The sequence below is a fragment of the Triticum urartu genome, chromosome 3, assembly GCF_003073215.2.
Source record: "Triticum urartu cultivar G1812 chromosome 3, Tu2.1, whole genome shotgun sequence".
Lineage (NCBI taxonomy): Eukaryota > Viridiplantae > Streptophyta > Magnoliopsida > Poales > Poaceae > Triticum > Triticum urartu.
The window spans coordinates 259,457,230-259,745,587 of record NC_053024.1 but is presented as its reverse complement, the minus strand read 5'-3'; the positions used below and the strand labels follow the sequence as shown (position 1 = coordinate 259,745,587).

The window sequence follows — 288,358 nt, the reverse complement described above, 5'->3', positions numbered from 1 at the left end:
GTAGTGCATGCACTGAAGACTTGGAGACATTTTCTGATTGGAAACCATTGCGAAGTGTGTACGGATCATAGTTTGAAGTATATTTTCACACAGAAGGAGTTGAATCTCAGACAAAGGAGATGGTTGGAGCTCATCAAGGATTATGATATGAAATTGCATTATCACCCTGGAAAGGCTAACGTAGTAGCTGACGCATTAAGCCGTAAGAGCCACGTCAACACCTTAATGACGGGAGATTTACCAAGGGAGTTAGCCAAAAATCTTCGAGAGTTATGTTTAGAAATAGTCCCGAGAGGCTATGTAGCAGCATTGGAGATTCAGTCTACATTGATGGATAAAATCAGAGAAGCCCAAAGGACTGACAAGGAGATTGCTTCTATTAAGGAGAAAATTAGCAAAGGAAAATCTAAGGGATTTTGTGAGGATGAGCATGATACCCTATGGTTTGAAGACCGTGTTTATGTGCCAAATGATCCGGAGATTAGGAAGCTAATTCTGCAAGAGGCCCATGATTCACCATATTCGATTCACCCAGGAAATACCAAGATGTATTTGGATTTGAAGGATATTTTCTGGTGGACCGGAATAAAGAAGGATATTGCGGAGTACGTAGCAGTTTGTGATGTATGTCAGAGAGTGAAGGCAGAGCATCAGAAGCAGCAGGATTGCTACAACCATTGCCGATACCCGAATGGAAGTGGGATAAGCTATGCATGGATTTTATTATAGGAGTGCCCAGAACAAGTTCAGGCTATGACTCGATATGGGTTGTAGTCGATCGTTTGACAAAGGTAGCTCATTTCATTCTAGTGAATACTACCTATAGCAGTGCAAAGTTGGCAAAGATATACATGACCAGGATCGTATGTCTGCATGGAGTTCCAAGGAGCATTGTATCGGATAGAGGAACCCAGTTTACTTCAAAGTTCTGGACTCAGTTGCATGAGACTTTGGGAACCAGACTAGAGTTTAGCACAGCTTTCCACCCGCAGATAGATGGACAGACTGAGAGAGTCAACCAGATCTTGGAGGATATGCTAAGAGCTTGTGCGCTAGATTACGAATCTAGTTGGGACGAGAATTTGCCATATGCAGAATTCTCTTACAACAGCAGCTATCAATCCAGTTTGAAGATGGCCCCTTTCGAAGCCTTGTACGGAAGGAGGTGCAGTACCCCATTGTCCTGGGAGGAAGTTGGAGATCGCCAGTTGTTTGGACCGGATCTGATAAAGGAATTTGAACAGAAAGTGAAATTATTTCGCGACAGGCTGAAGGTAGCTCAATCCAGGCAGAAGAGTTATGCAGATTCTAAACGCAAGGAGACAGTTTACAAAGTCGGAGACCGAGTCTATCTTCGAGTATCACCACTTCGAGGAGTTAAGCGCTTTGGAGTTAAGGGAAAGTTACCGCCACGTTTTGTAGGCCCATACAAGGTGTTGGAACGTATGGGAGAAGTTGCCTATAAGTTGGAATTGCCCAAAGGATTGTCAGGAGTTCACAACGTGTTCCATGTATCCTAGTTGAAGAAGTGCTACGCAGAGATGGCCGACATACCGCTGAGAGCTACGGTACCATTGGAAGCAATTCAGTTGGACAGTGATTTGACCTATGAGGAGAAACCAGTTAAGATTCTAGAGTATGCCAGTCGAGTCACCCGCAGCAAGGTTATCCAGTTTTGCAAGGTTCAGTGGAGCCACCACACGGAGGATGAAGCCACCTGGGAACGAGAGGAGGATTTGCTGAAGGACCACCCTCACCTATTTTCTAGCCAACCCGAATCTCGAGGGCGAGATTCATCTTAAGGGGGGTAGGTTTGTAACATCCCAAATTTTCAATTTGGAATGTTATACACTAGATCATCGTTGCATATCATATTTATTGCATTTTGGTTGATCCTAGAAATTTTTCGCAACTCAAGGACCCTCGGAGAGAGTTGGGGATTTCGTTATTTTCATATTTGAGATTTGTCTCAAATTTTGAAAATAGGATCATTTGATTTTATTTATTTTATCTACAATAATTTCTATTGCAAAAATATGAGAGAGGGAATAAAATGACTTTCCCAAAATAAAGAAATATTGAGGATTTAATAAAAAAATCAAATAAGATTTTATTTGGTTTTATTTGCTTTTTTATTAGAATTTAGGAAAAATGCACATTTTCCAAAATTGCATTTAGGCCCCAAATAAATGTTCATCCTGTGCGGCTTGATTTTAGAAGCCGGGGAAAATTTATTTCAGGATTTTTGGAGTCCGTTGAGTATTTCTTTAGTTAGTTTTTCTGCGCGGAATTATTTTAAAAAACGTCCGAACCGACCTAAGGGCCGTGCTAGGCCCGGACTCCCCGGACCCAGCCTTTATAAACTGCCCGCCCACCCGGGCCGAAACCCTAGCCACCAGCGCCTGAAACCCTAGCCCCGCCCGACCCCACCGCCCGCCGCCGCCGCCCCGCTGGACCCCGCCGCCGCCGCCACCGCCAGACCCCGCCGCCGCCGTCCCGCCACCCGAGGTTTACCTCGATCCCGCCGCCGGTTTTCCCGGAAAACCATTCGGTTTTCGTCGGTTTTTTTAGATCTAGTTTTTTATTAGAACGGTTTTTTTACGGTTTAGGCTAATTAGCGAGCATTCGCTCATTCATTCGTTTTAACGAACGTGTTCGTCGTTTAGATCCAGTTAATGAACGTTCGTTCGTTAAACTGTTCGTCATTTTTCTTTTTCTAGGATTAAATCCGCGATTTTCTGATCGCGATTTCTGATCCGATTTTCGGTTTAGTATAACTTCCCGCTCGTTTATCGGAATCAGGCGACTCAAGCGCCCGGAGTTTCGTCTCGAAACCCTCTTTCCGTTTAACCAACTTAAACAAGTTTTTTGCTTCTGTAAAAATTGCCTCAGATCTAGAATAGTAAACGAAGCCTGTTTCTTTTGCCGTTTGTCTTTTGTTGCTTCGTTCGATTTGATTCTTTTTGTCAACCGGAGTTCTTAAGTTGAACTTTCTGGTTAGATCTCTTATTTGAGTTTTACCTGTGCATTAGTTGAGTACTTATTGTATGCTTGTTTGTTTGCGATAGAGTACCCGGAGTGCGCCGCTTGCTACTTCGAATCGTTAGGTTTCCCGGATCATCAGCAAGGCAAGTAACACTTTGATCATACCTTCTACTACCCAGTTTTATTGCATTAGATCAATACTTACACATTGCATGATTAGGATCTAATTAAATTGTGGGTTTGGGAAGTAGTTGAGGTAGTACCTATTACCTGTTTATTATCAAACCTTTGGGACTTACTTCTATGTTTGCTTATTATTGCTATGCTATGCTAGTAGACGTGGATTGGGTGAGTGATATCCATGACATATGTGAGATTTTTAAATCAATGGTTTATCTAAGGTGGCAACTTAAATACACATCTGGGTGGATTGAGGTACCTGGGTATTCCAGGATTGCCTGTTTTCTTTTGGACCGCCACCTAGGCTCAAAGGGATCATGAGATTATTCATGCTGGAAACTTCCGTGTGCAGCCACAAGCTATTATGGGGTCTAGCATAGTTGACTATGTTGTGCGAACTCTTACAGTGGTAGACTAGCAGATGTAGGGGATGTAGGTGGTACGGTCTACCCATCGTAAGGTGCTAGTGCTTCTGAAAGACTATGTCTCGGTCATCCATTTCTCAAACACCATGTAGTGCGAGAAATCCAACGGAGGAGATCGAGTCTTGTGGGGAAAAGTGCGCAAACCTCTGCAGAGTATATAAACTAATCATGGTTAGCCGTGTCCCCGGTTATGGAAATCTTGAGTATCTAGTACCTGGATTATCATGTGAATCTCATCATGTTAGTATAAAATTTAATTTGATGGGTTTGTTTAATGATGTTACTTATTTGGGATTGAGAATGCTGTCAACCATTCTCAATGTTCAACAACCACCATAATAGTTAAATAAATTTATTCCTTTGCAGTAGGGAAAAATTGGCTTTACGCAAAACTGTAACCATAGAGCTTACCACCAGCCAAATATGCATATAGTATAGCTGTTTCATTCCATTATTCTCTATGTGTTACATTGCCAGCATATTCCATGTGCTGACCCATTTTCAGGCTGCAACGTTAATGTTGCAGACTTTTCAGACGACGATTAAGGAGTTTTAGGTCGTGGTTCTATACTCAGTGATGCCGTTGGAGTTGATGGACTCACTTATCTTCCAAGCCTTCCGCTGTTATCATTATTAGATAGCCTTAAGCCACATTTATTGTAATAAGATCTCTATTGAGACACTCGATGTACTAAGTGTGTGATTGCTACTCTGTTATAAATCCTTCAAGTACTGTGTGGTGTCAGCATTACTGATCCAGGATGACAACGGAGCACAGAGATTGGACCATTTGAGGTCTGGTCGCTACATAGATGATTAGACCTCGTTTCTCCTAGTTTAGTATGCATGTAATTGCTTACTTTGGTGTGTGGAAATGTTATGTGTGTAGTCACTTGTGTAATTGTATGGTTAATTTGGTTTTGCAATGTTGTCTTTTTAAGTATATGTGTTGATCCTCTGTAGACAGAGCAAATCACATCGCACACGTACTAAACAATGGAACCCATCGGGGTTGATTTCATCAAACACTTATATTTCTATACCAGCAATTGTTTGCTCACAACACACACGGCTTGTTAATAGGAATCGTCTGTGTTCTTATTGGTCTTCCCACACATTTTTGATTACAGGCCGGTTTGCTGTGTATCACACACATCTTGTTAAGTTGAACCATTTTGTTCTCTTGCCTCAACACAAACAGTTCATCCGAGTGAACTGTATGCCATATATCGCACACACCTTGATCTGGCTGACCATTTCTTTTGTGTTGCCCAATCACAAACAGTTCATCTGAGTGAACCATATGCTGTATATCACACACAACTTCATCTAGCTTCTCGTTTCTATTGTTCTACCTCATCACAAACAGTTCATTGAATTGAACCGTATGCCCCTAATCGCACACACAACTAAATTCTGAACCATATTTGATGCATTCGTCATCGCAAATGTTTTTCATATTTTGACAGTTTTTTACATCACCGTTCGTGATTATTACATCACACACAGTTTCGTCGAAGGGTCTCTGATCATAGTGTCGCGTTAGCAGCATCCTGTAGTAATGAGATACCGATGAACCAGCATCAAGTGAGGAAGCTGATAAAGATTGTTAGTAAAATGGGTCAAAAGAGGCCATTAAATTATTTGTTTACACTTTATCCAGGTCAACATCAAATTGCAGGATGGTAAGTAAGAACTCTACAACCGTCTTTTTACTGCCCATAATGAGTTCTGTTAGATGACAAAGTCTGAATCGTTTTCCTTTGCGGTGGTTCCCAAAGCAGTTTACTAAAGATTGCGTCTCAAAATACATGATTTGTGGGCATGCAAAGGTTAAAGTATTTCTACCATAATAGGTTGATTATCTAGATGTTTTCATGAAGATTGTGAAGGATGGGCGTTCGACCATCACAAGGGGTTGGACTAGAGTCACGTGTGCCTTCTGCATGGAGGAGGGCATAATATGGGCATTCCGCTTCACCTTGTTCAGCAACCAGAAGGTATTTCGACTCTTTCTTTACCGTCTTTAATAGTACAAGTATACAACTCTGGTTCATCATTCTTTATTTGGTTCTTATGTAATTCTTGAACATATGCACCTATGAATCAAATAATGCATTGGTTGTTTGAACCAGATGGATATGAATAAAGCTAAAGCATATATTCAAATTCAAATCTGGTACAATTTGAAATGTCAGCAATTGAATTATGGTGAAGTTATGCTCTGCAGGTTGTTACGGCACACACGGTTGGTAAAACACAAACATTTGTGATATACACCATAATCCGACACGGTTCATACAAAGGAAACGTGTGCAAGCATGCACACAGTAGCCAGTTGCAAAGCGTGTGCGATGTCAGACAATATCATAAATGGTGCAGGTAAACTAAACGTTTGTGATAGTTGTCTTATCGTACACGATTCACAACCATGAATGTTTCTGATGTGGTATGCATCATAAACGTTGCACCACATAATAGCGTGTGCGGTAGTTGTCATGTACGACGATGTAACGACGGTCCGACGTTTCGTAATCCTTTCCGACACTCATATGATGATTAGCTAATCTTCTTAATTAGTTATCGCATACAGTTTGGGAAAATGAATGTGTGTGATTGCCTGCTTATCATACATGTTTCATAATTGTGAACCATTTGTGACGGGTCGCGCATCGTAAACGTAACACCATAGAATACTGACCGCAAAGGCAATGCGGGCACAAATGAGTTGCAAGGATGCAGCGTCTAGGTGGCTCCCTATACCCGGTGGTTTCTGGATTGTATGGGAAGGACCCCCCTATCGCAGTCACTCACTTGGCAACGGTTTCAAATGCCGTCGTGGAAAGGGGTTAAAAACCGTTTGTATAGCACCTCAATGTGCCAGTCTCTCTCTCTCTCTCTCTCTATATATATATATATATACATACATAAACACTATTCTGACCACGGGATCAGAATAATATTCTGATCACAAAATGAACTTACCGAGTAACGCACCTGACCTTCCCTAAGTACTAGGTTGAACTTCAGCTAAAAGGTGTCCAAATGAGTCTTGCGATATACCGTTGGAAATCTATGGACATCAGTATCATGACCCAAATTAAATTTTTGGCAAAATGTAAGCAGTTTAAGAGCAGTTTTGAAAACCGTTTTTTTTTCGTACAAAAAACGTGAATCGTATTTTCGATCGCATTTTAAACCATTTATCAGAATGAGGCAAATAATATGGCGTTGGAAAGCTGCTGCAGAACCGCTCCTTCCACATGCTGATAGTTTTCTCTAATTCCCTATGGTTAAAGAGAATCCGGAAAATCGTAGAATTTCGCAAACGGAACTCCCGAGTTTGTATTTTCGATGCCATTTCTAAATGGCTAATCCAATTGAGGCAAATAATATGGCGTTGGAAATCTTATGTAAATGCGCTACTTTTTCATGTTAAAAGTTTTTCCTAATTTTGAATGGTTTAAAAGTAATTTAGAAAACGGTACAAGTTCCACCGAGTTTGTATTTTCGAGCTAATTTTTTAACCATACATCCAAATGTAGCAAATGATATGGCGTTGGAAAGCTTTAAGAAATGTGAAACTTTTTTGTATATATTGTTTCTCCTAATTCATTACGGTTTTATGTCAGTTTTGAAAATGGCTAAAAACGTATTTTTGCCGTAATTTCTACAAACTTTATCGGAATGGGGAAAATAATATACCGCTGAGAAGCTACGGAAAATTCGGAACTTTTTCATGTTGATGGTTTTCTCTGAATCCTAGCCGTTTTCAAGTAATTTTGAAATCGGCGAGATCATCCATTCTGCCTTTATCACGAAACAGATTCTTCAAATATGCACCACGTGAAGAAGTTGAACTTCTCAGCGTGTGTGCTTGAACTTCACTCTGTTTTTCACGTGTTTTTTTCTTGTAGATCTCCATCCACTGCAAGTAGCTCTCCATCCATTCACCGGAATTGAGCAGGTGATATACCGATGGAAAGCTGCTGTAAACACGCAAGTTTCCCGTGTTGATCATCTTTTCATACGCGCGACGATTTTATAAGTTTTTCATCTAAAATTCATTCAGCGTAGTAGTTGAACTTCCTCCTATTTTCACGTTGAACTTCTGTGGCGTATTTTTGTTTGTAATTTTCTCATCCATTCATTAGTGTTACACAAATAATATTCCTTTTGTACAAACGTCTCTCACAATAATTTTTTTAACTTTCTCCGACCGAGGACTTGAACTTACACAAATGATATTCCTGTTGTTTTGAGGTAAATTAGAAAATGGTGAGATCATGATTTATGCGTTCGTCGCAAACGAAAATGCACTGTGCGAAGTAGTTGAACTTCTGGGCATGTTTGTTTGAACTTCACTCTGTTTTTGACGTGTTGCACCGCGTGAAGTAGTTGAACTTTTGGGGCATGTCTGTTTGAACTTCACTCTGTTTCACTTTATTGGATTTTTCTTATATGAAATACACACCATGTAGCATGTGAACTTCCGGTTGTTATCACTTTGAACTTCTCTCTAGTTTGAGAGAATTATTTTAAAGCACAAAAAACTACATTTTTATGTATTTTGGACATCTAAATACATGGTGAACCTCTCTCACAAGAATTTTTTGAACTTTTTCTCACCGAGCACTTGAACTTCTAGCAACCATTTTTTCCGTTTATGAGTTGTTTTTAAAAGTGCAAAAAATGGCGTTATGTTTTTTATTTTTTGAACAGGTAAATCCTAGGTTTAATAAACCCCGTACTTCTTTGTTATTTCAATTTGAACTTCTTGAGTACATAATTGTATTCGATTTTTATAAGGAAAAAATCGAACATGGAAATACAAGGTGAACGTCTCTCACAAGAATTTTTGAACTTCACCAGACAAAGCACTTGAACTTCTTTCAACTAACATTTTAAGTTTTTATTTTTCTATACTTTTATTCTCACCTGAAATGCATTTCTTGCAGTACTTGAACTTCTCGTTGTTTCACTATGAACTTCTATCATATTTTTGTATATGCGTCAAATTACATGTAATTCAAGGCCGAACGTCATTTTTTGCCATTTTAAAACATGTAATTGGAGGTCGGACGTCCCACAATATAAATTTTGAACCATGCACGGAGGTGCACGTGAACTTCTTGCAACAAATGTGAGTTTTTATATATAATTTGATCTTCTCTGTTATTTTAATTTAAACTTCTTAGTCATATTCTTAGAAAGAAATATTTTTTTAAATAAGCATCAAGCTTTTTTTGTAAATTCAACTTCATAGTTTTATTTTTCATAGAAACGGTAATAATTTGAGTTTCCCATATACATTGAATTACTAATCTTTTTTAGTTTGAATTTCATCATTTTTATTCTTTAGTAACAAGAAAAATCTATGTTTTTTTATAAGTATCAAACTTCTCTATTTTTGTAATTTGGACTTCTTGATTTATTTATTTTAGTGACGGTAAAATCCTATTTTTTTAATAAATATTGAACAGTTATGTTATTTAAATTTGAACTTCTAGAGTTTTTTCAAAAATGGTGATAATCCCATTTTTTACGACTTTTTGAACTGCTCTATGTTTAAAATTCGACCTTCTTATTTTTTTATTAGAAACGGTGAAATATCCGTTTCAAACCGCTCTCTTATTTTTGTACTATTGTGTTATTTTTTCTGGACTTCTTATGTTCTTCCCATCAACAGACCTGAATTTTCCATTTTTTTATACATTGAACTACTGCTTTACTTTATTTTGAATTTCTTGTTTCCATTCTTAAATAATGAGGAAAATCATAGTTTCTATAATCATTGAACTTCTCCATCTTTTTAATTTGAACTTCTTGGTTTTATTCCTTAGTAGTAGAAAAAAATATAGTCTTGTAATAAACATCGAACCACTTTAACAAACGAAACATTTTGGAGGATTTTTGTAAAGAGTAAAATCTGAGTTTTTATAAACATCATACCACTTGAGTTCTTGGTTTCAGAGAATAAGTAAAGTTTGAACTACTCATTTTATTGAATTTGAACTTTTGAGTTTTCTTTTTTGTTGTGAATGGGGAAAGTAAAAACTAAACATTTTTTCACACACATCTAACCGCTTTTATATTTGATAATTTTTTTACGTGAGACCATCTGAATTTATTCATGTACAAACTTTATTTTGGACATATATGAACATTCTGTGGGCATTTTTAACGCACTTGTGGACATGCACTTTTCAAGAAATATTCATTTTTGGACTCTCACGCATGATGAAACAGAACTCCAACGATGTGGGTGTTTTTATTTAATTTTAGTGCTTTGAACTATCTTTTTCTTTTAGCTAAAATAAGAAACAACAATTTAACATGGCTCACAATTGTTTTTTTACTTTGTATATCTTGCATGTATTTCTAGAACAAAAATAATAGTTTCTTTAACTTTTAATAATATACCTTGGCCTTTTTCTTGATAGGAAATATACTTATGTACATTTTGTTTTGAACAAACAATTCATGAACTACCTCAAACTTGACCTTCTCGAACACAATTTCTTGGCCTTAGGAGAATAAATAAATAAAATATAAAAATACATGGATGTACAAGCACAAAAATAGATCAATTTCTTTGTATTCTCTTTTATATGACATCTCATTCACATATGAGAAAGTAGTGCCTCTGGCTTAGATTCGTTGTCGTTTCTTCTGTAAAATTTTAATAAACAAAAATGGTGGACGTCAGAGTGTTCACACCCAAACACATAGTTTGAACTCTCTCAGAATTAATATATGGACTTCCATAGTTTCTTTTCTCTGAAAAAAGCATCACGCATAGTTGAATCGCAACTCAACTTTTATATTTTTGTACGTTTGTAGTTTGCAGAAAAATACCATTTGCTGTACCAACTTAAAAGGACACCTAGTTGGAAAAACTAGTAGTCAATTCTTAATTGAAAACGTTGTGCTTTCTCCCCCACACATTCCAATCTTGATATGCTCTCTCTCTCTCTCTCTCTCTTTGACTTTACTTTCCTCTTCACTGTAGTATGAAATCCATAGCAGAAAATAGCAGCAGTTTGATGCGAATAGAAAGTGTCTAACAAAATTTCTTACTCCTGCTCTATCCTCTGTAGATGAAGCATAAGGAGCAGCTTGCTAGTGGGGAAGGCCATTCGGTGGCCTCAAGAAGCAGCCCAAATTGACAGCAACAAGGCCAGCAGCAACTCAGTACCATAGCCTCACGCACGGGGCGGAAGGTGCCAGGGAAACACGACACACACACACACACACAGAGCTGCGGTGACAGCTGCCAGGAAACCACGGAGCACCATGTTCCACTGCAATGAGAGATGCCGGGGAAGGTCGAGAACATGCATCGTGGAAGGACGGCAGAGACGCTAGAGTAGCTCACAGGTGAGGGATGCGAACATATGTCAGAGGATCTACACTGTATCCTAATCATCACTCACTCATCAGTCCAGGTCAAAATTTCCACGTAGTTCAAATAAATGATGTTACAGGTTTTGAAGATGAACAAGAATAGGGGTTGATTGCTGCTGCTTGAACAACAAGAATGGAGTCTGCGAGGGCTATCACAGGAGAGGTTGTGATGCTTGGGAAGCAGGCAATCGGCCCTGCCGTGGGGAAGTGTCAGCGCCGACCTGCTCTACCCTCCAGTGCGACCTGCCCTCTCTTCCTACGTGACCTGCCGTGTGTCCCGCGCTGTGCTCTGGCGTGCTCACCTCTAGCGCCCCCTTCCTTGCCCTAGTCCATGCGCAAGCTCTCCTCCAACAACCGCAGCCAGGGCCTCGAATCACCGATCCCGCTGCCATATCGTGCATACAGCACCGCCGCACCGGGCCTCCGCCATTGATGCACCATTCATCCTCGTCCATGCTTCTTACCCCGCCACTGCAACGACCAAGAGTTCCTTGGCCATGGCAAGCAAAGGGCAACGGAGGAGATGGTCGGGTCAGAGGACGGCGACGTAGGTGGTTGGGGCGGAGGGCGGCGAGGGACGATGGCGGCGGCGCGATCCGTAGCGAGGGATGATGGTGCTTGTACGATCCGCGGTGAGGGATGGCGGCGGTGGCGCGATCTGCGGCGATGGATGGTGGCGGTCGCGCGATCCACGGCGAGGGACGGCGGCGGCGGTTGGGAGCGATGGCGTGTTCTGGGCGGGGACGGAGGCGCCGGTTGGAGATGACGATGGGTGTCGCTGTCAGAACCGGCGGATCTCGGATAGGGGGTCCTGAACTATGCGTCTAGGACGGATGGTAACAGGAGGCAGAGGACACGATGTTTAACCCAGGTTCGGGCCCTCTTGATGGACGTAAAACCCTACGTCCTGCTTGATTGATATTGATGATATGGGTAGTACAAGAGTAGATCTACCATGAGATCAGAGAGGCTAAACCCTAGAAGCTAGCCTATGGTATGATTGTATGTTATGGTTGTTGTCCTACGGACTAAAACACTTCGGTTTATATAGACACCGGAGAGGGTTAGGGTTACACAAGGTCGGTTACAAAGGAGGAGATATTCATATCCGTATTGCCTAGCTTGCCTTCCACGCCAAGTAGAGTCCCATCCGGACATGAGACGAAGTCTTCAATCTTGTATCTTCATAGTCTAACAGTCTGGCCAATGGATATAGTCTGGCTATCCGGAGACCCCTAATCCAGGACTTCCTTAGTAGCCCCTGATCCAGGCTTCAATAACGATGAGTCCAGCGCGCAGTATTGTCTTCGGCATTGCAAGGCGGGTTCCTCTCCAAATTCCGTGTACCTGTCGAAATAGTGTTTGATTTCTTGTGAATGTTTCTCTCCTTGGCTCCCACGCCCAATAATGGCCACTTTCCACGTGTCGAGCGAATGTGAAGAGCCAGGGTGTTTTCACATTTACCCCCTAGCTGTGTGAATGAGCCGCCTATTAAAAAAACAAGGATTCAGATCCAAATCACACCATCCTCCCTTGGCGAGCCTTCATCGGAGCGCGCCCGACAGAGATCCATTCCATCATGGCCGGTCGACGCAGCTCCTCCTCTCGCTCCCCTAGTTCCAAGCCTGGAGATTGGGATAGATGTTTCGTCCCGCACAGCAAATTAGTGATGCTTCAGACCAAGGGATTTCTTCCCCCAGCGTACTTGCTCCCGGTTCAAGCCGGGCTCGCCACCTATAATGGTGGAGAGCAAGCGGAGAGCCTTCCCAATCCCTTCAAGGGAGAGCGGGTATGCCTTGTCCCTTATTTGGTAAGAGGGCTCAGATTCCCAATTCATCCGTTTCTCCGGGGGCTCCTGGAGTTCTACGGCCTCCAGTTGCACAACCTTACGCCTGCCTCCATGCTGCATATCGCGGGATTCATAGCCCTTTGCGAGTTGTTTTTGGGCTGTGAGGCTCATTTCGCTCTGTTGAAAAAGCTGTTCTGCCTTGTGCCCCATTCTCAGAAGGGGTCAATATATCAAGTGGGCGGAGCCGAAGTGTGGCATGTTGCCGGGACCGGATACCTGTCCGGAACCCGAAAGAAGACGTCCGAAGACCGGCCTTCAGAATGGTTTTATATAGAAGACGTCCCCCTCCCAGATCCTATTCGGATCGGCCTTCCTGAATTCGACAACGCCCCTTTGAAGAAGCGCCAGAGCTGGCATCCACGGAGCCCCCTGGAGGAAGATGACAGGGACGTTCTTTACCTGATGAGCCGGATAAGTATTTTGGCTCGATCCGGATTGACCATGATGGAGGTCATGGCCATATGTATCATGCGGGGTGTGCAGCCACTTTAGTATAGAGGCCACCCCATGTGGGATTTCAACAGGGAGGATGACGCCACCCGCTACGGCCGTAAAGGGCCGGGATCGGTTGCTGATCTAACAAAGATCTTATCCACTTTGTACAAGGGAGAAAAGGAGGAATTCCTTCGTGTCAATCCACAGGGCGGATTTTCTATGTACAATCCTCCGAGCTGGGTAAGCGGAGGCCTTTTCTCGCCCATCCATTTCATATTTCCGTAGTCAACTATTCAGTCTAGCGATTTCTATGCAGGAACTGCGCCAGGCTGTAAGGGAGATAAACAAACCCCCTCCACAGCCCGAGGACCTTGGACGATCCCTCGACCCGGTCTCCCAAGAGGATCCGGACATATCGGTGGAGCTGATCGATGGGGTGTTTTACCAATCGAGCAATGATAATGCTTTGGTGTCCATTACGGTTGATTACCCTGGGCTAGTTCCAGCCTCACAGGTGACTGAGACCGAAGTCCCAGCACTTCAAAAAGGGGTCCGTCCTTGCGTGTTTTTGATCGCCGTATAACAGCCGTGTTTTGCAGGGGAGGTCCTCGAAGCAGAAGGTCGAGCCTGCGGCGACTGGCCAACAAGGGGCCATGAGGCCAGGCAGGCTGAAAAGACCCGCAGTCCGGATTGAGACTCCGGCGCAGTGGTACGGCGCGCCGTCTTTATTGCAAGACATCATTCTCAGAGGCGTATTAACGCCCGTGCCTTCTTTTCAGGAAAAAGAGTGCTCATCGGACTATACCCGGAGAGGCTACCAACCGCGCCTCCACAAGCCAGGCTCCAAGGCCGGATTCGGAGGCAGGGACGAATACGAGGCGTGCGCCGGGTGCTCCTCCGACAGAGGATGCGGATAAACTGTCCGCCACTAATTCCGAGGTGGAAAGTGCCATGAACCACAGGCGTCACCGGACTGTTCTTTGTGATGCTTGTTTCTCCCAAGAGGCATTAGATGCCTTCAACTCGGGAGACGCGCACCTCCGTGCCGCTCAAAATGTTCTAGCCAGAGCCACAGAGCAGTATGTAAAAGACATACGGGTGGGAAAATTTGGTGATTATATATATATATCAGTAGCCCCTGAGACATGAAACAGTTAGGATAATTGATTTAAGGATCATTTGTTATGCAGGTTCTTACAGAAAAGAATACTCAACTATCCCAGGAGCTGGAAGAGTGCAAAGCCCAACTTCAGGCCGCACTGGCCACAGCAGGGGAGCCGAAAGAGGCCCCCTCTGGTAACATATCCTTCAAATGATAAGTATCATATAGAATGCGGCGTGTATGCAGATCTGACGATAAAATTGCAGGTGACACTGGAGTAAACCCGGATAAGCAACAGCTCCTACACCAGCTGAAGGCCGGTGAGAACGTGCTTACGAGGGTGAGGCAGGAGAAAAATGATCTCCTAGATGCCAACACCAAGCTGGGCATGGAACTACAAGATGTTCGTGCCCAACTGTTGGACTCTGTTAAGGAAAATCGGCGGCTTCGATGCGGCATATTTAGTAAGTGCTTGAACGAACTTTGAAAAAGAGTTCGGCGAGGAAGCTGGCTGATAGAGTTATGTCTGTAGGTATGCTAACAGGTCGTCCTGCCGAGGAAATGCCCGGTTCAACGGGTGACCTTCTTCCCGAGCTCTCACAGCTGCACGAACGAGTTCGGCAGGTGATGCAAGGCGTCGCCCAGGCCTTGTGGCCATCCGTCTCCATACCCGAAGGCCTTGGAGAGCTTGCAGAAAAGCTGAAGGGAGCACGACGGTGCTTCCGATTATGGAAGATATCGGCCTACCGTCAGGGCGCCAGGGAAGCCTGGGCAATGGTGAAGACACGGTACATGAAGGCTGACCCGAACCACATGGCTGAAGTCGGACCTGTGGGGCCTTATGGGAAGGAGATCCCTGTGAGCTTAGTGTACGGCCAAGTAGAATTGGCCGCAAAGTATTCCCAACAGGACTGTAGACTAGACAACCTATTGGATGGTATTGAAGAGGAATTCAACCAGTCAAATTGACTATGTAATTTTAAAGTGACATGTATAATGCCTTCTAGCCGGATTGTAGATCGTTTGTCGTGGCGGACCATTTCGCTTCAACCTCGAGACCCGACAGTCCGGAGTGTATCTGAATACTCTCTCGGTTATGTAAGAACCGGGGCATGCGTGGAGACCAGGCGTAGGGGTCATTAGTGCTTTATCAGACAAGTGCCCAACTAGTTATGTTATATTACATGGGTAGTAAGAAACATCTTCCAGGGAGAATAGTTCCATTAAGGGTTCCTTTCCCTGGGTAAGCATGCCCTAAAGTGCATGTCCGGACTGTGATAAGAAGCGCAGGAAAATCATCTAGGGGCAGATATGCATAATAAAATTCATCTTTTGTTGACCGACCGAATATTCCCTTAAGAACGCTAACTTTCGGCTTCACCCAGTTTGAGGTACACGTCCGGTTGACCCGGCAGTAACAATCACAGAGGTGCTCCCCTTATGCCCTAGCCGAATTAACAGGAACGTAGGGCATAAATACAAGAGCCAGGCAAGCCAGCTTGGCCAAAACTTAAGTCATATCGATGCATATAATGGTGAAAAAAGGTACATGCGGAAGTATAACACATGTGTTGGGCGTGAGGCCCATGTCAATAACTTAAGCTTCTGTGAAAGAAGCCCCCAGGTATGAAGAGTGCGGCTAGCGCATATATAATGTACGAGTGAGGCACAAGGTGACCCTTGAAGACCTAGAGAAATAAAAGAAAGAAAGGGAAACAAGACAGATGATGCATATGCAAAAAATGGACAAAGGGAGGGGACTAACATAGAGTTTGGTGCTAAGCGTAGAATCTTCGAAGCCGGGCTGCGTTCCATGGGTTCAGCTCGAGTCGACTAGTCGATGCATCCCGCAGTAGGTATGCTCCACCGGTCAGAACTTGGTCGATAATGAAGGGACCTTCCCATTTGGGCTCGAGCTTGTTCTTTTTCTTATCTGGCAGCCGCAGAACTAGTTCGCCAACGTTATAAGTTTTGGCCCGTACTTCTCTGCTTTGGTATCTGCGAGCCTGTTGCTGGTAAAATGCGGAACGGGCTTTGGCTACGTTGCACTCTTCCTCCAAGGTGTCCAGACTGTCCTGCCGATCGAGCTCGGCTTCTCTTTCTTCGTACATGCGCACTCGAGGTGAGTCATGAATTATGTCACAGGGCAGGACTGCCTCTGCGCCGTACACCATAAAACCGGTGTATATCCGGTACTACGATTCGGCGTGGTCCGCAGCCCCCAGAGTACGGAGTCGAGCTCCTCTACCCAGTGCGTGTCAGACTCCGTTAAGTAGCACACTAATCTGGGTTTAATGCCGCTCATGATAAGACCATTTGCTCATTCGACTTGTCCGTTGGTTTGTGGGTGATAGACTGAAGCATAATCGAGCTTGATGCCCATTTTGCTGCACCAGAGTTTTACCTCGTCGGCCGTGAAGTTCGTGCCGTTATCAGTGATGATGCTGTGGGGGACGCCGTAACGGTGTACAACCCCGGATATGAAATCTATCACCGGTCCGGATTTGGCTGTTTTAACCGGTTTAGCCTCTATCCATTTGGTGAATTTGTCCACCATGACCAATAAATATTTTTTCTTGTGGATCCCCCCTTTAAGGGGTCCAACCATGTCAAGCCCCCAGACTACGAAGGGCCATGTAATGGGGATTGTTTGGAGGGCGGTGGGTGGCATGTGGCTTTGATTTGCAAAGAGCTGGCAACCGGCGCAACATTCGACCAAGTCCTGTGCATCTGCCCGGGCTGATGGCCAATAGAATCCTATACGGAAGGCCTTGCTTAGAAGAGCCCGGGCTGCGGCGTGATGACCGCCGAGTCCGGCATGAATTTCTGCCAAAAGGTTCCGCCCTTCCTCTTCGAAGATGCACCTTTAAAGGACTCCGGTAGCGCTTTTTTGTACAATTCTCCCTCATGGACTCTGTAGGCCTTGGATCGCCGCACTATGCAGCGTGCCTCATTTTGGTCCTCCAGAAGTTCTTGTCTAGTTAGGTAGGCCAGGAACGGTTCTGTCCACGGGGAAATAATGGCCATTATTTCGTGGGCTGAATGTGTTATTTCGGTGGCGGGGCCTCCGATTGTGTCAGAGAGTTCGGTATCGAGTATTTTGGCCGGGTCCAGACTGTTGTTACTGGTGTCCCCTTCCCATGCTACGGATGGCTTGAAGAGCCTTTCCAGAAATATGTTGGGAGGGACCGCGTCGCGTTTTGCGCCGATGCGGGCGAGGATATCCGCCGCCTGATTGTTTTCCCGAGCCACATGGTGAAATTCGAGCCCCTCGAACCGAGCTGACATTTTTAGGACGACATTGTGATAAGCTGCCATTTTCGGATCCTTGGTATCGATGTCTCCATTTATTTGGGATATCGCGAGGTTCGAATCCCCGCGCACCTCTAGGCGTTTAAATCCCATGGGTACTGCCATCCGGAGACCATGTAGAAGGGCCTCATATTCAGCTACGTTCTTGGAGTCTGTATACATTATTTGTAGTACGTATTGAACGGTATCTCCTATTGGGGACGTCAAAACGACGCGAGCCCCCAGACCAGCCAACATTTTGGAGCCGTCGAAGTGCATGATCCAGTTTGAATATGTGCCGTACTCTTTAGGGAGTTCGGCTTCCGTCCACTCAGCGATGAAGTCAGCCAAAACTTGCGACTTAATAGCTCGCCGTGGCTTGTAAGTTATGTCGAACGGGAGGAGCTCAATGGCCCATTTGGCAATCTGGCCCGTTGCGTCGCGGTTGTTTATAATATCGTTAAGTGGTACTTCCGAGGCTACCGTTATCGAACACTCTTGAAAGTAGTGTCGCAGCTTTCGGGATGCCATAAATACCGCGTACGCTATCTTTTGATAATGCGGGTACCGTGATTTGCATGGAGTAAGGATAGTGGACACATAGTAAACCGGCTTTTGAAGGGGGAATTTGTGTCCGTCCACTTCTCGCTCGACGACGAGCACTGCGCTTACTACTGATGAGTTGCCGCAATGTATAATAGCATTGGTTCGCCAATGTTTGGCGCGGCCAGGACTAGGTTTGTTGCCAATATGGCTTTTATTTCGTTGAGTCCGGCCGTGGCGGCATCCGTCCACTCGAAGTGTTCGGTGCGCCGGAGGAGGCGATAAAGGGGTAATGCCTTTTCTCCCAAGCAGGAGATAAAGCGGCTTAGAGCCGCCACGCATCCAGTCAATTTTTGTATTTGTTTGAGGTCTGTTGGGGTAGCCAACTATGACAACGCTTGGATTTTGGCTCACCCAATCTGAGACTCAGGGGCCAAGGAGTTTCCGAACTCGGAAGTTTGGATTCTTGGATGTTTTCCGATAAATCTAGCACGCTGCATGATTCTAGGTTCAGGTCTTGAGTGACGTCCTCCCCTTCGCGGGTATCCGGCTTGGAGGGATCGAGAATCTGAACATAGCTAGTCCTTAAGATTGATGAAGGGTCAACGCATTGTTCCTCCACCACTACAACGTTATGGGTGACCTGGGGAGAGTTGATCTCTCTCAGATCGGGTTTAGGCCCAATCTGATCGTAGTCTGTAGCGACTCCCAGGGCGGCGATGCGATCCAAGAGCTCGTTCAGGCAAGAGAGCTCCATTGGATCTAACTGCTCGGCGAGTTCCGAGTTGACGTGAAGATTGCTTTCGATGACCCGAGAAATCATCGTCGGCGCAGCGGCCGAACACGGGGTCATAAGAAAACCACCGAGCCGGAGAGTTTGGCCGATAGCCAAAGCTCCCTCAGCAACAGTGTCGTATTTAAAGACGGGATGAGACATCCTTCCTGATGGCGATGGCACAGCGGAACTCTCAATGAAAGCACCAATGTCAGTGTCAAAACCGGCGGATCTCGGGTAGGGGGTCCCGAACTGTGCGTCTAGGCCGGATGGTAGCAGGAGGCAGGGGACACGATGTTTTACCCAGGTTCGGGCCCTCTTGATGGAGGTAAAACCCTACGTCCTGCTTGATTGATAATGATGATATGGGTAGTACAAGAGTAGATCTACCACGAGATCAGAGAGGCTAAACTCTAGAAGCTAGCCTATGGTATGATTGTATGTTATGGTTGTTGTCCTACGGACTAAAACCCTTCGGTTTATATAGACACCGGAGAGGGTTAGGGTTACACAAGGTCGGTTACAAAGGAGGAGATATCCATATCCGTATTGCCTAGCTTGCCTTCCACGCCAAGTAGAGTCCCATCCGGACACGAGACGAAGTCTTCAATCTTGTATCTTCATAGTCTAACAGTCCGGCCAATGGATATAGTCCGGCTATCCGGAGACCCCCTAATACAGGACTCCCTCAATGGGGGTCATGGCTCGGGGATGGTATAGGTGGTGGGCTTTTTTCTGTTCGATACCGGTTCGGTATGGTAGAGGTGGTGGGCTTTTTTCTGTTGGATACCGGTTCGGGAGGACCTCCTCAGCTTCTATAGGACCGTCCGTGATCCAAATAGTTATTCTGATTCTGGGATTAGAATAGTGTTGTCATATATATATATATATCCACGCCTCTGTTTGACACACATTGCATATGTTACATTTTTTGTCTTAAATATCATCGACACATATTCCTTGTCTATCTCTCACGCACCCCTCGCCCTCCGCACCCCAAAAAACACTCACGAACCCACACACTATCTCTCTCTAGGTTTGTATCTCTCTCACACAAACCCACGTACGTGGTGTACTTACACGAAGAGAATAGGTGCACGTACTCACGCTTCGTGCCCGGCCACACCCGCGCGGCTATACGGTGGAGCTCATTTCTATACGAAATGGCAGCCCACGTGCTAATTTGAGCATGTGTAGCGGTTGTTTACCTACGGAGGTCGTGTACCACGCGTGCACGAAACAAAGTTCGACTTGATGCGTTGGCGCATTATTTTTAAATAAAGTTATATTGCTCAATGTCACGTACACAGAATATAAAATGATTTTTATGAAAAAGGTAGTCTGCTCCACTATATACAATGGAGCCTGCCTGCCGGGGTTTGTCTCTCTTCAGAGTATCTCACACAAGGTGGCGGTGGCCTCTCTCTCTCACCATTGTTCACTGATCCGACTGCATCTCGTCCACCGACGAAAAGGGAAGATGTGCATCGTTTCTCCGTTCGACGGCACCGAGGCAGCATGTCCCGATCCGTGGTACCCGCCGTTCTCTCTCACCATGCTCCGACACAGTAGGGCCTATGCCACGTGCTCGTGCCGCAGTATGGGAAGATCCCTCCCGCCGCCACCCTCCTAGTTACATCCCGACGACCCCCAGGTATCCCCTTCGGCCTTTCTCCACTTCACATCTTCCCACGCTGCTGCATGTGGATCTTCCCTAGTTCTTTGCCCAAAACGTAGCTTGTTCGACGTACTTTCCATATTGCAATCTCGCCCAAACACCGTTTTTGATAAACACAATCGTGATGTTATCTTCCCTTACGACAAGGAATATGCTTCTTTTTTTTCATCGTATCTGTCATCAGCACTTATTTGCCAGTAATTGTTTCCTTTCTTTTGCAAACAGGGTTATGCATTTCACCTCATTGCTATTATGATCTTTTGGTGAACTGCACAAATCACTTTATTCTTAATATTGTTTTCTATTGTTCTACTAAAATGTCACACAGGCAACATCTGTACATTTCAGTGCGACTACACATAGGGAGATTGGTTTTGATCTATCCTCCTCATCCAACTCCGAGCCTACTCTTCTCCAACTATTTGCTTAATCTTCTCCAACTAGTTAGTCTTAAGAGAGACTGCAAAGGTGACCGACTTCTATTTATGTGTTTATTGTTTCATCAACAGTCCTCTATTATTGTAAACACACTTAACATCTTTGGAACAGGGACACTCAGCTCTATTTTATTGGAACTGCACAAAATCGGAATGTTGCATGCTCCTGACAGCTACTTTTTTCCCAACATGCCTTGTTGATTTAGACAGAGCTGGGGGGAAGTTGCTGCAAATGAAAGCATGGATTAATTTTAATTTGACACCTTCTCACAACTTTGTCTTAAGTTGTGATGTAAATATTAGCTCTGATCTGCTAATCGTTGAGATGCATTAGCAAGGAAGTTAGTTTTTTATTTTTTCCGAAAGAGCATGGATGGCAAGACACACGGAACAAAAGTTGGAAGCTCAGAGCATTGTACAATTTCATGTCGCAGGAAAATTATTTGTATATTACGTCAATTATGTAAACAAATGCTAGAATCTTGATAGCATTGCCAGAAGCCTCTTCAGCATCCGGGTCCATGTGCCATGCACCAAATTATAGTGCACAACCGCATGGGCAACTTAGTGTCTGGTCGTTGCGCCGCACTAATAGTGAGTAATGAGAAGTCAAATCATAAGCCCCACCTTTCCCACTATAAGTTGCTCAAAAAAAGCAACCATCAATACGCTCTTCTTTGAATCCGCTCATACTACTCCCTCCATCATAGTTTATAGAGCACGCTTCAACAATCTATGGGACCAAGGCGACTAGCGATCGGCCTGGAAAATAGCATTGGTAGTTATAGCACATCGTATATTACTATAGGAAATAATGTGTACACACATGCATGTAGTGCTTCCACCCCGGGTGCACACATGCATGCACTTACTCCACTCCGTGTACACACCTAGATCGAGAGAAAATTGTGCACTTGATTACGGTTCCCATGCCCTAATTAATTAAGCATTAAAGCAAACACGTCTAAAATCTCTGTGGTGGTGGAAATGCATGATAATGAAGCGCGCAATGTAAACTGTGACAGAGGGAGTAGTATGAAGGTGCAAAACCAAGTACGCGTATGGCCTGTCGGTGAATGCACTTCCTCTTCGCATATCACTGACATGTGGGACCAGAGTGTAAGCAAACCGATCTCGCCGTTCCTTGAGAGAGACGAGGAGCGAGAACACATAGACGGGCTCGCACGAAGGCCAAGATATATTCGAGCATGGCTGATCGATATCGTCATTACATGTTCGATGTTTTTAATAGTACTATTGGGCTGCCGTTTTCCGCACTTCTCTCGAATAAATGTGTACTTTATCAGATATTAAAATAGAATCAGAGTACATACGCTCCACCATGTGGTTCCTAGTACTTGTATAATAGTAGTACTAGTCGTATTACTAAACCTTGCGATTGGCTCTTTGCCTCTTCGGGGAAGTCGAACAATCATGGTACTACAGTGTATGCCTCTGCCAATTTGACACCGAATGAACTACTGCACGCCGCCTGGACAAGGGTAGGTTGCATTAGTCAAAAGCTTCTCCTCGTCCTAAGAGCCACCGAGCTTGAGGTAGACGGAGAGTGCGTAAGCGAGTTTCATCTTGTCCTGCAAGCTTCTCCTCGTTCTGCGAGTTGATGAGACACACCAATAAGTAATGCTAGTCCATACTCCCTCCTTTCCGCTTAATATGGCTTAATAATTTTTGCGGGTAAATGAGAGAGCTTTATCTATACATAAGCATTCTTAGGACAATCAACCAAGATACTGGTCACTAGGAATCGAGGTACCCCGCAAAAAAAGAAGAAGGAAGCAAGGTGTTTCATCAAGCCAGCTCTCGGTCACATTCAAAGTGGAGCAAGCACGGTTCACAAAAAGATGCGCCGCAAGGTTTGCTGACCTGTTTACATGCTGAATAACAAAAAAAAAGAGAAAATATTACTGAGCGCTCCTATTTCTAACAGGATAGGAGCCAGAATTAAGCGAGAATTGTGGCGAGTGTTTGTCACGGGATATCCACGGCCACCTATGGGACCAGGAGGCCCCTTCCTAGTTCGGCAGGGGGACGTCGCGTTGCGCAAAGAGGAGACCAGCGCATGGCAGCATGGAAGAGAGCACACAAGCAATTTACCCAGGTTTGGGCCGCCGTGAGGCGTAAAACCCTACTCCTACTTTGGTGGATTGATGGTGGAATGGAGGTGGTGACGCATAGTACACTTGCCCAGCTGGGGTTGCCTTGGGGCGGTAGCGACTACGTGCGTATGGCCGTGTGGCTTCGTCTACTTTCTGACCCTTCCTACGGGTGCCATGGGCCTCATTTTATAGATCAAGGGGTCACCACAATGGCAAAGTAGTCATTATCTACTGATATGATAGCAAACAGTGCTATCATACCTAACTCTGCGGGGCCACAGGGTGCATTAAATGCACCACTTAGTGTGACATCACTGGTTGCCCGGCAAGGCTTGTCGGGCTATCTTTCCAGCTCCGGGCCTGTTCTATTGACACATCGTAGGACTGGTGTCATCTGTGGGTTTCTCTTATAGGAAATGGCCGCCATGTGGCGAATGGCTGTCGCATAATCACCTTGCGGCTTGACACCGCACTGATTAACGACGTGGGTCGTGCTTGAGTGGTTGGTGGGGTGGTTCTGCCCCCGCGAGCCCCGGCAGACCATGCCGGGGTGCCTAGTTTGCTTGCTTTTGGTGGTGGCCTCGCCCCTTGTCGGGCTCGCCTGCCCGGCAAGGGAGGCCCTCCTCTTGCCGATATATTGCTCCTCTGGCTTGATCTCGCTCCCTCTAAACTGCATGTTGGTTCTTCAAATCTCTTGGTTCTCCAATCTCTGACTTGGTCTTGGCCTATCCATGCACGAGTCAGGGGAAAATGCACACCCCTGTATATTTCCCCCGACATAAGCCCCTGGGCCTAAGCCATATGTGTCGCGTGGCATGTTGGGTTAGGCCCCAAACAGTGCGCATACACATGGCACGAGAAGGTTGTGCGCGCCATTTCGTCATGGCGACCAGTCAACCCAATGTCCACTTTGCGCAATTACTGCGCGTCGTGGGGTCGTGGCACTGTTGCAGTTATGGTAAAATAATAACTTTCTGAAGCGTCGCACCTCTGCCATGTCCCCCCCTCCTTAAGAGTAGGGAAAAATAGAGCGGCATGATTCACCTGTCTCTCGCCCCACTCCTCCATCTTTATCCTCCGCAAGCTAAGCGACAGATCCTCGTCGCGCTTCTCCTTCCTACGCCATCCTCCCCAATGAATACCTCCCCTCTCCGTGTTGCCGCAGCAATGGGGAAGAAACCCACGAGGAAGAGAAAGCCGGCGACCGCGGCGAAGGAGGCCGCCGCCGAGGGAACACGTGGTTGGTGGAGCTGAACAAGAAGTGGAGCGAGGACGTTGTCTTCATTCCATCGACCTTGAGCGGCCCCATTCTTCAGGCGAAGTATGAATATCTGTGGGGGCAGCCTGTTGAGAAAGGGCATGGGGCGCCCGTGGTCTACAAGGCGGTTGAGGTGGATCCCCCAATTCTTATCGGTTGCCGCTGGGGATGTTCAAGGCTCCTTGGCAGTGATGGAGCATTCTTCGGTGGACGCCCCGGCAGGGGCAGTAGTCATCGAGATGAATATCCCACTCCATACCATGGGTCCTCTTCCCTCCGCCGGGACCATTGCTGAGATTCCGCCACCTTCCTCGAGTACACTGGCAATGGTGTTGTCATTGCCTGATATCAGAGCCCTCGGCCCGTCCTTGGCGGACGCAAAGCATGACGAGGAGCTTCAGCACCTTCTGGCACCACTGTATCTGGGAGGCGTGGAGGCCGATGAGGGGGTCCTGGATTAGGGGGTCCTCGGACAGCCGGACTATATCCTTTGGCCGGACTGTTGGATTATGAAGATACAAGATTGAAGACTTCGTCCCGTGTCCGGGTGGGACTCTCCTTTGCGTGGAAGGCAAGCTTGGCAATTCGGATATGTAGATCTCCTCCCTTGTAACCGACTCTGTGTAACCCTAGCCCCTTCCAGTGTCTGTATAAACCGGAGGGTTTAGTCCGTAGGACAAATACAATCATAATAATAGGCTAGCTTCTAGGGTTTAGCCTCTACCATCTCGTGGTAAATCAACTATTGTAATACTCATATCATCAAGATCAATCAAGCAGGAAGTAGGGTATTACCTCCATCAAGAGGGCCCGAACGTGGGTAAACATTGTGTCCCTCGCCTCCTGTTACCAACCGCCTTAGACGCACAGTTCGGGACCCCCTACCCGAGATCCGCCGGTTTTGACACCGACATTGGTGCTTTCACTAAGAGTTCCACTTTGTCATCACCATAAGGCTTGATGGCTCCTTCGATCATCGGCAACGATGCGATCCAGGGTGAGGTTTTCCTCCCCGGACAGATCTTCGTATTCGGAGGCTTCGCACTGCGGGCCAACTCGCTTGGCCATCTGGAGCAGATCGAGAGCTACGCCCCTGGCCATCAGGTCAGGTTTGGAAATTTAAACTATACTGTCGACATCCGCGGAGATTTGATCTTCGACGGATTCGAGCCCGTGCCAGGTGCGCCGCACAGCCACGACGAGCATGACCTAGCTCTGCCGCTGGACAGTGTTCGGGAGATCACACCTGTGGCAACTCCGGCCCTTGATCTGGAGCGGATCGCGCTGTCCGAGGATGGGTTGATGGACCCTGCCACGGATGCCGCACACTCAGCCGCGATAGAGCCGAATACTGACTTCACCTCCTACGAGACCTGTGTTGGCGGATCCTTGGATTCGTCCCCAGCCACGGGCTCCGAACCGCCTACATCTGTGCCTATCAAATCCGATTGGGCGCTGATCATGGAGTTTTCCTCCGAGGATATCTTTCAGCACTCGCCCTTGGGCGATGTGCTAAATTCATTAAGGTCTCTCTCCTTGTCAGGAGGCCCTTGGACGAACTATGTCCGGCTGGAGTGGGAAGCGGACGACGAAGAAATTCGTTCCCCACCCACCACCCACTTAATAGCCACTGTCGACAACTCAACTGACATGCTTGATTTCAACTCCGAAGACATCGACGGTATGGACGACGATGCAGGAGAGGAACAGATACCACCGCCCACAGGGCGCTGGACGACCACTTCATCACACAATATATACATGGTGGATACACCCAAAGAAAACAATGAGGAGGAATGGAACGATGCAGTGGAGGATAATTCCCTCGAGAAGCAACCAAAGCGACGTCGTAGGCGCCACTCCAAATCCCGCCTTGGCAAAAACAGCGATAACAGCGCAAGAAAGAATAATACCCCGGTCGACTCCAAAGCAAACGACGACCACATGGACCCAGCGATAGAGCAGGATGAACCAGCGGACGACGAACATAGTACGGAGCCGCTGCCCGATCATGGCGACACTGAGGGTAAACCTCATCTACTTGTCTCCGGAGAGGGGAACAGTCCGGACGATGATGCACACATCATCCCAGAAAGGCACTTGGAACAAGAGGACCTCAATAGAAGTCTTATTGCCACCGCGAGGTGTCTGAAGAAGCAGAAGCAAAGGCTTAAGGCCGTGCAAAATACACTCAACAGTAGATGGAACAAAGTGCTCGACACTGAAGAAAAGTACGGTGGCAACCGCCACACAAAGAGCTATCCAAAGCGCAAGCTGCTGCCCGAATTCGATGACGAGGCTTTAGAGCCTATACAGCCAAAGAATAAAACGACCGATCAGCCGGATCGACCACCCCGTGGCCGCGATAGGGCGGCTAACGATGTCGCACATAAGTCAGCACACGATCTACGTGAGGACTTCCACCAAAAAGCCGGCACGACCAGGTCCATCTACGGATCTAGGAAGCGCGCTCCGACAGAGAATCAAAACCGAACACTATAACCGTCAGAATGCCATGACACATCCAAATACAGGGGTGCCCCGCACCCCTATGCTTCACCGATGAGGTTCTGGATCACGAATTTCCAGAAGGATTCAAACCCGTGAACATAGAGGCATACGATGGAACGACTGACCCTGGGTCTGGATTGAGGACTTTATCCTTCATATCCACATGCCTCGCGGAGATGATCTCCACGCCATCAAATACTTACCCCTCAAGTTGAAAGGACCAGCTCGGCACTGGCTGAAGAGCCTCCCCGAAAACTCAATTGGAAGTTGGAAGAGCTCGAAGATGCTTTTAGGGGTAATTTTCAAGGGACCTATGTCCGACCTCCGGATGTAGATGATTTAATTCATATAATTCAACAGCCCGGAGAGTCAGCCCGAAAGCTTTGGAATAGATTCCTCACTAAGAAGAATCAAATTGTCGAATGCTCGGACGCCGAAGCCTTAGCGGCTTTCAAACACAGTGTCCGGGATGAATGGCTCGCTAGACACCTCGGCCAGGAAAAACCGAGGACAATGGCAGCCCTAACAAGCCTTATGACTAGCTTTTGCGCTGGCGAAGACAGCCGGCTGGCCTGTAGAGGCACCAGTGACCCAGGCACATCCGAAGTCAGGGATGGCAATGGAAAACCACGACGCAATAAAAGCAAGCGTCGAAACAATGAAAACAACCCAGACAACATGGCGGTAAAAGCCGGATTCAGGGGCTCTCGACCTGGTCAACGGAAAAAGCCATTCAAAGGCAGCAGAGATGGACCGTCCAACCTAAACAAGATTCTAGACAGATTGTGTCAGATTCATGGCACCTCCGACAAACCGGCAAATCACACCAACAGAGAATGTTGGGTCTTCAAGCAGGCCGGCAAGCTAAACACCAAACACAAGGGGAGGGAGACACCAAACGAAGAGGACGATGAGCCTCGCCAGCCGAACACTGGGGGACAGAAAAAATTCCCACCAGAGGTCAAAACAGTGAACATGATTCACGTAACGAAGAGAAGGAGCAAACGCGCACTCCGAGAAGTATGCGCCGTGAAGCCCTCTACCCCCAAGTTCAACCCTTGGACGGCCTGCCCGATCACTTTTGATCGCAGGGATCACTCGACTAGTATCCGGCACGGAGGATCGGCTGCCTTGGTACTAGACCCACTAATTGACGGATACCATCTCACCCGAGTCCTCATGGACGGCGGCAGTAGTCTTAATCTGATATATCAAGACACAGTCCGCAAAATGGGGATAGACCCGACAAGAATCAGCCAAAGCAATACTACCTTTAAAGGAGTAATACTAGGCCCAGAGGCCTGCTGCACGGGCTCTCTAGCACTAGAGGTTGTATTCGATTCTCCCAACAACTTCCAAAGTGAAAAGTTAACCTTTGACATCGCTCCATTCTGAAGCAGCTATCAAGCACTACTCGGAAGAACGGCCTTGGCTCATTTTAATGCAATACTGCATTACACTAACATTAAGCTTAAGATGCTCGATCCACGTGGCATCATCATAGTTAGTGGAAATGCAGAATGTTCCTTATGTGCGGAAGAACGTGTGGCAGCTTTAGCAGCCGAACACTGAATGCCCTCTCCAACCAGAATAAATGATCGGTCGTCAAGACCGCGGACACGGCTAGACAAGTCCGGTGCATCACTAGCTACAGCAGCTCAGATAAACCTAAGACTGGGTCGATGGATATACCCCCATAGGTGGTGCTAGGGGCTTCCCACATATAAAAGGACTACAATTCAACTTGATCTTGTTTAGATTGAATTTTAATGGTTTATTAAGAATAACCAATTTTTCGCACGAAAACTTTTACCTGGGCTTTTCTCTCTTATAGATGATCATCGTGCTACACCCTTCCAGGATACGGCACAACGGAGACACAGGCGCAGACGTGCAGCAGGGCCCCGTTCAAAGGTTTCTTTTTAGTTTAAGACCCTATGTAAACCTTTTTTACTGTCTCTTGTTCCTTCACACCCTCAGGATGCTAAACATAACCAAGAGGGATGCTGGCGTTATTGACATTTCGTCACGTCAGACTAATGCACGTACCTGGAAATTCAGGGCTTACTATCAAGGGCGTTACTCAGCCCAGACTACATTAGAATGACCGAATACCTTAGGAGTGTTCGGCGTCGCGAGTTTGGCCTTATATGCATCAGCTCCGAATCATGTCTTTGGTCAATAGTTGGGCTTGCCCGGCTCCCATGTTTTGCTACCTTACGTTCCGCTCTATCGGCTAAGGTGGCATTGGGAGAACTACTGCGATTGTGCCCTGGTTCATCTGGATGAGCACCTCAGTAGAGAAAGCTGAAAACTGACTGTCATGATAAAGCGTGAGAGTAGTCAACCACTCGAGGACTTAGCGGAATCTTCATGATTCCTCCGCATTAACGAAGGACCGGTTTCCCGGTCATGTATGTACGCGCATCATATTCGGATAAGCACGGAAGTACCAGGGGCTATATAGTAGCCCCACTGTCAAACTCCTATGGGTAAGTGAAAGTGTTCAAGCAATATAGTCCAATTGCCTTGTTCACCGCGCTATCACCTCCTTAATGGACCAAGACGTTGGATCAAGTGTGAATACGCGCTTTTCCGAACACCCCCGCATTATATGCGTGGGGGCTAAAGCCGACGATTGCAAACTTTTAGGTTATATACATAAATAAACGGCCGCACAGGAGGTATCATAATACTTTCAGGAAAAAGTATAAACACAGCATTTATAAGCCAAATAGCATTGTTTTTACAATTGGGAAACATGTGACTCAAACATGATACTCTTCGAGCACTGAGCCTCTATTAAACGAGAGTCTTCTAGGACTTCTTCAAAATAGTGCTCGGCCGAACCCCGGGTTGCAATAGCGGTGGCATCCATCTCTGCCAGTATGTCTTAACATGGGCAAGAGCCATCCGTGCACCCTCTATGCATGCAGACCTCTTTACAGCATCGATATGCGGCACAGCACCAAGGAATCGTTGCACTAAACCAAAATAACTATTCGGCCTTGGTCCTTCTGGCCAAAGATGATCCACGACAGACCTCATGGAAAGCCCGAACAACCTCGGCCATTTACTCATTTAATAGCAGCGGACGCGTTGGAGCACTGAACTGTGATCGAACAGCTTTTCCACTTCGTGATCTTTTCGATCTTTGAAAAACTCAGTCGCATCAACAGCACTCATTGCCAGGTCCGAATACACGTCTGCAGCACTCCATAATTGATCCAGAGGGGCATACTTCAGATCTTCGAACTTCGTCCGCAACAAAAGGGCTTCCCAGCCGTGATATCTCCGTCTTGACGAAGCTCCTCCTTCGCCGCTCTGATTTTAGAGCGGGTCTCCTTGGCCGCTACCATGGTTTTCTCCAGGTCCATCGCTTTTGCTTGGCTTTCCTTTTCAAGAAGCTCATACCGGTACGCGGCATCCTTCATCTCAACGGCCATCTTGGCTATTTTATCTTTGCTCTGGCGATGAGCAGCCCGTTCGTCTCTTAACTCTTCGGCCACCTTTAGGGTGGCTGCATCACTCCTCCTGGCTTGTTCCTTGGCTCGGGCAAGTTCCGCCCGAAGGGTCTCCATGGCGGAAGCTCCATCTGCAGTCACAACATATTATAGATACTGGCATCACGCTCCTCTTAATATTTGTTGACCACCCGAAAATACATACCCTTTGCCTCGTCAAGCCGCTTGTTCACAACCGCAATGTCAGCATCTGCCGTGTCAAGTTGTCGGCTAAGTCCGGCAAACTCAGCAGTCCAGCCAGCCACCGGACCGTCAGCCGCCTGCACATGAAGGCAGCGCGATCATTACCTGGGACTACGATCCTCTGTTTGCCTCCTCTGGACAGCAACCAAAGTCTCAGGGGCTACTATCTGTCAAAAAATTTATATATTACTTTGCGTACCTCAAAGCCTCTTAGCAGACTCACAAAAGCTTCATGCAACCCACTCTTGGCAGATGAAATCCTCTCAACCACCGTGCCCATTAAAGTACGATCCGCCTCTAAGATAACCGCTTGCTCCAAAAGACCCATCAGTGAGTCCAGTTGCGCACCGGACAGTCCCGGACTCTTTCTGTTGCTCTGCTTAGGAGACGAATGCTTCGGACTTCGGGTGGCCAAAGGCTTACCTTCTGGCCTCGGCAGATCAGGAGAAATCCTCCGCGATGACACCTCAGGGTCGTCCACCCCAGGAAGCGGGGAGACAGGGGGAGGCGTTTCTCTCTCCATCATCTCCGGAAGAAGATCCCCCGAAGACGAACTCTGTTGAGAAGGGATACGAGCCGGACTGCAAGATATATGTCTCGGTTATTGTCCTCGGAGATAAAGTAGGATATATTTACCAAAAGTACTCTTGATTCACTTACAGCTCGGTGGAGGGATGGCCCCCTTGTGGGCACTGTGCGGTAAGGACGCCCTCCGGGGCAGGGCCCCCTAGTGAAGGTTTCTTCCCTCGTTTGGAAACCTTCATTTTCAAGTCTTCAGGGGCGGTCCTTTTCCTTCCTTGGGGAGAGGGGATTCTAGATTCTTCTCCCTGATTATCCTCCTTTGCGGAGACACTAATTCCCCCGGTTTGGATGAGTAATGCGTGAGGCCCGCTTTCGGCTTGTTTATCCCTCCCTTTATCTTCCCCTGATGGCACTTGATAAAGTGCGTGCTCAAGCATCCTGGTTAGTATAGGATCCAGTGAGCCTTCGGGAAGGGGGGCCGAACACCTGATCATCTTCGCCTTTCTTATCCAGTCCTGGCCAAGAGTAACTTTTTCAGAATGATGTTATGACAAATGAAAAGACGATGTGTTCGGCCGCAGAATTACTTACATGGGTATCTGGATGATTGCAGTTTAGACGCGCATCCTCGGTGGTGTCCGGATACTTTATTCATGATCCGAAGAATAATCCATACATCCCTTCGAGTGTCATGCCGAAGAATTGTTGAATAGTTCGCGGTCCATCTGGGTTGAACTCCCACATACGGAGAGATCGACGTTGGCATGGCAGGACCCGACGAACTAGCATAACTTGCATCACCTTGACGAGACTGACATCCCTCTTGAGGAGATCTCGGATGCGACTTTGCAATGTTGGCATGTCATTAACTGGCCCCCAGTCCAGCCCCTTGTTGACCCATGACGCCAGTTGTGGCGGGGGGCCTAAACGGAAGGCGGGGGGAGCTACCCACTTAGTACCTCGGGGAGCTGTGATGTAAAACCACTCCCACTGCCTTAGGTTGGACACCTCCGGGAAGGAACCCTTTGGCCATGGAGCATCAGCGCCTTTGCTTATTATGGCACCTCCGCATTCTGCGTGTCGCCCATCGATCATCTTTGGCTTCACATTGAAGGTCTTGAGCCATAAGACGAAGTGTGGGGTGATGCGGAGGAAGGCCTCACACACGACGATCAACGACAAGATGTGAAGGATGGAATCTGGGCCAGATCGTGGAAATTGAGCCCGTAATAGAACATAAGCCCTCTAACAAAGGGATCAAGACTAAATGCTAGCCCTCGAAGGAAGTGGGAAACAAATACGACACTCTCGTTGGGTTCGGGAGTGGGGATGACCTGCCCTTGAGTGGGCAGCCTGTGCGAGATTTCGACGGTCAGATACCTGGCTTCTCTTAGCTTCTTGATGTCCTCCTCTATGACAGAAGAGGCCATCCACCGGCCTTGAAGGTTGGATCCGGACATGGTTGAAGGTCCGAAGTGCTTACCTGAGCCTTGGGTGTTGGAACTCAAGGTGAGGGAAGGGAAGGATTGAGCGCGAGAAGAAAAGGACAGGCCTTGGCCCCTTTATAAAGAGGGCGAATATCAAGTGTCCTCCGCGTGCCTGTTTGAACTTGCCTAAAATCGAGGAGTCATATTAACAAGCACGATTGGGCTACCCATGCCCGTATTGATGAGACTCCCGTGATAAGGGGAACACGATCTCTGCTTCGACAAGACGTGCCGATAAAACTGCCTCGCAGCACGTGCATTGGCAAGCAGGGAAAAATGGTTCGTAATGACCGGGCCACAGCAGGACGTCACGTTATGAAAAGTTGTCAGCAGATTCGATTTGTGGAATAATATACTCTCTACGATGGTATGTGGAATTTGTTTTGCAGATCCGGACACGATCCATGTGTTCAAAATCTTCTATGGAGTATTCAGAGAAGGAACCCGCCTTGGAATGCCGAAGACAATCTGCGCGCCGGACTCATCGTCGTTGAAGCCTAGTTCAAGGGCTATTGAGGGAGTCCTGGATTAGGGGGTACTCGGTCAGTCAGACTATATCCTTTGGCCGGACTGTTGGATTATGAAAACACAAGATTGAAGACTTCGTCCCGTGTCCGGGTGGGACTCTCCTTTGCGTGGAAGGCAAGCTTGGCAATTTGGATATGTAGATATCCTCCCTTGTAACCGACTCTGTGTAACCCTAGCCCCTTCCGGTGTCTATATAAATCAGAGGGTTTAGTCTGTACGACAACAACAATCATAATCATAGGCTAGCGTCTAGGGTTTAGCCTCTACGATCTCGTGGTAGATCAACTCTTGTAATACTCATATCATCCAGATCAATCAAGCAAGAAGTAGGGTATTACCTCCATCGAGAGGGCTCGAACCTGGGTAAACATTGCGTCCCTCGCCTCCTGTTACCATCCGCCTTAGACGCACAGTTCAGGACTCCCTACCTGAGATCCGCCAGTTTTGACACCGACAACCGATGACTCAGTTGCCATCAATATGGATTTGTCCTTCATGGAATCCATGGCGGCAGGCGTGAAGGAAATGTAGGCCCAGCACCACCGAAAGTGGAAGGAGCTTAAGGAACGGAGCGAATCCACCGGCAATGTGGATCAGAGCCTGAAGGACAAGTGCCTGGAGCTGCGTGAATGGCATGAGAAGCAATTCAAGGCACTCATGAGGAAGGAAGAGACTCTTCAGATGATGAGGGAAGATGTCATGGCTCGGGAGGGGCACCTGGCGGATTGCAAAGTATATCTGGATGCCAGGGAGCGAGATATCTCCCTTTGGGAGGAGAACCTTGAAGCTACCCTCCGTGCCAAAGATGAAAGCTTGGAGGCCTTGGTGCAACAACGCACCAAGGAATTGGAGGACAAGTAGGAGGTTGCTCTGGACACCCTTGCCACTGACCATGCTGCCCAGATGAAGAAACTTGTTGAAGATTTGGACGCCGCGTCTTCCGCCAAGGCTGAGCTCGACCGTCAGGTGGCCAAACTGAATGAAGACCTTGCTGAGAGCGCCAAGAAGGTGGAGGCACTCAAAGAGGAAACACGACAGGCAGATCTTCACCTGGCTGATGTGCAGTCGCAACTCTCCTCCAAGACCCAAAGCCTTGAGACCGCCGACGACAACATCTTTTACATGAAGGCAAGGATCGGCTTGCTGGAGTAGTCGGCGGAATCCCTCGAATCCCAGCTGCAGTTGTTGTCCACAGACTTGGAAACCACCAAGCGTCTCTGGCAAGATGCCGAGGATAGGATGAAGGATTGGGTCGACATGAGAAACCTCTGGATCAAGAGCCTGATTGACAATGTAGAATGTCTTGGTGCCCAAGCTGCGGCGATGGGCATGGACGGCCTAGTCTACTCAGCCAGCGAGCAAAAGGTCCCGAGTGTCAAGCTGGGGCTCTTCTTCAATGAGTTGATCGACAAGCTGAAGGTGCATGAAGAGGGGAGGGCCAAGCGTTTCACACAAAATCACAGAGTCTCGCTCGCAACGCCCTCTTCATGGTCTTGAGCCACATCGCCTGCCGCCACCCAGAGCTCGATCTTGATGACAACTTCAAGATGCGGCCAGTGGGTGCTGACGTCGCTGCCACTGAGGAGAATGCCGCTCCTCGCGCTGACAGGGTTCTTCGCGTTTAAGCTATGCCACCTGGCCACGGGATCAAGTATTGGGCCTTTGTTGTCTCCACGGGGCCCTGTATGAAACATGACATATAATTTGTGTTTAGTCATTTTATCTCTAGTGTTTGTGCGAAACTGACACTTCTATCTGGATCTTTAAATGCGTGTTTATCCCTTTAAACTCCATATGCTCGCGTTCGTCTAATCAATTCCTATCCATGTTCTGGATGCCTGCTGATATCATATTACCGCGATTGTCATAAGGGTCCGGCCCTTAACAATCATGTTGGCGTGGATGCGTCTCGATGGGTTTTTGAAAGTGCAACTATCCCTGGGTGGTTTTGGTAATTCCTAACAACATATAACTTGTTGAGCTAATGCTACTTAAAGATAAACATTTCAGGAAAGCTCAGTGATTGGCATGGCATGCATGAGAAAAGTGGATCCCTCAAAATTCTAAGGACAAAGGATTGGCTCAAGCACAAAGTTCGGGACTCTACATCTTTTCATTTTAAGTGGTCCAAGATCACATTGAGTCCATAGGAAAAGCCAATACTATTAAGAGCGGATGAGGTGTTGCCTAATGACTTACTTGCTCAAAATGCTTAGTGATATGCTCCAAAAGCCCTCAACTACTTTCTCACATCCACATATGTCCCAAACCAAAAGTCAAACTCGGCCCCACCGAAACATTCTATCCGACGCCACCGAGTTCAGTTGACATAGCCACTGCCAGAAACCCTAGTCTTTTCAGTCTCACCAATAGGGATCTCGGTCTCACCGAGATGGGATTGTAATATCTTTGTTTCCCTTCGTAACATTTTGGTCAAAGCGAGATGAGCGATCGGTCCCACCGAGATTGCAATGTAAACTCTCTGTTTCCCTTTCATAACGTTTCGGTCCAACCGAGATAAGTGAATCGGTCCCACCGAGTTTGCCTGACCAACTCTCTTTTACTCCATTACCAAAATCGGTCTCACTGAGTTTGTGTGATCGGTCTCACCGAGATTATGTTATGCTCTTACCCTAATGAAATCGGTCTCATCGAGTTGACATGTCGGTCCCACCGAGAATCCTAACGTTCACATTTTGAACTAAATCGGTCTAACCGAGTTTCATGATTCGGTCCCACCGGTTTTGGTGATTTGTGTGTAACGGTTAGATTGTGTGTCCAGGCTATTTATACCCCTCCACCCACTCTTCATTATAGATGGAGCCATCAGAACATGCCTACACTTCCAACATATATTTTCTAAGAGAGAACCACCTACACTTGTGTTGAGGTCAAGATACTCCACTCCAACCACATAAATCTTGATCTCTAGCCTTCCCCAAGTTTATTTCCACTCAAATCATCTTTCCACCAAATCCAAATCCTGTGAGAGAGATTTGAGTGTTGGGGAGACTATCATTTGAAGCACAAGAGCAAGGAGTTCATCATGAACACACCATTTGTTACCTCTTGGAGAGTGGTGTCTCCTAGATTGGTTAGGTGTCACTTGGGAGCCTCCTTCAAGATTGTGGAGTTGAACCAAGGAGTTTGTAAGGGCAAGGAGATCGCCTACTTCGTAAAGATCTACCCGAGTGAAGCAAGTCCTTCATGGGCGACGGCCATGGTGGGATAGACAAGGTTGCTTCTTCGAGGACCCTTCGTGGGTGGAGCCCTCCGTGGACTCGCGCAACCGTTACTCTTCGTGGGTTGAAGTCTCCATCAACGTGGATGTATGATAGCACCACCTATCGGAACCACGCCAAAAATCTCCGTCTCTACATTGCGTTTGCTCCCTCCAAACTCCTCCCTTCACCTTCATATGCAATTGTTTGACATTCCGCTGCTATACTCTTAGAATTGCATGTGTAGGTTGATTACTTGTTTTTGCTAAGTTGCTAAAATCTGCCAAGACGTAAAATTGGGAAAAGGCTAGATTTTGATTTGGTCAAGTAGTCTAATCACCCCCCCTCTAGACAGACTTTCGATCCTACTAGTGGTATCAGGGCTTTGGTCTCCATTTGCTTTGATTCCATAGCTTTTGGTGGTCATAGCCTTGGCTTCACAACCTAGGAGAGCGTCTGGCAAGGGAAATTACCACCATAGAGGTCCTTACTTTGATGGAACAAATTTTTCTAGTTGGAAGCATAAGATGAAAATGCATATTCTTGGACATAACCCCACCATTTGGGCTATTGGTGTATTGGCTTGCAAGGTGAATTCTTCGATGGCAGAGAACGAAACCATGAAGCTACCGCGGAAGAGTTGAAGATGCTACAATACAATGCTCAAGCTTGTGATATTCTCTTCAACGGATTATGCCCCGAAGAATTCAACAAAATCAGCTGTCTTGAGAATGCAAAGGAAATTTGGGATACTTTGATTGATATGCACGAAGGTACCGAATCTGTCAAGGAATCCAAATTGGATATGCTTCAAAGTCAGCTTGACAAGTTCAAAATGAAGGATGGTGAAGGCGTCGCTGAAATGTACTCTAGGCTTGCTCTCATCACAAATGAGATTGCCGTCTTAGGAAGTGAAGAGATGACCGATAGATTAATCATCAAGAGGATCCTAAGAGCCCTGGATGGAAAATATGATACCATGTGCGCATTGATCCAAATGATGCCCTATTACAAAGATCGCAAGCCAACGGAAGTTATTGGAAGAATTGTTGCTCATGAGATGTCACTCAAGGATAAGGAAGAGCTTCACAACAAGTCAAGTGGTGCTTACAAAGCCTTGTGTGATGCTCCCACATCATCAAGTGAGAACAAACCTTCAATGAAGAACTGAGTCTAATGGTGAAGAAATTGAACAAGTTCTACAAGAGTAGAAGCAAGGAAAGAATTTCCAAGTCAAGGTCCTACAATGACAAAAGATCTTCTAGTCATGAGCGTAATTGCTAGAATTGTGGAAGACCCGGACACTATTCCAATGACTGTACAGCTCCCTACAAAAGAAGAGAAGATTCTCCCTAAAAAAGAAGAAGTAGAAGAGAAGAATCACCATCAAGAGAAAGAAGGAGTAGAGATGATAGTTATGAATGAAGACCCTCTCGGAGAAGCAAGGACTCAGAAAGGAAGGACAAGTCATCAAGGAGCTACACAAAAAGAAGACATCAAGCTCATGTTGGTGAATGGGTATCCGATTCCGACTCCGACGATCACTCCGAAAGAAGTTATCACTCTGACTTCGAATATACTCAATATGAAGGTGTTGCCGGACTAGCACTTGTGACAACCAACTCCTTCGACATATTTGACTCACCAAATGAAGGAATTGGGAGATGCCTCATGGCTAAAGGTCCAAAGGTAACACACCCCGAGTATGTTGATTTCAATAGTGATGAAGATGATTTGCTAGGAGATGATGATTTAATTGTTGACAACTCTAGTTATGAAAACTATGATGAACTTGCTATTAATCATGATAAGCAAGATAAAATGAATGACGATGATAAGAAGGATATTGAGCGTCTAACTAAAGAGCTAAACACTCTTAAGTTAGCTCATGAAACTACCTTGGAAGATCATCGAGAACTTTTAAAGACTCATGAGAAGCTACGCTTTGAAAAGCTTAACCTTGAGCAAGAGCATGAGTTTTTAAAGGCAATCAATGATGATCTTCGCAAGAAAAGTTATTCTTACATTGCCAAGCGTTTACTCTTGTCTACTTACATGCCACACGTTAAATCTAGCAACAAGAACAAGAAAGACTCTTCATCTAGTAGTAACAACAATCATGCTAAATCCAATGTTGTTGCTTCTAGTAGCTCTCTTGATTCCACTAATGATTCTCTTAGCCAAGTTACACTTGAGCAAGAAAATAGCTTATTGAAGGGAATTATAGAGAAAGGTGTTTACAAGAGCCTTGCCGGAAGTAAGCAATTTGAGGAAATTGTACGCAAGCAAGGAAGACACCGGAAGAATCAAGGTGTTGGTTTTGAACGAAAGTTCAATGCTAATGGAGTTGAGTGGGAAGAAGATCAATACCCCAAGACGAAGTTTGTCCCTCAAGAAGAGAAGTATGATCCTACTTCTTTGAAAGGAACACAATCTCAAGATGATCTTCCACCACAAGACCACAAGCTAAAAGGCAAGGACAAGCTTCAAGAGGAGATTCATGCATTTGAAGAAGCTCCTAAGGCCTTGGTCAAGTGGGTTCCCAAGACTACATCAAGTTCTACTTCATCAAGTACGACTACAACTTCAAGGATTCCCATCAAGATGGTGTGGATCCCGAAGAAGAAGAACTAGAGAGTTCTTGAGGGTGACTCCGCCAACATACTTCACTCATATCATCTTGGCGAGGACAAGTGCAAACAACTTTCATATCTTGCACTAGTTCAAGGAGTCACAAACCCTCTTGTTGGTAAGACAAGGGACAAGGTAACCTAATGCTTCCATGGACATCATCTTGTGTACACATCACTCTATGTCTATGGATATCCTTGTTTGTTCCTTGTGGGACTAACCCATGTAGGTATTGAAAGTGCAACTCACTCCAAAGGATTGCTCCGAATGATCTACATCAACATTGAGCATCCACATCTTCAACACCTACATGAAGTCATCATCGACAAAACCCAAGGTTAGTTGATCCCTCTTGGGGGGGATATCACATCTAGGGGGAGCTTTACTCTAATCAATTTAGCTAAAGCAACTCTAATTGTGTGAACACAACAATGCTTTATGTAAAAGTGGCATCCCCACTTGTGCTTAAACGATGAGCATGACCTACGATCAAATGTTCTAATTTGACTCCTAAGTCAATATACTCATATATAGATGACCTAGTAATCGCCAAATTGCTTGATATATGCTAGAGTGTTTGTGCATGCTTCGTCACATATTTCATTTGCCATCTTATTATGTGAGCATGTTGCTTGCATATTTTACTCATTCGAGGATATCTATTTGTTGCTTTGATTGTTTGGACTTTTCTATCTTGCCAAATGGATGGACAAGAATGCCTAAGAAATCCCTCTAGCTATCTATGCTTTTCTCGTCTCAAACTCTATTCATGATATATCACAAAGTATGACCAAGTCAGATTCAAACCACTCTGTGTGAGGAGCATTCAGAGTTCCCGATTCGTCATTGACTTAAACTTCCAAAACCTCTTTGTGCATTTTGGTCTGACTAATTCATCCTTTTCGGTCCTACCGAGATCACTCAGTTAATCTAGGTTTTCAATCTTGGCACAACCGATTAGAACCTTTCAGTCACACCGAGTTGCAATAACTGCCTGCAGTTTTGCATCTCGGTGCCACCGAGTTGTTCCACTCGGTCACACTGACAGGGTCAGGTTATGTATACCGACGGGTCAAATTTTGGAATTTTTTCCGGAACCTCTTCGCCCGCGCATAACGTACTCTGCCTCTTCGGGTCTCCGGATTATCCTCTCATCGCCAGCGACCCCCCATCGCTGGTCTCCGCCGCCGTCAATGGAAATCTACCCCGCCGTTGCCACTGTAGCAAGTTTGCCGCCGAACTAGGGTACGAACTTGATCTTTGTGCTAATCCATAACTCTGATTCTTAGCACATTGTGTTGCCATGATTCTTGCCACATATGAAATCATCCTGTCCAGCGAAAACATCCCGTAGATTAGTTTTGATTTGGAAATTTAGGGTTAGGTCTCCACCGAATTCATCGCGGACCGATCGAGTTGTAGAAATCGTTCTCACCGATTTGGCTTAGGCCATTGCACACGCGTTTTCGCTCTCACCAAAAATTGCAAATCGGTGTGACCGAGTTCAATTCTCTGTGAAACCCTAGCAGTCTCGGTGCCACCGAACTGTGACTCAGTCTGACCGAGTTCACTAGTTTAGGTTCCAAAAGCTGCTTAGGTATCACTGAGTTTATAGACCGGAGGATCCGAAATGCTTTCTGTGAAGAACTAAAACTAAATTTTTAAGTCATTTGTTTTGCAAAATTCCTGCACTTTGTGATGCTCATCCACTCTACCTCATCTATAATCTATTCACAGGGTCTGCTAACAGTTTGCATGCACGATGTCTGACCAAAGTGATAGCCAGAACAAATCTGAAGAACAGGTCCAGATGAGTGAGGGCACTAGTCCCTCCAGCTCTTCTGATGATGGAAGCAGGAGCACACCAAGTAACTTGCCAAAGGCAGCTACCAGGACAAGGAAGAAGAGAACTTTTGATTCAAAAGATGAAGATTATGTGGCTGTTGAGGATGAGACCACTTCGAAGAAAAAGGTGCTGAAAAAGGAGTATGGCTCAGCTACCACAGTTAAGCCAGGGATGCACAAGAAGGCCCCTGCTAAGAGGGTGCCAACCTTAAAGGTTAGAGCCTCAACTGCTGAAACCTCCAAGCAAACTGAAGAGGTTGCTGGAGAACGAAAGGAAGGGAAGGAAAGGGTCTAGAAGACCACTGCCAGAGTGCTTGACAGGTCATCAATTACGAGAGATGATGATAAAGAAGAAGAGGATGCTGCACCAGCTCCTAAGGCTCAAAAGCTCATGGGAGATGCAATCAGATCAGGGGCTGCTCCATCTAAAACCAAAGTTGCTCCCAAGGCTACTGCTCCAGCTCAGAAGCCCAAGGGAAGCACTAGAAACATTTCTGCTGAGGATAAGAACAAGGCCCAAGTGCCTGAAGGTACTGAAGAAGAAGATGAATCAGTTGTGTTGAGGAAGCTGAAGCCCAAGATCCCTGACCATAATGATGCTAATCTAGTTGCAAAAAACATGAAAATCAGGAAGGATGCGGGATTGAGACAATGGAGAGAGTATGATCCATATGCTATCAAGAGGAGAATTGCTATAGACTATAGGTTTCACACTAAGGAACAACAGGACTTCTATGAGATAGTGTTGCTTGACAAGAAGCCCATTGTATGTGACATGAAATGGGTGGACTGGGAATGCATCCAAAAGAATGAAGATCACTATCCTGGAGTGTATGACAGCTTTAAGGCATGTGGAGTTGATGAATTCATTGCACAGAAGCTCACCAAGTGGAATGATGAGCTGATGATGCAGTTCTACTTCACTGCCCTTTTCTATCCAGATGGGAAGATCGTTTGGATGTCTGAGGGTACCAGGTACCAGTCGACTGTTGATGAATGGGCTCAGCTGATCAATGCCCCTGCTGAGCATGATGATGACTTTGATGTATATGCTGAGAAGAAGAAAGACCACAACACTATGGCCAACATGTACAAAGAGATCCAGATGCTGCTTTGGATACACATAAGTTTGGATCTATCCACTACCTGTTGTCTGGTCTGCCTACCATAAACTAGATCCTTAGAAAAACACTGCTACCCAAGTCAGGTGATCACAATATGATCAGAGGACATGCTATAAACTTGATGCACATATTTGATGTCCCACAGAAGTTCAAGGTCATGATCTTGATTGTTGAGACAATCAAGAGGACTGCTGCTGACCAGAAGAGAAGTTGTGGGTATGCCCCACAAATTCAGGAACTCATCAACTCAAAGATGGGCATAGGCACATACCTTTTGGATAAGGAGCACCTGCCCAACTACCCTGATTTTGAATACAATACTGTTGTAATGACTAAGGAAGATCCATCATCTGTGAAAGCACGTGAGAAGAGAGAGAATGCAAGGGCAGAGAAAGCTGCAAGAATTCCAACTGCTGAAGAGGCATCTCAGGTATTCTTGAAGACCAAGCAAGATCATCTTGGATATCTGATCCAATCCACCCTGAGGATTGAGAAGGGCTTGGCCACCCTGAGTAAGAACCAGGAGAGCTTAGAGAGGATTGTTGAGCAGAAGTTCTATGATCTGGATGTCAAGGTAAGTGAGATCCAAACTGCAGTTGAGCAACTACAGGAGGAAGCAGAGGAGAAGAAGGGCAAGTCTACCACTGATGCTTTCAAGAGAGTGCCACGAGGTCCAAGTTCTGCTGCAGTGCCAGTGTCAGATACTAGAGCTTCAGTGTCAGCACCCGCAGCCACAGCTCCAGCGCCACCTCCAGCACCCACTCCATCAGCTCCAACTACTTCATCGGAAGCCTTCGTCCTTGGAATTCTCCCTACACAACCTCCCGAAGGTCAAGCCTGAGAGTCGTTTATCACTATGCATTTTTGAACTTTTTGGTAACTTGTTGCCAAAGGGGGAGAAAAATGTATAGATCATAGGCTTCGAGACAGAGTGTTGCTCTTTTTGATCTCTCTTGCTATTTTGGTTGAACTTCTTTATTGTGTGCTTGTGTGAGATACTTTATGTCCTTGTGAGATACTTGTTGATCATGTGTTTGATCATATGCTACCCTTAATGTTTGGTTGAATGATGCTATCCATTATATTCCTTATATGATCATTCACTTGCTTGGTGATGAGTGCATGCTTTTAATCTCTATCATTTTGAGCGCTCCACCGAGATGTATGTGACATGGAAGAGTAACACATGATCCTAACCGATTGTGCATTTGCATTCAAAATAAAATTTTAAATAATGAACAAATTTAGGGGGAGCTCTTGATTATCACATATTTCTCAAAGCGACGATGCTTTTTAATCTTATTTATCCTTTGTCGAAGCTTTGATCTATATGTTGTCATCAATTACCAAAAAGGGGGAGATTGAAGGTGCAACTATTACTGGGTGGTTTTGGTAATTCCTAAAACATATAACTCACTGAGCTAATGCTACTTAAAGATAAACATTTCAGGAAAGCTCAGTGATTGGCATGGCATAAATGAGAAAAGTGGATCCCTCAAAATTCTAAGGACAAAGGACTGGCTCAAGCACAAAGCTCAGGACTCTACATCTTTTCATTTTAAGTGATCCAAGATCACATTGAGTCCATAGGAAAAGCCAATACTATTAAGAGGGGATGAGGTGTTGCCTAGTGACTTACTTGCTCAAAATGCCTGGTGATATGCTCCAAAAGCCCTTAACTACTTTCTCACATCCACATATGTCCCAAACCAAAAGTCAAACTCAGCCCCACCGAGTTCAGTTGACATAGCCACTGCCAAAAACCCTAGACTTTTCGGTTTCACCGAAATTGCAATGTAAACTCTCCGTTTCCCTTTCGTATCATTTTGGTCCAACCAAGATGAGCGAATCGGTCCCACCGAGTTTGCCTGGCCAACTCTCTGTTAGTCAATTACCAAAAACGGTCTCACCGAGTTTGTGTAATCGGTCTCACCGAGATTATGTTATGCCCTAACACTAATGAAATCGGTCTCACCGAGTTGACATGTCGGTCCCACCGAGAATCCTAACGTTCACATTTTGAACTAAATCGGTCTGACCGAGTTTCATGATTCGGTCCCCTCGAGTTTGGTGATTTCTGTGTAATGGTTAGATTTTGTGTGGATGCTATTTATACCCCTCCACCCACTCTTCATTATAGAGAGAGCCATCAGAACATGCCTACACTTCCAACATATATTTTCTCAGAGAGAACCAGCTACACTTGTGTTGAGGTCAAGATACTCCACTCCAACCACATAAATCTTGATCTCTAGCCTTCCCCAAGTTGCTTTCCACTCAAATCATCTATCCACCAAATCCAAATCTTGTGAAAGAGAGTTGAGTGTTGGGGAGACTATCATTTGAGGCACAAGAGCAAGGAGGTCATCATCAACACACCATTTTTTACCTCTTGGAGAGTGGTGTCTCCTAGATTGGTTAGGTGTCACTTGGGAGCCTCCGTCAAGATTGTGGAGTTGAACCAAGGAGTTTGTAAGGGCAAGGAGATCGCCTACTTCGTGAAGATCTACCCGAGTGAGGCAAGTCCTTCGTGGGCGACGGCCATGGTGGGATAGACAAGGTTGCTTCTTCGTGGACCTTCATGGGTGGAGCCCTCCGTGGACTCGCGCAACCGTTACCCTTCGTGGGTTGAAGTCTCCATCAACGTGGATGTACGATAGCACCACCTATCGGAACCACGCCAAAAAATCTCTGTGTCTACATTGCGTTTGCTCCTCCAAACTCCTCCCTTTACCTTCATATGCAATTGTTTTACATTCCGCTGCTATACTCTTAGAATTGCATGTGTAGGTTGATTACTTGTTTGTGCTAAGTTGCTAAAATCTGCCAAGACTTAAAATTGGGAAAAGGCTAGATTTTTATTTGGTCAAGTAGTCTAATCACTCCCCCTCTAGACATACTTTCGAATCCTATAGTTTTTCCTAGGTAGATCTCGATGCAGCCTCTCGACCTGCGAGCGTGGCTCTCGACACGACGATGGTGCGATCAAAGAAACTAGCCAAGGTTCCACCGCATGAGGGATTTCTCAATACGAACACTCACTAGAGTTAAGGGATAAAACGACTGCAAAAATCTGAAACACATCAACAAGAAGTGGTAACGTGAACTTACCTCTCATTTTAAGCTTCTTTTTCTTCTGATGGGCCGCGCACGTTCGACGCGTCCACAACGCCTGGAGGAGTAGAAGGCAATCAGGTGGTTTCTTTGTTCCCGAAAAGGACCGACATGTATTTCTTGTAGCTGGCGGGCATCGGGGCACGGTGTCAGGCTTCTCTGGTCCTCTTCCTAAAAAATCATAGCTACTCCTACAATCGTGGTGGCTGGGCTCTCTCTATTTGTGCGATTCACCATCCAAAAAAACAAAAACAAATTCCATCCTGACCCCAAAAGGGAAGAAAATGAACACGGCGACAGAAAACATAGACATCGCCATGTTTTCAGTGTTCGTCGTGATCTCCCCATAATTCTAATTCCTTTTTTAAGGTCCATTATTTCTTATTCCAATCTATCAGGTTTCCTATCCTTCTGGAGTCCACTCAACTTCTGTCTCCTTTTAGTAGCACAACCAAATCGAACAAATATTGTTGTAGGGCCAGGTGAGGTGACAACGAGGTTGGGCATCAGAGGAGAGGGTCGTAGCATGGGTATGCATGAAGGAAGGACCATCAGGCTGAATCTTGGCGAAGGAACGTCGGCGGTGCCCATTCTATCTAGGGCGGGGAGAGATGCATGACTAGGGCGTCTACTATGGATAATAGAGAGGTTCCAGCGAAGACGACTCCACAGCCGATGTGGGAGACGAGTGATGGTTGAGCGACCTCAGCCACTTCCGTGGCCATCTGCAAAAGCAGTGGCAGCGGGTTTCTCTTTAAAGAGAACATTCATGGACAGCAAGTTGGAAGACATGATGGGCCTCCACTCCTTCCTCATTGGTGGCCATGGCTTCATCAACATCATGGAGCAAGAAATGCTTGTGCGCATGGTCGGAAGGCGCGAGTTCTGGAGGATTGTGCATGTAGCCGGTGCGACCCTTAAGCCCGACGTTCGCCCGGTGTGCACCGAGCCGCTGATGAGTCAACGTATCTGTCATAGCTAGGGAAGGACTGGGCACCAAGATCACACGCTTCGATCTGGTGACATAGGACACTACAAAAAAAGACACTTCCATGATGATACGTGTTTGTCACAGTATGTCATGTTTTCTGTCATGCATGTACATCCATGACGATTTTATGACAGAATCAAAATAGTCATACTTGTGTTGTCGTAGAAGTGTTCCAGGACATTACCAAAATTATCATCACGGAAGTGCCACTTCCATGACGATAAATCATGTGTCATAGATGTGCTTTCATCAAGGGTGACCGATACGTGGCATCGACCGTAACGGCTCGCTGTTAAGCTATTAGGTCTGGTTTTGGATCCGATAACCCGTTAACAATCCGGACCAATGGGGATTTTCCATGTGTAAAATTTTCATTGGCCGACGGAACAACATGTCAGCTCCTCGTTGGGACAGATGTCATCCACTCATTGGACAGGAGGCGCATATGATACTTCGACATGTGGCACGGCCCAATAGAGGCCCATTCCGGTGAAAAGGCCGGGACAGCTAAAGGCCCACCATGTTTTTTCCGACACAAGTGGGCTAGCCCGTTAACAGCCTATCATGTTTTGGGTCAAACTGAGGCCCATATCAGATCAGGCCCGTTCACAACCTGCCGAGTTTTGGGCCAAATTACGGCCCATATCGGATCAGGCCCATTAACATGCCATTGTACCTTTGGGCCCATTCTAAGACAGGTTTGTATTTCATCCTGTTAAATGCTCGTTTACTAGTTCGGCCCGATAATAGTTTCGGCCTGTTAGCGGCCCGTGGAGTATCTGGAACATTGTCGGCCCGGTTTAACATTAGGCCATTTAACAGCCCATGCAGAAACTGGGCTATTTCTTGTCCGAAGTAACTTTAGGCCTCTTAATGGCCCGTAGTCTTTGTGGATAAATTTCAGCCCAACTGGCCTATCGACCTGTTAATGGCACGTCACTACACCACGACACTACATTCCCTACCGACGTGTGTTGGCAAAAGTCACTTTCGCCGACCGACTGCAGGTCGAGAAAACTTCTATCAAACTGTCGGTCGGTAATACTCACGTGTACCACCCAACAGTCGGTCGGGAATGCTGAAGTGTGTAGCATCAAACCGTTGGTCGGTAAAAGGTGCAGTACTATCGAACTGTTGGTCGGCAAATAATGCCGACCGATCGTGGGTCACCAGTTGGGCCTCCCAAAATATCCGCGCGCGTGCCTGGGAAACTTAGGGCGCGAAGCCCATCCAAAATTTACTGCCCCTCATCCCGCAGCCCAGAGCCCACCCTAATCTTCCCCTATCTCTCCGCCCTCTCTCCCTTATCTCTTTCTCTCCCGATCTGAGCGGCGGCGGCGGCTCCCATCCTCTTCCTCCACTCCTCTCCCTCAGATTGAGCTCCGCCCCGAAGGAAAGGGTACGCAGCCGTCGATCTGTGTGCGTCTAGCCATGGAGGGCTCGCCCCTCTCGCGCGCCTCGTCCGCATGGAGCGCTAGCAGCCCACACGGCGTAGATCCACTATCCCTGCGTCCGCCCCACACCGGCCGCCGGTGACTGCCACACTATTCCATTCCTCCCCAAGCCTGCCGCACACGACGGCCCATGCTGCCATGCCGTTTTTCTGCAGCCAGACCACCACCCCTACCCTCGCGCTCCGGGCAGAGGCTCGTTCTTCTTGGTGGTGACTACGCGTTCCTCCCGGTGGTGGCGCTCTGCCCGCTGTGTTGCCTTTCTCCAAGCGGCTGTGCCCTTCGACCCCTACCTGTAATCAGTGAGTCCTTCCTATTTTCTTCGAATTTTGATGTGCAACTGTAGTTTATCCATTTATCTTGAATTCCCTCATATCCCTGTCGGTCAGTTACTCAGTTTGTAGTAGAACTACACATCTTTCCTAGACCTCCATTAAATTAGTTTTTCTTACTAGGTCATAGTTGTTTGATTATTGGCAAACAATCATTCTTTACCTATCCTTTTTGCATCCGCAGATTGATCCGGGAACAGAGAGTTGAAGCTGCAAAGAAGCGTGATGAGGAAAAAGCTGGTACACCACTACTCTTTGTAATATTTGGGAGAGGATGACTAATCTAATATTGCCAAGATATACGTTTGTTGTCCTTGACCTGATTTTGATGGCACTCAATTTATTTCAGCTTGGAGTTGGTTTGTATTGTTTCTGCAAACAATTGTCTGAACTTGTAAATAATAGTTGGTCACAAGTCATATGGGTACAGTGCATCATAACAACTCTGCCCCTACACAATATACATCCCATTACTTATTTTTTTGGTATGATAAGTTGAGAAACAACTTGTTTTGTTGTTTTCTGATGTGAACTACATTATATGGACCTTTCACTCGATTATGTGCTATTTTTTTACTATATTTGACATGTTGATATGTCATTCTAGAATTTTGTTGCTTCTGTTGGAACCTAATTTTCAATTTTACACCTTGCAGAATTTATGACTGACAGATTACATGTTGGTTTCTTACTGCTTAGGTTTCGACATTCGACATTTGAACAAATCATATACTGGAGATTATTATAATAGAAGGTAAACTTACCAAGCGAACAGAGCGAACAATACTTGTGTTAGTGTTTTCCAGTCTGTTGCATGTGCATTGTGGTCACTACTGTCAATCCATGGAAATTTAAATGTATAGTGATGGATTAAACAAATGGAACCTATATCCTGACTTGCCACTACTATACTGTAGCTTCTGAAACACTTGTATGCATAGATAGTTTCTCTTTTATCATAACTGAAACATTATAAAGATAAACCTCACTCAGTTTTTAAGTGGGGAAGGGAAAGCTTCAAGATATTGCATTTAAAACACTGATATCTATTTGAAAATTAATTCATGTGCATACCTCCTGGATCCTATCATTATCATGTCTCTATTTCTCTTGTTCAAGAGAAGTGTGAAACAAAGCACTCGTATGCACAGATAGTTTCTCTTTTATCATAACTGAAACATTATAAAGATAAATCTCACTCAGTTTTTAAGTGGGGAAGGGAAAGCTTCAAGTTATTGCATTTAAAACACTGATATCTATTTGAAAATTAATTCATGTGCATACCTCCTGGATCCTATCATTATCATGTCTCTATTTCTCTTGTTTAAGAGAAGCGTGAAACAAAGCACTCATATTCACAACAGCACATACAGTTATTCTATGCTATCAGAAATAAGGTCGTTAATATTCAGATATATGCATGTAAACTTGGCCGGTTAATCATCAAACACACACACACACACAAACACCACGCTGGAAGGTGGTATTCATGGTTGATAGATGTCCCTATAAGATTGTACATTGTTCCTCTGATTCATTGCGAGGTATATAAATAATTCGATTTTGACTTTATTTTTTCAGCTTAGTTCACCTAGTGTTGGATAAAAGTTGGACAGATGCACATAGGTAAGTCTTATCCATATAATGCTTTTACAATCTGCCAGTGGAACTTTAAATGATACGATTTACCAATTTCAATGATGTATATCAGCAGATTAAGTAAAAGCAGTGTTAGATATGAAATGAACTTAATTCAACCATTCTCTAGAAGAAAGTACCTATTTGTCATATGGCGATGTTATCTTGTAGAACAACAATAGGGATTTGTTAACATTCGACCTTTATGCTGTACTTTTTCCATTTTGATTCGCCTACTGTTAATATCCTCTTCTTCAACTGACATATTCTTGCAAGCTATCACAATTGATGAAATATAATTACGAGCACTTAGCTTTTTTGAATTTTATATGCATACCAGAAGATTTACTCGTTACAAACATTAAACAAACGGACCTCTTTTTCAACAAGTTGTTTCAAATCCCACTAAGACAAAATAAAAGTGTGCTACTGCTAATTACTATACTTGAACAGAATGTATGGTTGACATAAAGGCTATATTGGAATATTTTAGCTGTTGTGGTGTTCCTAATAACTTAAAACTGCTGTGAAGATGAACTGAACAATAGTACTCTCGAATTAGAGAGCAAGAAATTTCGAGTTAGTCTACTGTAGGGTAATAAAGTTCTTATATATGCTGCAAATCAGTTGCCTTGTGGTGTAATCACTGATGTCATGTTTCCATAAGTGAGCTGTTGTAATGACCTTAATAGTGCAAAGCTATGTTTTATATAAATTTGCCTATTCTTTACAGAGTGCAGGGAAATGTATGAGGTGAATCAATTTTCCTATTCTGTTGTTGCTGCTATATTCAGGTGTATGTGGGTTTAAGATTGGCCACTAATTGTTGAACCAGGAGTTTTCCCTCGTTAGGAATATAAGCTGAAACTTTCCCATTGCCTTGATTCTTTGTAGGAAAGACATACAAGATGACCAGGAACCATGAAGCTCGCAGTTTGCGTTAACTGTGTAATGGAGCGGACTATGAATCGCTGGACATGTGTCTATTAGCTATCATATATGGTGTCTCGGTCAAGTGGATATTCTGTGTAATGGAAGACGCGTGATTTGTAGGACATATATCTATTGGCTATCATTTTGTAAACCTATCCGGTCTCTCGGTCACTGAACCATAAATGTTTCCTCTTAATTGGCTACCTCCTCCGTTTGTGAGAAGTAATTAATGTGCTATTTTTGTTTGGTTTTGGTTTAATATTTTTGGAGTACATGCATGTTACTTTAATTTAATTGATATTGTACTGTAATGAGATATATTACTAGACGGACACTGTTTTGGTGAGGCAAATGCCAAATAATTGGTGGGTATTAAATGTAGATAGCCTAAACAAAATGCTGTCAAGCTGTTGGTCGGTAAAACAAACTCCCATCTGACCGTTGGTTGGGAAAGGTCCACGACAACCCCAATGGATTGTTGGTCGGGAAACAATACGCTGTCCCATAGTCAGTTGGGAAAGGCCCATGGCAGTCCAAACAGATTGTTGGTCGGGAAAGGCCCATGGTAGGCCCAACAGAATGTTGGTCGGGAAAGGTACACCATAGCCGACAAGTAGTCGGTCGGGAAAGACATGTCGGTCGGGAAAGGGTTTTCCCGTCTGGACTTTCCCCAACAGACAGTGTCGGTCGGCAATAGTATTTCCCGACCGACTGTCTGTTGGCAAAACTTGTATTCCCGACCGACCTGGCTGTTGGGGATGTAGTGCTGTGGTGTAGTGCGTGTAACAGTTGGGCCTACTTATAGCCCGCGTTGAATCCGGCCTGCTCACAACCCATCTGATAATGGCCCGTGACACTTTTGGGCCTATGGCCCGCGTGGATACCGGCTTGCTTAATGCCTATAATTTTATTCGGCCAAACAGGCCCGAGATATATTTTGGCATCTTAACTTCTCATCCTATTTGGGCCCAACATGGGCCTTAGACAGTTTCGTCCTATATTGGCTCGTGAATTTTTCGGCTCAACGCTAGCCTAATCTAGGTTTTAGCCTGTTAAAAGCCCATGGTATTCTCAGGCCCAGCTGGCCAGAACTTTACTCGGCCTATTAAAGGCGGGAAACTACTATAGGTTAGACCTGCTAATGGCCCGAGATGATTATAGGCCCACGTTTTGGCCCATATGAGTAACAGGCCGACCTGAAGACTGACAAAACTGAGATCCACTAAATCTTCTGGCCTAAATTACCACATACTGACCAAAGAATAAACCTAGATTATACAATAAAGAAATTACGGCATATTACATCCACTGGGATTCAAAGTTCGCTACCGGTGATAATAAAGTGCAACATTACCGCGGATTACATACACTGGGCATCAAAGGTCGCCACCTGTGCATATAAACGCGCCAAAATAAGAATATACAAAACTGAGAGCACTTCAGAAGGCACCAGGCCTGGCAAGGTCGGGCCCTGCAAGTAGCCGAACATGCTGATGAGACCTCTATTGTGTCAATGATAGATGCTTCATCCCTAGCTGTATGGCACCATAGTGCGCATAGCAGTCCCTTGACATCATCATTATATCTTTGACTTCAAGTCGGAGCTGAGCTAAAGCAACCCTTTTCGCTTTAAGTTGAGACTGAAGAAGTCAAACTGATTGAGGCAGCGACTGCACAGAGGTTGTCTCGCACCTTCTGGTGAGTAGCTTCAACTCACTGTCTTCATCAAGACAGGACCTTGGGGTCATATCGATGTCCTCAAGACGGGGTTGGCTCACTATCTTCCCTAAAGTTCTGCCTAGCATAAGAGATATGACTCTGAAAGAGAAATAAGGAGACACGTAACAGGTTTCACAATTCTATAAGCAAATAAATGGATCTGTTCTGCATAAGGAACATGTTTTTACAACTACAATTTAAAATTGGTAGTTGTTGCAAACATCCAATCAGATGTAAACAGCAAAGTAAACAAAAGTGGAGGAAATGATGCCTATCCAAATCTATACTAGAAAAAAGTTTGAAGGCTTGAGAAGGATGAACTTACATTACATGTTAACACGGGCTGGAAAAAGCCCTTCTCCATATTGATGGAAGGATAATTCAATAAATTCCCCAAAGAAAATTCTTTATAAGCATTGCCATTATTCTATATTTTTGCAAAGAGTAAATATAGATCAAATGATATTGGAAGAAACAGAGGATAATGAAGCTCAGGTGAAGACTGATGATACATAATCAAGTAGCAATTAATTAAGTACAATTTTACAAGGCAAAAGGTACTAACAGGAGGAATGCAGACATCAACGTGTGCAGCAGCATTGGCTTTATTCAACATTTTAGTAAGAGTAAATGTAGATATGATAATTTGGAGAATGTGGAGAGCAGGGCAGATAAGATGCAGAGTAATGCTAGACAATCAACTATATCGCGATGAAAGTACAGTAATACCACCACCGTTCGTTATTACTTGTCGCTCAAATGGATGTATCTAGCACTATTAAGTTCTAAATACATCCAACTGATAAACAATTAATTCGATACAGAGGGAGTACATGACAACAGGTACTTACATGAGAAATCCAAAACTTCATAACCATTGTGTTAGTTCTACATTTATCTAAGATTAAATATAGATCTTATAATTTCAACCAAAGGGAGGATAAAGAAGCGAATATTTACAATGATGCTACATAATCAAACAATAATGAGTGTAATTGTGCTGACAAAGGGAAGAGGTACTGACAAGAGGAATGCAGAGCCTAGTATTGTCGTGAGATCCTATGATCCTTTGAGCAAGGAAGTTCATCTGAAATTAGTTTTCATACAAGAGAGAAGGTAAGGCACATGCAGAAATTTAGGAGTTCAAATTTTGAATTGATATCATAGACAGTACCTGACGCTGGGCTCTCAGCAGTTCTAATAGGGGTTTGCCCACTGTAGTAGGTATAAAGTGTGGTACAGTTGGGCCTATATTTTCTGTGGCCGCTGATCTATCTGATTTAACAAGTATCACTACCTTTTCCAAATACCTAGTTTGTACTCCTTGAGGATCTACACTTACCCTCTTCCTTTTGGACATCTATTACAAAAGAACAACATTTGACTGGAAAAACATAGTATGACGACACATGGAATAGGTACAGAAAATGGATAGGTATGGCATATACTCATATATGATGCTTAAACTAAGTAGATGATGTAACAAAGTAGAAGTAATGCAAGAGGTCAGATGCAAAATATGCGCGACCAATACAACCTTGCCAAGTTAGAGCAAGCACCTTGATGGGTGAATAAGATAGGCCATCCTCCACCACGCCAAGTTTGTTATCCAATGGATTGTTCTGCAATATTCCTCTTGTGCACCCATTCTCATATTCATTTTGATAATGTTCAATACCTGACATGCATGAAAACAAAAAAACAAGTGAGATTATCTTTGTAATGCAGAAGTGATTCTAATCCAATACTTCCTCCATGTAAACCACTTTGTGTTATCTCTGCAATTCTTCTAAGAGGTGCCATGCATGTTGTAATTTGGTGTGTGCATTAATATAATGTGGCCTACTACTGAAAATATGAGAGCTCCAGAAGTAATGATACTTCGCAGATGACAGCTTCAACATATAGTAAAGAAGAACAAGTCGACCTGACCTGATAGATTCGAAATATACTAAGGGAGAATAACTCGACCTGACTAGTCGACCGCAAGAGAATAGGATCATCTTAAAGAAGAGCAGAAGAGCAAGAAGATTGAAGATATTACAAGTCTTTCTATACAATGTCGGTTGGCCACCCATGATGAACCAGAGCGCACAGAGAAATAATATTCCTTTCGGTCTCTCCATATGTGGCCCACATGCATTTCGAAACTAAAGTAGGAACATTTAGCTGACCAATTAAACATCTCTCAGTTTTACTAATATCAGCATAATATCATATTTGAATTTGTACAACTAAGCTTGTTTAACTCAATGGGTGGAGCAGTGCTATTACGACACGAACCATGTAGGCTGATCGTGGTCATCATAAATGGGCAAACCATAAGCTATCGGATTTCGGGTTCCGGCAAAACCATTGAGGTTCGAACACTGGGGTGCGTACGAAGATCTCTCCCCCTCTAGCTCGCACACATCATGATCTCACGGCCTAGCTCGACGAACCTAAAGAACAAGATACGCAAGAGTTTATACTTGTTCGGGCCACCGATGTGGTGTAATACCCTACTCCAGTGTGGTGTGGTGGATTGCCTCTTGGCCTGTGGATGAACAGTTACAAGGGAAGAACAGCCTCCTGAGGCGAGGTGTTCTTGTGCTTTGCCAACTTGTGTGAGGCTATGGATGGGATGGCTCCAATCCAATCTCCCCCCTTCTACGGTGGTGGCTAGTCCTATTTATGGAGGCCTTGGACCTCTCCCCAAATATCGAGCGGGAAGGGATCCCACAACGGCCAAATTCAAAGGGAGACAACTAGTACAAGTTATCTTGACAAAAGTAGTCTTCACTTGCCAAATAGTACAAGTTATCTTGACAAAAGTAGTCTTCACTTGCCAACTTGTGTACGGTGGTGGCTAGTCCTATTTATTCGGATGGTGATGCCGTCTTGGGCTCCGCGGTGACCTCCGCCCTGCCATCCTGCTGGTCTTGGTCTTGTTGCACCAATATGGAAACCTTTGCCTGATGCCTCGGGACTCCTCGCCTGTGCTTGCCTCTTTAGCACCAAAGAGGAAACGAGGACACTACGTGCGCTGGCGCCCGCCTGGCCTTGGTCGTCATGGCTTACGTCACAGAAACCTCGCGAGGTGTCCCTTGCCTTGATCTCTCCGCCCCTCGTGAGCCAGCCTGGTGAGGCTGCCTCCGAGGAGGTCTTGTGTCGTCCTCCTCGTGAGGCTTGGCCCCTCGCGAGGGTCTTGTGTGTTTGCTGGTGAAGATGGGCCGTACAGGGCCGCTGGTGGAGCCACGTTGTGGCCTGCACGCAGGCAAGTATGGGGACCCCCGTTCCCAGGACGCCGACAGTAGCCCCCGGCCCCAAGGAGTGCTCGGGCTTGGCTTCGAGGCGAAGCCAAGGGGCAAGTGCGGAGCACCGTGGGCCCCAATAGCCTGTGGCCCCGCTTGACGCATGGCGATTGGTTGAACGTGGGCGTCTCCACTTCCCCATGGCGCCTCGGCAATTGCCCAACTTGACGAGTCCTTGCTGCATGCAGGAAAAGATCATTATTACCTTAGATCATGGAGGCCGGCGGTTGGCCTCCCCTTGGCTATAAATGGGAAGAGGTGGGCGGAGCCCCTATCACCCATCTCTTCCTTTGATTCTCCCGCTCCTTCTTCTTCCTCGCTTCACTGCCGGCAGCGACACCCATGGCGCCTGCTAAGAGGCTCTCGGCTGCAAAGAATGGGAAGGCTCGCCAGGAGGGGCTTGGCTCACCGCCACCCAAGAAGGTGTGCGGTCGTCCCTGCAAGCACACCACGACGCCCGCCGCGGCCCCTCGTGGCCGCGGTGGCGCCTCTTCGCTTGGTGGTGGTCGCCCAGGTCGTGGCAGCTCCGTCAATGAAGGGAGGCACACCATGGTCGCGCGACCTCCCAGGCCGCGCTTCCAGTCTGCGGAAGTGCTGCCGGACTTCGTCGTGTGGTCAGAGAACCCGGCCGGTACTTGGCCTCAGCTCCTGTGCTTCTTTGCCGATGAGCTGCCAACCACGGGTCCAGGTAGTCTCTGGCTGCAGGCGTACGACTGGTGTAGCAAGGCTTCGTGGGTCGCGGTCGAGGTCTCCGCTGCAGGCAACGCAGCCCTAGCCCATGGCTGACAAACGTTTGGCCGTGCGCGCGGCCTGGGCCGGCGGTGCTCCCTCCACTTCAAGTACGATGGGGATGCGACCCTCTATGGAGGGTGTTCGGGGAAGATGGCCGCCGTGCCGGGTGTTGCCCTGAGGACAATGACGGCGATGAGGTGCTTAGCCTCGGCGACATCCGTGACGAGAGTGAAGGTGGGCTTGCCCTCGGCGCCGGTCATGGCTCGTCCAGCTACGGCGACTCTTCTTCCGGCGACAGCTCCAGCAGCGGCGGCTATGACCAGTCGCCGCGCCCGCTTCGAAGGCGGCAGCGGGTCGTCTCGTCGTCGTGCTTCAGTGAAGTGCGAGGAGGGGTCTGGCTGAGCTCAGGAGAGCGCCATGGGCCCGTCCTCGCGACCTGCCGTGGGAGCACGTCCCGCTTTTATTTCGTTCTTCTTTTCCTTCCTGCATTAAGAGAGAGACAAGTATGGGGCCCCGCTGGGGCATGCAACAACTATGATTTCTAAGTGGCTGTGCTATGTTTATCGCTCTTGTGTCGTGTTGCAGCATCAACTTTTTATGTAGGCGCGTAGGAATAACTTAGCTTGATGCACCTAAAGTCGTTTCCGCCTCGCGAGGCACGCATTCCCTAGTGCCTGGCGAGGCCTCCTGCGCTCGGGCGGCATCTGGGAACTGCAAAAATTCATTAGGAACTTCTTATTCTTCCGAATCCTAGTCGCAAGCACTGCCGGCCATGACCCAGCGCTTCGCATCGCGGTACCCGGGGGGCACGGATTGAGGGGGGTGCACCATCTTGCGAGCTCGAGCGAGGGTGCCTTGCGAAGAACAGGAAAACGCTCATGAGGGCACCTTTCCAGCCCCCTCGCGAGGCATGCGAGGGAGAGTACGGGTCAAAAGGGGGGAACCGAGGGCAGAAAAGGAAGCAAAAAGGCAATGGAACTAGGCCAGCAAGGAACACCAGAAAGCAAATTCTTACTAAAAATGGGCAAGCCAACTGCGGAAAGGAAATGAAAAGCCGCGTCCGGCACCTAGTCTAGTCTTCTTGTCTTCTGACCAGCGCGAAGCTAAGTGCTGCCACTAGGATGTGGGAGGGAGCCCCCGACGCCCAAGGGCGGCACTCTTGAGATTCCGGGGTGTGTATAGCCCCACTCATTATTACGTGGGAGTGTCACAAACAGAGATCTTCATAGGCACCGGGCCTTGCTTCACAGGCGCCGAGCCTTGCTTCATCGGTAGAACTTCTAGAGGTGCTGGATGTTCCAGGCGTTCTGGATGGGGATCCCGTCCTGCTTCTCCAAGCGCGCGGCGCCACGCCTAGAGACGTGGGCGACCCGAAACGGGCCCTCCCACATGGGCGAGAGCTTGTGCTGCCCTTCCCTAGAGAGCACCCGCCTTAGGACGAGGTCACCCACCTCGAGCGTCCTGGAGCGGACGCTGCGGCAGTGCCTGCTGGTACCTTGCAGCTCGGAGCGACGCTTCACGGTGGCGTTCCACCCCCAGCACGAGGTCCATCCCCCTCATGGCGTCCTGCTGCGTTTCATCAAACACCAGGACCCGCGTAGAGCGATGCCTGACCTCGTGTGGGAGAACCCTTGAGGTTCGAACACTGGGGTGCGCACGAAGATCTCTCCCCCCTGTAGCTTGGACACATCATGATCTCACGACCTAGCTCGACGAACCCAAAGAACAAGAGACACAAGAGTTTATACTGGTTTGGGCCACCGATGTGGTGTAATACCCAACTCTAGTGTGGTGTGGTGGATTGCCTCTTGGGCAGTGGATGAACAGTTACAAGGGCAGAACAGCCTCCTGAGGCGAGGTGTTCTTGTGCTTGGCCATCTTGTGTGAGGCTATGTATGGAATGGCTCCGATCCAATCTCCCCCCTTCTACGGTGGTGGCTAGTCCTATTTATAGAGGCCTTGGTCCTCTCCCCAAATATCGAGCGGGAAGGGATCCCACAACGGCCAAATTCGAAGGGAGACAACTAGTACAAGTTATCCTGACAAAAGTAGTCTTCTCCTGCCAAAGGATCTGGTGGTGACACCTTCTTGGGCTCCACGATGACCTTCGCCCTGCCGTCCTGCTAGTCTCGGTCTTGTTGCACCGATATGGAATCCTTTGCCTGATGCCTCAGGACTCCTCGCTTGCGCTTGCCTCTTTAGCACCAAAGAGGAAACAAGGACACTGCGCGCTGGCGCCCGCCTGGCCTTGATCGTCATGGCTTATGGCACAAAAACCTTGCGAGGTGTCCCTTGGCTTGATCACTCTTCCCCTCACGAGCCAGCCTGGTGAGGCTGTCCCCGAGGTGGTCTTGTGTCATCCACCTTCAGAGGCTTGGACCCTCGCGAGAAGATGGGCCATACAGGGCCGCTAGTGGAGCCACGCTGTGGGCCGCAGGTAGGCAAGTCTGGGGACCCCCGTTCCCAGGACGCCGACATAAGCATGATGAGTATAGTGTTGACCATGGCAGTGGGATGGTAGATCTGAAGCTGCAAACTGCGCAAAGGGTAGTTAGCGACAGATGTTTGCTTTGAAATAACAACTAAGATTTGGTATGGACAAGAAAGTATAGTCAACAAGTGACAAAGAAATGCAATTTTGTTGTCTCTCTATATGTCACGGCATGCATTTGGAAACTCAAGTGGGACCTTTAGCTAACCAATTAAATGTGTCTGTTAACTAATATCAGTACCATATCACAATCATATTTGAACAACTAAGCTTTGGAATTTTTAGTGTTGTGTTGTTTAGCATGAAGGGTGGAGTAATTCTAGTACGACAGAAAGCTTTTACGCAGATCATAGTAGAGTAGATAAAAGGGGAAAACCCTAAGCATCAAGAGTAAAATCAGGAAAGTGGAACTAGCTAGACTAGTGGGTGGTGCACATGCTTTTCGAAACGAATATAGGAACATTAGGTGACCAATTAAATGTTCTCTGTTTTAGTAATATGAGCATCATATCAGATTCGTATTTCAACACGTGAGCTTTGGTATTATGAGTGGTCTTGAGGAGCAGTGCTAGCACGACACGATGAAGTGAAGCACCTACGATGATGGAAGTGAATATAAAGGGGGAAACCATAAGCTTTACGAGTATAGTGACTGTGCCATGGCGAATCTGAAGGTGCAAACCGGACAAAGCTACTTCGCAACCAATGTTGCTTTCAACTAGCCACTACGATTTCGTACGGACAAGAAAAGTGAATTACGATCTATTTTCCGGGTGAGATCAATAACTTAAGCACATATGGAAGAGTACCACCTCTCTTGTGATGCCGTGTAGGCCCCTGCTGATTCGTTGAGGGTGCTATGGGTGCGATGGCTGTCGGCGGCGGGGAAGAATACTTGAGATGGCAAATGGCCGGGTCGGGGATAAATCCTGTTGCCGTGGACGAGGCGATCATAGGAGCGGCAATGGCAAGGTGGATGATGGCGTCGATGAAGCGAGATGACGCGATGAAAGGATCCTAGTCCGGCGCCGTGGATGAGAGAAGTCCATCTCTTGCAGTGGATGACGGGGTAGGGGTAGCGGCTCCAGCAAGGTGGAGGATGGGGTGGCGGACAGAGGAGGCTGGCCGTAGTGGGGAGGTTGTCATGGCGCCGATGGTGTATGAATGGGGAAATGGAGGGGGAGGGGGGATCTCAAACTTTGGGACCCGCTTGTCTGAAATGTGGGAAAGATACGAACTTATCCCCCATTTAAAATTTCAGACATCATGTCGGTTGGGGATAGGATGGTAATCTCGCATCTCCCAAATATTTGCCTGTAATGATTTCGGGCGAGGAGAGGGTGTTTTGCCACCCACGGTTGGCGCACATGGTGTATGAACGGGGCTGACAGGTAGGGCGGTTTTATCACGTTTGAGGGAAGTCACACATCTGCCCCTATTTAAAATATTAGCCTACATCGATTTCGGATGAGGAGAGTTTGTTTTGCCACCCACCGTGGATGAATGGGGAAATGAAGGGAGAGACACACATGTCTTTTAGACGAGCTTGAATCAAATGTGTTTTGCCGCCCACGTTTGGCACCCTCCATGTCTAAATGGGCTCAGAGGCCGTCATGTGACGTATGATTGAAGTTACTAGTCTACCCCTATCGACAGCAGTGTAAATCCGATCGCTAAGGATGTCAAGTGTCAGGGGTAGACAATAATTTCCATCTCGCAAACACTTGCTTCGGGCAGCCCACAAATGATAGTGGGTGTTTAGCCGCATCGTTCAAAACTTGGGAGAATTAACATTCACGTTTTCTCTGGGCCCTGGCAACTAAATCCAAATCCAATTTTTATTCGATTACGAATATCCACAGATAATTCGACGTTTTGTTATTTATTTCTCAAAAACCACAACAAAGATTTATTCCACCTTTATATATGATTATGATTTAGAAATGCCATGATCTTTGAATTCAGTAGGTTGGATACACTTTGAGTCAAACAGTTATTTCATCCAATACAATATGCTCACACAAAAAATAGTTCACCTTATGTCAATCATACAAGTACTGAGGATTACCCGCCTAAAAAATTCGGATCATTACAACTCATGGACAACATAGGGGGTCTTACAACATAATCCATTCAGAGACATGACACAACATGCAAGTACAATAATCTAATGACAATTTCAACTGGTATCTAAAGAAGAACTGGGATTACCCTGGCCTTAAGATAGCAGAAGCAGCAAGACCTCCTCCGTCTTCAAATGCAAGATTCTTAATTCCTCCAATTCTTGGGTTGCTTGCATAATGCGTGCAACTAATTGCATGATTTCCAGCTTCAAGATCGAGATTACCTCATTCATGGCAGCCACACCATCTCTTTCTGCCTCTAGTAGAGCCTCAAGAACTATAATATTTGTGCTTAGACTACTCTCTAACGGTGTTGCCTCTGAACTGCTACCATCTGGTAACATGGATGGCACCCTGTTTCCACAAATAGATTTTGGGGTTGTACATTGTGTCCTAGTGTGAGCGACATCGAAAAAGGTTTCCCCTGGACATAAGTAAGAGATGGTTATCGCATGATCCAGGTAGTAAGCTTACATGGTAATCGACATACGAATTATTGCCAAGCATGGCAAGCTATATTTAAATGGTTCGAAGCAGCATCAGCTGAAAAGAAATTAAAATGGTAAGATGAAACTAGGGATGTGAGTGGCAAATAAACGGCATCCCCCAGTCCCATCTAGTTAGTTTTTGCTAGCTCCCTAGTTCATTTTCCTCAAAAAACAAAAAATCTTTTGAACTATCATACCACTAGTGGACTTTAATCGGGATTAAACGGGACCCAGTTAACATCCCTAGTTGAAACGGAGTGTACCACTGCTATATTTAAGTTTCCAAGGAATCTTAGTAGTTGAAATAATCTGAGAAAGCACTTAACAGTGTGGCCTCATATAAACTACGAAGTCAGTCTTGTGATGAAGTTCAGAGGAAAAGTTAAGGACTCAAATGAACTAGCATGCATTTATTTACGATAGTACAACAGGCACTACTGACATATTGGCCAACTCAGGTATAGCTTAACAAGTAACAAACAAGCATTCCAATCAAGCAATACAGCAAAGCAGACAACTGAACTATTTGTAATTCTGTAGGAGTACAGGTTGAGGGCACAAGCCAAGAAAGCAGCCCACACACATTACATCTCACATGTAACTAAACACACTGGCGTACCATATGTTGCTGTGAAGCCTCGCTGGTGTTGCAATGTTCTTTGAAGATATCGTCAGCATCCTGTGGTTGCAAATCTAGTTGTTGTAGTTTATTCTACACCCTCTATTTAGGTAAAATTAATTTTAATCGCATGCACTGGTTCGAATTAATCATCAACGGTTCATCTAAACTAATGAAAGAAGGGTGTGTGCTTATGCTAAGAAAGTGAACGTCGGTCCGGCCGTTGGACAATAGTACCTGATTCTCGGCGGTGTATGGGTATCGTTGTCATACTTGATAGCTAAGGATCGTCGATGGTGCTCGTGTTGCGGTTGAGTTTGGGCCGGCTGTTGCCATCGCTCAAGCGTCTCCGGTGCTTCGGTTGCGGCGCCTAGCGACATGCAAGAAAGATCATCTGTGGTAAGTGAACAGTTGCACGATCAAGAGGAGAAAAACCTAAGGAGTACAAATCGAAATAACCTGATGAGGCTGCGGCGTCAGTAAAGCAGAGCCGGTGGACTTGAATATGGCGTCTGTGGAGCGGGTCCGGTGTAGTGGACGAAAGCTTCGGCGGGCGCGGTGTACAGTGCTTTCGGTGAGGCAGATCTATTGCGGCGGACGAGGGCTTGTATGAAGGGCTAGCGATGGGGCGGACGAGGGAGTCAGTGAAGGGCCTACACTGTGGTGGACGAGGGCACCGGTTAAGCAGATCTGGTGCGGTGGACCATGATGGCGGTCAAGGAGATCTGGAGCGGTGGACATGCCAGTCGCTGAAGTGGCTCCGGTGAAGTGGTGAGTTGGAAGTTGGGGGTTCCAAGGTGCGGAAGGTAGATCCGGCAGGGTGTGAGGTCCACCGCTACGGTGGAAGACTAGATTCGGCGGCTTGCCATGGTTGGGGGTGGGTCGAGGAGGGGAAGGGGAGGGGCTCTGGGGAAGAATGTTGGGGGCAAAGAGGGAAAACAATGGAGTTACCAAAGCAGCCCTTTTCTGTTTATGTGGCAGGGGTAAAACAGGAATATTGCAGGGCTAAACTTTCAGGCGTGAGATATTTCGATGTGAGCGGGAAGTTTCAAAGCTTTTGGCACCTGAAATTATTGGTGTTCCGCTCTTGTACGGCCGGCTATGATATCATGGCTGAGAATTTATTTGTTTTGCACGCAAAAAAGTGCAAGTTTTGAAAATCAATGTCTCCAACTCGAAACTTAGAATGTCCATTCAATTCAAATATGGATCATTGAGCTAGTACAAGCAAATAGCATCATACAGTCCAATTCAAATGAAATTCCAAATGTGTTTATCCTAAGTATGATGACAAAACAAAAAATGTGTATGTGTATGAATAAAGTGGACGATTATAAAGTTTGAACATGCCCATATGTGTATATCTCTAGGTTTGATATATGAATTTGAAATCACGAAATCCCGGCTTAACAAATGTACCTCCGTTTAAATGAATTACAAAAGCTAATGATGGAGTCAAATTCCAAAATCTTAGGTTTGTAATTCTGGTACATCAAGGTATATCACGCATGTTCAAAAGTATCGTTATCTAATAGTCCAAACTGTGAAACAAATTGATCAACCATCAGTGCACACACTATTGACCATATATATCTCAATTACGCTAAAGTCCCTCAAATATAGACACCTCACTCTTCATCTAAAGCCAACCCCCCCCCCCCACACACACACAAGTCGTTCTCTCCCCCGATACGAACACACGAGCACATTAACACCCCCCTCTCTTCTATAGTCTGGACCCCAATATAGGTCTCTATCACTTTGTCTCTCGAGCATGCACACATCTCTTCCCCCACTCTCTAGGTCTCCCAGCATCTCTCTTTGCGAAGTACACGCACTATGTAGAGTGTATCTTTCCCATACAAACAAATCGTCGCCCCAAACGTCTATCTCCCTAGTTATGTGGTTCTTGCACACTCACCTCACACACCACCCCCACTGCAAACAAGCACACTTTGTCTCATTGTGCACCACTCTCCTCTTTCTATCTCTCCCACATGCGGACCCACCCCAACTCCTTCCCTGTATACATATACGCCGTGACTCTTTCCATAGCTCCGTAACGTATCATCGTTCTCAATTTCTCATGTCGTTCTCTATAGCATCTATTCTAGATCTCTCATGAAGTCCCTATCACGCACACGATGACTCGCTTCCCTTGCGTCTCCGTACATAGGCCAATTTCGAACAACATCAACATTGTCTCCCTATCTATACACCATTTGTGGACACAAACGACCCCTCTCACCCCCTATCTTCCTCTCTCTTTCTCTCTCTCCGTCTCTCTCTCTCTCTCTCTCTCACGCGCGCGCTTGCTCTGACACCCCTCTCCCACACACACTCGATGTCTCTTCCAAATAGTCTGCTCCCCGGCTGCACCCATGCTATCCTGCTACTACACATGCCTTTGTCTCTCTGTGACACACATGTCACACCATTCCCCCTTCCCTTATACTAGGTTTAGATCATTAGTGGTCTCTCTACTCCACATACACACACTCCCTCTCACACACAAACACGCACACAAACACACACAGACATGCACAAACACCCATTTATCTAGATCCTCATCTCTTCCCATGTCCGCATGTGTATCTCACACACTCACTCTCTGATTATGTCTATGTGTCTCCACGTTACACAACACAAAGCCCCATGTACATGTCTCTCTCTATCCTCCACACACATAGACATAAAGAATATCTTATCATTGCCTCAGTCTCTAGACATATCACGCACGCACACTGTCTCTCTCTCTCTCGCAAACACGCCCAACAAGGGTTTCCTCGTGAATAACTTACCGTCTATTCATCAACAGTCGTGGCAGTACGGCTAACACGAGAGGTGAAAAATGATAAATCTACACGTGTGTATACCACCTAGTATGACTACTAGGACTAGAGCAAGCCGAAAATGCGCCGCCGTCACCCCCTCCTTATCGGCGATGGAAAACCTTTGTTTTACATAGTCGAGAAGTCATTGTGCTAAGGCCACACATGCTGAGGCATTGAATAGAATGTAGATCCTAGTTTACGGAAAGAAGTATCGATAATACGTTTTTATCTCCATATTTATATTTCTTCTCTTATAAAAAACCGAGTTGGTGATGATGGTACGTGTGCCATCTTACAATATAGACCGTTTGCTCTATATCTGACGGATGGAAATTAAACTAAAAGATACCCGCACCTCTGTCCACACTTGCAGACAAGGCCTTCCCTCGTTCATCCTTATCTCCAACAACCTCATTGTTGAGAAATTAAAAAGGAAGCCTTTGGAACAAACTGTCCTGGTGGCCGCTGCTGGCATTGTCCATCCCCATGCCCCCGCTCACTCCGACCACCAATCACCACCACGCCCCACTCCTCTTCATCTTATATCCTATTTCACGAGATATCATTAGTTTTTACACATGGGATTACTCCCGCATGGGTCAATCACAACAAATGTTTTATAAAAAAATGCATCTTGATGTTCCGTGCAATGCACGGACATCTTGCTGGTACTCCTACAGAATACTAAGTTGGTGATGATGGTGTGTCTACCATCCATCATTTCTGACCATTAGATCTACATCTAACGACTGTGAGGTAAGTTGTTGCCTTTTCTCACCAACATCCCACTTCTCTACCAATGTGCAGAAAAACCCATAATTAGTATCTTAAAACCAACCATATCCCTCCCTCGCCTCACCAAAACAGCCCAAGGAATATATTCTGATTGAAACATAATATATCTCTAGTGATATATGTATATCAAAATTAGAGTGCTTTGTATCAAGTTTGTGAATAAGTATTATTCTAATTATGATCCGTTGCAATGCACGTGAACATTGCTAGTATTTCCAACCATGCAAAAAATGCTAGTATTTCCATAGTTTTGAGTTTTCCATCAAGATATTAGTCACTCATGGTTGATATTTACTTTCAATCACGTACACATATGCACTATGTAACTAGCCTTGCTTATTGGCTTCCAAAGCTTAACTTTCACTCCTACTTACAATATGTAGAGTATTTAACAAAAAACTACCACTTTCAACCACCCCTAGGAAGAAACTATTGTACAAAAAATAGTAAAAACATACCCAAAATTTCTTAATCCACGCCAAAAACTAATACCTAGTGCCAATTGGGCTTATTGGGTTCCAAAGTTTATGACAGGGTTGGCCAACACGTCTGTGCTAACAAGGCAGCTTAAACCAACACATTTTGTTCGACCGTTGACACGAGGGACCCACATCTGACCTTCTATCCTGTTATTCCCCCTCAAATCATTATTTTTCCTGAACATTACTTCAAACAGTACTGTTGTGTGTTCGTCGGTGGCGCCGGTGATGAGCGATTTGACCGCCGCTCCGCTGGACAGGCCGGACGCCACACTGGCCTCCGCACGGGTTGGCAGGCTGGCCTGAGCATGACTCACAAGCAAGCAAGCCGCCGCGCTGGCCTTCGCTCGAGCCAGATGGCTGGCCTTAGCGCGGTGCGCGCGAGCAAGCCACCGCGCCGCCGTGCCAATCTAGCTAGCAAACCTTGCAAACAAGCAGCTGGACAGTGCTATCTTGGCTAGCTAGCGGCCACGAGCGCCGGATGGAGCTCGCATCCGGGCTGCTGCCAGATTGGCTCCACACCGCCGGCAGTTTTGACCTCGCCTTCTGTCGTCGGCGGTAGCTGCGTCCCATGTCCGAGGATGACTAGGTGGACGGGCCGGAGTTAGGAGGTCACTCGGGGATTTTTGTGCATACTGACATGTAGGTCCCGCATGTCATAATGCCAAACTTGTCGCTCGAATAGAAGGCATTGACTTAAGGGGCGGCATGGATTGAAACATGCATATAACGGCACTTTTAGAGTATTCGTTTCTTGGTAGGGCTGGTTGGTAAGGGCATGTACAATGCTTGATAAGGTAGTCTTATCTTAAGTCTGCCACATATGCAAGTTGTAATAGTTTCTTGGCATTATTAGTGGTTTCTTGTAAGGAACAAAGTACTACTAGCGACTAAAGGCGATTCTAGGTTCCGTTGTACTCCAACGAGTACAACTAGTGGTCACGGGAGTGTATACCTCATTTTGTGGGTTCGATCCCGGCTGAACGCACAACAGCCTTTTTTAAATAGTAACTTCGTTGCGAGCCAATATGTTACACGGGTAGTTTGAGTTTTGAAGTAGAACGGACGTGTCGCACCACAATCTGGGTGCACTGGATAGCCCAGCCAATGGGTTTTCCTTCCCATCATCTCAGGGCTCGCGTGCTCGCCCTAGCCACACCTCGCTTGTAGCTTCCTCGTCAGCTAGTAGCATATTTAAACTGGCGCCTCCCAATAAAGCCCGAGGAGCCAGAAAAGCCCGCGCGCGGCATTGGGAACTGTGCAATATGGCTCAGTACGTAAAGTGCTAGTACTCTACAAGTACTTTGTAGCTTGTGGCGTTGCACGCATGGACTTCACTCCATTATCGGCTCTATAAAAGAAATTCCTCTTGACGTGTTTTATTTTAAAACGGAGGCAAAATCTTTGCCTCATCTCATTCATAAAGAAGGAACAACTAACAAAGTTCGACGAGATCCATTACACCTCCACGAATGGAAGTGAAAAGCCTAGTCTCGATGTATCAGATAACTCAAATGTTCTGGCCCTACAGTAACCATCGCTGATAAACAGGCTGCTAGTGTGTGTGTGAGAGGAGCGACTGAGTTGGCTAGCTACGCGCTTGAATAGAGCACCGAGAGTACCCACTACGCATGTGTACTTTCCCTACATTGATAGTACAACGATTGTTCTAGAGAACAGAACTATCCTCCACTTCCAACTGTATCTCCTTGGCCCTTAGATTAAGAGTTCAAAACTGCTGCACTATACTAGAAGCATAGTACATTGCACTACTAGTTGAGAAAGTAGTACTAGTACTGCTACAGTACGAGTACGTAGTAAATAATAGCCTCACCCCTTCACTAAGGAACAATAAAGGAGCTACAGTTGGAAGGGACGAGGCCCTGCGGTTACTACGCTCTTATCTCCTCCTCGCCAGTTCCCCTCCCCCCGAAGAGAAGGCAGTTCGTCGCTGCTCCCATGGATTCGCCAGGCAGTTCTCCTCCTCGTCGGGGCTGGGAGACCTTGGACGACAATCCTCTGGGATAAATCGCACTCCGCTCCAATGTCCTCACCGCCACAAGACTCGGTGCTTGCTGCACCAACTTTTTCAATACGGTGCTTAAACAGGCTTGGGAAAAGGCCATGCTTGTTGATCTTCCATGCATCCTCGAGGAGAAGGTTCTTCTATGGGACAATCCTTCGAACAGTCCACCGCTCCCTGGCCATGGTTGCACGTTGACTCCTCTAGAGTTGCCGATGTTGAGAGGTAGTCGAATTTTGTCTGATGAACAGGTCAGTCATGGAGTTTGATTATGTAGTACTTAGTTATTCCATTTCCATCTCGTAATTTTTCCGCTGCCCACCGTCTTATATATAGGTCTGGGTTGGTGCAAACGAAGATTGGCTTGCATACCTCCGGCCGGATACCACCATCATTTTGCACAACATCCACATCACTGCAGCCGTTCCTGTAGACCCCTTCTCAACCATTGGGATCAGCGTTACGGACTGGCTAGGCTTGAATACGTATGATGATGCCTACATGAGATTGAAGAAGATAGCAATTGCGGACCCTCCAACAAAGCGACGCGGCTACAATGATTACGATCTCATCGCAGTGTTTGACATAAGGATTTCCATCAATGCAAGAGGCATTAACGGCAGAGGCTGGCGCATGTTGGCCATGGCAGATTTGTACCCATACACATTCGAAGACGTCGTGCGCCATCTAGGCCGCATCTTCGCGGTGACAAGCTAGGGGATTTGTTTCATCTGGTTGCCATCCTACGGTACGGAAGATTACAAATGGAATGCACAAACCATCATTTGCATCCCTAACGGTACTCCACAATTTTTTAGGGACCAGTCATCCCCTGATCAAAATAAGATTGCTGATCCTGGATGTGCATTTGCATCCATGATTCGGTCTAACCTGGAACCTTGTAGCTGACTTTGGCATATTGGGATCAACTATATTAGCAGTCGTTACCCATGGTACCACTAATGTGCAACATGGTCACACAATCTACCACGATCGGACCTTCACCATCTACCCAGGTATTCCATTTAGTATTATATTTTTTAACCCTCTCACATTCTCTTTTGTTGTTGTACTACTTACTAGTACTAGTAGGAGTACTTTTTACCTTGGAGGACGCGTACAGCTAGCTAGGCCCTTGAAGACTTGAACCCATTAGTTGTCACCATTTTTTCCATGTCTTACTATCCCATCCATGTAGCCAAGAGTGGCTATATATAATATGCTGGTTATTTTACTTCATCTATACCGGAGTAGTACTATTTGCTGCACAGTATTACTGACCGCCATATTTGAGCACAATATTAGTATGTATGGGCCTTGACTGTGTACGTCACCATGTGTCCAAATCTGAGATGCCACATGTACCAGATGAACGGCACCGAGTTCGACCCCCGAGATGCTACATGGGTGTCGAGGAACACTCTTGGAGAGTACTCACTTTTCATTGGGGACAGCTACCCCATTGTGAAGTGGATGCCACCTTCCGTTCATGACATCGAAGCCCAGCCGTTCATGAAGCATGATTGTGTCTTTAGTTCACGCTATCCCTGATTTATGCCTCTTCAGCTTGGATGTGTGTCCATCATGTGGAACCGGACTGGAAAGGTGTGAAAATGATTCCCGTTGCCCACCGCTATGGATCGTGCCATCCTTGAAGAACACCTGGGACTGGAACTTGGAGGAGGACATTTAGCCCATCTATAATGTGTAAGTGGGGTATGGTAAATTGTGAACGGTAGCGCTGTGAATATATGTAGACTAGTCATGCACAAATTTATCACATGAATTGGAGATGAACTTGTGTGGCATACTGGCATTTGTCCTTTAGAATTTATTACTAGTAAATGTGTTATGTGTACGTGCAACTTGTGTGGTTGTTGCATGGGATCCAACATGCTCATTGAGAAAAAAGGTGGCATAGCTTTGGATATAGGTGACATGGCGGCATCATACAGTAGCATCGTTCGCTATAGTTGTAATACTCTTACTAGGAATACAACTCCTATAAAACCTTGCGCTTGGCTCTTTGCCTCTTCGGGAGGTTCAACAGTTCATACCCGTGTGAACCTCGCACTTGGCTCTTCACCTCTTCGGAAGGTCCAACAATGATGATACTACAGTACAATATGCTTCTGGCAATCTGACACAGATTGAACTGCTGCACAATCACCGTGAGGGCGAGGGCGAGTGAGAGGGAGAGGGTGCTATAGTCAAAACCCTCTCCTCGTCCAGCGAGCCACCGTGCATGTGGGCGAGGGAGAGGCGTAGTAAGAAAGCTTCTCCTTGTTCGGCAAGTTGACGTGACACATCAAAGCAGTACAAGTACTAGTCCTTTCCGGTTAAATATGGCTTAATTTGAAACGAGAAAAATACACTGGCGGTCAACGTATGTAACAATACGCTCTTTACGATCACTATATAGTTTTGCGCTGATTATACGATCACTAGCTCATCGTAGAGCACCGTATTGCACCCTACTGACCGACCACATAGTCGATGTGGCACTTTGTTAACTGGTTAAATTGTCACCTGGTTTCTGGGTCCCACCTATCAGTTGGCAGAGCAAAGAAATCAGTTGAACAAAACTTTACACAAGCGCGACAGGAGTCCAACCCTTGCGCGTGAACCACCCTCGCTGTGTATGTGAGTGCATGCACGTGTACTCCCTCGGTCTTCCAACAAAGAGTGTACATCGGCTAAAAACAAAGAGTGTACATCTACACTTCCAATGCATTTAGCCTTTAATCTAAAATCAATATTTATTGACTAATGCACCAACTTGTGCTCTAGCTATAGGCTACATGTCTATCCTTAATTACAGCATGCAACAACCTTCATTTAATCTTCTTCTCTCAATGGTCGCATGCACACATAAATCTGCTACTTTGGGGCATTAATTATGCCCTGGTCAATGTGTAAATCTCTAAATGTAAAGTCTTTCACGGACGTAGGGAGTAGGTTGAGCACTTGAGCGTGAGCGTGTGTGTTGTGTCACGTGCTCTGTGCGGCATGGGTGCGTGAGTGTTGCGTGCGTCCATGTGTACGTGTGAGTGTTGCATGTTGCATGCATGCATGAGGCTTTTACTCCCTCCCATTTACATGTTCATATTTCAAGCTTCCTTTGTTCCCTCCATATTGTGATACTCCCTCTGTTCCCAAATACGGAGTAAAAGCCTTCCTCTATTCCCACGGAGTATTTGTCTCCCTAGAGATTTCAACAAGTGACTACGTACGGAGCAAAATGAGTGAATCTACACTATAAAATATGTCTACATACATCCGTATGTTGTATTCCATTTGTATGTCTAAAAATACAATATTTAGGAATGGAGGGAGTAGTAAATAAACATTAAGTTATCTTGTTTTTCCCTCCTTGGTCACGCTGCACAACCAAAGATGACTCACCTGGATGGAGGGAGTAGATGGTCAAAGTTTGACACAAAATTAATGCATTGGTAAACATAATTTTTGGAGGAAAACGAGTGCATTAATTGAGTGTTTCTGCAAACTACAAAAATTATTGCACCACTCATCATCTACATGGCAGCCTTAGCACCTGTACAAGGCGGAGCATTGGGAGGGGCCCGAGCCTATAAGCATAGGGATACTCTAGATAGGAAGTCTTCGTGATCCATTATTCCCCATCTCGATCAGAGAGAACTATTCAACTAGTCTTCACGGTGAAGTGACAATACATGCTGCAGCACATGGGACACTTGATTAATAAGCTGAACCAGCGTGTTGGTGTTACTAAATTAGCCTTACCCAGTACTGCCATCATGTTTGCCAGTGGAGCAGGCTTCCGCAAATACGACTACGCACCTCTCTCCACCATTAACTGACATATGGGCCCTCTTGAGGTAGACCCACATATCATTGGCGTAACTATTTACACTCCGAAGGACGGTATATCCTGGTAGTAGTACTAGTAGAATTGAGATTTAATGCACTTTCTTCCCTGTCTTTCACTCTTCTTCCTCCTCTCTTCCCCATCATCAGCCGCACACCATTTCCCCTCGCTCATTGCTTGCCCGCCCGCACCATCTTCCTTGGTAGCTCGCGCGTACCATATCCCCCCGCTCACTACTCGGCCACACACGCCATCTTCTTTGCTCGCCTGCCCGAATCCACTTCCCCGCTAGCTCGCAGGCACCGAAAACCCCAGTCACTCAGCGCCCTAAAAAACCCTATGGCAGAACTGACTGACACGCAGAGCCGCGATTGGAATTCCCTCCCTGATGTTCTCTTGGAGCAGATCTGTAATCGTATGGACCTGCTCAGCACCGTCCGTCTGGCCGCATGCTCGGTGTCTTTGTACCGTGTACTCGTCTGCAACCGATCGACTCTTTTCAATACACCCTGCTTGCTCATGCCCGATCCACGCAGGTGGCCTAGACACCGACTTGACGATCCTACGGAGGTTGCCGTGGTGTCCGTCGACATGCTACCACTACCTGTCGACATGTCCTTCATGCGCGGCCACTACTGGGCGGGCATGAAGGCCAACTGGATCATCCTCATCCACCAATCCGGTAGTCCGTGGCGTCTCGTGGATATCTACACCCAGCGAGAGATCACCCTTCCATCGTTGGATACCTCCGCCATTGAGCCTCGTGGCCCGCCGAACACTCCTGCCTACTACGCATGAGACGCATCGAGCTTTTGGCCCGACCTCTGTTTCCTGAAGGTTGTAATCTGCGAAGTGAACACACCATCACAAGACTACATGGATTACAAGCTCATTGTCGTGTTCAACATGGGATTAGTCTATCTGGAATCTGGTCGCCATACATGGTTATGGCTCATCGTCGATCCTCTTCACCCAACATTTCTTTCTTATGCTATAGTGCACTATGGCATCGTTTATGTGGTCGACGCACAGATTGGCTGCCTATACAAGTGGAATCTATCATCGTGTAATTGTTCTATCTCATCTCATCTTTACCTTAAGAATATGACTGTCTGTTCATTGTTACAAATTTAGAATATATAGTATGTCTATAACCACATCATTGCTATATGTTCCTCTCATTTCCTAGATTTTTATGATCACACATGTTATTGTTAGAGTTGATATGAGAAAAATTGGCATCTGATGATTGTTAGAGTAGATATTATGAGTATAACCTCATGATTGCTATATGTTAATATCATTTCCAAGATTTTATAACAATGCATGTTATTGCTTAGAGTTGATATGATAACTATAGTAAGTGCTATGGTAGAATATGAGTAGGCCCTGTCATATCTGTTTTCCTCTCATAGTTACATGATGTTTGAACCATGATATATTGCTAGAATATGAAAGCCATTGGCTTATTTTTTTAACTTGGGGTATGATTATGACCACGGCATTGCAATTCTCTGTCTATGATATGTGTCACTGTTATAATAATCTTAATTCCACACATACTCTGAACATGATTGTTTGTTTTTGTCCTTTTGGTCTCCAATTTGAATTATTGCAGCAGATGCAAATGCGCTGGCCTTCATGATTCTAGGACTTGGAATCATACGAGCCGATGGGTGGTGGTTTATCGCTCGTTCAGCTGACGGCGGTCATTTGATGCTCATTTGCATGTACCAAATTGACCAAACCATTTCATCAAACCACATGCAGTACAATGCCCGGGGCGTTCGTGACATTGATGGCTATGGCTGCTTCGTGTTTGAAAAAGATCCTAGCTCCGTTGGGCTAGGCGTATTCAACTAGAGGCGGGTTTATAACCTCGGCAACCACACCATGTTCCTCGGGCTCAATTATCCGATCATCCAACCAATAATCGATCATATCACCGGTGATGATTACCGTGTTATGCAACTTCCATTCGCCATGGGGGACTGTGTTTACACATCATACCATGGGTTTCATGAATCACCATATCCAGAGATTCGTCGACATAGCTTGTTGCCAGATAATCTTCAGTGTGCGAGAGGCATCAAGCTTCCATGCGATGGATGGCTTTTGCAAACCCACCATGCGGCGATGTGGTTCATGCCAACAACAAATATGCACAACTTGATTTATACTGATATCTAAACTGAGCCATGTGTCCTGCTGTTGTAGCATGACCCTCTTTTGTTGGATATTACGTACTGTTGTTAGTTTGAAGCACTCCTCTGGTTAGAAGGATAGATACCTTTCTGGGAGCAAGTGCATCCTAACTCACCTGTGTAGGATGTACTGATAATGATAATGGAGATGTTGTGTAGAAGCCATATATATTAATTAGGCTTCAAGTGTGTACTTGTTGGTGAAAGTGTTGTCCAATGGGAATTATATTTTGTATTACTCATGTAGCCTACAAAGTCTGTCGCACAGCCTTGTAACTTCTTACCGCATTTCTAAATTTGTAGTAGTCCACTATACCGTATATTGCGCTACTCGTACTACTACCTCCCTCCTGGTTACTAGTCCCCTTCATAATTTGTGTCAAATTTTGACCATAAATTTCACTAACTAAATGTTAATGCATGTCACAAAAAATTATATCATTTTATTCGTATTTGAACATAGTTTCCAATGGAATAATTTTCGGTCACATGCATTGACATTTTGTTAGTTAAACCTATGGTTAAAATGTGACACTAAATGCGACTAGTAAGTAGTACCGTAGCAGTACTAGTATACGTCGGTCAAATTATTCATCGTGTCCACACATTGAATTGATGTGACAACAAGCTGCGCGTGAGGTGACACAAGAATCCCGACGACGTCTTCGGGTATAGTGGACTTCAGATTTGGAGTACCACTTATCTGTCGAAATATTCCATCATTCACTTAAAACAGTCGATTGATCATACATTGAGTACCATATAACTGGAATTAACCGATCCAAGTCCAAGAAGGATTGGCCGGTGTTGCCGGATGGCGTCAAGTTCGATCCCACAGATCAGGAGCTGATCGAGCACCTTGAGGCCAAAGTGACTGCTAACAGCGCGAGATATCACCCTCTCATCGATTTGTTCATACCAACCATCAACAAGGAGCATGGCATATGCTACACCAATCCTAAGAAACTTCCAGGTAAGACACCGATAGGCCGTTGTCGGATTCCGGGTTCTGACAAAACCCTTGAGGTCCGAACACTGGGGTGCGCATGAAGATCTCCCCCCTCTCTAGCTCACACACTCAATGATCTCACGGCCTAGCTTGACGGACCCAAAGAACATGAGACACAAGATTTATACTGGTTCGTGCCACCGTTGTGGTGTAATACCCTACTCCAGTGTGGTGTGGTGGATTGCCTCTTGGGCTGAGGATGAACAGTTACAAGGGAAGAATAGCCTCCTGAGGAGAGGTGTTCTTGTGCCTGGTGAACTTGTGTGAGGCTATGGATGGAATGGCTCCGATCCAAGATGAGATGCCTAGCTATGGTGGTGGCTAGTCCTATTTATAGAGGACCTGGTCCTCTTCCCAAATATTGAGCGGGAAGGGATCCCACAATGGCCAATTTGAAGGGGGACAGCTAGTACAAGCTATCCTGACAAAAGTAGTCTTCGCCTGCCAAAGGCTCTAGTGGTGACGCCGTCTTGGGCTCCACGGTGACCTCCGTACTGCCGTCCTGCTGGTCTTGGTCTTGTTGCACCGATATTAAAACCTTTGCATGATACCTTGGAAATCCTCGCCTGCGCTTGCCTCCTTAACACCAAAGAGGAAACAAGGACATTGTGCTCGCTGGCACCAGCCTGGTCTTGATTGTCATGGCTTACATCATTGGAACCTCACAAGGTTCGCCTTGCCTTGATCTCTCCGTCCCTCATGAGCCAGCCTGGTGAGGCGCCCCTGAGGTGGTCTTGCATCGTCCGCCTCGCGAGGCTTGGCCCCTCGCAAGGGTCTTCGCTGTTTGCTGGTGAAGATGGTCCATACGGGGCCACAGGTGGAGCCACGCCGCGCGCCACAGGCAGGCAAGTTTGGGGACCCCGTTCCCAGAACACCGACAGTAGCCCCTGCGCCCAAGGCACGCTCGGGCTTCGCGTCGAGGCGAAGCCAAAGGGCAAGCGCGGAGCATCGCGGGCCCCAAAAGCCCGCGGCCACGGTTGGCGCGTGGCGACTGATTGGGCGTGGGCGTCTCCGCTTCCCCATGTAGCCTAGGCAACTGCCCGACTGACAAAAGGCCGGTGCGGGGGACGCCCGCCTTCATTGCCTTCCTTCGCCTTGCTCGAGATCCCCTCTCTTGCCCCTTTCTTCTGAAATCTCCAAATCTACTCCGATCTCCTTCCAAGCTTCCGACCAATGGCGCCCCGAAAGACCAAGGTTGAGTCACCGCCCGCCTGGTACGAGCCAGGCCTAGAGGCGTCCAATGTCTCGGAGAAAAACCTTGTCATCACGCAGCTGCTGATGGTGGGGGAGAACAATGAGAAGGGGGAGACCGCGCTCCGGGCTGGCTCCGCCGTGCCCGAAGCTCCGAAGATCTCCTTCTACCCCTTCTTCATGAGCAGCGTCGGCGCCACCTTGTTCCCCCCTTCTCTGACTTCTTCTACGCGGTCCTCCGGCACTACAGGTTACAGGCTCTTAATCTCCATCCCAACTCTATTCTTCTCTTGTCCATCTTTGCCTTCTACTGCGAGGCGTACATTGGGGTGATGTCGTTCGTGGCATTGCTGCGCCACTTCTTCTACCTTCGGATCAACGAAGGCCACACCATGGGGTGCGCCAACTTCATCGCAGCCGGCAAGCCCAACATGATTTCAAAGACCGGGACAAAGGCCAGGGGCTTCAGGAGCAAGTGGTTTCTGATGGATGCCAAGTGTGTCCATCCACGGCTGATGCTGCCGACGGGGATGCCCCGGCCTGATGCATGGTCCTACGCGAAGCTTACCGATGACCGGGCGAAGCTGGTGCTGGAGAAGATGAACGCCGACCTGAGGCCAGGCGGCGCGAAGGCGGCGAAACTGACGGGGGCCATGCTCCTGAAGGAATTCTTTGCGGAGCGGGTGGCTCCTCTCCAGGAGTGCACGCGCCCCCTGTGGACTCTTGTGGATGTGGAAGACAAAATCCGCTTGAGCCCGAAGGCCTTGTCCGACGAGGAGTTGGCCGTTGCCCTCCGTCTCCTGGTCGGAGACGACCAAGAGTATCTGCCGAATCCCCATGCTCCCTTGTTCCTCCGAAACGACGGGGCGCAGGTCGTGGCCGCCATGCCCACCTTTGACAGGCGCGGCCTAGTGCCGCCGACGCCTTCTGAGGTTCCTGTGGCGACAGCGACGGTGGACGTATCTTCTGGTGAATCTCGTAGGGACGGAGAGGAGGAGGAGGAGGACGAGGCGCGCGACCTAGAGGTAGCCCCCGAGGAGATGGGGGAGACCTCCGCCTCCTGCCTGACGATGATGGTGAGGACGATATCCTCCCGGAGAAGGGGGAGGTGCCCGTGGTTCCGACGAAGAGTAGGTCAGCGCTGATCTCCCGAGATGTTGTTGCTGTTACAGCACCATTTGGAACCACCTCTGGCCCATCTGCTACTCCTTCTTCTGCTCTCGAAGCCCGTGCGCCCGCGCCCCAGGCTGTGAGGCTCTCGGGCTTCAAGCTTACCAAGAGGAAGGTGGACTACGCCGCGGTGGAACAGTAAGTGTTCGTGCTCCATCTTGTTCTTGATTATGCTGCTGATCTTTGACGTTCGCCGTTGGTTGGCTAGGCTGCTGTCTGCGGCGAAGAAGACGAAGGCAGACACGGTGACACCGCCCGGGGCCGATCCGCCCGCGGCGGCCGCACCTCCCTCCACGGAGAAGGGGAGCGAAGGCGCTCGCGCCTCCCTAGCCCGGTCGTCCTCGCGAGGCCCGGAAGGGTGTCCTCATGTGGAGTCAGCCCCCGTGACCCTGCTGGCTCCGGAAGCACTGATGTACGGCATGGCTGTTGAGGTGCCCAAAGCTCAGGAGCCTCCAGCCTCTCAAGCTATGGTGACGTCACCGCCCCTTCCTCATCCAGCTGCGTCGCTGGTTCCAGGTTCTTCCGCCACCCCTGATGTCTTGGAGCGTGCCCTTTCTGTGATGACCCGGCTACGAGAAGATCTTCAGGGCGCCGAACCCCTCCTGGCAGCTGGGCGCCTGGAGCTGGTCTCTAGCTGGCTTCATTCTGACGTGTCCGTTCGGGTGGCACTAAGCTAGGCCGCGGTGACCTCCGAGGGGGAGAAGCGAGCCACCGCTCAGGCAGCAGTTGCTCGCGAGGCAGCGCTGAAAGACGTCGAGGCCGCCCAAGGTCGCTGCCGGGTGCTGGAGGCCGAGCTAAAGACCCTACGTGAAGAGCGTGCAGAAGATGCTCGTGGACGTAAGGCGGAGGAAGAGAGGATGAAGGCCCGTGAGGACGCCATCAAGGGTCGCGACGCCAAGTTGGAGCAGTTGGCGTAGGTGCAGGCCACTGAGCGCGGCTGGCTGGAGGAGCTAGAGCGAAAGGCGCAGGCGGAGAAAGCCGAACTTGACGCCAAGGCGAAGGTTCTGGCCAAGGACCGTGTGGCATTTGCACTCCTTGAGGAGAGGGCCCACGAGGCGCTGAAGACACTTTATGAGAAGGGCTTGGAGAAGCCACTGGCCAACGATGGGGACGACCCTGCCCAGTTGCTTCCCTACTTGGTCGAGGCACTTGAGGAAGTCATGAGCAACATCGGCCCCATGGCAGAGGAAGAGGCTCGCGTCCTTTCGTCAACCGCGCTGACGTGCGTCTTCAGCCACCTCCATCTTCGCGATCCTGCCGCCCGCCTTGATGAGCTGTTGGAGCCTATGGACGACGAGCGCTATGCAGCTGCTGCCGCAGCCGTGAAGGGTCAGGTGGAGGCCCTGATGCAGAAGTTCCGCGTCTTCGCCCTCGCGCCTTCGGCCAGCGGTACAGGTGAAGGCGACGCCACCAAGGAGGGGGCACCTCTTGCGGGCGCCGGCGGTGTCCAAGGATGACTTTCTGGCGGCTCCTTTCCTGTTTAAACTCCTGCAACATGTACCGTGCCTCGAGGAGGCGTTTAAACTTGTGTTTGATACTCGGAGAACAATATGTCTTGTAATATTTGCTTTGAGATTGTGCGATTTCCTTCCCATTTGCTTTACGTTCTACATCGGCAGAGCCCAACCCCACGCATACCTCAGCCGCCATTGGGCCGACCGGATCACCGGGACGGACCAAGGAGTGAGGGGCTACGTGGTCAATTAGGCTCCTGAGTCGCGATGCTCAGGAGCCCCTTGACGCGCAAACAACTTGTGGAAAGGAGATGCAAGGATAGGTCTAGTGTTCTACGTCGGGAGGGCCCGACTCCGCGCATACCTCAGCTGCCATTGGGCCGACCGGATCACCAGGACGGACCAAGGAGTGAGGGGCTACATGGTTAGTTAGGCTCCTGAGTCGCGATGCTCACGAGTCCCCCTTGATGTTCAAACGACCTTCCTACCTTAGCTCCACTTGGCAGGGCGTGTGATGACCAGATCTAAGGGACCTGGCGGGGTGGCATACGCTTGGGTATGACCCGAGCGCAGACCCTGTGCCCAGCCCCCTCGCGTCACTCTCCTGAGGGGAGGTGTTGCAATGAGGCCAGACACCGAGCCTGGAGGCTCCCTGAGGTTTTTACGGTCGTGGCCGCCCTCAGTTGTTTATCGCCAGGACGGATCATGGTGCTTCCGCACTTGCACGGGAATAGCCGCTCCTCGGCAGTGTCAACTGCCAGCGCGGAGCATGGTGCTTCCACTGGTACGTGGGAGGGGACTCCCTACTGCGGAGAGCCCCCGGGGCGTGTACAGCCCCGCCCTGACATGTGGTTTGCACGGCAGGACAGTAGGAGGTGTATCTGGGAACTCGTGAGCACGACCACTCCTTTGCACTTCACGTCCTTGGCCTTGGCCTTCTTCTCCTCTGGATCTGCAGTAGGGAGCTCGAGGAGGGAGAGGCGCCCCTCCTCAGCTCTTGCACATTTGGTCGCGATGTTGAACAGCTCCAAGGTCGTGCAGTGAAGAGCTCCTCCTTCATCTTGACGTCGCAGACGCCATCGGAAAACGCTGAGATGATGGCCTCGTCCGTTACCTTGGGGATCTTGATCCGTGCGTTGTTGAAGCACTGGATCTACTTCTGCATGGTTTCTCCTGGTTGTTGCTTGATGCAGCACAGGTCGCCCGCGACCGGGGGGCGGTCGCGAGTGCCCTAGAAGTTGGCAATGAAGTGGTCGCGCATCTCGTCCTAGGAGGAAATCAAGCCTAGTGGCAGGTTTAGGAGCCATGAGCGGGCGCCGTCCTTGAGAGCCATTTGAAACCAGCTCACCATGACCTTTTCATCGCCGTTGGCCGCTTCGATGCTCAACTGGTAGAGCTGCAGAAACTCCGCAGGGTCGGGGGTGCCGTCGTAGATATGGCTTGAATTTTCTCGGCCAGACGACGCTATGCAACTCAGGAGTGAAGGCGCGGCAGCCCGCCGTGGCCACCGCGGCCCATCATGGAGGCAGAGCTTGGTCGTGGTGCCACTACGCCACCACGGCACGCGACGCATGGCCCTGTTGCAGCAAGCAATCCTAGCGCAGCGGAGCTGGGAGTGGTGGAGCATTTCCTTGTGGACGAGCAAACTCTTGGCAGCTTCTTTCTTCGTGCGCGGGCAAGTGGCGCGGTGGGTCACACCGCGGGGCCGCACACCTTGGAGCGAGGGCGCCGTCCTAGCGTGGGAGAGGCGGAGGCACACCGTGAGCTGCACGCCTCGGCGCTAGGGCGCCATCTTGTTGCAGAGGAGGCAGAGGCGCTCCGTGAGCCACATCTCCCGCAGCTGGGGGCGGGCGAGGCAGCGAGAGGGACGGTGCAGGAGAGCCTCCCGCGGCGCTGACGAGCTCGGCGATGCGGTCCAGCCAATCCTCGTAGAGGTTGTCTACTGGATGATAGCGCAGGAGCTCGCGTGCCATGAACAGCGCGGCCTGCGCATCTGTGGGTGCGCGGCGAGCGTGATATGACGAGCCGGCCGGAGTCAACGACGGGGTGGTGGGGTGGCCGTCATGGCGCATGGAGGGATGCAGCGAAGAGGCTTGCTACTCGTTTATCGCCGGACCGGTGACGGCGTTAGCGGCGGGTGACGGAGAACGATGAGGAGGCCCGCCTACTGGGGCCATCTGAGCGACATGGGCGGCGAGAGCGGCCCGGCGCTCCGCGCGAGCCGGACGAGCGTCGGCCATGAGCTTGGTGGAGTGACGAAGCATGGATAGAAGAAGAAGAAGGCTTCGGCGTACCCCTAACTGCCACGCCAAATGTTGGATTTTGGGTTCCGGCAAAACCCTTCAGGTTCAAACACTGGGGTGCACATGAAGATCTCCCCCCTCTCTAGCTCGGACACTCAACGATCTCACGACCTTGCTTGACGGACCCAAAGAACATGAGACACAAGATTTATACTAGTTCGGGCCACCGTTGTGGTGTAATACCCTACTCCAGTGTGGTGTGGTGGATTGCCTCTTGGGCTGAGTGTCAGTGTCAAAACCGGCGGATCTCGGGTAGGGGGTCTCGAACTGTGCGTCTAAGGTGGATGGTAACAGGAGGCAGGGGACACGAAGTTTACCCAGGTTTGAGCCCTCTTGAAGGAGGTAATACCCTACGTCCTGCTTGATTGTTCTTGATGATATGAGTATTACAATAGAAGCTAGCCTTATGTATGATTTTATGTTGTCCTACGGACTAAACCCTCCAGTTTATATAGACACTGGAGGGGGCTAGGGTTACACAGAGTCGATTACAAGGGAGGAGATCTACATATCTATATTGCCTAGCTTGCCTTCCACGCCAAGGAGAGTCCCATCCGGACACGGGACGAAGTCTTCAATCTTGTATCTTCATATCCAACAGTCTGGCCAAAGGATATAGTCTGGCTGTCCGGAGACCCCCTAATCCAGGACTCCCTCAGTAGCCCCTAAACCAGGCTTCAGTGACGATGAGTCAGGCGCGCAGTATTGTCTTCGGCATTGCAAGGCGGGTTCCTCCTCCGAATACTCCAGGGAAGATTTTGAGCACAAGGACAGTGTTTGGCCCTGCAAAATAATTTCCACATACCACCGTAGAGAGAATAATATTTCCACAAATCTAATTTGCTGATGCGTTTTGACAGCACGACGTTACGTCATGGCCCGACATTATTCGAAATGTTTTTCTAAACCAGCACCGCACATATCGCGAGGCGGTTTTCTTGACACGTCTTGTCGAAGCAGAGATCGTTTCCCCCTTATTACGGGATTCTCATCAATACGGACGTGGGTAACCCACTCGTGCCCGTTGGTATGACTCCTCGATTTTAGGCGAGTCCAAAACGGCCGCAGGGAGGAGGCTTGATATTCACCCTTTTTATAAAGAGGCCAAGACATGTCCCTTTTTCCTCTCGCGCTTAATCGAATCCTTCCCCCACCTTGAGTTCCAACACCCCAGGCTCAGGTCAGGCACTTCGGACCTTCAACCATGTCTGGATCCAACCTCCAAGGTCGGTGGATGCCTTCCTCTATCACAGAGGAGGACATCAAGAAGCTAAGAGAGGCCAGATATCTGACTGCCGAAATCTCGCACAAGCTGCCCGCCTGAGGGCAGGTCATCCTCACTCCTGAACCCAACGAGAGTGTTGTGTTCATCTCTCACTTCCTCCAAGGACTAGGCCTCGCTCTGGACCCTTTTGTTAGGGGGCTCATGTTCTATTACGGGCTGGATTTCCATGATCTGGTCCTGGATTCCCTCCTTCACATCTCGTAATTTATCATCGTATGTGAGGCCTTCCTTCGCATTACCCCTCACTTCGGCCTGTGGCTCAAGACCTTCAATTTGAAGCCAAAGATGATCGAGGGGCGGCACGTAGAGTGCGAAGGTGCCGTAATAAGAAAAAGCGCTTATGCTCCATGGCCAGAGAGTTCCTTCCCAGAGGTGTCCAGTCTGTGGCAGCGGGAGTGGTTTTATATCACATCTCCCCGAAGTGCCAAGTGGGCAGCCATCCCTGCCTTTCGCTCGGGCCCCCCACCTCAACTGACGTCATGGATCAGCGAGGGGCTAAACTGGGGTCCAATAAAGGATGTGCCGATATTGCAGAGTCGCATCCGAGATCTCATTGAGAGAGACGTCAACCTGGTCACGGTGATGCAGGTCATGCTAGTTCACCAGGTTCCGCCTTGCAAACGTAGACCTCTCCGTTTGTGGGAGTTCAACCCGTAGGGACCGTGAATCATCAGCACTTCCTCGGCATGACGCTCGAGGAGATGTACAAGTTGTTCTTCAGATGACAAATAAAGTGTCCGGACACCACCGAGGATGCGGGTCTGAGCTGTAATCGCCCGGATACCCAAGTAAGTAATCCCATGGCCGAACACACTGTTTCTCTTATTCATCATAACATCATTCTGAAAAGTCGCTCTTTGACCAGGACTGGATAACAAAGGCAAACATGATCAGTTGTCCGACCCCCCTTCCCGAGGGCTTGGCCAATCCGGTACTAGACAAAATGCTGGAGCCGGCGCCTTATCAGGAGCCCTCAAAGGAAGATAAAGGGGTGTGTCAGTGTCAAAACCGGCGGATCTCGGGTAGGGGGTCCCGAATTGTGCGTCTAGGCCGGATGGTAACAGGAGGCAAGGGACACGATGTTTTACCCAGGTTCGGGCCCTCCCGATGGAGGTAAAACCCTATGTCCTGCTTGATTAATATTGATGATATGGGTAGTACAAGAGTAGATCTACCACGAGATCGAAGAGGCTAAACCCTAGAAGCTAGCCTATGGTATGATTGTTGTTGTGTATGTTGTCCTACGGACTAAAACCCTCCGGTTTATATAGACACCGGAGAGGGTTAGGGTTACACAAAGTCGGTTACAATGGTAGGAGATCTGCATATCCGTATCGCCAAGCTTGCCTTCCACGCCAAGGAAAGTCCCTTCCGGACACGGGATGAAGTCTTCAATCTTGTATCTTCATAGTCCAGGAGTCTGGCTGAAGGTATAGTCCGGCCATCCGGACACCCCCTAATCCAGGACTCCCTCAGTAGCCCCTGAACCAGGCTTCAATGACGACGAGTCTGGCGCGCAGATTGTCTTCGGCATTGCAAGGCGGTTCCTCCTCCAAGTACATCATAGAAGATTTTGAACACAAAGATAGTGTCCGACTCTGTAAAATAAGTTTCCACATATTGCCATAGAGAGAATAATATTTACACAAATCTAATCTGCTGACGTATTCCATAGTGTGACATACCACGGCCAAGCATTTATCCGAGTCGTTTCATTATCCCACCTTAGCGCGTCATGCGGGGCGGTTTCCTTGGCACGTCTTGTTAAAGCAGAGATCGTGTCCCCTTATTCCGGCATTCTCATCAATACGGGCGTGGGTAACCCAACCGCGCCATTGACTACGGGGATTGGAGATAAGCGAGTTTTACCAGGCTAGTGGGGACACGTAGTTGCGTCCACCTATATAAGGGGATAAGGCTCCACCTCCATTCTTGCGCCCTCGAGCTCCAGCGCCCAAGTCCGCACTCCCCACCTCAACCTTCTCTAGCCATGTCCGGAGCAGGAGGCAAGTGGATGGTCTCCTCCATCACGGAGGGACACATCAAAAAGCTGAGGAAGGCCGGATACCTATCTAACGACATCGCGTACCGGCTTCCCGAAAAGGGGCAGCTCATCCCCACCCCTAGGCCCCATGAGAGGGTGGTGTTCCTCCCCCATTTCCTCCGCGGACTGGGCTTCCCTCTCCACCCATTTGTCCGGGGGCTCATGTTCTACTACGGCCTGGATTTCCACGATCTGGCCCCGAACTTTGTCCTGAACATCTCGGCGTTTATCGTCGTGTGCGAGGCTTTCCTCCGCATCTGCCCCCATTTCGGCCTATGGCTCAAGACTTTCAATGTCAAGCCGAAGGTGGTGCACGGCAACTAGGCGGAGTGCGGAGGTGCCATGATGGGCAAGATGGCCAACGTCCTATGGCTCGAGGGCTCCTTTGTGGAGACCCTGAAGGGGTGGCAATCGGGGTGGTTTTACATCACCGAGCTGCGCGACGCCGAATGGGTCGCAACCCCCGGGTTTCGATCCGGACCCCCTACGCGGCTCACCTCCTGGAAGGAGACGGGCCTGTCGTGGGGTAAGAAAGGAGAGCTGACTGGACTCCAAACATGCATCCAAACCCTGGTGGACAAGAAGCTCAAACTTGTCAACGTAGTCCTAGTTATGCTCATCCGCCTAATCCTCCCATGTCAACAACGGGCTTTTAACCTGTGGGAGTTCGACCCGGGGCAGCACCAAACTCTGAGCAGGCTCTTCGACACGACGTATGAAGATGCCTGGAAGGTGCTTTTCAAGGGCGTCGAGGCCCCCGCATCCGCTACCGAGGATCGCGGATTCAGTACGCAGCGTCGCGCTCATGCGGTAAGCTGTTTTTTTCCTTTAACAGGGTATCAGTATTTCATAGTTTGACTCCATGTGGGATCTAAGCTCCCTTACCTTTGACAGGACTGGCAGGTGACATCCGGACAGATCAACTGTCCGGATCCTTTGCCCGAAGGCCCAGCGGACGCTCGCTTGGCGAAGCTGCTAGTTCCGGCACCCTATGTGGTGCCGGAGAAGAAGGCCGCAAAAAAGGCCACGGGGACTCGAAAGAGTGCCCGACGCCTGGAGATGTCGGATCCATCATCCGACGGTTCCGAGGCGCATTCCTCCCGTGAAGACGAGGAGGAAGAAGAAGAGACATCTCCCCCTCCAGCGGGAGGAGAGAAGAAAAGGAAGGCCACCCTCTTTGGGGAGGCCGGAGGGTCCAAGAAGGGGAAAACCCTTCCTTCGGACTACTCCAACAACGTCGACGACGGCGGAGAGGAGTGGCAGGCCAGGGCCAAGCCCCTGGCAAAATCGTAAGTATCCGGATACCAGAGTAATTCATAGTATTCGTTTATTGCACAAATTTCCCTTACGTCGAATATGTTTATGCAGCCCACCCAAAGACTGGCTCGACACGTCGTCGAGCGGCTCACTGGACTCGTCGGATGTGAACTCGCTTTCGACGGCTTCCTCCCCCCGCCCTACGAACGACACCGAAGTGTTGTCCCAACAGGTTCCAATCTGGGAGGAGGTGGTCCTGGAGGCGCGGCAAGGCGACCTACCGGACTCCAGGAGTAAAGGGGATGAAACCCCCCAGGGCTCCAAGTCCGGCTCTAGGCCGGACACCGCTCCGGAACCTTCAAAGGTTCCAGAGTCCGGCGAGGGACCTCCTTCCAAGAGGAGCAAGCCCACCGTGCCGGTGGCCCCCGTCCAACCGGAGGCACCGGACAATATGTTGGAGGCGCTCCAAGGCGCCTCCATCAACGAGGAGCACCGCACTATTATGAGTGTGGTGGTCCAGAAGGTTCAGTCCGCCAAGAGCGGACTGACTGAAGCTTGTACTAGCCTTTTAACAGGCTTTGAGGTAAGTAAAGAATGTGTAGATAATATTACCGCATAGATAGTAGCCCCTGATGCTCTGTTTGGCATTCGGGAAGAAAAGCCGAATAGAGGATCAAATAAAATTCGCAGGAGTCTAACAAAAATGAGTCAATATGCGTATGCAGGCTTCTCTACTTGCGTCTGCCGCACTGACTGTGGAAGTGGACACCCTAAAGCAGAACCTCGAGCGGTCCGAGCAAGAGCTCGGGCGTGCCAAGAAGCGGCTCGAGGACAATGAAGGTAAGAAATACCTTGTTGAAATATATAAAAAAGTGCAATTGCAAAAAATGACAGGATTATCATGGCTATTGTAGGGGCCACGTCTAAGGTGGCGACCCTTAAGCAAGCGCTGGTCGAGGCCGAGAAGAGGGCAGCCTCGGAGCGCACCGAGCGGGAGAAGTATGAGGCCGAGGTTGGCAAGGTATGGCAAGAGCTCCAGGCTCTCATGGAAAAACATGAGAGTTTGGAGCTTGACTCAAAGATGCGAGCGTCTGAGCTGGCGGTGGCTATTGAAAATGCCAAGTCTGCCAAGGCCGAATCCCAGAAGATCCTCCAGGAGTTGGATGAGGTGAAAAACATAGCGGCGGGTAAGGCATTCTTTATGCAAAGCAAACACATAAACGTGAGTTACTTGTTACTTACCCGAATCCGGAGCTCTCCGGGAGCATTTGTAGATCTTACCCGGAGTGTGTCTGATGCCGCCGCATTCTATCGAGCCAATGAGGGAAGCTCGACAGAGAAGGTGTTCTGGTCTCAGTATGCTGAGGCCGAACATCCCGTGCCCCTGAGCGACCAGCTGAAGCAACTGGTCGAGCTCCACAAGGCGGCCGAACAGGCCACGAAGGGCCTCATTGTTCGGCTGTGGCCTAGAGGGGCTCTGCCTGGGAGCTATTTTAGGCTGGTGCGGCGGCTGGTGGAGGCCTGTCCAAGGCTCGAAGTCATCAAGCGCTCTGTCTGCATTGAAGGTGCCCGTAGGGCCCTTGCCCGTGCTAAGGTGCACTGGGGCAAGCTAGATGCTGAGAAGCTTGTGAAGGACGGACCACCACCGGGGAAAGAGCATCGCAAGCCCGAGAATTACTATAAGGATGTTCTGAAGGGTGCCTGCCTTGTGGCGGATGAATGTTCTAGGGATGTAATTTTTTAGTGAAATTTGCTCGTTTTGTCCTGTGCGCTGAAAACTTGTTCATATGCGCTAAGCAATGCTGTTGGAATTTAAAATATTACCTTATGTGCGGCTGTTTATCAATTCTGAGAGATGGCGTGTCGTCGGCTTCTTCCCCCGTGCCGCTAGTGCCGGGGTGTTCGGGGATAAACCTGAGCGCTCTTTTTCCCATGTTTCGGTCCTTCGAGGGAGGCGCTCAGCCCAACGAACAAGGCAATCAGACTATAATACGTGAACACTCTCACTTAGCCATAGAATTCTATAATTTTAAATTTCGGCGAAGCCCATGGTATTCGGAAGACCGAGTTCGGGGCGCTATCCACGCCTTGGCCGGACAGAGCCGGCTCCTTGCCCTAAGCGGCATAAGTCTTTAGGGACTCGAAAAACCTCTCGAACAGCGACCAACTCTCGCTTCATCATGACAGTCAGTTTTAGCTTTCTCCACTGAGGCGCTCAACCCAGCTCAACTGGGCACAATCGCAGTGGTTCTCCTAGTGCTACCTTAGCCGATATAGCGGAACGTAAGGCACCAAAACATAGGAGCCGTGCAAACCCAACTATTGACCCAAGACATGATTCGGAGCCGATGCATATAATGCTATAAGTTCGGGGTGCCGCACTTGTTAAAGTGTTCGGACTTCTCACACCATATTGAGGGGTACTAAAGCCCCTGGCGTATTTTGGCCGTACCAACGTGTACGGGTGCAACATGTCGTTAAGGAACATATATAAAGAAAAAAGGTAATGCAAAAATAGACGAAAGCTATGCATTGTTTATTAAAAAGGGCTGCGATCAAAGCAGAACGATACAAATAATGCGATAAGCGAAAGGTTGGACTAGTTAACATGTCCGTTCCAGGGGCAAGCTACGGAATAGTATGCGGAACAGGTATACTGCTCGTGATAGAGACCACCTGGGAGTTCCGTAATGCGGCGTGGCTTGTCTGCTTCCCTGGTTCTTGCATCGTTTTTGCGGAAATTGAACTGCCGAACAGGCCTTCCGAAGGATGGAGTCCTGAAAGTAAGAGAAAATTAAAAAATCGGCAGCCCCTGGTACAGTTTAAGCCGTGTTTTGGGCGTGCCATGATGGTGCCCCTCCCCCTGTACCCATGGTATCTCTAGAGCGTAGTTATGTACGCGAAGTACTGGCGTCGCCTTTTTGCGAGGGTTGGGGTTGGTGCCGCATTTCTATGCCTGCTCGGATCGTGCCAGGTGGTCTTGTTGTAGGTTACTCTGGGTGCACTTGACGGTGTCCGGCCGTTTAGTGGCCGGACTTGAGAACTGCCTGGAGAGGCTGCTTTGTACTTCCGCTGCAAGCGCCGCCGTGTGCTCCTCCGTTCGGAGGGAGCGTTCGGTGTTTCCATTGACCGTAATTACTGCTCAAGGACCTGGCATCTTGATCTTAAGGTATGCGTAGTGCGGTACCGCATTGAACTTGGCGAATGCGGTTCGCCCGAGCAGTGCGTGATAACCACTGCGGAACGGGACTATGTCAAAGATTAACTCCTCGCTTCGGAAATTATCCGGAGATCCGAAGACCACTTCAAGTGTGACCGAGTCTGTACAGTTGGCCTCTACACCTGGTATTACACCTTTAAAGGTCGTTTTGGTGGGCTTAATCCTCGAGGGATCTATGCCCATTTTCCGCACTGTATCCTGGTAAAGCAGGTTCAGGCTACTGCCGCCTTCCATAAGGACTCTAGTGAGATGAAATCCGTTAATAATTGGGTCTAGAACCAATGCAGCGAATCCGCCATGAAAGATGCTAGTGAGACGGTCCCTTCGATCAAAGGTGATCGGGCAGGAGGACCATGGGTTGAACTTTGGGGCGACTGGCTCTACCGCGTATACGTCCCTTAACGCGCGCTTCCGCTCCCTTTTGGGGACGTGGGTTGCGTATATCATGTTCACCGTCCGCACTTGTGGGGGAAAACCCTTCTGTCCACTATTGTTCGGCGGCCAGGGCTCCTCGTCGTCATCGCTATGCAGCCCCTTGTCTTCATTTTCGGCGTTTAACTTGCCTGCCTACTTGAACACCCAACAATCCCTGTTGGTGTGATTGGCCAGCTTTTCGGGGGTGCCATGTATCTGGCACAAGCGGTCGAGTATTCGGTCCAAACTGGATGGGCCCCTAAGATTCCTTTTGAATGGCTTTTTCCGCTGACCGGATTTAGAGCCTCTGAATCCGGCATTAACTGCCGTATCCTCAGCATTGTCGCCGTTAATGCGGCGCTTCTGTTTGTTGCGACGCGACCTGCCACTACTGTCCCTGGTGTCCGAATTACCATGGTTCTTGGTCATATTGTTGCTACAAGCAAGCCAGCTGTCTTCTCCCGCACAAAAGCGGGTCATGAGTGTCGAGAGTGCTGCCATAGATTTCGGCTTTTCCTGTCCAAGGTGCCAGGCTAGCCACTCGTCACGGATATTGTGCTTGAAGGTTGCTAGGGCCTCAGCGTCCGGACAGTCGACTATTTGATTTTTCTTTGTTATGAACCGTGTCCAGAATTGCTTGGCCGATTCCTCTGGCTGCTGAATTACGTGACTTAGGTCATCGGCGTTTGGGGGTCGCACATAAGTGCCCTGGAAATTGTCGAGGAATGCGGCTTCCAGGTCCTCCCGACAACTGATTGATCCTATCGGCAAGCTATTAAGCCAATGCCGAGCTGGTCCTTTAAGCTTGAGTGGGAGGTATTTGATGGCGTGGAAATCATCGCCGCGGGCCATGTGGATATGAAGGAGATAATCCTCGATCCATACCGCAGGATCTGTTGTGCCATCATATGATTCGATGTTTACGGGTTTGAAACCCTTGGGGATTTGATGATCCATTATTTCGTGTGTGAAGCATAGTGGGTGTGCGGCGCCTCTATACTGGGCTATCTCATGACGTAGCTCCAATGAGCTTTGTCTACTGTGTTCGGCCCTGCTGAATTTGTGGCCGGCGTGACAGTTACCGTCTCGAGCCGTGGGGCGCCCCCGCGATCCGTAGATCGATCTTGTTTGCCTTGCCTTGTCCTCCAACATATCTCGTAAGTCCGGCGCATATTCCCATGCCTTGGTACGGGGTGCGGCTTGAGTGGAGGGCCGAGAGGCCTCTCTGTCGCGGCCACGAGGTGGCCGGTCGGCCGCATCAAGTGCTTCCTCCTCTAATTGGGGTAGAAACATGCGCTTTGGGTAGCTCTTGGAGGGGTGTTCGAGTTTATGCTCTTCGGCCGCAAGGACTTCAGTCCATCTGTCGACTAGCAAATCATGATCAGCTCTAAGCTGTTGCTGTTTTTTCTTGAGGCTTCTTGCCGTGGCCATAAGCCTGCATTGAAAACGCTCTTGCTCGACGGGATCCTATGGCACGACGAATTCGTCGTCGTCGAGGCTTGCCTCGTCTTCGGAGGGAGGCATATAATTATCGCCCTCAACCTCTCTGTCTGCTGCTCTCTCATGAGGGCTGGTTTCTCCATCCTCCTGTGCTAGATCTTGCTGGAGGGGGTTTTCTTCGGCACTTTCCGGAGTATTATTATCTCCCGTGCTAGAATCACCGTATTTGCTTTGGCGGGATTTTGAGTGGCGCCGCTGACGCCGGCGCTTAGGCTGTTTCTTGGAGGGGTCGTCCTCCGCTGTTCCATCGCCATCTCCTTCTTTTGGGATGTCCACCATGTATATGTCATATGACGAGGTGCCTTTCTAGGGCCTAGTAGGCACTGGTTCTTCATCATCTCCTTCATCGGCGTCCATACCGTCGATGTCTTCGGAGTCGAAGTCGAGCATGTCGGTTAAGTCATCGACAGTGCCTACAATTTGGGTGGTGGGTGGGCTTTGAATTTCTTGATCGTCCGTACCCCGACCTTGTTTACTGTAGTCCGGCCAGGGCTCTCCTAATAAAGAGAGATACTTCAGTGTCTTCAGGATATCGCCGAAAGGCGAGTGCTGAAAGATGTCCGCGGCAGTAAACTCCATGATCGGCGCCCAATCGGATTCGATCGGCAGGGGCGCGGAGGGTTCGGAGTCCGGAGAGGAGTCCGGCTCCTTGGAGTCATGAGTCTCGCAGAGTACGGGGCTGGTGTTCGGCTCAATCGCCGTTGGGATCACAGCCCCCGAGGTGGCGTCCAACCGCCCATCCTCGATCGGTGCAGTTGGCTCCGAATTAAGGGTTGGAGCTGATGCGGGTGCGGCCTCCAGGGCACTGTTCGGCGGCAGAGCTAGATCATGCTCGTCGGGACAGTGCGGCGCGCTCGGCCGCGGCTCGAATCCGTCGAAGATCAAGTCCCCGCGGATGTCAGTCGTGTAGTTTAAACTTCCAAATCTGACCTGACGGCCAGGGGCGTAGCTTTCGATCTGCTCCAGACGGCCAAGTGAATTGGCCCGCAGTGCGAAGCCGCCGAAGATGAAGATCTGTTCGGGGAGGAAGGTCTCACCCTGGACTGCATCACTATTGATGATCGTAGGATCCATCGAGCCTGACGGCGACGACACAGGGGAACTCTCAATGAAAGCACCAATGTCGGTGTCAAAACCGGCGGATCTCGGGTAGGGGGTCCCGAACTAAGCATCTAGGCCGGATGGTAACAGGAGGCAAGGGACATGATATTTTACCCAGGTTCGGGCCCTCTCGATGGAGGTAAAACCCTACGTCCTGCTTGATTAAGATTGATGATATGGGTAGTACAAGAGTAGATCTACCACGAGATCGAAGAGGCTAAACCCTAGAAGCTAGCCTATGGTATGATTGTTGTTGTGTATGTTGTCCTACAGACGAAAACCCTCCAGTTTATATAGACACCGGAGAGGGTTAGGGTTACACAAAGTCGGTTACAATCTTAGGAGATCTGCATATCCGTATCACCAAGCTTGCCTTCCACGCCAAGGAAAGTCCCTTACGAACACGGGACGAAGTCTTTGATCTTGTATCTTCATAGTCCAGGAGTCTGGCTGAAGGTATAGTCCGGCCATCCGGACACCCCCTAATCCAGGACTCCCTCAGGGGCAATAAAGAGGCCGAAAGCGAGCCTCACTCACTACTCGTCCCAACCGGGGGAATGAGTGCCTCCGCGAAGGAGGATAACCAGGGAGAAGAATTGACATTCCCTCTCCCCGAGGAAGGAAGAGGACCACCTCTGAAGATCCGGAAACAGAGGTTTCCAAACGAGGAAAAAAATCTTCGCCAGAGGGTCCTGCCCCGGGGGGTACCCTTGCCGCACAGTTTCCGCAAGGGAATCAGCCCTCTACCGAGCTTTAAGTAATCAAAAGGTACTTAGTAGTGAAAATATCCTACATTAGTTCTGAAGACAATAACCGAAACTTATATCTTGTAGTTCGGGTCGTAGCCCTTCTCGACAGAGTTCGTCTTCGGGGGATCTTCTTCTGGAGATGATGGAGAGCGAAACACCTCCCCCTGCCACCCCGCCTCATGAGGCGGGCGACCCTGAAGTGTCGTCGCGAAGGGTTTCTCCTGATCCGCCAAGGCCAGGGGGTAATCCCTTGGCCACCCGGAGTCCTCAGTATTCGGCTCCTAAAGAGAGCAACAGAAAGAGTCCGGAACCGTACAATGTGCGGTCGGACACACCGAAGGATCTTCTGGAGCAAGTGGCCATTTGAGAAGCGCATCGTACGCTAATGAGTACGGTAGTTGAAAGGATTTCATCCGTTAAAAGCGGATTGCATGAAGCTTTTATGAGTCTACTGAAAGGCTTTGAGGTACATGACATGGTGTATGTTTTTGACAGTACCGCACACGTTAGGTGTGCCCTATGCAGATAGTAGCCCCTGAGACTCTGGTTGTCGTCAAAAACGGCGGCGAACAGAGGATCATAGTCCCAGGTAATAACCAGACCGCCTTTATGTGCAGGTGGCTGAAGCTCCGATGGCTAGCCGAACTGATGGGTTTGCCGAGCGAAAGCGGCAAATTGATGCGGCAGATGCCGACATCGTGCTTGTCAACAAGCGGCTTGACGAGGCACAGGGTAAGTGATTTCTCCGGTGATCAACGCATAGTAAGAGGAGCATGATGCCAGTATCTTTAATATGTTGTGACTGCAGATGGAGCTGCCACCGTGGAGACCCTTTGGGTGGAACTTGCCCAAGCCAAGGAGCAAGCCAGAAATAGCAATGCGGCCGCTCTAAAGGCAGTCGAAGAGCTGACGACCGAACATGCCGCACATTGCCAGAGCAAGGAAAGAATGGCCAAGATGGCCGTTGAGTTGAAAGATGCCGCCGACCGTTACCAGCTTCTTGAAGAAGAAACCCGTGCGAAGGTGACGGAACTGGAGAAGTCCATGGTAGCATCCAAGGAAGCCCGTTCCAAAATACGAGCAGCGAAGGAGGAGCTGCATCAAGCTGGAGATATCGCAGTTGGGAAGCCCTCTTTGTTGCGGACTAAGTTCGGAAATCCGAAGTATGCACGTCTTGATCAACTATGGAGTTCTGCGGAGCCTACGTGGATTTGGTGGCAAGTGCTGCTGATGCAGCTGAGTACTTCAAGGATCAAAAAGATCGCGAAGTGGAAAAGCTGTTTTGGTCACAGTTCCATGCTCTAGTGTGTCCGCTGCTGTTGAATGAGCAAATGGCCGAGTGGGCCGAGCTCCATAGGTTGTCCGGACTTGCCATGAGTTCTATTGTGGATCATCTGTGGCCGGGAGGGCCAAGGCCGAATAGTTACTTTAGTTTACTGCAACAATTCCTTGGTGCTGTACCGCACATCGATGCTATGAAGAAGTCGGCATGCATAGAGGGTGCGCGGATGGCCTTTGCCCATGTCAAGACATACTGGGCAGAGATGGAGGCCACCACTGTTGCAACACAGGGTTCAGCCGTGGGCCGAGTGGCTGCCGAGCACTACTTTGAAGAAGTTTTTGAAGGCGCTCGTTTGATAGTGGCTCAGTGCTCGAAGAATATCATGTTCTAGCGACATGTACTCCCATTGTAAAAACAATGTTTTATTGAGTTATCAAGGTTGTGTTTATACTTTTGCCTGAAAGTATTATGATGCCTCCTGTGCGGCCGTTTATGTATATATGTATATAACCTGAAAGTTTGCAGTCGTCGGCTTCCGCCCCCACGCATATAATGCGAGGATGTTCGCAAAAAACGCATATTCACACTTGATCCAACGTATTGGTCCGTTAAGGAGGTGGTAGCGCAGCGAACGAGGCAATCGTACTATATTGCTTTAACACTTTCACTTAGCCATAGGAGTTTGACGGTGGGGCTACTATATAGCCCCTGGTACTTCTGTGCTCGTCCGAATACGGGGCGCATATGTACATGACCGGGAAATGGCCCTTCATTAATGTGGAGGAATCCCGAAGATTCCGCTGAGTCATCGAGTGGTTGACCAGTCTCGCGCTATATCATGACAGTCAGTTTTCGGCTTTCTCTACTGAGGTGCTCATCCGGATGAACCAGGGCACAATCGCAATAGTTCTCCCAGTGCTACCTTAGCCGATATAGCGGAACGTAAGGTACCAAAACATGGGAGCCAGGCAAACCCAACATTTGACCAAAGACATGATTCGGAGCGGATGCATATAAGGCCAAACTCGCGACGCCGAACACTCCCTAAGGTATTCGGTCTTTATAACATATGTCGGGCTGAACAATGCCCTTAATAATAAACCCCGGGTGTCCAGGTACATGCAATATCCTGGCATTGCCACATGCCAATACGTCGGCATCCTTCTCGGTTGTATTGAGTATCCGGAGGATGTGAACAACAAGAGACAGTAAAAAAGGTTTACGCAGGGTCTTAATCTAAAAGGAAACCTTTGAGCGGGTCCCTGTTGCACGTCTGCGCCCGTGTCTCCATTGTGCCGTGTCCTGGACGGGTGTAGCATGATTGTCATCTGTAAAAGAGAAGAACTTAGGTGAAAGTTGTCGTGCCAGAAAATTGGTTATTATCAATAAACCTAAAATTTAAGATAAGTAAAGTTGAGCCGGACTAGCCCTGATTACACGCGGGAAGCCACTGGTACCGTCTAGGAGGGCTTGATCATCAAACCAATCTCATGTATATGTAGTGGTGCACCGGACTCGTCTAACCGTGTCCGTGGTCTTGACAACCTGTCAGTTTTTCTGGTTGGTGAGGCCGTCTAGTGCTCGGCGGCTAAAGCCGCCGCACATTCTTCCGTGCGTAGAGCACGCTCAGTGTTTCTGCTAACTGTGATGGTGCCATGTGGACTGGGCATCTTAAGCTTGAGAGAAGCGTAATGCGGGATTGCATTAAAACGAGCGAAAGCCACTCTTTCGAGTAGTGCCTGATAGCCACTTCGGAATGGAGCGATGTAGAAAGTTAACCTTTCGCTTCGGAAGTTATCGGGAGAACCGAATACAACCTCTAGTGATAGAGAGCCCGTGCAGTGGGCCTCTAGGCCTGGTATTACTCCCTTGAAGGTAGTAGTACGGTGGCTTATTTTTGTCGGGTCTATCCCCATTTTGCGGACTGTGTCCTGATATATCAGATTTAGACCACTCCCGCCATCCATGAGGACTCGTGTGAGATGGTATCCGTTTATTATTGGGTCTAACACCAAGGCCACCAATCCTTCGTGTTGGATGCTTGTCGCGTGATCCCTGCGATCAAAAGTGATCGAGCAGGCCAACCAGGGGTTGAACTTAGGGGTGACGGGCTCTATGGCGCGTGTGTCTCGGAGTGCATGTTTGCTTCTCCTCTTCGTCGCATGGATCATGTTGACTGTTTTAACCTCTGGTGGGAATTTTTTCTGTCCTCTAGTGCTTTGCTGGCGAGGCTTGTCCTCGTCTTCGCTTGGTGTCTCCCCCCTTGTGTTCGGCGTTGAGCTTACCTACCTGCTTGAAGACCCAGCATTCTCTGTGGGTGTGATTTGCAGGTTTATCGGGGGTGCCATGAATCTGACATAGTTTGTCAAGAATCTTGTTTAGGCCAGATGGTCTGTCTCTGCTGCCTTTGAAAGGCTTTTTCCGCTGACCTGGTCGAGAGCCCCTAAATCCGGCGTTTACCGCCGTATTATCTGGGCTATCTTCTTTATTTCGACGCTTGCTTTTATTGTGTCGTGGTTTTCCATTGCCATCCCTGACTTCGGATGTGCTTGGGTCACTGGTGCTACTGCGGGCTAACCAGCTATCTTCGCCCATGCAAAAGCGGGTCATGAGACTTGTTAGAGCTGCCATTGTTCTCAGTTTTTCTTGGCCGAGGTGTCTGGCGAGCCATTCGTCTCGGACGCTGTGTTTGAAAGCTACTAAGGCTTCAGCGTCCGGACAGTTAACGATTTGGTTCTTCTTGGTGAGAAACCTGTTCCAAAGCTTTCGGGCGGACTCTTCGGACTGTTGAATTATATGACTTAAATCGTCTGCATCCGGAGGATGGACGTAGGTCCCTTGAAAATTAGCCCGAAAAGCGTCCTCGAGCTCCTCCCAACTTCCGATTGAGTTTTCGAGGAGGCCTTTCAGCCAGTGCCGAGCTGGTCCTTTAAGCTTGAGGGGCAAGTATTGAATGGCACGGAGATCGTCTCCGCGAGCCATATGGATATGGAGGATAAAGTCCTCAATCCAGACCCCAGGGTCTGTGGTCCCGTCGTACGCCTCTATGTTCACTGGTTTGAATCCTTCTGGGAATTCGTGGTCCAGCACCTCATCGGTGAAACATAGGGGGTGTGCGGCACCCCTGTACTTGGATGTACCATGGCGTTCGGACGGTTGTGGTATTTGGTTTTGATTTTGTGCCGGAGCACGCTTCCTAGATCCATAGATGGATCTGGTCGTACTGGATTTTTGGCGCAAGTCCTCACGTACATCGTGTGTTGACTTATGTGCGTATTTGTTATCCGCTCTATCGCGATCACAAGGTGGTGGATCCGGCCAGTTGGCCGTTTCATTTTTTGGTTGTGTGGGCTCTAAGGCCTCGTCGTCGAATTCATGTAACAGCTTGCGCTTTGGATAGCTCTTTGTGTGGCAACTTCCACCATACTTTGCTTCGTTGTCGAGCACTTTGTTCCACCTGCTGTTGAGTGTATTTTGTGCGGCCTTAAGCCTTTGCTTCTGTTTCTTCAGACTCCTCGCTGTGGCAATAAGCCTTCTGTGGATGTTCTCTTGCTCCAAGTGCGTTTCCGGGATGATGTGTGCATCTTCGTCCGGACTGTTTTCCTCCCCAGAAGGGGTTTGATGACATTTATACTCGGCGTCGCCGTGTTCGGACGTCGGATCCGTACTATGTTCGCCGCTTGCAGCTTCATCGTGCTCTGCCGCCAGGGCGATGTGGTCGTCGTTTCCTCTAGAGTCGACTGGAGTGTTATTTTCTCTTGCGCTGTTCTCACTGTTTTTGCTATGGCGGGACTTAGAGCAGCGCCGCTAACGTCGGCACTTGGGTTGCTTCTTGGAGGGGCCATCCTCCACTGTCTCTTCGCCATTGCCTTCTTTGGGCGTATCCACCATGTATATGTCATGTGATGAAGTGGCTATCCGGCACCTTGTGGGCACTGGTTCCTTTTCATCTCCTGCATCTTCGTCCACGCCGTCGATGTCTTCGGAGTCGAAGTTGAGCATGTCGGTTAAGTCGTCGAGTGTGGCTACTAAGTGGGTGGTGGGCGGGCAGCGAATTTCTTCGTCGTCCGTATCCCATTCTAGCTGGACATAGTTCGGCCAAGGTTCTCCTGACAGGGAGAGATACCTTAATGAATTTAGCACATCGCCGAAAGGCGAGTGCTGAAAGATATCCACGGAGGTGAACTCCATGATCAGCGCCCAGTCAGATTCGATGGGCACGGTTGCAGGCGGCTCAGAGTCCATGGCCGGAGACGAATCCAGTGGTTTGGCAACACGGCTCTCGTAAGGGGTGAAGTCAATATCTGGCTCCATCGCCACTGAGAGTGCGGCCTCCATGGAGGGGTCTATCCCTCTGTCCTTGGATGGCGCAATTTGCTCTGGATTGAAGGCCGGAGTAGTTGCAGATGCGATCTCCTAAACACTGTCCGACAGCAGAGTTACGTCATGCTCGTCGTGACTGTGCGGCGCACCTGACACGGGCTCGAATCCGTCGAAGATCAAGTCTCCGCAGATGTCGGCAGTGTAGTTTAAGTTTCTGAATCTGACCTGATGGCCAGGGGCGTAGCTCTCGATCTACTGCAGATGGCCAAGCGAATTGGCCCGCAGTGCGAAGCCGCCGAATACAAAGATCTGTCCGGGGAGGAAAACCTCACCATGGACCACATCGCTACCGATGATCGAAGGAGCTATCAAGCCTTATGGTGACGACACAGTGGAACTCTCAATGAAAGCACCAATGTCGGTGTCAAAACCGGTGGATCTCGGGTAGGGGGTCCCGAGCTGTGCGTCTAAGGCGGATGGTAACTGGAGGCAGGGGACACGAAGTTTACCTAGGTTCGGGCCCTCTTGAAGGAGGTAATACCCTACATCCTGCTTGATTGTTCTTGATGATATGAGTATTACAAGAGTTGATCTACCACGAGATCGTAGAGGCTAAACCCTAGAAGCTAGCCTATGGTATGATTGTATGTTGTCCTACGACTAAACCCTCCGATTTATATAGACACCGGAGGGGGCTAGGGTTACATGGAGTCGGTTACAAGGGAGGAGATCTACATATCCGTATTGCCTAGCTTGCCTTCCACGCCAAGGAGAGTCCCATCTAGACACGGGACGAAGTCTTCAATCTTGTATCTTTGTAGTCCAGCAGTCCGGCCAAAGGATATAGTCTGGCTGTCCGGAGACCCCCTAATCCAGGACTCCCTCACTGAGGATGAACAGTTACAAGGGAAGAACAGCCTCCTGAGGAGAGGTGTTCTCGTGCCTGGTGAACTTGTCAGAGGCTATGGATGGAATGGCTCCGATCCATGATGTGATGCCTAGCTATGGTGGTGGCTAGTCGTATTTATAGAGGCCCTGGTCCTCTTCCCAAATATTGAGCGGGAAGGGATCCCACAACGGCCAATTTGAAAGGGGACAACTAGTACAAGCTATCCTGACAAAAGTAGTCTTCGCCTGCCAAAGGCTCTGGTGGTGACGCCGTCTTGGGCTCCACGGTGACCTCCGTCCTGTCGTCCTGCTGGTCTTGGTCTTGTTGCACCAATATGGAAACCTTTGCCTGTTGCTTCGGAACTCCTCACCTACGCTTGCCTCCTTAACACCAAAGAGGGAACGAGGACACTATGCTCGCTGGCGCCCGCCTGGTCTTGATCGTCATGGCTTATGTCATTGGAACCTCACGAGGTTCGCCTTGCCTTGATCTCTCCGCCCCTCGCGAGCCAGCCTGGTGAGGCCGCCCCTGAGGAGGTCTTGCGTTGTCCTCCTCGTGAGGCTTAGCCCCTCGCGAGGGTCTTGGGTGTTTGCTGGTGAAGATGGGCCATACGGGGCCGCAGGCAGGCAAGTCTAGGGACCCCCGTTCCCAGAACGCCGACTGCCGTCTACTTGCACAAACATATTACTTTATTTATAGCTCTATTTTTCTTTTTAGACGCAGACCTAGTGAAGCAATTACAATTTTACAATTAATTAAAAGTGAAACAAGTGACTGCAACATGCCAAAGATGTTATGAAAATGCCAACCACGTACACTAAAACATGTATTCCACAATATAGCAGGTACCACAATGAGTGGTTGATACGTCTCCAACGTATCTATAATTTTTGATTGTTCCATGCTATTATACTATCTATTTTGTATGTTAATGGGCTTATTTTTACACTTTAATATCATTTTTGGGACTAAGCTATTATATGTTTTTTTTCCTATTTTAGTGTTTCACCAAAAAGGAATATCAAACGAAGTCCAAACGGAATGAAACCTTCGGGAGCGTTATTTTTGGAACAAACGTGATCCATGAGACTTGGATTAGGCATCAAGAAACAATTGAGGAGGCCATGAGGCAGGGGGCGCGCCCTCCACCCTCGTGGGCCCCTCATTGCCCCACCGACCTACTTCTTCCTCCTATATATATCTACGTACCCCTCAAACATCCAGGAGCACCACGAAAACTTAATTCCACCATCGCAACCTTCTGTAACCAAGAGATCCCATCTTGGGGCCTTTTCCGGAGCTCCGCCGGAGGGGGCATTGATCACAGAGGGCCTCTACATTAACTCCATGGCCTCTCCGGTGATGTGTGAGTAGTTGACTTCAGACCTCCGGGTCCATAGCTAGTAGCTAGATGTATTCTTCTCTCTCTTTGGATCTCAATACAAAGTTCTCCTCGATTCTCATGGAGATCTATTCGGTGTAATCTTGTTTTGCGGTGTGTTTGTCGAGATCTAATGAATTGTGGGTTTATTGTCAAGTTTATCTATGAACAATATTTGAATCTTCTCTGAATTATCTTATGTATGATTGGTTTATCTTTGCAAGTCTCTTTGAATTATCAGTTTGGATTGGCCTACTAGATTGATCTTTCTTGCAATGGGGGAAGTGCTTAGCTTTGGGTTCAATCTTGCGGTGCTCGATCCCAGTGACAGAAAGGGAAACGACACGTATTGTATTGTTGCCATCAAGGATAAAAAGATGGGGTTTACATCATATTGCATGAGTTTATCCCTCTACATCATATCATCTTGCTTAAGGCGTTACTCTGTTCTTATGAACTTAATACTCTAGATGCATGCTGGAGAGCAGTCGATGTGTGGAGTCATAGTAGTAGATGCAGGCAAGAGTCGGTCTACTTGTCACGGACGTGATGCCTATATACATGATCATGCCTAGATATTCTCATAATTATTCGCTTTTCTATCAATTACTCGACAATAATTTGTTCACCCACCGTTATACTTATGCTCTTGACAGAAGCCACTAGTGAAACCTATGGCCCCTGGGGCAATTCTCCATCATACAAGTTTACAATCTATTTTATTTTGCAATCTTTACTTTCAATCTATATCATAAAAATATCAAAAATATTTATCTTATTATTATCATGTCTATCAGATCTCACTCTTGCAAGTGGCCATGAAGGGATTGACAACCCCTTTATCACGTTGGTTGCGAGGTTCTTATTTGTTTGTGTAGATACGAGGTGATTTGTGCGTGGTCTCCTACTGGATTGATACCTTGGTTCTCAAAAACTAAGGGAAATACTTACGCTACTTTGCTGCAGCACCCTTTCCTCTTCAAGGGAAAACCAACGCAGTGCTCAAGAGGTAGCAAGAAGGATTTCTGGCGCCATTGCCGGGGAGTCTACGCACAAGTCAAGACATACCAAGTACCCATCACAAACTCTTATCCCTCACATTACATTATTTGCCATTTGCCTCTCGTTTTCCTCTCCCCCACTTCACCCTTGCCGTTTTATTTGCCTTTTTTTTCGTCCACCTTCTTCCCGTATGTATCTTTGTTTGTGTTTCCATGTGCCTTCTATTAGCTTGCATCTTCGCTTTCTAAATATCTATTGATATGGATCCACTTAAAGTGTTCTACTTGGTTCATCTTTGATCCTTATGCGCTCGTGTTAAAACCCCAACTATCCTAGTTGATGGGAAATATTTAGACGAGCATGCTCATTTTGTGCATCACCGTCTGTCTAAAAAAGGGAGACTCTTATGGGATCAAATAAACAGATTTCTATATTATGCTTGGAATCTTTGTGAAATTTGTGATCTTACTTGTTACTCTAAGAACCCTAAAAAACACCTCCCCTACCTATGCGAGTTTAATGATAATGAAATCTTATCTTCTTATGCAAAGGGTGTTTACAGTTACTATGATATCAAACAAATTGAAGAATTTGTTGCTTTTGAGGGTGCTTATGAAATTGCTTCTTTGATTGAAAAGTATGATATTACTCTCTACGAACCTGAAAATTTTGACATACTTAAATATTGCTATGAAAACTATGCTCATAATGTCTATGTCAAAGAATTTATTGAAAGAATGACTGTTGCTTCGGAATAAAATAATGATATGCATGAATCTATAGATAATTATGATTCCGATGATTTGATTGAAATATTCCTTGATGAAGATGATGTTTGCTATTCTTGTGGCCATGATGCCAATATTTATGAAGATGAATTTGTTATAGTTCCTTACATGAAACATGAAATCGTTGCTATTGCACCCATACTTGATAGTTCCTTCGATGAAAAGCATGATTGCAATGATGTTATTATAAATTTTCTTAATGTCATTTGTGTTAATGATATGCAAAACCTCAATCTTGGGGATGCTAGTTTTGCTATGACTACTATTTGTTGCAATGATCATGATTGGGGTGATTCTTCTTTTGATCTTAAAAATTTATTTAAGCCCCATGATGAATATGAGATTGATAATAGTGTTTGCAATATTATTGAAAGTGGGTCTGGAAGAGTGTCAACTTTAGATCCCACAAATTTGGAGAATGTTCAATCTTATGAAGTTTTTGATAAAAGTGGGTTTGGAGAGGTCATTACTTTAGTTAATGTTAATCCCACTATTTTGGAAGAGTGTCAACTTTGCATACATGGGGATCGTGTTAAGAATATGTTTTGTGATAGCTATATTGTTGAATTTGCTTATGATCCTACATGTAATTATTATGAGAGAGGAAAATATGGTTGTAGAAATTTTCATGTTACTAAATTACCTCTCGTTATGTTGAGATTGTTATTGTTTCTTTCCGCTTCCTTGCATATGCTAGTTTTTGCTTGCCTTGATAATTTGTTTGCCTATAAGATGCTTATGCATAGGAACTATGTTAGACTTAGATGTGTTTGTCACGTGTTTTATGATGCTCTCTGTGTGCTTCAATTCTTGTCTTTCATGTGAGCATCGTTGAAATCTTATGCCTAGCTATAAGGCTTTAAAGAAGAGCGCTTGTTGGGAGACAACCCAATATTTTTCCTTGCTGTTATTCAATAAATAATTCATCTAGCCTTTGTTTAGATGTGGTTTTATGCTTTTAATTAGTTTTTGTGCCAAGTAGAACCTTTGGGAAGACTTGAGGAAAGTCTTTGCGATCTTGCTCTAAAAAACAGAAACTTTAGCGCTCACAAGAATTGCTGCCATTTTTTATTGGAGAGCTATATTTAGTTCATTATTTTTGCAGATGTTTAATAGATACATTCCTCACGTCCAGAATTTTTATTTACAATTTTTGGGGTTCCAGAAGTTTGCGTTAGTTACAGATTACTACAGACTGTTCTGTTTTTGACAGATTCTGTTTTTCGTGTGTTGTTTGTATATTTTAATGCATCTATGGCTAGTAAAATAATTTATAAACCATAGAGAAGTTGAAATACAGTAGGTTTAACACCAATATGAATAAAGAATGAGTTCATTACAGTACCTTGAAGTGGTGTTTTGTTTTCTTTCGCTAACGGAGCTCACGAGGATTTTCTTTTAAGTTTTGTGTTGTGAAGTTTTCAAGTTTTGGGAAAGAGCCTAAGCTTGGGGATGCCCAAGGCACCCCAAGGTAAATCCAAGGACACCAAAAAGCCTAAGCTTGGGGATGCCCCAGAAGGCATCCCCTCTTTTGTCTTCGTTCATCGGTAACTTTACTTGGAGCTATATTTTTATTCGCCACATAATATGTGTTTTGCTTGGAGCATCTTGTATGATTTGAGTCTCTGCTTTTTAGTTTACCACAATCATCCTTGCTGTACACACCTTTTGAGAGAGACACACAGGAATTGGAATTTATTAGAATACTCTTTTTACTTCACTTATATCTTTTGAACTATATCGTTTTTGCTCTAGTGCTTCACTTATATCCTTTAGAGCACGGCGGTGGTTTTATTTTATAGAAACTAGCAAAAAGGCATGTGCGTTGTAATGGGAGATAAAAAAGCTTCTCATACCTCTAGTGTAGTAAAATGATTTAGAAACAATGATCTAATTAATATTGAATAATACATGAAAATACTTTGACTAAACATTAATCAAAACCCTTGATTTTCTGAATATGTTTTTTATAATATAGCAAATATGCCCATGCATTGCAATGAGAGAGGAAAAGAAATCTTGCAACATAACAATTCTTGCATCAGGCGGCACAAATATGCCCGTGTGTTGTAGGGGAAAACATAAATAGTTCTTTACCTTTAAAAACTGGAGATTTTTCGAATGTTTGAACATTTTGGTTGAAGTTGGAACATTTTTTAAAATTACATTTTTGAACATCACTATTTTGAAAAAATAGAATTCTTGTTCATATTCATAAATAAAAAAGATACGGAAATCACAGTACTATATGCATCCAGAGGACACCTGGCCCTTCGGACTTTAATTATCACAGATCTTTTTTCATTAGCCAACTACATGCATGAGCGCGAATATTGTTTAATTAGCCAACTGCATGCATGAGCGCCGATTTAATTCAACCAATCCCTCTCTCTTCTCTCAATTCCACCACGCATGTCGCGTGAGCGCCGGTTCTCTTCTATTGATATTTTTCGCTCCGTCAGGGTGGCCAATCCAGCGCCGTTGTGCATATTTTCTTTTATTATCCAGACTTTCCTTCTTATTTGGTTCTCAAGGCACCGTCTTGTTTCTCTCGACAACTCCCATACATATATGAACTGGTGGGATTTAATGTGAAATGGCAAGGTGGTACTATTAATTAGCAGATGAACCAATCGTCTGTTCACATCCACAAGCTAGTGCAGTTGGCTATGTTCTTTGGATTGGTAGTTGGTGATCGCGAGTTCGATCCTCCATCCCATAATTTTTCATTTTGTCTTCTGAAAAGTACACACAACTGCCTCATGGCCCACAATGGCCCAATATGGATGGAAGCTGGCCAACCAGATCATGGGTCGCGGGTTTATCATCCAAAAAGTAGGCCCGGGAGGGCTGCCTGCGGATGAATTTAAGACCTTTTTCATATGGACTATGTGTAATTAGTATCACCTCATGTATAATAATAAACTTAACGTAGGATCAGATGCGGGACGAAACCAAGAATATCACCTTGCTTTATTAATAGATATAGATTATTGATCTCTCCTGTTTCACTTATATTATTCTGAGAGTCCTTTAGAACAACATGGCAATTTGCTTTTAGGCATTATAAAAACTTTTCATATAAGTGCATTGAATACTAAGAGAAGTTTGATACTTGATGATTGTTTTGAGATATGGAGATGGTGATATTAGAGTCATGCTAATTGAGTAGTTGTGAATTTGAGAAATACTTGTGTTGAAGTTTGTGATTCCCGTAGCATGCATGTATGGTGAACCGTTATGTGATGAAGTCGGAGCATGATTTATTTATTGATTGCCTTCCTTATGAGTGGCGGTCGAGGACGAGCGATGGTCTTTTCCTACCAATCTATCCCCCTAGGAGCATGCGCGTAGTACTTTGTTTCGATAACTAATAGATTTTTGCAATAAGTATGTGAGTTCTTTATGACTAATGTTTAGTCCATGGATTATACGCACCCTCACCCTTCCACCATTGCTAGCCTCTCTAGTACCGCACAACTTTCGCCGGTACCATAAACCCACCATATACCTTCCTCAAAACAGCCACCATACCTACCTATTATGGCATTTCCATATCCATTCCGAGATATATTGCCATGCAAATTTCCACCGTTCCGTTTGTTATGACATGCTTCATCATTGTCATATTGCCATGGATGATCATGTAGTTGACATCATATTTGTGGCAAAGCCACCGTTCATAATTTTTTCATACATGTCACTCTTGATTCATTGCATATCCCGGTACACCGCCGGAGGCATTCACATAGAGTCATATTTTGTTCTAAGTATTGAGTTGCAATTCTTGAGTTGTAAGTAAAAAGAAGTGTGATGATCATCATTATTAGAGAATTGTCCCAGTGAGGAAAGGATGATGGAGACTATGATTCCCCCACAAGTCAGGATGAGACTCCGGATGAAAAATAAAATAAAAAATAAAAAAAGAAAAGAAAAGAGGCCAAAAAAGAAGGCCCAGATAAAAAAATAAAAAATGAGAGAAAAAGAGAGAAGGGACAATGTTACTATCCTTTTTCCACACTTGTGCTTCAAAGTAGCACAATGATCTTCATGATAGAGAGTCTCCTATGTTATCACTTTCATAAACTAGTGGGAATTTTACATTATAGAACTTGGCTTGTATATTAAAGTGATGGGCTTCCTCTATTTGCCCTAGGTCTTCGTGAGCAAGCAAGTTGGATGCACACCCACTTAGTTCCTTTTGTTGAGCGTTCATACACTTATACCTCTAGTGCATCCATTGCATGGCAATCCCTACTCACTCACATTGTATTAATGGGCATCTCCATAGCCCGTTGATACGCCTAGTTGATGTGAGACTATCTTCTCCTTTTTGTATTCTCCACAACCACCATTCTATTCCACCATAGTGCTATATGCATGGCTCACACTCATATATTGCGTGAAGATTGAAAAAGTTTGAGAACATCAAAAGTATGGAACAATTGCTTGGCTTGTCATCGAGGTTGTGCATGATTTAATATTTTGTGTGATGAAGATATAGCATAGACATGCTATATGATTTTCTAGGGATAACTTTCTTTGGCCATGTTATTTTGAGAAGACATGATTGCTTAGTTAGTATGCTTGAAGTATTATTATTTCTATGTCAATACTAAACATTTATCTTGAATCTTTCGGATCTGAACATTCATGCCACAATAAATAAAAATTACATTGAGAAATATGTTAGGAAGCATTCCACATCAAAAATTCTGTTTTTATCATTTAGCTACTCGAGGACGAGCAGGAATTAAGCTTGGGGATGCTTGATACATCTCCAACGTATCTATAATTTTTTATTGTTCCATGCTATTATATTATCTATTTTGGATGTTAATGGGCTTATTTTTACACTTTTATATCATTTTTGGGACTAACCTATTAACCGGAGGCCCAACACCAATTTTTTTTGCCTATTTTAGTGTTTCGCCGAAAAGGAATATCAAACGGAGTCCAAACGGAATGAAACCTTCGGGAGCGTTATTTTTGGAACAAACATGATCCTCGAGACTTGGAGTAGGCGTCAAGAAACAATCAAGGAGGCCACGAGGCAGGGGGCGCGCCCTCCACCCTCATGGGCCCCTCGTTGCTCCACCGACCTACTTCTTCCTCCTATATATGTATCTACGTACCCCGCAAACATCCAGGAGCACCACGAAAACCTAATTCCATCGCTGTAACCTTCTGTACCCAAGAGATACCATCTTGGGGCCTTTTTCGGAGCTCTGCCGGAGGGGGCATTGATCACAGAGGGCCTCTACATCAACTCCATGGCCTCTTCGGTGACGTGTGAGTAGTTTACTTCAGACCTTCGGATCCATAGCTAGTAGCTAGATGGCTTCTTCTCTCTCTTTGGGTCTCAACAAAGTTCTCCTCGACTCTCTTGTAGATCTATTCCGTGTAATCTTCTTTTGCGGTGTGGTTGTCGAGATCCGATGAATTGTGGGTTTATGATCAAGTTTATCTATGAACAATATTTGAATCTTCTCTGAATTCTTTTATGTATGATTGGTTTATCTTTGCAAGTCTCTTTGAATAATAAGTTTGGTTTGGCCTACTAGATTGATCTTTCTTGCAATGGGAGAAGTGCTTAGCTTTGGGCTCAATCTTGCGGTGCTCGATCCCAGTGATAGAAAGGGAAATGAAACGTATTGTATTGTTGCCATCGCGGATAAAAAGATGGGGTTTACATCATATTGCATGAGTTTATCCCTCTACATCATGTCATCTTGCTTAAGGCGTTACTCTGTTCTTATGAATTTAATACTCTAGATGCATGCTGGATAGCGGTCGATGTGTGGAGTAATAGTAGTAGATGCAGGCAGGAGTCGGTCTACTTGTCACAGACGTGATGCCTATATACATGATCATGCCTAGATATTCTCATAATTATTCGCTTTTCTATCAATTGCTCGACAATAATTTGTTCACCCATCGTAATACTTATGCTCTTGACAGAATCCACTAGTGAAACCTATGGCCCCCGGGTCTATTCCCCATCATACAAGTTTACAATCTATTTTATTTTGCAATCTTTACTTTCAATCTATATCATAAAAATACCAAAAATATTTATCTTATTATTATCATGTCTATCAGATCTCACTCTTGCAACTGGCCGTCAAGGGATTGACAACCCCTTTATCGCGTTGGTTGCGAGGTTCTCATTTGTTTGTGTAGGTACGAGGTGATTTGCGCGTGGTCTCCTACTGGATTGATACCTTGGTTCTCAAAAATTGAGGGAAATACTTACGCTACTTTGCTGCATCACCCTTTCCTCTTCATGGGAAAACCAACGTAGTGCTCAAGGGGTAGTAGTGGCATAAGCAAGCATTTCTTCCAGCGCAATTCTAGGGCGTTCAAAAGGGGCACGTGGACACATCGCAAGATACAGTCGGAGTGTGACATGCACGCGATATGGCACAAGACCGGAAATACCTTGGCATTGGTGGTCAAAGGCCGGCAGACAGGTAGCAAAAAGGTTCTGGTGTTGCACACCAACAAGAACTTCGACCAGCAGAGGACCAACTAGGTGATGCACCAGTACCACCTTGGGGACCTGGAGCAAGAGAAGGAGCGGGAGCTGGTCCTCTGCAAGATTTTCTACCAGACGAACACTAGGGCCAGGAGTAAAAAGATTATAAGTTAGTTTGGTATTGGTACTTGTACTACCTTATCGTCCGCAGGTTGGTATTGTTGTTAATGATCTTTCAGTATGAACTTGGCATTTGCTTCCAACCATCATGCCGAGGGTTCGACGTGGATATAAAGCTGAATCATTTGTTTTGAAACGAATTTTCAGGCACCTGATTTTTATTTGATGGGTAGCATAAGCACCTGTCGTTTGACTTCCCAGTTCTCCATATTTTTCGAAACAAGTGCATGCACTTATTATCATGATGAAAAAACAATATACCTGATGCATCCCAGTTATCAGTCTATACTTGACGAATTCTCTCGTTTGTTGAACAAGTATATTGATTTTTGAGGTCAAGCAAGTTTCAACTGGGTTGTAGACTGCCCAGGCTTGGTTTTGTTTTTAACAGGCCCAGCCCATAACGACAACGGGGCACAAAGATCCAGCAGGTATCTACTGGCCTCTAGCCCGCCGGCGTTAGTTATATTTTGCCTTACAACATCTGCAGGCAGTTTTTTTACTGAATCAAACACACAGCCCAGTTCTATTTTCCTCTTGAAACGCCATGTCCTACATCAGTTTTCTAATCTCTACCTATATTTTACTAGTTCATATACACGTATATCATTATATTGAAAATATATAAAGTTCCCTTTTCATATTTACACCCTTATTTTTGTTGTTGTTTTCCCTCCCAGCGCTGATTTTTTTACCACTGGTTTTCCCTTAAACCAACTCAATTGTCCCACGACTTATTTGCTTACAAAAACAAATGATTTTTTGGCAAATCAATAAGTTCTTAAAAAATGTTTATCATTTCGGGATTATAATAGTTCGGACTCCACCGAAATATGGAAAATAAGGTTGAACTTTTTGACCATGGTCCTGGGCAGAAAATGGGTTGTAATAAATTACTTAAGAATTAGCAAATGGGCTGCAAATTATATATTTTTTAGCAAATGGGCTCTATGTTGTCTGCCACAGATTTGGAGGCTGATTTGTGGGCCTACTAACTTCATGTGTACACAAGGTTTCTCAAAAAAGAAACTTAGTCAACAATCGACTCTACCAGCGTCAGACCGTTAGATGTCAATCTAACGAGAATCGTGCTTCTTCAGTCTCTGATCTTCCTGCTCCAGCCGCCCAAACCAGCGCCGGCGAAACCGCCTGCTCCCGCCCCCCGCGGCCGGCTGTGCTGCCGGGCAAACCTCACGGCCCCACCATACTCGCATCCCTAGCATGTCTATCACTCTACTCACCCACACCTCCTGTTATTTTCCAGCGACGACAGCCGAACTGGTCAACCCTCGTACTCCCCACCGTGTGGGCAGCCACTGTGTGTCTTCCCCGGCTCCGTGTCATTCCCTTTGTAGGCCTCACCGTCGTCCACCGCCTAGGTCCTCTCGGCGCGGTGTGGTGAACGTCGTCAATGAACGACATCCATCGGAAGTGGACTGTAGATGGAGAAGCTGACAGCTGGGTCCACGGCCGCACACAAGGAAATGCCTCCTTAATACATGCAAAATAATGATTCCTCCACCTGACATCTGGGACCCACCGGAAGGTCCTCTGTATTTCGCGAAAAAATGTTCCCCCCGCTGACAGCTCGGATCCACCAGCTATATCTTCGCATGCAAGGAAGTGCCTCCTTATTACGCACAAAAAATGAATACCCTCCTGCGTGGTAGGCTGACTTGTGGGGCTACTAAGTTGACGGGGATGAAGGGCTTTGTCAACTTAGTCAATATGAACGATTCTTGCTCCAGTGACCGTACGATGTCCATCCAACGACCGTAGTGCTTCTTCAACCTCTGGTCTTGTTGCTCCAGCCGCCCAAACTAGCGTCGGTCGTGCCGTGTGCTTCTGCCTCCCGTGGCCAGCTGTGATGCTGCGGAGGCCTCACCGCCCCCTACTACACCCACCGCTGGCCAGGCCATCCGCCTCTACTCAACCACACACCCTGTTATTCTGCGGTGACGGCAGCCTCACACTGCAGCCGAACCAGTGAACCCTCGTACTCCTCTCTGCGTGGGCTTCCACTGTCGTGTCTTCCCCAGATCTGCGTCATCCCCTTCCTAGGCCCCGCCATGGTGCTCTCGGCGCGGCGTGGTCAATGTTGTCAAGGAACGACTTCCATTGGAAGAGTACTGTACATGGAGAGGCTGATAGCTGGGTCCACGGCCGCAGCAAGGAAGTGCCTCCTTATTACGCGCAAAATAATTATTCCTCTACCTTACAGCAGGGACCCACCGGACGGGCCACCGTATTTCGCAAAAAAAAAATGTTTCCCCCCTGACTGCTAGGACCCACCAGCTACATCTTCGCATGCAAGGAAGTGCCTGAGAGTCGGGACCCACCTGGTCGAAGCGTACGTAGCGTTGTCATTCTGGTCGCGAACATGTACGTACATACTGGTCGATGTAGAGGCGCGCATGTGTCGTAGTAGAGGCACGCACATGTCGTAGTAGAGCCGTGCACGTAGCATGTACATGTATGTACAACGGCTAGGGTGCAAGAAAGTAAATACAGCCATGTACGTACATACAGACGGGGTCTCCAACGCCTACTCGCGCATACGTATGGCCAGGGCTCGTGTACATGGCTGGGTCGGAACGGAGAAACTACGTCGTCGTCGTGTTCATGGGGAGCCAACTGGCTGGGTCGGAACGGAATGCGTCGTCATGTTCATCGGGAGCCAACCGGCTTGGATGGAACAGCCGATGGAAACGACGCCTGGCATACCGTAGAACGGAGGAAACTGCCTTGTGTTTGATCGGCCACGTCGAAACGGGATCATGTTCATCAGGAGGGGTCTGGCATACCTCAAAACGAAGGAAACAAACTTCTCTTGGACCTCCTACGATCGAAACGGGGTCCTGTTGACCAGGAGGGGTGTGGCGTACTGCAAAACGGAGAAAACAGACTTGTGATGGAGCGCTACGGTCGAAACGGGGGTCCTGTTCATCGGGAGGGGTGTGGCGTACCGCAAAACGGGACTCCATAGGATATTGTTCATCTCCACCGTTGACCTCCTCTAGCCTCCACAGGGTACTGTTCATCCACCGTCGACCTCCTCCAGCCTCCACCCACGACTGTTCATCCACTGGCTCTTGTTCATCCAGCCTCCACCGGCTACTGTTCAACCAGCCCTCTCCACGCGGTCTTGTTCAACCACCCCTCCATGGGCTAATGTTCATCCAGCCCTCCACCGGCTACTGTTCAACTAGCCCTCCATCGGCTACTGTTCAACCAGCCCTCCACAGGGTCCTGTTCATCCAGCCCTCCACGGGATCCTGTTCATCCACCGGCTCGATCGATCGGGGTACTGTTCATCCAGCGGCAACGGCCTCTACTACCACGGGTTCCTATTCATCCAACCCCCACCGGGAACTGTTCATCCAAACCCCCCAACAACGCTCACTCTTCATCCAGAGGCAGCATCGATCAGCTTTAATTAGCAGCAGTAGCGAAGGAATCGCTCGATTGGGTTTAGTTAACAGCCATCGATTGATCGCTCGGGTTCAGTAACGCGTAGCCTACAGTGCAATTGCTCGGGTTTAGTTAGAGCCCAACGCCTCGCTCTGGTTCAGTTAGAGCGCAACGCCTCACAGACACGCGCGTACGTACGTGAGAAACCCGCATCGCTCGGACCTCGACCAGTCACCGTAACCGGGAACTCCCAATATTTTCCTCGCCCTCGCTTCTACCACGGTTTTTTCTGTCATGGACGGCCCAAAGAATGTCATGCTGCTGCATCTCCGGCCCGCCCTGGACGAAAAGCCCATTTTCTATCATGATTTTTTGTCATAGAAGTAGGACCCCGCCACATCTATGATGATACCGGGTTTTGTCGCAATTATTGTCATAGAAGTGTCATAAGTATGACAGGAAAAAAATTCGTTCGGCCCAAAGTTTCATGGATCTGTCTTTTTTTCTAGTGGGAGGTCACGTCACATGAGACTCGATGTACCTGCTTAAGCTGATGTTGAGAATCATGGACGAATCAGACGCACGAGTATGCGTGATGATCCTCCGGCAGTTCGGCAACTGGGATGGCGACGCATTGTTCATCAGAGAGAACAACTGTTGCTGGTTGCAAAGTAGTGTGAAGCTGCATCCCTTGCAAATCACCTCGCTATGGTAACCCTTACAACGGGGGTGCCTACTGCTGGAGGGCACTCACTCAATCGGAAGCTGCTGCTCAACATATGCAAGGAAGAGGATTTAACTAGCATTCGGACAAGAACTCCCCCGAGTGGCAACCAAGCTGACAAGACTCTCGGATGCAATACCCATTTAACCAGGAGCCCGCGGCAGGAGTAAGATGAGACCCATACGAAGTTACGAACTGGGCAATGCAATGTTTTGGTAGGTCAAGCCAGTGCATCATGCTCCCCTGCACACTATTTTGGAAAGCTCTGAGTGTTACACAAACGACCATACATTAATCCGTGTATAATAATGTACTTATCTTTCTTTTTTTGCAAATGAAATAATTTATCTAACTCTCTTGATCTCTTCCAATCTTATTAAATGATTAACCATCTTGACTCGTGATTTTGATTCATCAGAAGTTAAAAAAATTGTTGATGTTGTAGGCATTTCTATACTTGATCATCACATATCTTCCGGCCGACCTTAGGATTTAACAGTGAAAAACTAGCATGCTATAGCTATAACACCCGCGATGCGGCTATATCTCCCACGTGTCGGAGCACGACTTAGAGGCATAACCGCATTGAAGGCAATGTTGCAAGAGGGGTAATCTTTACACATCCCATGTACTAAATAAGAAAGAGGTGCAGAGTTGGCTTACAATCGCCACTTCACACAATACATGAATATAACATTACAACATCCAGATACAAACAAGGTCCGACTACGGAACCAAAATAAAAGAAGACCACTCCTAATGCTACAGATCCCTGATCGCCCCGACTGGGCTCCACTACTGATCAACTGGAAAACGAAACAGCACAATGAAACACGAGATCTTCATCGAGCTCCTCCTTGAGCTTGGTTGCATCACCTGCACGATATCATCGGCACCTGCAAACTGGTTTGGAAGTAAAATGTGAGTCACGGGGACTCAGCAATCTTACACCCTCGCGATCAAGACTATTTAAGCTTATGGGTAGGGAAAAGGTATGAGGTGGAGCTGCAGCAAGCACTAGCATATATGGTGGCTAACTTACGCAAAAGAGAGCGATAAGAGAAGGCAAAGCACGGTCGAGAATCTATTATCAAGAAGTGATCCTAGACTACTTATGCTGGAGCATAACTCCAACACCGTGTTCACTTCCAGGACCCCGCCGAGAAGAGATCATCACGGCTACACACGCGGTTGATGCATTTTAATTAAGATAAGTTTCAGGTTTTCTACAACCGGACATTAACAAATTCCCATCTACCCATAACCGCGGGCACGGCTTTCGAAAGTTCAAAACCCTGCAGGGGTGTCCCAACTTAGCCCATCACAAGCTCTCACTGTCAACGAAGGATATTCCTTCTCCCAATACAACCCGATCAGACTCGGAATCCCGGTTACAAGACATCTCGACAATGGTAAAACTAAACCAGCAAAGCCACCCGATGCGCCGACAATCTCGATAGGAGCTGCACATATCTTTGTTCTCAGGGCAACACCGGATAGCTGAAGCTACGAGTAAAACCAACCCTCGAGTTTCCCTGAGGTGGCCCCGCAGGCTGCCCATTTTGGACCAACACTTAGAGAAGCACTGGCCCGGGGGGTTAAAATAAAGATGACCCTTGAGTCTGCAGAACCCAAGGGAAGGTGGTAGGTTGTTAGTGCAAATGGTAAAACCAAGGTTGGGCCTTGCTGGAGGAGTTTTATTCAAAGAGAACTTTCAAGGGGTTCCCATTATAACCCGACCGTGTAAGGAACGCAAAATCAAGGAACATAACACCGGTATGATGGAAACTAGGGCGGCAAGAGTGGAACAAAACACCAGGCATAACGTCGAGCCTTCCACCCTTTACCAAGTATATAGATGCATTAGTTAAATAAGAGATATTGTGATATCCCAACAAATATCCATGTTCCAACTTGGAACAAACTCCATCTTCACCTGCAACTAACAACGCTATAAGAGGGGCTGCGCAAAGCGGTAACATAGCCAAACAACGGTTTGCTAGGACAAGGTGGGTTAGAGGCTCATGGCAATGAAAATAGCAAGTGGTAGGTATTGCAGCATAGGCATAGCAAAAGAGTGAGCATCTAGCAAGCAAAGATAGAAGTGATTTCGAGGGTATGGTCATCTTGCCTGCAAAGTTCTCCGAGAAGACAAAAGCTTGATCCTCGTAAGCGTACTCAACGGGTACCTCGAACACGAACTCGTCTCCCGGCTCTACCCAAAGCAAGAACACAAGAAAAGGGAGACACAATCAACCACGTGCAAAGCACAAACAACAAGATGCAAAACATGGCATGATATGCGGGATGTGATATGCAATGCATATGCATGCATCGGAAAGGAAAGATCAAACATGGCCTCAACTTGGAAAAACCAAGCGTGCCACTGGAAAGATGAGTTGATTTAGGTCGAAATCGATATGAAGATCACCGGAATCGGATGCATGGTTTGCAAATGGCAAGCAAAACAAATATGGCACCGGTCTGCGATTAACTACATGAGGCCATCTAAATGCATCAAGAACAACAAGCTACTGCACTCTAACATAGCAACAAAATACATGGCAGGGATTCACTTAAGATTCTTGACAAAAGATTAACACTGAGCTACAGCTAATTCACTCAGTAGCAAGTTCAAACAAGCATGGCAAAAGTGCAAAAGATATCAGGTTACAGACTTAGTGAAATTAACATGTCAGGAATTTAACATCAGGAAGCAATGTTTAGAGCAAGATAACAACATGCTACAGGAACATATCATGGCAAAGCAAGGCATGGCATGAAACTACTCAAAGCATATAACAAAAGTCCCTTACTTACCATAAGACAAAAGGGATCAGAAAATACAATGGCAACCATGTGAACATTGCAATTATCGTTAACAGATTTAGACTTAGTAGAAATCTGAAACATGGTAAAACAGATATTGAGTAGGCATGTTTACGAGCTCGATGCACTCACCACAAGGCATTGCATGACAAACTAAGCATACACCCAACAAGTAGACATGGCATAGAAGCTAAACATGGCAAGAACAACAACATAGCATGCATGGAACAACTACAACAACCTCGGCAAAAATGCTTAACATGTAAACAATCTGCCAGGAACATTTTATAGCAAAGGTAGAGCTCGATTGAGTCAAGCTAGGGTGCTCCATAATGGCAAACAAAGACATGGATGGATAGAGCACAACAATATCTACAAAACATCCTTACTGATCATGCTCAAAAGAGGCATGGATCACTCTGTAGCAACAAGGAAACATGGCATAAAAATATTATCAGGGCAATGACTTAGAATATTTCTAAGTCCCTGAAATCAGCAACAGCACGAGAGCTACTTGGCATGCTTGTGCTAGTCACCACAGAGATCACAAAAATACATGGCATACACCCCTGTAAAGATGGCATGGCATACTTCAAAACACATGTAGGGCTCAAGTTCATAGGAGGCACACATCAATCATGGCAAAAATGACAAATGTCCAATTAGTGATAAGAATCTGAAACTAATATAAACTAGCACTCCTGCAACAGCATTTAGGGTATCAAGATGAACTCAAATGAACATGGTGCAATGGAATGAAATGGTGTACTCGTCGAGTCAAACAATTTGATATGCTACATGCCCAAAACGGAGCCACGGATGCAAAGTTATGATGTGATGAAAATGCCCAAAAATACTGGGGACTTAGAGGAAAAAATTAGGTCAACCTCGTTTGACCGGATCTGGATCTAGGCGCGCGAACCGAGGTTCGTCGGCGAGGCACTCGAGGTGGCCGGAGACGCTGCGCGGGGTCGCCGGAGTTGACGGCGGTCGCCGGAAGCGGCCGGACCGAAGTCGGTGAGGAGAGGCGCCGGCGGGGAGGAGGCGCACGCCGGCGCGGGGCGGACAGCGGCGGTGGCCGCGGCCATGGCGGCAGATGAGGCGAGGCCGGAGCAGCGCCTCCATGGCAGAGCGGCGCTGTGGCGGCCGGGCGGCGCGCCTCGGCAGGCGGCGCATGCCTCGGGAGGCCGCGGGCGGGCGGCGGCGATGGGATGGGCCCACGCGGGCCGGCCCCGGGCCCGGGCAGGCCTGGCACGGCGCGCGGTGAGATCCGGCTGAGCTGGCGGACGCCGGTTGGACGAGGGAGCGGTGGAGCTGACGTGTCGCCTTCCAGTTGGCCGGGGCGATGTGGCGGCGGGGTGGACGCGTCCGCCGGCAAGCGGACATGTCCGGCGGCGCGGAGGGATGTGAGATCTAGGGTTAGACCGCGAATTTCGGGGAGAGGCACATATATATAGGTAGAGGGAGCTAGGAGAGTCGAAATGAGGTGCGGTTTTCGGCCACGCGATCGTGATCGAACGACCGAGATGATATAGGGGGTTTAGTTGGGTTTTGGGCCACTTTGGAGGGGTGTTGGGCTGCAACACACACGAGGCCTTTACGGTTCCTCGATTAACCATTGGAGTATCAAACAAAGTCCAAATGGCACGAAACTTGACAGGCGGTCTACCGGTAGTAAACCAAGGCCGCTTGGCAAGTCTTGGTCCAATCCGAGAACGTTTAACACCCGCACATGAAAAGAGACAAAAGGAGGCGCAGGAGGACATAGGAGCGCCGGAATGCAAAACAGACAACGGGGAAAATGCTCGGATGCATGAGACGAACATGTATGCAAATGCGATGCACAAGATGACATGCTATGCAATGCATGACACGCAAGCAATGACAAGGCAACAACAGCGAATAACTGGAAGACACCTGGCACATCGGTCTCGGGGCGTTACAACACTCCACCACTACGAGAGGATCTCGTCCCGAGATCTAGAATGGCATCGGAGGGAAAACGAAGAGGAAGATGAGAGGTAAAACTAAGTTGCTTCTTTGACAAACGAGTGAAACCAAAGAACCTTGAAAGGTTGAGCAAAATGAAGAAAGAAAGCAACGGAGATGAACGAAGTTGAAAGCACTCCGTTAGGAAGAAGGACCAAGGAAGAACAAATTCGGACAACACTCCGTTAGAAAAGTGATGCAAAACTAGATAAGATGAAAAGGACTTGAGCAGAGGACACAACGCTCTTGATAATTGGACAAGCACGAAAAGAACACGATCCTCACCATTCGAGATGATGAGAGAAAAGAGCAACATCACAATGCCTCCGGAAGAGAGAATAGAAGATGGATCATTGAAATAAAAGAATGGAGAAGAAAATGCCAACTTCTATCACCAAAAGAGTTTAAAAAGGCATCCTTAGGAGAAGGGTCGAACGGAATTGTTGAAAAACCAACAACGAAAAGAGTAAACTTGTTGTGGGCTTATGGAAAACATCTCAAAACTATGAGGTGAAATTCTTCCAATAGCGAAAACTATAGATTGGATTGATATGAACAAGAAGATGAGAAACTATTTCACCGGGAGGATAAATGAAGAACTTGGGTCATTTATAAGCACCATAATTGCAAAAATCCTTAGGGAAGGCTTTAGGTGAAACATGACACAAGATAGCTCCAATGAAGAGATTGATGGATTTAAAATACCTCATTCTTGACAACATGTGAATCATGAAACATGAACTCAAATTATCAAGAATGACATAATGCTACCTCAAATGATACGGTAGAAAGAATTGCACTCCGGATTGCAAGATGAAGAATGCTTGAGCTTCTCTGAAAAGAATCTCGATGAACACTTCGAGAAGGAATTAAATCCTTGATGAACCATCATGTAGAACCTCCATGTAGAACTCCGGTAACAAAAGGATTATCAAACGAAAGGAAGGAGAAATAAGTTGAAAACACAAGGTGAAGCCTTGTAATGATTTAGATGGAGCTTCGCGACGATATAAAGTGGAAGCTTGGAACTCTGGAATGAAAAAAGAACAAATGAAATCAAGAATTTTGATGAACCTCCGGAATAAGGAATTGACTTCACTTGATGAAACAAGAATAAGAATTACATTATGTTTATCCTTCATCAGTTTAGATTGATGACAAGAAATGGATTTGGCACACTACTTATTCTCGTAGAAAGGATTAAGAGAGATATCGCGCCAACTTGAGAAAGTCTTCAACGAACCACCGGTAGAATTGAAACAACGAATGAATAGATAAGATAAACAAGGAAGAAAAATCTTGAACGAACCACCGTAAGAATTGAGAATGAACGAAGGAAAGATAAATAAACACCAGGAAGAATTAGCAAATGAACGAAGATGCTTGCTAGGATTTAGATACATGAGAACGAAGAGATCATGAATTGATTAGAGAATATTTGAATGATGCACCGGTAAGATTTAGAGAATGAGAGCTGAAAGCTGAAATGAATAATCCCGAAATGATGGCCTTCGGAGAATCAAACTGAAAAGACTCCTGAATAACTCCGGAAGGGTGAAAAGAATTCTCACAATCAAAAACAATGATGAGAGGATGGCAACAGCTAGAATCACGAATCTTGAAGAGAGTGGAGCAAGATTAAAGAGAAACTCTTCTTTGGTCTTCAAAATCCGAGAATTACGACGAGAAACACCACTTTGAATTGTTGAGATTCTCCAGGATGAAGAATAGAAAGGTTGAACCAACGGTGAAAAGAATTTGAAAGATCTTGGAGAAACCATCTGACTAATGATGAATCATTCTTACGTCAAACTTTGAAAGATTTGAGAATAGCCCCGGTAAAATTAGAATAGTCAGGTAAGATCCTAGGAAAAGACCTATGGGTTAGGGCCCACTCAAAAGAAACACCGTTAAACAATTTGAAAGAGATATTTCACCGTTGAATTAAATGGCTTGAATGCGATAACAATGTCGAAGTAGCTTGAACGGATTAAGAATGGAAAACACGAATCTTCTGAGGTATCTTCAGTACTCCGGAACGATTGAATAATGGGAGGTGAATAAATAAGAGAGTCTTCTGTAAGGACTTCCAACATGGAAAGCATGTGATCCAATGAAAAGGATATGATCAACACTCAAAGCTTGCATTGAATCCACTGGAGAAGGAAAAGAACGAAGAATGAAGAACTTGAAGCTCCGTTAGTATTTTCCTGAGAAACACCGGATAAAAACATTGACAGAAAAGAATGGAAAGACTTCACATCAATAAGATGGATACTTGATTAAGAATTCTGAATCCTTGAAGAAAAAGGGGGGGGAGGGGGGGAAAAATAAACACAGCTCGGAGATGGATGAAACAAACACCGTTGAGCAACTTTGAGTTGACCTTGCGAATGTTGAAAAGATTGGATTCACCTGAAGATAAACACGCCGGTTGAAAAGGATTGACATGACAATCTCGAATATCATGAAGGATTGGTATTCACATCGGAGTATGAGAACACCGTTTAGTAAAGGTATGGAATCAACACTTGACTTCGAAGCAACTCGAATACCACAACTAAAAACAAAAACAAAGGATTGGCTTGCAGAATAAGCCGGAACAAACATATGATAGAGACTTCGTCCGAAGTTTTCGTGGTGGGGCCTACATGGGCTCGATCGTACAGCACCATCATGTACAAGGCAGTGCATATGACATACGAAGCGTCCCCGAGTCAGCATAGCCAAGGACTCTTTAAGACACAACGAGACCACTGTAAAACCAACCATGGATAGGCGGACCACTAGACGTCGAACCCCAATTTCATATTATACATCTGTCGGAAAGATATCATAAGAGCTACTTGAATTCCCACTTATAAACTCCCGAAACTTTCTGGTTATGCAATCAGGTGTTGGGGATACAGGGGAAGCATAATATCTCACCCAAAGCTAGCAAATCCTACATCCAGGTGTATCCATCCTTCAACACATAACCAAGAAACCTTCGGAAATCATTTACCTCAACCTTCGAAAAGCATCCGTTATAGGAGGTATGGCAATACTCCCGAACTCCCGCCCCAGTACTGGGTGGCGTCGAGGTTATCTCACCAACAACTGCATAAAGGAGATTTTCGATGTCGACGAAACTCAGGTACTCCAGAATTGCAACGATAAAATTGTGACGACAACACCTCGGAGCTCAACTCCCCGGGACACTGCCACAACCCCTAAATGTCAGGAGGCACCAAGAACAATGTTCTCGTCACAAAACCGTCGAAACGATTCCAAGATACCCGCGTGATCCTAAAAAAAATTTAGTGAAATTTGAGAAGAGAAGAGTCAAAACTCTACGTCAGGAGGCCTTGCCAGAGCGACGAAGGGACTGGGGAGTAAAATAATCCTACTCTCTGATATATATATAATCCTATAACACTCAAAACAATTTTCTAGACTCAACAACGCCAGCGATTCGATCAAGTAGGGGGCTCCTAAGTCGGGGAAGGCTCTGATACCAACTTGTAACACCCTCGATGCGGCTATATCTCCCACGTGTCGGAGCACGACTTAGAGGCATAACCGCATTGAAGGCAATGTCGCAAGAGGGGTAATCTTTACACATCCCATGTACTGAATAAGAAAGAGGTACAGAGTTGGCTTACAATCGCCACTTCACACAATACATTAATATAACATTACAACATCTAGATACAAACAAGGTCCCACTACGGAACCAAAATAAAAGAAGACCACCCCTAAAGCTACAAATCCCTGATCGCCCCGACTGGGCTCCACTACTGATCAACTGGAAAATGAAACAGCACAAAGAAACACGAGATCTTCATTGAGCTCCTCCTTGAGCTCGGTTCCGTCACCTGCACGATACCATCGGTACCTGCAAACTGGTTTGGAAGTAAACTGTGAGTCACGGGGACTCAGCAATCTTACACCCTCGCGATCTAGACTATTTAAGCTTATGGGTAGGGAAAAGGTATGAGGTGGAGCTGCAGCAAGCACTAGCATATATGGTGGCTAACTTACGCAAAAGAGAGCGAGAAGAGAAGGCAAAGCACGGTCGAGAATCTATGATCAAGAAGTGATCCTAGACTACTTAAGTTCGAGCATAACTCCAACACCATGTTCTCTTCCCGGACCCCGCCGAGAAGAGACCATCACGGCTACACACGCGGTTTATGCATTTTAATTAAGATAAGTTTCAGGTTTTCTACAACCGGACATTAACAAATTCCCATCTGCCCATAACCGTGGGCACGGCTTTAGAAAGTTTAAAACCCTGCAGGGGTGTCCCAACTTAGTCCTTCTCACAAGATAACCCGATCAGACTCGGAATCCCGGTTACAAGACATCTTGACAATGGTAAAACTAAACCAGCAAAACCACCCGATGCGCCGACAATCCCGATAGGAGCTGCACATATCTCGTTCTCAGGGCAACACCGGGTAGGTCAAGCTACGAGTAAAACCAACCCTCGAGTTTCCCCGAGGTGGCCCCGCAGGCTGCCCATTTCGGACCAACACTTAGAGAAGCACCGGTCCGGGGGTTACAATAAAGATGACCCTTGAGTCTGCAGAACCCAAGGGAAGGTGGTAGGTTGTTAGTGCAAATGGTAAAACCAAGGTTGGGCCTTGCTGGAGGAGTTTTATTCAAAGCGAACTGTCAAGGGGTTCCCATTATAACCCGACCGTGTAAGGAACACAAAATCAAGGAACATAACACCGGTATGACGGAAACTAGTGCGGCAAGAGTGGAACAAAACACCAGGCATAAGGCCGAGCCTTCCACCCTTTACCAAGTATATAGATGAATTAATTAAATAAGAGATATTGTGATATCCCAACAAATATCCATGTTCCAACATGGAACAAACTCCATCGTCACCTGCAACTAACAACGCTATAAGAGGGGATGAGCAAAGCGGTAACATAGCCAAACAATAGTTTGCTAGGACAAGGTGGGTTAGAGGCTCATGGCAATATGGGAGGCATGAAAATAGCAAGCGGTAGGTATCGCAGCATAGGCATAGCAAAAGAGTGAGCATCTAGCAAGCAAAGATAGAAGTGATTTCGAGGGTATGGTCATCTTGCCTGCAAAGTTCTCCGAGAAGACGAAAGCTTGATCCTCGTAAGCGTACTCAACGGGTACCTCAAACACGAACTCGTCTCCCGGCTCTACCCAAAGAAAGAACACAAGCAAAGGGAGACACAATCAACCATGTGCAAATCACAAACAACACGATGCAAAACATGGCATGATATGCGGGATGTGATATGCAATGCATATGCATGCATCAGAAAGGAAAGATTTAACATGGCCTCAACTTGGAAAACCAAGCGTGCCACTGGAAAGATGAGTTGATTTCAGTCAAAATCGATATCGATATCAAGATCACCGGAATTGGATGCACGGTTTGCAAATGGCAAGCAAAACAAATATGGCATTGGTCTGCGATTAACAGCATGAGGCCATCTAAATGCATCAAGAACAACAAGCTAATGCACTCTAACATACCAACAAAATACATGGCAGGGATTCACTAAAGATGCTTGAGAAAAGATGAACACTGAGCTATGGCTAATTCACTCAATAGCAGGTTCGAACAAGCATGGAAAAAGTGCAAAAGATATCATGTTACAGACTTAGTGAAATTAACAACATGTCAGGAATTTAACATCAGGAAGCAATGTTTAGAGCAAGATAACAACATGCTACATGAACATATCATTGCAAAGCAAGGCATGCCATGAAACTACTCAAAGCATATAACAAAAGTCCCTTACTGACCATAAGACAAAAGGGATCAGAAAATACAATGGCAACCATGTGAACATTGCAATTATCGTTAACAGATTCAGACTTAGTAGAAAACTGAAACATGGTAAAACAGATATTGAGTAGGCATGTTTACGAGCTCGATGCACTCACCACAAGGCATTGCATGACAAACTAAGCATACACCCAGCAAGTAGACATGGCATAGAAGTTAAACATGGCAAGAACAACAACATAGCATGCATGGAACAACTACAACAACCTCGGCAAAAATGCTTAACATGTAAACAATCTGCCAGGAACATTTTGTAGCAAAAGTAGAGCTCGATTGAGTTAAGCTAGTGTGCTCCATAATGGCAAACAAAGACATGGATGGATAGAGCACAACAATATCTACCAAACATCCTTACTGATCATGCTCAAAAGAGGCATGGATCACTCTGTAGCAACAAGGAAACATGGCATAAAAATATTATCAGGGCAATGACTTAGAATATTTCCAAGTCCCTGAAATCAGCAACATCACGAGAGCTACTTTGCATGCTTGTGCTAGTCACCACAGAGATCACAAAAATACATGGCATACACCCCTGTAAAGATGGCATGGCATACTTCAAAACACATGTAGGGCTCAAGTTCATAGGAGGCACATATCAATCATGGCAAAAATGACAAATGTCCAATTACTGATAAGAATCTGAAACTAATATAAACTAGCACTCTTGCAAAAGTATTTAGGGCATCAAGATGAACTCAAATAAACATGGTGCAATGGAATGAAATGATGTACTCATTGAGACGAACAATTTGATATGCTACACGCCCAAAACGGAGCCACGGATGCAAAGTTATGATGCGATGAAAATGCACAAAAATACTAGGGACTTAGAGGAAAAATAAGATCAACCAAGGTTCGTCGGCGAGGCACTCGAGGTGGCCGGAGACGCTGCGTGGGGTCGCAGGAGCTGACGGCGGTCGTCGAAAGCGGCCGGACCGAGGTCGGCGAGGAGAGGCACCAGTGGGGAGGAGGCGCACGCCGGCGCGAGGCGGATGGTGGCGGTGGCCGCGGGCGTGGCGACGGATGAGGTGAGGCCGGAGCAGCACCTCCGCGGCGGAGCGGCGATGTGGCTGCCGAGCGGCGCGCCTCGGCGGGCGGCGCGTGCCTCGGGAGGCCGCGGACAGGCGGCGGCGACGGGATGGGCCCGCGTGGGCCGGCCTCGGGCCCGCGCGGGCCTTGCGCGGCGCGCGGTGCGATCTGGCTGAGGTGGCGGGCACCGGTTGGACGAGGGAGCGGCGGAGCTAACGTGTCGCCTCCCGGTTGGCCGGGGCGACGTGGCGGCGGGGTGGACGCGTCCTCTGGCAAGCGGACATGTCCGGCAGCGCGGAGGGAGGTGAGATCTAGGGTTAGACCGCGAATTTCGGGGAGAGGCACATATATATAGGTAGAGGGAGCTAGGAGAGTTCAAATGAGGTGCGGTTTTTGGCCACACGATCATGATCGAATGACCGAGATGATGAAGGGGTTTAGGTGGGTTTTGGGCCACTTTGGAGGGGTGTTCGGCTGCAACACACATGAGGCCTTTATGGTTCCTCGGTTAACCGTTGGAGTATCAAACGAAGTCCAAATGGCACGAAACTTGACAGGAGGTCTACCGGTAGTAAACCAAGGCCGCTTGGCAAGTCTCGGTCCAATCCGAGAACGTTTAACACCCGCACACGAAAAGAGACAAAAGGAGGTGCTGGAGGACATAGAAGTGCCAGAATGCAAAACGGACAACGGGGAAAATGCTCGGATGCATGAGAAGAACATGTATGCAAATGCGATGCTCAAGATGATATGATATGCAATGCATGACACGCAAGCAATGACAAGGCAACAACAGTGAATAACTGGAAGACAGCTAGCACATCGGTCTCGGGGCGTTACAATAGCGTCACCAACAGTATGCTATAGCATTCTGAGAAATATATATTTAAATAAATCAGTACACAATGTATCGCCAATACTATGATATACCGTGATATAGCGTGCTAATAGCATATTTCGAGGGCCTCACTATTTTTTCATATCACGCTATTTTTTCATTGGGATACAAGGAGATGTTTGAATCTCTTCTCATGAGATGTATATTTTGCAGACTAATGTAATAGATGATTATTCTACAAATTCTATTTTTTATAAGATGGCCTTTATTGTTTCAGTCTAATGTGTTATTTGATAGATAGCATTGAGTTAAGGCAGCAAAGACGAAGGAGATGTTCACAATCGGGTAGATATTTATGTTGTGTAAATTGCCCACATCTTCAGTACACTTATAGAATTGACCTACACATGGTTTTGTAAAACACCACTTATCATGTAGTTTCTCGTGTGGTAGTGTCAATGATGTTCCAAGTAGTTGGCTGATGTGGTCGAGTGTGGGGACCGGATATATGTCTGTGTGGAGGGGCTGAGGGTGTACATGGGACACAGGCTAAGAAAGTGTGTTTTTCCTCTCCCGTTGCAACGCATGGGCCCTTTTGCTAATGAAAATGATTGGAAACATCCTAAACCAATTCTGAAGCCAACTCCGAAGAAGAGGGGTATTCTATTTCTCAGCCTGAAGATATGCAAGAGGCAAAGAAATCTATGAAAGAAAAAGGTATTAAAGCTAAAGATGCTAAAAATTTACCGCCTATTTAAGAAATACATGGTCTTGATAACCCGACACAGGTAGTGGAGGTAAACCCTCTCCGTAGATTTTATGAAGGTGATATTCCTCATAATAAATCTGCTAGTCAATGCTGTGATGAGTTTGATAATTTATAGTTAAACAAGAAAATTTCAATGCTTATGTTAGTAGACAACTGAAATGTAATGCTTACATGCTTGACCACTTGGGTGATTATATGAGTAAAACTGTTAATGATCTCAAGCTAATTAGTAAGCATGCTTCCATGGTTACAACTCAAGTAGAACAAGTACTTAAAGCTCAGGATGATTTGCTCAATGAGCTGAATAGTAAGAATAATGATAATGTTGTTAGGGTTATGACTAGACGTGGTAAGATGACCCAGTAACCTTTGTATCCTGAGGGCCATCCTAAGAGAGTTGAGTAGGATTCTTAGAGAACTAATACTGATGTACTTAGTCCTCGTACTAAAAAGAAAAAGAAAACTGATAGGACTTTGCATGCTAGTGAACCTGCTATAGACACACCTGAGAATCCCAATGATATTTATATTTTGGATTCTGAGACACAATCTGGTGATGAAAATGAACCTAGTGATAATGTTAATAATGATGTTCATGTTTATGCTCAACCTAGTAATGATAATGATGTAGAGATTGAACCTATTTCTGATCTTGATAACCAACAATCAAAGAATCAACGTTATGATAAGAGAGATTTTGTTGCTAAGAAACATGGTAAAGAAAGAGAACCATGGGTTCAGAAACCCATGCCCTTTCCTCCTAATCCATCCAAGAAAAAGGATGATGACGATTTTGAGCGCTTTGCTAAAATGATTAGGCCTATCTTTTGGCGTATGCGTTTGACTGATATGCTTAAAATGCCTCCTTATGCTAAGTACATGAAAGATATTGTTAGTAATAAAAGAAAGATACCGGAAGCTGAGATTTCCACCATGATTGCTATTTATACTTTTAAGGTGTGAATACCAAAGAAACTTGGAGATCCCAGAGTACCAACTATACCTTGCTCCATTAAAACAAACTATGTTAAAATTGCTTTATGTGATCTTGGAGCCGGAGTTAGTGCTATTCCTTTCTCTTTATATCGTAGACTTGAATTGAATAAGTTGACACCTACTGAAATTTCTTTGCAAATGGCTGATAAATCAACTACTATACCCATCGGTATTTTTAAGGATGTGCCTGTTGTGGTTGCAAACGTTACTATCTTAACGGACTTTGCTATTCTTGATATTCCCGAGGATGACAGTATGTCGATTATTCTTGGCAGGCCATTTCTAAATACTGCAGGGGCTGTTATTGATTGCAACAAAGGCAATGTCACTTTTCATGTTAATGGTAATGAGCATACAGTACGCTTTCTGAAGAAACAACCTCAAGTTCATAGTATCAATTCTATTGGAAATTTTTTAGCTATTACTATTGGAGGTTTTGAATTCAACATACAGTACACTTTCCAAAGAAACAACCTCAATTCATAGTATCAATTCTATTGGAAAAAATTTAGCTATTAATATTGGAGGTTTTGAATTCCCTGTTCCTACAGTCAAAAAGAAATATGATATTCTTATTGTTGGGGCCATGCATATCCCCGTTGAGGTAACCTAGTGTTATTCGAAAGTTCTCCGGTTTCATGTCATTTGGAAGAAGTTTGTTAATAAGACATGATCAACCTTGTTAATGGATTCCTTTTGACAAGCATGAGATGGATGAATTTAGAAGCACAAACTTTCCGTACCAATCTTTTACTTTCTGTTATTTAGTTTAAATAAAGCAAAAATAGTAGTTTGTGTCTGTTTTCGAATTATCCATGCAATAAAAAAGGTCCCAAAAATAAAATTTCTCCAAATGCCCTGAAAATTTGATATGATTTTTATATAATATTTAAGAATTTTTGGTGCAAAGAACACACCAGGGGGCCTCACCAGCTGGCCACAAGGGTGGAGGGCGCGCCTCCTGACCTTGTGGGCCCCACGTGGCCCCCTCCACTTATTCCAGCACCCATCCACTCCTTCCTCCAAAAAATCACTCCATAGCTCAAACTCGTGTTCTTTCTCATCTTGCTGCCATTTTCGATCTCCTTGCTCAAAGCTCCACTCCCAAAACTGTTTTGGGTTTCTTTAGTATGTGACTCCTCCAATGGTCCAACTAGTTTTTGTTCTTGTGCTTTATTTGTTGCAAATTTTTTCTGCTTTGCTGACCCTGTTCTTGAGCTTGCATGTCAAATTTATATGGTCCAAAGTAGTTTTGATGCATGATATAGCCTCTAGGCACTTGTAGGAGTAGTTTCTATCAATCTTGTTGAGTTTGGTTCAATTTTATTTTGAGTCACTGGAGCTTGAACCACCAAGGGAGGATCAAGTGAAGCCTTGCAAATGGCCACCAGTTGAATTTATGGATCAGTCGGGTTTTAAGGATGAATTCTATGTGTACGTACAAAATGCCGGCCTCGAGGACTTCCTGTTGATCTAACATATGGAAATTAAAATGGTTGTGATGTAGTATGATAGGATGGTATCCTCCTTTGAATGATTCAAGTGGCTTGACTTGGCACATGTTCACGCATGTAGTTGAAACAAAATCAACATAGCCTCCATGATATTTATGTTCATGGTGATTTTTATCCTACTCATGCTTGCACTCAATGTTGGTTAGTCACAATGCATGTTTATGATTGTTGTCACTCTCTAATTGGTCACTTCCCAGTCTCTTTCTAGCCTTCACTTGTACTAAGCGGGAATACTGCTTTTGCATCCACTTCCGTAAACCCCAAAGTTGTTCCATATGGGTCCACCATACATTCCTATATGCGGTAGTTACCTGCTGTTCCCAAGTAAATTTGTGTGTGCCAAACTCCAAACCTTCAAATAATAATCTGTTTTGTCTGCTCGAATAGCTCATGTATCAACTAGGGCTGTCAATATCTTCCATTCTAGGTGGGTTATTCTCACGATGAGTGGACTCCGCTCATCATTCACGAGAAAATGGCAGGTAACCGGGATGCCCAGTCCCATGCTCAAAACAAATCAAATCAAAATAAGTGCAAACAAAATTCCCCTAGGATTGTTGTTAGTTGGACAGTACCCATTGTTTCGGACCAGCCATGGAGTGTGCTTGTTGGTGGTGCGGGAGTATAAACTTTAACATTCTATTTGGGAACCGCCTATAATGTATGTAGCATGGAAGATACCAAGATCCCTCAGTTTTTATGTTGATAATGAAAGCATACCGCTCAAAATATTATTTATCTATATTTCAAAACTCGAGCTCTGGCACCTCTGCAAATCCCTGCTTCCCTCTGCAAAGGGCCTATCTATTTACTTTTATTGATGAGTCATCATCCTCTTATAAAAAGCATCAGTTAGAGAGCACCACTGTCATTTATATGCATTGTTATTAATTTACATTCAGTATGACTATGACTGGATCTCTTTTACCATTAATTGCACTGTCTAGTTAGTCCTTGATCTTCAGGGGTGCTCTGCATTTATGTTTTGCGGTCTCAGAAAGGGCTAGCGAGATACCATTTTGTTTTATTATATCATGATTGTTTTGAGAAAGTGTTGTCATCCGAGATTTATTATTATTGCTCACTAGTTGATTATGCCATTGATATTAGTAAATGTGAGACCTCAGAGTTATTGTGAATATGGTTAGTTCACAATCTTCGCTGAAAACTTGATTGTTGGCTTTACATATTTGCAACAACAAGATCAAACACAGTTTGTAGAAGTTTTTCTTTATCACTTTCAGTTTGTCAACTGAATTGCTTGAGGACAAGTGTTGGTGTCAAAACCGGCGGATCTCGGGTAGGGGGTCCCGAACTGTGCATCTAGGCCGGATGGTAACAGGAGGCAAGGGACACGAAGTTTTACCCAGGTTCCGGCCCTCTTGATGGAGGTAAAACCCTACGTCCTGCTTGATTAATATTGATGATATGGGTAGTACAAGAGTAGATCTACCACGAGATCGGAGAGGCTAAACCCTAGAAGCTAGCCTATGGTATGATTGTTGTTCTGTATGTTGTCCTACGGACTAAAACCCTCCGGTTTATATAGACACCGGAGAGGGTTAGGGTTACACAAAGTCGGTTACAATGGTAGGAGATCTACATATCCGTATCGCCAAGCTTGCCTTCCACGCCAAGGAAAGTCCCTTCCGGACATGGGACGAAGTCTTCAATCTTGTATCTTCATAGTCCAGGAGTCCGGCTGAAGGTATAGTCCGGCCATCCGAACACCCCCTAATCCAGGACTCCCTCAGTAGCCCCTGAACCAGGCTTCAATGACGACGAGTCTGGCGCACAGATTGTCTTCGGCATTGCAAGGCGGGTTCCTTCTCCAAGTACTTCATAGAAGATTTTGAACACAAAGATAGTGTCCGGCTCTGCAAAATAAGTTTCCACATATTTCCATAGAGATAATAATATTTACACAAATCTAATCTGCTGATGTATTCCGTAGTGTGACGCACCACGGCCAAGCCTTTATTCGAATCGTTTTATTATCCCACCTCAGCGCGTCATGCGAGGCGGTTTCCTTGGCACGTCTTGTTAAAGCAGAGATCGTGTTCCCTTATTCCGGGATTCTCATCAATACGGGTGTGGGTAACCCAACCGCGCCATTGATTATAGCGCTTGGAGATAAGCGAGTTTTACCAGGCTGGTGGGGACACGTAGTTGCGTCCACCCATATAAGGGGATAAGGATCCACCTTTTCACCTACGCCTTCTTCCTCCTTTGCCTATCCATTTTCGCGCACTCGAGCTCTAGCGCCCAAGTCCGCACTCCCCACCTCAACCTTCTCCAGCCATGTCCGGAGCGGGAGGCAAGTGGATGGTCTCCTCCGTCACGGAGGGACACATCAAAAAACTAAGGAAGGCCGGATACTTGTCTAACGACATCACGTACCGGCTTCCCGAAGAGGGGCAGTCCCTCCCCACCCCGAGGCCCCATGAGAGGGTAGTGTTCCTTCCCCACTTCCTCCGCGGACTGGGCTTTCCTATCCACCCATTCGTCCGGGGACTCATGTTCTACTACGGTCTGGATTTCCATGATCTGGCCCCGAACTTCATCCTCAACATCTTGGCGTTTATCGTCGTGTGCGAGGCTTTCCTCTGCATCCGCCCCCATTTCGGCCTATGGCTCAAGACTTTCAATGTCAAGCCAAAGGTGGTGCGCAGCAACCAGGCGGAGTGCGGAGGCACCATGGTGGGCAAGATGCCCAATGTCTTATGGCTCGAGGGCTCCTTTGTGGAGACCCTGAAGGGGTGGCAATCGGGGTGGTTTTACATCACCGAGCCGCGCGACCCTGAGTGGGTCGCAGCCCCCGAGTTTCGGTCCGGACCCCCAACGTGGCTCACGTCCTGGAAACAGACGGGCCTGTCGTGGGGTAGCAAAGGAGAGGTGACTGGACTTCAAACATGTATCCAAACCCTGGTGGACAAGCAGCTCAAGCTTGTCAACGTAGTCCGGGTTATGCTCATCCGCCGGATCCTCCCGTGTCAACAACGGGCCTTCAATCTGTGGGAGTTCAACCCGGCGCAGCACCGAACTCTGAGCAGGCTCTTCGACACGATGTACGAAGATGCTCGGAAGGTGCTTTTCAAGGGCGCCGAGGCTCCCGCATCCGCCACCGAGGATCGCGGATTCAGCATGCAGCGTCACGCTAGCGCGGTAAGTTGTTTGTACCTTTTACAGGGTATTAGTTTTTCATAGTTTAACTCTATGCGGGATCTAAGCTCCCCTACCTTTGACAGGTTTGGCAGGCGAAGTCCGGACAGATCGACTGTCCGGCTCCTTTGCCCGAAGACCCAGCCGATGCCCGCTTGGCGAAGCTGCTGGTTCCGGCACCCCATGTGGTACCGGAGAAGAAGGCCACGAAGAAGGCCGCGGGGACTTGAAAGAGTGCCCGGCACCAGGAGGTGTCGGGTTCATCATCCGACGGCTCCAAGGCGCATTCCTCCCATGAAGACGACGAGGAGGAAGAAGAGACCTCTCCCCCTCCAGCGAGGGGGAGAGAAGAAAAGGAAGGCCGCCCCCACTGGGGAGGCCGAAGGGTCCAAGAAGGGGAAAACCCTTCCTCCAGACTACTCCAACGACACCGACGACGGCGGAGAGGAGTGGCCGCTCAGGGCCAAGCCCCTGGCGAAATCGTAAGTGTCGGGATACCAGAGTAATTCATAGTATTTCTTTATTGCATAGCTTTCCCTTATGTCGAATATGACTATGCAGCCCACCCAAAGACCGGCTCGACGCGTCGTCGAGCGGTTCACTGGACTCGTCGGATGTGAATTCGCTTCCGACAGCCACCTCCCCCGCCCTACGGACGACGCTGAAGTATTGTCCCAACAGGTTCCAAGTCAGGAGGAGGTGGTCCTGGAGGCGCCGCAAGGCGACCTCCCGGACTCCAGGAGTAAAGGGGATAAAACCCCCCAGGGCTCCAAGTCCGGCCCTAGGCCGGACACTGCTCCGGAACCTTCAAAGGTTCCAGAGTCCGGAGGGCGACCTCCTTCCAAGAGGAGCAAGCCCATCGTGCCGGTGACCCCCGTCCAACCGGAGGCGCCGGACAATCTATTGGAGGTGCTCAAAGGCGCCTCCATCGATGAGGAGCACCACACCATTATGAGTGCGGTGGTCTAGAAGGTTCAGTCCGCCAAGAGTGGACTGACTGAAGCTTGTTCTAGCCTTTTAACAGGCTTTGAGGTAAGTAAAGAATGTGTAAATGATATTACCGCATAGACAGTAGCCCCTGATGCTCTGTTTGGCGTTCGGGAAGAAAAGCCGAATAGAGGATCAAATAAAATTCGCAGGAGTCTAACAAAAAGGAGTCAATATGCGTATGCAGGCTTCTCTGCTGGCGTCCGCCGCACTAACTGCGGAAGTGGACACGCTAAAGCAAAACCTCAAGCAGTCCGAGCAAGAGCTCGGGCCTGCCAAGAAGCAGCTCGAGGACAAGGAAGGTAAGAAATTCCTTGTTTAAATATATATATATAACTGCAATTGCAAAAAATGACAGGATTATCGTGGCTATTGTAGGGGGCACGTCTGAGGTGGCGACCCTTAAGCAAGCGCTGGTCGAGGCCGAGAAGAGGGCAGCCATGGAGCGCATCGAGCGGGAGAAGTATGAGGCCCAGGTTGGCAAGGTGCGGCAAGAGCTCCAGGCTCTCATGAAAAAACATGAGAGTTTGGAGCTTGACTCAAAGACGCGAGCGTCCGAGCTCGCGATGGCTATTGAAAATGCCAAGTCTGCCAAGGCCGAATCCCAGAAGACCCTCCAGGAGTTGGATGCGGTGAAAAAGATAGCGGCGGGTAAGGCATTCTTTATGCAAAGCAAACACATAAACATGAGTTACTAGTTACTTACCCGAATCCGGAGTTCTCCAGAAGCATTCGCAGATCTTCCCCGTAGCGTGTCCGATGCCGCCGCATTCTATCGAGCCGAGGAGGGCAGCTCGACAGAAAAGGTGTTCTGGTCTCAGTATGCTGAGGCCGGACACCCCGTGCCCCTGAGCGACCAGCTGAAGCAACTGGTCGAGCTCCACAAGGCGGCCGAACAGGCCATGAAGGGCCTCATAGTTCGGCTGTGGCCTGGAGAGGCTCTGCCTGGGAGCTATTTCGGGCTGGTGCGGCGGCTGGTGGGGTCTGTCCAAGGCTCCAAGTCATCAAGCGCTCCGTCTGCATTGAAGGTGCCCGTAGGGCCCTTGCCCGTGCTAAGGTGCACTAGGGCAAGCTGGATGCTGAGAAGCTTGTGAAGGACGGGCCACCACCGAGAATTATTATACGGATGTTCTGAAGGGTGCCCGCCTTGTGGCGGATGAATGTTCCAGGGATGTAATTTTTGAGTAAAACTCGCTCGTTTTGTCCTGTGCGCTGAAAACTTGTTCATATGCGCTAAGCAATGTTGTTGGAATTTAAAATATTACCTTCTGTGCGGCTATTTATCAATCCTGAGAGATGGCGAGTCGTCGGCTTCTGCCCCCGTGCCGCTAGTGCTGGGGTGTTCGGGGATAAATCTGAGCGCTCTTTTTCCCATGTTTGGGTCCTTCGAGGGAGGCGCTCAGCACAACGAACAAGGCAATCAGACTATAATGCGTGAACACTCTCACTTAGCCATAGAATTCTATAATTTTAAATTTCAGCGAAGCCCCTGGGATTTGGAAGACCGAGTTCGGGGCGCTATCCACGCCTTGGGTGGATAGAGTCGACTCCTCGCTCTAATCGGCATAAGTCTTTAGGGACTCAAAAAACCTCTCAAACAGCGACCAGCTCTCGCTTCATCATGACAGTCAGTTTTAGCTTTCTCTACTGAGGTGCTCGACCCAGCTCAACTGGGGCACAATCGCAGTAGTTCTCCTAGTGCTACCTTAGCCGACACAGTGGAACGTAAGGCACCAAAACATAGGAGCCGGGCAAACCCAACTATTGACCCAAGACATGATTCGGAGCCGATGCATATAATGCTATAAGTTCAGGGTGCCGCACTTGTTAAAGTGTTCGGACTTCTCACAGCATATTGAGGGGTACTAAAGCCCCTAGCGTATTTTGGCCGTACCAAAGTGTACGGGTGCAACATGTCGTTAAGAAACATATATTTGTAAAAAAAAGAGTAATGCAAGAATAGACAAAAGCTATGCATTGTTTATTAAAAAGGGCTGCGATCAAAGCAGAACGATACAAATAATGCGATAAGCAAAAGGTTGGACTATTTAACATGTCCGTTCCAGGGCCAGGCTGCGGAATGGTATGCGAAACAGGTATACTGCTCGTGATAGAGACCACCTGGGAGTTCCGTAATGCGGCATGGCTTGTCTGCTTCCCTGGTTCTTGCATCATTCGTGCGGCAATTGAACTGCCGAACAAGCCTTCCGAAGAATGGAGTCCTGAAAGTAAGAGAAAATTAAAAAATCTGCAGCCCCTGGTGCGGTTTAAGCCGTGTTTCGGGCGTGCCGTGATGGTGCCCCTCCCCCTGTACCCATGGTATTTCTAGAGCGTAGTTATATACGCGAAGCACTGGCGTCGCATTTTTGCGAGGGCTGGGGTTGGGGCCGCATTGCTACGCCTGCTCGGAACGTGTGAGGCGGTCTTGTTGTAGGTTACTCCGGGCGCGCTTGACGGTGTCCGGACGTTTGATGGCCGGACCAGAGAACCGCTTGGCGAGGCTGCTTTGTACTTCCGTTCGGAGGGAGCGTTCGGTGTTTCCGTTGACCGTAATTACTCCTCGAGGGTCTGGCATCTTGAGCTTTAGGTATGCGTAGTGCGGTACCGCATTGAACTTGGCGAATGCGGTTCGCCCGAGCAGTGCGTGATAGCCATTGCGGAATGGGACTATGTCGAAGATTAACTCCTCGATTCAGAAATTATCCGGAGATCCGAAGACCACTTCAAGTGTGACTGAGCCTGTACAGTTGGCCACTACACCTGGTATTACGCCTTTAAAGGTTGTTTTGGTGGGCTTAATCCTCGAGGGATCTATGCCCATTTTCCGCACTGTATCATGGTAAAGCAGGTTCAGGCTGCTGCCGCCGTCCATAAGGACTCTAGTGAGATGAAATCCTTCAATAATTGGGTCTAGAACCAATGCGGCGAATCCGCCATCACGGGTGCTAGTGGGATGGTCCCTTCGATCAAAGGTGATCGGGCAGGAGGACCATGGGTTGAACTTTGGGGCGACTGGCTCTACCGCGTATACGTCCCTTAACGCGCGCTTCCGCTCCCTCTTGGGGATGTGGGTTGCGTATATCATGTTCACCGTCCGCACTTGTGGGGGAAAACCCTTCTGTCCACTGTTGTTCGGTGGCCGGGGCTCTTCGTCGTCATCGCTATGCAGCCCCTTGTCGGTATTTTCGGCATTTAACTTGCCTGCCTGCTTGAACACCCAACAATCCATGTTGGTGTGATTGGCCGGCTTTTCGTGGGTGCCATGTATCTGGCACAAGCGGTCGAGTATTCGGTCCAAACTGGATGGGCCCCTAGGATTTCTTTTGAATGGCTTTTTCCGCTGACCGGATTTATAGCCTCTGAATCCGGCATTAAATGCCGTATCCTCAGCATTGTCGGCATTAATGCGGCACTCTTGCTTGTTGCGACGCGACCTGCCACTACTGTCCCTGGTATCCGAATTACCAGGGTTCTTGGTCATATTGTTGCTACGAGCAAGCCAGCTGTCTTCTCCCGCGCAAAAGCGGGTCATGAGTGTCGTGAGTGCTGCCATAGATTTCGGCTTTTCCTGTCCAAGGTGTCGGGCAAGCCACTCGTCACGGATATTGTGCTTGAAGGCTGCTAGGGCCTCCGCGTTCGGACAGTCGACTATTTGATTTTTCTTTGTTAGGAACCGTGTCTAGAATTGCCTGGCCGATTCCTCTGGCTGCTGAATTACGTGGCTTAGGTCATCGGTGTCTGGTGGTCGCACATAAGTGCCCTAGAAATTGTTGAGAAATGTGGCTTCCAGGTCCTCGCAACAACTGATTTATCCTGCTGGCAAGCTGTTAAGCCAATGCCGAGCTGGTCCTTTAAGCCTGAGTGGGAGGTATTTGATGGCGTGGAGATCATCGCCGCGGGCGATGTGGATATGAAGGAGATAATCCTCGATCCATACCACAGGATCTGTTGTGCCATCATATGATTCGATGTTTACGGGTTTGAAACCCTCGAGGATTTGATGATCCATTACTTCGTCTGTGAAGCATAGTGGGTGTGCGGCGCCTCTGTACTTGGCTATATCACGACGTAGCTCCAATGAGCTTTGTCTACTGTGTTCGGCCCTACCGGATTTGTGTCCGGCGTGATGGTTACCGTCTCGAGTCGTGGGGCGCCCACGCGATCCATAGATCGATCATGTTTGCCTTGCCTTGTCCTCCAACATATCTCGTAGGTCTGGCGCATTTTCCCGTGCCTTGGTACGGGGTGCGGCTTGAGTGGAGGGCCGAGAGGCCTCTCTGTCACGGCCACGAGCTGGCCGGTCAGCCGTATCAAGTGCTGGTGATGTAGGTTTAAGTGCTTCCTCCTCTAATCAGGGTAGCAACCTGCGCTTTGGGTAGCTCTTGGAGGGGCGTTCGAGTTTATGCTCTTCGACCGCAAGGACTTCAGTCCATCTATCGACTAGCAAATCTTGATCAGCTCTAAGCTGTTGCTATTTTTTCTTGAGGCTTCTTGCCGTGGCCATAAGCCTGCGTTGAAAACGCTCTTGCTCGATGGGATCCTCTGGCACGACGAATTCGTCGTCGTCGAGGCTTGCCTCGTCTTCGGAGGGAGGCGTATAATTATCGTCCTCGACCTCTCTGTCTGCCGCTCTCTCATGAGGGCTGGCTTCTCCATCCTCCTGTGCTGAATCTTGCTGGAGGGGGTTTTCTTCGGCACTCTCTGGAGTATTATTATCTCTGGTGCTGGAATCACCGTATTTGCTTTGGCGGGATTTTGAGCGGCGCCGCTGACGCCGGCGCTTAGGCTGTTTCTTGGAGGGGTCATCCTCCGCTGTTCCATCGCCATCTCCTTCTTTTGGGGTGTCCACCATGTATATGTCATATGACGAGGTAGCTTTCCAGGGCCCAATAGGCGCTGGTTCTTCATCGTCTCCTGCATCGGCGTCCATACCGTCGATGTCTTCGGAGTCAAAATCGAGCATGTCGGTTAAATCGTCGACAGTGGCTACAAAGTGGGTGGTGGGTGGGCTTTGAATTTCTTCATCGTCCGTATCCCAACCTTGCTGACCGTAGTCCGGCCGGGGCTCTCCTGATAAAGAGAGAGACTTTAGTGTCTTCAGAATATCGCCGAAAGGTGAGTGCTGAAAGATGTCCGCGGCAGTAAACTCCATGATCGGCGCCCAATTGGATTCGATCGGCAGGGGCGCGGAGGGTTCGGAGTCCGGAGAGGAGTCTGGCTCCTTGGAGTCACGAGTCTCGTGGAGTGCGGGGCTGGTGTTCGGCTTGATCGCCGTTGAGATCGCAGCCCCGAGGCGCCGTCCAACCACCCATCCTCAATCGGCGCAGTTGGCTCCGAATTAAGGGTCGAAGCCGATGCGGGTGCGGCCTCCAGGGTACTGTTCGGTGGCAGAGCTAGATCATGCTCGTCGTGACAGTGCGGCGCACTCGGCAGTGGCTCGAATCCGTCGAGGATCAAGTCCCCGCGGATGTCAGCCGTGTAGTTTAAACTTCCAAATCTGACCTGACGGCCAGGGGCATTGCTTTCGGTCTGCTCCAGATGGCCAAGTGAATTGGCCCGCAGTGTGAAGCCGCCGAAGACGAAGATCTATCCGGGGAGGAAATTCTCACCTTGGACTGCATCGCTATTGATGATCGTAGGAGCCATCAAGCCTAACGGCGATGACACAGAGGAACTCTCAATGAAAGCACCAATGTCGGTGTCAAAACCGGCGGATCTCGGGTAGGGGGTCCCGAACTGTGCGTCTAGGCCGGATGGTAACAGGAGGCAAGGGACACGAAGTTTTACCCAGGTTCGGGCCCTCTTGATGGAGGTAAAACCCTACGTCCTGCTTGATTAATATTGATGATATGGGTAGTACAAGAGTAGATCTACCACGAGATCGGAGAGGCTAAACCCTAGAAGCTAGCCTATGGTATGATGGTTGTTCTGTATGTTCTCCTACGGACTAAAACCCTTCGGTTTATATAGACACCGGAGAGGGTTAGGGTTACACAAAGTCGGTTACAATGGTAGGAGATCTACATATCCGTATCGCCAAGCTTGCCTTCCACGCCAGGGAAAGTCCCTTCCGGACACGGGACGAAGTCTTCAATCTTGTATCTTCATGGTCCAGGAGTCCGGCTGAAGGTATAGTCCAGCCATCCGGACACCCCCTAATCCAGGACTCCCTCAACAAGCAATGGGTTAAGCTTGGGGGACTTGATACGTCTCCATCGTATCTACTTTTCCAAACTCTTTTGCCCTTGGTTTGGACTCTAATTTGCATGATTTGAATGGAACTAACCCGGCCTGATGCTGTTTTCAGCAGAATTGCCATGGTGTTATTTTTGTGCAGAATAAAATGTTCTTGGAATGACCTGAAACTTCATGGAGATAAGTTTTTGAATTAATAAAAAAATATTGGCGAAAGAATCAGCAGCAGGGGGCCCACACCCTAGCCACAAGGGTGGGGGTGCGCCTGAGGGAGTCCTAGATTAGGGGGTCCCTGGGCGTCTGGGCTATGTGACATGGGACTGACTGGTGGGCCGTGAAGATACAAGATAGAAGACTTCCCCCCATGTCCGGATGGGACTCTCCTTGGTGTGTAAGGCAATCTTGGTGTTCAGATATGAAGATTCATTTCTCTGTAAACCGATTCTGTACACAACCCTAGGCCCCTCCGGTGTCTATATAAACTGGAGGGTTTAGTCCGTAGAGGCAATCATAATCATACAGGCTAGACATCAAGGGTTTAGCCATTATGATCTCGAGGTAGATCAACTCTTGTAACCCCTATACTCATCAAAGTCAATCAAGCAGGACATAGGGTTTTACCTCCATCAAGAGGGCCCGAACCTGGGTAAACATCATGTCCCCTGCCTCCTGTTACCTTCGATCCTCAAACGCACAGTTCGGGACCCCCTATCCGAGATCGGCCGGTTTTGACACCGACGTTGGTGCTTTCATTGTGAGTTCCACTATGTTGTCAGCAAAAGGCTCGATGGCTCGTTCGATCATCTTCAACGAAGCCATATCCGAGGAAGTTTTCCTCCCGGTCAAATCTTCGTATTCGGTGGCTTCGTTTTGCATGCCAACTCGATTAGCCACCTCAAACAGATCGATAGCTATACCCCTGGTCATCAGATCTGTTTTGGGAATATGAATTATGTCGCTGATAACCGCGGAGATTTGATCTTCGAAGGGTTCATGGCCCCAACCACCACTCTGGCCTCAGATCCAGGGCAGGATACCAGGTCCAAAGATGGGAGTTTGGAGCCCACCGGACTCTCCACTTCAAATTGCATTGCCACAGATAGGGAGGCAATTGTATCTGCAGCAAACTCGAAAAAGCTGGACTCGCCCCCGGACTCCAGATCCGAACCCTTGCTCTTAAACGAGGCTCTGGACCTAATGCGATCCCTCGCTATTTCAGAGCAATCGCTTCCAAATTACGCCCAACCCAGACTAGGGGCTGAGAGCGGGGAATCTTACGTCCCACCCACCACCCACTACATAGCTATTGTCGAAGATCTAACCGACATGCTGGACTATGCCTCCGAAGACATCGACGGTATGGACGACGATGCCGGAGACGATCAAGGCCAAAACCTTTCGTTTACCGGACGTTGGACGGGCACCTCCACATATGATGTATAGATGGTGGATACACCCAAAAAGTATGACAATGACGGCAAGAAGGATCTGGTTGAGGACAAGCCTGCCGAAACACCTCCAAAGCGTCGACGTTAGTGGCGCCGCTCAAAATCGCGTCGCGAAAAAGATAGTATCACTGGCACCGAAGACAATAACACTCCAGAGAACAAAGCCCCTATCGAGCCAACATCCGAACATGATGATTGGGAGGATGGGCAATTTAACCCCGATGATCTAATCAGGAACGAAGACTCGGAGGATAGTAACTACCTACCGATCTCCAAAGAGGATGTGAGCCTCGGCGACGAAGACTTTTTCGTGCCAGAGGATCCCCTCGAGCAAGAGCGCTTTAAGCGCAGGCTAATAGCAACTCCTAAATGACAGATGGACTAATGTCCTGGCAGCCGAGGAATACGGCCTTGAACGCCCAACTAAGAGCTACCCGAAGCGCAAGCTACTACCACAATTCGACGACGAGGCCCTTGAGCCAATACCACCAAAGCACAAAACTACTGACAAGCCCGACCAACCACCACGTGGATGGGACAGACCGGCTACTCATGCCAAACACCAGCCCGTGCCACCCCGCCGTCAGGGCAAGGAGGCAAGGGCCCCGGGCTATACCTACGACTTACGCAAGGACCTGGATAATAGAGCCGTCCTAACAAGATAAATCTAAGGATCAAGGGAGCATGCTCCAACATGCGAGGATGGCCATCAGACCTGGTGTGACAGACACAACCTCACATGGGCCGAAAACCGCATACAGCCTTTGTGTGAACTACGCCGCGATCTCGCCCGGTATAGAGGCGCCGCACACCCCCTATGCTTCACTGACATTATGGGCCCCCTGGTCCTCCACCGACCTCAACTCCAACTCCATATATTCTCTTTCGGGAAGAAAAAAATCAAGGAGAAGGATTCATCACATTTTACTATACAGAGCCGCCGCCAAGCCCTGTTCTTCCTCGGGAGGGCAGATCTGGAGTCCGTTAAGGGCTCGGGAGAGGGGAATCTGTTGCCATCGTCGTCATCAACCATCCTCCATCACCAATTTCATGATGCTCACCGCCGTGCATGAGTAATTCCATCATAGGCTTGCTTGACCATGATGGGTTGGATGAGATTTACCATGTAATTGAGTTTTTTTTGTTAGGGTTTGATCCCTAGTATCCACTATGTTCTGAGATTGATGTTACTATGACTTTGCTATGCCTAATTCTTGTCACTAGGGCCCGAGTGCCATGATTTCAGATCCGAACCTATTATGTTTTCATGAATATATTTGTGTTCTTGATCCGATATTGCAAGTTATAGTCACCTACTACATGTTATGACCCGGCAACCCCGGAGTGACAAAAGTTGGGACTACAACCGGTGATGACCGTAGTTTGAGGAGTTCATGTATTCACTAAGTGGTAATGCTTTGGTGTAGTACTATATTAAAAGGAGGCATTAATATCCCTTAGTTCCCAATAGGACCCCGCTGCCATGGGAGGGTAGGACAAAAGATGCCATGCAAGTTCCTTTCCATAAGCATGTAATACATACCTACATTATATTGATGAACTGGAGTTAGTTCTGTGTCACCCTATGTTATAACCGTTGCATGATGAATGCCATCCGACATAATTATCCATCATTGATCCATTCCCTATGAGCCCGTTTCATATTGATCTTTGCTTCGTTACTTTTCCGTTGACACTATTCCAATTGTTACAAAACTGCTACTATTACTTTTCCACTGTTATCGTTTCTTCCATACTACTTTGCTACTAAATACTTTGCTGCTGATATTAAGTCTTCCAGGTGTGCTTGAATTGACAACTCAGCTGCTAATACTCAAGAATATTCTTTGGCCCCCCTTGTGTCGAATCAATAAATTTGGGTTGAATACTCTACCCTCGAAAATTGTTGCGATCCCCTATACTTGTGGGTTATCACACGGTTGCTCGGCATGCCACTCACCGCAAACCGAGTAGTATACGACAAGTTTCCCACATGATTGTTTATGGATTGCGCCATGGAGTACTAGCACTACTGGAAGAGATTGACGAGGAGGGGCAGAACAGCTAGCTGTAGCACGGACTCCCAAGAACTTTTTTACATGCATGGTGTGGCCGGACATGGCGACGTTTGAATGCGGAGTAGTCACGTGCATAGGGAAGCGGCGTGGGCAGTGCTCTCTATTCTGGCGCACCGCTTCAATGTCGGCGTCAGTGAGAGGTCGTGTCCGCTCTGGCCGGGCATGAATGCGGCACTGGCCATTTTCGGCAGGAAGCATGCGCGGGTGATGAAGAGGGTTTGGGTTGGCTAGGGTGGTCAGGAGCGGGTGTGGCAGCGGTCTGGACGCCCGCAAACAAGAGATGATGTACGTAAATATTGCTGCGTAATTAATAACATAAATAATGTGCTAGTTGGACAAATACGATTGGAGATGGAGATGGGATTTTACGTAAACACGGATATGCATGTCTATGTCTATGTGTGTGCGCGATGACTCTCGCGACTACTCATACACATCATCGATGTCTCGTTCTCCCTACATACACAAACTTAGTACTGCTTCATTTTGATCCTAGGATAGGAATATCATAGGAGTGGGACACAATATGAAGTGAGATAAATGGAGTACGACGTACAAGAAGAAATGTACAAGCAGTCACTCTGCCTCCAAGATACCCACGAGTACATGATGGAGTGCATTTGTCACGAAGAGGCAGCTTATGTACGTAATTGTAGAATTGATTGTGTGCATTGATAATTATCATTGATCATGCACTAGGCACATATATAGGTACAAGGGCTACGAGAACTCAACCGTATCCACTATATAGGGAAAGCATCGGTAGATATCGCTAAGCTAGAAAGTAAATACAAGAGATCGTAGCCGCCAGATATACATGCAATGACAACAGTGCTCAACCCCCCCCCCCCCCCCCCCCCCCCCCCCCCCCCTGAAGCATCGCTGGAGACGCAAAGACTGGACAAAACCCCTCGAAAGTCGAGGTAAGCCGTCCCTTCGTCATTACATCGGTGAACTGCTGATTGGTGGGTACCTGCAAGACTCAAACATGACCAAGTGCAACATGCTCCTAGACAAAGTGAATGTCGAGCTCAATATGCTTCATCCTACGATGATGAACAAGGTTGGCAGAGAGGTAGAAGGCTGAGACATTGTCACAATTGACAATCGTAGCGAGACGTTGTCACAATTGACAATCGTGGCCTTGGGAACCTCACATAGCAACTCCTGAAGCAGTTGTCATAGCCAGGAGCACTCCGCGACGGCGTTGGCCATTGTCCTGTACTAGGCCTCAGTGCTCGATCATGAAACTGTGGGTTGTCGTTTAGACGACCATGAGATTAGAGAGGGCCTGAGGTAGACGCAGTAGCCGGAGGTGGAGTGCCGATTATCGAGACACCCAGCCCAGTCGGCGTCGGATTAGGCGACGAGGTTAGTGTCGGGTGATGCCATCAGGGTGAGACCCATAGCCATGGTGCCACGTATATTTCAGAGAATACATTTCACCAGAGCCCAATGGGTGTCACGAGGAGCATGCATTTGGAGGCACACCTTCTGGACAGCATACTAAATATCCGAACGTGTCAGGGTGAGGTACTGGAGAGCACTGACGATGGAGTGGTAGAAGGGAGCATCGGACGCCGGAGAGCCCTCGACGGTGGACACCTTAGCCTTCGCGTCGACAGGTGTGGAAGCAGGCTTGCAGTTAAGCATGCCGACTCCCTCCAGAAGTTCGTAGGCATACTTCTACTGACGCGGGAAGAAGCCAGTGGCACGGCGGACAACCTCGATGCTGAGGAAGTAGTGGAGAGCCCCCAAGTCCTTGAGGGAGAACTCGGTGTCGAGGCGAGCTGTGATCTGCTAAAGTAGCACCGGCAAGGACACAGTCAGGATGATGTCATCAACATACAGGAGAAGGTACGTGCTGGAGGCACCTTGGTGACAAACAAAATAGGGAGGCATTGGACTATGTGAACCAGAACCCCTGCTGCTAAAGGAAGGACGCGATCCACTGGTACCAGGCCCGGGGTGCCTGCTTCAACCCGTAAAGAGAACAGGAGAGCAAGCACACGTGGTCCAGTTAGTCAGTGTCGACGAAACCAGTGGGCTGCTGACAAAACACCTACTCGTCTATATGGCCATGCAAGAAAGCATTGGACACGTTGAGCTGGTGAACTGGCCAGGTGCGAGAAACAGCAAGCTAGAGGACAACGCGAATCGTGCCCTATTTGACAACCAGGCCAAGGTGTCAGTGAAGTCCACGCCGGCGCGCTGGCGGAAACCGCGCACCACCCAACGCCCCTTGTTGCTCTCAAGGGAACCGTCGGGGCGAGTCTTGTGGCAGAAAACCCACTTGCCAGTGGTAACATTGGCACAGGGAGGCCGCGGGACAAGCTGCCACGTACGGTTGTGCTACAGGGCATCAAACGGGCTATGCGGGTGGAGGTGGATAGCAAAGACGGAGCCGAGGTAGACGCGGCACACGCGTAGTCGTCGGAAGTGTAGCAGGTACTAGGACGAAACGTCCCAATCCGAGCCCAAGTAACCACACCGGTGAGAGGTGCGGCTGTAGCCGGCGGAGCCAAGAGGGGGACTGGCGAGGAGGAGGTCAAGCCGGTCTCCGAGGACTCCGAGGGGGCACCCGCAGCGGCGCCAGAGGCCGCGGCGACGGGGGCGCCCGAGGGGGCCGCGGCAACGGGAACACCCGTGGGGCCGCGACAGCGGGGGCGCCCGAGGGGGCCTTGGCGGCGGGGATGCCCGAGGGAGCCACGACAGCGGGGATGCCCAAGGAGGCGGCCTCACCCGGGGGGCGCCAGAGGCTGTGGAGGCGGGGGCGCCCGAGGGGGCAGCCACAACCGAAGCGTCGTGGGAGGGGGCAACCGGTGCCGGAAGCGCAAGCAAGGCCAGGCCCTGTGTTTGGCGTGGCAAGGGGGGCAGCTCGTCGTAGGTGGTGGCAGGGGCAAGCTGCGCCGCGGGTGACGCTGAGGAGGACGATACCTGCTGAAACGGGAACACCAGCTCATCAAAGTACATGTGCCACGAAGTGTAGACACGGTGTGACACTGGATCATAGCATGGGTAACCTTTGGTGTTGGGAGGATAACCAAGAAAGATGTGAGGAACCGACCGGGGAGCGAGTTTGTGAGGGGTGGTGGACGCGGTGCTAGGATAAGAGAGACACCCAAAAATGCGAAGACCATCATAAGATGGGGCCGCACCGAAGAGGAGTTGGTGCGGAGCATAGTTCCAACGAGGACGACACGGGCTGATGTTAATGAGAAGGCTGGCAGTCGCAAGGGGGTCCGGCTAGAACCGAGGAGGCAAGTTGGAGTGGAAGAGCAATGTGTGGACACAGTCATTAAGAGTGCGGATGACGCGCTCAGCGCAACCATTGTGCTGTGACGTGTAGGGGCAAGTGAGGCGAAAATGGTGTCGTGAGACGCGAGGAGATCGCGGACGGCAACGTTGTCGAACTCTTTTTCGTTGTCAGTTCGCAAGGCAAGAATAGGACGACCAAACTGTGTGGTGACATATGAGTAAAAACTAGTGAGTGTTGCAAGAGCGTTGGACTTGCGACGGAGAGGAAATGTCCACACATAATGGGAAAAATCATCGAATATCACAAATAGTATAGATAACCCGTGTTGCTTGCAATCGGGAATGTCCAAACATCATTATGCAATAACTGAAAAGGAAAAGTGGAAATGTTTGTAGATTCGCTAAAGGGAAGACAAACGTGCTTGCTGAGACGGCAGGCCTCACAAGTGTGGTTGTCAACCTTATTACATGAGAATGAAAAACTCGGAAGAATCTGATGCAAAACTGCGGAGTTGGGATGTTTGAGGCGGGCGTGCCAGAGATGGACACTAGCAACGAGGGCGGCTGGACAGGTGGTGGCGCGTCGGATGGATGCATCGGGTAGAACTCGTGCGGACTATCACATCGGTGGAGTACCATCCGTGTACGGGTGTACTTCACAGAAAAGCCAATACCGTCAAATTCAACAGTAATAGGGTTCTCACGAGCAAGGCGACAAGACAAGGTTGGTAACTAAGTTAGGAGAGACGAGAACATTGGACATGTTAATAGGAGTAGAAGTGGAAGGAAACGATATATGACCGACATGTGTAATGGGTAGAGAGGAACCGTTACCAACGGTGATGCGAGTGGGAGTATGAACGGGAGTGGATGAGGTGAGGTTACAGGGATGAGAAGTCATGTGAGCAGTGGGGCCTGAGTCCATGTACAAGTCACCGCCGCCACCATAGTTTCTAGGTGATGGAGCTGAGTGCAGGGCGAGCAAGCACGGCGGGATCCCACAGCACCAGCACCTGGGGCGGGTAGAACCCGCCATAGGGAGGCGCGGGGGTGACACTGTAGCCACTCGTGGCCGGTGCTGCAGGGAGGGTGAGGTAGGGGCGGCACCAGGTGCGGCGAAGTATGCCTGATGGCTCGCCGGACGAGGCCCAAGGATGCCCGAGGCGGGAGGCCGAGGAACCGACATCGAGTATACATGGACGACGCCCATCCATGGATTCGTGTCGTAGGTCCACGGTGGAGTCGCATGCTGCTGACGAGGGGCCCCCATTGCGCTTGGGGCTGCTACTTGTGCCCGCCCACGTGGTGGTTTCCGTGCCTGCTGCCACCCTGCGGCTACTGCTGAGGGGCAGCGAGAGGGGTGGGGGCGCGGGCGGGAGGGGGAATAACCCCGGGGGTGCGTGGGCGGGGTGGGTGGCGGCGGGGCACCGCGAGAGGTGCCGGAAGCGAGGGCATGGTGCTACACCCGCTTCTTCACCCGCTTCAACCCGCACTCCTCCAACTGCATGTACGCCACAAACTTGGGGAAGGAGGGCTCCGGCATCAAGGTGAGGTTGGAGGCGGTGTTGCCAAAGTCCTGGTTGAGGCTGGCGGTGTGCGTGCTGAGAAGAAGGTCATCATCAACCTTGGCACTGATGTCATAGAGTTCATCCGCCAACATCATCAGGTGGCGGCAATAGTCATCGATAGACTGGTCATCCTGATGATAGTCAAAAAATTCCTGCTGCAGAAAAACGCGGCGCTGAAGCTTGTTGTCGGTGAAGAGGCTATTGAGCTTGACCCACACGGCGTGAGCGTCATCACCATCGCTCACGACCGTGTGAAACAGGTCGTTGGAGATGGTGGTGAAGAACCACCGGATGAGCGTGGCGTCGATCATGGTCCACTCGGAGTTGCCCACCATGGCACAAGAGTCGACGGTGCCATCAACATGATCCACGACATTGTTCTCGCGGAAGAGCAGTGAAAAGTACGTCTTCCATGTGAAGTACATGGAGTCGGTGGCATCAAGGACGACGGGGACACGTTCGTGGATGTTGATGTCGCAGATGTCAGCGGGGACCGGCCCGACGAAGGGGTTGGAGTATGTGGAGGCATTGGGCGACATGGCGGCGGAGCAGGGATGAGGAGGAGAGGCGGCGACTAGGGTTAGGTGGGGCGGCGCGGTGGGAGAGGCGACGCCATGGGAGGAGCGGCACGGCGGGAAAGGTGGCGTGGAAGAGGAGGGGAGGCGCGGCTGTGGGTAGGAAGGGAGGCCCGGCGTGGGGAGGAGGGAGCGGCGATGGCCTAAGGCAGTGGCGGCTAGCGTACGCGGAAGCGTTTAGGAGAGGATCGAGACGGTATCGGATACCATGTAGAATTGATTGTGTGCATCGATAATTCTCATTGATCATGCACTAGGCACATATATAGGTACAAGGGCTGCGAGATTATAACCGTATCTGCTATACAAGGAAAGGTTCGGGAGATATCGCTAAGCTAGGAAGTAAATACAAGAGATCCTAGCCACCAGATATACATGCAATGACAACCGTGCTCAACAGTAATAATTTGACCCTTCAACTTGTTCACTTAATAATGGAGGGTCGAGGACCACACGTGAGCAATACAAACTGCGACCTGCAAGCGGGGGCGTGTTATCGATCGAGTTTTCTTTCTTGTATGTTAAAAAAAGATTTGTCTGGCAGTTTTCATTTCTTTTTTTCGGGAACACGCATATTCTATTTAAAACCACTGCTATGGAGAGATTTTTTTACTCCATTGTATATATAGCCTCTTGTTTGATAGGGTTTCTCGCGTCATGCTCTCTCACCCTCTCCATATCTAAACAAGACTAGTAACCTTACACGTGCAACGCACGTCTCTGCTAATGCTCTTTTCAAATATTCATCCACTCTCAACCAAATACACCTTGTGTGCATGTCTCATACTACCGATACTTATGTTGTTGATGGTAGTATAAGATGACACACACAAAAACAGCCAATGCCACCGAAGACAACTACCCTACTATCTACATGCTTCAAGCACAGATCCGAGCCCCCCTGGTCGCTGAAGCAGCGGCCAGAGAGGGAGGGAACCGTCAATCCAGTCGTCGGCGGAGCAAGGGATCAAGGGGAACCTCCTTTTCGCCTCTCCTATCACTATAGCACTGGGGAGGGTCAGTCCCAGCCAATATGAAAGCTCCAGGTGCTCACCTCTTTGACGAATACCGTTGAGTTTCTTTCTTTGTATCGCTATGTTATATTAGGTTTATGAAAGTCAAACTTCAGCTCAAAAAAGTAAAACTTTTTTTAACTTTGATCAAACTCATAGAAATAAATTAACATCCAACAATACCCTGGATATTGTGCTATCCTTGTAATTCCCAAAATAGACAAACGCCCGCTTCTCCTCTCGCATGCCATCTGTTAGCCACAAATGAGGCACACCACCACTGCTCACGCCTCTCCCTCTACACTTTCTATGCCATTGAATTTCAAAGCCATCCACAAGATCGCCTAGGCGCCTCACCACCAACCAAGTCTCCATGAGCTTGTTGATGTTGTTTCCGAGCTAGTGCCGCTTTGGGCCACCGAAATCAGTTGAGGTAAGCTTGCGGTAGGCCTAGTCTGAGAGAACAAGCAAGGGTTCGTAGTACTCATCTTTATAGAAGCTCGAAAATGCATGAATAGTCTCACAAAAAAATCATGCATGACAATAAAAGTGTCCCAGTGGCAAAAAATGCCAATGTAAATAGGTGAACGAATGTGTTCATCATTAGTTGTTGGTTTCACATTTTCCTATAAAAAGAAATAAATATGTAAGAATGTGAGAAGAAAATACACCCACATGGCGTCTCCTATAGTTGTGATCAAATTAACATGAGGATCTTGCAGCATCTTCAACATGACCCCTTGCGTTCACCCTCCCAGCTTGATCGAAGTAGCCCTCAAAGAGTCTGTGGAGGGATGGCTTCCCGAACATCAGCTCGTATGCAGGAACCAACATCCTAGTATTAAGCACCAACATAATATAAGTTGGACGTTTGGAGTTATTTTTTATGGGACGTTTAGAGTTAGTTAATTAGCAAATCGCCTGCCCACTTTTTAGATCAAAATGCCATTATCAATGTTTATCAGAGTCAATCACTTTTCACAGGACATTCAGAGTCCGTTTTTTAGATATTTTTACGGTTCACACTAATTTTTTAGATGCCATCAGTTTAATCCTTAATCTCTTGCATCGCCAAGGGTTCAAATTGTAAGTTTCAGCTGTATGTGTAGGAAAGAACTGCAATCAAAATGGCAATGTTGGATGAACAGGGAAAATAGAGTTCTTATATTAGGCATAAATATAAACCAAAATTTGATGAACATTTTGAAAATCTTGGCTACAACATGACAAAAAATTCATAAACTACAAAATAGGAAAACTCTGACCAAGTTAGCACACAAATTACAACAAAGTAAAACAAGATATATGTTATCTTCTCGTAGCTATGTTGCCTTTTGTTTTTCTTGCAACATCGAGCTTTGTGAATTAACGTTAAGGTTTCATAGGTACATAAGAAATAGATTATCAGAATTAGAAATGCTAATATATATAGCTCTTTTACCTAGTCAGGCAGCCATATAAATCCATCGTACAATGTCTGCATGAAACTTCAACAAATCATAATTAGTACACAATTCCAGGAGCAGATGGGTAAAGAACAATACAGAATCTTGCAAATGAAAATCAATGCCTACATCAGTAAAGTTCTACAATACACTCCCTGCAGATCCTCCCCCACTCCTTTCCTTATCCAGCAATGATTCATATACCACAACCCTCTAAAATTTCAGAGACCTCTTTTGAACGATAAACTCATGTTTCCTCGGTGCCGTTGTTGCTTCCATTCAACATGACAACATAGAGTGCAGCATGCGGTTCCTTGAAACATCATATAAATTCTATCAAATGCAATATTTCTATGCACTTTATTTGTTTTTTTTTCTGCAAGATTAGACTGAACTGATGAACTACAAAGAAATTTTGGTATATGACACCACAATAAGCATTGGTGGCTTCCAATACAATAACCCACTTGATAAAGAGGCAAAATTAGCTAATAGTGCTTCTCTTCATTGGAGGTAAACCCGGTTCCTCCTCTCCACAATGGGATTATGCTTAATTAAGTGCCCACATACACTTTATAACCCCCACCGATTAGAAGGACACTGCACACAGACACATAGACATTCCCCTTGTTGGTAGGCTTATAGCTAGTGTCTTAACTCTTAAGTGCCTTTCGAATCTAAAATAAATTGTGTAGTTGCATACATTTCACTTGTGTTGTTCAACAAAAGGCTAGTAGATGGATTACCGAATTAAGGCGCAAGCAACAAAAAGGTTGATTCAGCAACCGACGAACCATAATATGTGGGGAAGTCAGCAATCTACAAATCAAAGCAGCGTGAGATCATCGTGGTCAGTTCATCATTCTACGAATCAAAAAGGCGAGAGCTCATGCAAGTAGCTAAGAAGAACAACACAAGCGTTTCCTTCTTCAGCTTCTCCTCATGCTCATCGTCCTCTGCGGCATAGTCATCGTACACATGTATGGATGTTCTGAGCATCTTTGAAGATACCCAACAAAAACAGTTAACACATATGCATGCATATGATATTACCAGATTCACGACTATTGAACATAGTCATAGCCTAGATCAATCGAATTGTCGTACTGAAACATGAACGACATGTTATCTCATCGATCTTGTATGTCTCCAGGGCCACCAGTACATCACCATACGATCTCAACCCCGTGGAGGTGTTGCGGGCCGGGCGGCTCTGGCTCGAGCGGCGACCCGCAGCTCCCGCGGCGAGCGGCTCCATATATATGAAATATGAATTGAAGAGCGTAAAACGGAAAATCTCATTTAAGTCGATTATAAATCCTATCACTACTTTTAGTGAATTCTCTAAGTACTAACTGAAGCTCAATTCCATTTTATCTAAAATATGAAAAATTGCTAAGCTGGATACCATATAGAGATATTGTAGGACAAACTTTGATGCTCCTAAAATCGTTTATCACCAACCATAGTGACCCTGAAATATGGGGTTCAGAGCTGTCCAGCCCTACAGCAATGATGTAAACATTTGGAAATAATAATTTTCATGTATTTAAAATAAAATAAAATAAAATAAAGAGTACCATTTCTTCTTTATGGAGTGGACACACATAGTAGTTCAAAGCACATACTTCAGAACCTTCAAACTTGAGTAATATAATGTAACTAGAAATCGACAAGCTTATCATCAAACAACTAACGATTGGCAGGATAACATTCAGAGAAACATATACTGAATTAATCTCATAGAAATTCAGAGAAGCATGTACTAAATTAAGCCTCATGGGAAAGGATGCAGCTTGGTGGCTAAAGCCTCAAAGTGGCGGCGACAGTGGCGAGTGAATTATGATTATGAGTAGAGTAAATCAACATAAACCATATGGTAGGAACTTACAAAGCAAATGAGTAATGGGATAGAATGAATGTGGAAATCCTATAGTAACAAGTTCACCAATGCACTGTTTATCTGTTTCAAGAAGAAAATGGTAAAATAATTACAACTGAACGGAAGAGAAAATGCATGGATAAGGAAGGCCATTAAAGGTCCAGATAACAAAATTGATATATTTATTTTGCATGCTTTCCAGAGAAAATACTTAACTAAAATCTGAATGTTTGAACCAAGCATAGTTAACAACATGGTGATGGTCATGTAATAATCAATTGCATATGGTGGAGGTTATGTAATAACCAAGCACAGTTAACATGGAAGGCTCGAATACCTCGACTATCAGGACCATCTCTTCCGGAATCATCCGGCGGCATGGTTCTTGGTATTAGTTCATCTTCTCGAATCCCTGGAACCAACTACACAGTGGCAAATCAGCCAAAGAAGAGATTGGGGAACTCTCTAACTTGTTACACTGCATGTTAGTGCCAAATAGCACTAAACTATTGATTTGGTAAAACTTCATTGTTGCACCATAGTTTCTTAGATGTCAGAACCAAATTAGAATGCCCTATTACTGACGAACAGTATAGTAGAAATGTAAGGGTCACAATATCTGGTATTGTAATTGCAGAGAGTTATTACATGTTATCTCGTGATTCACCTTCCCTTTGTTCCGGTGACATGGATGGCCATCATCCACGAGATGGCCTCCTCCAGCTCGAGAATCTAACCAAATTCACCCGCATCAGACAACACATTCCCCATCACGATTCAGGTGGAGCATGAGGAGGAGGGGACGAACCTGGAGGTAGCGGTCCATGAGGTCCCACTAGTTTCCTAGGTTGCCGGTGTGTGCCCGCATCTTCTGCATGAGAGAGGAGAGCTGCCCCAGAATCTCATCGTACCCCACCTCCGTCGCGGAACCTGTAGCCCAATCCCTGACCCGCCGGACGCATCAACCATCAGTACGGTACCCAACCCAATAAGAACCTCTAGGGTCGCGCTGCTGTCACCTGCATGCGCGGCGGCGGTTGAGGACTCCAAGCTGAGTGGCTCGGGCGGCTCCCCCAAGGGGAAGGGGTCTCCCGCGGGGAAGGGCACGGCGGCTCCGGCAGCGACCTGTGGCGGAAGGCGCTACAGGTGGCTCCGGTGAAAGCTCGGGCATCGGAGGGCGTGATGGGCAGCTCCAGCGGCGGCTCCCGCAGTGACCCACGGCGGAGGGCGCGACGGGCGGCTCTGGCGGCAGCTCCCGCGGCTATCGCCGTGGTGGGCGGCTCCCGTGGCAAAGGGCGCGACGACGGACGGGTGGCTGCAGGAGGTACGGCGCGTGAGTGTCACGACCCGATCGTGGAATGGATCGAGATCGGACAAATCACCTGAGTACCTTGGTATTTCGGGATAATTCGAGGAGAATTAGGGTGAGGAATCAGAGAAGGGGCTGAGGAACAAGAGAACGGGAGGTGAGAAATCTTCAGAGTTCATTCATCTGCAACATGAATTCCTTTGGTGTTACAACGTGATACATATACTTCTCTCACTAGGGCCACACACGGATATCCCTTGGCCCATCTGGTAGCCCACGCACAGGTACAAACCACATGGTGACAGCCCATACAGGGGGTGTTACACTCTTCCTCCCTTGAAAATGGCTTGCCCCAAGCCGATGATGATCAAGCTTGAATTCTGGGTACCTCCAATCTCATCGAAGTGAAGAGCTAGTCCTCCTGGGTCATATGGCAGTAGCATGTGCGTGCACCTAATCATCTCATTGGAAGATGACACTAATTCGGTTTCAAAAGGAGCTGGAGTTGAAAAGTGGGTCATGTTGTTCACACACAAGATAAATCTAAACCAACTTGGGGTCCCTTCCTTGATAGCAAGCAGGCGAGTGCAAGTTTTGTTCTCTCCCTTCACGGGCTCCCTAATGCGAATGATACAAACAAGCAGCTAGTTGGTAGAATGGTGCCACAGCATGGCTACAGTTTCTATGGTGCCTTGAGGTCGATGATTCATCTCGAAACTAAGGCCTCCTAAGAACATCTGTACATGCATATATATTGTGATATGTGGTGTCCGCTCATGAATTGCTCGTCGATCAGATGAAAACCACCACGGAAAAAGTGAGCATTGGGTCCCAGAAGAATATATCTCAATTCTGCTGGTGCGAAGAAATGCAAGGAACTGAAGGGGCAAGTGGCTAGCTGAACGATCTCGAGAGAACTCAAGTGTTATCATCCCAAGGTTTAATTCGAACATGGCTCGAGCAATATTTTCTGGAGGAAGCATCATGTAGTTCTCAGCTTGCTGCATTTTAGAGAGAGGCCACTTTGGAAACCAAAATAGAGCCGATGGTAGTATCACAATCATGTGTCCCAAATAACCAGGTTGCATATCATGGTCCAACCAACAATAAATTGCAGATAAGTGGAGAATGTGTGTATGCAAGACGTTGCCACTAGATGATACCCAAGTTCCAAAGATAAAGTGCAAAATCCCAGGGTCCCATTGCCTTCCTAAAAAAATGTCCTCTCGTACGTGCAAGTTAGAGAACCAAATGTGCCGATCACTGCTGTCACTTGAATCAAAATGGAATTTCCCTTGTCCTACTCCTGTATATATTCAAATTCAGTCACAACAAAGTTTCTATTGCCCAGGTGCACCACTGTACCAGCACAGACATCCGGTTTTCCCAAGAAGCAGCAAGGTAGAAGAATAAAGTGTCGAATTCTAGGATCATGTTGTGTTGCAGCTAAAAGCTCAAGTCCATGACTAAGATAATCTTTCATAGCAGGAACAAATAAGCATGGCACCCATGTGGTTGAAAGAAACTTAATAGCGCTAAGGCACTGAACATCAAAGATTCATGGGTCCCATAGTCTGGTAGCTGAACTTGTTACCATAGGAAGCACCCCCTGTTCCACATCTTGAATTGCAAAGATGGAATTTGAATCTCCTATCACAGAGCTCCATTGAGACAAGCTGTTAACAAGAAAATGATTGTGAGCTTCAAAAATAGTACTGGGTGGCTGCACATAATGAGTATGTGACCACCATGTAAGCATCCAGAACATAACATCCAACTTTGAGTGACCTTGTCTCCATGGGCTAGTTAAATGAGACAAAAATTGGTGTGCACCAAGGGACATAGTGTCAACTGCATGAGCTGGATACCAAATAGCGTCACGTGCTGTTGGTACAATTTTTGTGGAACCTGATACTGTGTTTGAACCAGAAGCTATCGAACATTCACACAGGAAGTCTAGTAACTGTGACTCCAATGCATGATGATCAATAATGTTGTCGACTCTTTCTTCAACTAGATTCAGACTATCAGAGGAGATATTCACATCCAACATAGAGAGGACCCAAGATAAAATCATAGTAAGACATGTAGTCGACTCATAGAATATTCTACCATGCCGTAGGCTGAGGCTGGCGGCAGTCAGTGGTGGCTCAGTGATGCCACTGCCAGCTGAACTTGGGTGTTCGGGGATGAATGAAGGCCATGGCGATGGCCTGAGCATATGCTCTTGTTTCTTGTTGTTCAGAGTCACATCCAGTTGGAAGGCGGCTGTCTGCATGCCAATGTTGTCAATCAAGCATAGGGTCGAACACCTTGTCAGCACCATGATGTCCAGCTCGAGGATGGAACATGGTCGTCGTGCTGGCATTGGCGTGACCTCTAGAGGAGTTGGGGGGAATGGGGTCATACTCTCTACGACTAGGGGCCTCGCCATGGAACTGTTGGCCTCGCCATGGGCCATAACATCCGTCGAGCAGGTAGCAGGCGTTGGTACCCTCACACTGGCGATGTCAATGACGATGGTCACATCGCACACAACAGAGCATGTAGGTTCGGCGAAGATGTCAAAGCTGGCTTCATGACTCGGACACTCCATCGAAAATGTGATAGGCATCGGTGCAGCAAGGCTACCATTGTCAGTGGCAATGACGCCATGGTCTGCACCGCACTCTCCTGGGGCCGCGAGCTCGAGGAAGACGTCTGTGACTATCACTGTAGGCATGAGGACGTGAACTCCATGGTCATCGTCAAGTTTCTTCGTAGCCATCGGTTCCTCCTCGGCGATTTCATCCTCTCTTATCCGGGCAAGGGACGAAGCACCAGTGATGCTTGATGGAGATCGCGACCGCACGGCATCTTGGATATCTTCCCGCAAGCCCTCGATGTACTGGTGGATGAAGCTCTTGATTCTCAGGTTTGGGTTGATATCCAGTATGTGTTGTACGCATTCCCAGAATGTCGCCGTGTACTTGGCCACCGATGCGGTCTCCTTCTGCTCGAGCAGCAAGCACAAGTGTAGGTTGTACTCCGGCGACACGTCCTGGATGTCGAGGAGGCAGGCACGCTCGTAGATGCACCGGCCATGGAAGGCGAGAGCCCGCGCTGCCCCGCTTCTTGATCGAACTTGAACCACCGCCTCCACATGGTGGATTTTCTGGAACACGGAGATCTTCACCACGCCATACGCTGTAAACACCTGTTGCAATGTCTCCTCATTGACCGGGTAGTACACATGGTGCACAATGACGCGGAGAACACCACTAGTGAACATCTCTTGCTGGCTCGACATTTTGTCGAACACCTGGTAGGCAGGAAGGGTGGTGATTGTTTTCCTGGCTATGCACTGAGGGTTTGGATGGCGCTGTTTCTCCACTCCAAGCAGATCCAACCTAGCACAGGGATTTTGTGTGATTCACCGAAGCAAAGCACACCCAGGGCAGTGGATGTTACGGATCTGGTGAGAGAGTTGAGGAACACACAATGAAAGCAAAATTTTGAGGAAATTTTGGGGCTCTGATTACCAAATTGTCACGACCCGATCGTGGAATGGATCGAGATCGGACAAATCACCTGAGTACCTTGGTATTTCGGGATAATTCGAGGAGAATTAGGGTGAGGAATCAGAGAAGGGGCTTAGGAACAAGAGAACGGGAGGTGAGAAATCTTCAGAGTTCATTCATCTGCAACATGAATCCCTTTGGTGTTACAATGTGATACATATACTTCTCTCACTAGGGCCACACACACGGATATCCCTTGGCCCATCTTGTAGCCCACACACAGGTACAAACCACATGGTGACAGCCCATACAGGGGGTGTTACAGTGAGGAGGATCGATGGATTAGTGATCGATACTGGTTGTGCGGGTGTGCGGAAGGCTACATGGGCGAGAGGTTGTGCAGGTGCGCGGTTTTTTTCCGAACGGCAGGGCAAGATTAGCGAGGATTTTTAGTGGCTTAATGCGTGGCTTGCAGCGTTAAACACCAAAGGATTAAGGGCCATTAGATCTTCATGATGGATGGGTCTGATTGTTTGGATCTGCCCCTCTCTTCCTTTTATAGTGGTAGTAGATGACAATGTCCACTTTATCTCTTTCCTCACCAATGGTCGCAGATCCGGACGGATCCCGTCCCCTGCGCGAGGTGAGGAGGTTCAACGTTGACGTTGTAGCCATCGGCGGTGGAGGAAGCCGATGTGCACCGTCCTCTCTGAGCCGGTGACGACGCGGACGAAGGTCCTCCGTGCCCTTGTTCGCTGCCGTCGTGTGGATAGATCCCGCCCGACCGCCTAACCCACATCTCGCCCACATGAGGTACAACTTCTTTTGGATTTCATGCTTCATTGTACTCTGCATGTGGGTTTTCTTCTATACCACTACTCCCCATCTCCCCATGTACAGTAGCTAGGGTTCGTCGGCTGGTCCAACATCACCTATTTTGTACTATTATATAGGGGAGGCCACTCCAAAAGTTGTCCAGGTTTATCATTTATGCATCGGTGGAGGTATACATGTTTTTTCGACAAAAAGTACATGGTGGTTGTGCGGTCATTGTCCATATGCTCGTATTGCTGCTACTAATCTAAAACTATCACTGGTAAAATGAAGCGATGCACATGTAGAGGCGTCGATAAATGCTTCTGTCCTGCCTTAGGTTTTTTTGGGTATCCTACTTTAGTTCCCAACAAGATAATCATGATGCTTCTATTTTTTGGTGTACGCTTCATTAATTCTTATTGAAAATTAAGATACCGTTGTTAATCTTGTTCCACTGCTAAAACAAAGTAATGACACTACTTAAATATCATTTTTTATATTTTTGCAAACAGGGATGCGTATCTCCATACTCGGGCATGTCTTCCTCAATTTTTAGTGGAACTGCACAAAATTGGATGACCACCGTTGCTCAGTTCTTCCTTTCTCAAGCTTGATTGCCGAGAAGAAACAAACCACAGTGAGGATTATCAAACATCATTGGTGTCGGACCCAAACATGATGCCAAAATTGATGATGTATCACACCACAATGAGCTATCGATGCTCATGGTTGCCTCTCATGGCTGCATAGGCTGGTGAAGCTGATCGATGTTCAATGAAGAACGGGAACGAGCTGTCTTCCATCGGTGCTCTTTGCTTGTTACCAGAAAGACGATATCCTTCACCAGTTCGTCTTGGAGCAGTCCTTTACGTTGGTGCAATTTTACCACACAATTGGATATGAACCAAATGTTTCCTGGAAGAAGCATCGGCGTTGGTACTAAGAACAAAAGTTTTGTATTGATTTCTAAGCCTTCTCACAACTTTGTCTTTAGCTACCCTATAATTTTATTTGACCAGCTTTTAACTAAATATGTGGTCTGACTTTGACTAAAAATATGGTGTGGACTAAAAACCTAGATGGAGGTAGTACCCTTTGTTTTTATTTACTCTGCATATTAGATTTGATTGAAGTCAAACTTTAACACAACAAACCATAATTATTGAGAAAGGGCAAAACTGTACATACAAAATAATTGAAATTAAATTTCTTTATTTGTACACACTCTCACACCTTTCTGATGATTTGGCGCGTGTGTGGTTGTTCACCTAACGGAGGGTAGTGTACCACACGTGAACGACAAGAAGTGTGACCAGGACGCGTGGATCGTTACTTTATTGTAGTTTTCTTCACTAGTATGTTAAATAAAGAGTTTCATTTCGTACACAATTTAAAACGATAGTTATGGAGAGAAAAAAGAAAACCACTCCACTATATTAGTACTATATAATCAGGAGCCTTAGCGCTTGTTCGCTAGGGTTTGCACTCTTCACACTCTCGCTGCACTATATATATATGCACTGGAGGCTCAGCGTTAATTTGCTAGGGTTTGATCTATTCACAAACTCTCACCCTCTTCATCAGATCAAAACAAGACTGCATCTCTCTCTCTCTTTCTCTCTCTCTCTCTCTCCCTTCACAGCTGGTGAAGGAGCCGTCCGAATCCCATCGTACCGGGGAGGGGAGGAGGTGCAACGTTCACTCTGTCGCCTTCGGCAAGGGAGGCAATCCATTGCCGGCTGCATTGTTCTCTTTCACCGAGCGCTTGTGCTCGAGGGCCTCCGACCCTTTCTTCCTGACCACCGTATGTAGAGTGTGTAGATCCGGCCTCCCGCCGCAAGCCTAGCCACATCCCGATGACCCTAAGGTATAAGTTTCTTTGAAACCTTCATTGCTCTAGCATGCGGTTCTATTTTGACTATGTAGTTCAATCAAGGTCTTGGTTCAAAGAGGAAGGAAGGAAGGGTGAGGTGGAGCATGAATCTAGGACGTGGTTCAATGAGGAAAGGAGGGACGGAAAGTAGTATAGACTGGCTATCCAACAACTTTGTTGGTCGGAAAGGGAAAAAGGGGGTAACCCAGTACACACATCTGTAAGGAACCGTTCTCATTGTTGAAAAAGGAAAAAATCTAGGGGGTCGGGTAGTTTGTGAAGGACTATATTTACTGCCCTCACATAGGGAAAAGGTTCAAAGAGAACAAATATGAGACCAGCGCAAATATGTTGCTTGGCAACATACTCTACATCACCCATTTATACGTGTGGACGCACATGGTGTTGGCATGTCCCATGTCCTATACAACTATTTTGCTGTTGTTAATCTAGGAATGCCACTGGAAAATTGAAGCAATGCCACTGTTAAAAGTAAATTACATTTTTAACGAATGTTATTTTAAGAGAATGTCTCTGTTAATATGAATTAATGCAACCGTTTTAGAAATGCTACTATCCTACTCTGTTTGCCATCAAGATAAGGTAGATGCTTCTTTGTGTGGCCATATGATTCATCCTCCTTTATTGGCTAGTAATTGTTTCTTTTTTACCTCTAAAAATAGGGATATCTATTCAACTCATTGCTATTGCGACCATTTGCTTCACTACGCAAAACACTTCTGTTTTAAGAGTGTTTTTTGCAATTCAACTTAAATCTCACATCGGCAAGTTTGCTTGATTTAGTTCAACTACACAAAAGGAGATTGGAATTCCACTTCGTGTTGGCAGATTCATATTTGATCTTGTCTGCCTCATGAAAGGTCAGTACCAGCCTTCAACCACATGATTGTGTAGTGTGCTTTGAGATGTTGTGCTACTTGTAGTGGTACTGTTTTAAATAAATGTTGATTTGAAGCTATTGTATTTCTGTATTTTTCCATTAAGTGATCAAAAATGGGACCAACCCAGACATCATGCTTGTTGCTTTGTTACAACAAACTCTGCATTACCCCCTTTATAAGTAGATGGAAGCACATGGTGTTGTTGTGCCTACTCTCCCCTGGAACTGTTTATGCTTTTTGTTAATCTAACACCACTAGTAAAATTAAGCAATGCCACTCTTAGAATTAACTATTGAATCTTAGTTCAAAACTGCAACACTTGTTAGGGATCGGCGGGAGTACCATTTCTGTTAGGGGTCGGCGTTAAGAAATGTATTGTTGAGATAATGTCTGTGTTATTATATATCAGTTATAGTGTTTTACTAATGTTACTATCCTACTTTGTAGTTCTTTCTACATGTTTAACCAAGGTATTGTTAAGATAATGTCTCTGTTAATATGAATCAGTTGCACTATTTTAGGAATGGTACTTTTCTGCTGTGTCATTCTTTATACATGTTGAAACAAGGTATTGTTAAGATAATATCTCAGTTAATATGAATGAATCACACTGTTTGAGAATTGCTACTGTCCTGCTTTGTTTCCCATTAAGACAAGGTAGATGTTTTTCTTCGAGGAGTATAAGTCATCAACCGTTATTTCTCAGTAATTGTTTCCTTCATGCCTATTTGTGCATACAGGGATATCGAAACTTCTGCTCGGTTTTATTTTGACTTTTATTTTAGTTGAATTGCACAAAAGGAGCCAATGTGCTTAAGGAAATCCGTTGCATTATTGGGCCCAGTTGGCCTTTTCACTTTGAAGAGAGAAGCACTCACTATTAGCGCTACATTACAGAAGGAATGATCAAGAAGCTTTAGAGTATTAGTAGATGCTGGTGACATGACTAGTCTGCAGACCAAGGAAAACTCTACTCAACAGCACGTGGCCTGCAAAATTCACTCCACAAGAAAAGGTATGACCAAGTCAGTGGCCGACGCAGCTATAACAAATGAGGTCAGTATCAGCCTTCATCCACATGATCATGCTTTGTTATGTTGTGCTAATTATAATGTTGTATTGTTTTGAATAAATTTTTAACTGAAGCTTGCTATCTTTTCCTGTTAAGATAACAAAGATGATTATAGTTGTGAGTGTATGTTTAATCAACTCATACCACTATTATATTCATCACACTTTTTCTGTATTTATGCGGACAGGGAGCTCAGCTTGATTTCAGTGGAACTGCACAAAATGTTCAGATGGTCCGTGTCCTCCATAATACTTCTTCATGCACAATACATCGAATGGTTCTCTAATCATTGGTCGTCACCTTGAGCCACTAGACTATCTACTTGAATGGAGTTGCCAATGTGTTCAATGCCTTGCAACATATAAATACGAAATCCACCATGCTATGCAAGACATTGTTTGATTTCAGTGGAACTGCACAACAAGATACGCTGGTTAATCTGGCTCCATGTGCTATTTCAATGTGCAAACTGATGGCAATCATAGGCATTACATATTTTGAATGGCAAAAGCTTGTCAAAGTTTAATCATTGATGTTAGCAAGAAGACATTCGCTTAATATTTTGGAATTGGAAAACCTTATCAATTTGTGCTCATTGATGATAGCCAGAAGACATGCATGTGATATATTGGAATGGGACCCCCTTTGCTGTGAGCAGTGTCAATCTTTTTTTCATATTCGTGTGTTCAGTTCATAAGTAAATATTTACTCTGATGAGATGCATAGTCATGAATGTTGATTTTGTAAGGTATTTTAGAGTTTTTTCTGAATGTTGTCTATGAAATGCCAGGCCTTGTGAGTTTGATTGGAAAATTGAGCTTGGAATGTTGTGGCATGCGGCATCATGAGCTGTTCACCGTGCCTCCTGAGATCAATGCTCTGTATTGTTTTGCACGTTGATCTAATGCCATTGATTTGCATGTTAAGAAGATCATCCTCTTATGTTGTTTCTATGCTTAAGAAGTTCATCGTCTTATGTTTTATACTTTCATTCATAGCCTATACGACAACTCAGGTAGGTTAGAGGTGAAACGATATGATCTTCCGACCAACTCATCGTATTAGGCCAGGATTGGAACATCGTTTTTGAACCAAAACCATTTGTAAAACTAACGCTTGTAAATAGAAGCAGATGGTCTTGGGTGAAGTGCTTGGTTGGTCGTTTTCGACTGGTAAAATGTACACTGGTTTGTCAGATTGCAAGCGTAACTCGCCGATTTTCATTACAGACCTCGGGCCGTCAGTTTCATTATGCCTGTATTTTACGCGTTGTTTCCGATGATGAGTAAATTACACTTGTATCCTTAATACAGGTGTGAAACAATCTAGAGCTCCCAAGCGTGGCCTTACCGTTTCATTCCGGCTCAGTCTCTCGAAGGTGCTCATAGGGGTCCAATAATCTTGGCTTCCCGAACGACTAGGGTGCTGTATCAGACCATCTGTAGGGCCCGCGAGGCCCTCTCCATCGTCCTCTGAGTTGTTGCACTCGCCGTGGAGCCGTCGTCTTGTGTTGTCAACATGGTCAATGAACATGAGGAATCAGGAGATGACTTTACTTGGAGAGGATGACAGTAGGGACCCAGCTGGGCCATAGCCGCACGTACGCAAGTGCCTTCTTATTATATACAACTATAATTTTTTTGCTTCCTCCTGGTTTCCTGACATCACGGTCCCACACCATTGTCAACCTATATAGTCAATAAACAAGAGAATTTCAGAAGGAGCGGCCGACATCTGGGACCCAACAGCTCAAGCAGTATTTGTTTTTTATGGTGTGAGCAGAGTTTTTCTTGAGTGATGTTTTTGTTGTTCTTCAGAGGAGCAGGGTATCAACTGGGCGGGCTGTGGCCCATCTGACCCAGGTTATTCTTTTATGTCGACCAAATATCCAACCCAGATATTAATTTTTCAATGTGAAAATGGTTAGCCCAGCTATACTTTTTTGCGGAATACTAAACCCAGGTCAACTTGTTATTCTCTGCCCGCATTAGACTTGCCAAGCAAATGGGCTTTAAGAAATAATAAATGGGTTGTAATTAAAAAATTGGTTGCAAATATAGAAAACGCACCGAACAGGTAATTTTTTTAATTTTATTACTTATTGTGGGCGTAAAATTTCGTTAGATTTTTACCTAATACAAATTTATTTTGAAATTATATTTAATGTGACTCAAAATTTCGGGTTCAAAAATATTTCGCATCCCATCAAAATGTGGGAAATTTTGTTGAATTTTATTTGAGCGGTTGGTCGAAATTATTAATCGTTGTCCTGGCTAGAAAATGGGTTGTGATTTAACAAACAGTAAATGGGCTGAGTAAATTCCATTAAAATTAAAAATACGTTGTACATTATAACAAATCGCAAATGGGCTATATGTTCTCTGCCACAGATGTGAAGGTCACTTGTGGGCCTACAAAGTTGACGCGTACGCAAGGCTTTGTCAACTTGTAGTCAACAAACGATTCTACGAGCAGTGGTCGTTGGATGTCCATCTAACGGCTGTGGTGCTTCTTTCAATCTCGGATATCCATGCTTCAGCCGCCCAAACCACCTCGGCGGTACCACCTGCTACCACCTCCCATGGCCGGCTGTGCTTCCGCGCATGCCTAACGGCCCACCCTACTCCCATCGCCGTCGAGGCCATTCCTCTACTTACCAACACCTCCTATTATTCTCCGGCGACGGCAGCCTCACACCGTAGCCGAACCAGTGAACACTCATACTCTCCTTCGCGTGGGCATCCAATGTTGTGCCTTTGGCAACTTCGGGTCATTCCCTTCCTAGGTCTCACCATCGTCCACCGTGCTGCTTCTCTAAGCGTGGCGTGGTCAACATTGTCAACAAATGATAGCCATCGAAAGAGGCATGCACATGGAGTGGCTGACAGTAGAGACCCGCATGGCCCATGGCCACACACGAGCAAGTCCCTCCTTATTATGCGAAAACAAATGATTTGTCCCCTGACAGGTTTGAGCCACAACCTACATCTTCACACGCAGGGAAGTGTTCCCTTTATTACGGGAAAAAAGGTACCTCTCCCAGACAGCTGGGACCCACCAGCTTTACTATCATCCATTTCATGGAATTATAGATTGTACCAAAGGTACCTCTCCCAGACAGCTGGGATCGTTTGCAGCCTTCTTCGATAAATAAGAGTGTCGAACCCAACGAGGAGCTAAAGGCAAAACATATATTCCCTCAAGTTCTATCGACCACCGATACAACTCTATGCACACTTGACGTTTGCTTTACCGGAAACAAGTATGAAACTATTTTGTAGGTGTGATGCTAGAACTACTTACTTTGCAAGATAATAAAAGTTAGGTGTTTAGAAAAAGGGTTTTTGTCAACAAGAAAGTTATTTGTCCCTAGGCAATCGATAACAAGTATCGGTAATCATTCTTGTAATTTTATATGAGGGAGAAGCATCAGCTAACATACTTCCTCTACTTGGATCATATGCACTTATGATTGGAACTCTAGCAAGCATTCGCAACTACTAAAGATCATTAAGGTCATGAAACCCAACCATAGCATTAACTATCAAGTCCTCTTTACTCCCATACACCATAACCCACCTACTCGGGTTTAAGTTTTTGTCACTCTCGCAACCCACCATAAGCAAATCATGAACATATTGCAACACCCTATAGTGGGGACCCCTCACATTTGCGTGAGACGGAGGGCACCGTAGGACAACACCATAAATAAAATATACAATCATACCAACCAAGATCACGATTAACCCATAGGACAAAACGGATCTACTCAAACATCATAGGATAACCATAGATCATTGGGAAATAATATGTGGAGTTGAGCACCATGTTTAAGTAGATATTATAGCAGGGAGAAGAGGTGTTACACCGCTGCATAGAGGGGGAGAAAGTTGGTGTTAACAGTAGCTAGATTGTTGATGTAGATCGCCGTCCCGATCGTTGCCCCGGCGGCACTCCGGCGCCACCGGGAAAGAGGGGGAGAGAGCCCCCTCCTTCTTCTTCTTCCTTAGCCTCCCCCCTACATGGGGGGAGAGTTCCCCCTCTAGTCCATGGCCTCCATGGCCGCGGAGGGCCGGGAGCCCCTCCGAGATTGGATCTCCCTCTCTGTTCTCTTCTGTTTCGCGTTCCCCAGATCTGGCCAAAAAACATTTCTTATATTCCCGGAGATCCATAACTCCGATTGCGCTGAGATTCTAACACGATTTTTTCCGAATATAAGCTTCCTTGCCCCTGAAGTGGAGCTCCAACCGATGTTCGAGGAGGGCACAACCCACCACAGTGAGCCGGGCTCCTCTGGCGCGCCCTGGTGTCTTGTGGGCTGTGTGGGCCTCCGTTTGCGGTGATTCTAACTCCCAAAAATCACATATAGTCCAAAATAATTCTCCATGAAATTTTATTGCATTTGGACTTCGTTTGATATGGATACTCTGCGATACAAAAAACATGCAGAAAACAGGAACTGGCACTAGGCAATGGATCAATAGGTTAGTCCAATAAATCATATAAAAAGTTGCCAAAAGTATGTAAAAGTTGTATAATATTGGCATGAAACAATAAAAAATATAGATATGACGGAGACGTATCAGTATCCCCAAGCTTAATTCCTGCGCGTCCTCGAGCAGGTAAATGATAAAAAAGATAATTTTTGATGTGGAATGCTACCAAGCATAAAGTTGATCATATATCTAATCATGGCATAAATATTAAGACATAAGTGATTCAAAGCAACAGTCTATAATTTGACATAAAGATATCAATATTCAGGCATCCGAACAAACAGTCATGTCTTTCAAAATATCAACGCTAAAGAAAGTTATCCTTACAAAATCATATAGTCTTGTCATGCTCTGTCTTCTTAACACAAAGTATTTATCATGCACAACCCCGATGACAAGCCGAGCAATTGGTTCATACTTTTTAACGCGCTTCAGCTTTTTCAACTCTCACGCAATACATGAGCGCGAGCCATGGATATAGCACTACGAGTGGAATAGAGTATGATGATAGGGGTAAATATAAAGAAGACAGAAAGAAAGAAAGTGTCACATTGACGCGGCTAACCAACGGGCTATGGAGATGTCTATCAATCGATATCAACGTGAGGAGTAGGGATTTCCATGCAATGAATGCACTAACAGCTATAAGTGTATGAAAGCTCAATATGAAAACTAAGTGGGTGTGCATCTAATCCTATAATGAAAATTCCCACTAGTATATGAAAGTGACAACATAGGAGACTCTCCATATGAAAACCATGGTGCTACTTTGAAGCACAAGTGTGGTAAAGGATACTAACAATGTCCCTTCTCTCTTTGTTTATTTTTTTTCTTTCTTTCTTTTTTTGTTTTTCTTCTTTTTCTTCTTTTGTTTTTCTTCTTTTTCTTTTTTTTCTTTTTTATATTTTTCTCTCTCAATGTCCGGAGTCTCATCCCGACTTCTGGGTGAATCATAGTCTCCATCATCCTTTCCTCACTGGGGCACTGCTCTAAAAATAAATAATGATGATCATCACACTTCTATTTACTTAGAACTCAAAAGAAAGAAAAATTACAACTCGATACCTATGACAAAGTATGACTCTATATGAATGCCTCTGGCAATGTACCAGTATGTGCAACGATCTAGCGTAACATGTATGAAAAATGATAAACGGTGGCTGAGCCACAACTACTATGTCAGCTATATGATCATGCAAAGCAATATGCCAATGAATGCTCAAGTCATCAAACAGAAGTGGTGGAAGTTGCATGGCAATATATCTCGGAATGGCCATGGAAAAGCCATAATAGTTAGGCATGGTGGCTTTTTTGAGGAAGATATAATAAGGCTTATATGTGATAGAGTGTATCATATCACGGGGTTTGGATGCACCTGCGAAGTTTGCAGCATGTCTCGATATGAGAAAGGGCAATGCACTGTACTGTAGAGGCTAGCAAATTGTGGAAAGGTAAGAGTGCGCATAATCCATGGACTCACATTAGTCATAAAGAACTCATATACTTCTTGCAAAAGTTTATTAGCACTTGAAGAAAAGTACTACTACGCATGCACCTAGGGGATAGATTGGTAGGAAAAGACCATCGCTCGTCCCCGACCGCCACTCATAAGGAAGGCAATCAATAATAAATCATGCTCTAACTTCATAACATAACGAGAGACTATACATGCATGCTTCGGGAATCACAAACCTTAACACCAATATTCTTACTAACCACAACCGTTTACTAGTACCTCCCACATATTCGATCTCTATATTGCAAAACTATTGCAAGGAATCAAACATATCATATTTAGTGATCCATAAGTTTTATGTAGGATTTTATGACTAACCATGCAAATAACCAATTCCTGTTGACTCTCTAAATAGATATAAGTGAAGAATGCGAGTTTAATTCTTTCTACAAAGACTATGCTCTAACAAATATAAGTGAAGCAAAAGAGCATTCTTCAAAGAACGGTTTTCTATGTGAAGAGAAGCAGGAAATCCAAACTTCAAATGATATAAGTGAAGCACATGAAGCATTCTATAAAGCCATACTCAAAAGATATAAGTGAAGTGCAATGAGCATTCTATAAATAAACCATGGACTATCTCATACCAGCATGGTGCATAAAAGAAAAATGAAAACTAAAAGCAAAAGACACTCCAAGATTTGAACATGTCACGCAAACGAAACGAGACCAAAAACATACCGATACTTGTTGAAGAACGATAGGTTGCCTTTCGGGGCATCCCCAAGCTTAGACGGTTGAGTCTCCTTGAATATTTACTTGGGGTGCCTTGGGCATCCCAAATATTGAGCTCTTGCCTCTCCTCCTTCTCCTCATATCGAAACCTCCTCAATCTTTGATCACTTCATCCACACAAAACTCAACAAAAAGTTTGGTAAGATCTGTTAGTATAATAAAGCAAACCACTACTCTAAGTATTGTTGCAAACCAATTCATATTTTGTTTTTGCATTGTATCTACTGTAATATAACTTTTCCATGCCTTATACCACCGATAAAAATCGATAGTTTCATCAAAACGGGCAAAACAATGCATCAAAAACAGAATCTGTCTTAAACAGGACAGTTTGTAGTAATCTGAACATTCACCATACTTCTGGTACTCCAAAAATTATGAAAAAATAGGAACAATAAAATTTTTGTATAGGAAGACAGTGCAAAAGGTTTTAGAACCATTTGACGTTCCAGTAAAAAATGTAAAATCGTGCACTACAGACAAAGTTTCTGTTTTGCACCGCACAACCCAACAAGCAATTTAAACATCCTAAAGGCAAATCTTGGCACATTATTTTTATAATACAAAGGAATTGTACAAGGGGATAATTTTTTTTGTTGAAAAGTTTCTGTAATTAAGATTCACAAAGTTTCCATGGGCATGAACAAAGTTGAAGGCATGATCCCACTTCCACGATGCTCGTCTATCTCACTTTCACTTTTCTTTTTGTGAAGTTTTAAGTTCCCCTCTATATTTTTTTGTTTTTAAACTTTATAAAATCACTCACCAGAAATAAATGACTCTCTAAAACTTTCGGGTTGTCTCCCTAGCAGCGCTTTCTTTAAAGCCATTAAGCTAGGCATAAAGTGCTCAAGTAATGGATCCACCCGGATCCCAAGGTATATTAAAGCCAATTTTAATTAACAATGATTTGACATTTAGTAATGAGCACAAAGAAACATATATCATGCAATGAAGAAGTCTAACTCTCTTCATATGCATTGGCATGTCATAAAAGAACAATTCATGCACATCAAGTAATGGCCAATATATAGCATAAGCAGTTTCTTGCAATTTTATCGTGTTGGAAACATAGAGAGGCGGAGATGTAGTTCCTCTCTCATAATAATTGCAAGTAGGAGCAGCAAGCACATGCATATTATATTCATCAAAATCATCATGTGTAGTAGCAAAATGCAACCCATAAACATAATCCTTAATAAGAGTAAACTTCTCCGATATAGTGTAGTTTGGAGAATTCAAAAAGACAATAGGACTATCATGTGAGGGTGAAATAGCAACAATTTCATTCTTAATATAAGGAACTATAGCAAGTTCATCTTCATAAACATAATTCATCTTGGCATCATGGCCACAAGCATAGCAATCATCAAGTTCATCAAAAAGGGATATTTCAAAAGAATCAACGGGATCATAGCAATTGTCACAACATTCATCCTTCGGTAAGAACGAAGGGACATTAAACAATGTATGAGTTGAAGAGTTACTCTCATTAGAAGGTGGGCATGGGTAGCTAATCTGTTTTCCTCCTTTTGTTCTTCGCTCTCCTCATCATCTTTTTCATCCAATGAGCTCACAGTTTCATCAATTTCTTCTTCCATATACTCCTCCAAAATATTAGTCTCTTCTTGGACAGCGGAGACTCTTAATAAATTCATCAATATCGGAATTGAATTTATAATTATCGTAGCAATATTTAAGGATAGCAAAATTTTCAGGTCTATAAACTGAATCATCAAAATCTTCAAACTTTTCAAACAAAGATTCAATTTCATAAGCACCCTTAAAAGCAACAAATTCTTCTATTCGTTCCACACCATAGTAATCATATATACCATTAGCATAAGAAGCTAAGGTTTCATTATCATTAAATTTGCATGAAAATGGAAGGTGTGGAGCATTCATCCTAGAGCAACAAGTATAATCATATCTATGGCATAGATTCCAAGCATACCAATGCAACATATGAATTTGATCCCATTACCTTTTTGTGTCAACCGATAATCCCTAAAGTATTCACGTTGATCCAACGTTACTCCCATTATTGAGTTGAATGGGGTTTTCTCAGGATTATCAAAGTAGAGCATAATAGCTTTTACATAACAAGCATCGAGGGTTTTATGAGGTTCCCCATCTCCATGAGTAGCAAGTACCACTAATTTGTTTGGTGTTTTGTGTTCCATCTTCATAACTAAAGATAGAGCAGAACTTAGAACAGGAAAAAAAAACTACTCAGTGAAAAAGCAAACAAGCACACACGAGAATATTCACCCCACGGTATTGCTCCCCGGCAATGGCGCCAGAAAAATGTCTTGATAACACACAAGTATAGGGGATCGTTTGTAGCCTTCTTCGATAAATAAGAGTGTCGAACTCAACGAGGAGCTAAAGAAAGAACAAATATTCCCTCAAGTTCTATCGACCACCGATACAACTCTACGCACACTTGACGTTTGCTTTACCGGAAACAAGTATGAAACTATTTTGTAGGTGTGACTAGAAGTACTTTGCAAGAATAACACTACAAGTACTTTGCAAGATAATAAAAATTAGGTGTTTAGAAAAAGGGATTGTGTCAACAAGAAAGTTATTTGTCCCTGGGCAATCGATAACAAGTACCGGTAATCATTCTTGTAATTTTATGTGAGGGAGAGGCATGAGCTAACATACTTTCTCTACTTGGATCATATGCACTTATGATTGGAACTCTAGCAAGCATCTGCAACTACTAAAGATCTGTAACGACCCGAACCTGATAAGATTCGATGTCTCTATGCTCACTGTGCTAGTCCCTGGATCGACTCGCTAGCACACACAGTATAGATGAACAACAAAGTAACAAGTGCATCATTTACTATAACGTTTGATCCAGAATTCATAAAGTATTACAAAATGAATAGCACATGGCTAACTTATTGAATAATAACAGCGGAAAGGTAGCATGATAAATGGTGAGTCCATCAGTGCCCACGGGAGAACAAGTTGAGTGAAGACTAGCGACCCTACTGTATCTCATTGTTCACTTGAATATCCTTCAACATGACAAGTTGCAGCCACAAGGGTCAATACATTGAATGTATTAGCAAATCACACATAATGATATAGCAAACCTACATCCACAAAGTAATGTATGACAAACAGAACACTCAAATTAATTTGGAGAAGAAAGTCTTCACCTACCTCCACTACCTGAACTCACAACCGTATCTAATTTACTCGCCCAAGATAACCCAAAGATTCTAAATAAACATGACGTGAACTTCAGAAGTATCTCTCAAGTGCGCTGTCAGTGGCGCATTCTCTAGGAACAGTAGAGCGCTCTGCCAAGGACGCATTCACCTGATTTAAGTTTCAAAAATTATACCTCACCTCAAGTGCGCGATTCTCTAGGGACAATAGAGCACTCTGCTAGTGACGCATTCACTTGGTTAATAATCCCGAGCCTACGACAATAAACACTCATCACTTTCATGGATCACTCGACACATGCCCGTGTCTACCATAGCAAGTTGATCACGCCATCACATACCACAATCAATAACAAAACATGGTAACACGGGATACACATATTAGGCTAAACATATATCATAGCATCAAACCACACTTGCATAGCAGAATATAGGATGAGCAAAATCAAAAGTGCAAACTTGCCTTGAACGGTGTTGAAGTACTCAAACGATTAATTCCGATCCGCTTCGCACTTTGGACAATGTATACGACTAACAAAGGCACCGATAAATAAACCGTACTCACGTAACACCACAATAAAGTCAACAGCAAGGAATTCAAATAAAACTTAATTAAGAGAACATAACAGTAGTTATACATTATCTACATGCTAATAGGATCACAATGCAAAAAGAATCAACTAATTTGGATCAACAGTTTGAAAGATATGGCCTCTGGAAGGTTAAATTCAAATTTGAACAAATTCATATTTTGAATAGTTCAAAAATGTGAATTTTTGGTTCTAAAATATTCTCCTGGTCACTATGAGTACACAGGAAAAAGAATCGGTGAATTTGGAGTTACAGAAGAAAAGATATAACTAAATGAAAATTTGGTATGAAATCTACCCAAAATAAATTGTGCCAAAACTGATTTCTGGAAGAACTGCTGCGGTACTGTGGATGTGCCACGTGCCGCGACGTGGATGGCTGGAAACTGCTCGCTGTTGTGGCTAACCGACGAACTTCCACTAAATAGTGCATACCGGTTCATAGATAAAAAACAACACTTAATCTGGGCGGTCCAACTTCGATCGACGGCACGGGGATACTCACTGGAAAGACAGGGGCTGGCCGCCGGACTTGAGGAAGATGACGGCGCGAGCGGCTCAGACTACGACCATGGCGTCGCCTACGGTGGTCGTAGGTACTCGGAGGAGACGGTTCAAGGTCCAGAGGGAGACAGTGAACTCGAAACCGTCCTCGGGGACGACCGTGACTACCTCTGCGTCGGCGACGTCCGGCTGGAACAGAGACGGTGGGTTGAGCTTCCGGTCGAGGTTCGTGCACTTGGTTTGGGGAGTTCCTGCGAGAAGTAGGATGCCATGGTTGTATATGAGATTATGGAGAAGAGAATAGGTGCAAGAGGAGATTCTGGGAACCTTCAAAGGCGACGGAATCGACTGGCGGAAGCTTCAGACGGTGGTGAACTACGGCGAGATCGGGACGACACCCTAGGGCATGGGTGACAGAGATTTTGGGAAAATCAGCAGAGGAGGACTCGAGGAATATTTATACGGAGTCAGGACTGGGCGAGGGGCAGAAGATCGATCGAAATTGATTCGATTCGATTCGACCTGGGTTTGGCTACAGAAGTTCTGGAAGAACACGGCTGAGGAGCGGGATGACAGGGAGGACCCAGATTCAGCGGCAATGAAAAAAAAAACAGAAGAAGAAGAGGCCTGCGGGGTGGGCTGCGGTCTGCGCCGAAATGGGCCGGCCTGCTTGCTGGGCTGCGCGCGCGGGCGAGGAAAAGGAGTTGGCTCCACAGTGCCTGATTTCTATTCTTTAAACAACTCTTGCTACAGGAAATAAAATACAGCTTAATAAAATCCTAATAAAATATAACCAGAACACATAGTAAAGCATTATTACTAATATATAAAACAGTGAACATTTTTTTACAACACAAATGCATTTCTGGAAAAATATATTTTATGCAAAACAAGCACATAAAGAGCATTATAACAACTCTAAAATAAGTTTGAGTTTCAAACAAAGTCAAAATAATTTATGTAGACTCTAGAATGTATTCTTAGCATTTTCCAAATATAATTAATAGGGGAGAAGTCTTATTATCTCCGCTCCAAATATTTTGGCCTCGAGTTGGAAAACACTTTAAATATTCAGAAAATTTGAATAAGCATCGAAAGCATGATGAAAAGAATGATCCTATTAACATTCCAAATCTGAAAATTTGGGATGTTACAAGATCATTAAGGTCGTGAAACCCAACCATATCATTAAGTATCAAGTCCTCTTTACTCCCAAACGCCATAACCCACCTACTCGAGTTTAAGTTTGTGTCACTCTCGCAACCCACCATTAGCAAATCATGAACATATTGCAACACCCTACAGCGGGGACCCCTCACGTTTGCGCGAGATGGAGGTCACCGTAGGAAATTACCATAAATAAAATATACAATCATACCAACCAAGATCACGATTAACCCAGAGGACAAAATGGATCAACTCAAACATCATAAGATAACCATAGATCATTGGGAAATAATATATGGAGTTGAGCACCATATTTAAGTAGAAATTACAACAGGGAGAAGAGGTGTTACACCACTGCATAGAGGGGGAGAAAGTTGGTGTTGACGGTAGCAAGATTGTTGATGTAGATAACTGTCCCGACCGTTTCCTCGGCGGCACTCCGGCGCCACCGGGAGACAGGGGGAGAGAGCCCCCCTCCTTCTTCTTCCTTGGCCTCCCCCCTAGATGGGAGGAGAGTTCCCCCTCTGGTCCATGGCTTCCATGGCCACGGAGGGGCAGGAGCCCCTCCAAGATTGGATCTCCCTCTCTGTTCTCTTCTGTTTTGCGTTCCCCAGATCTGGCCGAAAAACGTTTCTTATATTCCCGGGGATTCGTAACTCCGATTGCGCTGAGATTCTAACACGATTTTTTCCGGATACAATCTTCCTTGCGCCCGAAGTAGAGCTCCAACCGACGTTCGAGGAGGGCACAACCCACCATAGTGAGCCAGGCTCCTCTGGCGCGCCCTGGTGTCTTGTGGGCTGTGTGGGCCTCCGTTTGCGGTGATTCCAACTCCCAAAAATCACATATATTCCAAAATAATTCTCCGTGAAATTTTATTGCATTTGGACTTCATTTGATATGGATACTCTGCGATACAAAGAACATGCAGAAAACAAGAACTGGCACTAGTCACTGGATTAATAGGTTAGTCCAATAAATCGTGTAAAAAGTTGCCAAAAGTATGTAAAAGTTGTATAATATTGACATGAAACAATCACAAATTATAGATACGACGGAGACGTATCAAGATGCTAAATTGTTTTCTTTTTATTCTAACTCAAAAAAGAAGAAATTAAAAAAACCAGAAAACATGTTCTCATGCAAGGAAGTGCCACCTTATTACGAGCAAAAAAATGATCCCCCCTGCTAGGTGGGACCCACCAAATTTGGAGGCTCACTTGTGGGCCAACTAAGTTGACGCTTATGGGCTTTGTCAACTTAGTCAAAACGATTCTAGCTGCACTAACCGTTGGATGTTAAATCAATGGCCGTGCTGCATCTTCAACCTCTGGTCTTCTTGTTCCAGCCACGCAAACTAGGCCCGCCGTATCGCCTCCTCCAGCCTCTCGTGGCCGGCTGTGCTGCCGCACAGGCCTCACGGACCGACCATACTACAACTGGCCATGCCTTCCCTCTACTCACCCCCACCCCCTGTTATTCTCCGGCGACGACAGCCTTACGCCGCACCCGAACCAGTGAACCCTAGTACTCCCCTCTGCGTGGGTATCCATCCGCCTCGTCTTCTCTGGCTCCTTGTCGTTCCCTTCCTAGGCCTCACCGTCGTCCACCGCCTTGATGCTCTCGGTGCTTCGTGGTCAATGAGGTCAATGAACGACAACCATCGGAAGTGGACTTTAGGATGTGAGGCTGACAGCTGGACGCACCAACTACATCTTCGAACGCAAGGAAGTGCCTTCTTATTACTCGCAAAATAAAAAATGAATCCTCCCCCTGACAGTCGGGATCCACCAACTATATCTTCGCACGCAAGGAAGTGCATCCTTATCCTCCATAACAGCTAGGACCCACCCGGTCGAAGCATACATAGCGTTGTCGCGAACATGTACGTACATACTAGTCGATCAGTCTCTCTACAACGATGAACCGTGGCCGAGCAAGTAGCGACACGTGTAATAGTAGAGCCCCCGACGTAGTACTTCAGGCAGTCCTTTCTAAATCGTGTACAAGTACGTACAGCCACATGCCAAAAAATAAGGCCACGTACGTACATACGGACAGGGTCTCGAATGCCTACTCACGCATACGTACGGCTAGGGCTCGTGTACATGGAGAGGCAACGAATGGTAGCAATGGCGTCTTGTTCATTGGGCAGCCAACCGGCTGGGTCAGAACAGAGAAATAATGTCCTGTTCATCAGGAGGCAATAGACTGGGTCGGAATCCATCCTGTTTAACGGGATCCAACCGGCTTGGACGAAACAGTCGTAACAGGGTCTGGCGTACCATAGTACGAAGGAAACGGCCTTTTGTTCGACCGGCTATGGTTGAAACGACATCCTGTTCATTGGGAGGGGTGTGGCGTATCGCAAAACATAGGAAACGGACTTGTCTTGTAGTGCTACGGTCGAAACGGGGTCCTGTTTATCGGGAGGGGTGTGGCGTACCAGAAAATGGGACTCCACAGGCAACTTTTCACCCACCGTCCACTTGCTTCAGCCTCCACTTGCACTGTTCATCCACCGCATCTTCCTCCTGCCTCCACCAACTACTGTTCATCCATGGGCTACTATTCATCCAGCCCTCCACTGGCTACTGTTCAACCAGCCCTCCACGGGGTCCTGTTCATCCACCCCCTACTAGCTCGGATGTGGCGGCCTCATCTCGGTTCATCCAGCGGCAATGGCCTATATACTACCACGGGGTCCTGTTCATCCAACCCCCACCGGGAGATGTTCTTCCAACCACAACCACGTACGCCGACTTGTTCAACCAACCCCCATGTTCGCTGTTCATCAAGAGGTAGTAGGTTCGGTCGGCTTCTGTAAGCAGCAGCAGCAGCGATCGATCGCTCGGGTTCAGTTAGCAGTAGTAGCGAAGGAATTGCTCGGTTCAGTTAATAGCCAAGGGATCGATCGCTCGGGTTCAGTAATGTAGCTAGTGCAATCACTCGGGTTCAGTAAGAGAACGACTCGCTTAGGTTCAGTTAGAGCACAATGCCTCGCACACATGAGCGTACGTATACGAGAGAAACACACATCGCTCGGCCCCGACCACCCACTGTAACCGGGAACTCCCCAAAATTTTCCTCGCCCTCGCTTCTACCATGATTTTTTCCATCATGTACGGCCCAAAGAATGTCATGCAGGTGCGTCTCCAGCCCGCCCAAGACGAAAAGCCAATTTTCTGTCATGATTTTTTGTCATAGAAGTAGGAGCCCACCACATCTATGTTGATACCAGGTTTTGTCACAATTATCGTCATAGAAGTGTCATAGGCATGACAATATCTTTTGTTGTTCATCCCAAAATGTCACGGATGTGTCTTTTTTTGTAGTGCTAGTACTCCCTCTATCCAGGTTTGTTGATCCCCTTTGTACTCAATTCATGGGCTCGTTTTCCTCAAGAAATTATCTTTTCCAACGTATTAATGTCGGCAATGCATGCGTGAACAATGAATGACTAAACTTTGCATGCAACGTTTTGACAAAGCTTTTTAATATGAACATGTGAATGTGAGGGACTACAACCTTGTGCATGCATGCAACAGTCACACGTACACATGCACACTATCACGCGCGCGACGCCCTAATGCATGCATGCCCAAGCACACGACGAAACACACATGCTCATGCTCAAGTGCTCAACCTACACGTGCATGCACACCCATACTCAGCCAGGGTGAGCTAGTGACCGTATGAACACCGGAATATATATATATATATATATTGACTGTAAGTGAGCGTATTATGAAGTCCATTGACCATATTTTTACAAATATACAATGACCGCAATTGTATTTATCTCGTTTCAAATTAAGCCGTATTAACCAGAAAGGATGCATCATGGACTAGCATTACTTTGTTGTGCCCCGTCAACTTGCGGAACGAGGAGAAGCTAGCAGGACGAGGAGAAGCTTGCGCGCGGTGGCTCGTAGGACAAGGAGAAACTTTTGACTAATGCGAGCTCTCCCTCGCTCAGGCGGTGGACATGCAACAGTTAATTTGGTGTCAGATTGCTACAAGCATACACTGTTGTACAATCATTGTTCGACTTCCCGAACAGGTGAAGTGCCAAGCACAAGGTTTACTAGTACTACGAGTATTACGTACTAGCTACTTGTACTACTGTACAGGTTCTACTAGGAACCGCATGCTGGAGCGTCTGCACTCTTGTTTTATTTTAATCTGTGATAAAGAAATCTTCAACACATTTGCTTCTCTTCGAGGGTTCTCGCATGTGATAATGAAAGTTGATTGCATGGAGTTGGTGACACTCTGGAATGCTCGCCACAATTCTAGCTTAATTATGGCTCCTATCCTGTTAGAAATAGGAGAGCTCAATAATAATTTATTTTATTTTGTTATTCAGCATGTAAACAGGTCAGCAAACCTTCCGGCGCATCTTTGTGCGCATCATGCTTGAACTTTGAATGTGACTGAGAGCTGGCTTGATGAAACACCTAGCTTCCTAGTGCCTAGTCACTTGGCTGATTGTCCCAAGAATGCTTTTATATGAACAAAGCTGTCTCATTTACCCGCAAAACAATTAAGCCATATGGACCGGAAAGGAGGCAGTATGGACTAGCACTACTTTGTTGTGTCCCGTCAACTCGCTGAAGGAGGAGAAGCTTGCAGGACGAGGTGAAGCTTGCTTATGATACTACGCCGTCTCCGTCTACCACAAGCGCAGTGGCTCACAGCACGAGGAGAAGCTTTTGACTAATACAACCTCTCCCTAACCCAGGCGGTGGACGTGCAACAGTTCCTTCAGTGTTAGATTGCCAGAGGCATACACTGTAGCACCATCATTGTTTGAATTCCGAAGAGGTGAAGATTCAAGCACAAGATTTAGTAGTACGAGTAGTGCCACTAGTATATACTAGGAACTGCATGGTGGAGCGTCTACACTCTTATTTTATTTTAATATGTAATAAGGTACATATTTATTCTGGAGAAGGTCGGAAAACGGCAGCCCAATGAAGTGATACTATTCAAAAACATCAAACATGTAATGATGACATTGATCAACCATGCTCTAATATGTCTTGGCCTCCGTGCGACACCTAGCCCGCCCGTGTTCTCGCTCCTCGTCTCTCTCAAGGAGTAGCGGGTTGGCCATTTCGCCGTCAATTAAGATTGGTTTCCTCACACTCCGGTCCCACATGTCAGTGATATACCAAGAGGAAGCGCGTTGACCGACATCCCATACACCCACTTGGTTTTGCACCTTCATGCTAGTAGGAGCAGATTCAAAGAAGAGTGTAGTGATGGTTGCTTTGCCCGAGAAACTTACTGTGCAAAAGGTGGGGCTTATGATTTGACTGCTCATTACTCACTATTAGTGTGGCACAACGACCAGGCTGAGTCTCGCATGAGGTTGTGCACTCTAATTTGGTGCATGGCACATGGACCCGGTTGTAGAATGGCTTCTCGCAATGCCATCAAGCTTCCAACATTTCTTTACATAATTGACGTACACATAATTTTCCAGCGACATGAAATTGTACAATGCTATGAAGCTTTCAGCTTTTGTTTCATGTGTCTTGCCAGCTGGAAGGTTGTCTCATTACAACATCAATCAAATAGAAAGGAAACTAACATCCATGAACTTCCACAAAAAACAAACCTCCTTGCTAATGCATCTCAATCATTAGCAGATCAGGGCTAATATTTACATCACAACCGAAGACAAAGTTGTGAGAAGGTGCTATAAAGAAAAAAAATAAAATTGATCGATGCTTTCATTGGCAACAATTTTCCCGCAGCTCTGTCTAAATCAACAAGACATGTTTGGAAAAAAATAGCTGTCAGGAGCCTAGAACATTCCGATCATTTTGTGCAATTCTACTAAAATAGAGCTGACCGTCCCTGCTCCAAAGATATTGAGTAAGTGTGATTGCAATAATAGAGGAATGTTGATGAAACAATAAACACACAAATAGAAGCCGGTCACCTTTGCAGCCTCTCTTAAGACTAACTAGTTGGAGAAGATTAAGCAAATAGTTGGAGAAGATTAGGCTCGGAGTTGGATGAGGAGATAGTGCAAAATCAATCTCCCTTTGTGCAGTCCAACTGAAATGTAGAAACGTTGCCCATGTGACATTTCAGCATAACTTCATAAAGCACTCTTAAGAAAAAAGTGATTTGTGCAGTTCACCAAAAGGTCGCATTAGCAATGAGGTGAAATGGATAGCCCTATTTGCAAAAAGAGGTAGAAAGGAAACAATTACTAGGTAATAACAGTTTATGACACATTCACTAACAAAAAAGAAGCATATTCCTTATCCTAAGGGATGATAGCACCACAGTTGTTTACTTAAAATGGTGTGAGGACGAGATTGCAACATGGAAAGTACATCGACCGAGCTACGTTTTAGAGAAAGAACTAGGGAAGATCCACATGCAGCGACATGGCAAGATGGGTAGTGGAGCAAGGCCGGAGGGGAGGAAGGTGTACCTAGGGGTCGTCGGGATATAACTAGGAGGGCACCGGGGGCAGAGTCTGCCCTACCGCGCTAGAGCTTGGTTAGAGAGAACGGCGGGTACCACAGATCGGGACGTGCTGCCTCGACGCCGTCAAACGGAGCAATGTTGCATGCCCTCCCTTTCTGCCAGCGGATGCGATCGGGCAGGATCAGTGACCACCGGTGAGAGAGAGAGAGAGGCCACCGCTGTCTTGTGTCAGAGAGTGTAAAGACAGGCCAACTCCAGTAGGCAAGCTACATTGTATATAGTGGAGCGGATTACTTTTTCTCGATAATAATCGTTTTATATTCTGTATGTGCCATTGAGCCATATAAATTTATTTAAAAATAATAAGCCAACGCGTTAGGTCGAACTTTATTTCGTGCAAGCGTGGTACACTAACCTCCGTCAAGTAAACAACTGCTACACGCTCTCAAATTATCACGTGGGTTTCTTTTCATACAGAAATGAGCCCCACACTGTACCCACGCGGCCGTGGCTGGGAACGAGGCATGAGTACGTGCATCGTGCGTGCACCTATTCTCTTTGTGTACGTACACCACCGACGTGTGTCTGTGTGAGAGAGATTCAAACCAAGAGAGAGATGGTGTGTGGGTCCGTGAGTGTTTTTTTGGGGGGGGGGGTTGTGAGAGATAGACAGGGAATATGTGTCGATGATATCTCAAACAAAAAATGCAACATATGCAATGTGTGTGAAACAGATGCTTGGATATATCATATATAGAGGGGCGATCCATGAGAAGAGGGTGGAGGGATCATCGGCTTGAGATATCGATAGAATCGAAGAGAGGGATGAAGTGTGTGATGGAAATATGCCCTAGCACTACTAGGAAAAACCATATACACATAACCTTAGCAGTAGCACTGGATAAAAAGAGGCGCTACTGCTACTTAGCCGTAGCGCGTGTCAGAACAATGTGCTACTGCTATCGGTTTAGTAGTAGTGCGGCACGATAAAAGAATGCTACTACTAAAATTTCCCCACCATTCCTGGCACGCTAGGTTTAGCAGTAGCGCGCCTCCCGTAACCATGCTACTGCTACTTTAATAGTAGTAACGCGTTCCTTGTGCAGGGCGCTACTGGTAAGTTTGAACCTGGCCATATGGCGGGCCCCGCTTAGTAGTAGCGCCTGTCCCAAGGGCGCGCTACTGCTACGTTCTTAGCAACAACACGTTTTAGGCCCAATGCTACTGCTAAACCGTGGCCACCACCTTGTTCCTCCCCCTCCCCCATCCTCTCTTCCTTCACTTTCCCCTAGCTCCCACCTCCTCTCTCCCTCACTTTGCTTCTACCTCACTACTTCTCCCCCACCCATTACTCTCCTTCTTCTACCTCTCTTTCTCTCTCATTATTGCTCCTAGCTAACTACACCACCTCCACCAATGCATCTCCTTTCTCTTTCCCCCCCCTCCACTAGTTGAACTTATCTCTCCTTCCCAAACTAGCTAGGTAGATCAAGCATTTAGTGCAGTGACCTATGTACCTCCCTAACTAGATCTAGCCTTGTCAAGAAGTAAGCTTTGTCCACTTTTGATCATTCCATAGGTGTGTGGCGACACCGATCGACATCATCCTCATTGTGCTCTCGATCTCGAGATAGGTGATTAAAAATTTGTGCTTTTGCAAGAATGGAAATATGTGTATGTGTGCGATATGGTGGAAATTGTGTGTGTGGCATGAGTTGCTGCTGAATTGTGCTTGTGAGTTTCCTATGTTTTGCTGAAATGTCAATTTATTTCTGTTTCGGCGAATTTCGGGCAAACTTTATATGCCCTATTTTTAGGGAAGGTCATGCCGAATTTTTCTATGACTTTGATGCATGCATGATTGTTTATAATCAATTTTTTTTATTATTACCGTGCAGGTGTTCCTCATGGTTAGTGGAACGATGGTGGAAACATGGTTGCGGTCGGCGGTGCAGGAAATGAAAGAAAATAACCGAACAGAGATTTTATGTCCGTGTTGAAGATGCAAAGGAGGAGTTTGGGTCGACCCCTATGAGGATGGGCGTGTGATGGCGCACCTGCTCATGACTGGTTTCATGGATGGCTATACTCAGTGGATAATTGAGGATGAGGATCATGATGTTGACGACGCCGATGGGGCAGGCAATGACGACACGGGGCAAGACAAAGAGATGATCGATAATGGCGGCGGGCAAGAGGCCGGACATGGCGGCGGAGAAAACATGGACTACACCCCACAGACTTCATCGATACTAAGTTCAATCGTGCAGGACCCTCATGTTCAAGAACTTCTTCGCAAGGAGACGAGTACTAACAAAGCTACTTCTAGAGAGGAGGTCAAGCTGCAACAAGTAGTGGTAGACTCGAACACTCCATTGTATGATGGTTGCGATCTCGAGGTGACCTGCTTGAGTTTCACACTCGAACTTCTAAAGACGAAGGCTAAAAACAAATGGACTGACACTAGCCTCAATGAGCTTCTCAAGTACCTAAAGGATGTTCTTCCCGCGGGGAATCTATGTCTTACTGGTGTGGATGAGGCCAAGAAGATCATGTGCCCTCCTGATCTACCGCACGTTAGATACCATTGATAACCCACAAGTATAGGGGGTCGCAACAATTTTTGAGGGTAGAGTACTCATCCCAAATTTATTGATTCGACACAAGGGGAGCCAAAGAATATTCTCAAGTATTAGCAGCTCAGTTGTCAATTCAACCACACCTGAAAGACTTAATATCTGCAGCAAAGTATTTAGTAGCAAAGTAATATGGAAGTAACGGTAACAGTGGCAAAAGTAACAGTAGTAGTTTTGTAGCAATCACAATAGTGGCAACGGAAAAGTAATGAAGCAAAGATCAATATGAAACGAGCTTGTAGGAAATGTATCAATGATGGATAATTATGTCGGATAGCATTCATCATGCAATAGTTATAACATAGGGTGACTCAGAACTAGCTCCAATTCATCAATATAATGTAGGCATGTATTCCGAATATAGTCATACATGCTTATGGAAAAGAACTTGCATGACATCTTTTGTCCTACCCTCCCATGGCAGTGGGGTCCTTGGAAACTAAGGGATATTAAGGCCTCCTTTTAATAGAGTACCGGACCAAAGCATTAACACTTAGTGAATACATGAACTCCTCAAACTACGGTCATCATTGGGAAGTGTCCCAACTATTGTCACTCCGGGGTTGCCAGATCATAACACATAGTAGGTGACTATAACTTGCAACATAGGATCAAGAACATAAATATATTCATGAAAACATAATAGGTTCAGATATGAAATCATGGCACTCGGGCCCTAGTGACAAGCATTAAGCATAGCAAAGTCATAGCAACATCAATCTTAGAACATAGTGGATACTAGGGTTCAAAACCTAACAAAACAAACTCGATTACTTGGTAAATCTCATCCAACCCATCACCGTCCAGCAAGCCTACGATGGGATTACTCACGCACGACGGTGAGCATCATGAAATTCATGGTGGAGGATGGTTGATGATGACGATGGGGATGATTTCCCCTCTCCAGAGCCCAAAACGGACTCCAGATCTACCCTCCCGAGGAAGAACAGGGCTTGGCGGCAGCTCCGTATCGTAAAACGTGATGAATCCTTCTCTCTGGGTTTTTTCACCCCGAACGTGAATATATGGAGTTGGAGTTGTGGTCCGTGGAGGTCCAGGGAGCCCACGAGGACAGAGGGTGCACCCCAGGGGTGTGGCCCCCTTCGGTTGATTCTTTCACCAATATTTTTTATTCCAGAACTGACCTCAGTGGAGTTTCAGGTCATTTTGAGAACTTATATTTCTGTACAAAAATAACACCATGGCAATTCTGCTGAAAACATCGTCAGTCCAGGTTAGTTACATTCAAATCATGCAAATTAGAGTCCAAAACAAGGGCAAAACAGTTTGGAAAAGTAGATACGATGGAGATGTATCAACTCCCCCAAGCTTAACCCATTGCTTGACCTCAAGCAATTCAGTTGACAAACTGAAAGTGATACAGAAAAACTTTTACAAACTCTGTTTGATCTTTTTGTTGCAAATATGTAAAGCAGGCATTCAAGTCTTCAGCAAATATTATGAACTGACCGTATTCACAATAATGTTTAGGTCTCACACTTACTCATATCAATGGCATAATCAACTAGAGAGCAATAATAATAAATCTCGGATGACAACACTTTCTCAAAACTATCATGATATGATATAAGAAGATGGTATTTCGCTAGCCCTTTCAGAGACCGCAAAACATAAATGCAGAGATCAAGGACTGACTAGACATAGTAATTCATGGTAAAAGAGATCCAGTCACAGTCATACTCAATATCAATTAATAACAATGCATACAAATCACAGTGGTGCTCTCTAACTGGTCCTTTTTATAAGAGGATGATGACTCAACAATAAAAGTAAATAGATAGGATCTTCGCAGAGGGAAGCAGGAATTGGCAGAGATGCCAGAGCTCAAGTTTTGAAATAGAGATAAATAATATTTTGAGCGGTATGATTTCATTGTCAACATAACAACCAAGAGATCTCAGTATCTTCCATGCTACATACATTATAGGCGGTTCCCAAACAGAATGGTAAAGTTTATACTTCGCCACCACCAACAAGCACATTCCACAGTTGGTCCGAAACAACGGGTACGGTCCAAGTAAGAACAGTCCTGGGGGAGTTTTGTTTGCAATTATATGTTGATTTGATTTGAGCATGGGACTGGGCATCCTGGTTACCGGCCATTTTCTCATGAATGATGAGCGGAGTCCACTCATTATGAGAATAACCCACCTAGCATGGAAGATAATTACATCCCTAGTTGCTATATGAGCGATTCGAGCATATAAAACAGATTATCATTTGAAGGTTTAGAGTTTGGCACATGCAAATTTACTTGGAACGGCGGATAAATACCGCATATAGGAATATATGGTGGACACATATGGAACAACTTTGGGTTTATGAAAGTGGATGCACAAGTAGTATTCCCACTTAGTAGAAGTGAAGGCTTGAAAAAGATTGGGAAGGGACCAACTAGAGAGCGACAAACAGTCATAAACATGCATTGAGAGTAACCAACATTGAGTGCAAGCATCAATAGGATATAAATCACCATGAACATAAATATCGTGGAGGCTATGTTGATTTTGTTTCAGCTACATGAGTGAACATGTAGCAAGTCAAGCCACTCGAATCATTCAAAGGAGGATACCATCCTATCATACTACATCACAACCATTTTAAAAGCATGTTGGCACGCAAGGTAAACCATTATAAGCCCCTAGCTAATTAAGCATGGCATGAGTAACTATAATCTCTAATTGTCATTGCAGACATGTTTCATTCATAATAGGCTGAATCAGGAACGATGAACTAATCATATTTACAAAAACAAGATAGGTTGAGTTCATACCAGCTTTTCCTCATCTCAATCATTTCATCATATATCATCATTATTTCCTTTCACTTGCACGACCGAACGGTGTGGATAATAATAATAGTGCATGTGCATTGGACTAAGCTGGAATCTGCAAACATTTATTCAAAGGAGAAGACAAGGTAATATGGGCTCTTTGTTAGATAAACAATAATGCATATGAGAGCCACTCAACATTTTCATCGTGGTCTTCTCCTCTCAACCCCCAAAGAAAAGAAAAGAATTTCAAAGAAGCACACTAAAATGTTTTTGGAGTTTTTGTTTTTCTGAAGAAAGTAAAACAAGAACGAGAAAAACTATTTACACGGGAAAGCTCCCAACAAGCAAAAGAAGAACGAGAAATCTTTTTGGGTTTTCTCTTAATACTACGACCAAGCATGCATAGAAGTAAACTATCTACAACTATTTTTTGGTTCTTCTTACGGTTTTTCAAACCCACAAGAAGAAAGCGGGAAAAAGAAATAAACTAACATGGATAATACAACGAAAAAGTATGAACACCGACAACTGAATGAGTGTGTGAACATGAAAATGTCGGTGACAAATACATACTCCCCCAAGCTTAGGCTTTTGGCCTAAGTTGGTCTATGCCCATGGATCAAATTAGCCCTCTCTAGTGTACTGAGGAGGATCATGGGGGTTCCACTGGTTAGCGAGCTCCTGTGGCTCCCACTGATAAACAAACTGCTGATATGGGTTAGGTGATGGGTTTGGCTCAGGAACTGGGGATCGTATCCCCTCGCAATATGCATGAATGTCCGCGGGCAAAACAAAGTTCCTGCCTGAATGAGTATCGAACAGAGTAGGTACATGCAAGGTAATAATCTAAAAAGTATCCTCGCTAAATATCAAGTTATAAATGAGTCTCTTTTCCTCATCATAGCGAATAAACTTATGTGCTACCATGCTTTCATAATCTAAGTATATAGTGGGTAGCAGTTTCTCCCCTTTTTCATAGTGCCTAATGGGTATCTCGAAGCGCCATGCAAGGCAGGAGGCGAAGATACCTCCGAAAATAGGGCCCTTTGTACGGTTTAAACTCAACCATTTACCAACCATCGCACCTAAATTGACAGTTTTATCATGAAGTAAAGCATGGCGCAAAATGGCAAGGCCGCGAGCACTAAGGCCTCCACTCCCCCACGACCAATTAAACATATCCCAGCAAATAATGAGTAGTAACGCAAAACATGAAAAATGTAAACTAGCCACTCTTGCTTCCCACACCCTTCTCCTTTCCCCTACGGTAACTCATCAATAAAATCTTCCACATCTCTAGGACGTGGTTCCTCGATGCTACCTTCATAAAGTAATTTACAAACCTCACAAAAGTCATAAAGCGTCATCTCCTTATGCTCATCATATAAGTGAAACTCTACCGTGGGTGGTGATCTCCTAGCATGAAAATGAAAATTTTGCACGAAAGTATTAGTGAGTAGGAGATACTGATCACACTAGTCGAGGAGGAAGTTGGTGATGCCTGCATTCTCAGCTAAATAATAGAATTGTATTGATCACACCAGTCTAGGAAATACTAGAATTGAGTTGTACCGATCAGCTAAATAATAGAATTGTACATTAGTGAGTAGGAGATACTGATCACACTGGTCTAGGAAATATGCCCTAGAGGCAATAATAAAGTTGTTATTTATATTTCCTTATGTCATGATAAATGTTTATTATTCATACTAGAATTGTACTAACCGGAAACTTAGTACATGTGTGAATACATAGACAAACAGAACGTCACTAGTATGCCTCAACTTGACTAGCTCGTTAATCAAAGATGGTTAAGTTTCCTAGCCATGGACAAAGAGTTGTCATTTGATAAACGGGATCACATCATTAGAGAATGATGTGATTGACTTGACCCATCCGTTAGCTTAGCATGATGATCGTTTAGTTTACTGCTATTGCTTTCTCCATAGCTTATACATGTTCCTATGACTATGAGATTATGCAAATCCCGAATACCGAAGGAACACTTAGTGTGCTATCAAACGTCACCACGTAACTTGGTGACTATAAAGATACTCCACAAGTGTCTCCGATGGTGTTTGTTGAGTTGCAATAGATAGATATTAGGATTTGTCACTCTGTATATTGGAGCGGTATCTCTGGGCCCTCTCGGTAATGCACATCACTATAAGCCTTTCAAGCAATGTGACTAATGGGTTAGTTACAGGATGTTGCATTACTGAACGAGTAAGGATACTTGTCGGTAACGAGATTGAACTAGGTATTGAGATACCGACGATCGAATCTCGGGCAAGTAACATACCGATGACAAAGGGAACAATGTATGTTTTTATGCGGTTCGACTGATAAAGATCTTCGTAGAATATGTAGGAGCCAATATGAGCATCCAGGTTCCACTATTGGTTATTGACCAGAGAGGTGTCTCAGTCATGTCTACATAGTTCTGGAACCCGTAGGGTCCGCACGCTTAACATTCGTTGACAATATCGTACTATATGAGTTATGTATGTTGATGACCGAATGTTGTTCCGAGTCCCCGATGAGATCACAGACATGATGAGGAACTTCGGAATGGTCTGGAGATAAAGATTGATATATGGGATAATAGTGTTTGGTCTCCGGGAGGGTTCTGGAATTCACCAGAAGGTGTTACGGATGTTCCCAAAATGTTTGGGAACGAGAACACTATTAGGGCCAAAGGGTAAAGCTGACAAGGTTTTTGTAAAGAGAAAAAGGAAGTTTTAAGGAGTCCAGGGGCCAGACGCCAGGGTCCCTGGCGTCTGGGTCCAGATGCCGGGAACCCTGGTGTCTGGTCCTGGAGTCCGAGAAGGATTCTTGCCTTTCGGGTGTAACCGACTTTGTGTAGGCTTTTACTCCAAGTTTCGACCCCAAGGCTCAACATATAAATAGAGGGGTAGGGCTAGCACCCAAGAGACATCAAGAAACACCAAGCCATGTGTCGGCAACCCCGTCCCCTCTAGTTTATCCTCCGTCATAGTTTTCGTAGTGCTTAGGCGAAGCCCTGTGGAGATTGTTCTTCACCAACACCATCATCACGCTGTCGTGCTGCCAGAACTCATCTACTACTTCGCCCCTCTTGCTGGATCAAGAAGGCGATGATGTCATCGAGCTAAACGTGTGTTGAACACAGAGGTGCCGTACGTTCGGTACTTGATCGGGATGGATCATGAATGTGTATGACAACATCAACCACGTTGATAAACGCTTCCGCTTTCGGTCTACGAGGGTACATAGACACACTCTCCCCTCTCGTTGCTATGCATCACCATGATATATCTTGCGTGCGCGTAAGAATTTTTTTTGAAATTACTGCGTTCCCCAATAGTGGCATCCGAGCCAGGTCTATGCGTAGATGTTATATGCGTGAGTAGAACACAAAGGAGTTGTGGGCATGGGTATATACATATCACTTGCCGTCACTAGTTGATTCTTGCTTCATCGGTATAGTTGGATGAAGCAGCTCAGACCGACTTTACGCGTACGCTTACGCGAGACTAGTTTTACCGACGTGCTTCACACACAGGTGGCTAGTGGGTGTCAGTTTCTCCAACTTTAGTTGAATCGGATTCAACGAACATGGTTCTTTATGAAGATCAAAAAGCAATCACTATACCGCATTGTGGTTTTTGATGCGTAGGTAAGAACAGTTTTGCTCAGCCCATAACAGCCACGTAAAACTTGCAACAACAAAGTAGAGGACGTCTAACTTGTTTTTGTAGGGCATGTTGTGATGTGATATGGTCAAGACATGATGCTAAATTTTATTGTATGAGATGATCATGCTTTCTAACATAGTTATCGGCAACTGGCAGGATCCATATGGTTGTCGTTTTATTGTATGAAATGCAATTGCCATGTAATTGCTTTACTTTATCACTAAGCGGTAGTGATAGTCGTAGAAGCAATAGTTGACGAGATGACAAAAATTCTTCGATGGAGATCAAGATGTCAAGCCGGTGACGATGGTCATCATGATGGTGCTTTGGAGATGGAGATCAAAGGCACAAGATGATGATGGCCATATCATATCACTTATATTGATTGCATGTGATGTTTATCCTTTATGCATCTTATTTTGCTTAGTTCGGCGGTGTCTCACTAAATTTCAAGGTATAAGTGTTCTCCCTGAGTATGCACCGTTGCTACAGTTCGTTGTGCCGAGACACCAAGTGATGATCGGGTGTGATAAGCTCTATGTTCACATACAACGGGTGTAAGCCAGTTTTGCACATGTGGAATACTCGGGTTAAACTTGACGAGCCTAGCATGTGCAGATATGGCCTTGAAACACTGAGACCGAAAGGTCGAGCGTGAATCATATAGCAGATATGATCAACATAGTGACGTTCACCATTGAAAACTACTCCATCTCACGTGATGATCGGACATGGTTTAGTTGATATGGATCACGTGATCACTTAGATGATTAGAGAGATGTCTATCTAAGAGGAAGTTCTTAAGTAATTTGATTAATTGAACTTTAATTTATCACGAACTTAGTACCTAATAGTATTTTGCATATCTATGTTGTTGTAGATAGATGGCCCGTGTTGTTGTTCCGTTAAATTTTAATGCGTTCCTACAGAAATCTAAGTTGAAAGATGATGCTAGCAACTACACGGACTGGGTCCGTAACTTGAGGATTATCCTCATTACTGCATAGAAGAATTACGTCCTGGAAGCATCGCTAGGTGATACGTCTCCAACGTATCTATAATTTTTGATTGCTCCATGCTATTATATTATCTATTTTGGATGTTATTGGGCTTATTTTTACACTTTTACTATATTTTTGGGACTAACCTATTAACCGGAGGCCCAGCCCAAATTGCTATTTTTTTGCCTATTTTAGAGTTTCGCCGAAAAGGAATATCAAACGGAATGAAACCTTCGGGAGCATTATTTTTGGAACAAACATGATCCAGGAGACTTGGAGTGGACGCCCTCCACCCTCGTGGGCCCCTTGTTGCTCCACCGGCGTACTTCTTCCTCCTATATATATCCACGTACCCCCAAACATCCAGGAGCACCACAAAAACCTAATTCCACCGCCGCAACCTTCTGTACCCAAGAGATCCCATCTTGGGGCCTTTTCCGGAGCTCCGTCAGAGGGGGCATTGATCACGGAGGGCCTCTACATCAACTCCATGGCCTCTCTGGTGATGTGTGAGTAGTTTACTTCAGACCTTCGGGTCCATAGCTAGTAGCTAGATGGCTTCTTCTCTCTCTTTGGATCTCAATACAAAGTTCTCCTCGATTCTCTTGGAGATCTATTCGATGTAATCTTCTTTTGCGGTGTGTTTGTCGAGATCGATGAATTGTGGGTTTATGATCAAGTTTATCTATGAACAATATTTGAATCTTCTCTGAATTCTTTTATGTATGATTGGTTTATCTTTGCAAGTCTCTTCAAATTATCAGTTTGGTTTGGCCTACTAGATTGATCTTTCTTGCAATGGGAGAAGTGCTTAGCTTTGGGTTCAATCTTGCGGTGCTCGATCCCACTGACAGAAAGGGAAACGACACGTATTGTATTGTTTCCATCGAGGATAAAAATATGGGGTTTATATCATATTGCATGAGTTTATCCCTCTACATCATGTCATCTTGCTTAAGGCGTTACTCTGTTCTTATGAACTTAATACTCTAGATGCATGCTGGATAGCGGTCGATGTGTGGAGTAATAGTAGTAGATGTAGAATCGTTTCGGTCTACTTGTCTCGGACGTGATGCCTATATACATGATCATGCGTAGATTCTCATAATTATTCACTTTTCTATCAATTGCTCGACAGTAATTTGTTCACCCACCGTAATACTTATGCTATCTTGAGAGAAGCCACTAGTGAAACCTATGGCCACCGGGTCTATTTTCCACCATATTAATCTTCCGTCAACAAGCTATTTCTTGCACCGTCTATTTTGCTTTATTTACTTTCAATCTATATCATAAAAATACCAAAAATATTTATCTTATTATTATCATCTCTATCAGATCTCACTCTTGCAAGTGGCCGTGGAGGGATTGACAACCCCTTTATCATGTTGGTTGCGAGGTTCTTATTTGTTCGTGTAGGTACGAGGTGACTCGCGCGTGGTCTCCTACTGGATTGATACCTTGGTTCCCAAAAACCGAGGGAAATACTTATGCTGCTTTACTGCTCCACCCTTTCCTCTTCAAGGGAAAACCAACGCAGTGCTCAAGAGGTAGCAAGAAGGATTTCTGGCGCCGTTGCCGGGGAGGCTTACACCAAGTCAAGTCAAGACTCGATCTCCCGACAACGTGTGATTTCTGGTGCCGTTGCCGGGGAGATCTACGCCAAGTCAAGACATACCAAGTACCCATCACAAATCTTATCCTTCGCATTACATTATTTTCCATTTGCCTCTCGTTTTCCTCTTCCCCACTTCACCCTTGCCATTTTATTCGCCCTCTTTTCCTTTCGTCCTCTCTTCCCGTTCTACTTCTCTTTCCCAATTTGCCTCTTTTGCCCGTTTCTTGTTTGCTTGTGTTGGATTGCTTGCTTGTCAGAATGGCTCAAGATAATACTAAATTATGTGACCTTGCCAATACCAACAATAATGATTTTATTAGCACTCTGATTGCTCCTCTTACCGATGCTGAATCTTGTCATGAAAGATCCGTTTTCTGGCCTTCCTAGTGAAGATGCCGCTACCCATCTAAACAACTTTGTTAATTTGTGTGATGTGCAAAATAAGAAATATGTGGATAATGATATTGTTAAACTTAAGCTATTTCCGTTTTCGCTTAGAGATCGTGCTAAAGCTTGGTTTTCGTCTTTGCCTAAAAATAGCTTTGATTCTTGGAATAAGTGCAAAGATGCTTTTATCTCTAAGTATTTTCCTCCCACTAAGATCATCTCCCTTAGAAACTATATTATGAATTTTAAGCAACTTGATCATGAGCATGTTGCACAATCTTGGGGGAGGATGAAATTAATGGTACGTAATTGCCCTACTCATGGTTTGAATCTTTGGATGATTATACAAAAATTTTATGCTGGATTGAACTTTTCTTCTAGAAATCTTTTAGATTCAGCCGCGGGAGGCACTTTTATGGAAATCACTTTAGGAGAAGCTACCAAACTCCTAGATAATATTATGGTTAATTATTCTCAATGGCACACGGAAAGATCTACTAGTAAAAAAGTGCATGCAATTGACGAGATTAATGTTCTGAGTGCAAAGATGGATGAACTTATGAAATTGTTTGCTAATAAGAGTGCTCCTACTGATCCTAATGATATGCATTTGTCTACTTTGATTGAGAATAATAATGAATCTATGGATGTGAATTTTGTTGGTAGGAACAATTTTGGTAATAACGCGTATAGAGGTAATTTTAATTCTAGGCCATTTCCTAGTAATTCCTCTAATAATTATGGTAATTCCTACAACAATTCTTATGGAAATTATAATAAGATGCCCTCTGATTTTTAATCTAATATTAAAGAATTTATTAGTTCGCAAAAGAGTTTTAATGCTTTGATTGAAGAAAAAATTGCTTAAGATTGATGAGTTGGCTAGGAACGTGGATAGAATTTCTCTTGATGTTGATTCTTTGAAACTTAGAGCTATTCCACCTAAGCATGATATAAATGAGTCTCTCAAAGCCATGAGAATTTCCATTGATGAGTGCAAAGAAAGAACCGCTAGGATGCGTGCTAAGAAAGATTGCTTTGTGAAAGCGTGTTCTTATAGTTTTCATGATAATAAGGATGAAGATCTAAAAGTAATTGATGTGTCCCCTATTAAATCTTTGTTTTTCAATATGAATCTTGATAATGATGGGACTGGAGATGAGTCAACTTTATTTAGAAGGCGTCCCAATGATTCGGAGTTTTTAGATCTTGATGCAAAAATTGTTAAAAGTGGGATTGGAGAGGTCAAAACTTTAGATAGCAATGAACCCACTATCTTGGATTTCAAGGAACTTAATTGTGATAATTTATCTTTGATAGATTGTATTTCCTTGTTGCAATCCGTGCTAAATTCTCCTCATGCTTATAGTCAAAATAGAGCTTTTACTAAACATATCATTGATGCTTTGATGCAATCTTATGAAGAAAAACTTGAGTTGGAAGTTTCTATCCCTAGAAAACTTTATGATGAGTGGGAACCTACTATTAAAATAAAAATTAAAGATCATGAGTGCTATGCTTTGTGTGATTTGGGTGCTAGTGTTTCCATGATTCCAAAAACTTTGTGTGATTTGCTAGGTTTCCGTGAATTTGATGATTGTTCTTTAAACTTGCACCTTACGGATTCCACTATTAAGAAATCTATGGGAAAGATTAATGATTTTCTTATTGTTGCCAATAGGAATTATGTTCCCGTAGATTTCATTGTTCTTGATATAGATTGCAATCCTTCATGTCCTATTATTCTTGGTAGGCCTTTCCTTAGAACGATTGGTGAAATTATTGATATGAAGGAAGGGAATATTAAATTCCAATTTTTGTTAATGAAAGGCATGTAACACTTCCATAGAAATAAAATTAAATTACTATATGAATCTATTATGAGAGCCACTTATGGATTGCCTACCAAAGATGGCAATACCTAGATCTATCTTCGCTTTTATGCCTAGCTAGGGGCGTTAAACGATAGCGCTTGTTGGGAGGCAACCCAATTTTATTTTTATTCCTTGATTTTTGCTCCTGTCTAGTAATAAATAATTTATCTAGCCTCTATTTTGGTTTTGTTTTTGTGTTTAATCAGTGTTTGTGCCAAGTAGAACTGTTGGGAAGACTTGGGGAAAGTCTTTTTGATCTTGCTGTAAAAGACAGAAACTTTAGCACTCACGAGAATTGCTGCCATTTTTTTATTCAAAAGTGCTATTTAGTTAATTCTTTTTGCAGATGATTAATAGGTAAATTCCTCACGTCGAGCAATTTATTTTAGAATTTTTGAGGTTCCAGAATTTGCGTTAGTTACAGAGTACTACAGACTGTTTTGTTTTTGACAAATTCTGTTTTTCGTGTGTTGTTTGCTTATTTTGACGAATCTATGGCTAGTAAAAGAGTTTATAAAGCATAGAGAAGTTGGAATACAGTAGGTTTAACACCAATATAAATAAAGAATGAGTTCATTACAGTACCTTGAAGTGGTGTTTTGTTTTCTTTCGCTAACCGAGCTCACGAGATTTTCTTGTTAAGTTTTGTGTTGTGAAGTTTTCAAGTTTTGGGTAAGGATTCAACGGATTATGAAACAAGGAGTGGCAAGAGCCTAAGCTTGGGGTTGCCCATGGCACCCCAAGGTAAAATACAAGGACACCAAAAATCCTAAGCTTGGGGATGCCCCGGAAGGCATCCCCTCTTTTGTCTTCGGTCATCGATAACTTTACTTGGAGCTATATTTTTATTCGCCACATGATATGTGTTTTGCTTGGAGCATCTTGTATGATTTGAGTCTTTGCCTTTTATTTTACCACAATCATCCTTGTTGTACACACCTTTTGAGAATGACACACATGAATTGAAATTTATTAGAATATTCTATGTGCTTTACTTATATCTTTTGAGCTATATAGTTTTTGCTCTAGTGCTTCACTTATATCTTTTAGAGCACGGCGGTGGTTCTATTTTATAGAAATAATTGATCTCTCATGCTTCACTTATATTATTTTGAGAGTCCTTTAGAACAACATGGCAATGATAAAAGCTTTCATGTAAGTGCATTGAATACTAAGAGAAGTTTGATACTTGATGATTGTTTTGAGATATGGAGATGGTGATATTAGAGTCATGCTAGTTGAGTAGTTGTGAATTTGAGAAATACTTGTGTTGAAGTTTGTGATTCCTGTAGCATGCATGTACGGTGAACCGTTATGTGATGAAGTCGGAGCATGATTTATTTATTGATTGCCTTCCTTATGAGTGGCGGTCCGGGACGAGCGATGGTCTTTTCCTACCAATCTATCCCCCTAGGAGCATGCGCGTAGTACTTTGTTTCGATAACTAATAGATTTTTTCAATAAGTATGTGAGTTCTTTATGACTAATGTTGAGTCCATGGATTATATGCACCCTCACCCTTCCACATTTGCTAGCCTCTCTAGTACCGCGCAACTTTCGCCGGTACCATAAACCCACCATATACCTTCCTCAAAACAGCCACCATACCTACCTATCATGGAATTTCCATAGCCATTCCGAGATATATTGCCATGCAACTTTCCACCGTTCCATTTGTTATGACACGCTTCATCATTGTCATATTGCTTTGCATGATCATGTAGTTGACATCGTATTTGTGGCAAAGACACCGTTCATAATTCTTTCATACATGTCACTCTTGATTCATTGCATATCTCGGTACACCGCCGGAGGCATTCACATAGAGTCATATTTTGTTCTAAGTATTGAGTTGTAATTCTTGAGTTGTAAGTAAAAAGAAATGTGATGATCATCATTATTAGAGCATTGTCCCAGTGAGGAAAGGATGATGGATACTATGATTCCCCCACAAGTCGGGATGAGACTCCAGACGAAAAAAAGAAAAGAGGCCAAAAGAAATAAAAAAAAAGAAAGAAGGCCCAAATAAATAAAAAAAATGAGAGAAAAAGAGATAAGGGACAATGTTACTATCCTTTTTCCAGACTTGTGCTTCAAAGTAGCACCATGATCTTCATGATAGAGAGTCTCTTATGTTGTCACTTTCATAAACTAGTGGGAATTTTACATTATAGAACTTGGCTTGTATATTCCAATGATGGGCTTCCTCAAATTGTCCTAGGTCTTCGTGAGCAAGCAAGTTGGATGCACACCCACTTAGTTTCTTTTGTTGAGCTTTCATACACTTATAGCTCTAGTGCATCCGTTGCATGGCAATCCCTACTCACTCACATCGATATCTATTGATGGGAATCTCCATAGCCCGTTGATACGCCTAGTTGATATGAGATTATCTTCTCCTTTTTTGTCTTCTCCACGACCACCATTCTATTCCACCATAGTGCTATATCCATGGCTCACGCTCATATATTGTGTGAATATTGAAAATTTTTGAGAACATCAAAAGTATGAAACAATTGCTTGGCTTGTCATTGGGGTTGTGCATGATTTAATATTTTGTGTGATGAAGATAGAGCATAGCCAGGCTATATGATTTTGTAGGGATAACTTTCTTTGGCCATGTTATTTTGAGAAGACATGATTGCTTAGTTAGTATGCTTGAAGTATTATTATTTCTATGTCAATATTAAACTTTTATCTTGAATCTTCCGGATCTGAAAATTCATGCCACAATAAAGAGAAAATTACATTGAGAAATATGTTAGGAAGCATTCCACATCAAAAATTCTTTTTTATCATTTACCTACTCGAGGACGAGCATGAATTAAGCTTGGGGATGTTGATACGTCTCCAACGTATCTATAATTTTTGATTGCTCCATGCTATTATATTATCTATTTTGGATGTTATTGGGCTTATTTTTACACTTTTATTATATTTTTGGGACTAACCTATTAACCGGAGGCCCAACCCAAATTGTTGTGTTTTTGCCTATTTTAGAGTTTCGCCGAAAAGGAATATCAAATGGTGTCCAAACGGAATGAAACATTCGGGAGCATTTTTTTTTGGAACAAACATGATCCAGGAGACTTGGAGTGGACGTCAAGCAATCAACGAGGCGGCCACGAGGCAGGGGGTGCACCCACCCCCTCTGGGCGCGCCCTCCACCCTCGTGGTCCCCTCGTTGCTCTACCGTCGTACTTCTTCCTCCTATATATATCCATGTACCCCCAAACATCCAGGAGCACCACGAAAACCTATTTACACCGCCGCAACCTTCTGTACCCAAGAGATCCCATCTTTGTGCCTTTTCCAGAGCTCCACCGGAGGGGGCATTGATCATGGAGGGCCTCTACATCAACTCCATGGCCTCTCCGGTGATGTGTGAGTAGTTTAGTTCAGACCTTCGAGTCCATAGCTAGTAGCTAGATGGCTTCTTCTCTCTCTTTGGATCTCAATACAAAGTTCTCCTCGATTCTCTTGGAGATCTATTTGATGTAATCTTCTTTTGCGGTGTGTTTGTCGAGATCCGATGAATTGTGGGTTTATGATCAAGTTTATCTATGACCAATATTTGAATCTTATCTGAATTCTTTTATGTATGATTGGTTTATCTTTGCAAGTCTCTTCAAATTATCATTTTGGTTTGGCCTACTAGATTGATCTTTCTTGCAATGGGAGAAGTGCTTAGCTTTGGGTTCAATCTTGCGGTGCTCGATCCTAGTGACAGAAAGGGAAACGACACGTATTGTATTGTTGCCATCAAGGATAAAAAGATGGGGTTTATATCATATTGCATGAGTTTATCCCTCTACATCATGTCATCTTTCTTAAGGCGTTACTCTGTTCTTATGAACTTAATACTCTAGATGCATGCTGGATAGCGGTCGATGTGTGGAGTAATAGTATTAGATGCAGAATCGTTTCGGTCTACTTGTCTCGGACGTGATGTCTATATACATGATCATGCCTAGATATTCCCATAATTATTCACTTTTCTATCAATTGCTCGACAATAATTTGTTCACCCACCGTAATACTTATGCTATCTTGAGAGAAGCCACTAGTGAAACCTATGGCCCCCGGGTCTATTTTCCATCATATTAATCTTTTGTCAACAAGCTATTTCTTGCACCGTTTATTTTGCTTTATTTACTTTCAATCTACATCATAAAAATACCAAAAATATTTATCTTATTATTATTATTATTATTATTATTATTATTATTATTATTATTATTATCTCTATCAGATCTCACTCTTGCAAGTGGCCGTGAAGGGATTGACAACCCCTTTATCACGTTGGTCGCGAGGTTCTTATTTGTTTGTGTAGGTACGAGGTGACTCGAGTGTGGTCTCCTACTGGATTGATACCTTGGTTCTCAAAAGCTGAGGGAAATACTTACGCTGCTTTACTGCTCCACCCTTTCCTCTTCAAGGGAAAACCAACGCAGTGCTCAAGAGGTAGCACTAGGTGACAAACCCACTGCAGGAGCAACGCCAGATGTTATGAACACCTGGCAAAGCAAAGCTGATGACTACTCGATAGTTCAGTGTGCCATGCTTTACGGCTTAGAATTGGGACTTCAAAGATGTTTTGAACGTCATGGAGCATATGAGATGTTCGAGGAGTTGAAGTTAATATATCAAGCAAATGCCTGGATTATGAGATATGAAGTCTCCAAGAAGTTCTACAGATGCAAAATGGAGGAGAATAGTTCTGTCAGTGAACATATACTCAGAATGTCCGGGTACCACAACCACTTGACTCAGCTAGGAGTTAATCTTCATGATGATAGTGTCATTGGCAGAGTTCTTCAATCACTTCCACCAAGCTACAAGATCTTCGTGATGAACTATAATATGCAAGGGATGGATAAGACGATTCCCGAGCTCTTCGCAATGCTAAAGGCTGCGGAGGTAGAAATCAAGAAGGAGCATCAAGTGTTGATGGTCAACAAGACCAGCAGTTTCAAGAAAAAGGGCAAAGGGAAGAAGGGGAACTTCAAGAAGAATGGAAAGCAAGTTGCTGCTCAAGTGAAGAAGCCCAAGTCTGGACCTAAGCCTGAGACTGAGTGCTGCAAAGGGACTGGTCACTGGAAGCGGAACTACCCCAAGTATTTGGCGGAGAAGAAGGATGGCAAAGTGAAAGGTATAGTTGATATACATGTTATTGATGTGTACCTTACTAATGCTCGTAGTAGCGCCTGGGTATTTGATACTAGTTCAGTTGCTAATATTTGCAACTCGAAACAGGGGCTATGGATTAAGCGAAGATTGGCTAAGGACGAGGTGAGGATGCGCGTGGGAAATGCTTCCAAAGTCGATGTGATCGCCGTCGGCATGCTACCTCTACATCTACCTTTGGGATTAGTATTAGACCTAAATAATTGTTATTTGGTGCTAGCGTTGAGCATGAACATTACATCTAGATCTTGTTTGATGCGAGACGGTTATTCATTTAAATCGGAGAATAATGGTTGTTCTATTTATATGAATAATATCTTTTATGGTCATGCACCCTTAATGAGTGGTCTATTTTTACTAAATCTTGATAGTAGTGATACACATGTTCATAGTATTGAAGCCAAAAGATATAAGTTTAATAATAATAGTGCAACTTATTTGTGGCACTGCCGTTTAGGTCATATTGGTGTAAAGCGCATGAAGAAACTCCATGCTGATGAGCTTTTGGAATCATTTGATTATGAATCACTTGATTCTTGCGAACCATGCCTCATGGGCAAGATGACTAAGACTCTGTTCTCCAGAACAATGGAGCGAGCAACAGACTTGTTGGAAATAATACATACTGATGTATGCGGCCCGATGAGTATTGATGCTCGCAGCGGGTATCGTTATTTTCTTACCTTCATAGATGATTTGAGCATATATGGGTATATCTACTTAATCAAACATAAGTCTGAAACATTTGAGAAGTTCAAAGAATTTCAGAGTTAAGTGCAAAAATCACCGTAACAAGAAAATTAAGTTTCTACGATCTGATCGTGGATGTGAATATTTGAGTTATGAGTTTGGCCTTCATTTGAAACAATGTGGAATAGTTTCGCAACTCACGCCACCTGGAAAACCACAACGTAATGGTGTGTCCGAACGTCGTAACCACACTTTATTAGATATGGTGCAATCTGTGATGTCTCTCACTGATTTACCGCTATCGTATTGGGGATATGCTTTAGAGATGGCCGCATTCACGTTAAATAGGGCACCAACAAAATCCGTTGAGATGACACCTTATGAACTGTGGTTTGACAAGAAACCCAAGTTGTCGTTTCTTAAAGTTTGGGGCTGCGACGCTTTTGTGAAAAAGCTTCAACTAGATAAGCTCGAACATGTAACATCCCAAATTTTCAATTTGGAATGTTATACATTAGGTCATCATTGCATATCATATTTTATTGCATTTTGGCTTGATCCTCGAAATCCTAAGCAACTCAAGGACCCCCGGAGAGAGGTTGGGGATTTCACTGTTTTCATATTTGAATTTCATCAAATATTGAAACGAGGATTATTGGTTTGAATTATTTTTCTCTCTGAAAATATTTCATGTTAAAATATATGAGAGGAGATAATATGACTTCTCCAAAAGAAATGAAATATTGGAGGAAAAATATTAAAATCAAATAGTTGCTTTTATTCAGATTTTATTGCAATTTTATTTGCATTAGAAAAATTGCATCGTTTCAAAATAGCATTTTAGGGCCAAGAAAATGTTCATCTCGTTCTAAATATTTTATTTATATTGCGAAAATTTGTTTTGGCATTTTTAGTTTTTATTTATTTTTCTAGGATTTATTTTCGTCGGAGCGTTATTTAAAAAAAAGAAAAAAGAGAGAAGCCCGCCGGACCGAACTGGGCCGAGGCCCAGTTGGCCCAGCCATCGCCGCCCCGCCATCTCCCTCGCGGAGACCGTGACCACCACGCCGCCGCCCGCCAGGCCGAGTCAGCCACACCTCCCCGCCCCCTCCCGCAAGCCACCCTCCCCCTTTAAAAGCCGACCCGGCCCCCCTGGAGCCCCAAGCCGCCGCCGCTGAGCCACCCTGCGCCACCCCACGCCACCCCGCGCCTCCACGCCACACCCCGTCGTTTCCCGCGCTGTCGCCCCACTCGCCGGAAGCCGCCGGAGCCGCGCCGGAGTTTGAATATCGCTGTCCGGTTTTTTTACGGTTTAGGTAAAACCATTATTTAAAAAAACCCTAGTTTCGGTTTTTAGAACGGTTTGCCGGTTTTCTCGGTTTAGTTACTTAGCGGACGTTCGTTCGTACGTTCGTTCGTTTAACGAATGGTGTTCACTCGTTAGCCACAGACTGCGAACGTCCGTTCGTTAGCCTGTTCGTCAGTTTTTCTCTTTTTTCGGATTTTCTGCGATTATTTTCGATCGCGATTTCTGATCTGATTTTCATTTTAGTTTATATTTTTGCTCGTTTATCGTAATCAGGCGATTCGAGCGCCTAGATCTTCGTCTCGAAGCCCTCTTTCTGTTTAACCAACTTGAATAAGATTTTGGTATAGTAAAATTTGACTTTAGTCCAGATTAGTAATCGGATCTTGTTTCTTTCGCTGTTTGAGTTTCGTTGCTCCATTTGATTTGATTCTTTTTGCAAAGCGGAGTTCTTAAGTTGAACTTTCTGGTTAGATCTTCTTATTCGTGTTTTACCCGTGCTTCTTTGCTTGATTGCTTATGTATGCTATTATTTGTTTGCGATAGAACACCTGGAGTGTGAAGCATGCTACTACGAGTCTCTAGGTTTTGCGGATCATCAGCAAGGCAAGTAACAATTTGATCATATCCCTTTATCACCCAGTTTTTATGCATTAGATTCAACCCTCAAACATTGCATGGTTAGGACTTGATAACATGTGGGCTTGGGAAGTAGTTGGTGAGGTAGAACCTATTGCCCTGTTATTATCACACCCTTGGGAGTTACTTCTACGTATTTCTTATATTGCTATGCTATGCTTGTAGAAGTGGTTTGGGTGAGTGAATCCATGACAGATGTGAGATTGTTAATTAATGATTCAACTTAAGGTGGCAACTTTAATACACATTTGGGTGGATTGCTTGTCGAGCACCTGGAGAATCCAGTGTTGTCCTAGGATATCCTGGAGTACCCGTGCGATAATCCTAAGGTCCGCCACCCATGCTCAAAGGGAACTGAGATATTTCATGCTAGAAACTTCCGTGTGCAGCCACAAGCTATTATGGGCTCTAGCATAGTTGAGTAAGTTGCATGACCTCTTCTAGTGGTAGGCTTGCAGATGTAGAGGGATGTAGGTTGGTACTGTCTACCCCGGGTTAGAGCTAATGCTTTTGAAAGACTATGTCTTGGTCATCCATTTCTCAAACACCATGTAGTGCGAGAAATCCAATGGAGGAGATTGAGTCTTGTGGGGAAAAGTGCGCAAACCTCTGCAGAGTGTGCAAACTAATCATGGTTAGCCGTGTCCCCAGTTATGGACATCTTGAGTAACTAGTACTTGGATTATCATATGTATCTCATCACTCTAAATTAATATTGTTGGGTTGATAATTACTTTTAATTGGGATAGAGTTGGAGGAACCTTCTCAATGATGTTTCAACTACCATGATAGTTAAATAAAATCTATTCCTTTCTTGTAGGAAAAATTGGCTTTTCGCAAAAACTTTAACCATAGAGCTTTCCACTAGCCAAATATGCATGTAGTGATAACATTATCCAGTTCTTGCTCTACTGTGTTATTTTGCAAGCATATTCCCTGTGCTGACCCGTTTTCAGGCTGCAACGTATTATGTTGCAGACTTTTCAGACGAGGATTAAGGTTCGTTAGGTCATTGCCGTGCAGCTCAGCTATGCCGTTGGAGTTGATGGACTCACTTTATCTTCCAAGCCTTCCGCTATTATCGTATTAGATGGCCTTAAGCCATATTTATTGTAATAAGTTCTCTTTTGAGACATTCGATGTAATAAGTGTGTGATTGCTACTCTGTTATAAATCCTTCGAGTATTGTGTGTGTCAGCATTACCGATCCAGGGATGACACTGAAGCACAGAGACTTGACCGGTTGAGGTCGGGTCGCTACAAGATGGTATCAGAGCACACAATGAGTGTAGGACACGACCACTAAGCTAAAGCCCTAGATCACTATTCTCTTCTCATTTCTGACTCCTCTCTATTTTCTACTCTTTAGGATGGCGGACGCAAGGAACAAGTTTGCACAACCGGATGGAGAAGCACCTTTTGGATGACACTTGAAGGAAGTCACTAAGTACCTGAACATTGGAATACCAAGCTTCATCGGGACTTACAACGCCACCCTACCAGAAGAGGAACGATGGATGATTCAAGTTCAAGTTTGAGGAAGGACATTCGCGCCAGTCACTAAGCCTATAGAGTTTTCCTTCGATGCACCAACCTGGAGTCTAGGAAAGAGTATGGCGGCCCACATCACCATGGGACGCATTGGAGAAGTTTATGAAAGGAGCTTAAGGATACTATCTACCAGATTTGTGGGCACCGATATGAGCAATGGGAGATGATCAACACCGGGAAGGATAGATCAATCACAGCTTTCATCCAGGAGTTAAACCAGCACATTCGTCGCCAGGAGAACCAGATTTGCGCAGGCATGATATATCTGAAGAAGGCGATGACAAGGATCACGGAACTGGAGGAAAAATCAAGGCTACTCACGAAGATTATGAGGAGGAAATCATCGTACTAGTGGAGAAGAATGACAATCTGGAAAGGAAGCTAGGAGTCTTCATGGGAGACCCCACGCCAGGAGGAGAAGACGATGAACCCAAAGAGATTCGTTCTGAGGACTACATCATCATCGACGACACCGACTCGGACCCCGACGATAGCGATGATGACTATGAAGACGAAGCTGGAGCAGACATCATGGAGTCTTCGACCGATCAATATTTCTAGTAGACCACCACATCAGTAGTAGTATTCCACCATGTATATAGTATAGTCCGAGCACTTTGTAACAATACTTAGATCGATTGTATGCCCTTGCTTGATTGATTGAGTGAAATGATTGTGTTGTCTCATGTGCATATGGGTAGTGTTTTTCTCACTAGACCTCATTCTATTCTATTCTCTTCCCTCTAAACCCTCAGATGCCTCCGAGACGTGACCCCGGATTTACTTTCCCACCGGAGCTCACTCAGTTGATTCAACATCAGAATACACTGATGCAGTTGTTAGTTCAGGACCAAGGCAACAACAACAACCCACCACCACCACCACCAGTTGACAACTTAGCCCGCTTTCTAAGGTTGCAGCCGCCGGTGTTTTCTAGTAGCACCGAGCCGATAGTGGCAGATGATTGGCTCCGCGGGATTGGAAGGGAGTGAACCACTGCAGGATGTACAGATGCTGAGAAGGTGCATTTTGCCGCACATCAGTTGGATGGACCAGTAGCCTCATGGTGGGAGAATTACGCAGTCACCTACCCTATAGCCACTATTACATGGGATCAGTTTCAGCAAGCATTCCGTACCACCCATGTCTCAACGGGAGCTATGAGCATGAAGAAGCGTGAGTTTCACAACTTGCGCCAAGGGAACCATACTGTGGGGCAGTACGTGGATGAATTTAGTAAGCTGTCTCGTTATGCCCCTGACGATGTGGCCACAGATGCCGCGAAGCAGGAGAAGTTTATGGAAGGGCTGAATGATGAGATGAGCATGCAATTGATGGTGGCAACAATTAACAACTACCAGGAGTTGGTAGACAAGGCCCTTATGATTGAAGGGAAGAAACAACAAATTGAGAGCCGCAAAAGGAAGTATGGACAAGGAAGGTACAACTCAGGAGCCCAGCAGAAGCCTCGTCTAACCCCGAACTTGAGAGGACTTGTTCATAACCATGGAAGCCATAACCACAACGGAGGAAGTTTGCATAACCACAATGGTTCCAAGAATGGGACTGGGAATAGAGTAAGCAACAATCAGAACTGCTCCAATCCAGCCACACCCGCCAAGAGAGACCTAAGTCACATTACTTGCTTCAAGTGCGGGAAGACTCGACACTATGCCATGGAGTGCCCTGAAGCGAAGAATGGAAACAGTAATGGGAGCGCTGGGAAGAAGCTCAATCCATTAAACAAAGGACACGTGAACCACGTTAACGTGGAGGAGGTTGAAGGGCAGCTAGACGCAGTTATCGGTAGGTTTTTGGTTAAGTCTTTTACCGCCCTTGTTCTTTTTGATACTGGTGCATCACATTCATACATATCTTCGTGGATAAGTTTAAACTACAAACCCAAGCCCTTAGGATCCCTCTGTTAGTAAGTTCACCTGGAGCAGAGTATATGGCTAGCCGATGGTGCGACCGGATACCCTTAACCATTGGTAGCCATGTTTTCCCGTCAGACCTGATAATTTTGGAGTCACAAGGATTGGATGTGATATTAGGCATGGACTAGATGTCAAAGTATGGAGGAAGCATTGACTGTGCTAGTAAGTCGATTTATCTCACCACCCCGGAGGGAAAAAGGATCAAGTATGTATCTAGGCATGCGCCTAGGAGGAGCCAAGTAAATACCCTCACAGGAGTTGTTCAGGAGGAAGTGCCTGTAGTGAAGGATTACCCAGATGTTTTCCAAAGGAGTTACCAGGCATGCCACCGGATCGAGACATCGAGTTTTTGATAGAGCTATTGCCAGGTACAGGGCCAATATCAAAGAGACCCTACCAGATGCCCGCAAATGATCTGGAGGAGATTAAGAAGCAGATCAAGGAGTTATTGGAGAAAGGTTACATCCGACAGAGTTCATCACCATGGGGAGCCCCAGTGCTTTTGGTTGATAAGAAGGATAAGTCTCTAAGGATGGTTGTTGATTATCGTGCATTGAATGAGGTGACGATCAAGAACAAATACCCACTGCCGATGATCAATGATTTGTTTGACCAGTTGCAAGAAGCTAAGGTGTTTTCGAAGATTGATCTACGATCAGGATATCACCAGCTAAAGATTCGGGAGAAGGATATACCTAAAACCGCATTTACCACAAGGTATGGGTTATATGAGTATACGGTCATGTCATTTGGACTGACTAATGCCCCTGCCTATTTCATGAGCATGATGAACAAAGTGTTCATGGAATATTTGGATAAGTTTGTTGTGGTGTTCATCGATGATATAATGGTATACTCAAAGAATGAAGAGGAGCACAAGGAGCATTTGCGTTTAGTTCTCGAGAAACTCAAGGAACATCAGTTGTATGCCAAGTTCAGCAAATATGAGTTTTGGTTGAAAGAAGTTGGATTCCTTGGACATGTTATATTAGGAGAAGGAATAGCAGTAGACGCCAGAAAGGTTCAGTCAGTCACTGAATGGTTGGCACCCACTTTAGTTAGTGAGATCCGCAGTTTTCTTGGACTCGCAGGATACTACCAGAGATTCATTGAGAATTTTTCCAAGATTGCGAAGCCAATGACAGAGCTATTGAAGAAGGATACCAAATTTAAATGGACGGAAGAATGTGAAGCGAGTTTTCAGGAGTTAAAGAAACGACTGACAACAACCCCAATACTGATTCTGCCGGATATACGCATGGATTTCCAAGTGTATTGCGACGCCTCTCGCTTAGGACTTGGAGGAGTACTGATGCAGGACGGAAGAGTTGTTTCATATGCCTCGCGATAGCTGAAACCACATGAGTTAAATTATGCCACGCATGATTTGGAGTTGGCTACCGTAGTGCATGCGATGAAGACTTGGAGAAATTACCTTATTGGAAACCATTGTGATGTGTATACTGATCATAAGAGTTTGAAGTACATTTTCACACAGAAGGATCTGAACCTTAGGCAGAGGAGATGGTTGGAGCTTATAAAGGATTATGACATGAAGCTTCACTATCATCCAGGTAAGGCCAACGTCGTAGCAGACGCTTTGAGCCGGAAGAGTTATGCCAACACACTCATAAGCGCAGGATTGCCAAAGGAGTTAGCAGAGGATCTCAGGGAACTTCGGTTGGAGATTGTCCCTAGATGTTTTGTTGCAACAATGGAAGTTCAGTCTACATTGTTAGGAAGGATTCGAGAAGCTCAGAAGGATGACAAAGAGATTTCCGAGATAAAAGAGAGAATGAGCAAAGGAAAGGCTAAAGGTTTTCGTGAGGATGAACACGACACCTTGTGGTTTGAGGACCGTGTTTATATCGAGATCAGGAAGTTAATACTTCAGGAGGCTCATGACTCACCATAATCGATACACCCCGGAAACACCAAGATGTATGTGGATTTAAAGGAGCATTTCTGGTGGACTGGTATGAAGGAGGATATTGCCGAGTATGTAGCCGTATGTGATGTATGTTAGAGAGTGAAGGCAGAACATCAAAAGCCAGCCGGATTTTTACAGCCTATGCCGATACCCGAATGGAAGTGGGATAAGCTTTACATGGATTTCATCACTGGATTTCCTAGGACCAAATCAGGATATGATTCTATATGGGTAGTAGTTGATCGCTTGACCAAAGTAGCTCACTTTATCCCAGTGAAAACCACCTATACAAGTGCCAAGTTGGCCAAGATATACATGACCAGGATTGTATGTTTGCATGGAGTTCCAAGGACCATTGTATCAGATAGAGGAACCCAGTTTACCTCAAAGTTTTGGAATCAGTTGCATGAAACTTTGGGAACTAGACTGGAGTTCAGTACATCTTTGCACCCACAAGCAGATGGACAGACCGAGAGAGTCAACTAGATTCTGGAGGATATGTTGAGAGCTTGTGCACTAGATTATGGATCTAGTTGGGATGACAACCTGCCCTACACAGAGTTCTCATACAACAAGAGTTATCAGGCTAGTTTGAAGATGGCACCTTTCAAAGCCTTGTACGGAAGGAGGTGCAGGACACCGTTGTTGTGGGATGAAGTTGGAGACCGTCAGTTGTTTGGACCAGATTTGATTAAGGAATCAAAAGAGAAGGTTAAATTGATTAGAGATAGACTGAAGGTAGCTCAGTCCTGATAGAAGAGTTATGCAGATTCAAAACTCAAGGAGGTAGTATATGAAATCAGAGACAGAGTGTATCTTCGAGTATCACCACTTCGAGGAGTTAAGCGCTTTGGACTTAAGGGAAAGTTAGCTCCACGTTTTGTGGGACCATACAGAGTTTTGGAACGTATGGGAGAAGTTGCTTACAAGTTGGAATTACCCGAAGGATTTTCAGGAGTTCACGATGTGTTCCACATTTCTCAGTTGAAGAAGTGCCACGCAGAGATGGTTGACATTCCTCTGAGAGATATAGTACCGCTGGAAGCGATTCAGTTGGACAATGATTTGACTTATGAGGAGAAACCAGGCAAGATTCTCGAGTTTGCCAGCCGAGTCACCCGCAACAAGGTTATTAAGTTTTGCAAAGTTCAATGGAGCTACCATACCGAGGACGACCACCTGGGAACGAGAGGATGATCTTCGCAAAGACCACCCACACCTATCTTCTAGCCAACCCGAATCTCGAGGGCGAGATTCATCTTAAGGGGGGCAGGTTTGTAACATCCCAAATTTTCAATTTGGAATGTTATACATTAGGTCATCATTGCATATCATATTTTATTTTATTGCATTTTGGCTTGATCCTCGAAATCCTAAGCAACTCAAGGACCCTCGGAGAGAGAGTTGGGGATTTCACTGTTTTCATATTTGAATTTTATCAAATATTGAAACGAGGATTATTGATTTTACTTATTTTTCTCTCCGAAAATATTTCATGTTAAAATATATGAGAGGAGATAATACGACTTCTCCAAAAGAAATGAAATACTGGAGGAAAAATATTAAAATCAAATATTTGGTTTTATTCAGATTTTATTGCAATTTTATTTGCATTAGAAAAATTGCACATTTTCAAAATTGCATTTTAGGGCCAAGAAAATGTTCATCTTGTTCTAAATATTTTATTTAGACGGTGAAAATTTGTTTTGGCATTTTTAGATTTTTATTTATTTTTCTAGGATTTATTTTCGCCAGAGCGTTATTTAAAAAAAAGAGAGAAGCCCGCCGGACCGAACTGGACCGAGGCCCAGTTGGCCCAGCCGCCGCCGTGCCGCCGTCTCCCTCGTGGAGACCGCGACCACCACGCCGCCGCCCGCTGAGGCCGAGTCGGCCACGCCTCCCCGCCCCCTCCCGCAAGCCACCCTCCCCCCTTTGAAAGCCGACCAGGGGCCCCCTGGAGCCCCAAGCTGCAGCCGCCGCCGCCCGCTAGCCGCTCCACCGCCCTGCGCTGCCGCCGCCGCTGAGCCACCACGCGCCACCCCACGCCACCCTGCGCCACCCGGCCGCACCCCGCCGTTGCTGCACCGCCGCCCCTCTTGCTGGAAGCCGCCAGAGCCGCGCTGGAGTTCGAATCTCGCCGTCTGGTTTTTTTACGATTTAGGTAAAACCGTCGGTTTTTAAAACCCTAGATTCGGTTTTTAGAATGGTTCGCCGGTTTTCTCGGTTTAGTTACTTAGTAGACGTTCGTCCGTACATTCGTTTAACGAACAATGTTCACTAGTTAGCCACAGACAGCGAACGTTCATTCGTTAGCCTGTTCATCAGTTTTTCTCTTTTTTCGGATTTCCGCGATTATTTTCGATCACGATTTCTGATCCGATTTTCGTTTTAGTTTATGTTTTCGCTCGTTTATCGGAATCATGTGATTCAAGCACCTAGATCTTCGTCTCGAAGCCCTCTTTCTGTTTAACCAACTTGAACAAGATTTTGGTACAGTAAAATTTTACTTTAGTCCAGATTAGTAATCGGATCTTGTTTCTTTCGCCGTTTGAGTTTCGTTGCTCCGTTTGATTTGATTCTTTTTGCAAACCGGAGTTCTTAAGTTGAACTTTCTGGTTAGATCTTCTTATTCGTGTTTTACCCGTGCTTCTTTGCTTGATTGCTTATGTATGCTATTGTTTATTTGCGATAGAACACCCAGAGTGCGAAGCGTGCTACTACGAGTCTCTAGGTTTTGCGGATCATTAGCAAGGCAAGTAACACTTTGATCATATCCCTTTATCACCCAGTTTTTATGCATTAGTGTCAACCTTCAACCATTGCATGGTTAGGACTTAATAACATGTGGGATTGGGAAGTAGTTGATGAGGTAGAACCTATTGCCCTCTTATTATCAAACCCTTGGGAGTTACTTCTACGTATTGCTTATATTGCTATGCTATGCTCGTAGACGTGGTTTGGGTGAGTGAATCCATGATAGATGTGAGATTGTTAATTAATGGTTCAACTTAGGGTGGCAACTTTAATACACATCTGGGTGGATTGCTTGTCGGGCACCTGGAGAATCCAGTGTTGTCCTAGGATATCCCGGAGTACCCGTGTGATAATCCTAAGGTCCGCCACCCAGGCTCAAAGGGAACTAAGATATTTCATGCTAGAAACTTCCGTGTGCAGCCACAAGCTATTATGGGCTCTAGCATAGTTGAGTAAGTTGCATGACCTCTTCTAGTGGTAGGCTTGTAGATGTAGAGGGATGTAGGTTGGTACTGTCTACCCCGGGTTAGAGCTAATGCTTCTGAAAGACTATGTCTTGGTCATCCGTTTCTCAAACACCATGTAGTGCGAGAAATCCAATGGAGGAGATTGAGTCCTTTGGGGAAAAGTGCGCAAACCTCTGCAGAGTGTACAAACTAATCATGGTTAGCCGTGTCCACGGTTATGGACATCTTGAGTAACTAGTACTTGGATTATCATATGTATCTCATCACTCTAAATTAATATTGTTGGGTTGATAATTACTTTTAATTGGGATTGAGTTGGAGGAACCTTCTCAATGATGTTTCAACTACCATGATAGTTAAATAAAATATATTCCTTTGTTGTAGGAAAAAATTGGCTTTTCGCAAAAACTTTAACCATAGAGCTTTCCACCAGCCAAATATGCTTGTAGTGATAGCATTATTAAGTTCTTGCTCTACTGTGTTATTTTGCCAGCATATTCCATGTGCTGACCCATTTTCGGGCTGCAACGTATTATGTTGCAGACTTTTCAGACGAGGAGTAAGGTTCGTTAGGTCGTTGCCGTGCAGCTCAGCTATGCCGTTGGAGTTGATGGACTCACTTTATCTTCCAAGCCTTCCGCTGTTATCGTATTAGATGGCCTTAAGCCATATTTATTTTAGTAAGTTCTCTTTTGAGACATCTAATGTAATAAGTGTGTGATTGCTACTCTGTTATAAATCCTTCGAGTACTGTGTGTGTCAGCATTACTGATCCAGGGATGACACTAAAGCACAGAGACTTGACCGGTTGAGGTCGGGTCGCTACAAGATGGTATCAGAGCACACGCTGAGTGTAGGACATGACCACTAAGCTAAAGACCTAGATCACTATTCTCTTCTCATTTGTGACTCCTCTCCATTTTCTACTCTTTAGGATGGCGGACGCAAGGAACAAGTTTGCACAACCGGATGAAGGAGGTTTTGTCGATCCAAAAGGTCCTAACAAAGTGTGCAAGCTCCAGCGATCCATTTATGGACTGGTGCAAGCCTCTCGGTTGGAATATACGCTTTGATAGTGTGATCAAAGCATATGGTTTTATATAGACTTTTGGAGAACCCTGTATTTATAAGAAAGTGAGTGGGAGCTCTGTAGCATTTCTGATATTACATGTGGATGACATATTGCTGATCGGAAATGATACTAAATTTCTGAATAGCATAAAAGGATACTTGATTAAGAATTTTTCAATGAAAGACCTCGGTGAAGCTGCTTATATAATGGGTATCAAGATCTATAGAGATAGATCAAGACGCTTAATTGGACTTTCACAAAGCACATACCTTGATAAAGTTTTGAAGAAGTTCAAAATGGATCAAGGAAAGAAAGGGTTCTTGCCTGTGTTACAAGGTGTGAAGTTGAGTCAGACTCAATGGCCGACCACTGCAGAAGATAGATTGAAAATGAAAGTAATTCCGTATGCTTCAGCCATAGGTACTATCATGTATGCAATGTTGTGTACCAGACCTGATGTGTGCCTTGCTATTAGTTTGGCAGTGAGGTACCAAAGTAATCCAGGAGTGGATCATTGGACAACGGTCAAGAACATCCTGAAATACCTGAAAAGGACTAAGGATATGTTTCTTGTTTATGGAGTTGACAAAGAACTCATCGTAGATGGTTACGTAGATGCAAGCTTTGACACTGATCCGGATGACTCTAAGTCACAAACCGGATACGTATATTTATTAAATGGTGCAGCTATCAGTTGGTGGAGTTCCAAGCAGAGCGTCGTGGTGGGATCTACATGTGAAGCAGAGTACATAGCTGCTTCGGAAGCAGCAAATGAAGGAGTCTGGATGAAGGAGTTCATATCCGATCTAGGTGTCATACCTAGTGCATCAGGTCCAATGAAATCTTTTGTGGCAATACTGGTGCAATTGCCTTGGCAAAGGAATCCATATTTCACAAGAGAACCAAGCACATCAAGAGACGCTTCAATTCCATCCGCGATCAAGTCAAGGAGGGAGACATAGAGATTTTCAAGATACATACGAATCTGAATGTTGCAGACCCGCTGACTAAGCCTCTCTCACGAGCAAAACATGATCAACACCAAGACTCCATGGGTGTTAGAATTATCACAATGTAATCTAGATTATTGACTCTAGTTCAAGTGGGAGACTGAAGGAAATATGCCCTAGGGGCAATAATAAAGTTGTTATTTATTTTTCCTTATGTCATGATAAATGTTTATTATTCGTGCTAGAATTGTACTAACTGGAAACTTAGTACATGTGTGAATACATAGACAAATAGAGTGTCACTAGTATGCCTCTACTTGACTAGCTCGTTAATCAAAGATGGTAAGTTTCCTAGCCATGGACAAAGAGTTGTCATTTGATAAAAAGGATCACATCATTAGAGAATGATGTGATTGACTTGACCCATCCATTAGCTTAGCACGATGATCGTTTAGTTTACTGCTATTGCTTTCTCCATAACTTATACATGTTCCTATGCCTATGAGATTATGCAACTCCCGAATACCGAAGGAACACTTAGTGTGCTATCAAACGTCACAATGTAACTGGGTGACTATAAAGATGCTCCACAGGTGTCTCCGATGGTGTTTGTTGAGTTGGCATAGATCGATATGAAGATTTGTCACTCTGTATATTGGAGAGGTATCTCTGTGCCCTCTTGGTAATGCACATCATTATAAGCCTTGCAAGCAATGTGACTAATGGGTTAGTTACGGGATGTTGCATTATGGAACGAGTAAAGAGACTTGCCGGTAATGAGATTGAACTAGGTATTGAGATACCGACGATCGAATCTCGAGAAAGTAACATACCGATGACAAAGGGAACAACGTATGTTTTTATGCGTTTTGACCGATGAAGATCTTCATAGAATATGTAGGAGCCAATATGGTAATCCAAGTTCTGCTATTGGTTATTGACCAGAGAGGTGTCTCGGTCATGTCTACATAGTTCTCGAACCCGTAGGGTCCTTGACCATATAGTACTATGAGTTATGTATGTTGGTGACCGAATGTTGTTCGGAGTCCCGGATGAGATCACCGACATGACGAGGAACTCCGGAATGGTCCGGATATAAAGATTGATATATGGGATAATAGTGTTTGGTCTCCGGAAGGGTTCTGGAATTCACCGGAAGGGGTTCCGGATGTTTCCCGAAATGTTTGGGTACGAGAACACTTTATTTGGGCCAAAGGGTAAAGCCCACAAGGTTTTTGGAAAGAGCAAAAGGAAGTTTTGCGGAGTCCAGGGGCCAGACGCCAGTGTCCCTGGCATCTGGGTCCAGACGCCGGGAACCCTGCGTCTTGTCATGGAGTCCTTGGTGAAACCGACTTTGTGTAGGCTTTTCCTCCAAGTTTCGACCCCAAGGCTCAACATATAAATAGAGGGGTAGGGCTAGCACCCAAGAGACATCAAGAAACACCAAGCCGTGTGTCGGAAACCCCATCCCGTCTAGTTTATCCTCCGTCATAGTTTTTGTAGTGCTTAGGCAAAGCCCTGCGGAGATTGTTCTTCACCAACACCGTCATCACGATGTCATGCTGCCGGAACTCATCTACTACTTCGCCCCTCTTGCTGGATCAAGAAGGCGAGGACGTCATCGAGCTAAACATGTTCTGAATGTGGAGGTGCCGTACGTTCGGTACTTGATTAGGACGGATCGTGAAGGTGTACGACTGCATCAACCGCGTTGATAAACACTTCCGCTTTCGGTCTACGAGGGTACGTAGACACACTCTCCCCTCTCGTTCCTATGCATCACCATGATAGATGTTGCGTGTGCGTAGGATTTTTTTTGAAATTACAGCGTTCCCCAACAAATTCCAGCTGTTTGTAAGAATGCATCACATGACCATTCACACGGCCGAATCTCCATGACGCGAGGAAGATTGTACTTGGGCTTCTCCTTCTCCTCATTTTCCTTTTCCTTTGAACCGCGGCTCAAGGAACCTCTCAACAATCTCCTCATCATTTTCTTCCTCTGAAAATTTCTAAAATTTTAGAGACTCAGCATAAAAGTGAACCAAACTCAACAAAATTGATAGAAACTACTCCTACAAGTGCCTTGAGGCTATATCGTGCATCAAAACTACTTTGGACCATATAAATTTGACATGTAATCTCAAGAACAAGGTCACCGCAGCAGCAAAAATTTGCAATAACTAGAGCACTAGAACAAAAAATAATTGGACCATTGGAGGAGTCACATACCGAAGAACAAAACCACAAAGCAGTTTTGTGAATGGAGCTTTGAGCAACGAGATCGAAAATTGCAGCAATATGAGCAATAATATGGTTTTGAGCCATGCGATGATTTTTTTGGAGGAAGATGAAGAGGATGGGTGCTAGAATAAGTGGAGGGGACCCACAAGGTAGGGGAGCGTACATAGGGGTAGGGCGCGCCCTCCACCCTTGTGGCCCACTGGTGAGGCCCCATGGTGTGTGTTCAATGCTAGAAATTCTCAAATATTCTATGAAAAATCCTACTGAATTTTCAGGGCATTTGGAGAACCTTTATTTTTGGGACATTTTTTATTTCACGATAATTCATAAAACAGACAAAAAATACTATTTTTGCTTTATTTAATCTAAATAATAAAAAGGAAAAGATGGCTACAGAAAGGTGTGCCTTCTAAATTCATCCATCTCGTGCTCATCAAAAGGAATCAATTAACAAGGTTGATCAAGTCTTATTAACAAACTTCTTCTGAATGACATGAAACCGGAGAACTTTCGAATAACACTAGGTCACCTCAACGGGGATATGCATGTCCCCAACAATAAGTATATCACATTTCTTTTTGATAGCAGGGAGACAGAATTCAAAACCTCTAGTGGTAATAGTTGAAAATTTTCCAATAGAATTGATACTATGAACTTGAGGTTGTTTCTTCAGAAAGTGTACCGTATGCTCATAACCATTAACATAAAAGTGACATTGCCTTGTTGCAATCAATAACAGCCCCTGCAGTATTCAAAAAGGGTCTACCAAGGATGATCGACATGCTATCGTCCTCGGGAATATCAAGAATAACAAAGTCCATTAAGATGGTAACATTTGCAACCACAACAGGCACATCCTCACAAATACCGATGGGTATAGCAGTTGATTTATCGGCCATTTGCAAAGAAATTTCAGTAGGTGTCAACTTATTCAATTCAAGTCTACGATATAAAGAGAAAGGCATAACACTAACACCGGCTCCAAGATCACATAAAGCAGTTTTAACATAGTTTCTTTTAATGGAGCATGGTATACACTACAAAAAAATACACTTCCGTGATGGTACATGTTTGTCACAGTAGGTCATGTTTTTTGTCATGCATGTACATCCATGATGAGTTTATGACTGAATCAAGATAGTCATACCTGTGCCATTGTAGAAGTGTTCCATAACATTACCAAAATTATCATCACAGAAGTGTCCACTTCCATGACGATAAATCGCGTGTCACAGAAGTGCTTTCGTCAAGGGTGACCGACACGTGGCATCCACCATAACAGAACACCGTTAAGCTATCGGGTTCAGTTTTGGATCCGATAACCCATTAACAGCCCCGACCAATGGGGATTTTCCACATGTAAAATCATCATTGGCTGGAGGAAACACGTGTCGGCTCATCGTTGGGACAGATGTCATCCACTCATTGGACCCAAGGCTCCTATGATACGTCGACACGTGGCACAGCCCAAGAGAGGCCCATTCCAGTGAAAAGGCCGGCCCATTTGACTTGGTCAAAAGGTGGCGGGCCGGCCCATAGAAAGCGTGTTAACGGTCTATTCGCATATAGCCCATTTACAGCCCGCTAACCCAGGGCCCGTTACGACCTCTCCGAATTAGGCCCAGTACCATCATCTAGGCCGTCCAATTTGATTCCAACCCATTTTAACTTCCGACCCATGTATGGCCCATGACGTCTTTCGGCCCATATGAGGCCCTTTGTAACTCTTGTCCCATTAACGGCCCGTGGTGAAACTAGCCCGTAATGAATAGTGTATCACTTCATACCCATTAACGGCCCATTATTCCATTGGGACGTTTCCAGCCCAGGTTATCTTTCGGCCTTATCAGGGCCCATTTATTCCTAGGCTCATTTCCAACATTCGGTTACTTACGGCCCGTTACTGTCATTTTCTGCTTGTGGGCCAAATTCGGCCCGTGGTTACAGTCGGCCTGTTTGTGGCCCGTTAATATGTTGGGCCGTTTTCATGTCAAAAAAACCCGTTGGGCTGTTTTCATAGAGTTATCAAATACAGCTTATTAACGGCCCGTTATGGTCCACGAATAGTACGGCCCATGATTGGTGAAATGATGATACGCCCCGTAGAAGGCCCATGGATCGTACGGCCCGTAAAAGGCCCATGGATCGTACGGCCCGTAGAAGGCCCATGGATCGTACGGCCCGTAGAAGGCAGATGGATCCTATGGCCTGTATAGAAGGCCAGTGGATCCTACGGCTCGTAGAAGGCCCTTGGTTACAACAGTCCGTGTGTTGCCATGATTATTTTGGCCTAGTTTCCAAAAATAGGTTATTGTGCCCACTAGAAGAACACAAAAAAAGAACTGCAGTGACTACAAGCAAACAACTAAACAAGATAATAAGGAAATAAATAAGCCAGCAATTAACGCTAGCCTATTACCGCTATTACACATATTACATCCACCGGGCATCAAAGTTCGCCACCAGTGCAAATATAGGGAACAAAGCAGCATATTACATACACTGGCCGTCAAAATTGCCCACCAGTGCAAATAAACGCGGCAACAAAACAAGAGCATAACTGAAACAACTTCATAAGAGCTCAAGAAACATTATCCTGGGTATCCACCATGCTGGCACCAGAAAGTATGCATCTGAATGCTCCAGGGACTTCCGCAGTCCTTCCGCTTCTTGTCGCAGCACAGCTGATCGATGTCTTTCAGCTTGTATTTGAGACTCAAGAAACCAAACTGATTCAGACTGTGAGTTTGAATAGCTTGTGCAAGTGGTAGTGGCCAGTAACTCGAACACTAAACCAAGACAGGACTTTGGGGTTGTCTCACTGTCTTCGAGATAGTCTTCCTTAGCTCTTTTATCAGCTTTGTTGGAGACCAACAAGGATGTGTCACTATCCTGAACCTTATCTGCATTACTTCATTTACCATTGCTTAATAAGGCACTCTTCCCCAATATTCTGTCCGCATTCTAAAAGAAGAAACAAGCAGACACACAACAGGTTTAACATGTACTAGTATATGAAACTCATTTCGGTGAACCAGTTCATTAGTAAGGTGGACAGGATTAAACTACGAAGTCTTCTATTGCCAAGTACTAGTACATAATAAAAGCATCAAACAAACATATATCTATGTCCTATGGTCACTGCATTGTCTTGCCAAATCAAAATAGAGACACGGTTCAAATCATATCAGTACAAGACAAAGCAGCAGTGAAAGAATACAAAGCGTGGGAAACTACACGGCACAACAAGATTTCAGATGGGTACCACGGGTCTACATGTACAACAACACTATTGGCTTTGCTGTGATGCTAGTAATGTTCATGATATGAGAAGTCAACTGTATACACAATTGAAATTTAAATGAACAGAGCTATTGATAAGAGCAAACCTGTTAAAAAACATGTGTGAACAAACCTGCTGTGCCATTGGAGTTTCGATTGGATCCTTCAATTTAAAAATAAGTTTGTATGAGTAAATACAGTGATACAAGAGCAAAGCAATATGCACGATAGAAATCATAGTTAAAAAAGGCGCGCCTAAGAGAGCGCTTAAGCGCGCCTAGGCTCTAGGCGTTGGCAAAACGCATTGCGCATAACTACGCTTAATCTATGCATAACTGCATAAGCATGCGCTTTGGTCGGTAAAGCGCAAGGCGGTGGCAAAATGCACAATTAACGCCTAGCGCTTTTTTGAACTATGATAGCAATGGAATCTTAAATTAGAACAATTGTTCTTCAGGTTTAGGCACTTGTTCTACATGAACAGAGTACAGTAAGACACAAGAATATAGTACTTAAAAAATAGAAAATGAGCTCATAGACCTTACCACATTATTGGTTCCGGACCAGTATAGAACAAGGCGTTCCCAGTCATCGTCCAGTAAATGTGTCTCAAGAGAATGTAAGGGAATTTGATGAGTTTCTTTGCCGGTGAAGTATGTTTTCTTCAGGTAATTCTGATACTGCCACCAAGCATTCTTGAAGATAGCAGAGGTATTAGCATAGGTTACCTCATCCTGAGTTTCCAAACCGGTCCATCTCTATAAGTATCAGTGCTGACAATTCATCACATTTCTTACTGACGAATAAAGTGACACAGTTTAAAATAGCATTAACACAATATGGTATTGCTCAGGTCAAGACATGGCAGGAAATGACATTGTGAAGGAGTTGGCAGCTTCACGACACCACTGGATTACAGATCAAGAACTCATAAGTATCAATGGTTAGTGTGCTGTCAATTTATCCCATTTCAGATTGGCAAACTAAGATCACTTGCTCTGTAAAGTTTAATTTACATGGTATGAAGAAGGAACTTGGTTGTACAACTAAAAACTTAAATTGAGAAGGACAAACTTTTGTTTATGAAGTACATAATAAACTTTAAACATGCAATCTGATGCAAACACCAAAAATAAAAAGCTGTTGCAGTCATGCCTAACCAAATATACACAACAAAGTTTGAAGGCTTGAGAAGGACAAACTTACATTATTGGTGAAGGCAGGCTCTATAAAGCCCTTGTCCATGCTGATGGGGGGGGGGCAATTCAAGAAGTTTACCACAGAATCTTCTTCATAACCATTGCCTTTATTCTACATTTTGTTAAGAGAAAATATAGATGTGACAATATAAGAAAAAAATGGAGAATATTTAAGATAAGATGAAGAGTGATGCTACATAACCAAGTAGCTATAAATGTAAGTAAAACGATAGAGGCAAAAGGTACAACCAAGAGCAATGTAGAGCTAAACTTCTTCAGTACCATCGGTGTTATCCAACCTTATGGTAAGAGTAAATATAGATCTTATGTGTAGAAAATGGAGGGCAAAGGAAAATAAGCTGCACAGTGATGGTACATGAACAACTACTTGTCAATATAAGTACACTAATAAAGGACAACAGGTACTTACAAGAACAATGCAGAGCTAAAAAAATTTCATTGGTGTTGGATATATTCTAAACTAATGTAACCATTCATACAGATTAGATAATTTGGAGCAAACAATTGATAAGCAAGCTATCAAGCATACTGCTGTCACATAATGAACCAGGTATGTATGCAAGTTCAGTGATACAGGACAATAGGTACTAACAAGAGCGAAGCAGCAGGCAGCATATTTGCGATATCCTGTCGTTCTTTTCAAACCGGAATTCCTTTTCGAGCAGATTTCCTGCAAAAAAGATCCTTAAGGCACATGCGGAAAAGTAGAAGTTCAAATTGTCATGCGATATCATAGAAAGTAACTCATCCTCGGAATGAGATCAGTGCATAACAAGGTTTTTCCATTCAATGTCTTCTAAATTTAGCACATGAGACTTCACTAGAAATTCGTTTATAGACTTGCCATCAAAGTGTGATTTGCTCAGGTAACACCGATACTGCTGCAATGCTTCCTTGAAAAGCGCAAGCAAGCTTTGCTGATCATGACTATCCAGATTGACCCTCGCCTACTTACAACAATTTAATGTAAACCATTGATGTGTTCAATCAATAGAAAACAGGAAAATAATCACCATGAATAATAGCACTTACATGTAAGTGGGACATGAAGATGTGAAAATGGTGTTTGTCTTCACTATAATCTTCCCATGATGAGAATATATGCACGTAGTCCCTAAAAATATTGAAATCATTGTCTTTTAAACTAGGAATAACTGGAATGGGGTACCAATCTGCAGGATTTGGCCGTCTCTACAGTTGGGATAGGTCTTCGGTCGGTGGACTTGCTTTACTTTTTGCTGGAGTGGGATTTTTTTGTGGTATGGCTGGTGGTATGGCAACTGAAAGCGGCATACCTTTTGCTGGAGTACAGGTCCTGTGTGGTGGGGCTAGTGGTGTGGCCAGTGAAGTATGGGTACAGTCTGCTGGAGTCGGTCCTACGTTTTGTGTCACTGGTTGTACAGCCAATATAAGTGGGGTGCTGTCTGATTTCTTCGGCACAACCACGTTTTTCAAGGACTTTGCTTGTGCTCCTTTAGGTTTGGCAATCACCCTCTTCCTTTTTGATTTCTGATGCACAAGAACAACATTTAAGTGAAAAAACATGGTATGATGATAGATGGAATATGTATTGACAATGGATGGGCATGGCATCTCCACATATATGATGAGTAAACTAAGGAGATGGCAGTGCAAAAAAGTAGAAGAAATGCAAGACAACATATGCAAGATACGCGCAATCAATAAAACCTTGCCAAATTAGAACAGGCACCTTGATGGGTGAACAGGACATGTCATATGCTTTTCACTCCTCGAGGTTAGAATAGTCATTAGGATCATATTCTGAACAAGAATCAACAGGTGGGGAGCGTATGAGTTTCATTGCATCCAGAATGGCACTCAATGCCTTGGTGCCAATTTTGTAAGTCATTGCAGTGCTTAGCTTCAAGAGTGGACTGCTGCTAGTGTGACACAACGCACCTACACAGATCATAGTGTACATATAACGGGAAAACCGTAAGCATCAGTTAAAATCAGCAAAGTGGAACTTGCTGGAATATATGTGCTAGTATTGCCGGTATGGCTAGAAAGGCTTCGGATACCAGCTCTCTTCAACTGAAGGTGTGGTACTGTTAATATCAGTGTAACTCTCAAAGGTGACATAGCTCCCCACATTTCCTTACTATTCTTATAGGATTCAAGTGGGCAGGCCACTACAAATCCTATTCCCATGTTTACAAAATCCTACGAATCAAAGAGGCCCGAAGAGTTCAAAGTGTCCATCACAACCGACCGTATGGACCTCTACACTGCAAACGTCCCTACTCATCTTCACTACAAGGAACATACTATACTACTATCATACTCCCTCCATTCCAAAATATATCTCTTGGTAGAGATTTCCAGTATGGATCACATACAGATGTATCCAGATACATTTTCGAGTGTAGATTCACTCATTTTTCTCCATATGTAGTCCATGGTGGAATCTATACAAAGACTTGTATTTAGGAACAGAGAGAGTACTTATTAAAGAAGAACAGAAGAGGAACATGCTAAAGAAGAGCAAGCAGATTTTGGATAATAAAATGTTCGTTGCGCAGTGCCCACACATGATGAACCAGAGCGCATTAAGAAAGCAACTCCCTGCTGTCTCTCTATTTGTGGTGCACGTGCTTTTTCGAAAGTAAAGTAGGAACATTAGCCGACCAACTAAATGTTATCTGTTTTAGTAATATCAGCATCATATCAGATTCGTACTTGAGCAACAAGTTTGGAATTATGAGTGGCACGTTGTTTAGCTTGATGGATTCAAGAGCAGTGCTAAGCAGGTACGATGATGGTACTTAATATAAAGGCATGTCTGCATGCAAGTCGCGTGACTTTTGTCATTTGGGTCAGTCGACCATTTCAGGCGGTTGGATGAAGATACTACGTCTCCTAACCCTTCTTCTTCCTCGTCTCTGATTCTTCCCATACAGAACACCGCATGGGCCGCCGGCCGGACCACCGGCCCCCACCGCCTGTGTTCCTCTGCCACCCCCACCCCGCCCCCACCCATGTCGAGTTTTCTTCATTCGGCGAGGCCCCACCACCGCCCCCACAACCACCGTCCCCACCCGAGCCCCTTCGTTCGCACCAGCGAACTCCGGCGAGCTATGAAAAATCGACTGACCCAATTTTGAAATTTAGTCTACTGTGATTTAACTAGTATGGAATATAAAAGGGAAAAACCAGAAGCATTGGGAGTATAGTGTTGAGCGTGCTATGGTGGATCTAAAGGTGCAAACCGGACAAAGGCAACTTCGCAACCAATGTTTGCTTTCAACTAGAAAGTAAGTGATGGACAAGAAATCAGAGTAAAGCAGTGGCGATCTATTTTCTTGTTGCGATAAATAAGTTGAGAAGATACGAAAGAGTACCGCCTCTGGTGCGGCGCCGTGTATGCATCTACTGAGAATTTGGCAGTGTTGCAGTAGCGATGGATGTCAGTGGCATGGAAGAAGATCTAGGAGGGTAGACAGTGGCGGCGGGGCACAGTGGACGAGACGGTCGTAGGAGTGGCGTCGGCAAGGTGGACGACGGCGGGGATGAAGCGAGAGGATGGGATGCAAGGATCCCAGTCCGAAGCCGTGGATGAGAGAGGTCGATCTCTTGTAATGGACGGTGGCGTCGGGGTATCAGCTCCAGCATGGTGGAGGAGGACGGCGGTGGATGGGGTGGTGGACGGAGGAGGCTGGGGTGGAGAGGGTGTTTTGGCGCGCATGGAGTACGAATGGGGAAATGGAGGTAGAGAGGAAGGGGGGAACCATGTCTTCAGGGCGCGCTTGTCTCAAATGCGAGGAAATTTACAAACTTAGTTCCCATTTCAAATTTCCTACATCACAGCAATATTAGTCGGTTGGGGATAGGATGGTAATCTCGCATACACTGAATATTTAGTGATGATCGTTTGTTTTTGGCGCCCACCGTGTATGAATCGGGGAGGGAGTCAATTTCGGCCGAGGACACACTGTGTTTTGGCGCCCACCATGTATGAATCCGAGTGAGAGGCGGTTATGTCACGTTTGAGTGAAATTACAAACATACCCCTATCGAAACCTATAGAAATCAAGCAGATAGGATTTGCGTGGCAGGGATAGGCAGTAGTAATTTCCATCTTGCAGATTTTGGTTTCGGGCGGTTACTGCGACTTTCCCCGCTTTGTTCAAATTTTGCCGAGTGCACGTTTACCGTGCCAACTCAATTTGAATCCCGTTTGTATTCTGTTTTTTTGGGCGTGATCCATTTTCGATTGGAATAAAATTCTATATACATAATTTTTTATATATAATTTCAAACGCACTACACCCTTTATACATAAATATGGTTTACAAATGGCATGATCTCAGATTCATAAGGTTGTATCCATCAATTTGGATTTTCAAATATTTGAAACCACTTTATGTTGAAATCCAATGTATGCATTCCTCGCTTACTCTCTCCAATTAATGTGTGTTTCATGCGGGGTTTTTTTACTTCTCAAACATTTATAATGTGTTTCACACACGGAACATATAGTGTAATCCCGTTTAGACATTAATTGCATATAAACCATGCATTGTTTCCAATTAAAGAATCTATGGATCACCAATATTGATAAACTATATAGCATTACACGTGTCCCCAAACTCAAATGAATATGCATGTTTGATACACCAATTTGCGTTATGATATTATCGATGCCGTGATCTCCAGTTTAAATATTTGAATGCCATTTAATCCAGATATTCGTCTCATATAACTATCACTCATGCTTATATAGGACTATCTCTCTAGACCTATACACGTTCATCGTCTCTCGGGTATCTCTCGTGCTACCTGTATTTCGATAATGGTCTTTTATCTTCGTAACACGTTGACGGTACTCTCTCCCTCGACCTTCATCACTCTATCTCTCTCTAAGTATATCTCGCTCCTTGCTATGTGTCTCTAACTATGATTCTCCATGTGGAATCTCTTTCTCTCACACAAACACAAAACTTTGTCTCCCGGGGTCTCATTTCTCTCTCTATTCCCCTGTTGCCACTCGCACACCCCTCATACAGAGATGTCTTTCGCTCCTTAGGTATGAGAACCTACGACTCTTCCTCTTAAATATCTCTTTCCCACACACAAACACAAACTTTGTCTCCCATGGTCTCATATTTCTCCACTGTTCTATTGTCTGTCACTCACACACACTCTCTCTCTCTCCCTAGAGATATCTTGCGTTCCGTCATATGTCTCTCTAGCTATCACTCTCGTTGTGAAATATATTTCTCTCTTGCAGACACAAAAGTCCGTCTCTCGGGATCTCATTTCTCTCCGATATTTGTTTGTATGCAAGTCACATGCACCCTTTCTTCATCTCTCTCACACCCACACAAATAACTCAGCCTTCTGATCCACTCGACTCCTATCTCTAACGCACACTAGCTAGCATCTTTATCTTTCTATTTATCTGTTTCTCCATCAACCTTCTTTCATTTATAGGATGTCGATGATCTCTTTTGCACAATCGTTGTGCCTCACTCCCTCTGCTGGCCATAGATGCATGCTCTAGCCCACGCCATGTAGCGACCAGACCTCAAACGGTCTAATCTCTGTGCTCAGGTGTCATCCCTGGATCAGTAATGCTGACACCACACAGTACTTGAAGGATTTATAACAGAGTAGCAATCACACACTTATTACGTCTCAAAAGAGAACTTATTACAATAAATATGGCTTAAGGCCATCTAATAACGATAACAGCGGAAAGCTTGGAAGATAAGTGATTCCATCAACTCCAACGGCATCACTGAGTATAGAACCATGACCTAAAAACTCCTTAATCGTCGTCTGAAAAGTCTCCAACATTAACGTTGCAGCCCGAAACGGGTCAGCACATGGAATATGCTGGCAAAGTAACACATAGAGAGTAATGGAATAAGACAGCTATTCTATATGCATATTTGGCTGGTGGAAAGCTCTACGGTTACAGTTTTGCGTAAAGCCAATTTTTCCCTACTGCAAAGGAATAAATTTTATTTAACTATCATGGTAGTTGTTAAACATTAAGAATGGTTGACAGCATTCTCAATCCCAATTAAGCATCATCACTAAACAAAACCCAACAAAATTAATTTTTAGGGTAACATGTTGAGATTCACATGATAATCCAGGTACTAGATACTCAAGATGTCCATAACCGGGGACACGGCTGTAGCGCCCTCGATGCGGCTATATCTCCTACGTGTCGAAGCACGACTTAGAGGCATAACTGCATTGAAAGCATGTCGCAAGTAAGGCAATCTTCACAACATCCCATGTAATATAGATAATAAAAGGGGAAGGTACATAGTTGGCTTACACTCGCCACGTCAATCAAAGTACATAAATAGAATTACATCATCCAAACACTCATGGCCCGGCTACGGTGCCAAAATAAAAGATCAACCCAACATGCGACACGGTCCCGATCGCCCCAACTGGGCACCACTACTGATCATCAGGGAAAGACACATAGAAACGGCGTGAGTCCTCGTCGAACTCCCACTTGAGCTCAAGCGCGTCATCTGGAACGGAGTCGTCAGGCCCTGCATCTGGTTTGGAAGTAATCAGTGAGCCATAGGGACTCAGCAATCTCGCACCCTCGCGATCAAGACTATTTAAGCTTATAGGTAAGACAAGGTAATATGTGTGGAGCTGCAGCAAGCGACTAGCAAATATGGTGGCTAACCTGTTTGCAAAAGAGAGCGAGAAGAGAAGGCAAAGCGCGAACGAATAACTAGAGAACAACCTACGGCAAGCATTACTCCAACACCGTGTTCACTTCCCGGACTCCGCCGAGAAGAGACCATCACGGTAACTCACACAGTTGATTCATTTTAATTAAGTTAAGGTTCAAGTTATCTACAACCGGACATTAACAAATTCCCATCTGCCCATAACCGCGGGCACGACTTTCGAAAGTTCAAATCCCTGCAGGGGAGTCCCAACTTAGCCGATGACAAGCTCTCACAGTCAACGAAGGAATAAACCTTCTCCCGAGACATTCCGATCAGACTCGGTATCCCGGTTCTACAAGACACTTTGACAAGTTAAAACAAATCCAGCAACACCGCCCGAATGTGCCGAGATCCCGATAGGAGCTGCACATATCTCGTTCTCAGGGCACACTCAGATGAGCGCTCCATACAACTAAAACCAAACCTCGAGTTTCCCCGAGGGGCGCTGCACAGGACTCTAGTTCAGACCAACACTCAGAGGAGCACTGGCCCGGGGGGGGGGGTTTAAATAAGATGACCCTCGGGCTCCGGAAACCCAAGGGAAAAAGAGGCTAGGTGGAAAATGGTAAAACCAAGGTTGGGCATTGCTGGAAAAGCTTTATTCAAGGCGAACTATCAAGGGGTTCCCATTATCACCCAACCGCGTAAGGAACACAAAATCCGGGAACATAACACCGATATGACGAAAACTAGGGCGGCAAGAGTGGAACAAAACACTAGGCGAGAGGCCGAGCCTTCCACCCTTTACCAACTATATAGATGCATGAAGATAACAAGATAATATAATGATATCCCAACAAGTAAATAATGTTCCAACAAGGAACGGCCTCCAATCTTCACCTACAACTAGCAACGCTATAAGAGGGGCTGAGCAAAGCGATAACATAGCCAATCAACGGTTTGCTAGGACCTGGTGGGTTAGAGGTTTGACATGGCAATTTGGGAGGCATGATAAGCAAGTGGTAGGCGTCGTAGCATAGGCATAGCAAAAGAGCGAGCATCTAGCAAAGCAAAGATAGAAGTGATTTCGAGGGTATGATCATCTTACCTGCAAAGTTGTCAGAGTTGACTGGATCCTCGAAAGCAAACTCAATGGGCTCCTCATTAGCGAACTCGTCTCCCGGCTCTACCCAAGCAAGACAAACAAGCAACAAGAACACAATCAACAACGTGCAAACTCAAACAACATGATGCAAACATGGTATGCTATGCGGGATGCGATATGTGATGCATATGCAAGATTTGATAAGGAATGAAAGAACCTGGCCTCAACTTGGAAATCCAAGTGTGCCACTGGAAAGGTGAGATGATTTCGCTTGAAAACGATATAAAGATCACCGGAATCGGAGACACGGTTTGGAAATGGCAAGCAATTCAAATATGGCATCCTTACCGAGCATCCTCAAAAGAGGCACGGATCACTAGGAAACAACATGAACATATGGCATATTGAAATAAACAGATCAAGGACTTAGTGAAATTGCTAAGTCCCTGAAATCAGCATTAACGAATGCTCCACTTTGCAAGCTTGTGCTAGTCACCACACACATCACAAAAAATACGTGGATTGCACCTCTGGAAAGATGGCAAAGCATATAAAAAAACATATGTAGAGCTCAGGGGCATATCATGCACACAATAATCATGGCAAAAATGACAAATAGCTAATTGGAGCAGCAGATCTGACAATTATCTCAAATAGCATTATTCCAACAGCATTTCGGGCATCAAGATGAGCTCAAATGAAAAATGATGCAATGAGATGAAATGATGTACTCTTTGAGATGAACATTTTGATATGCTATATGCCCAAAACGGAGCTACGGATGTGGAGATATGACATGATGAAAAACGCAAAATATCTAGGGTTTCGGGGATAAAAGTCAACCGGATCTAGATCTGGCGCGGATTACGAGGATCGACGGAAAACTTCGCCGGAACAGTAGCTTGTCGTCTGACTTGGAGAGGTTGCTCGCCGGCGCGCGGGAGGAGGCTGTGGCCGGACTTGGGCGGCGCGGGCGGAGGCGCACGGCATCGGGGAAGAAGAGGCAGGCACCGAGGCGGCAAGCGGCGTGGTCAGCGATGTCGCCGGACGCCGGTCTCGGGCGGCGCGCGCTCCGGCACGGCGGCGCAGCTCGGGGAGAGGCGGCGCGGAGGGCGGCGAACAGGCGCGGGCGGCGGCACACCTTCGGGCCGGGGAGGGCCGGCGGCGGGTTTGCGGGCCGGCGGCAGAGAGATGCGGCCGAGTCAGTGGGGGCGCGCCACATGGCGGCGGTGGTGCAAACCGGACGTGTCCGTCGGTGGGACTTGTGTCCGGTGCGCGAGGCGAGGGAGAGACTAGGGTTTCGGGTGGAATGGATCAGAAATTTTCGAGGAGGGGTCTATATATAGAGGTAGAGGGAGGTAGGAAGCTCCAAATGAGGTGCGGTTTTCGGACACGCGATCGTGATCGAACGCCCTAGATGATGGTGAGGGTTTTGGTGGGTTTTGGGCCAAATTGGAGGGGTGTTGGGCTGCATCACACACGAGGCCTTTTCGGTCCCTCGGTTAACCGTTGGAGCATCAAACGAAGTCCAAATGGTACGAAACTTGACAGGCGGTCTACCGGTAGTAAACCAAGGCCGCATGACAAGTCTCGGTCCAATCCAGAAATGTTTAATCCCCACACAAGAAAGAAAGGTAGAAATGACCACCAGAGGAGAACGGAGCGCCGAAATGCAAAATGGACAATGGGGAAAATGCTCGGATGCATGAGACGAACACGTATGCAAATGCAATGCACATGATGACATGATATGAGATGCATGATAACGACAACAACACACGGAGATAAAAACCCGAACCCGAGAAAATAAAATAACTTAACGCCAGAAACGTCAAGAGTTGGATTACATATTAGGTAAATCATATCCGGGGTGTTACAACGACTAACCATGATTAGTTTATACACTCTGCACAGGTTTGCACACTTTTCCCCACAAGACTCGATCGCCTCCGTTTGGTTTCTCGCACTACATGGTGTTTGAGAAGACGGATGACCGAGACATAGTCTTTCAGAAGCGCTAACACCTTACGATCGGGTAGACCGTTACACCTACTTTCCCCTACATCTGCTAGTCTACCACTATAAGAGTTCGCACAACTTAGTCAACTATGCTAGAGCCCATAATAGCTTGTGGTTGCACACGGAAGTTTCTAGCATGAATAATCTCATGATCCCTTTGAGCCTGGGTGGCGGTCCATAAAGAAAACAGGCAATCCTGGAATACCCAGGTACCTCCATCCATCCAGATGTGTGTTTAAGTTGCCACCTTAAGTAAACCATTAATTAACAATCTCACATCTGTCATGGATACACTCACTCAATCCACGTCTACTAGCATAGCATGGCATAATAAGCAAACGTAGAACTAACTCCCAAAGGTTTGATAATAAACAGGTAATAGGTACTACCTCAACTACTTCCCGAGCCCACAATTTAATTAGATCCTAATCATGCAATGTGTGAGGATTGATCTAATGCAATAAAACTGGGTAGTGGGAAGTATGATCAAAGTGTTACTTGCCTTGCTGATGGTCCAGGAAACCTAGCGATTCGAAGTAGCAAGCGGCGCACTCCGGGTACTCTATTGCAAAGAAACAAGCATACAATAAGTACTAAACTAATGCACAGGTAAAACTCAAATAAGAGATCTAACCAGAAAGTTCAACTTAAGAACTCCGGTTGGCAAAAAGAATCAAATCGAACGAAGCAACGAAAAATAAACGGCAAAAGAAACAGGCTTCGTTTACTATTCTGGATCTAAGGCAATTTTTACAGTGGCAAAAACTTGTTTAAGTTAGTTAATCGGAAAGAGGGTTTCGAGACGAAACTCCAGGCGCTTGAATCGCTTGATTCCAATAAACGAGCGAAAAGTTAGACTAAAACAAAAATCGGATCAGAAATCACGATCAGAAAAATCGCGGATTTAATCCGAGAAAAGAAAAACGACGAACGTTCGCTAGAACGAACGAACGGACGAACACTCGCTATTTAAATAAACCGAAAAAACTGATCTATTTAAAAAAACCCGAAGCTAAAAAAACGAACAAAACCATCGGAAAAACCGAACGGTTTTTCGAGAAAAACCGGCGACTAAAAAAAACTACCTCCGGCAACTCCGGCGACGGACCCGGCGGGCGGCGGCGGTGCTCCGGTGGCGGCGCGGTCGGCGGCGCAGCGCGGCGGCGGGGCGCTAGGCGGCGGCGCGAGGGCGGCGGAGCTGGGGCGCTAGGGTTTGGGATGTCCCGGGCTGGGCTCCCCGGCTTATAAAGCCTGGACGGGCCTAGTGTTCGGGTCGGACAGGGCCCGTAGGTCGGTTGCGTTTTTTAAATAGTTACGCTCAGAAAAAAGAACAAAAGGAATAATAAACGGACTCCAAAAATCCCGAAATAAATTTTCCCCGGCTTCTAAAATCAAGCCGCACAAGATGAACATTTATTTGGGGCCTAAATGCAATTTTGAAAAACGCGCATTTTTCCTAAATTCAAATAAAATAGCAAATAAAACCACAAAAATTGTATTTGATTTTTTTATTAAATCCTCAATATTTCTTTATTTTGGGAAAGCAATTTTATTCCCTCTCTCGTATCTTTTGTATTATAAATAATTGAAGATAAAATAAATAAAATCAAATGATCCTATTTTCGAAATTTGAGACAACTCAAATATAAAAATAACGAAATCCCCAACTCTCTCCGAGGGTCCTTGAGTTGCGTGAAATTTCTTGGATCAATCAAAATGCAATAAATATTATATGCAATGATGATCTAATGTATAACATTCCTAATTGAAAATTTGGGATGTTACAAACCTACCCCCCTTAAGATGAATCTCGCCCTCGAGATTCGGGTTGGCTAGAAAATAGGTGAGGGTGGTCTTTCAGCAAATCTTCCTCTCGTTCCCAGGTGGCTTCATCCTCCGTGTGGTGGCTGCACTGAACCTTGCAAAACTTGATAACCTTGCTGCGGGTGACTCGACTGGCATACTCTAGAATCTTGACTGGTTTCTCCTCATAGGTCAAATCACTGTCCAAATGAATTGCTTCCAGTGGTACCGTATCTCTCAGCGGTATATCAACCATCTCTGCGTGGCACTTCTTCAACTGGGATACATGGAACACGTCGTGAACTCCCGACAATCCTTCGGGCAATTCCAACTTGTAGGCTACTTCTCCCATACGCTCCAAAACTTTGTATGGGCCTACAAAACGTGGCGCTAACTTTCACTTAACTCCAAAGCGCTTAACTCCTCGAAGTGGAGATACTTGAAGATAAACTCGGTCTCCGACTTCGTAAACTGTCTCCTTGCGTTTTGAATCTGCGTAGCTCTTCTGCCTGGACTGGGCTACTTTGAGCCTATCGCGAATCAATTTCACTTTCTGTTCAGACTCCTTAATCAGATCCGGTCCAAACAACTGGCGGTCTCCAACTTCATCCGAAGACAATGGGGTCCTGCACCTCCTTCCGTTCAAGGCTTCGAATGGGGCCATCTTCAAACTGGATTGATAGCTGTTGTTATAAGAGAACTCTGCATATGGCAAATTCTCGTCCCAACTAGATCCGTAATCTAGCGCACAAGCTCTTAGCATATCCTCCAAAATATAATTGACTCTCTCAGTCTGTCTATCTGTCTGTGGGTGGAAAGCTGTGCTAAACTCCAGTCTGGTTCCCAAAGTTTCATGCAACTAATTCCGGAACTTTGAGGTAAACAGGGTTCCTCTATCTGATACTATGCTCCTTGGAACTCCATGCAGACAAACGATTCTAGTCATGTATATCTTTGCCAACTTTGCACTGGTATAAGTAGTCTTTACTGGAATGAAATGAGCTACCTTTGTCAAACGATCGACTACAACCCATATCGAGTCATAGCCTAAACGTGTTCTGGGCAATCCTGTAATAAAATCCATGCCTAACTTATCCCACTTCCATTCGGGTATCGGCAATGGCTGTAGCAATCCGGCTGGCTTCTGATGCTGTGCCTTTACTCTCTAACATACATCACAAACTGCTACATATTCCACAATATCCTTCTTCATTCTGGTCCACCAGAAAATATCCTTCAAATCCAAATACATCTTGGTATTTCCTGGGTGAATCGAATATGGTGAATCATGGGCCTCTTGTAAAATTAACTTCCTGATCTCCGGATCATTTGGCACATAAACACGGTCTTCAAACCATAAGGTATCGTGCTCATCCTCACGAAATCCCTTAGCTTTTCCTTTGCTCATTTTCTCCTTTATCTAGGCAATCTCCTTATCAGTCTTTTGGGCTTCTCTTATCCTATCCATCAACGTAGACTGAATCTCCAATGCTGCTACATAGCCTCTTGGAACTATTTCCAAACAAAGCTCTCGAAGATTTTCGGCTAACTCCCTTGGTAAATCTCCCGTCATTAAGGTGTTGACATGGCTCTTATGGCTCAACGCGTCAGCTACTATGTTAGCCTTTCCGGGGTGATAATGCAATTTCATATCATAATCCTTAATGAGCTCCAACCATCTCCTTTGTCTGAGATTCAACTCCTTCTGTGTGAAAATATACTTCAAACTCTTATGATTCGTGTACACCTCGCAATGGTTTCCAATCAGAAAATGTCTCCAAGTCTTCAGTGCATGCACTACGGCTGCTAACTCCAAATCATGCGTAGCATAATTCAACTCGTGAGGCTTAAGCTATCATGAGGCATATGAAACAGCTCTTCCTTCCTGCATAAGCACTGCTCCAAGTCCTCGACGTGAAGCGTCGCAATACACCTCATAATCCTTGGTTTGGTCTGGCAAAATCAACACCGGTGAGGTAACCAAACGTTTCTTCAACTCCTAGAAACTAGCCTCACGTTCCTCAGTACATATGAACTTGGTATCCTTCTTTAACAACTCCATCATAGGCTTCGCAATCTTTGAGAAATTCTCAATAAACCTCCGGTAGTATCCCGCGAGTCCAAGAAAACTCCGGATCTCTCCAACGGTTGTTGGCGCTTCCCACTTGGTCACAGTATCAACTTTAGTGGGATCTACTGCTATACCTTCTCAGGATATAACGTGTCTGAGAAATCCAACTTCTTTCAACCAAAACTCACATTTGCTAAATTTGGCATATAATTGATGTTCTCTGAGCTTTCCAAGAATCAAACGCAAATGCTCCTTATGCTCCTCTTCATTTTTCGAGTAAACTAGGATATCATCAACGAACACTACGATGAACTTATCCAAGAACTCCATAATCACTTTAATCATCATGTTCATAAAATATGCAGGTGCGTTAGTCAGACGAAATGACATAACGGTATACTCGTACAGCCCATACCTGGTGGTAAAATCCGTCTTGGGTATATCCTGTTCTCGAATCCTCAACTGGTGGTATCCTGATCGTAGGTCAATCTTGGAAAATACCTTAGCTCCTTGCAATCGATCAAACAGATCATTGATCATTGGCAGTGGGTACTTGTTCTTCATGGTTACTTCATTCAATCCTCGATAATCAACAACCATCCTTAACGATCCATCCTTCTTTTCCACCAGAAGTACTGGCGATCCCCAAGGCTATGAACTTGGGCGAATGTATCCTTTATCTAGTAACTCCTTAATTTGCTTCTTAATTTCCACCAAATCCTTTGCAGGCATCCTATATGGTCTCTTTGATATTGGCCCGGTGCCTGGCAAAAGCTCAATCAAAAACTCAATTCTCTATCTAGTGGCATGCCTCACAATTCTTCTGGAAATACTTCGGGGAAATCCTTCACTACTGGTACTTCCTCCCGCACAACTCCTGTTAAACAATTGACTTGAATCCTCTTTGGCACATGCCGGGATACATACTTGATCCTTCTCCCTTCTGGGTGGTAAGCAAGATCGACTTACTGGCGCAATCGATGTTTCCTCCATACATCGACAACCAATCCATACCCAGAATTACATCCAAACCTTGTGATTCCAATATTATCAAATCCGAGGGGAACACATGCCTACCTATACTTAATGGCATGAAAACATCCTTGGCTAGCCATATACTCCGCTCCTAGTGAGCTTACTAACATAGGTGTTCTAAGTACTTTGGTGGGCAGGTTATACTTATCCACAAATCCCCTTGATATGTATGAATGCGATGCACCGGTATCGAAAAGAACAAGTGCAGTAAATGACTTAACCAAAAACTTACCTATTTCTGCATCCGGCTGCTCTTCAACCTCCTCCACGTTAACGTGGTTCACCTGTCCCCTGTTGAAAGGGTTCGGCTTCTTCCTAGAGCTTCCATTGCCATTTCCATTCTGGGATTCAGGACATTCATTAGCATAATGTCCGGTCTTCTGGCACTTATTGCAAGTGACTTGGCTCAGGTCTCTCTTGGCTGGGGTCGATGGGTTGGTGCGGTTCTGGCCGTTGCTTCCTCCATTGCCATTACCATTCTTGGTGCCATTGTGATTGTGCGAACTACCTCCTCCATGGGTATGCTGAAAATGTCCTCCCGGTCTAGGGGTAAAACGTGGCTTCTGCTGAGCTCCTGAAGTGTGCTTCCCTTGTCCATACTTCCTCTTGCGGTTCTCAATCTGCTGCTGCTTCCCTTCAATCATGAGGGCACGATCTACCAACTCCTGGTAGTTGTTGAAAGTGGCTACCATCAACTGCATGCTCAACTCATCATTTAGTCCTTCCAGAAACTTCTCCTGCTTTGCTGCATCCGTAGCAATGTCATCTGGGGCATAATGTGCTAGCTTACTAAAATCCTCTACATACTGGCCAACTGTTCGTCCTCCTTGGTGCAAGTTGCGGAACTCTCGCTTCTTCATGGCCATAGCTCCTGCTGAAACATGGGCAGTTCGAAAAGCCTGCTGGAACTAGTCCCACGTTACAGTGTCGATAGGGAAAGTGGCTGTGAAATTCTCCCACCATGATGTTGCTGGTCCTTCCAGCTGATGTGCGGAAAACTTCACCTTCTCCGCATCCGTGCATCCTGCTGTGGTCAACTCTCTAGCTGTCTTGTGGAGCCAATCATATGCTACTATCGGCTCGGTGCTACTGGAAAACACCGGCGGATTCAGCCTAAGAAAATGGGCTAAGTGATCAACAGGTGGTGGTGGTGGTGGTGGGTTGTTGTTGTTGTTCCCTTGATTCTGATTCTAGACTAGCAACTGCATCAATGTGTTCTACTGCTGGATCAACTGGGTGAGCTCCGGTGGAAAGGTAAATCTGGGGTCACGTCTCGGAGGCATCTGAGGGTTTAGAAAAGATGAGATTTCAGAATAGAGGGGGTCTAAAGAGAAAACACTACCCATATGCACATGAGGCAAAAGCAAACAATTCACTTCATTCAATCAATCAAACAAGGGCATACAATCGATCTAACTATCGCAAAAGTGCTCGGACTACTATATTTACATGGTGGACTACTACTAATAATGAGGTGGTCTACTAGAAATATTCTTCGGTTGCAGACTCCATTATATCTGCTCCAACTTCATCAACATAGTCATCATCGCTATCATCTGGATCCGAGTCAGTGTCATCGATGATGATGTAGTCTTGCGGGCGAATCTCCTTGGGTTCTTCGTCTTCTTCTACTGGTGTAGGGCCTCCCATAAATATTCCAATCTTCATTGTTAGGTCGGCATTCTTATCCACTAATACTTCAATTTCCTCTTCACAATCTTCACGAGTAGCCTTGAGTTCTTCCTCTAGTTCCTTGATTCTTGTCCTTGCCTTCTTCAGATCTATCATGTCGGTGCACATCTGGTTCTCCTGATGTCGAATGTGCTAGTTTAACTCCTGAATAAAAGCTGCAACTGATCTATCCTTTCTAGTGCTGATCATCTCCCAGTGCTCATCTCAGCGCCCACAAATCTGGTAGATAGTATCCTTGAGATCATTGCGGTAGACTTCTCCAATGCGTCCCATGGCGATGTGAGCTCCCATGTTCTTTCCTAGACTCCAAGTTGGTGCATCAAAAGAAAACTCTATGGGCTTAGTGACTGGCATGAACGTCCTTCCTAGAACTTGAACTTGAATCATCCAGTGCTCTTCTTCAGGTAAAGTGGCGTTGTAGGTTCCGGTGAAGCTTGGTACTCCTATGTTCTGGTATCTAGTGACTTCCTTCAAATGACGTCCAAAGGGTGTATCTTCATCCGGTTGAGTGAACTTGTTCCTTGCATCCGCCATCCTAAAAGAGTAGAGAAGATGAGAAGACAGAAAGAGAAGAGAGTGAGTAGTGATCTAGGTCTTTTAGCTTAGTGGTCGTGTCCTACAGTCAGCGTGTGCTCTGATACCATCTTGTAGCGACCAGACCTCAAATGGTCTAATCTCTGTGCTCAGGTGTCATCCCTGGATCAGTAATGCTGACACCACACAGTACTTGAAGGATTTATAACAGAGTAGCAATCACACACTTATTACATCGAGTGTCTCAAAAGAGAACTTATTACAATAAATAGGCTTAAGGCCATCTAATAACGATAACAGCGGAAAGCTTGGAAGATAAATGAGTCCATCAACTCCAACGACATCACTGAATATAGAACCACGACCTAAAAACTCCTTAATCGTCGTCTGAAAAGTCTGCAACATTAACGTTGCAGCCCAAAACGGGTCAGCACATGGAATATGCTGGCAAAGTAACACATAGAGAGTAATGGAATAAAACAGCTATTCTATATGCATATTTGGCTGGTGGAAAGCTCTATGGTTACAGTTTTTGCGTAAAGCCAATTTTTCCCTACTGCAAAGGAATAAATTTTATTTAACTATCATGGTAGTTGTTAAACATTGAGAATGGTTGACAACATTCTCAATCCCAATTAAGCATCATCACTAAACAAAACCCAACAAAATTAATTTTTAGGGTAACATGTTGAGATTCACATGATAATCCAGGTACTAGATACTCAAGATGTCCATAACTGGGGACACGGCTAACCATGATTAGTTTATACACTCTGCAGAGGTTTGCGCACTTTTCCCCACAAGACTCGATCGCCTTCGTTTGGTTTCTCGCACTACATGGTGTTTGAGAAGACGGATGACCGAGACATAGTCTTTCAGAAGCACTAACACCTTACGATCGGGTAGACTGTGACACCTACTTTCCCCTACATCTGCTAGTCTACCACTGTAAGAGTTCGCACAACTTAGTCAACTATGCTAGAGCCCATAATAGCTTGTGGCTGCACACGGAAGTTTCTAGCATGAATAATCTCATGATCCCTTTGAGCCTGGGTGGCGGTCCATAAAGAAAACAGGCAATCCTGGAATACCCAGGTACCTCAATCCACCCAGATGTGTGTTTAAGTTGCCACCTTAAGTAAACCATTAATTAACAATCTCACATCTGTCATGGATACACTCACCCAATCCACGTCTACTAGCATAGCATGGCATAATAAGCAAACGTAGAAGTAACTCCCAAAGGTTTGATAATAAACAGGTAATAGGTACTACCTCAACTACTTCCCAAACCCACAATTTAATTAGATCCTAATCATGCAATGTGTGAGGATTGATCTAATGCAATAAAACTGGGTAGTGGGAAGCATGATCAAAGTGTTACTTGCCTCGCTGATGGTCCGGGAAACCTAGCGATTCGAAGTAGCAAGCGGCGCACTCCGGGTACTCTATCGCAAACAAACAAGCATACAATAAGTACTCAACTAATGCATAGGTAAAACTCCAATAAGGGATCTAACCAGAAAGTTCAACTTAAGAACTCCGGTTGGCAAAAAGAATCAAATCGAACGAAGCAACGAAAAACAAACGGCAAAAGAAACAGGCTTCATTTACTATTCTGGATCTAAGGCAATTTTTACAGTGCCAAAAACTTGTTTACGTTGGTTAATCGGAACGAGGGTTTCGAGATGAAACTCCAGGCGCTTGAATCGCCTGATTCCGTTAAACGAGCGAAAAGTTAGACTAAAACGAAAATCGGATCAGAAATCGCGATCAGAAAAATCGCGGATTTAATCTGAGAAAAGAAAAATGATGAACGTTCGCTAGAATGAACGAACGGACGAACACTCGCTATTTAAATAAACCAAAAAAACCCGATCTATTTAAAAAAACCGAAACAAAAAAACGAACAAAACCGTCGGAAAAACCGAACGGTTTTTCGGGAAAACCGGCGACTAAAAAAACTACCTCCGGCAACTCCGGCGACGGACCCGGCGGGCGGCGGCGGTGCTCCGGCGGCGGCGCGGTCGGCGGGACGCTAGGCGGCGGCGGTGGCGAAGGCGGCAGCGGCGGCGCTAGGGCTGGGGCGCTAGGGTTTGGGAGGTCCCGGGCTGGGCTCCCCGGCTTATAAAGCCAGGACGGGCCTAGTGTCCGGGTCGGACACGGCCCGTAGGTCGGTTGCGTTTTTTTAAATAGTTACGCTCAGAAAAAAGAACAAAAGGAATACTAAACGGACTCCAAAAATCCCGAAATAAATTTTCCCCGGCTTCTAAAATCAAGCCGCACAAGATGAACATTTATTTGAGGCCTAAATGCAATTTTGAAAAACGTGCATTTTTCCTAAATTCAAATAAAATAGCAAATAAAACAAAAAAATCTTATTTGATTTTTTTATTAAATCCTCAATATTTCTTTATTTTGGGAAAGTCATTTTATTCCCTCTCTCGTATTTTTTTGTAATAGAAATAATTGAAGATAAAATAAATAAAATCAAATGATCCTATTTTCGAAATTTGAGACAACTCAAATATGAAAATAACGAAATCCCCAACTCTCTCCGAGGGTCCTTGAGTTGCGTGAAATTTCCAGGATCAACCAAAATGCAATAAATATGATATGCAATGATGATCTAATGTATAACATTCCAAATTGAAAATTTGGGATGTTACACGCCACTATCTCTTAAAGATAAAAACACATGCTCAATTGTCGGGCCTTCTTCCCTGCATTCTCACATGCATGCATATTGTCATACCGATCCGTCTCTCCCATGTCGTTGTCTAATGACTTATGTCTTCTTTCTTTTATCTCGATCATGCGCGCGCGCACACACACATCCCACGTATACATGAATACCTCTCACACATTCATGTTCAAGGTCTCTATGTATCCATACGTAGTTAATTACTCTCAACCCTAACGCCACATCAAATCGTTCTCTTTTGTGTGCACGTAAATTCCTCCTGGATGGGTAAAAAACACACTCACACTTGACAATCTCCTTCTAGCTACCCCCCTCTCACTCTTCCCCTATATCCCCGAAACCAATAAGACCATCCCTTCGTTTAATTCTCACCTACATGCACCATCGATATATAGTAGTCTTCCTCGGTGTCTCTCGAACAAACACGTTCTCTCGATGTCGACTCCTCTCACGCGCACACACCTTCTCTTCCCTCTCTATGGGCATTTTCTCTATCGCACCCCATCGTTAGTGGCCTCTGCCATACACATCACCTCTCTATGATGAAGCCATGCACACTTAAATTAGACGCACCACCGAGGACCCCGCGACACACACACACACCCACACACACACAAACACACACACACACGCACGCACCCACCCACCCACCCACCCACCCACACAGACATACAAACACACACACACACACACACACTCTAAGACTCCATCACACAGACACGCACACACGCACACACTAAGACTCCATCTCTCTCTCTCTCTCACACACCCACACATACACACACACACTAAGACTCCATCTCACACACACATGCTCTAGGCGGAGCATTTGTTCCTACCACCCTTCATCCAACCTTACCCGTATGATAAACAATCACCTTAATTTACTTGTATAACATGGAAAAATTCCACTTTACTTTAGTAGTTAGCAAACTTATCATCTGTACCCTTATAAAAAACCGAATTGGCGATGATGGTGTGCCTGCCATCTTGTAATATAGACCGTCTGATCTATATCTGATGGATAGAAAGCAAACTATGATAATTTTACAAAAGATACCCGCACCTCTCTCCACATCCTTATCTCCCACAACCTCATTGGTGAGCAACTAAAAAAGAAAGTCTCTGGAACAATCTAGCATGGTGGCCGTTGCCGCCTGCCGGCACCGTCCATCCCCATGCCTTTGCCCATTCCGACCACCAATCACCACCACGCTCCACTCCTCCTCACCTTATCTCTCATCTTTCATTTTTTCGACGACATTCTCAAGATACCAGTTTTCCGATAAAATTCTCAAAATATCATTAGTTTTTACACATGGGATTACTCCTGCATGGGTAAATCACAACAGGTGTTTTGTAAAAAAATGCATATTGATGTTTCGTGCAATGTACGAGCATCTTGCTTGTAATTATATAACGCAAATCATGAGTAGGAAGTGACATTTTTTTACCCAACCACGTTAACATGGCCACGTAAATCACTAGCTAAAGTAAATACCATTATACTTATATCCCGATGCAAAAGGTTGAGTACATGTCCGAAGTGTAGAGTCACACACACGCACTCTGTCTCTCAGAATCACACACACACACACACACACCAGTTACGTGACGCCCACTTAAGCAGACACATATGTTACAATTTGTGCACCCGCGGGTACACGTGATGCTGTGCAGTTATTTAAGTCGGACGGCGAACCCAAACAGTCGCCGTCGCCCGATAGCCATGGCCTGGACGAAGGTAACAACATAGCCATACTCCCGCCGGAGCGGCGCTCTAATCTAGAAATTTTAGTGGTCATGCATGCATCTTTTTGTGCTAGCACTCCTATATAAGGGTTGACCGATCGCTTCCCGTGGACGTGCGCAGGCGGTGGAAGAGGAAGGAGAAGGGAAGCGGGCTGTGGAGTTACGTTTTTTTACCACAATTTCTTAGGAAATTGAGTGCAATAATTGATTAGTTTTGCAAACTACTAGTACTATACCTGAAACGGTTCAAAACCTATACTTCCTTGCCAGCGCGCGCTTCCCGCGTGAAATGGTCAGCGTCGCCCTGGAGCGTCAGTGCCGCATTAATGCCCGGCCAGAGTGGAGGCGACCTCTCACTGGCGCCGGCTTTGAAGCGGCGCGATGTGTTGGGGAACGTAGTAATTTCAAAATTTTCCTACGCACATGCAAGATTATGGTGATGCATAGCAACAAGAGGGGAGAGTGTGTCCACGTACCCTCGTAGATTGAAAGCGGAAGCGTTAGCACAACGCGGTTGATGTAGTCGTATGTCTTCACGATCCGACCGATCCAAGTACCAAACGCACGGCACCTCCGAGTTCAGCACACGTTCAACTCGATGACGTCCCACGAACTCCGAACCAGCAGAGCTTCGAGGGAGAGTTCATTCAGCACGAAGGCTTGATGATGGTGATGATGATGCTACCGACGCAGGGCTTCGCTTAAGAACTGCTACGATATGACCGAGGTGGAAAATGGTGGAGGGGGGCACCGCACATGGCTAAGCGATCAAGAGATCAATTGTTGTGTCTATGGGGTGCCCCTGGCCACGTATGTAAAGGAGTGGAGGAGGGGAGGGGCCGGCCCTCTCTTTGGCGCAACCTAGGGGAGTCCTACTCCCACCGGGAGTAGGATTCCCCCTTTCCTTGTAGAACTAGGAGCCCTACCAAGTAGTAGGAGTAGGAGAGAGGGAAAGGGAAAGAGAAGAGAAGGAAGGAGGGGCGTAGCCCTTCCCCTAGTCCAATTCGGACTAGGCCTTGGGGGGCGTGCGGCCTGCCTCTCTCTCTTTTCCCTAAAGCCCAATAAGGCCCATAGACTCCCCGACGAATTCCCATAACTCCCCGGTACTCCAATAAATACCCGAATCACTCGGAACCTTTCCGATGTCCGAATATAGTCGTCCGATATATCGATCTTTACGTCTTGACCATTTCGAGACTCCTTGTTATGTCCCCAATCTCATCCGGGACTCCGAACTACCTTCGATACATCAAAACACATAAACTCATTATATAACCGCCATCGAACTTTAAGCGTGCGGACCCTACGGGTTCGAGAACTATGTAGACATGACCGAGACACGTCTCCGGTCAATAACCAATAGCGGAACCTGGATGCTCATATTGGCTCCTACATATTCTACGAAGATCTTTATCGGTCAAACCGCATAACAACATACGTTGTTCCCTTTGTCATTGGTATGTTACTTGCCCGAGATTCGATCGTCGGTATCTCAATACATAGTTCAATCTCGTTACTGGCAAGTCTCTTTACTCGTTCCGTAATACATCATCCCGCAACTAACTCTTTAGTTGCAATGCTTGCAAGGCTTATAGTGATGTGCATTACCGAGTGGGCCCAGAGATACCTCTCCGACAATCGGAGTGACAAATCCTAATCTCGAAATACGCCAACTCAACAAGTTCCTTCAGAGACACCTGTAGAGCACCATTATAATCACCCAGTTAAGTTGTGAAATTTGGTGCCACACAAAGTGTTCCTCCGGTAAACAGGAGTTGCATAATCTCATAGTCATAGGAACATGTATAAGTCATGAAGAAAGCAATAGCAACAAACTAAATGATCAAGTGCTAAGCTAACCGAATGAATCAAGTCAATCACATCATTCTTCTAATGATGTGATCCTGTTAATCAAATGACAACTCATGTCTATGGTTAGGAAACATAACCATCTTTGATCAACGAGCTAGTCAAGTAGAGGCATACTAGTGACACTCTGTTTGTCTATGTATTCACACATGTATTATGTTTCCGGTTAATACAATTCTAGCATGAATAATAAACATTTATCATGATATAAGGAAATAAATAATAACTTTATTATTGCCTCTAGGGAATATTTCCTTCAGTCTCCCACTTGCACTAGAGTCAATAATCTAGTTCACATCGCCATGTGATTTAATACCAATAGTTCACATCATCATGTGATTAACACCCATAGTTCACATCGACATGTGACCAACACCCAAAGGGTTTACTAGAGTCAATAATCTAGTTCACATCGCTATGTGATTAACACCCAAAGAGTACTAAGGTGTGATCATGTTTTTCTTGTGAGAGAAGTTTAGTCAACGGGTCTGCCACATTCAGATCCGTAAGTATTTTGCAAATTTCTATGTCAACAATGCTCTGCACGGAGCTACTCTAGCTAATTGCTCCCACTTTCAAAATGTATCCAGATTGAGACTTAGAGTCATCTGGATTAGTGTCAAAATTTGCATCAACGTAACCCTTTACGACGAACCTTTTTTCACCTCCATAGTCGAGAAACATATCCTTATTCCACTAAGGATAATTTTGACCGCTGTCCAGTGATCTACTCCTAGATCACTATTGTACTCCCTTGACAAAAAAATAGTGTAGGGTATACAATAGATCTGGTACACAGCATGGCATACTTTATAGAACCTATGGCTAAGGCATAGGGAATGACTTTCATTCTCTTTCTATCTTCTGCTGTGGTCGGGCTTTGAGTCTTACTCAATTTCACACCTTGTAACATAGGCAAGAACTCTTTCTTTGACTGTTCCATTTTGAACTACTTCAAAATCTTGCCAAGGTATGTACTCATTGAAAAAACATATCAAGCGTCTTGATCTATCTCTATAGATCTTGATGCTTAATATGTAAGCAGCTTCACCAAGGTCTTTCTTTGAAAAACTCCTTTCAAACACTCCTTTATGCTTTGCAGAATAATTCTACATTATCTCTGATCAACAATATGTCATTCACATATACTTATCAGAAATGTTGTAGTGCTCCCACTCACTTTCTTGTAAATACAGGCTTCACCGCAAGTCTGTATAAAACTGTATGCTTTGATCAACTTATCAAAGTGTATATTCCAACTCCGAGATGCTTGCATTAGTCCATAGATGGATCACTAGAGCTTGCATATTTTGTTGGCACCTTTAGGATTGACAAAACTTTCTTGTTGCATCATATACAACTCTTCTTTAATAAATCCATTAAGGAATGTGGTTTTGTTTATCCATTTGCCAGATTTCATAAAATGTGGCAATTGCTAACATGATTCGGACAGACTTAAGCATAGATACGAGTGAGAAACTCTCATCGTAGTCAACACCTTGAACTTGTCGAAAACCTTTTGCGACAATTCTAGCTTTGTAGATGATAACACTACTATCAGCGTCCGTCTTCCTCCTGAACATCCATTTAATCTCAATGGCTCGCCGATCTTTGGGCAAGTCAATCAATGTCCATACTTTGTTCTTATACATGGATCTCATCTCAGATTTCATGGCCTCAAGCCATTTCGCGGAATCTGGGCTCATCATCGCTTCCTCATAGTTCGTAGGTTCGTCATGGTCAAGTAACATGACCTCCAGAAAAGGATTACTGTACCACTCTGGTGCGGATCTCACTCTGGTTTACCTATGAGGTTCGGTAGTAACTTGATCTGAAGTTACATGATCATCATCATTAGCTTCCTCACTAATTGCTGTAGTAGTCACAAGAACAGATTTCTGTGATGAACTACTTTCCAATAAGGGAGCAGGTACAGTTACCTCATCAAGTTCTACTTTCCTCCCACTCACTTCTTTCGAGAGAAATTCCTTCTCTAGAAAGGATCCATTCTCAGCAATGAATATCTTGCATTCGGATCTGTGATAGAACGTGTACCCAACATTTTCTTTTGGGTATCCTATGAAGACGCACTTCTCCGATTTGGGTTTGAGCTTGTGAGGCTGAAACTTTTTCACACAAGCATTGCAACCTAAAACTTTAAGAAACGACAGCTTAGGTTTCTTGCCAAACCATAGTTCATACGGTGTCGTGTCAATGGATTTAGATGGTGCCCTATTTAACGTGAATGTAGTTGTCTCTAATGCATAACCCCAAAACGATAGTGGTAAATTGTTAAGAGACATCATAGATCGCACCATATCTAATAAAGTATGATTACGACATTCGGACACACCATTACACTGTGGTGTTCCAGGTGGCATGAGTAGTGAAACTATTTCACATTGTTTTAACAGAAGGCCAAACTCGTAACTCAAATATTATACTTCTGCGATCATATCGTAGAAACTTTTATTTTTGTTACGATGATTCTCCACTTCACTCTAAAATTCTTTGAACTTTTCAAGTGTTTCAGACTTGTGTTTCATCAAGTAGATATACTCATATCTTCTCAAATCATTTGTGAAGATCAGAAAATAATGATACCTACCGCGAGCCTCAATATTCATCGGACCACATACATCAGTATGTATGATTTCCAACAAATCTGTTGCTCACTCCATTGTTCCGGAGGACGGAGTCTTAGTCATCTTGCTCATGAGGCATGGTTCGCAAGCATCAACTGATTCATAATCAAGTGATTCGAAAAGCCCATCAGCATGGATTTTCTTTATGCGCTTTACACCAATATGACCTAAACGGTAGTGCCACAAATAAGTTGCACTATCATTATTAACTTTGCATCTTTTGGCTTCAATGTTATGAAAATGTGTATCACCACGATCGAGATCCAACAAACCATTTTCATTGGGTGTATGACCATAGAAGGTTTTATTCATGTAAACAGAACAACAATTATTCTCTAACTTACATGAATAACCGTATTGCAATAAACATGATCCAATCATATTCATGCTCAACGCAAACACTAAATAACACTTATTTTAGGTTTAACACTAATCCCGAAAGTATAGGGAGTGTGCGATGATGATCATATCAATCTTGGAACCATTTCCAATACACATCGTCACTTCACCCTTAACTAGTCTTTGTTCATTCTGCAACTCCCATTTCGAGTTACTATTCTTAGCAACTGAACTAGTATCAAATACTGAGGGGTTGCTATAAACACTAGTGAAGTACACATCAATAACATGTATATCAAATATACCTATGTTCACTTTGCCATCCTTCTTATCCGCCAATTACCTGGGGTTGTTCCGCTTCCAGTGACCAGTCCCTTCGCAGTAGAAGCACTCAGTTTCAGGCTTAGGTCCAGACTTGGGTTTTTTCACTTGAGAGCAGCAACTTGCTTGCCGTTCTTCTTGAAGTTCCCCTTTCTTCCCTTTGTCCCTTTACTTGAAACTAGTGGTTTTTTTACCATCAACACTTGATGCTTTTCTTGCTTTCTACCTTCGTAGATTTTAGCATCACGAAGAGCTTGGGAATCGTTTCCGTTATCCCTTGCATATTATAGTTCATCACGAAGTTCTACTAACTTGGTGATGGTGACTAGAGAATTCTGTCAATCACTATTTCATTTGGAAGATTAACTCCCACTTGATTCAAGCGATTGTAGTACCCAGACAATCTAAGCACATGCTCACTGCTTGAGCTATTCTCCTCCATCTTTTAGCTATAGAACTTGATGGAGACTTCATATCTCTCAACTCGGGTATTTGCTTGAAATATTAACTTCAACTCCTGGAACATCTCGTATGGTCCATGACGTTAAAAACATCATTGAAGTCCCGATTCTAAGCCGTTTAAGCATGGTGCACTGAACTATCAAGTAGTCATCATATTGAGCTAGCTAAACATTCATAACATCCGCATTTTCTCCTGCAATAGGTTTGTCACCTAGCGGTGCATCAAGGACATAATTCTTCTGTGCAGCAATGAGGATAAACCTTAGATCACGGATCCAATCCGCATCATTGCTACTAACATCTTTCAACTTAGTTTTCTCTAGGAACATATCGTAAATAAAACAGGGGAGCTAAACGCGAGCTATTGTTCTACAACATAGATGTGCTAATACTACCTGGACTAAGTTCATGATAAATTTAAGTTCAATTAATCATATTACTTAAGAACTCCCACTTAGATAGACATCCCTCTAATCCTCTAAGTGATCACGTGATCCATATCAACTAAACCATGTCCGATCATCACGTGAGATGGAGTAGTTTCAATGGTGAACATCACTATGTTGATCATATCTACTATATGATTCACGCTCGACCTTTCAGTCTCAGTGTTCCGAGGCCATATCTGTTTTATGCTAGGCTCGCAAGTTTAACCTAAGTATTCCACGTGTGCAACTGTTTTGCACCCATTGTATTTGAACGTAGATCCTATCACACCCGATCATCACGTGGTGTCTCAGCACGAAGAACTTTCACAACGGTGCATACTCAGGGAGAACAATTGTACCTTGATAATTAGTGAGAGATCATCTTATAAAGCTACCGTCGAACTAAGCAAAATAGGATGTATAAAAGATAAACATCACATGCAATCAAAATATGTGACATGATATGGCCATCATCATCTTGTGCCTTTGATCTCCATCTCCAAAGCATCGTTATGATTTCCATCGTCACCGGCATGACACCATGATCTCCATCATCTTGATCTATATCAATGTGTCGTCAAATGATCGTCTTGCCAACTATTGCTCTTGCAACTATTGCTATCGCATAGCGATAAAGTAAAGCAATTATTTTGCGCTTGCATCTTATGCAATAAAGAGACAACCATAAGGCTTCTTCCAGTTACCAATAACTTCAACAAAACATGATCATCTTATACAACAACTTATATCTCATCATGTCTTGACCATATCACATCACAACATGCCCTGCAAAAACAAGTTAGACGTCCTCTACTTTGTTGTTGCAAGTTTTACGTGGCTGCTACGGGCTGAGCAAGAACCGTTCTTACCTACGCATGAGATGCCACAATGATAGTTTGTCAAGTTAGTGCTGTTTTAACCTTCTCAAGGACCGGACGTAGCCACACTCGGTTCAACTAAAGTTGGAGAAACTGACACCTGCCAGCCACCTGTGTGCAAAGCACGTCGGTAGAACCAGTATCACGTAAGCGTACGCGTAATGTCGGTCCAGGCCGCTTCATCCAACAATACCGCCGGACCAAAGTATGACATGCTAGTAAGCAGTATGATTTATATCGCCCACATCTCACTTGTGTTCTACTCATGCATATGACATCTACGCATAAAACCTGGCTCGGATGCCACTGTTGGGGAACGTAGTAATTTCAAAATTTTCCTACGCACACGCAAGATCATGGTGATGCATAGCAACAAGAGGGGAGAGTGTGTCCACATACCCTCTTAGACCGAAAACGGAAGCCTTAGCACAACGCAGTTGATGTAGTCGTACGTCTTCACGATCCGACCGACCCAAGTACCGAACACACGGCACCTCCAATTCAGCACACGTTCAGCTCGATGACGTCCCATGAACTCTGATCCAGCAGAGCTTCGAGGGAGAATTCCGTCAGCACGATGGCTTGATGATGGTGATGATGATGCTACCAACGTAGGGCTTCACCTAAGCACTGCTACGATATGACCGAGGTGGAAAATGGTGGAGGGGGGCACCGCACACGGCTAAGAGATCAAGACATCAAATTTTGTGTCTATGGGGTGCCCCTGGCCACGTATCTAAAGGAGTGGAGGAGGGGAGGGGCCGACCCTCTCCATGGCGTGCCCTAGGGGTGTCCTACTCTCACCAGGAGTAGGATTCCCGCTTTCCTAGTAGAACTAGGAGCCCTTCCAAGTAGTAGGAGTAGGACAGAAGGAAAGGGAAAAGAGAAGAGAAGGAAGGAGGGGCGTAGCCCCTCCCCCTAGTCCAACTCGGACTAAGCCTTGGGGGGGGGGCGTGGCCTGCCTCTCTCTCTTTCCCCTGAAGCCCAATAAGGCCCATACACTCCCCGGCGAATTCCCGTAACTCCCCGGTACTCCGGTAAATACCCGAATCACTCAAAACCTTTCCGATGTCCGAATATAGTCGTCCAATATATCGATATTTACATCTTGACCATTTCGAGACTCCTCGTTATGTCCCCGATCTCATCCAGGACTCTGAACTACCTTCGGTACATCAAAACACATAAACTCATAATATAACTGTCATCGAACTTTAAGCGTGCGGACCCTACGGGTTCGAGAATTATGTAGTCATGACCGAGACACGTCACCAGTCAATAACCAATAGCGGAACCTGGATGCTCATATTGTCTCCTACATATTCTACGAAGATCTTTATTGGTCAAACCGCATAACAACATACGTTGTTCCCTTTGTCATTGATATGTTACTTGCCCGAGATTCGATCGTCGGTATCTCAATACCTAGTTCAATCCCGTTACTGGCAAGTCTCTTTACTCGTTCCGTAATACATCATCCCGTAAATAACTCTTTAGTTGCAATGCTTGCAAGGCTTATAGTGATGTGCATTACCGAGTCGGCCCAGAGATACCTCTACGACAATCGGAGTGACAAATCCTAATCTCAAAATACGCCAACCCAACAAGTACCTTCAGAAACACCTGTAGAGCACATTTATAATCACCCAGTTACGTTGTGATGTTTGGTGGCACACAAAGTGTTCCTCCGGTAAACAGGAGTTGCATAATCTCAGTCATAGGAACATGTATAAGTCATGAAGAAAGCAATATCAACAAACTAAACGATCAAGTGCTAAGCTAATGGAATGGGTCAAGTCAATCACATCATTCTCCTAATGATGTGATCCCATTAATCAAGTTACAACTCATGTCTATGGTTAGGAAACATAACCATGTTTGATCAACGAGCTAGTCAAGTAGAGGCGTACTAGTGACACTCTGTTTGTCTATGTATTCACACATGTATTATGTTTCCGGTTAATACAATTCTATCATGAATAATAAAAATTTATCATGATATAAGGAAATAAATAATAACTTTATTATTGCCTCTAGGGCATATTTCCTTCACGACGGCCAAGAGAGCGCCGCTTCCCGGTGCACACGACTACTCCGCATCGAGGCTGGCCATAGGCCCTGTTTGGATCCATGGGTTAGAGTTAGTTTGAGCTAGTTGGGTCTCATATAGCCCTAAAGTATCCAAGCATGAGGGTTTAAATTGGAGCAAGTTGCACCAAACCCACCAAAAAAAACTATCCCACCCAAGAGGTGCTAACTGGAGATAGTTCTCATTGGGACCACTGAAAAATCACTTTGCTCTCTCCATCAAGTGCATTTATTATCAATCTAACCCTGTCACCCAAACACCTCTTTGGCTACAGTTAGTTCAGGGTTAGTCATGAGTTAGTCTAACCTCAAGCTAAGATAGAGTATCCAAACAGGAGCAGTATAGGACATGCAAGTTGCTCAATGCATACACTAAAATCCATACGTGAAAGGATTTTTTTCTTTTTGAAAATGGAACATGAAAGGAATTTTTTTAGAATGCTCTTGGCATGTCGCTAACATATGATGAGTTAACCGACCTCAATAGACGGCAAAAACGCCAGCCCATCGCACTTTGAGAGAGATGAGGAGGGAGAAGCGATACAGGCTGCTGGATTACTAGAGATAGGTGTCGCACGGAAGCCAAGAAATATGGTGATAGCGTGGGTTACCCATGTACTAGTATGATGTAACTACACTAGGCCGCCGTGTTTTGTACTCTTCCAGTCCACTGTGGAGATGATTGGTTGATTTTATATCGCTGAATAATATAAAATATTATGAGTGCAGATGCCCCACCACGAGATTCCTTGCTCCTTCTCGGTCATCGGTAATCTATGTTCTTCCACTCTATTTTTTTACGTGAGCTTTGTTCATCCTTTTGCCAACACGCGAGACATCTGCATCAAGGTGCACGTATCATGCAAGGATCGTTCCATATATATATGAAGAACACGTGGTACTAGAACTACGAGACGGACATGTACCCAGGAGTGCACGTGTGAACCTATGTAATGTAGCGCAATAAGTGAAGTAGAAAGGCACAAATAGTATGAACATGCGTGGCATATAGGCATTTGTCTCTTACTACCACTAAATGTTGTATGTGCAATGCACGGTGATGTTATGGAGTACGTGACTCGGTACTCTACTACTACTATATTAATTGGAGGCACATATTAGGTTTTATATTTGTTTACGTGTATGCCCCGAGACCTTCCAACTAGACGTGTCTTTCTCTCCGGGTCGCACTTTGTATCGTTCATACCACTAGTACAGTAGTACTACTACGTGTGGTCTCCGACCCAGAAGTGGAGACACTCTACCACGTTGTTCATGTCCCACTCCTTTCGCTGACGTGTGGGACATCCAGCACGTGCCGTGTGTTTGGCACTCCATCGTAAGAGTTGAAATGCTAGCATTCATCAGAAATAAAAAATAAATATAAATCACCAGTGATACTATACCACGTGGTTTCCTTGATCCTCGATATTGGAAAGAATACTTCCGCTCGCCGACATGTGGGACGTCGACCATCCTGGTCCACTTGCCATGCCCGCAGAACTCCAAGGGAGACTCACCCCGGTCATCGCGCTGCAGTAATTACTAATGAGCTGTCAAATCACAGGCCCAACCTTACCCATTGTGAAGTTGCTCGGACGAAGGAACCATCATGACTTTTTTGAATTCCGCTTCTTGAAGAAAACTACTGTACCAGCAGTACTGCTAGCTACAGTAGTTACTCCAGCAGAGGCCTCCTTTGGTTCATAGGATAGGAATTTTATAGGAATATGAAAATCATAGGAAGTGAGATGACATGCATCTCAATTCCTATAGAGAAAGAGATGCCATTTGATGCATAGGATAGGAATTTTCCATTGAGTCTAGGCTAATATACTGGTAATTTGTTCTAAAAACTACAGTAGTAACTAGTAGTACTGGTACATGCTTGTAATTAATTAAACAAACTTACGGGCGACATAGACACACACACTAACTACTAATACTACTACTTCTCACATGCTGGCCAGACGCTGTGTTTCTCCTTCCCAGCTTTGTCAACGACACCCCACCATGCTTGGATCTCCGCCGACCTCTCCGCAGCAGCGCGTGCATCCTCTTCTTTCTTGCGGCAGCGGGCCTCTATTTTCTTGAGTTCTTTCTGACTTTTCCGCTCCCTCTATGCGGCTTTGGCCGCCTCTTGCTCCACCGCCCATTCGGCCTTGGCAGCTTCAAATTCCGCCCACATAGGTGTGAGGTCGCGAGCGATGATGAACTCGGCACGGCGGGATGCGACCGCTTCCCTATCATTCTGTGTTGGGTCGTGGGCGGCGAGGAACTTGGCGCGGAGGGATGCCATCGCTTCCTTACCAGTTAGTGTGCGGCATGGTGGCATGAACGACACTTGGTGACAACTCTGGTGGTCGTCGAAGGCTAGGTGGCGACAAGAGCGGTTGCATGGACGTCTAGTTGTCATTACGTGTCGCATATGCTTCAAAGGCTCATCATCCATGAGTTCACATTTTACCACCACGCCAGTGTCTGACCGCCCTGGCCTACTGAAACCCTTCCATTGCTACACGCACTTCCCGCTTGAAACGATCACCTTCTCTCCAGAACGTCAATGCCGCATTCACCAGCCTTAACTGCAGGTGCAGTTGGCGTGTCACTGACATGCGGGACAGATGCCCGTTGGGCCCACATGTCAGTGATACAATGCACCTGCGGTTAAGTCACTGAAGCAGTGTCCGCATTCACGCGACCTCTCACTGGCGCCGCCATTGCGGCAGCGCGATGGCCGAGAGAGTGCCACCCGCGCGGCATGCTAGTGCAAGCGACTGTTCTACGTTAACAACATCACGGCTATCCTTCCGTCCGCCGCCCACATTAATGACACGCAGCTGCAGACGAACCTACTCCGGTGCCAGCCGTCCATCCGTCTGTCGCGGCTCATTGCCATTGCCCCGCTATATTTACTTGAGCCCCAGCTCCCAGCCACCTAGCCATAGCCAAAGACACACACTCATTCTCCTTCGGTCCCTTCCTTCTATCAGCACCACTCCAACCAAGGCCTCCTGGCACTACAAAGTTCTCTTGGATGTACTATCACAGGAGTAGATGAAGGACATCGGCGGCCCTGCTCCGGGCGTGCTACAAAGCTCTCTTGGACGTATTGTCGCAGGAGCAGACGAGGAGATCGCCGGCTCCCCCCCGGCCGCCCTTCGCCGGCACGACCACGAAGCCGGCGCTCATGTGCGGGCACAACCGGCAGCGAGGAAGATTAGTACACGGTAGGTCACCGCCGCTCTGTTCCTAGGAAGGCCACCGCTCCTCCACTCAGTCGACGCCAAGCTTGGTAGGTTAAACATCAGCGGCCGATTAGCCGCTTGACGGCGACATGGAGGCGGAAATCTTCAGAACCTTGTGCTTCGGAGGAGGAGGTTATCGAGGCAGATGACGAGGAGGCAAAGGCAATAGCCGACTTTCTCTGGTTCATGGCCGGACATGGTGGTCGGGCGCTGGTGATCGTTTAGATTAAGTTTACAGTAGGTTTTAGTATTGTTTGTGCAAAATATGTAATGAATTTCGTCCAGTTTATAGGAAATGTTTTCGAAATGTAATGAATTTCATCCGGTTAATTTGAAATTTGCTTTGTTTGCATGAATTTCGTCCGGTTAGTTCATATAGTTGTCGAAAGGTATGCTGGCAGCATTGGATGGCATCCATCAGTGTCCTCGGACAGATGTCGGTGTAAATTTGAGGAACAGCACTGGAGATGCCCTAAGTATCATGCTATGATTGCTAATAGTGCTCCATTATTTCGTAGGGAACAGTTTTCCCTCGATCAAAATCAGATCCGCCGTGTTTCACACTCCCCCACGTAAGAGTGTAGAATCTTGCTTACATAAAAATGGAGCAAGTGGACGGCACTGTAGGATGTCATATCACTCAAACTAGCCCGCCTAACACGCGGGAAAGCACCGCCCGCGTCATTTTGTTCTGGATTTCTATGATCGATCGCACGAAAATGTTACGCTTTGCAAGTTCAAAAGGAAAAGGCGGCACACTTACGACTCGTACGCGTCGCACCCCTGACAGTCCGGCTCGCACGCCGCTCACCAGAGGGGACACACATTGTCTCGCATTTTCACTAACATGTGGGAATAAACCGTCGATAGCCGAAATCTAATCGCCCGGCAGGCGTCGGCTGAGAAGAGAGAGACGGGGGAGGGAGAAGAGATCGCCCGCACGCCGCGCACGGACTCCAAGAAATATATATGGTGATAATGTGAGGTGGGCCATGGGGGATTCTGGAGTAAGTGAAGTAGAAAGGCACAAATGGTATGAACATGCGTGGCATATAGGGTGTGTTTGGTTGTGTTCTCGTCTCAGCATAGTTGTTCCCTCTTCATGCATGCTCAACTCAACACCCCTCTTCATGCATGCTCTCTTCATGCATGCTTCTAGTGTATTTGTGCTAAACTAGTGTGGACTCATGCACCCTCCATACACTCTACCAAACACCCAAAAGTGGCCCGAGAAGGGAACTCTTTGGCGGCATTTGTCTCTTAATACGTAGAGTACCACTAAATGTTGTATGTGCAATGCACAGTGATGTTATGGAGTACGTGCCTAAGTACTCTAATACTACTATATTAGTTGGAGGCACATATTAGCTTTTATATTTATTTACGTGTATGCCCCGAGACCTTCCAACTAGGCGTGTCTTTCTCTCCAGGTCGCATTTTGTATCATTCATACAACTAGTACTACTATGTGTGGTCTCCGACCCAGAAGTGGAAGAAGTGGAGATGCTCTACCACGCTGTTTTTTTGCGCTGGGCTCTACCACGCTGTTCATGTCCCACTCCTTTCGCTGACGTGTGGGACATCCAGCACGTGCCGTGTTTGGCACTCTTAGTCGTAAGAGTTGAAACGCTAGCATTCATCAGAAATAAAAAAATAAATATAAATCAACAGTGATACTATTTGTTTTTGAAAAAATTATCCTGGTCTACCCTGGTCGTATCGCAGTCCCAACCTTTCCCATTGTAAGTTGGTCGGACGAAGGAACCATCATGACTTCGTTGAATTCCTCTTCTTCAAGAAAACTTACTGTACCTGCAATACTGCTACCACACGCGAAGACTGGACGGCACTGTACCACGTCATATCACTGAAACCCACTAGGCCATCCTAAAAAAAACCACTAGGCCAAACTAGCCCGCCTATAGGTCATCTATTTTGGAACGGAGGGAGTACGTCTCTGTACTGCTATGATTTTCTGTTGTATGTCTTTGTACTTTTGGTACGATTTTCCTACCATATGAACCGAATGAGGCCTGAATGTATCCGTGTCGACTAAGCCTACAATTTTAGGAGCTTGGGCTATTGGCCGATCGATGACGGATAAGTATAAGCGTACCATGAGCTCATTAGCCCCAACGTTTCTCTTCGGTGAGTGTTTTGCAAGTACTATAGCTCACAAAGTAGCTAGCCTACTAACAGCAAGAATCACCAAACAAGCCCTACTGATATGATAAACAGTTCAAACTTACATCTAAGCATGCCATATATTACATCAAAAGCTGGTGAGGATACATCTGTTTCCATTACTCAGAGAGGGTTCGCATGATTCACTATCAAACAAAAGTAGCAAGTACCGCCCACACAAGACAGTGCACTAGCCTTCCATTTAAAAAAAATACAGTGCACTAGCCCTAAGATGGTTTGATAACATGCATCGTTCTGGTAGTTAAACACAAGGCAATGCAAACTACCCAGAAGGATTAGCGCGACCAACTATTTCTTGTCATCGATCTCTCGGGCAATGACCACAGCATGGACAACGGCATGGGAATCGATCTCTGGGGCGATGTCCACAGGACTGACCGCGACATCGGAATCAATCTTTGGGGCGATGTCCACAGGATGGACAGCGGCATCGGAATCAATATCCGGGGTGATGCCAACAGGACGGACCGCGACATCGAAAACAATCTCTGGGGCGTTGTCCACAGGACAGGCCGCGACATCGAAATCATCAAGGACGTCCACCGGCACCTGCACAACCCTAACATATTAGCAAGCACATTGCAAATAATCAAAAACCACAACTATGGTAATAAGCCATTATTTTTTACCTTATGCAGCTCATCGGGGGATCCCATCCCTCTGGGGGCCATCTCCTCGTCCTCGATGGGGGCCATCACCTTGCCAGGGGAATACTGCTTATCAACAGTGACTATCTTCTCATACTCGGCCTTGAGCCTCGCATAGGTGTCCATCAGAGTTTCTGGGGTAGGCATGGTGGGGCCCTTGCTGTTCTTCCAACTTTATTTGAGGAGTTCGTCCGCCAACGTCGTCAACTCTTTGGACAGTGCTTGTTCCTTGGAGTTCTTCGTCTCCATGGGTTGGCCTGCCAACATGGTTAACTCATTGGTCGATTCTCGCTTCCTGGAGATCGCTGTCTCCAATGGGTTGTCCACCGACAACTCTTTGCCTAGGGATCCAGGATCCATCAATGAACTAACAAACAAAAAGCAATCGAAAGGAAACCACAATCGTAATGAAAACGGGAAAAGAATCGGTCGGTGCTTTGCAAAAAGAAGATTCTTGGAATGAAAATATAGTAGCATCGTTGATTCGCCCACCTTTCCTTCATCGGTACAGAAGAAATATGGCAGAAGTGAGTAGCCTGGAGTGAGGTTTTCTTCAAGAAAGGGGAGAAAGGGCTTCAATGAGCGTTCGAGTGAAATGATGGTTGCTTCGTCCAGTCCAACTTCGAGGCCACTTTACCACTGCTGGTAAACGTGTGGGTTTTGTGATATGACGGGTCATGATGGCCACACCAGGGTGACCGGTGAGTTTCGACTGTAGCACCTCGCTGTGATTTGGTGGATGGCACGCGGGCCCGGATGCTTTGATGTCCCGCATGTAGATAGAGGGGCTAGTCATATAGGAGTGCCAATATTGTGCACCGCGGCCAAGGCGGAGAGGAAAACGAGAGAACTATGTAATTAATGCATGAGTGTAGTTTTGTAAATACGAGATACATTCCTCCAATCGCAAAATGCCTTGGTTGATGAGATTTGAGATTTGAGAACTATAAGAGCATGGTTAATAGTATAGCCAGATGCTGGCTATAAGCCAGTGCCATGTCATCTACAGCCCATCTTATAGCCAACATGTACAATAGTACTAGATCAAAAGAGTGTACTACTTTTTTATTATGTGGCCCACCTTCCATTCTCACAAAGTGCCTAGGAGCACGTGCTAGAGCTGGCTCTTCACGAAGAGCCCGCTTACATTCTCTCTCCTCTTGTCTTTCCTCCAACTAAGCAGAAATATACTAGTTTAATCCTTATAGCCCGCTGACTCAGCTCTATCGTACTTGCTCTAAACCGGAAGGGAGGGAGTACTACACGCGGTGTAGTCTAGTCACTTGTTGAAATCTCTATAAAGGCAAATACTCCTTTCCGGTTTACAGGGCTATACTAGCAAGTACTAGTACTACAATAGTGGGCTCAAATAGCAATTTTGTCTCATGCAAGAGCCTGGCTATATGCTGATATGTGTGCTGCAAGGCACCGCACCATGCAAGCGTTCGCCAACTGCCACGTTCGGGTTGCGCTTGGCTCTTCGCCTCTTCGAGAAGAAGAACAATGATGTTACTCCTACTTCTACAGTATCGAATCCACTGCTGCATGTCCGTCTACCTCATGCGGGAGGGGTAGCGTGTAGCAAAAGCTCCTACTAGTCATGCCAGCCACCACGCTCATGTGCGAGGGAGGGACGCAGCTTCATTGACTTACTGCTCCTGCCTTTGCATCTATGACAGGTCGGCCCAACAGGTGGTTGGCCCACCTGTCATGCAGCCAAAGGCATGTGCAGTTAAGGCACCGGAGATCAGTCCGTGAGGGAGAGGGCGTCGTAGTAATCAAACTTCTCAGTCTTGTACTAGTTGACGTGACACATCAAAGCACTGCACTCGATATAAGTCTTTTTACACATTTCAAATGGACTACAACATACGGATGTATGTAGACATATTTGCTTCGTATGTAGTCACTTGTTGCAATCTCTAAAAAGACTTATATTTGGAAACAGAGGGAGTACAACGCATGCATGCATGCCGTGACTTCCCTTTTGATACTTGCATGTGTTGATTTGATGCACCTTGCCAAATTTTTACTATAAATTTAACTAACCAAATTTTCATGCATGTCACAAAAAATTACGGGGCTGTTTGGATTGTGACTATGTTTGTCTTCTGTTGCCACATTATTTTTCCCACACTTGCCACACTTGCCTAACTTGAGTTGCTCAAATTGTTAGACACACTTTGGCTTGCCTAAGGGAATCTTGCCACACTTTTTGTGTCTATGACATGTGGGGTTCACTGCTAATAAAAAATTCTTGTCTTAGGTGTGGCTAATAAAAAAGACTTATATTTAGGAACGGAGGGAGTAGAAAATATAAATAATAATGCATGTTGGGGCAACCCACGTTTCCTATAATTTTAGTCGTGGGCTTGTTCACAATTTTTACGAGGGGGTGGTTGTTCATTTAATGGAGGGACTTGTACCAGACTTGAACGATACAAAGTGCAACCTGGCACACCGTAACACCACTTGGAACAAGCGGGTAGCTATCTCAAAAAACAATCAACAACTAAAAAAACGGCGACCTGGCACGTAGTACACAATTTTAAACGATTGTTTTGATGGAGTGAAAAAGGAAAACTACCCCACTACGTATATATAGGCCGGAGCCTCCGCGCTTGCTTGCTAGGGTTGCTCTATTCACACACTCTCATCCTCTCCAGATCTAAACAAGATAGGGGTGGTAACACTGTCTTTCTCCCTTCAAAAAACACTGTCTTTCTATCCTCACCGTTGGTTACAGATCCGGACGTATCCCCCTCCTCCGGTGAAGGGGAGGAGGGGCAGCATTTAGGCCGTCATCAACAGTGAGGGAGGAGACCCACTGTCGGCCGCACCGTTATCTCTGGCCGAGTGCCGGCGCGGGAGGTCCTTCGATCCCTTCATCGTTGCCCTAGTGTGGGCGGATCCGGTCTCCCGCCGCCCACCTATCCACATCCCGATGACCTTCAGGTATATCTTCCTTCCAAACCGCCTTAGCTCTACTTCCCCAACTCGCTACGTTGCTTCTTGTGCATCATTTTCTACCTCTCAGCCCCTCTCGATCGGATGGTCCAACGTTTTTCTTCTATTGTTAGAGGTAAAGCTACTTCATGGTGTCGAATCTTGTACTTGGTTCAAACAAGAAATAAAGTGGGGGTGGGGGAATTTAGTATGTACACCGTACTTGGTACAAACAGGACGGAGAGGAGGTGAAAGTAGTACAGACTGGTCATCCAACTGGTCTCTTGGTCGAAAAGGGAAATATCGAGATTACGCTGTACACAGTGGTATGACCAGGACTAGATTTTCTATCCACACGTGGGAGTAGGTGGTGAGAGTGAACAAAAATGGGACCAACCCAGATATGTTTCTTGGATGTTTGTTTCTCGGGGCAACAAACTATGAATCACCACTTTATGCCCCTGTTTAGGTACATGGTGCTGGACTGCTAGTGCACCCACTCTCCCATGCCCTTATACCAAATATTTAGCTGTTCTTAATCTAATTCCCCTGGTAAAATGAAACCATGCCACTGTTATAATCCATGACAAGTTTAGCAATGTTTTTGCTTGTAATTGTTTGAGACTTTGACTGTTTCCATTGTAGTTTTTTGTGCAAACAGGGATATCCATTTCACCAGATTACTGTAGTTACCTTTTGGTGCACTGCACAAAACACTTCTTAAAATAAGTTACTTTTGTGCTGTTTAACTGGAATGTCAGAATGCAATAGTTGATTCATTTCGGCGGAACTGCACAAAGCGAGATATGTGTTCCAATCCTCATCATCCATATTGATGCCATAACCTTCCTTTAGGTCAGAATGATATTTAATGCATGTGTTCATCTCTATTTTGCGACTCCCATGAGAAAATAATGCTATGGTTTACTAGTACACTTGTACTCCCTCACTTACAAAACCAATTCAGAAATAGAAGGCCAATCATGTACTTGGTTACACCAACTGGTGAGGAGAAAGAGAAACAGAGGCGGAAGAGGAAGAAAAAGAAGAATAAATAGTGCCAAGGTGATCTTGCTGAAGCCAGAGGCCTCAGTCGAGGCCATTCAAGGGCTCCGGCAACGTCTACCTTACATGTGAGATGATCATGTGCAAATAGGGATAAGTTGTGCCAATCATACATTTTAGTGGAACTACACAAGACAATACAATGAACTGTATCGCAGCCAGTGCTTTAACTCTGCTGGAAGTTCTTGGTAATCTTTCGATATAATCTCAGCACTGGTAAACAAGAGTGATTTCAACCATACATTTGAATTGCACAAAAATACACACTATTGAGTGATTCAAGTGAGTGCTTTATCATCTCTTATGGGACTACATGAATAAGCTTTTTTCCTCAGGTTTGTACCGGCCTAAGGCCTTCATCCATATTAGTTTGCTGTCATCTCTATTTGTATCATGCTACTGTCATGAGAAACTCCGTTATCTTTGCACGTTAAAGTTTTGCAACCTATGATACATGCCAATGCTTTGAGTGTTGAGCTAATTGGCACTGATTAAATAAACAAATACCTCTCTTTAAGCAAGACTACTATGTTGCTAACTTTACCCATTAAGATAATGAGGGTGCTTCTATTTGTTAGTGTATGTTTCATCAACTAGTCCCACTATTACAGTAATCTCACTCTCTCAATATATGTGCCAACAGGGATGCTCGATTTTGGTGGAACTGCACAAAAACTTTGGGTGTTTCATTGCCTCGACAGCTTCCTTCCTTTCCTGTCAGTCGCTACTCTGGGCTTGAATTCGCCCTATAGTGAGTCGTATTACAATTCACTGGCCGTCGTTTTACAACGTCGTGACTGGGAAAACCCTGGCGTTACCCAACTTAATCGCCTTGCAGCACATCCCCCTTTCGCCATATGTATTGGTAATTTGGTATTGTGCTACTGTTTGCTGATTTCATAAATGAGTAACTTGGAGCCTAAACTCGCAGGCAAATCATTACATTGGGTGATTTCAGTAGAACTGCACAAAAAGATCAGATGGACAGGTACTTATGCTACTGCTATGTACTCCAAAGTTCACTTAGACAAGCATCGATGTTGACAAGAAGAAGTGCCTATATTCATTCGAGTATCAACCGGCATCAACCAGTTGTCAAACTCCAAGTATTAGGAGAGTGAATGCCAAAAATATTGCTTGGCGCATAGCCCAGAAACCGCGGTCCAGTCTTCGGTCCCAACTTGTGCCTTTTGGTTATCGATAGATATGTTAGCGAACTGTATGGCATGGAGTCTAAAGATTCCAGATAAGTTGGTTGACGCGTATATTCATCTAGCACTTAATCAATCTGCACGCCAGGGATGCTCCATTTCAGTTGAACTGCACAAAAAAATTGGGTGGTTCATTTTCTCAACCGCCTCCTTTCTCGTCTGCAATGTAGAATTTTGGCGAGCTACATGACCAAGATGAGCCAGTAAACTAGTTGGATGGAAGTAGTGGCCAAGTTTCTCAAACCTCCCTCGGCATGAGGCCACTATTTCAGGATAAACCTACAAGCAACGTTCAGATTGTCTGTGCTGCCTCTTATGTACTCGAAAGTTTACTCATACAAGCATTAATTTTAGCAAGAAGTACCTCTGACTGAACACCATTTACCAGTCTGCAATGTAGAATTTTGGCGAGCTACATGACCAAGATGAGCCAGTAAACTAGTTGGATGAAAGTAGTGGCCAAGTTGCTCAAACCTCCCTCAACATGAGGCCACTATTTGAGGATAAACCTACATGCAAAGTTCAGATTGTCTGTGCTGCCCCTTATGTAGTCAAAAGTTTACTCGTACAAGCATTAATTTTAGCAAGAAGTACCTCCGACTGAACACCATTTACCAGTCTGTACCCTAAGTAATTAAAGTTCGTCCATGGATCATATTGGTTGTGATCTCAATCAGTTGGATACATAAACATACTGAACATGTGTATATCTCAATCTTTTTGTGAATTATCTATGAATATTATTGTGTGATCTATCAATCATTTGGATCCATAGACATGTTGAACTTATGTATACATGAATCTTTTGAGTTGTTGATAGTGAATGTTGGCTATAAATATGAACGTGTCCTGTGAACCTGAGTTTGATATGAATGTTTACCTTTTTTGTTGTACTTGTGTGTGAATGTGTTAGTATGCCTACTGTGGAGTATGTGACGTGTGGGTGTCAATGACACACGTTCTTCCCGATAAGAATTGCACCTACTTTGTTAGGGTAGCAACGACGCATCAACTCTTTTTAATCTTTTTGCTCTATCTTGCCCCTCCCCCGCTCACCCCCTGCCGTAATGTTTTCGGCCTCAAAACAAACATAGTACTGCGTTGTTTTGGGGGCTTGATGAAAAATCGAGTGCTGGTTTCTGTAGGTTGGCCCGCCCAGCAAATGGGCTGCTGGTCCACCACGGACTGGGAGGCTAAAAATACAAGTTGTATGGTGCAGAGGCAAGTAAAAAAATGCCATCGAGAGCCATCCATTGAAGAAAAAAAATAATTGCTCCTGATGTGCTTCTTCAGTCGTGCCGCCGGCCCCGTCTTTAATCCAGTTCGCTCGGCGATCTGGTATGATTTTTTTCTAGAGGGCGGACAAGTATCAGCTAGGCCTAGGTTTTGTATTTCAATATGCGTATCCCACGACATACGGTGACAATGGTTTCAACTTATTTTTTGATGTCCATACCCGCCTATGGTCTTTTTTCTTAAAGATCGGCAACCCAATGTGTTTTTTAACCACATTATATATATTTTTATTATTACTATTATCATATATTTTATAGAGACTTATATATACATTATAAAAACATCCCACATGCTATTAACTCATAAAAGTAAATGTTTAACAGAAGTTGGCAAGGAAAATCCTGGTTGTTTTTGACTCACAGGCAAGGAAAATCCTGGTGATTGCGTACAAAAGCTTGCGAAGATTTTAAGGACCAATGTAATAATAACGCGCTCATTTTTATTTTGAGAAATAACTCGCTAATTTGTTAATTATGTATATAAAAAATGTGCCCCTCCGGATTATTTTTCGATATTAATTGCTCCTTCTAACATAACATTATATATATAACGAGCCCAGCTAATTCATGTATTTGAAGGAAGTGCAAATGGGCTGGGATTCCTTAGAAAATATAAATGGGCCGCATTGACGTGAAACTATTTGTTCACCCAGCCCAGCAAATGGACTGTACATTCTAGAAAACATGGGTTAAATATATGCCACATTTTTGCAGGCTGACATGTGGGCCAATAGGTTGAAGCATACGCAGGGTGTTGTCAACTGATACGTCTGCAATGTATCTATAATTTCTGATTGTTCCATGCTATATTATATTATGTTTTGGACATTATTGGGCTTTATTATACACTTTTATATTATTTTGGTGACTAACCTATTAACCAGAGGCCCAGCCCAGAATTGCTGTTTTTTTGCCTATTTTAGGGTTTCTAGAAAAAGAATATCAAACGGAGTCCAAACGGAATGAAACCTTCGGGAACGTGATTTTCAGAACGAACATGATGTAGAGGACTTGGACCCTACGTCAAGCAATCAATGAGGAAGGCACGAGGTAGGGGGGCGCGCCTACCCCCCAGGCGCGCCCTCCACCCTCGTGGGCCTCCTGTTGCTCCACCAACGTACTCCTTCCTCCTATATATACCTACGTACCTCCAAACTACCAGATACGGAGCCAAAACCCTAATTCCAGCACCGTAACTTTCTGTATCCACGAGATCCCATCTTGGGGCCTTTTCCGGAGCTCCGCAGGAGGGGGCATCGATCACGGAGGGCTTCTACATCAACACCATAGCCCCTCCGATAAAGTGTGAGTAGTTTACTTCAGACCTACGGGTCCATAGTTATTAGCTAGATGGCTTCTTCTCTCTTTTTGGATCTCAATACAAAGTTCTCCCCCTCTCTTGTGGAGATCTATTCGATGTAATCTTGTTTTGCGGTGTGTTTGTTGAGACCGATGAATTGTGGGTTTATGATCAAGTTTATCTATGAACAATATTTGGATCTTCTCTGAATTCTTTTATGTATGATTGGTTATCTTTGCAAGTCTCTTCGAATTATCAGTTTGGTTTGGCCTACTAGATTGATCTTTCTTGCAATGGGAGAAGTGCTTAGCTTTGGGTTCAATCTTGCGGTGTCCTTTCCCAGTGACAGTAGGGGCAGCAAGGCACGTATTGTATTGTTGCCATCGAGGATAACAAGATGGGGTTTATATCATATTGCATGAGTTTATCCCTCTACATCATGTCATCTTGCTTAAAGCATTACTTTGTTATCTTGAACTTAATACTCTAGATGCATGCTGGATAGCGGTCGATGTGTGGAGTAATAGTAGTAGATGCAGGCAGGAGTCGGTCTACTTGTCTCGGACGCGATGCCTATATATATGATCATACCTAGATATTCTCATAACTATGCTCAATTCTGTCAATTGCTCAAGAGTAATTTGTTCACCCACCGTAAATACTTATGCTCTTGAGAGAAGCCACTAGTGAAATCTATAGCCCCCGGGTCTATCTTCCATCATATTAGTCTTCTAATAATTAGTTATTTCCTTTGCCATTTATTTTACTTTGCATCTTTATCATAAAATACCAAAATTAGTATCTTATCATATCTATCAGATCTCACTCTCGTAAGTGGACGTGTAGGGATTGACAACCCCTTATCGCATTCGTTGCGAGGATTTATTTGTTTGTGTAGGTGCGAGGGACTTGTGCGCGGCCTCCTACTGGATTGATACCTTGGTTCTCAAAAACTGAGGGAAATACTTACGCTACTTTGCTGCATCACCCTTTCCTCTTTAAGGGAAAACCAACGCAGTGCTCAAGAGGTAGCAAGAAGGATTTCTAGCGCCGTTGTCGGGGAGGTTCGGGCAAGACAAGTCAAGATTTGACTCCCAACAACGAGTCATTTGTGGCGCCGTTGCAAGTCAAGACATACCAAGTACCCATCACAAACCCTTATCTCCCGCATTACAATATTTGACATTTGCCTCTCGTTTTCCTCTCCCCCACTTCACCCTTGCCGTTTTATTTGCCCTCTCTCACCATCCTCCCTCTCTTCCTCCATTTGCATCTTTTTGCCCGTTTCTTGTTTGCTTGTGTGTTGGATTTCTTGCTTGTCACGATGGCTCAAGATAATACTAAATTGTGTGACTTCACCAATACCAACAACAATGATTTCCTTAGCACTCCAATTGCTCCTCTTACCAATACTGAATCTTGTGAAATCAATGCTTCTTTCTTGAATCTTGTCATGAAAGATCAATTCGCCGGCCTTCCTAGTGAAGATGCCGCTACCCATCTGAATAGCTTCGTTGATTTATGTGATATGCAAAAGAAGAAAGATGTGGATAATGATATTGTTAAATTGAAGCTATTTCCTTTTTCGCTTAGAGATCATGCTAAAGTTTGGTTTTCGTCTTTGCCTAAAAATATTATTGATTCATGGAATAAGTGCAAAGATGCTTTTATCTCTAAGTATTTTCCTCCCGCTAAGATCATCTCTCTTAGAAATGATATTATGAATTTTAAGCAACTTGATCATGAACATGTTGCACAAGCTTGGGAGAGGATGAAATTAATGATACGTAATTTCCCTACACATGGTTTGAATTTGTGGATGATTATACAAAATTTTTATGCCGGATTGAATTTTGCTTCTAGAAATCTTTTAGATTCGGCCACGGGAGGCACTTTTATGGAAATGACTTTAGGAGAAGCTACTAAACTCCTAGATAATATTATGGTTAATTATTCTCAATGGCACACTGAAAGATCTACTAATAAGAAAGTGCATGAGATAGAAGAAATTAATGTTTTGAGTGGAAAGATGGATGAACTTATGAAATTATTTGCTAATAAAAGTGTTTATTCTGATCCTAATGATATGCCTTTGTCTACTTTGATTGAGAATAATAATTAATCTATGGATGTGAATTTTGTTGGTAGGAATAATTTTGGTAACAACGCGTATAGAGGAAACTTTAATCCTAGGCCGTATCCTAGTAATTCCTCTAATAATTATGGTAATTCCTACAACAATTATTATGGAAATTATAATAAGATGCCCTCTGATTTTGAATCTAATATTAAAGAATTTATTACTTCGCAAAAGAATTTCAATGCTTTGATTGAAGAAAAATTGCTTAAGATTGATGAGTTGGCTAGGAACGTTGATAGAATTTCTCTTGATGTTGATTCTTTGAGACTTACATCTATTCCACCTAAGCATGATATCAATGAGTCTCTCAAACCCATGAGAATTTCCATTGATGAGTGCAAAGAAAGAATCGCTAGGATGCGTGCTAAGAAAGATTGCTTTATAAAAGCGTGTTCTTCTAGTTTCCATGATAATAACGATGAAGATCTAAAAGTTATTGATGTGTCCCCTATTAAATGTTTGTTTTGCAATATGAATCTTGATAATGATGGGACTGAATATAATCCACCTTTACCTAGACAATGTTCCAAAAATTCAGAGTCTTTAGATCTTGATGCTAAAATTGTTAAAAGTGGGATTGAAGAAGTCAAAACTTTAAATATTAATGAACCCACTATTTTGGATTTCAAGGAATTTAATTATGATAATTGCTCTTTGATAGACTGTATTTCCTTGTTGCAATCCGTGCTGAATTCTCCTCAGGCTTATAGTCAAAATAAAGCTTTTACTAAACATATCGTTGATGCTTTCATGCAATCTTATGAAGAAAAACTTGAGTTGGAAGTTTCTATCCCTAGAAAACTTTATGATGAGTGGGAACCTACTATTAAAATTCAAATTAAAGATCATGAATTCTATGCTTTGTGTGATTTGGGTGCTAGTGTTTCCATGATTCCAAAGACTTCCTGTGATTTGTTAGGTTTCCGTGATTTTGATGATTGCTCTTTAAACTTGCACTTTGCGGATTCCACTATTAAGAAACCTATGGGAAGAATTAATTATGTTCTTATTGTTGAAAATAAGAATTTTGTGCCCACAGATTTTATTGTTCTTGACATAGATTGCAATCCTTCATGTCCTATTATTCTTGGTAGACCTTTCCTTAGAACGACTGGAGTAGTTATTGATATGAAGGAAGGGAATATTAGATTCCAATTTCCGTTAAGGAAAGGCATGAAACACTTCCCTAGGAACAAAAATAAAATTACCTTATGAATCTATTATGAGAGCCACTTATGGATTGCCTACAAAGATGGCAATACCTAGATGTATCCTTGCTTTTATGCCTAGCTAGGGGCGTTAAACGATATCGCTTGTTGGGAGGCAACCCAATTTTATTTTTATTCCTTGATTTTTTCTCCTGTTTAGTAATAAGTAATTTATCTAGCCTCTGTTTTGGTTGTGTTTTTTGTGTTTAATTAGTGTTTGTGCCAAGTAGAACCATTGGGAAGACTTGGGGAAAGTCTTTTTGATCTAGCTGTAAAAAACAGAAACTTTAGCGCTCACGAGAATTGCTTCCATTTTTATTTCGAAATGCTATTTAGTTAATTATTTTTGCAGATGATTAATAGATAAATTCCTCACGTCAAGCAATTTATTTTAGAATTTTTGGGGTTCCAGATCTTGCGTTATCTACAGATTACTACAGACTGTTCTATTTTTGACAGATTCTGTTTTTTTCGTGTGTTGTTTGCTTATTTTGATGAATCCATGGCTAGTAAAATAGTTTATAAATCATAGAGAAGTTGGAATACAGTAGGTTTAACACCAATATAAAAAAATAATGAGTTCATTACAGTACCTTGAAGTGGTGTTTTGTTTTCTTTCGCTAACGGAGCTCACGAGATTTTTTACCTTAAGTTTTGTGTTGTGAAGTTTTCAAGTATTGGGTAAAAGATTTGATGGGTTATGGAACAAGGAGTGGAAAGAGTCTAAGCTTGGGGATGCCCATGGCACCCAAAGATAATCTAAGGACACCTAAAAGCCAAAGCTTGGGGATGCCCCGGAAGGCATCCCCTCTTTTGTCTACTTCCATCGGTAACTTTACTTGGAGCTATATTTTTATTTACCACATGATATGTGTTTTTCTTGGAGCGTCTTGTATTATCTGAGTCTTTATTTTTTAGTTTTCCACAATCATCCTTGCTGTACACACCTTTTGAGAGAGACACATGATTCGGAAATTGTTAGAATACTCTATGTCCTTCACTTATATCTTTTGAGTTATATAGTTTTTGCTCTAGTGCTTCACTTATATCTTTTAGAGCACGTTGGTGGATTTGTTTTACAGAAACTATTGTTCTCTCATGCTTCACTTAGATTATTTTGAGAGTCCTACATAACAGCATGGTAATTTTCTTTAATTATGTTAGGCATTCAAGATTAATAAAAAATTTCTTATGAGTGTGTTGAATACTATGAGAAGTTTGATACTTGATAATTGTTTTGACATATGGAGATGGTAATATTAGAGTCATGCTAGTCGAGTAGTTGTGAATTTGAGAATTACTTGTGTTAAAGTTTGTGATTCCCGTAGCATGCACGTATGGTGAACCGTTATGTGATGAAGTTGGAGCATGATTTATTTATTGATTGTCTTCCTTATGAGTGGCGGTCGGGGATGAGCGATGGTCTTTTCCTACAAATATATCCCCCTAGGATCATGCTGAAGGAAATATGCCCTAGAGGCAATAATAAGTTATTATTTATTTCCTTATATCATGATAAATGTTTATTATTCATGCTAGAATTGTATTAACCGGAAACATAATGCATGTGTGAATACATAGACAAACAGAGTGTCACTAGTATGCCTCTACTTGACTAGCTCGTTGATCAAAGATGGTTATGTTTCCTAACCATAGACATGAGTTGTCATTTGATTAACGGGATCACATCATTAGGAGAATGATGTGATTGACTTGACCCATTCCGTTAGCTTAGCACTTGATCGTTTAGTTTGTTGCTATTGCTTTCTTCATGACTTATACATGTTCCTATGACTATGAGATTATGCAACTCCCATTTACCGGAGGAACACTTTCTGTGCTACCAAACGTCACAACGTAACTGGGTGATTATAAAGGTGCTCTACAGGTGTCTCCGAAGGTACTTGTTGGGTTGGCGTATTTCAAGATTAGGATTTGTCACTCCGATTGTCGGAGAGGTATCTCTGGGCCCTCTCGGTAATGCACATCACCTAAGCCTTGCAAGCATTGCAACTAATGAGTTAGTTGTGAGATGATATATTACAGAACGAGTAAAGAGACTTGACGGTAACGAGATTGAACTAGGTATTGAGATGCCGACGATCGAATCTCGGGCAAGTAACATACCGATGACAAAGGGAACAACATATGTTGTTATGCGGTCTGACCGATAAAGATCTTCGTAGAATATGTAGGAGCCAATATGAGAATCTAGGTTCCGCTATTGGTTATTGACCGGAGACGTGTCTCGGTCATGCCTACATAGTTCTCGAACCCGTAGGGTCCGCATGCTTAACGCTACGATGACAGTTATATTATGAGTTTATATGTTTTTATGTACCGAAGGAGTTCGGAGTCCCGGATGAGATCTGGGACATGACGAGGAGTCTCGAAATGGTCGAGACGTAAAGATTGATATATTGGACGACTATATTCGGACTTCGGAAAGGTTCCGAGTGATTCAGGTATTTTTCGGAGTACCGGAGAGTTACGGGAATTCGCCGGGGAGTATATGGGCCTTATTGGGCCATACGGGAATAGAGGAGATAGGCCAAAAGGAAGGAGGCCTGCGCCCCCCCTCTGGTCCGAATTGGACAAGGGGTGCAGCCCCCTTTTCCTTCTCCCTCTCCTCCTCTTTCCTTCACTCCTACTCCAACAAGGAAAGGAGGAGACCTACTCCCGGTGCGAGTAGGACTCCCCCCTTGGCGCGCCCTCCTCCTAGGCTGGCCACCTCTCCCCTTGCTCCTTTATATAGAGGCAGGGGCCACCTCTAGACACACAAGTTGATCAAGTTGATCGTCTCTTAGCTGTGTGCGGTGCCCCCCTCCACCATAGTCCACCTCGATAATACTGTAGCAATGCTTAGGCGAAGCCCTGCGTCGGTAGAACATCAACATCGTCACCATGCTGTCGTGCTAACGAAACTCTCCCTCAACACTCGGCTGGATCGGAGTTAGAGGGACGTCATCGGGCTGAATGTGTGCTGAACTCAGAGGTGCCGTGCGTTCGGTACTTGATCGGTCAGATCGTGAAGGCGTACGACTACATCAACCGTGTTGTGCTAACGCTTACGCTTTCGGTCTGCGAGGGTACGTGGACAACACTCTCCCCTCTCGTTGCTATGCATCACCATGATCTTGCGTGTGCGTAGGAAATTTTTGAAATTTCTACGTTCCCCAACAGTGGCATCCGAGCCTGGTTTTATGTGTAGAAGTCATATGCACGAGTAGAACACAAGTGAGTTGTGGGCGATATAAGTCATACTGCTTACCAGCATGTCAAACTTTGGTTCGGCGGTTCTGTTGGATGAAGCGGCCCGGACCGACATTACGTGTACGCTTATGCGAGACTGGTTCTACCGACGTGCTTTGCACACAGGTGGCTGGCAGGTGTCAGTTTCTCCAACTTTAGTTGAACCGAGTGTGGCTATGCCTGGTCCTTGCGAAGGTTAAAACAGCACCAACTTGACAAACTATCATTGTGGTTTTGATGCGTAGGTAAGAACGGTTCTTGCTAAGCCCGTAGCAGCCACGTAAAACTTGCAACAACAAAGTAGAGGACGTCTAACTTGTTTTTGCAGGGCATGTTGTGATGTGATATGGTCAAGACATGATGCTAAATTTTATTGTATGAGATGATCATGTTTTGTAACCAAGTTATCGGCAACTGGCAAGAGCCATATGGTTGTCGCTTTATTGTATGCAATGCAATCGCCCTGTAATGCTTTACTTTATCACTAAGTGGTAGCGATAGTCGTGGAAGCATAAGATTGGCGAGACGACAATGATGCTACGATGGAGATCAAGGTGTCGCGTCAGTGACGATGGTGATCATGACGGTGCTTCGGAGATGGAGATCACAAGCACAAGATGATGATGGCCATATCATATCACTTATATTGATTGCATGTGATGTTTATCTTTTATGCATCTTATCTTGCTTTGATTGACGGTAGCATTATAAGATGATCTCTCACTAAATTTCAAGATAAAAGTGTTCTCCCTGAGTATGCACCGTTGCCAAAGTTCGTCGTGCCCAGACACCACGTGATGATCGGGTGTGATAAGCTCTACGTCCATCTACAACGGGTGCAAGCCAGTTTTGCACACGCAGAATACTCAGGTTAAACTTGACAAGCCTAGCATATGCAGATATGGCCTCGTAACACTGAGACCGAAAGGTCGAGCGTGAATCATATAGTAGATATGATCAACATAGTGATGTTCACCATTGAAAACTACTCCATTTCACGTGATGATCGGTTATGGTTTAGTTGATTTGGATCACGTGATCACATAGAAGATTAGAGGGATGTCTTTCTAAGTGGGAGTTCTTAAGTAATATGATTAATTGAACTTTAATTTATCATGAACTTAGTCCTGGTAGTATTAGCATATCTATGTTGTAGATCAATAGCTTGTGTTTAGCTCCCCTGTTTTATTTTTGATATGTTCCTAGAGAAAATTAAGTTGAAAGATGTTAGTAGCAATGATGCGGATTGGATCCGTGATCTTAGGATTATCCTCATTGCTGCACAGAAGAATTATGTCCTTAATGCACTGCTAGGTGACAGACCTATTGCAGGAGCAGATGCAGACGTTATGAATGTTTGGCTAGCTCAATATGATGACTACTTGATAGTTTAGTGCACCATGCTTAAACGGCTTAGAATCGGGACTTCAAAGACGTTTTGAACGTCATGGACCATATGAGATGTTCCAGGAGTTGAAGTTAATATTTCAAGCAAATACCCGAGTTGAGAGATATGAAGTCTCCAACAAGTTCTATAGCTAAAAGATGGAGGAGAATAGCTCAAGCAGTGAGCATGTGCTCAGATTGTCTGGGTACTACAATCGCTTGAATCAAGTGGTAGTTAATCTTCCAGATAAGATAGTGATAGACAGAATTCTCTAGTCACCATCACGAAGTTAGTAGAACTTCGTGATGAACTATGATATGCAAGGGATAACGGAAACAATTCCCAAGCTCTTCGTAATGCTGAAATCAACGAAGGTAGAAATCAAGAAAAATATCAAGTGTTGATGGTAGACAAGACCACTAGTTTCAAGAAAAAGGCAAAGGGAAGAAGGGGAACTTCAAGAAGAACGGCAAGCAAGTTCTTGCACAAGTGAAGAAGCCCAAGTCTGGTCCTAAGCCTGAGACTAAGTGCTTCTACTGCAAAGGGACTGGTCACTGGAAGCGGAACTGCCCCAAATATTTAGCGGATAAGAAGGATGGCAAAGTGAACAAAGGTATATTTGATAACAGATTATTGATGTGTATTTTACTAGTGTTCGTAGCAACCCCCCGGTATTTGATACTGGTTCAGTTGCTAAGAGTAGTAACTCGAAACGGGAGTTGCAGAATGAATAGAGACTAGTTAAGGGTGAAGTGACGATGTGTGTTGGAAGTGGTTCCAAGATTGATATGATCATCATCGCACACTCCCTATACTTTTGGGATTAGTGTTGAACCTAAATAAGTGTTATTTGGTGTTTGCATTGAGCATGAATATGATTTGATCATGTTTATTGCAATACAGTTATTCATTTAAGTAAGAGAATAAATTGTTGTTCTGTTTACATATATGGTTACACACCCAATGAAAATGGTTCGTTGGATCTCGATCGTAGTGATACACATATTCATAATATTGAAACCAAAAGATGCAAAGTTAATAATGATGGTGCAACTTATTTGTGGCACTGCCATTTAGGTCATATTGGTGTAAAGCGCATGAAGAAACTCCATGCTGATGGACTTTTGGAATCACTTGATTATGAATCAGTTGATGCTTGCGAACCATGCCTCATGGGCAAGATGACTAAGACTCCGTTCTCCGGAACAATGCAGCAAGCAACAGATTTGTTGGAAATCATGCATACTGATGTATGTGGTCCGATGAATATTGAAGCTCGCGGCAGGTATCATTATTTTCTGATCTTCACAGATGATTTGAGCAGATATGAGTATATCTACTTGATGAAACACAAGTCTGAAACATTTGAAAAGTTCAAAGAATTTCAGAGTGAAGTGGAGAATCATCGTAACAAAATAAAAGTTTCTACGATATGATCACATAAGTAAAATATTTGAGTTACGAGTTTGGCCTTCAATTAAAACAATGTGAAATAGTTTCACTACTCACGCCACCTAGAACACCACAGTGTAATGGTGTGTCCGAACGTCATAACCATGCTTTATTAGATATGGTGCGATCTATGACGTCTCTTACTGATTTACCGCCATCGTTTTGGGGTTATGCATTAGAGACAGCTACATTCACATTAAATAGGGCACCATCTAAATCCGTTGAGACGACACCGTATGAACTATGGTTTGACAAGAAACCTAAGATGTCGTTTCTTAAAGTTTGAGGTTGCAATACTTATGTGAAAAAGTTTCAACCTGATAATATCAAACCCAAATCGGAGAAGTGCGTGTTCATAGGATATACCCAAAAGAAAATGTTGGGTACACCTTCTATCACAGATCCGAAGGCAAGATATTCGTTGCTGAGAATGGATCCTTTCTAGAGAAGGAGTTTCTCTCGAAAGAAGTGAGTGGGAGGAAAGTAGAACTTGATGAGGTAACTGTACCTGCTCCCTTATTGGAAAGTAGTTCATCACAAAAATCTGTTCCTGTGACTACTACACCAATTAGTGAGGAAGCTAATGATGATGATCATGTAACTTCAGATCAAGTACTACCGAACCTCGTAGGTAAACCAGAGTGATATCCGCACCAAAGTGGTACGGTAATCCTATTCTAGAGGTCATGTTACTTGACCATGACGAGCCTACGGACTATGAGGAAGCGATGATGAGCCCAGATTCTGCGAAATGGCTTGAGGCCATGAAATCTGAGATGAGATCCATGTATGAGAACAAAGTATGGACTTTGATTGACTTGCCGATTGATCGGCGAGCCATTGATATTAAATGGATCTTCAAGAGGAAGACGGACGCTGATAGTAGTGTCACTATCTACAAAGCTAGAATTGTCGCAAAAAGGTTTTCAACACAAGGTGTTGACTACGATGAGAGTTTCTCACTCGTATCTATGCTTAAGTCTGTCTGAATCATGTTAGCAATTGCCGCATTTTTTGAAATCTGGCAAGTGGATAAACAAAACTGCATTCCTTAATGGATTTATTAAAGAAGAGTTGTATATGATGCAACTAGAAGGTTTTGTCAATCCTAATGGTACTAACAAAATATGAAAGCTCCAGCGATCTATCTATGGACTGGTGCAAGCATCTCGGAGTTGGAATATACGCTTTGATAAGTTGATCAAAGCATATAGTTTTATACAGACTTGCGGTGAAGTCTATATTTACAAGAAAGTGAGTGGGAGCATTACAACATTTCTGATAAGTATATGCGAATGACATATTGTTGATCGAAGACAATCTAGAATTATTCTGCAAAGCATAAAGGAATGTTTGAAAGGAGTTTTTCAAAGAAAGACCTCGGTGAAGCTGCTTACATATTGAGCATCAAGATCTATAGAGATAGATCAAGACGCTTGATGAGTTTTTCAATGAGTACATACCTTGACAAGATTTTGAAGTAGTTCAAAATGGAACATTCAAAAAGGAGTTCTTGCTTGTATTACAAGGTGTGAAGTTGAGTAAGACTCAAAACCCGACCACGGCAGAAGATAGAGAGAGAATGAAAGTCATTCCCTATGCCTCAGCCATAGGTTCTATAAAGTATGCCATGCTGTGTACCAGACCTATTGTATACCCTGCCCTGAGTTTGGCAAGGGAGTACAATAGTGATCTAGGAGTAGATCACCGGACATTGGTCAAAATTATCCTTAGTGGAATAAGGATATGTTTCTTGATTATGGAGGTGACAAAAGGTTCGTCGTAAAGGGTTACGTCGATGCAAGTTTTGACACTGATCCAGATGACTCTAAGTCTCAATATGGATACATATTGAAAGTGGGAGCAATTAGCTGGAGTAGCTCCATGCAGAGCATTGTTGACATAGAAATTTCCAAAATACGTACGGATCTGAATGTGGCAGACCCGTTGACTAAACTTCTCTCACAAGCAAAACATGATCACACCTTAGTACTCTTTGGGTGTTAATCACATAGCAATGTGAACTAGATAATTGACTCTAGTAAACCCTTCGGGTGTTGGTCACATGTCGATGTGAACTATGGGCGTTAATCACATGGTGATGTGAACTATTGGTATTAAATCACATGGCGATGTGAACTAGATTATTGACTCTAGTGCAAGTGTGAGACTGAAGGAAATATGCCCTAGAGGCAATAATAAAGTTATTATTTATTTCCTTATCTCATGATAAATGTTTATTATTCATGCTAGAATTGTATTAACCGGAAATATAATACATGTGTGAATACATAGACAAACAGAGTGTCACTAGTATGCCTCTACTTGACTAGCTCGTTGATCAAAGATGGTTATGTTTCCTAACCATAGACATGAGTTGTCATTTGATTAACGGGATCACATCAGTAGGAGAATGATGTGATTGACTTGACCCATTCCGTTAGCTTAGCACTTGATCGTTTAGTTTGTTGCTATTGCTTTCTTCATGACTTATACATGTTCCTATGACTATGAGATTATGCAACTCCCGTTTACCGGAGGAACACTTTGTGTGCTACCAAACGTCACAACGTAATTGGGTGATTATAAAGGTGTTCTATAGGTGTCTCCGAAGGTACTTGTTGGGTTGGTGTATTTTGAGATTAGGATTTGTCACTCCGATTGTCGGAGAGGTATCTCTGGGCCCTCTCAGTAATGCACATCACCTAAGCCTTGGAAGCATTGCAACTAATGAGTTAGTTGCGAGATGATGTATTACGGAATGAGTAAAGAGACTTGCCGGTAACGAGATTGAACTAGGTATTGAGATGCCGACGATCGAATCTCGGGCAAGTAACATGCCGATGACAAAGGGAACAACGTATGTTGTTATGCAGTCTGACCGATAAAGATCTTCGTAGAATTTGTAGAAGCCAATATGAGCATCCAGGTTCCGCTATAGGTTATTGACCGGAGACATGTCTCGGTCATGTCTACATAGTTCTCGAACCCGTAGGGTCCGCACGCTTAACGCTACGATGATAGTTATATTATGAGTTTATATGTTTTGATGTAACGAAGGAGTTGGGAGTCCCGGATGAGATCAGGGACATGAGGAGGAGTCTCGAAATGGTCGAGACGTAAAGATCGATATATTGGACGACTATATTCGGACTTCGGAAAGGTTCCGAGTGATTCGGGTATTTTTCGGAGTACCGGAGAGTTACAGGAATTCGCCGGGGAGTATATGGGCCTTATTGGGCCATACAGGGGTAGAGGAAATAGGCCAAAAGGAAGGAGGCCTACACTCCCCCTCTGGTCCGAATTGGACAAGGGGTGCAGCCCCCTTTTCCTTCTCCCTCTCCTCCTCTTTCGTTCACTCCTACTCCAACAAGGAAAGGAGGAGTCCTACTCCCGGTGGGAGTAGAACTCCCCCCTTGGCGCGCACTCCTCCTAGGCCGGCCGCCTCCCCCCATGCTCCTTTATATACAGGGGCAGGGGGCACCTCTGGACACACAAGTTGATCAAGTTGATCGTCTCTTTGCCGTGTGCGGTGCCCCCCTCCACCATAGTCCACCTCGATAATACTGTAGCGGTGCTTAGGCGAAGCCCTGCGTCGGTAGAACATCAACATCTTCACCACGCCGTCGTGCTAACGAAACTCTCCCTCAACACTCGGCTGGATCGGAGTGAGAGGGACGTCATCGGGTTGAACGTGTGCTGAACTCGGAGGTGCCGTGCGTTCGGTACTTGATCGGTCATATCGTGAAGACGTACGACTACATCAACCGCGTTGTGCTAACGCTTCCGCTTTCGGTCTGTGAGGGTACGTGGACAACACTCTCCCCTCTTGTTGCTATGCATCACCATGATCTTGCGTGTGCGTAGGAAATTTTTGAAATTGCTACGTTCCCCAACACATGTGTGTAATACTTTGCTTTGATAACTTGTAAATTTTTGCAATAAGTATATGAGCTCTTTATGACTAAGGTTGAGTCCATGGATCATATGCACTTTCCTTTCTTCCACCAGTGCTAGCGTCTCTAATACCGCACACCTTTCGCCGTTATCATACACCCACCATATACCTTCCTCAAAACAGCCACCATACCTACCTATCATGGTATTTCCATAGCCATTCCGAGATATATTGCCATGCAACTTTCCACCGTTCTGTTTACTATGACACGCTCCATCATTGTCATATTCCTTTGCATGATCATGTAGCTGACATTGTATTTGTGGCAAAGCCATCATTCATAATTCTTTCATACATGTCACTCTTGATTCATTGCATATCCCGGTACACCACCGGAGGCATTCACATAGAGTCATATTTTGTTCTAAGTATTGAGTTGTAATTGTTGAGTTGTAATTAAATAAAAGTGTGATGATCATCATTTTTAGAGCATTGTCCCAAGTGAGGAAAGGATGATGGAGACTATGATTCCCCCACAAGTCGGGATGAGACTCCAGATGAAAAATAAAATAAATAAATAATAATAATAATAAAAAAGAGGCCAAAGAAGCCCAAATAAAAAACAGGCCATAGAAAAAGGGAAAAGGCCCAAAAAAACATGAGAGAAAAAGAGAGAAGGGACAATGCCACTATCCTTTTACCACACTTGTGCTTCAAAATAGCACCATGATCTTCATAATAGAGAGTCTCCTATGTTATCACTTTCATATACTAGTGGGAATTTTTCATTATAGAACTTGGCTTGTATATTCCAATGATGGGCTTCCTCAAAATGCCCTAGGTCTTCATGAGCAAGCGAGTTGGATGCACACCCACTTAGTTCCTTTTGTTGAGATTTCATATACTTATAGCTCTAGTGCATCCGTTGCATGGCAATCCCTACGCACTCACATTGATATCTATTGATGGGCATCTCCATAGCCCGTTGATACGCCTAGTTGATGTGAGACTATCTTTCACCTTTTTTGTCTCCTCCACAACCACCATTCTATTCCACCTAAAGTGCTATGTCCGTGGCTCACGCTCATGTATTGCATGAAGATTGAAAAAGTTTGAGAACAACAAAAGTATGAAACAATTGCTTGGCTTGTCATCGGGGTTGTGCATGATTTAAATACTTTGTGTGCTGAAGATAGAGCATAGCCAGACTATATAATTTTGTAGGGATAACTTTATTTGTCCATGTTATTTTGAAGAGACATAATTGCTTAGTTAGTATGCTTGAAGTATTATTATTTCTATGTCCATATTGAACTTTTGTCTTGAATCTTTCGGATCTGAATATTCATACCACAATTAAGAAGAATTAAATTGAAATTATCCCAAGTAGCATTCCACATCAAAAATTCTGTTTTTATCATTTACCTCCTCGAGGACGAGCAGGAATTAAGCTTGGGGATGCTTGATACGTCTCCAACGTATCTATAATTTTTGATTGTTCCATGCTATATTATATTCTGTTTTGGACATTATTGGGCTTTATTATACACTTTTATATTATTTTTGGGACTAACCTATTAACCGGAGGCCCAGCCCAGAATTGTTGTTTTTTTTGCCTATTTTAGGGTTTCACAGAAAAAGAATATCAAACGGAGTCCAAACAGAATGAAACATTCGGGAACGTGATTTTCGGAACGAACATGATCCAGAGGACTTGGACCCTACATCAAGCAATCAACGAGGAAGGCACGAGGTAGGGGGGCGCGTCTACCCTCCCAAGCGCGCCCTCCACCCTCGTGGCCCCTCTGTTGCTCCACCGACGTACTCCTTCCTCCTATATATACCTACGTACCCCCAAACTACCAGATACGAAGCCAAAACCCTAATTCCACCGCTGTAACTTTCTGTACCCACGAGATCCCATCTTGGGGCCTTTTCCGGAGCTCCGCCGGAGGGGGCATCGATCACGGAGGGCTTCTACATCAACACCATAGCCCCTCCGATGAAGTGTTAGTATTTTACTTCAGACCTACGGGTCCATAGTTACTAGCTAGATGGCTTCTTCTCTCTTTTTGGATCTCAATACAAAGTTCTCCCCCTCTCTTGTGGAGATCTATTCGATGTAATCTTCTTTTGCGGTGTGTTTGTTGATACTGATTAATTGTGGGTTTATGATCAAGTTTATCTATGAACAATATTTGAATATTCTCTGAATTCTTTTATGTATGATTGGTTATCTTTGCATGTCTCTTCGAATTATCAGTTTGGTTTGGCCTACCAGATTGATCTTTCTTGTAATGGGAGAAGTGCTTAGCTTTGGGTTCAATCTTGCGGTGTCCTTTCCCAGTGACAGTAGGGGGAGCAAGGCACGTCTTGTATTGTTGCCATCGGGGATAACAAGATGGGGTTTATATCATATTGCACGAGTTTATCCCTCTACATCATGTCATCTTTCTTAAAGCGTTTCTCTATTCTCTGGAACTTAATACTCTGGATGCATGCTGGATAGTGGTCGATGTGTGGAGTAATAGTAGTAGATGCACGCAAGAGTCGGTCTACTTGTCTCGGACGTGATGCCTATATACATGATCATACCTAGATATTCTCATAACTATGCTTAATTCTGTCAATTGCTCAACAGTAATTTAGTCACCCATCGTAAATACTTATGCTCTTGAGAGAAGCCACTAGTGAAACCTATGGCCCTCGGGTCTATCTTCCATCATATTAATCTTCCAATACTTAGTTATTTCCTTTGCCATTTATTTTACTTTGCATCTTTATCATAAAATACCAAAAATATTATCCTATCATATCTATCAGGTTTCACTCTCGTAAGTGACCGTGTAGGGATTGACAACCCCTTATCATGTTGGTTGCAAGTATTTATTTGTTTGTGTAGGTGCGAGGGACTTGTGCACGGCCTCCTACTGGATTGATACCATGGTTCTCAAAAACGAAGGGAAATACTTACGCTACTTTGCTGCATCACACTTTCCTCTTCAAGGGAAAACCAACGCAATGCTCAAGAGGTAGCATCAATTTGGTCAACAAATGATTATGACATCCACAGCCATTGGATTTATATCCAAGGGCCTGCATGCACCTTTAATCTCTCGTCTTCTTCCTCTAGCATCGCCAAGACAGCCTGGTCCGGCCTCCGGCGGCTAGAGGCTCTGCTTAGCACGCATCGCTGCGAAGCGCTACCCCACTGCCGGCCAGGCTATCCCTCCACCCCTCCACACCTCCTATTATTCTCCACCGACTGCATCCCCACGCCTCACCAGAACCAGTTATATCCCTTCTCCTCCTCTCAATATGCGACTCCACTGCCGCCTCTTCTAATCTCCGAGTCGTTCCCGTCCGGGGCCTCGCCATCATCCACCGCCTTGCCGCGCTCGATGCGGAGTGGTCAACAAACAAGAGTCATCGGAAGAGGTTGTACGTGGAGAGCCTACCGGTTGGGACCCACGAGGTCCATGGTCGCACGCATGGAAAGTTCCTCCTTATTAAGCTGAAAAAATGGTTCCTCCACCTGATAACTGGGACCCACCGGTTGTGTCTTCGCACAGAAGGAAGTGCCTCCTTATTATGCGAAAAAATTATTCCTCCCGTTGACCGCTGGGACCCGTCAGATTTGGTGGCTGACTTGCGGGCCTACTAAGCGGACATGTACGCAGGGCATTGTCAACTTAATCAACAAATGATTCTAGCAGCTGGACCATTGGATGTTAATCCAACACCCGTGCTCCTTCTTCAACCTCTGTTCTTGCTCCTGTCTCCCGTGGGCGGCACCGCGGCTGTGCTGCCGCGCACCCGAACCAGAGTTTCCCACTCCTCTCCATCTGCGACTCCACTGCCCCGTCTACCCCATCTCCGGGTCGTTCTAGTCTGGGGCCTCGCCATCGTCCACCGGCCTTGGTTCACTCGGCACGGCGTGGTCAACGTGGTGAACACCCGAGGGTCATCGGAAGATGACTGTACGTGAGAAGCTGACAGTGGGGACGCATCACGCCCATGGACGCATGCATGAAACGGAATGCGGCGTGGTCAACGTGGTCAAGGAATGACTTCCATCGGAAGTGTACTGTACGTGGAGAGGCTAACAGCTAGGTCCACGGCCGCAGCAAGGAAGTGCCTCCTTATTACACAGAAAATAATGATTCCTCCACCTGACAGCAGGGACCCATCAGATGGTGTCACAGCCCTAGTTTAGCCTTTTCTTGTCCTTGCATGATCATCATGTCTAAATTCTGAAATTTGAATTGAGGGAATTTTCAAAGCCTCAGAAACCTTTTAAAAATAATCAACATTTAATTCTCATCAAATGAGTCCAAAGAAATGTTCCTGTTACTCTGTGAAAATATTGGTACGAGGTAAAATTCAAACCAATATTTTTGGAATCACAGAAATATTTATTTTGGGCCTTTGACTTAAATCAATGACATATTTGAGTTGAATTTATTTCTGTTATATAAGAAATAAAGTTCAAATATTTTTGTAAGTTGCTTGTGACCTTGGACTAGTTTCTGAGCTCACATAACAATTTACAGAAAGTTCAAAAAATGACTTGATGTTTTAAATCAAATCAAAACCAATTACAGAAAAATAGAAAACATAAAATAAATTAGAAAGAGAGAGAGAGAGAGAGTAACCTCACCTGGCGGACCACCTGCTCTGGCCCAGCAAGCCGGCCCAGCCGAGTGGCCACGCCAGTCATCCTCCTCCTCGAGCCAGAAGGACGAGCACGCGCGCGTGCCCGAGAGCGCCACGCCACCAGGGCGTCTGCCTGTGTCCCCAGGCCAGCTCGACACCGCGGCCGACCTCCTCGGTGCTGTCCCGATTGCTCTGACTCTCTGACTCTCCCCCTGCTCTGTCCCTCGCCTCTCCCGCCATGGCCGATTCGCCCGCGAGCTCGCCGTCGTCGCCTGCATAGCTATCACCTCCCCCTCGCCTCCTCGAAGTTCCTGCGAGCTCCGCGTCGACGCCCCGACCTCCTCGATGAGCCACACGCCGCCGGATGCGCTCCACTGCCTCCACCAAGCTCCTCCTCACCGTTAGGTTGTCGAAGATCCCCCTCGTCACCGCGCTCAGCTCCGGCCACCTCCAAGCTAGCCGTTCGCTCCACTGCAACCTTTGTGATCTTCCGCGTCGATGCCCCCTCTCCTTTGGCTCTTTTGCTTCCGCTAACGCCTTTGTCGTCGCGGCCGGGAGCTTGGCTCCGCCGGCCATGCCGCCGCTGTGGCCACCGTCACCTAGAGCCGCAACCGAGCGCGTCATAGCGCTCAGCGCATCACCAGGTGCCCGCAGCACCCCTCCGTGGCCCCTGCCGTGCAGTATAACGCCAACCCCGAGCACACCCGCACGCCGGCCGCCGCCGTGAGCTCTATTCCGGCGAGCTCCGGCCACCCCAGCTGCTCCCACTTGCCCCGTTGGATGCGTGCATTCGCCAGCTCCACGTAGATGCCCTCCGCATTGCATTTGGTCGCCGGAGACGCAAACCCGAGGCTCGCCGCAGCGAGTGGCCTCGCCGACGTCAAGTCGCCGGTGGGGCTGACCCACTTTGACCATGACTGGCCCCCCTGTGTCGATGACATGTGGGGCCGACCTCTAACTAGAGTTAGTTTAGGTTTTAGTTAGTCCTAATTACCACTGTTAGAGGTTAATCACCTCACTAACTAACTCTGTATCACTGACATGTGGGCCCATGCCCTAATTAAGTTAGGTTAGTATTTAACTTAGCACTAACTAACAGAGTTAGTTTGTTGTGTCACTGACCTGTGGGTCCCATAGGTCAGGGTTGACCTGGCTGACTCCGTTGACCTGCTGACCTCAGCCTGATGCAGTATATGTTTCTGGGATTTTAAATAAATCAGAAATGATTTATTTATTTTCAGGAAATGCCCTAAACTTCTAAAAATCATAGAAAATAAACCGTAACTCTGAATGAAGTAATTTATATATGAAAAATGATCAGAAAAATACAAAGAATCTGTTTATGGCATTTTCAAGCATGTTAGAGAAACTTATATCCTCTGTTTAGGAAAATTCAACTAAATGACATTTAAGAAAGCACATATGGAGTTTGATTTTGAACTTAGTGTTCAAACCTACTCCATTTAACTTGTTGCTAGTTGCATTAGGCCAATCAACATCATATTGCCATGCCACATTCATGCATCATATTGTTGCATTGCATTGATTGTGTCCTTCTCTGTTTGCTGGTAACCGTCCCCTCTCAGTCGACGATGTTTCTGACGACGTGATCGATGACACCGATGAAGAACTATATTATCTTCAGAAGTGCCAGGCAAGCAAAACCCCCTTGTTCATTCCGATATAATCCTACCCTCTCGCTCTTGCTCTCTTTTACTGCATTAGGACAACAACGATTCAACTGTTTCATGTTGCAGTAGCTGAACCCCTTTTCCTCTGCATGACCTGTCATTGCCACAGTAAATAGATGAACCCACTAGCATGAGTAGGAGTTGTTTGAGCCCTGATGTGCCTACTCATTCATGCTTTTTTGTCATGCCTGCTACTGCTTAGAGTTGAGTCGGGTCTGATTCATCGGGAATGAATTGGAATGGTGATGAACATGTCCTACTGTGTGTGAGCTAAGTGTGTGAACACAGTTTGGTGAAGGTAGTGGTGAGAGGCCATGTAGGAGTACATGGTGGGTTGTCTCATTGAAACCGTCCTCAGGAACTGAGTTCTATGTTTGTGATCCATGAACATCTACTACCACACGTTGGGCCCTGAAATATGACCCCGCTCGACTTATTAACCGCCCCTGTTCTTTGTCCAGGAGTTGCAACTAGTTTCTGGTGTTTGTAGGATATGTGTTGGAGGCCATGCATAGCATTGACACTAGGGGTAGGCTATGATGCGGTAGATACACCGTGGCATGGTGTACCGGGCGCCCATTTGGTGTCTCGAGAACCCTGCACACATCGTTTGGGGCTGTGAGCGAAACTCCGGCCGAATCTCCTCGCGGATGGAACCCGAATAAGCGATAAACCTGGACTAGAGACTTGTGTGGTTAGTTAGGTCGTGGTCTACACCCACGTCGGCTTTCGCTTGAAGTTTGCCAAGCACATGTCGTGTGCAGACGCTAAGTGGTGGAAACATGTGCGAAGAAGTACACCCCTGCAGGGTTATAAATGATCTACTCGAATAGCCATTTCCATGGTAAAGAACTTCTGGGTTGCCTATAATAGTTCATAGACAAGTGAAAGTGGATATTCTAAAACTTGCAAGATAAGCGTGAGTGCTATGGATGGCCTTCTCATAGGGAGACAGGAGCGGATCCATAGTGGTGTATTGAATGGTCAATATGTGGGCTCGTGTGCGCCACCTCAAAAGGGTTGCTTGCAGTCGTAGTTCAGGTTAGCCACTGAGTCAAAGTTGGCTTGCCACAGTTAAAATCCACCACCCCCCTTGTTGATACCGATGCATATGTAGTTAGTTCTGATGTAAGTCTTGCTGAGTACATTTGTACTCACGTTTGCTTAATTTATGTTTTGCAGAGAGACGTTAGTCTCGCTAGTAGTTCCGTGTGGACTTCGACGCTTATCTTTCTACCTCAGCTACGATTTCGTGCCCTCGGCAGGGTCTTGTAGATAGTCAGGCTTCTTAGCCTTCTTCATTTGTAGTTGTCTGTACTCAGACAGGTTAAGCTTCCGCATGTGCTTATTGTTTGTATGCTATGATTGTTGGGTCATGAGACCCACGTTTGTAATATCTCGCTCCTCGGAGCCTAATGAATAAATACTCTGAGTCGTAGAGTCTTGTTGTGATTCCGTGTTCTATTTGCTCATATCGAGCATACTGTGTGTATGATTGAAATGCTTGGTATGTGTGGGATCCGACAACCTAGTTGTTTATCCTTGGTAGCTTCTCTTATGGGGAAATGTAGTCTAGTGCTTCCACTGAGCCTTGGTAGTCTGCTACAGCCCAGTTTACCAGAGTCCTGCTAGCCCAGTACTACTGCTTCGGAACACTTAGACTGGCCGACATGTGATTCACTTCATTCCTGTGTCTGCCCTTCGGGGAAATGTCACGCGGTGACTTCTGGAGTCCTGCTAGCCTGCTTCGGCCTGGGTTCCCGGAGTCCTACTAGCCCAGTTGCTACTGCCCGAAGTCACACGCTGATGACTGACATGTTCGATGTTGTTTCATGTATGCCTGTCCCCGTAAGTTAGTGCCACTTTGGGTTCACGACTAGTCATGCCGGCCCGGGATCTCTGTCATATGGATGCTAGCGGTACTATCCTATACGTGAGCCAAAAGGCGCAAACGGTCCCGGGCCAGGTAGGGTGGCACCCGTGGGAATACCGTGCGTGAGGCCGCAAAGTGATATGAAGTGTTACATGCTAGATCGGTGTGACTTAGGATCGGGGTCCTGACAGCTTTGGTATCAGAGCCTGACTGCCTGTAGGATTGCCAAGCCAAACTGGTCGAAGTTGTGTCTAGAAATGCTTTAGTTATGTAAGGGAATTGATTGTGGAAGGGAACGTAAGGCTCTTTTTACTCCTTTACCTTATGCCCTTCTGATCTGAGTCAAAATCTTCTTTTTTGCGGGGATTAAGAACTAGGCTTCTCGTCTTTCTATCAGGATCACATGTTACTAATCCGTAGACTCATAGGATTGATGGATTCAAGCCCGAGTTCGGTTCCTACTACTTCTGTGTCTTGACTGTTCATCTCAGAACTTTGATATTGTGATGTTAAGTGGTTATGCCACCATTTTGTAGGATGTCTCAAATAATTTTGAGCATTTATAGCCGTTATGCTGTGCGAGTCATCCCAGGTCTCTAAATAGTCTAATGCATTTGCAAATTCCTTCTTTCCGTTCCCGATGTTCCTTTGGGCCAGTTCAACCACACTAATCCGTGAGTTGAGGTACTCTATTACCTCGACATATATGTTCGAGCTATTATTATGACCCTAGGTGTTTTAGGGAGTCACCTAGTAATCTAGCCATGTTTTGTATTCCGGTGTGATGATTCTGGCCACCATTCTCGAAAGCATCCCGTGATGCCATTTAGTAGCAGGTATTCTATTCCTGGGTTCTTAAACCCGAGATTCACCCTACTTACCTCATGTTGATAGTGTTTGCTCGTTCCTTTAGGATATTAGTAACCTTGCGATAGTCCTCGAGGTCCGTGGTATTTCTTTCTTCCAAATACCATGAACCATTAAGGCAGAAGTTCTTTGAACCAAAATATCACAATCAGAGTACTCTTGAGGAGTTCTCCATTCATAATTGTGTTTCTCCCAGTTCTACCTTTCTGCATGGGTTATTTGGAAGAAACCTGTTGAACTTGGTTCGACATATTAATCTATGCATCCACAACTCAGAAAGATATATGTCCTCTTGAGTTGTCCCTCTTCATTTGCATTCCGACCATCGCCTATCAATTGATAGTCAGGAGTAATTGTGCATCCGTGTTATCGATGCTTATTATTCTTGTGGTCCGTCAAGCCATTCTATTTCAGAATGACTAGGAAAAACAAACTGCAGTACCTCATCCATATCCAGGATTGGGTCAAAGTAGTTGTTGAAAGGATTGAGAAGAGGTGTCTAGAGGGGGGGTGATTAGACACTAAGTGACAAAAGTTGCAGTTTTTAATATTCTTAAGTTTAAGTGGAGTTTAAGCTCAAGTTTAACAAACACAATACATATCAAGCAAGCATGCAATGAGTATATGAGAAGCGGAAAGTAAAGCATGCAACTTGCAAGAATGTAAATAGAAGGGTTTGGAGTATTCAAACGCAATTGGAGACACGGATGTTTCTGTCGTGGTTCCGATAGGTGGTGCTATCGTACATCTACGTTGATGGAGACTTCAACCCACGAAGGGTAATGGTTGCGCGAGTCCACGGAGGGCTCCACCCACAAAGGGTCCATGAAGAAGCAACCTTGTCTATTCCATCATGGCCGTCGCCCACGAAGGACTTGCCTCACTAGCGGTAGATCTTCACGAAGTAGGCGATCTCCTTGCCCTTACAAACTCCTTGGTTCAACTCCACAATCTTGTCGGAGGCTCCCAAGTGACACCTAGCCAATCTAGGAGACACCACTCTCCAAGAAGTAACAAATGGTGTGTTGATGATGAACTCCTTGCTCTTGTGCTTCAAATGATAGTCTCCCCAACACTCAACTCTCTCTCACAGGATTTGGATTTGGTGGAAAGAAGATTTGAGTGGAAAGCAACTTGGGGAAGGCTAGAGATCAAGATTCATATGATTGGAATGGAATATCTTAACCTCAACACAAGTGTAGGTGGTTCTCTCTCAGAAAATGTGTATTGGAAGTGTAGGTATGTTCTGATGGCTCTCTCAACGAATGAAGAGTGGGTGGAGGGGTATATATAGCCTCCACACAAAATCTAACAGTTACGCACAATTTTCCAAACTCGGTGGGACCGAATGGTTAAACTCGGTCGGACCGATTCAGCAAACCTAGTGACCGTTAGGATTTTCGGTGGGACTGAGATGCAACTCGGTAGGACCGATATGGTTAGTGTTAGGGCATAACATAATCTCGGTGTGACCGATTACACAAACTCGGTGGGACCGATTTTGGTAATAAGCTAACCAGAGAGTTGGTCAGGT

The 288,358-nt window shown here is 45.4% G+C and overlaps 1 long non-coding RNA gene across 2 annotated transcripts; it reads right to left on the bottom strand.

Moving 5' to 3' along the window:
• Positions 1-150,053: 150,053 nt before the first annotated feature.
• Positions 150,054-152,730, bottom strand: LOC125543778. Of its 2 annotated transcripts, XR_007298758.1 has the most exons (3): positions 151,592-152,730; positions 150,842-151,158; positions 150,054-150,235 (listed from the first exon to the last, which is right to left on the bottom strand). It is a non-coding gene; the product is annotated as an uncharacterized LOC125543778 (long non-coding RNA). The 2 variants fall into 2 exon arrangements; XR_007298757.1 differs by having other exon boundaries at positions 150,842-152,730.
• Positions 152,731-288,358: the final 135,628 nt, after the last annotated feature.